The 288,358-nt window shown below is 39.5% G+C and overlaps 1 protein-coding gene across 2 annotated transcripts; it reads right to left on the minus strand.

Moving 5' to 3' along the window:
* Positions 1 to 6,404: 6,404 nt before the first annotated feature.
* On the minus strand, positions 6,405 to 229,347 carry LOC135240395 (protocadherin-9). 2 transcript variants are annotated; one of them, XM_064309810.1, is made up of 5 exons: positions 228,600 to 229,347; positions 224,864 to 228,013; positions 177,231 to 177,332; positions 85,245 to 85,320; positions 6,405 to 8,481 (listed from the first exon to the last, which is right to left on the minus strand). In XM_064309810.1, exons 2-5 carry the CDS (start codon positions 227,894 to 227,896, stop codon positions 8,114 to 8,116), a joined length of 3,579 nt encoding a protein of 1,192 aa, XP_064165880.1. In that variant the 5' UTR covers positions 227,897 to 228,013; positions 228,600 to 229,347; the 3' UTR covers positions 6,405 to 8,113. The 2 variants fall into 2 exon arrangements, with proteins under 2 accessions (XP_064165880.1, XP_064165879.1); XM_064309809.1 differs by having other exon boundaries at positions 85,245 to 85,446; positions 228,600 to 229,346.
* Between the last annotated feature and the right edge of the window lie 59,011 nt (positions 229,348 to 288,358).

The raw sequence follows: 288,358 nt of genomic DNA on the forward strand, positions 1-288,358 counted from the left end.
CTGAGTGTCAGGTTTGGTAGAGAAATCTCTCAGCTGGCAGGTAGTAAGAGTGCATTACCCCCAGAGTTGGCTCCAGCACAGTGAATCTGTTTGGGATTGTGCTTGGCAGACTACCATGTCGCCCTTCTTGGACGAATGTGGCTCAGATTCTGACTCACGTTGAATACTCAGGCAGGAGCACCTGCAGCATTCTTCTTTGGACCTGGATGGCTTGCCTTCACAACCTGCAGACATTTAGATGGTGTTCACTCAGATTACAGAGGATGGTCACAATGGCTCCCAATGCAAATACGGCCTGATGGTATTTCAAACCCGAATCACACAAAGCAAGATATTTTGTCTTGGGTCCATGGTGATGAAGACTATGGAGAATTGAGGATATTATCAATAAGGAGAAATAATAAAATAAAGTTATATTATTATTATTATTATTATTATATTTGTAGTAATAATTGTAAAATTAACATCAATGATAATTGTATACATGCATTTTTAATTATACATTTAAATAAATACATTTTAAATGTAATCTAATAAAAAATTCATTTAAATTCTTATGTGGATCTTCACTGCTTTGATTTACTGAAAGAAGGGCAGAAACTCACATCACGTCAACCGCTAACAAGGTGTACAAGTAGCACCAACAGCTTGGAGAGTCATGCATTACAGGCATCCTGAGTGAGAACACTCACTGCACATAAGCCGGGGTGTAAAGGGAGGGATTTATTGCACCAATTAAAGTGGAGAATGAATAAATGGCAGAAGTGAAGACAGCCAGATTAGGAAAATTGCCAGTACGCCAGGTGAACCCCCCACTTTTTCCTGATAAATGCCACATGCTTTTTAATGACCACAGTCAATCAGGGGCCCAGTTTAAAATCTCATCAGAAAGGCAGTATCTTTTACAGCAGTGTCCCCATTGCTGCACTGATGCAGTGGTTGCCTTGTAAGCTCAGAGAGAAGACTGTCCCCTATAGGCCATATAAAGCCACTACCAGTATAAACGTGTTTAATGGCTTTATCAATATGTTGGGCAAACCTTTAGGTTCAGTATTTATCTTCAGCCATCAGCCAAGAGAACATGCGGTTTAGTTTTTGATTTCTAATTGTCTGACTATTATTAATGCATTCAAAACCTACTAGAAAATGACACCAGCAAGTAGTAAGAGAAATCCAGCCAAGCTGAGTGATCAGAGGACTGGGGGGAAGGCCAACATACTGTTCCCGTTAATATTTCCCCCTCCGAAAGCTTTTCAGCCAGAACCACCAAACTGGGCCAGCAGTTTCAGCTAGTATGAGATTGTCCTCTAATCTTAGTCACTCAAATGTTTTTTGAGATATTTCTGATGTTATATGAAAACATTTCCCATTCCCATATTTCAACATTTGACATAAAGCTAATTCTTGATAAATTTATTTCTGTTCATATTTGTAAAAGAGCTAGCTGTACTTATACAAATTTAAGTTTAGCTACCTATTTAAAGCCAAATTAGGCTTGTTCTCAAACTTAACCTTTCTAGTTTTTTTTTCTTTCTTCATATTTATTAAATTATCTGATTTTTGTTTAGAGAATCTTATGGGAGTAACTATGTGGCTTGGCTATATGAAGTCTGACACAATGCCATATAAAGCGTGTCATAAAGTATACTCTGCCAGTCAAAAACAGACATACATAACGCTCAGGGGGATAAAGAGAAGCTTCCGGATGGCTGACAGCAGGCCCCTGACAGTATGGCCTGTTGTGAGCAGTAGAATTTGTGAGGGAAGCAGCTGCTGCCTGTATCCCCAACGGTCCCAGCTGCTCCTCCATGGCGCAGCGAGAGCGAACATCGCTCTGTCCTCTGATTCCCTCACGCAGAAATTAAGCCCACCAAGAATCCAGCTCGGCAGAGGCCTGTTTCTGCTCTGCCTGAAGTTTTCTCTCTCTCTCTTTTAGTGAAGTGGTGCCATTGATGGGAGTTCTAGAAGCCATTTTTTTTGGCAGGTTGAGATAGTTGAGCTGGTGTGATCTGGGCTGGAAATGTCTCGGTGTACATATACACACCCCCCTCCCATCCCCCACCCCCCATTCATGCCTTACTTTACTGGTTTGCTCCTGTGTTTACCAAATCACCTTTGTGTGACTCTGTCTGGGCAAGAGTGTCTGCCTAGAAAATAAATGCATAATAAATAATGACATGTTCGAACCTTCCCAAAGAGAGACATTCCCCTACCCATTAAGTATCTGATTAAACATCTGGATTTTGGGGGAGGGGTGGATTCAGTCGGGGCAGGGGAATGCCTGTGTGATTTGTTAAATGGCAATTTAAGAAGCCACAATGGGCGTCTATCACAGTAGAAGGCACTTGTATAGATTTTCTTGCTATTATTGCATTCATGTATTTAATGCATTCATCAATACATTCCTTTTATTTACTTCTATTTTTTTCTCTTGCAGTGGGTGCAGGGCTGCTGTGGGTTTTAGACCAAGGCTCTGCATAACAAGAGATATGATTACTCAGCTAATGGCCAAGGTCAACATCTGAGGGAAGTAATCATACGCTCATTGTTTCCCAAGGGGTGACGTTGCATTCTGTAGTGGATTTTCAAATGCCAGCTCACGTCTACAAACTCCAGTAGGCTCCTTAGTGTATTTATTTAGCTGATGTTCTTAACCAGAGTTAAGCAAATGCATTGCATGTATACATACAGGAATGCTGAAAAAAACTCACACTGAAGATAGCGATAAGAAAGTGAGTTTTCATGAACCCGGCATTGGGTGAAGCTATCATGTGCAATGAATGACTCACTGCCTTCAACAAATTGTAGCATTTTGCTGTGGTTCAGTTCGCAGGAGTCAGGGATGAATTCTGCACCCATTATGACATTACATCTTTCCCATTACTATGGTAGGTACAGAACTCATGCAGCAAAGTTAGTGAAACACTAAAATTAATTTTTGTCCTGAAGTAAAAAAATCTGCATAAGTATAATCTTACATCTGTCATTTATGTAACATACCATTTGCATCCTGCTAAAGAATTATTCTTTGGAAGAACATAAACATTCAATACACTTGGTCAGTTATAAATACTTACAGTCATTTTCTGCTGCAATAATCATAGTTCCATACAATTATACACAAGGGCTAAATGTATTTGAATAATCATCATGGCAGAGTCCTTCAACTATTTATTCTCTGTGGCCTGATTTTTTTCTAAAAATTGCATCTATGCGCAAATTTTTTTCCAAGTACAATTTATAAATCAATGTAGGAGTAATATGAATTTGACACCAGGGTAAACAAAGTGGATTGCATCTTAAAATATCTCTACAAATTTGTATTATTTATTATGTTACAAGTAGGAGATCCAGTATATTAACATTTTGCAGGTGCAGACTTTTTTGATGCATATTAATTAATCTTTTTCTTTCTTCTCAAATATCAAAAGGCTAAGAGTACATCTATGGTGGACCACACTTGGCCTCCAGGCCAGCAGCTGAATTTCCCTGCTCTAAGGTGCTCACATTTCATCACAGAATTACACGGCCTCAGGCTCCGCTCAGGGTCTGATATTATTGGGTCCTAGCCGCACTAGGTTGAAGGATATGTCCAGATACTCGCGCAAACTTCCCCACCGGACGTCCTTGGACTCTCTCCCTCTGGGTTGAGAGAAAGACAGGGGCAAAGGTTCCTGGGCCTTCAATTTCATCTCCCTCCCAGCTGACCACATCATTTTTTTGTTGTTTTTGCCAGACTTTTTTGCGTGGCGTGCCAGGAAGGTCATGACTCTGAGGATGAGGCTGGGGTGATTTGATCCCTCTCTCCCTCTTGGCTAAAGAATGAGAAGGGGGAATAGTGTGGCGGTAATTATCTGAAGGACATCCTTAGCGCCAGATCCACTCCACCTAGCTGTGTCCCTGAAATGATCTCTATCTCAAGTTGTGCCGTGCACGCTGGCCCAGAGGGCCACTGTTCTTCGACTTGCCACCTGCAGCCGGTTGGATTTAAGAATGCAGTTTTTCCAACATCTGTGGATAGCATGCCACAGATGTTATCCAGGCTTCCAGTGACTAGCGTATGGCGCTCAGTGCTTGCCACCCCAGGGGTTTTCACGTGAAGGCAGCTCGCAGCAGCTCCTTGAGATGTCAAATGCTGTACTAACATGCCATGAATGCACTGGAGGTTTCCTTTGAGATTTTGGAGAATGGCTTTCAGAAAGCCACCCTTATCCACCTGGAACCTTGTACCTTAGGTACAGTGTGTGTGTGTATGTGTGTGGACATGTATTACTATCTTTGTGAGAACCAAATGTCCCCACAAGGATAGAAAAATGAGGAAAATTACGCAAGGTGGGGACCTTTTGCTGGTCCCCACAAGTTCAAGAGGCTGTTTTAGGGTTAGGACTTAGGGTTAGGGTTACAATTAGGTTACGGTTAGGGTTAAGGTTAGGCATGTAGTGGTTGGGATTAGGGTTAGAGGTTACGGAATAAATGTAGTCAATGGGAAGGCCCCACAAGTATAGCAATAAACTATTGTGTGTGTGTGTGTGTGTGTGTGTGTTGTCCAGCAAATAGAATCTTGTCACAATGTATGTTGTGGCAGCTCTGAATCCAGCTCAGTCTACCATTAATTATCCCCTTATTACAGATTGCCCCTCTGAAAGAAAGCCCAAGGAAACAAGTGACAGATGACCCTTTAATACCATACATGCACTAAAATATTAAATTGCTGAAATTACAGAAAATACTTTAAAACAATTTGTTGATTGTTTATTCAAATAGTAAACTGGTGCAACCAACCAACAAATCAAAACTGATTCTAAATTTGGATTACATTTGTCCATGGAATAAGATTTGGCAATTCAAATAAAACAGAAGTCATACACTCATTTATGAATGTTGGCCCTGACACTCTGAAAAGCTTTGTGTTCTGTTTCTTCAGAGATGTAATAAAACATTCCAAGAGAGAAGACACCAGAACATCTATACTTTTGCATAGATAGGGCCCTGTCTTTTCATAGATGAAGTGTGTCTTAATTTCCAAAGAAATTGGATGTCTTGTGAGGGGGGTGGGAGAGAAACAGATTAATGTTGATTTAGTGAAACAGAGCAGCAACAATATTATATCATGAGGCCAGTTACAATTAAAGTGTGTGTGCGCGTGTGTGTATGTATGCGTGTGTGCGTATGTGTGTGTGTGTGTGTGTGTGTGTGTGTGCGCATGCAGAAAGGTTTGTGAATTATTTTATTTTTCCCTTGCCACATTGTCTGCCTACTCTGTGATGCCATGCTGAATTTTTATTCTCAATTATCCATGTGGAAGATGACTTTGGAAATATGTTCTCAGAGCCATATGAGAAAAAGTGATTGGGAACTGTTGGCGTGGTGCGACACTAATTTGCTTCCCCTCACATTTTCAAGGCAAATGACTTTGAAGCTTTTGAGAAGCTATTTTTGCCCAAGTTGATAGCTAGCATGGAAAATAAGAATTAGAGCAGGACCAATGGAGAATGACTGATAAACATTACTTTACTAAGGAGGACAAAGTAAAGAGGCAGAAGAGAGAAAAAAAGCAGACACAAACATAATTATGCTGCATGCGTGCCATACCATTACTGGGCATCAGAGCTAGGCCAATTCCTTCCTCAGAAAAATGGGCCTTTAAACAGCTGAGCAAAGACCATGAAGCACAAAAAGATTCATCTCTGATGGATTAGAGAACTATGTGGAAAATGCACTGATGGAGCTCAACAGAGGGAAATGAAGAAATGTATTCTTCAGAAGTATATATATATGCGTGCGTGCACATGTGCATGCCTGCATGTGTGTTCCCTTAGAGCTTTATTCTTGCTTTATAATCAAATCATATACAGTGTATGGATGGGCCACATGACCTGGAATTGAAAATCAACCGTGCCAGTGCCGATTACAGCCAGTAGCCCCACAGGGTGCCTCACCCAGGGTTAAGGAGGGTTGAGTCGGCAGGGATCCAGAGTCTCATCCTCCTTTATCGACCCCTGCTGCTCGAATGGGCGGCTGCAAGTCCAGCCATTAACCTGCACGTGACTCATTTCAGTACAAGCCCCATTTACGGGCTGTGTCGTGATAGGAGGTGATGCTTGCCATCACGTGCTTGTCAGTGCTCTCCTGAATTGATAGTAGAAGATTCAGTAATAAATGCTTATGTACACATGATTGGTGATCCCAAAATGGGAAGAAAATTGGGGGGGGGGGGGGAACAACAAAAGGTAACACTATCATTGCATATAAAAGAAGATTCTTTTAGTCAAGACTTATTGAACACATTTACTTTGTTGGCTCACAAATGGACCACCAAATAGACAAACCATGGCTCAGTGCATTGACTGTACAGTTGAGCGTATATGTAATAAACCCAATGAATGAGGAGAAACGAGCACGCACATATTCAAAACATTTATTGCAATAGCTGGATACCTGTATAACAGTAACAAGGATTAACTGTTTAAATATTTATGATGTCAAACACCCCCACAACTGACAAACATACTGCGTTAAGCAATTATTTCCCTTCGTCCGGGCTTCTGAATGGTGACATAAACATGGTGTGTGTGCTATACAAAATGAATCTTCTCATTAATGTACAAATTAAGAAATGTAAGTATGACAACGTAACTGAATTAATTTAAAGCTATTTCTTTATTAGCATGCTATTCCATTCTTTGAACTGGCGGTCATGCCTTAAAAAAAAAAAATGTAAATAAAATTAAATATATATTTATATATAATTATTTTTTAAAACCTGTTTTTTCTTATTTTTCTGTCCATGCTTCTGAGATCATGAAATTTTTCATATAAGACTTTTGTTTTTGTTTTTTATTTCTTTATTTCCGTGAAATGTTATCCTGGTACCTGCCCGACTCGCACTGACTAAGGCATTAAACAAAGTATTATTTTCTTTTTTTATCTTTTCTTTTATGTTCAAGTCGCCTACATCAGCACAATGCAAGTCACAAAGGCATAATGTATGAAATCAGTGAAGAGGTTGAAAGAAACTAAAGAACGATAACCTCAATTAAAACGTCTTACCAGAATGAGAAAAAGTTGAGTAAAACACTGAATCTTTTACAAATATATTGCTGTTAAATTGATCACCTTTTCTTCTTGAGGAAATAAAAGGCTCATAGTGTTTAAATTTTAGCATATAGAAATGGATTATTATTTATTTCATCTTCTTTTTTTTTCTTTGCATTTGTCAATAGTATAAAATATTTTGAAAAAATAAATCTGGCAGATTTGTTGCAGAGATTTTGGGCAATATTGTGCGATTTAAAATGAAATGTGTTCACATTTTCCACAAGCAATATTTGAGTGTAAAACATGATTTTATATCTAAATATACCACCTATCCTGTGTGGAAAATTCCAACAGGATGTAAACTGTAAGAAAAAAAAATGCAGTATATATATAATGATGAACCAAAATTAACAGCAACCATGAAACACTGTCCTATTCCATGTGATTATTACAACTACACAAAATTGGTTAGTATTTTTTTTTTCCTATTTACAAACACTTTAACGATGACAGACTAAACAAGTGTCCACTAACAGCTTTGATAGCACAATGCTTTCTTAATTGTAATTCCATTTTCTTTGATGGTGTTGATTAATATAGTCCCAAAACAGCTCAATAACAACCACGTCACAGTATTTGTATATATTGGTCAGCCATAATATCTTAGTTTTTTCATTATTTTTTAAACTATTTTAATCTATGACTTCCATTTTTTCTGTATTATATTTTTGTCCTGAAAAAGCCTTAATTTCACTGTAGGTGAAGTACGCACAACGTACTGATAAGTCTGAGCTTTCTGTAAGTCTCTGGCTATTAACATGAATGAATAATCAAAAAACAGTGTCAAGTTTAGCAAAATACCATCGGAGGTGGCAACGCAAAGTAGAATCGGTATAGTATACTTCCTGCAAAAAGCACACATCTAGAGACCTACTTGGTACGTTAACTTTCACATAGCAATAGCATCAGTCTAAATAAAAAGCTGTAAAGTCTGCTGTTGCCTGACAGACAACTTCAGAAAAAAATAAAACAAAACAAAACGAAACAAAAAACAAACAAATCTTTCCTCATATCCTTATAACTGCTGTTCCTTTGGGCTATCCATCCCAGTGGCCTCTTTGTAGGATTTCAAGCTGGCCAGTGGAATGTCCGCCATGTGGCCGGTGCTGCTGAACTGTCCTTCGGCGTTCCCAAACTGCTTCCTGTCGGCACACTTGTCCCGGCTGCCGTCGCTTTTCCAGGTCCTCCCCAGCGTGTGTCCGTTCAGCAGTTTGTCTTTGGCCCACTCCTTCTGACCGCCGAAGCTGGAGACGGGGGACTTGGGCTGCTGGTAGTTCCCCAGGCTGGGCGGCATCCAGCAGTTGTCGGAATGGCCCAGGACCAAGCACTCCTGGGTGCACATCTCGGAGGCCTCCACCAGCCCCCGCGGGCCCAGGGGCCCATCTGAGGAGCGGAGAAACAAAGTTAGCCCAGCTGACCCTCTATTATTATAACAGGAAATGTTACGGTCTTAAACGTAGATAGGAGAAACATTGGCACTAATGCAGCTGAATGTTTCAATAATGCTGGAAAACATTCTAGTTCAATTCACATTTGTTAAACCTTGCCAGTAATCTAGTTGACATGGAACATAAAAAAAAATGGAATATTCCAGTTACATTAAACACTTTAATAATATTAGGAAATGTTCCAGCTTTATTTTGAGAAAGGAAAAACATAGTTAACAGAGCTGAGATCAAATATTTAAACAACACTGGGAAATGCTCCAGTTTTCTTCTAAGACAGGAAAAACATCCACATTAATACAGCTGACACAAAATACTTATTATTGATGGGAAGCATATGGTAATATTCACATTTGGAAAAAACTGCTGCTAACTAAGCTAACACAGAACATTTTCAAAATGTTTAGGATTATTATCCTTATAATCTTTAAGAAAAAACAGAAACATTGGTTTAAAGTCAGCTGACATAAAATGTTTTGATAATGTCAGAATATATTCCGGTTTCTTCTGAGACAGGAGAAACGCTGGCATTAATCCAACTGACACAAAACATTCCAATATCCTTGGGAAGCATTCTAGATTGAAAACACCAGTTTTAAACCAGATAGCATTACGTATTTAATAAAACATTGTAGTTAGATACAGTTACACATTAAAGGGAACACCTTACTAATTTTAACAACGTTATTTTGCATTACTGGTAATACTATATATTTTGTTATTCATATTTGACTGTCTTCTGATGCCCTGAGCCATGGTTAAACAGTTTATCCAATTAACTAAAAATAAAATAAAAAACCCAACTATTAAAAAATGTGTTAATGGAAAAAAATGTTTTTTTTTTTCAACTGTGTAAGACTGCACAACTTCATCAATAGATGTGAAACTCATGTTTAATTCATCACAAGTGCCAGAAAACAAGTGTTAATTATTTTCTGAGAAAACACAGTCTAATTTCAGAAGATTGACTGCATTGCTTATTAAATAGCTGGGTTGTTTTGTATTCACCCATAAAATATGAGGACACCTAACAGGTCTGACACTTAGAGCACCATTCCAGGGCAAAAAGGGTAACATCAGGCAGGAGGGACCCGGAATATCGGTTGGCATTGCGTGGGATTCAGGGGCTCTCTTCAGTAAAAATCGGAGCAGCATGCATTTGCAAAACTCAGCCAAGAGGCTTCCCAAGAGAAATATGTCTGTTGCTCCCTGCAAAAGTGCCTTTTCTATGTCCGAGGTAAATCTCAAGAGCCAGTTGGACCACAGTTCTAAGACCTGACTGATGTACCACCACTACAGTCTTTTCTCTCCCAGAGACCGCAGTCCCTGTCAGCCGTAATGACCGGCCACCCGCCCAGTCCTGCGAGCGGGCAGCTTGCAATTAGAGACCTTATCATGCCTGGGCTTCACCGAATCCATCTCTCCAATGACCCGACTCCCTCTGCTAGGAGCTATCCAGCACAAGAACACGAAAGAATGTTTACAAACTGCATTTAATAGGCAGCCCGGGATTGGTTGACTGATTACGCAGCTACGAACCACAGACAATGCATCTGCCAGGTGTCTGAGTTTTAAGTAAATGAAATTCATCACGGAATTTAAGCAAATTCATCTTGGCATTCCACATAAATGTAAACATATACAATCGAGTCAATTAAATTGAGGGTAAGTACTACTAAACTGATGGTTTTAATTACTTGCGCATTGAGTACTATTAAAAGTAAAATTAAAAGCACTGGGAGATGGCACTAATTGGGTCTTTATTTTTATTAATAAAATAAAAAGAAGAAATTTTCATAAAAACTTAAATGGCATTAATACATGGAATAATGAGTACTATAAGTACTGTAGAGGAGAAGCAGTAGTATTGTGTCATATTAGTGGTTGTAGAAGTGAAAGTAGTAGTGGTTGGGGTGAAAAGCTGAATTATAACTTTTAAAAATGATATTTCCTGTATCAGGGCTGCATTCTGTAAGCGCTGTCCTCGTGGAAGTGGCTAGGCAAGCTTTCTGGGCCCCAGGCTGGAAGCAGGACCAGCTTGCATATTACACCGGGAGCAAAGCAGAGGGCAGTGAAGAATCCATACTGTAACCTGTGCGCTGTGCAGATATTTTCTTGAATTGACTTCAGACACAGACGCCAATGACAGTCTACACAGATGCCAATGACATGTTTCCTTTTTGTGCCAATTGTTTTTAAATGTGTGTGAATTCATGTTTATGATACATTTCTTATGATGTTCAGGCTTATTCATTAATTATTATTGTTATTATTATTATTATTGTTATTATGATTATTATGATTAGTATTATTATTAATAATAATAATAATAATAATAATAATAATAATAATAATAGCATTTTGTGAAGTTACATATTGTGCATGAGAATATGCATCTGTGTGTATTCTTCTTTTCCTCAATAATAATTAAAATAATAATAAACTGTGCATCGTAATGCACTTTATTTGAGCCACTTTATTCCACCTGTAGTTCGTAAGTTCTGTCATATCTAAGAGGTTATATATGGCATATGTTCACTTTGTGGGTCTACAGAGACCTGCGTGTTACCGCAAATACCCCAGTCTTTAGTGACACGCCCACCAGTGGCCTGAACCGAAATCTCAGACCATGTGTGCTACCTACAGTGTGGGCTCAGTTACCATAAACAGCACAAGTACAGACAGATACGTCTCATTAAATATGTATAGGTGAAAGCATTTGAGTATACATTTACAGTTGGTATTACTTCCTTTGCATTTCCTGTGTTTAAACACATTTACAGTACATAACGGAAGTTCCTACACAGCTTCAGCCACCATGCATTTATCTGCATACATACTTAATATACTTACCCTTAGCAACTATTATAACCCGCAGGACTACTGCAACCTGCCCTTTTAAACCAGACTTTGGGAACTTTCCTTTTTCTTTCCTATTTCCCAGGCACAGCTGGTCCACTGTGGCTGCTGCCCTAATCAACCCTGCGCCATTTCGGCTCCATGCCGTGCCGTAATCTAGCCCCATGGGAGAAATTTAGCAGCTCTCTCCTCGCCCCATAGCCCCGGACATTAAATTGTTCCACACAGGTGGATAATCTCCTCCCTGATTGGGTCTCCTCAGAGATGATGTGTTTAATAGCACGGGCTTTTGGTTTCATCCACGTAAGCCAATGGCGCCTGACATCTCATCAACAGAACAGACAGGACTGGACTTGCAATTCAGCTTGTTTCAGCTGCGAACGTGTACGTGAACGTGTGTTTGTGTGTATGCATGTGGGCGTGTTTGTATTTCTGTGAGAGTGTGTGCATGTGTGTATATGCGTGTTTGTCCGTATGCAAGAGCATGTGTCTGGTTTGTTTGTGAACATGTGCAAGAAAGTGTTTGTTTGTGTGTGTGTGTGTAAACTCATGTAAGTGAATGACTTTATCACGGGCTTCCCCTCCCAGCCAAGCTCCTGATTCAGAGCGTCAGGCATCTGGTGTCCTCTGACACTCTCCACTTCAACATCAGCAGGTGTTCAGAGGTTCGGGGACATCTGGCCTGCAATGTGTGCCTAAAGACCCTCCTCGCTGCTCCCCTTCCACATCTTAATGCTCCCGTATTTCTAACAATCACGGCTGCTGTCTGAAAACACACACTCCGCATGCACCCGGGCGCACACACACTCAGACAGACACACACATGCACGCATGCACCCGGGCGCACACACACTCAGACAGGCACACACACTCCACATGCACCCGGGCGCACACACACTCAGACAGACACACACATGCACGCATGCACCCGGGCGCACACACACTCAGACAGGCACACACATGCACGCATGCACCCGGGCGCACACACACTCAGACAGGCACACACATGCACGCATGCACCCGGGCGCACACACACTCAGACAAAACCCACACGGTTTCTCCATTCCCCTAAACATCGCCGAGCAACGAAAAAGACATCAAATCCTCGGTCCCCGATTCAGGCTACGTCGCCTGGCGCTGCGGAGACCTCAGGTGAATGTAGGCCAGGCTCAGATGAGCAGAAATCATTTGTGCATAATGAGCGTAATGGGCCTCCAGATCGGCTGATTATAGCGCTAACCGGCTAACTGCAGGACGGGAGACCGACCCAATGACAGGAGATAATGGGCTGCACGGGCACCGGGGGGGGGGGGGGTTGCATGGTGCGCTCCAGGAGGAACAGGAAGCGATCGTAGGGGAGGAGTTAGAGACAGCGCTACGCTGATGGGGAAAAAAGGGGGGAAAAAATGACCCCAACAGGAATGCAGCACTCCAAACAGCATAGAGAAAGGTGTAAGTCAGTTTAGCGTATGATGATTTTAAAGATGTCCTGTTTCCAGTGCATGGTCACCAAGCAAAATAGATGTTGTATAAATAAATAACATTTCAAAAGGAACTTCTGAAAGCTAAGTAAAGGCTGGCAGTCTCAAAAAAAGCTGAAAGCTGTTTTGGGTATTCCAAACACATGAACTGGCCAACAAAAAAAAAAGAAAGAAAACACCCGAATAAATGCACACACTTTGATTCATAACCTTGACAGTGCTATTAGAATATCAGTCAGAGAAAGGGAAGACAACCGGCTTTGACAAAGTGTTAAAGGGAAATCGTTTTGCCTTCATCCCTGCCCTCGCAGCCCCTATCAGCAGATGAAACTGCAGCAGGGAAGGGGAGAAAAAAAAAAAAAAAAAACAGAAAAAAAGAGAGCGCTTTGAATCAATGTCAATTTTTTTCGGCGTCACGTGTGCGGGCTTTTTTCTTCCACAGACGATCAGTGTTGTTATCATAGACTCTCTGAAAAGAAGTCAGCACTATCTTGATTGCAAACAATGAATAAGATATGAGCTACAAAGCAATTACATACATCAGCTCCCGCTGAAAATTCAAGGCGTTGGTGGGCCTCCAGTGTGAAAGGAGACGGCATCTCCTGTTTTATTGATAAGGAACTAATGTTCTAACGTTTGTCCGCACGCCTGTTAGCTCCCTAGGCACTCATCGCTGGCAGTACCACCAAGAGGAGGAATAGCTGAGGAGGCGTTCAGTTTTATAAGGTTCTGAAACCGAGAAAATTATTCAAGTGATTTTTTTTTTTTATTTAAAAAAAAAAGGTAAAATAAAAGAGTGTGGTTTGTGTACATGTGCAATGGTTGTGTGGTTACACAAAGTAACCATTTCAAAACTGCGCAAAATGCATGACCGCTTTTAACGTTCGCACTCGTATATATTTTTAATCCTAAGGATTAGTTCTTTTTGATTTCATTTCCTTTCAGCCATGGCGACATTGCAACATGGCTGCTTCTTTCCGGGAAAGGACCTCTTTGGTGTGCGTCTACAGTCTAATGAAGTCATCTGCTCAGTGCATTATCATGCTGTATGCCAATGTAATTCCATGTACGAGGTCTGCAGTTTCAGAACAAATAAGCCTCAAATGCCTGCTAAGGAACTGCAAACAAACCACTAGATTATATTGGTTTCTTTTCTTCACGACCTACTGTATCATGTAACATCATTATTAGGAGGGATGACTGGCGATTCCAGTACTGAAACCACGTCAAGCATCGGCTCCAATTCTAAGCCTGGGGATTCATGATTTTACACAAAAAAGTGTGTTAAAGGGTTTATAGCGAGATTGACATTGGAAATTAACAACAACTCAATCTCCATAACAGATTTCTTTTCATTTTTGGAAAATGATCCTTTCATATCACAAAATGTTACCTATTTCACATTTGGACACATTTCATTTTTTGAATTTAAGAGCCCTGTCATAATGATACAGTTCTCCTCTGAAAACCACATTTTTTTGAACACTAAGGCTATTGTTATTCAAATTAGAAATGTCTAAAGCACAACTATAGCCATTATGTACTGAAGTACAATATAGGCCATTCATCTTTATGTGACAGGTCTCCAAGTCACATGCTGTCCAAAACAATGGCTGATGGAGACACAATCGCAGGACAGTCATCATTCTCTCTCCTTTTGTTTAGGGAAATAGAAGCGTCTTACTTTTCAGAGCTATCCATTTTGTGTCTCCTTGTTCCATATGCAAGTAGAACTATAATGCAAAGGAATCAACTGCACTGGTTTCATTTCAGTTTTGTTTGGTGAATAAGATATTGATACGTACATTGTTTCATTAGAGGGATGATTTTGTTCCTACTGTATATTTTCTTTATTGACTGTATAATGCTACTATAACTATTCATTTGTGTGTTCTCTCTATATAGTAAACATGCAATGCACACAAACAAGCTTGTTGCATCACATTGGTGTACATGTACAAAATGCATATATACACAAACAAGAGAGGAAACCACATATAGACGCACCCAACATTTTTTATTTAACCTTAGCTTATTTGCATTTGCTTTTTGAGCCCTTGACAGTTCTTGCCAAAGTGAAATGTCTGTGAGGTTGAGTGGATGTGCTGTGGACAGTGAGTCTTCTCACATTGAAGGAAAAGAAAAATCACAGTTTTACTTGACTGATTGTGCATTTATTTTACGGTGGTGGACACAGAGATGAAGCTCCAGCAATTTCCATTTTGTAAAGCCTTGACTTGAAGCGCAAAGTTTTCATTCATGATTTGTTAGTATTCAAACACATTGAACCATTCCCTTTCCAAAGGCCCTCTAAAAATAAAAAGGGAAGAAAAAAGTTAACTGAAGAGTTAGAGGAGAAGTAGAAGGAGGAGGAGAAAAAAGAATAAGTAGTCCATTGCTCCAATCGGTGTGTTAGTAGATATTTCACATTCACATTTTCCGAGTTCCTTTCAAAAGAAATGGTCTACACTTGCTTTGTTCTACCTCTGATTTCATTTTCTTTTAGGATGCAGTCAAAGCTTTTGTTTGTGCTAAAGATCTGGTTGCTGATTGACTAATTAAAGAAACCAGTGTTTGCCCTGTGATGTGTATGTTCAAATGATAACTGAAATTGTCTTCTCCATGTGAGATTTCCTGTTATGAAGATAAGTTTAACTGTGTGAAAAGTGCTTTGGAAAATGGTAGAATGAGACTGAGATTTACGTGAGAGCAAGTGAAATGTATTCATAGTTTTGAATAAATTATCATTCCGTTTGCACATTAACTTGTGTTTTGCTCAGTGGGTTCATAGCTCCAGCTCCGGTTCCAGTCTAAAAGCAATCAAGGAAAACTGTAATGGAGGAATGCAGCCAGTGCTGTTTTGTTGACCCTTTACCCTCTATTGCCCTCTAGTGTGTGATTCACTGGAGGAATGAAAAAAGTGCAGAACTGATTCACGAGCATCTTCATCCTGCCACAACCAAAAAAGCCACCAGCTTAATTCATTTATTTAAAGGTTTTATACCTGTGTCTGCTGAATGATTTATTCCTTCATGAACAAGTGCTTTCTACAGCAGTGGGTAACCTATATAAAGCTAGAACTTGTCCTTGTCAAATCAATAAATAAATAAATAAGCACATTCCACGAAGAAGAAGAAAAAAATCTTTCCCTTGGCTTGTATATGCTCTCTGCCACAGATGTGCCATTCTGTACGATTGTTTATTTTCATATGTCATAATCATAATCTCATCGTAATCTACTTATTCCAGCTCATAACAGAATTGGACAATTGAAACTGAATGGTATCTATGAATGAGAATACATAAGACTTATTTACAATAGCCTTAAATAATTTACAGCCCCGTTTCTTAAACCATGGGGGCAAAGATCGGCTTGGTTTTTCACTCTCCCTTTACCTAGGAGTCAGGTGTGTAGGCAGTCTGGCCAATCAGTAGCACCAATTGTTCAGTTCATTACCTGGGTGAGAAGAAAACCAGGCCTGGATTTGGATTCAATGGCCAGATTTGAGTATCATTCATTGCCATTAATGCAGGATCGCCAGACAGCATCTCTTTGCTTTAGCAGATCCATTGAGACATCAATCAATCAATCAGTTCTTTGGGTCATAGATGATGGGGAACCTCTCTTTCTCTCTTTCATTTTCATAGGATAATATGTTTTCAGATTGCTGGAAATGGAACTAAAATCTATAAACTGGACAGAAAAAAAATTGGCCACTGACTAAAATTCATGGGCTGAAGTTAAAGGAGGCAGTGGCAGCCGCAGTGTTTAGACTGAACGTGCCTCTCAGGAGGGAGGCGGAAGGGCGGGCGGGGGGGGGGGAGGTGGGGGTGGGGGGGTTGTTTTTGCGGTTTGTATTCTGCCGCTGGCTTTGCCGGCTCAAGCCCTGTCAGCCTGCCCTAGTTTCGTGCCTTTGTTGCGTGTCACATGAGCGCTCGAAATGACCTCCAGTCACATTGATGGTTCTACCTGTCGCTAAGCCATCATGATGTCACTTATCAAGTGCCATTATGTCACCCTGCTGGAGAATCATCAGAGGGAGCGTGACAAAGCTGTCTCAGTGGAAGGCTTCTGTTCTGCCCAGGAAGGGACAGGCCATTCCAAAGAATCTGTGCACGCCCCCCCACCCCCACCACATCTCTCAGCAGGTACATCTCCTTTAAAGGGCTGAGTAGAATGACCGCTCTGCAATAAATGGAGGGGCATAGCTGGCAGCCTTGATACATTATTCCAGGAGTTCCCAAACTGGGGGTCTGTGAAGAAGCACTTGTGTGTTCCCAGCAAAATGAGTGTGGAGCCTCTTTATTCCCCTCAAATAAAATGCATCCTGTGTTACCAAGACAGAACCAGTAAAACAGAAAAAAAAACTTTACTTTTTTATTTAAAAGTGAATACCAGCTTCCAGTTTTTGAAATAATATTTGTTATTATTTTTTAAAAAAGCACACTTTTTGTTCCCTCTCATAAAAAAAAAAAACTTCTTTGGCATTTGCAGATCCTTTTATAAACAACCCTTAAAATGAAGCTAGTAATTTCAATTTGTCTAGTGGTGCAGTATTTAGTAGAGAAGTAAATCAAGATAAGAGGAGTTCTCGGAAGAAGTGTTTTGAGCTGCCATGAAAGGATCCATCAGTTACATGGGCCTTTTTCACTAAAAGTGACCATCCTAGACCGTCACAGTAAATATGTTCCTTCAGTAAACCTCTTGTGCGGGGCTTTGATAGAGTGAGTGACAGAGTGGCCTCCATCAGCAGCTCTTATAAACTGGGTAAGCTTCTCCCTGGCTAATTATGATTATTGCCAGCAGCAACCGGCATCAGTGCAGCCTGGCTGAGGCTGGGTCCCTACCAGCACTGGTGCCGGTGCCGTTCGGCTGTCCAGATGTTGTTATGGGTGATGAACAAGCCTTTGTTTTACAGCCCAACAGAGGCCTTCCAGATGCTAGCCATCTCCAGCTGCCAGTCAGTCGCCTCCAGAAACAATGTTTATATCCAGGCAGAACAAGCCCTTTGTTTGTACTCATACAAATTACGTAAGGTAGTCACTATTCCAAGGCCAGGCATAGGACTCTTCTGCTTTACAGGGAACGCGTTTGTGTGATGGCCCAAGTTCTTCACGCATAATAAAGACAGTTTGATTTTTCTTTCATGTTTTAAATTGAGGTACACCATTGTGATTCTAAGCTCTAAGGCTTTTTATCTTTTAAATACAAAACCATGTGAAGCGAGGAAAGATGTTGCGTATTCATTATCAGCAGAGATACTTTGAAGTTGATACTTGATTGATTTTTATAAAAATTTCATAAATTGCATCTTTGAATGATATCACACCTAAAAGGCATGGATTGCATAAAAGCATAACTCAAATCCCATACTTTAGTAGCATTTATGATATAACTGCTTTAAGCTGAAATAATTCACGGGAAATTTGAAAGTACAGTAAACTATTTTATTTGACTTACATTAAAAATGGCACCCTGTCCATTTAAAACATGTTTCCACAAGGAAGTGCAACAGGAAGTTTTCAGTGTGACAGAAACGCACTGCTGAAAGCTCCTTTGAACATAATTGGATTGAAAATACATTACTACAAACTTTTCAGGAAATGTTATGCAACTGTTTAATTGAAGATGATTCATATAAGTGTGAGTGTGACTGAAATAATTCCTCAAATTAAAGTGCTACAGCGTTTGTTGAAGTGAATTTGGTGGGTTGGCTGATTTCTGTTTTATTTGAATAATGAACCTCAGCACAGTTTATGAATGTCTTAAGTATAATATTCATAGTTACTATGAATACGAAAGTGAATAAACGTGGGATACACTATCAACAAACTAATAATCTTGTTTGAAATTTTGGTAATATCAATATTCAGTTTAATGGACAGAGGGAGGAGAAGGCTAAAGAGCAAACTAAATTCATTTTGATGCTGGTGTGTGTGTGTACGTGTCTATTTGTGCATGTGTGTTTGCGTGTGTGTGTGTGTGCTTGTATGGGTGTGTGTGTGTGTGTGTGTGTGTGCTTGCATGCGTGCGTATGTGTGCGTGTGTTTGTAAGTGTACATGCATACATGCATGTGGGTCTGTGTCTGTCTTTGTGTTTTAGATTATTTTCCCAGATTAAAACATTGCAGCGGGTGATGCCTGCTGAGAGCGCTGTACACGCATTAAATTGCAAGGGCTAACAGTGCCGCTATGCTAATTTCCTTGAGTGCAGTGTTGCAGTGCTCAATTGAGGAAGGATGGGCTGGAGCCCTCTCTGTTTCCTCTCAGCTTAAGCCAGCTCCCCCTGCTGATTTACTTCTATCCCCTGTACAGTCCCCCACCCACGTCCTCACCCTTCCTTAGGTGTGCTTTTCAACACTGACACTTCCACAGAGACTGCAGAAGTTTCCCAGGGTCAACAAATGAAAAGATTTAAGACATTTATTTATTTGGTTTCCAAATTGATGATCCATATATATTTTTGTTTCAATGAAATAGTTTATTTTAAGAGTTCAACTTTCACAATGTATACTTGATGGTGGCTAAGCCCGGTCTGTTATCAAAGACATGGGCTTTTGGTCAGTATTTTGTTCCTGATATCACTGCATGGTTGCAGTTTTGTTTTCTCCACAGTAGACAATCACCAAATTATGGCAGGCCTTATTCTGAGCTGAATACTCCAAATGATATTTAAGTGAATTATTCAACATGGGACCGAGACATCATGGATTCCCACTCGCTCTCATTTGAGACTTCCACCTGAGTAAATTGAAAGGGCGGTCCACTGTTGCACACGCTGAATTGTATTATCTCACCGTCTCAAAAACACATTCTCCCTTCAGATAGCCGCAGTAAGTGAATTACCACAAAGTTTTTAGTGCAATGAAATTTTCCCAACTCCATAACCATTTCAGAATAATACAAGATCCTGCAAATGCAATTACAACATCAGCATCGATGCAAACTTCCTTATGTCTTTTGACTTCAGGTTTACTTTCTGCAATACTTGCTTGTGCACATTTATTTAATTCATTTTGGTATGTGGCCCAAATTAATGATCAAATGTAAAATGCAATTTCTGTCTTTTCTTGGCAAAACTAAATTATATCCCCAACATTATGCATTTGTAATTAAGTTGCAGCAGTAGAGGAGTGTGACACTATGTATCACAATGTGTAAAATACTACCAGTTGATTGGTCATGAATGTTAAAAACAATGCTTTAAATTGCATCATTTGATTGATCAATTCCACAGTGCTGGCCTTAGATCACACCCGTGCCATTTAATCAGACATTGGTCATCCCCTATCGGCCAGCTAAGTCCTATACTAGTTAGCTGGTTATTGTGTCACTCTGCTTTGAGGCGTGGAAATAATGCATTAGTCATTTTCAATACTGTGCCATTAGTGGTTAAATGAAGAGAATCCCTGAACAGAACAGCACCTGTACTGTATCCATTCTTCTGCAACTCTGACCTACTATAATCTACGAGTTAAACTAAAATCTAAACTGGAACCTTTATTTTGCATTTAGTAACAGGTGTTCCCATGGTAGTTGTGATTATGACTTTCAGGACATCGTTTGCTCCAACATCGTGTTAGTAAATGTGTTATAAAAATGGAGCTACGCACTGCTGCATTAGGAACAAATATATACAGCAATGCAATGGCACTTTGTAACCTTGTTTAGACTTTTCTGCATGTAGGAGACAAGCCAGGCCTCTTCTCTTCAGTATATAAGTATATTAGTATATTTGGCAGCTATCCACATGACATTAGTTCATGTTTTATAAAGAAGTTAATGGACAATAAATGATGCTAAAGTGCATCATTGGGTCGCATCACCTTGTGGTATATGTTCACTACATCCAGAAGGGAGATGACAGTTTCATTCATAATTTAAAATTTTCTTCAAAGACAGCGCGGTGTTCTCTCTATCCGTCAAAAGGTTTTTACAGCAAAGAAACACCAACCACACTCGAATTTCCTGAGGAAAAAAAAAAAAAAATGCTGGCACTGTATACCACAATATGCAATATTACACACGCTCTTTTGCAGTGCTCTTTATGTGAGCATCACAGGCTGAGGCGTAACAGGATTAAAATGAAAGCAACGGATCAAAATCAAGTTGAAGCTAACAGGTACAGACATGCGAAACAAGTTAAGTCTGAAAACCTGATTTTAAGGTCCAATTGTAGCTGAGCATTGGATAAGGTCGGGGACTGAATTCCAAAGAAGAAGGTGCCAGAAGAGCAGAAATCGACTCCCCCACACCGTGCAGGTGACGGTGACGGCTCATCGTTGATATTGCCAATTTGAAAACTGCAGTCATGCACACTGCCGGTTCTGATACGTTCTAAAAAGCTGCCGTCTTACGGCATGGTTGATGATGCATGAGACCACACAGAAAGAATTTAAAATAAAACCAAATAAAATAAAAAATGCCCTTTTCCAGGTAGTATGGAGACCCGGTGTCACAGCACATATCATATAAACAACACACGCCCACTCCATGGCAGGGTGCTATTCAATAAAGACTCTTCAGTCTGTTTTTGACAGTGCTAATAGGCCCAACTGTAGTCTGGAGTCTGACACCCAACCTTTAGGACTGATCACCACAGACACTGTCTTGTTATCAGGAGCCAATCATCCAACTCGCATTCCACAAGAATAAAGAAGCTGACAACTTATTTATTTTTAGATTTTTTCCATCCATGTTTTTTTTTTTTTTTGAAGGGACTCAGAATCTCTCTCTCTCTCTCTCTCTCTCTCTCTCTCTCTCTCTCAAAATTGATCGCAATTTGGCGGGACTCCTTTCTCCTTGTTATATCTAATAAAATATTTATGACTTATGTCAAAATGCAAGAGCGTTAAATAATTCAGCCAAGGTTCTCCAATTAATGCAAACAAAGAGAACGAGTCACCTTGAGTCAAAAGAGTTTAAAAAAGAAAAAAAAAAGATTAAATGAGGACAGTTGGCACAAAGATTATGGTGGCACCTCTGCTGACTACAGCACGGGGCTAATGCACTGACGGTCGCAGGATATCAATTCAAGTTCTACGAAGTGACACCCAAACCAGATCACTGCAGAAAGGCTATATGCTATATCTATAGCTCAGTTAAGTCTTTGACTTCTGCACCTAAGCCATTAATTGCTGCATAGGAGTTTAATAAGTAAGCACAGAGTGCTTCACATTTGTAATATGCACAAAGAGAAAGAGAGGTGCAGTAATGAATTCTGGGGTTTTTATGATGGTTATACTGTATAGCTGCACACGGGTGTTCATTCAAATCCCAAAAGCCATTACTGTACCTCTCCTTCTCTCACTGCAGCAGTGTATTTAGGACAGATGCACATAATTAATTGATTGGTTGACACTATTCGACAATTAAAAAAAATTTAGTTGCTCTTAAAAATGATCCTTATTAAGTCATACTGCAATTATTTAGCATTTGATTTTCAAAAAAAATAAATAAATAAGCAATAACATTCCCAACGCTTTTTTTGTAGTTATATTGCAGGAATTGATACAATTGCATGATAAAGTAAAAAATAAATAAATAAATTGTGTTTTCTATTACCTGACATTAAGTCAGTCATATCAAAGCATTTCTACTGACAACATAAGCATGCTCTATAGCATTGAAGCAACTGGCCATTTGTACAGTAAACACAAAATTAAACCAAATATATCTGTACACTAAGTGTAATCCACAGACTTGTTGCTATGGGCAGCCTTGAGGGTGGGTGGCCTATTCAGTTAAGGCACCATGCTGTGGTACATGAATGAGCCCCACAGACTGAATTTGAATGGTGCCAGTGCCAACTGTGGCCAATGACATCATTGCACAATGTGCAATTGCTGATTGCTTCGCCTAGGGTATGGAAAAGTTCAGCTGGTTAGGGGTCCACATTCCTTTGCCATTTTGCAGCCCTCAAGCCCCAGTGGTTGACTGGGCACCTGTAGACTGCATATTAAAGCCAATTATGAAAGGTCTTCCTGTGGCTCCACACTATGAAAACCTACCGGTCAACTGCTGTGTAAAAAGAAGAAAATGTGAGAAGTAAGAGAATTAAAATAATCACGTTTCGGAGAACTGTGCATGTCTACACTCTCCCAAATTGAGGGTTTGTACATGAAAGTGACGCAGATAATTGGACTTTCCAAATTAGGGTGGGCCCCACATTACGCACCAAATGTATTTGAAAAATTAAGTAATTAAATAAACGAATAAGCAAATAAATAATTTAATAAAATTGCGAGCTTTGGCAAATAACAAGAGGACTGCTTGTATTTGCATTGATTCTTGGAATTGCAAATAGCTAAATCCTGGTGGGACTCTGAAACTTATATCAGCTGAGGTCCTGTTTGTGGTAAACAAGCAGAAAGAAGTAAGGTCAGTGGAGACAGCAAGCTACGGCTGAGCTGCATTAAGTTTGAGGCCATGCGCAAAGTTATGATTTAATTCTCACCTCACCTGCACCATTCCATTCCCACCCACACCAAAAACAGCGGTCCATCCAAGCCAAGGCCTGCAGTGAAGCCCCAGAACAAACCCAGCAAATAAAGCCTCTGATCTGATCTGAGTTACCGGCCCGACTACCAATCCTCATCGCACTACCCAGGTTTCAGGCGCAAAGCGAGGCAGCCTGCAGCATCTCAGACATCTTTGGATGCTCTCTTTGTCTTTAATTAGGCATAGCCCTCCGCGGTTTTCTGCGGAGGAGATAAAGGTTATGAAACAAGGTAACAAAAAGGGTGTAAAACGATTTTACTCTTCTGGGGGAAAGCAGAGATTTGGATTTCTCTCACATCTTTATTTATTTATTTCTTCTTTAAAACTTTCATTTTGGAGAGTTCTGTGAAGAATGCACTGCTATTGTAGCACTGCAGCAGTATAATTTGAATTAAAAAGAAACAATGATGAAAAAAAAGGTAATTAATGATGCTTTGCTAGACCTGACAGGGCTGAGCAGAGAAGCCAATGCCGCACAGCTTACAACAATGAAGAAACACTTCCCTACAGTTAATAACCTGTGAATTAAAGGCACTATGTGACTAATAGGCCAATAGAGTGAAAACAGACCAGTACGATGCAGACATAATGGGCAGTTGAGTATGGCTATTAACCAATGAACAGCTATAGGAGGAAAACACAGGCGTTATACTGGTAAATCAATAGCGTCTCAGTCTGAGACAGTGCCCCCTGTCTCACATAGAGCAAACGCAATTGGCATTAAGTAGAGGTTTCAGAGCGGTGTATGTGTATCCTTTCCATTACAGACTACAGGGAGACACAGCGACAAAGCATGCAGAATTATTATTATTATTATTATTTAATTCACCCATTCTTTTGGAAAATGTGTCTACAGACAATTAAATAAAAAGTTAAAGTAAATGTGGTGAATGCAATAGAGAGAATAAACATCAATGACATAAGGAATCAAATCAAACAAAAACATTTAGATTACAATATCCATATGTGGGTACATCAAATTGCTCATGGTACTCCCGGTATTTAAAGAAAACCATCAGTATGCCCAAAAGAATGCAGCTAAATAGCCTAATCACACATTCCAGGCTTCTGAACCTCTATAATTTATTTGTGGCTATATGGAATTGAATCAATAGCTACTTTCATTTTCCATAGTCATTCTTTTATGATAGAAGATAAGATCATTGATCGAAGTTGATAGACTATCTGTTAATCCCCACACAGGCATTTTATTTTAATTTATCTGCCATGCTGCATGGAATGCAATTAAAATTAACCAAATCACATGAGATTGCCAACATGCTTGTCAACATTTGAGTGCGTGCGCATGTGCGTGTGCATGTGCAATGTCAGCAGGTCAGCATCACTGAATAGGAATACATTTCATCCTACCAAAAATTGTAATGAAACCATTATGCTCTCTTAGCAGTATTGCCTTCATTCCAAATCACATTGCGGAATCTCCAAGCAGAGTTTAGAAAGTATGTCTGTGTGTTTCTAAAAATAAATTGCCCAAGGCAAAGCAGACAATACATTAGCACTGAGGTGTGGAATGAGTGTCACCGAGTGAATTTGCATCTTTCATCCACAAAGCCATAGCTCAACTTGGGCCTCTGCAAAAAGTAAGCACGCAGCCAATGAATTCTGCTGCTCTGCTATCTTCCGGGAAGAAGAAGTTTTCCATCTGACATTATTAAATATAAAGTTAAAGATGAAGAAGAAATGAAGAAAATAGAAAAAAGAGAAACTTAAACGGTAAACTTGAACTCAAATGAACTGATGTGATGCCTGAAGAGATCTGATCATAAAACAGCCCTTTCTGAATGCTCGGAAAGACACTTAATTGCACTGTAACATTAGCCATCATCTCAATTAAATTCACAATTTCAGTGTGTAATTTACCTGTGCAGCATGCATTTATTCATGAATTTCTGTGGCAGGGATATATGAAACCACATGTAATCACAGCAACAATAGGGACAGTGCATTCTGTGGAATAATGTGCACTACATTTTACAAGGAAATAATATTGTTTAAAAATGCAGCGAATGGGGCATTTTAAACAGGCTTGGCATCGTATCAAGGTGGTAAGAAATGAATGGGTCTGTTACAAGCCAATTCTGAAGTGTATAAATTCTTTATGTATATTCCAGATACGAGCTCTCTACCGCAATTCTCTTTTCTGATTTGACAAAGTGTGTATCATCGTTGGACTAGTTAACCTTTGTGGGACTCGTATAAGGTCAAGACTAATTGAAACAAGCAGCAAAGCAGAGGTTTGAGGAGCCATCTCGGTCAATGAAGACAAAGGAGATACGCTGAACTGTAGGAGAGAGGCCTTCATCTCATCTGATATTAATCAGCCAGTATGTATTAATAGATTACTTTTTATCATTCAAGGGCAGGCTAACAATGTGTAATTCCCTTTCAAATGGTAGGAGCTTTAGAGTTAAAAAAAGAAGAAACGAATATCTAAATATCATTCCGTGAAAAATTCTCAGCCTGTTTTGTGTATCAATTCATGTATCAAACCAGTTCAAATGACATATTTCAATGCAAACAGCTCAGAAGCCTTAACCACGTCCGAAATTATTATCAGTAAGATACACCACTTGAGTTCTGAATTTATGCATTAAGCCTGAACTATTCCCCTCTTTCAGCTGAAATAAATACATAAATAAAAATATGAAGTAGTGGGTGAGCCGTGTGCCTGTGCTGTGGACCTTATTTGTTTTGCATGAGGCATATCGCTGTTTGGAATTTAACATACGCTCCGCATCGTTACTTTGTGTGTCGTGTAATTCTCTACCTCTAGTCAGCTTGTTAAAAAGGAAATGTGTCACTACAGAGGGGGCAGCAGAGCATTAAATTGTTTTTGATGGAATAAGTTGGTTCTACCTTTCAAACTTCAGAAGAGCTTTCTGCTGAGCTGAGCCTCTGACACAGACGAGGACAATTAGCAGGGTCCAGTAACAGGCACGCATCTTCCAATTCTACATTATGCACACTTTTCTTCTTATTCTTTTTTTTTCCTCCACGGTTTGAAATTATTGAAATGAAGAAGGAGGAAATATTAGCATCAGTTTGTCAATATAAAATGAATTACAATTACAGCAGCTAAAAGCTCAGGAAGTATTCATGCAGGAGTCATTTTATTTTTTTATATCCATCCATCCATCCATCCATCCATTATCGATACCCACTTATCCCGGGTAGGGTCGCAGGGCGTGCTGGAGCCTATCCCAGCATTGGGCGAGAGGCAGGAATACACCCTGGACAGGTCGCCAATATATCGCAGGACACTTTTTAATGTTATCATTATTATTATTATTATTATTTCCATGGGACTTTAATGTACAGTTACCATTGTGGGACAGTTTTAGTCACCTGGGATTATATATTTATTTATTTACAGAAATCCAATGCTGTTACATAGACATTTTATTTTCAAGGGCAAAACAGCAATGAAATACACACTGCCGTTTATGTGGTGATAAAGTGCAATGTATGTTGAACTATCCGTGCTGGAATATGCCCTGAGATTCAGTAATGAATGAGTAATGTGCAGTGTTGTGCATTTGGAACTGGCCTGGTAATTTAGAAGGTTGCCGGTTCAATTTCCAGGGGTGACGCCAATTTTGAACTCTTGAACAAGGTACTTAACGTGAAATACTTCATTAAATATCCACCTGTTTATTATGGGTAAAGTGAGTTGTGCAAGTTGCCCTCAGTATGGGAATCCGCTAAGCAAATACTGTACTGCAGGGTAGGCATGCCTTTGGCAGGGTCTGTTTCATTAATAGCCAGGGTTTACACTTACCTGTTACAGCCAGATGGTCGCCAGAACAAAACAAGACTACACTTAAAATATTTAAAGGCCCGGGCAGTCATGTAGACTTTAATTAAAACTGGAATTTAATTTTCAATGAACAGTTATGCATAGTTGTACAATGAATAATTGAACATTTCATTTTAAAGCACCATTTGTTTCTTCGGAGGGAAATGGGCAAACTTAGCAAATAAAGTCCTCCCGCAGAAGACTTCCTGTCTTCAAAATAAAAAGTAAATTGATGGATGCCAGGTGCTACGCCTTGTAAAACAGGGTAATTAACCAAATGTCTGGGATGCTATTTCATAAAATAAACTGAATTAGTGAGACTTGACTGACATCTGGTGAATTGTAAAGTTATCATCCTGGCAGTTTGACCATGCATTTATTAAAACTTTTTAAACGCCCTCTTAAACTTTTTATCCCACTATTTTTTATCTTTGTTTTCAGCAAATTGGAATGACAAGTACAATGTGTATAGCACTATGCCTGCAGCTGCGCAGTGGCCGCATTTAACATGCACTCTTTGTGCGCAGTGACAGTGCAGACAGACTGCAAACAGAGGAGTTAGCCAATGAGAAAAGGGATGACCCTACTGACTCCAATGAGAGTGCCAGTTATGCACTGGCCACAGGAGCAGCTGGCCACAGGTGGTCCTGCAAAGTCAGTCTGTGATACCAGACCATCGGGTGTGTCTCTATACTGAAACCCAGTACTTTGTATGGTGCAGCAACCGAGAAACCCAATGTAACATCTTTAGTTTTTCTAGTTATTGTAAAGTTGCATGGTGATTTTAAATACACAATAGCAATTGTGAAAAACCAGGAAACTACATATCCCCAACTGGATAAGTCATTTAATGTTTTAAAATGCACACTGTCAAATGTATAGCCTTGGGTTATGTTATGTTAAATCTTCTCAGCTTCACTTAACAGATTTTTTTTTTTTTTACAAATACCCTTGCTAAAATATCTAAAGCTCTTCAAGCAAGAGTAATATTATTACACCACTATTTTTGTTTTACATTAAAAGAGCACACATGGTCCATAGTCTGCTCTGTTAGAATTGAGTTAAGAGGATTTATACATGAAAATATATGGAAACATACAGTATATTATTGTACATTTTCATATATTTTATTTTCTAAATTTCACTGGCCACAAGTATTAGAGAGTAACCATTTTCCACTGCGCCTCATATTAGGCTATATGCTGTCTGCACACCCTCTGCCCCCCCTCCCCCACCAACAGTATGTAATCTACCATTTATGAATATACTGAAAACAAATCAAATGTGTTGTTTGCAGTCTAAGTGTAATCAATCTCACCAGCAGGCTGATCTGATAATTGAAAAATAAATGCATGCCTTCCTTAATCTCAGCCAGATAACAAATTATAAAATTACCTAAGAGTGAGGTGATTTCAAATTTCAGATTTCATTTGTCGTTTGTATGTGACTAAGCGCTTGCAATTTTATTCAGTCAAACTGAGGCCTAAATGCATTTAACTACAGTATGCTTAGCCTTCAGTTTTAAAGAAATGATCAAAGTTAACTGGTACAAACTTTTAACTTTCATACTCAAAATGAAAGGTAAAGAACTACGGTTATGGTGATTTTTTAAAAACTTCTTACTCAATTACATTTGTATAACTTTGTGTCATGATGCATAACACACAACATTGACTTTTAAACATACATTACTGTGCCTCAAAGCAAACATGAACATGCTGCATTTTAACTGCATTTCTGAAGAAAAAAAACTGTTAAGAATTACTTAAAGCAGGGCCCTATTTTTTTAAAAAAGGTGAATGAAATAACAGCCATTTGCATATATTGCCATTGTATAATTAAGTGCAGGTAATTGAATTAACACCAGGAGCCCTTATATGGCCACAGGTAGTGCAGGTGTAATCTGCTGTAATCTAAATCCTACAATCTTATTACAAAACTCATCCACATGATCCAAACCCTCCACTTGCAGCTGGTTTTAATGCGTTCGCTACCTGCCTAGCTGAAATGAGAGGTCAGAAATATCCTTATTAGAATGTCAAGCACAGAAATGATTAAATTCATATGGCATGATTAGGCTCCTCTGCTCCGCACTGATTCTGGTTTTCAGAGTGCATTCCTCTCCCTGTAGGGCATCCGCATTCGCATTCACATGATTCGACTGCTACTTTGAATAATGCATTTCAACATAACCAAATTCAAAACAACAAACAAAGCCACTTATCAAAATAAATAAAATAAATCTTGTGATGACTGGACAACAGCCCTGCAGGACGAAGCATAATTGGCCATAGCTTTGCCCAGGGAAGGCGGGGTTCAGTTAGGCAGGATGACCGCGTCTTATAGCTCACAAGCGACCGTCACTGGTGAGCTGGGCCCATACAGTCTGCCAACTCAAACTGCAAATGGATTCTCCCTTTGGCTCATGGCTATGTGAGCTCAGCTTGTGGACTGCAGTGAAAAAAGAGGCAGCAGCTTGACAGCTTGTATTATTGAATAAGAAATATAAATTGAGGATCATAACTGCATTAGCCCCAGATAAATAATGAAAACCAGTTCTTGGTAGTGTCCTCAGACTTTCGGTCCCCACTACAGTGGCACAGTACTGGGGTTTGGCTGCTTTGTCATGTGGTGAAACAGAAAAGGGAGACATAATAGGCGTGCTTCATGTTATTCTGCTCCAGGAGTTGAAATCACAAAACAACCTACCAAATAATGGAACAAAAGTGCCCTACTTAAGAAACAGCCAAAACAAAAAGGAATACATGATGGCTCTAGCAAGTTCACACAGCCCATATGGCCCCAAAAAATAAAATAAAAATTCCTCTCTCCTTTAGCCCTTGGAGCAGAGCCTTTTATAGAGCCCCGTGATTAGGCAATGCACAGCAGCTGTGATGATTGGCAATGTGCTACAGCTGCTACCCTGCCTGTAAGAGGAGCCAACACTGTCCATGGTCCTGCAGCTGTCCTAGGTTTCTGAGACACAGGAGGTCCTGAAGGGACAGCACACTACAATGCATCAGCATATATATATGCACTGTATGTTTGTGTGTGTGTGCGTGCAAGAGTGTTTGTGTAATCTGTTAGAAATCAATGAAAAAGTGTGTGGCTTTAGGGTTTAGACATGATCTCAGAACAAAGCATCTCAGAACATTTTTTTTTTCTCTCATTGTACCTGCTGGCCTGATTTTCCACACACTACAGTCTCAGATGTGAAAGTCCCATAGCAGAGGGCTGCAGGATTAATATCTCATTCATGGTATAACTTCCCGTCATGGTGAAACAGGGAACACACATTGGTACAATACTATGACATGAATACTGATGCTGAATATCTACAAAAACCAGTCACACATCCAGTGTTTTTCAACATAACTTGGTAATAATTGGGAATTAAATTCCCATAAATGTGCAAATTAAATTAACACACATTTTTAAAATTACGCCCAAGGCACAGGAAGCACTTTATTATAATTATGCCTTGGGCATATTTCTGTTTATGCATACAAATTAATGTAAAAATTACAATGGAGAGAACAAAAAAAAATATATATTTTTTTTTCTCTCTCTCCTGAATTTAGTATTTGTATTATAATTGGGTGGTAGACAAATATTGATTCAGCCCATACCTGTATGCTCTGAAAACTAACGCTGACATTATTAAGCAAGGCTGAAGGACAAAACAGGTACTCATCCATTCAAAAGGTGTCAGTGGACTCCATGGTTAAAACACACCGACAGACAAAACAGAAGAACAAATATAGCTGCAAACAGACATTAAGGGGGCCAAGCACTCAAGCACATTCTACCCTGTGTTAGATTTTGCCATGCTACTTGACAGGAGGGTTTGCAAGGTTGAGTATGATTTCCAATTGGGAAGAAAGTAAAGAAAATAAATAAAAACAATTGGTTTAAAAAAATTGAGGGACTTACATTCTCTCTATAATCAAACACTAGGTTTGGTGTAGTTCTCCAATACAATTCTAAAATATTTATCAATGGTCATTAAATTAAACACATCATTACATATCCCACTGGCTGAAAAATCAAATACCTCTACAAAGCATGAAAAATCACTTTGAGAAAAAAAACTAATTCACTTCCCCTTCTGGAGTTTTGGCATGTTTGCATTTTTTGACAGGAATGCGTCCAACTGAATGTTTTGCAGAGACTTGACCTTCTAATTTGTCTTGCTGGAAATATTTGTTGAAGAAGCTTCTGGGTAGTGTGATGGGCACAATGTTCAATAATTCTGACAAGTTAAACGAATACTGTGTCTGTTTCCCAAAGCAAACACAAACAATTCATTAAACATATTGACTTCTCCTACGTGTCTGTTCTATGAAACCGAGTGAATGGGAGGGAAAAAACAATCAATCCAACATCATGTTTTGACAGGATTTCACATTTCCTCCTGACATAACATGCACCTCAATAGCAACAGTTTATGTTACATTACCCTCTGCCTCTCTGATGGTGCTGCCATCTAGTAGCTATCAATTCATCTAGTGCATCAATATTAATTTTAGTGTATGGGCAACAGTTTTGAAAAGCCATGTCTGCTGGTACTTTTTTTCTGTTTTTGACAGATGGTCAGTAAAAATGTAAAATGGGGAAATGGAAAGACCCAGATGACCAAAGGGCTTTTTATGGGATGTCAGTGGTGTGAGAGAGAGAGAGAGAGAGAGATGGGGAACAATGAAATGTACCAGCGGTAAGCCTTTCAATCTCCGAGCATCTGTTGCGAATGACCTCCGCTGCGCGATGCACACATGCTGACGACTGTGTACTCTGGCTTTATCTGTAAAGGTCTACTCTGTGCAATCGTACAGCCAGCCTTATATCAATATGCAGGTTTTGCGCAAATCCAATACTCCAGCACACAGATTATGAGGCTCCAGTGGGAGCTGATTATAGAGCACTGGGACATGAAGAGATTTATTTTGGCCTCTCTACTTCATCCTCTACTTTTAGCATTGAATTATTATTATTATTATTATTATTATTATTATAAAGTTAACATTTAAAAAAAAAAAATATATATATATATATATTTAAAAAACAACATGCACAGCTGCTTACAAAGGGGATGAACTATGTGTAATTTTGTAAGATAAAATTGTTTATTTATTTAATTTTAAAATTAGACCCTGCTTCCGTTTATAACTTCCTCAGCTCTAAAGATTACATTGTGGGGATTGCCTCTCAAACTCATTCGAGAGGGAATGAAAGAATGGGAGAGAGAGAGAGGGGGGAGGGAGGGAGGGAGGGAGGGATGGGTGAGGAAGAAGCAGGGAATGTGGACCAGACTTGACATGAACACTGGTTCTGCATTAATGCTCTTAACCAGTCTGATGTTCCTGCTGGAACATATTGTTAACAAGTTTGCAGAATACAATCTCCTCTACTGGGACCCAGATAACAGGTCCAATTCCGTTACACTTCACCAAAGCTACAATGTATTGTGAATTATAAAACAGGCAGGCTAGTTCCTTACTTTTCTGCACATGCAATATGGCTGGAAGAGTCTTCGCCTCATACATCTGGGTGTGGCCCGGAGATTACGTTCACTGTAATATGTATCCTATGGTTATATTCTGTAAGCAGACATCACTAATTAGAGGGAAGCAGGACTGTGTGATTTTCTGTATTGTGTGTATGTTGGTAGCGTAGTCAATCAGGGTGGTTTATGTAAAAGGATTACATTATGAATGGCTGCCACATCTACAAACGTGATTTTGCTTCCTTTTCAAAAAATGACTTTTTTTTTTTTTAATTGCTCATTGTCTATATGAAAAACTGGAGTAGGCCCCTATTGTTGAAAAAAAAAATATATATCTACGCATTTATTTCTACCAACAAACAAAAGATTAAATTCTGAAAAACAGCAGTTGTCTACATATCAATAGAAACAGTGAGGATCTGAAGGTCTGCTGACCTATGTGCTGTTATTTTACTTAAAGCAGACTTTCCACGTCCAGTTCAACAGCGATGACAAACACAGATCTTCCCTGTGCTGGTCTCTTATCGCCCTGACATTTCCGATAGATGTGTTTTTATCACATTTCGGCTGCACGCCTGTCACTCAGCGGCTCCCTCGCTGCATCCGCAGGGCCTCTGCTCGCCCACTAGGTGGCCTCGGTCCTCTAACAAGGCTCCCATGGAAAGTGATTTTAAACATGTAGTGAATACCTAAGCATGTGATATGCATAATCATCCAGCAAAGCTGTGCTAAGAATTCTTTTGTTTTTCATGTTTGTACACAGGATGTCAAACAGCTCTAATTGCGAAAACTGCTCTCCTTCACCTGAGTGGGTAGTGCATCTTATTTATTTTTTTCGTTTCTTTGCATAGCGCGGCATGGCTTGATGCGTCTGACGCGCTGACGCTCGCTGCTCTCTGAAGGAGCCGCTCGTCCGCGGAGGCCTCTCTGATGCGGGCTGACGGAGGGGCGTGGGGACCCCCCGCGTTCCCGCCATCTCCCCTTTCATCACCGCCCGGCCGTCTCGCTGATGCGCACCAAAGACTGCGTCGTCAGCAAGACCGCGCGGCCCGACGCTTATCGCTCCGCCGCGGCTAAAAATAGCCCCCCGAGCCGCGGTCGAAGGCCCAAACCGAAGCAAAGAGTTAATGGCATCGTCTCGTGGCTCTGACGTTCATTAAGGTCAAGGAGCGTGATGCCCTGACAGGTCTTTTTTATGTCCACTGCACAAATTCTTCAAAGGAAATACGCTTCTTTGCGTGCAACAAAAGGCCGTCGGTTACAAAGAAAAAGGAGATGACATACCTTAATGTAAATGTGGTCGGAGAATGCAGGTGAAAATAAACTTTTCCCAGGAGGCCTCCCATGGAAGTGCTAACCAAGCTCAGTCCCGTTTAGCATCAGCAGTTTGAAAAGGGAAGGGTAAAGGGCGACTCTGCTGCTCTAAATGCAGCCAGAGAATAAAAGTGCTTATGGAATTCTAAAAGAGATTTTGAAAAACATGACAGTTGGCTCCTTCTTTTAAGTATGCCGTGGATGGCAAGGAGTGAGAAGAAGAACCAAGGCACGCATTACATGCTTTCATAATGTCAGGAGAACTGAGCATCAAGATGCATCCTCTTTCCAAAAGCTGTTGGATAAGCTCTTTTTTTCGTCAGTATAGCCCAGGCCAATGCCTTCTGAAAAAAATGTTTCAGAAGATTCTTCATCGACAGACAACCCTACACATACATATATATTTCAACAGCTTTGTCTTAGTACTTCCATGTTACAATAGCATACCCTATCGGGGCATAATTATAAACTTACACTCTGTATGGGTGCGAAGCTTTGTAGGCTTTTTCTATTTGCTTTATCATTTTAAATTAATTAAATCCAGTTGGGTACCTGGAGCTAAGTCGGTATAGATGCTCATATAGAGCTTCAGTGTGGGCTACTGTATGCCTTTGGCTGTGGTGGGACCCCATTTGCCTTATCCGACAAGAGGTAGGATGGGTTTGTCTTTCAGGGTTTCATAAGTCACCTCTGCATTATTATCTCCCACTGACATGCTAGACCCCCACACGGTGCCAGTCATCTCCAGAAAGAAATGCTCGCACTCGACTCTCTCCTGCAGTACTGTGGGGACTGTAGAGCATAAAATACCCAGGGCTCTGGGTGGGCTTATACCCTACAGGCCACACACCGCAACAGGAGAGCAGTGACTATTTTACACTCTACAGGCTATGTACATAGAACTATCACATAGCCAGTGATTAGTTCACCCCCTCCAGCCAACACAGATGGATTGTGTATTCCTCACAGTAAATGAGATTTCCTTATGAAAGGGCACATTGCTATTCTCAGATGTTTGTTGCTTTTATTCTGCCATGGAGTGCAATAATTATCAGTAAGTGCTATTAGGAATGAGGTGAAAATTGTTGCAAGAAGAACAAGCAGCGAGGCAGGAAGGACGTGTTTTTCTGGGAGTGGTTCTGGGGGTGACTGAAGTGAATCTGAAGGAGATTCCTGCCAACTGAAGCACACTGGAGATGTTCCCTGCTCCTGCAATTACCCTCCACAATAACAACTCTCCTCCACCATGAATAGGAAGATTAGAATGGTGCGCCATTGTGACACGTACTTGGGGAGCAAAGGGGTTGGTGGGAGAGGGATGAAGTGGAGGAAAAAGCAATTATTAAAATGCTAAATTTTGTTTTTTCAATTGATCAATTATCTCCAGCTAGATTCAGGATTTATTTTTTATTTATTTATTTTCGCACTTATTTTTGCCGTTCTTGTTTTCCTTTGCGTTGGCCTCAGCCGGGTCAGGTTGCTCAGAGCTGAGAAAGGCGAGTGCTGGAAGAATCCATATATAAACGACATATCACGGAAATATCACTGAGGCCCCTGAGCAATCTTGTCTTTGGACCCTTCCAATGGCACAGGGAGCGTGTATTTTAATCTCATTCATAATGAATTGCTTCCTTAATTAGCTATAATTGAATTACAGAGCAAACCCCTACAGAATACTCTTTTTTTTTTTTATAAAAGGAGAGCACAGACAGAAAGAGACAGAAAAAAAATCTTTAACAGGATCCATCTGTGTAAAGATAAATAAATAAATACACAAGGATGTGAGCCTGCCAAGGATTTAGCCTTGCTCCTCTGAAAGCCCGTCCTGTTTGTCTGTTGCCGCCACCGCGCCATGTGTTGTTTAAACGCTCGGGCCGCTAACAGGGCCGCGCCCGGCGTGCTGGGCTCAGGGCTCGGCCCCATCTCCGAGCGCGGGCCCAGAGACTGCCGATATTTCGCCGCTAGGCACGAGACACTTAAATAATCTCTCTCTCTTCCCCCTCCCACTTTCCCGCTGCCTCTCGCTCTGCCTCTCTCTCTCTCTCCTTTATTCTCTATTTCTTCACCCGTTTTCCCTCCTCCTCCGTCTCTTTGCTTTTCCTTTTCTCCCCTTTCTGTGCATTTTTTTTCTCTTTTTCTCTCTACGCTGCATGGAGTACCTCCTCATGTTTTTGGTTTCGTGAAACCTCATTCTTCTATCGCTAACTGGGATAACCCCACTCACTGGGAGTGGGGAGAAAAAAGAAGGTGAAGTGGAGGGGCAATAAAAGGATTAGCCCCACCCCCCCTTCCCCACACCCTCCCAGAATCACATGACCACAATAAACGAACGTGTGCGCACTCGTGCACACCCTGCCACCACCACCACTTGATATTTACAACTTTATAAGCAAATTTGGTTGGCATTACAAGCCTTGAATCTTATTGATTTTTGAAGAGCATCTGCAATAAAATGGCGGAATGCACCCAGGCGCACCTCGGGGAGTTCTGAACAGGGCTGTTTGCATTTGCATCGAGCATTGCTTGGCTGGTTCGGTCCGCGAGCGTTCCTCGCCACCTGAACCATTTTATTTCTTGTTATTGCTGCTCTTGTTCCCGTTGTTTCTCGCCCACCATAAGTCTTTCTGTCACGGTGACTAGCAGAAGAGCCCACAAATCCGGGGCGGCCATGACAAATGAAGAGCAAGCCGAGAGTGGGGCCGTCAGAGGCTCTAAGCTGCCCCTCAGCGACCGAACCTCAGCAGGATAAACAGACAGGCCCGGATACTCCTCCTTCCTGTGATTTCACACGGTGACAGATGCTCCTGAAAGGAGCGGTAATTAGCTGTAAACGGCCGAAACGCCGGGCTCCACCAAGACCTCGGACATGTTTAATTATATTTGTTTTAAAGACCTTGCCTCCGTGCCCCCCAGGGGAATTCATTAGAAAGAAGATACCGTAAGTACCCCACAATGCACGTCAAGAGTGTGGCAGCGCTATGAGCTTGAAGAGGCTGTACCAATTAATAATAATAAAAAAATGTAAACCTTAAAAAAAAACAAAGAAAAAAAAAACAGTGAGGTGCCAAGGAAACAGCACGATTGAATTCCACCTATCACACCCGGACCTGCCATTATGTGCAATTCCTGAATAAACATTATCTGTAGTCATAATAAAACAGACAAGGCTTAAGAGGCTGCTAATATGCAGAGGACTTATTACTGTACACTGATGCCTGCTTTTTATACAAACCATAAAAAAACATAATCTGATTCCCAGCAGCCCCTGAGGCACAGCAGTGGAATGGCGTCTGGCTGCTCTGCGTACTGTCAGAAGGCATGTGACGAGCCATCGCTGACTGACACGGCATTGATCTTCCCCCCGCCATATCGCCACGACAACCACAACCGAGACAAAGTGTGAGGGGAAAAACCTTTTCTTTTATGATGACAGATTATATGCTTTTCTGATGTGCTCGCTGAAATATCCAGGGAGGAGATCACTAGCTACAAAATATCAAGTGGCTCCTTAATTCAGTGAGATAAATGTTAAACAGGTAGAGATGGTGTCAGATCAAACATGACTCGAGTTTAAATTGGGTGTAAATAAGTTCGTTCTGACAAACTGTACAAATACATGGGGACCACGTCCTTATACACAAGAGTGTAAGGAGGTGAAGACACTATTCATTCCCCAACTGCATCAAGCCTTTACTTGAACACGCCAGTGATCTTTCCCTACTGCACAACTTGGGAAGCTGTTCTACACATTCACAACTCCACGTAAAAATGTAATAAATAAAAAATATCAGTGTAGATTCACCTTTGACTGACTCCCACCATACCCCCTTGTTCTGCTGACAGAACTCAACCTGATACATCAAAGATTTTCTATAGTTGATTGCACTGTATTCAGCTATTCCGCATCACCCTTGGCTGTGCTGCATGAACCTCTTTGTTTAAGCGCAGTGGAGGTGCATGTGTTACATATGCACCCCGAGACACACAGGGGAATTCATAAAGAGCTGATAACCTCCAGAATGGCAGGTTCTATCAAGAGCTACTCTAGTTTCAGATACATCATCGTTTTGAGATCTCAATCTTTAGCACATTCAGGTACCATAGCAGAGCATTTTGTTCTATCTACAGTGCCCTCCAAAATTATGGGACAAAAAAATATCTTGATACATTTTAAATACAGCGAAAACTGGAATAAAAACAGATGAAGAAGGAAAGCAGGTTTGGACCTATGCTGGATAATACATACATGTTTTTCAAAATAAATGAAATTTCCATATGAAGAGTGAGAAACCATTTTTGTAAGTTGCTCCTTGCTATTATTCTGACAGTGTCAAGTAATTACCACTAAGTGCTATTAGACATGATTTGTAGAAAAAAAGGGACAAGTTGGATAAATCAGTTGTGAGACACGAGTGGCATAGACAAGCCCCTTCACCCCCTCTGCCCCATAGGAAACAAAGTAGTTACTCAATATATCACATGGTTAATTGGGGGGCTGGGGTTGGACGGTTGCTTGGATTAATATTGGAGAGTGAGATTTCATGAACCCTGTAACAGGTGGAGCTACAGGATCACAAGTTATCAATCACCGATTTGTCTGAACCAAATCAACAGTTATTGCTCTTCAGAGGCAAAGACAATGATTCACAGGTTCAAATCAAGGAGCCACTGACAGAGCACAGATCAGTGAGTGACTGAATGCATAGAGTAGCTCCTCCTGCTCTAGTACTGAACTTAAAGTAAAACTTGTAGTAAAGTAAAACTGGGTGCTATGGTCCAATGAGAGCAAAATTTAGCTTTCATGCGATGCACACCAGTGGTGCTTTTGAATCAGAAAAGGACGCTTAGGTTGAAAAGCATATTACTCCTAAAAGGGAACATTGTGGTTGATTTTTGATGTTACAAAGCCGTTTTACATCTTTCGGTCCTGGGGCTTGTGTTAAGGCCAGTTGAATAAAAATAACTTTAAAGAAAAACAGCCAAGAAAACCACAAGATTATTGCTTTGTAATGACTATATCAGTCTCCAGGCTTGAGCCTGATCACACATTTGTGATATGAATTGAAGTCAGTCCACAAATGCAGACTGAACAATCTTGAAGGATTCTATGTGGAGGAATGGTCAAAGATCCATCTCAGTATGCTCACCAATCTCATAAAAACACAACAGAAAATGACTCTGTAGTTTTATCTTTGTTTAGGGAAGGTGTACAGAAACACTGAAAACAGGGGTTTGACACTGGTCAATCATTTCTGTTGGAAAATAAAATTGATATTTTTCTCTGAGCGATTGCGTTAAAAGTATGAAAGTTATTTTTTTTTTGAGGTCTGCTGTATATTTTATATAGCCTTTTTTTCCCTCATCTTTATCAAGGATGCCAATGATTATTTATAACATGTCATGTTCGACTTTGATCTGCTGTACAGAAACAAACGAACAGAAAAAAGCCAAACACAGATCATTCCCATATCATCAGCTCATGAAACGTTTATGTTCCACTAATTTCTAAACTTTCTGAACTAAAATTGAGTGTGTCACTGAGAGGCATTTGAGGAATTAAGTCAAACCTTACATTGGGAAGGCATGCCTGCAATCAGTGGAAATATTAAATTTAAGGAAGACAAACACAACTGCAAACATCAAAAGCAGTATATTTTATATATAAGCAAACTGGTCAAAGTCCTGATTAAAGCATGGTGTATTCTGACCTTCCCATACTGTGAGGGTATTCATCAGAGTAGTTTTAATGTGACATGAAATACATCAGTGATCCAAGTCCGAAGCCCATTTGCCTGGTATATGTGGTTAAAATGAATAATTAACTAACTCTCTGAAGAGACAGGCTCTTGAAATGTTCAGTAATCAATGGTGTTATTAAATCTATAAAGGACAGCACTCAGTGTGAAAATCCATGACTTTGATGGGATGCTCCCTCTCCCTGGCTCTCGCTGATGATTCATGAATTAAGTAAAACACATAGATGAAGGAGTGATAAAGAATTTTAAAAATGAAAAAAAAACAAAACACAGAAATACAAACACTTACCTGTTCCCATAGGAATCCAGAAGGGGGCAAAGCAGAACAGAGAGAGAGAGAGAGAGAGGGAGAGAAAGAGAGAGATCATTGATTACTGTGAGCTTTATGTAAGATCTTACATAATATCTCTGATAAGAATTAATGTTAATTAGAGGGGTTACATTCCAGTATGTAGATGAAGTCCGCTTGGGGTGGATAACAAGTAATTTAATACCATAAATACCAATGGGAAAAAGGAAAGAGAGGTTCAGTGCTGTTTTTTGAGCAAACACGAATGACACTAGTGGTGTAATAGGTGATGACAATATAGGCCCACTAAAAAACTAAAAAAAAACAATTTGATTTATTAAAAATGGGGGATTCAGAGCAATATTTGTTCAGGGGACTGATCCTTTTTAGCTACACCCCTGAACACTAGCCTAAGCTCACATGCAAATACACCCCCTGCTTTCTTACTGTATTATTCATCACAAACACTTATTTTAATTATGTTGCCATAGCCTAATCTCGCTTCTTGCACATTAAACAGCAGAACATAATTATTCTCCAACTTATTTCTCTCTTTTCTTCTCTCTGTATTTCTATGCTCATGAATTGACACATAAAAGGCATATTATGCTGGATATTTTATTTGATAACAATGCTAAGACATATCTACAATGCATTATTATTATTATACATTGTAGCTGAATTCATTGTACACACTTTACCTGTATTTGTTATTTTAAAATGTGTTTGGGACATTTCTGGGTGTGGTGTTATTTTATGTGTAAGGAGAGGTGGACGTAGCTACAGAGCCTGTGGTTTGGGATCAGATTCCAACGTGCTTGTTGCTAGTTTGCTGCAATGGCAGATGCTAAGGAACCTACAGATAGATACAGTGAAGCAAAAAGACAAACCAACAGGGCTCGTTCAAAAACTAGAGTCAACCTTACTTTTCTTCAGTGGCGTCTGCTGAAGTTCCCTTAGAGGATGAAAAGCGATGTGGAGTAGCCCTGTTTTCTGTGTAAGTAACATTACTTTTAGCTAGCTACCTTACGCATCTAGATTCCCAAGGTTGGGTAGCTTTTGTCTGTGCCAACAGCACTCCGTCTATGTTTGGAGACAGACCACAAAGACACAAATGAAATAACTTAATTGAAACATCAGCATCAGGGTGTGATGGCCCAAGGTTCGTGTGCTGTACATATCTGCACAGTCGACCAGTGTCCCTCCCCTAATTAGGACCGGCGACCCAGTGGCAGTGATGGCCACCCGTGTGGCATTGTGAAGGAGCCTCTGAGTGTGGCGTGTGTCTGCTTCCCATGAGAAGCATTACAACACAAACACATGATGAAAACACAAAACAAAATAAATCAGTCGCTAATTGTCCCCTTTTGCATATCTCAGGATCTTGTGCTGCGCCTCAAATTGAGCGTGTCTAAAAACAGCTAGCGGGGAAGGCAGAGGAGGTGACCTGCACATTAGAGAACATTAACTGTCACTGGCATCTATCAGTCACAGAATAAAAGGCCTTGTAAAAGGTTTTATAAATCTTGCTCGCAGCCTCCTTGGGCTGAATTCAAAGGCCTTCAGCCTGTACTATAGGCATATACTTGATACAGAATATATATATATATATATATTCTGTATCAAATATGCAGTATATACTTGAATAAATGCTATATGTATTTGTAACTGCATATACATATATATATATATATATATATATATATATATAAGTATATATATATAAGTATAGAAATGCATAAAATACATAATGGTACAGTATGCATAGTTTACAACCAAATACATTCATATTATATTGTATAGGCCGTACTTTCTTGCTGCTAATACAATGCCTAAATGACATCTGCCCTTTTTATTTGTTTAGTGGTACCTGTCATACACCTGAAATCCAAACAGGTTGAATTACAGGGAATTTCTACTGTGTGAGATCAGAAAAGCACATATCAACTGGTCACCCATGGGTGTTGATGGCAGGGGGAGAGTGCTCATGAGAAAGGATGCCGATGGATCCAGGGCAAAATCTCTGAGCCCTAGAGATTCCGTAAGACCGTGATCTTTTTTAGGCTAAAGAATGGCAGAATTCTATCAGGGCTCCGGCCTAAACCCATCTCCGCATCCATCCTGCAAACAAGACAGCCTGGCTAACCGTACCGGCTCAAAGATCCATTCTTTTCAGAGGGAGATAGCATCGACCCTGTGCATCAAAGCCGTGCTGAAACAAAGCTCCGGCAGCGAGTCGCTGGCCTCTGCCACTCTCAGCAGTACAGTGATCTTTCAGCGAGCCAAGACACATTGGAACTGTACACAACTGTCTGCCACAAAAAAAAAACAAAAAACAGACTAATACCTCTTCGGTGAATCTTCACTCGCACTAACCAATCATGTCATTAGTTACTAGTGAGTAAATGGATAGACGAATAGACCGATAGACACCGGAATCAAATTAACCTCAACCAGCGATCTGACCTACACTTTCACCAATATGCATACATGGCAATAATTTGGGTGACCCTGAAGACCACAGTTTTAATCGCCTGCCGATTACCATACAGTATGTGTAACACAAAACTGATCCAAATATAATCCGTACACCAAATCTAAATCCATAAGTGGAAGCTGCTTGACGACCAGACAAACAAGGGTGATAAAATGTGTTGATATGGGATCCTGAAGGGAGAAATCTATGGAGCACTTAATTTGGATTAAGGAACGGCAGTTTCCAATCTGTTGTTCTACTCTTTGCTTTTTATTTTCTGATACCAACCGCAATGCCCAATTGATCCGAAACACAGTGAGAATTAAACACTTGTGATGTGCAGGAGAAAGAATATTTATCCTGGTGGGGCTTGAGGGTAAAGACGATTCCCACTGTGTAAAAAAAGCAGTATTGCAATAAAAACCTAAAAAAAAAAACTTTTGGAGCTACAATTCTCAGTTGTAGTACCAGTATCAGAAAGAATATAACAGTGTTCCAGAGAACAAAAACAGTGATAAAAACATCACAACTTAACTCAAGCTTTAAATAAAACATGATTTTTTTTTTTTTTTATTTTTACTGGTTATGTTTGTAAAAGTAATTACAACTTAAAAAATACTCCAAAAAAAAAAAAGTAACTGTAAGAGTTGACAATGCCAAAAAAGAGGATTCTAGCCTATGGAATCAGCCATTTCAATGTACATCAATGAGAAGTGCAGTCAGTGTGCAGTACATACTGTGGTATTCCTCATCCATCGGCTACCAAGGTTTGTAATGAATTGAGCTGCATCTCTTTGAAAGCATTCTGAGCACAGATTCCTAATGGAGATATCACAAGATGGGGGATCTTAGGTGGAAGGCTACATCCTGTCAAACATCCTTTAGGATTCTCCCCAGCTGTCGTAAAACCCATTACAGTAAAATGCTTTCCATGTCCCATCAACCAGGACTTGTACCTGCCCAGATGATGCCACCTCTTGACCTCTGCCATTAATTCTCACAAATATAAAAACGAAAACTGACAGTAGAAAATAAATAAATAAACAAATAAATAAAATATATGAAAAAAAAATGCATTGTATATGACTGACATGAAACTGAAGAGGACACAGAGTGAATAATATATGTATGGATTAAACATGTTTGGTTTTAGACTATGACTGGCACCCCCCACGTTTTAGCCCCAATGACTGACATATATGAGTCGTGGTGTCATTAAACTGTCTGTTCACATTTCAGACAGGTTCCTGGCTGAACAGTGACAGATGGGTTTTGTATTAAAGTAATATCATTGATATTGGCATAGCTTGGGTTCATTATAAGTACAAGGCATACTCATCCTGCCATATAGCATCAATCTTTAGGGCAGTTGCCAGACGCTGCTCCATTTGCAGGATATTGCTAATAGCACTTCCTGCTTTTTATTTATTTTTTAAGAGAGCGTTGGCAGTTACTCTCTCCAAAAATGATCAGATTGCGACCGATAACAGTCACATAATCACTCTAGCTTCTAGACCCATGGTTTCTGAAGCAAAGCACTACAGATTCTGTAATTAATGTAAATGTCAGATTCACTGGCCACTTTTGGAAGTAGTCCACATAATGTTAGCTGGGATGCAAGGAGGAGGCATATTACTCAAGTGATTTGCAGGGACCTTTTTTGATTCTCTAATGTATATTGTTGAATGACATTGTTTCATATTTGCCCATTTCTTTCTTATCTGTATAAGTATTTTGTGTCTGAAACCAGGCATGTCAGAGCTTTGTAAACATATCACTTACTGTTGTGGAAACTGCTGCTTTATAATTATATGTATTGGTATAATACATATGGTAAGCATATCCACAAAGCATTCTCATTAACCTTTGTCATGGCTGGCTAACCGAATTAGCATTTGGAAAAAGAAAAGTAGATGTCTTCCTAATATTTGTCTTTTCCGTAAAACCAGAAAAGACAAATGTGAAACAATTTAGTAATGGAAGCTTTTGTCTTGTATGTATTTTTTTCCCCCATGGGGAAAGCATGTGATGCCAGCCACCACAGCTTATCACACTGCAGTTTGCAAGCAGGGCTCACAGACAGACATGAGTCAGAGGAAGACACTTCAGATGCATCTCAACAGGCAAACTTGTGGGAGCCCAATCAACTAGCGGGGGTTTTCATGGATTCTCACAATGTTTTTGTGTGAGCCAACTGTACGTCGGCCTGTGGCTGTTGGGTACAGTTTGCACGGTCTAGATTCAATACCAGACCGTGTACATTTAAAAAAAAAAAAAAAAAATATATATATATATATATATATTGACTCTTCTTATTTTACTAGGAATATAATTCTTAGATACAATTATATTATGGGATAAGAGGAATATAAAACATAAATCAGGTGCTTTAAAACACAAGGAACACAAAGAGGAAGGACTTTTAATGCTTTATTACTATGAACTCCTGCTCATTCAAACATATTTTATTTGCCAAAAAGTAATGTCTTTTATTCGCCGGGGTAAGGAAGGGGGTGGGCAACTATAGTGATATAGGGGCTCACTCCCAAGCCCCCCCCCCCCCACCCTTATTGTGACAAGCCCCCCTCCACTTGCCCCCCTCCTCCAGGCCCGGGCCTAACTTCTACTTTTGGGGACTGCCGGAGTTTCATTGAAACACATGCGGTGCTGGGCTAATTAAGCATCTTACATTTAATTCCTTGCTGCATAAATATGCAATTCATCCCAGAGTGCTTACATGCAACAGAATTCATGTTGTTTATCCAGACTGTAATGAGGCAGCTACTTGCATTATTTTCAAACCATTTAGAACAGCAGACACTATTCATTTCATTACTTCAGCTCAGGACATATTGCAGAATTGTGGGATTTGTCCCACTGAAGCAGCCTGCCATGTTGTACTCATCTGGCTTCATCATTCCTTCGATTAATGGCTTGTTAAAAAAAATGATGTGATCAAGTTAAAAGCATTAGTTTACATTACCCAATCAGAGAAACACAGAATTGCATTTTAATGTGCTTAAGTATAGAAATACAAGTCCATTAAACTGACATTTTGCCACTCAAGGCACATCACACCAATAACTGCAACATTTATCTCACCGGAGAACAGTTCATTTTTACAGGACTAAAATAAATTCCATTTAAAAATACCGCTTATTTTGAAATAAATCTGTATTCTTGCCTGGACCTTTTTCCAGCATTATTATTTTATTCAGTTCAGAAGTTGTAAGTAATATGTAAAGGGACATATTTCATACAGTGCTCCTCTCCCTTTTATGTCTTTCAGCATTTGTTCTGCCAGATGTGTAATCAGAAACAGAGGATCCATCCTTTATTTTGCCGTAGCCAAGTGTACTTCCTCTCACAGTCTGGCTAATGTAAACCACGCTTATTCTGTAGGTTGCACCTGATTGGCTGATGAAAGGTTGTTTTTAAAAAAAGTCATATTTTGCTATAAGTAACACATTTTGTTAATGAACACCTGATGGTTCAGTTCTACTTTTCTAATATGCAGCATACAAATAATATAAATTCTGGCTGTCAACACTGTTAAATATATACCTGTGTTGCATAACAATTAGAGACTGGGCTTGCAGCTCTGAGGTTGTACTGTAGGTTTAATTACCAGGTACAGCACTGCCATTGTACCTAAAGCAAGATCAACTTAACCTTCAGCAAATATCCAGCTGCATGGATGGATCGCTATGCAAGAAAGTGCACTCTATACGTCATGCATCATCTGTTAAATGCCTAAAATGTAAAAGCGTGCCTTGCCTCATCTTGCCTTTTCTTGAGGTAGAAATGTGTGTTTATTAATGTTTTTATTCCCCAAATCACAATTTTGTTACTCGACCTCGGTAAAGTACACAGAGATCCGCTCAGTCTCTTTCTCAGCCAAAAAGAAGGCAGACGGGACTTCATCCCAAGGCGTGCGCTAGGCTTATGAAACGGCGCTGATCTGCATTCAGCCTGGTAAGCGCTTTCTTTACTGTCAGCCATATGTCAGTCAGTGCTTTTCCTAACACAATAATCAGCACCCCCCCCCCCAACCACCCCGTCCCCCATGCCCACCGTGGTATCTTTTAAAGACCAGCAGCTTTCAAATAATTAAAATCCGTCTGTAACTTTTGCTTGAGTTGGCTTTCCCACCTTTGATCCTCTCCTCAGTGTGTTCTTGGCAGCCAGCAGCTGTCAGAGTCAGCCGCTGATAACGCATCAAGTGTGACAAATAAAGGACAAAGAGAATTAGCTGATAGAAGAAAATCAAGCGTCGCCACCTTCAAAATAATCAGCCAGAGCTTTGTGGCTCGCCACCAACTTCCTTTAATCAAAACCTAAAATTTGGATAACTACTTGCGGTGGGTTATTATGCAATGGACTGGACATTTTATCATCGCCCACGCGTATGACATTTATAAAGATAGGAAGCAGATCTGAAATGTCACAGTGCCCTGAACAAAGGCTTTTTTTTTTTAAAGCCAGTGTCTTTAAAGACTTTTCAGAAACGCAGGTCCGGAATTGACAAAATGACAAAAAAAAGTAGGCTACATCTCTTTCCATTTGCTTTGGGTCCTCTGGGCCACCGTACCCTCCCAAGGTGTTTTCGTTCGAGTCGATGCGGGAATTTGGTGCAATCCACTGCTGATTTCAAATGCTATTTTCAATTAACTTCCCCCTCCAAGACAAGGCGGCATGCCAGATCACATTACCATACAGCGGGCCCAGCCTGGAACATTTTATTGAACTAGACTGTTTGAAGCTGGGCTTCCTTGCGGAATATGGGGATTATGAAAATGCATGCTAATTGTGCTGAACATCGAGCACAGTTCCTGCCTTATTCATCAACTTTGCTTCGATGGAAATATGTGCATGCGTACGGTAAAAAGCAAACACTTTAGCATTTTTTGGCTTTCTGGTATTTTTGATATATGATGAGCATTGACTGCAGAAACTTTCTTTGTTAGTGTACTGCAGTAGAGGACCTCTGCATGGCTATGCTGGGCCTGTGACAATTCTGTATCATATATGCTTTTCTCATATTTACATAACCTCAAGTTATTACCCAGATACTGAGACACAATAATATGCTGACATTAGAGATACTAAATCATAGTAAAATCATTATCATTATTGTTATTATTAACTATTATTAAATTTAAATTTCATATTTCTCATTAGGTATTCACCAAGTAGAGCAGAAATTTGCATGGCCAGCTTTTTCTTATTGTATGAGCATCTGAAAAGCAATACTGAAGAGACAGGATGGTGATCATTGATGTTGCTCCACAGCAGGGCTGCCCAGCCCTGTTCCTGGAGATCTACCATCCTGTAGGTTCTCATTTCTACTCCAATTTGGCACACCTGATTCTACTAATTAGCAGCTCAACAAGCTCTCTAGCTGTTGAATGAGGTGTACTTTTGTTGGGTTGGAATGAAAACCTAGAGGACAACAGATCTCCTGAAACTAGGTTTGGCAGCCCTGTCCTAAAGGGTCTGGGATTGTTTGTTTACCAAGTGAAAAAATAAAAATCTATGAAAAACAATCATCTTGAGTGGTCTATGTCACCAATAATTGAACATGGTCAAAGAAAAGGAAAATTCATGCACCCAAACATACTCGCAGACAAAAATGGTTCACTTAAGACTTGTTACAAGGTCTTCGTTTAGCTGCTCTTTGTTTTATTAAAAACATTTTGTTTTATTTTTAATGATCATTTTAATGTTGTATGAGGACAGGCAGATTTTATATTCAATTATAGGTAAGATAAGAGGGGGTGCATGGTAAACATTTCTCAATATCACACAAACTAACAACATATGAATAGCTTTGCACAAATAAAAGTTCATCATCAGATAAAAAAAATAAAATAAATACACTGGAATCCAAAAAAGGGCAGTCTACCTGCCACAACAAATTATTTCTCTTAAGTCTAATGACATCTCCAGTGAATCTATAAATGTCAGGCCCTGCCATTTCACTGTGCATACTTCTAAGCCACAAATCCTGGACGTTTAAGGTGTTCTCACCAAGAATATGTCAGCAAAACTGACTTGAATTTATAATCCGTTCAAGTCTGTTCAAAGGTCTTCTGTGGTTAACCAATTAATTTAGCTTATTTAAAGGAAGATGGGTACACATAGTAGCACTTATTTGGAACAACTTTGTGTTGCAACATTATACCAGTTGATTAAAACACAAATGCTTTTAGTGTCTTAATTTGCATATAAATTGTTGGGCTATTTTTAGAAGCTTTTATAAACAATATATAGCCACCACCCATCCTATATCTTGATTAAAGTAGGAATTAAGCTTTACAAATTAAGTGAAGTTTAATTCAAAGAAATTCATCACTCTGTTTGTGAACCTTCTATGTGTAAAGACACTAATTGTATACAGTTTAACCAGTCATTTTATGGTAATTCAGAGTACAGAGCAAGAGAATGAGAGAGAAACAGGGAGAGACAGAGAGAAAGAGAAAGAAAGATAGTTTTCTCATTGGAAAAATAATTATTCACTTTTTATAATGATAAGCCAATAAAAAAGTCATTTTCAGTAGTGAATATTGTCATTTCAAAGCTACACAAGGTTTAGTCTTTTTTTAGATGGACCAGTTAAAGCCAATGCAATTACCCACACAGCCAAAAACAAATGTGCTAATGGCAAAAAGTGAATACTGCCAACACTGATCCAGTTAAGTTCTCTTTCTTTCGCTTGTGTTCGTGTCACTACGTAGGTCATCCGCAACAGATGCTAGGAGATCACTGGCCTTACATTGGATTTTACCCCATCTCTCTCTCTCTTTCTCTCTCTCATCCCAGTAAATGGTTTAAAAATAGTTTTTATAGAGAGATTTCAGCTTTATGAATTTGCTGTAATGAAATTTTTCTGTAATGAAACTTTGGTGGAGGCTATTACCTTCATTGCAATATGCTTTTTAAAAAAAAAAGTCCTTCTTCCCTAGATTGACTCCTTCAAATACTGTGCACAGCGCCAATCTGTGAGATTAAATTAATCTTTGTTTCCCTTTCATCAAAATCAACCCTACACTATATCAGCTTGCTTTTGGGATGATTAAGGGAAATAAAAATTCATAGCATTTGATTAATCCTCCTCATTAAAGTTTAACCAAAAACCCCCCAAAGGACCCTTCCGCCTTCCTGCATGCAGAGTGTGAAATATCAATGTCATTTCCTTTCTAGACACGAGGAAAAGATGGAAAAATATAATGTGTAATGATTTCCAGGATGTTATCTTTGCAGAGAGAAATTTACACGAGCGACATGGAATTGCACTGTGTGAGTAATGAGCTTTTCTGTGAGAAGTACAAAAAGTGGTGTAGAATAATTAACATCAGTACACAGGACAGCAAATAATAACGTGGCCAACATATTTTATACATCCTTTTCTGAAGTGGATCTAGCAGGTTTTATTTATTTATATATTTATTTATTTATTTTAAATAGCTAACGGAGAGCCGCATTAAATGTGAGCGCGCTGGTGCCAACACTATGTCTGATCATCACTGATGGTCCTCATTATCCCGTTCCCTTTGCCGCAGAGTCTCTGCAATTAAAACGGATGTTCTGAGGCCAACGGACCTTCCGATCTCTGCTGTGCACCTCCAAGACATATTTTTAAAAAAAAGAAAGAGTACCACTTGCTGAAACTGATCTGTGATGATAAGAAAAACATTCATTTGGTCTCCCTGTTGTACATTCCAGGGTTTGGAGTCTGGACCCGAGCTCATGGTTAGACAGCACCTCCGCTAACTCGTGGCAAACAATTGCTAGTTCATCTTAAAATGCACAGCTCCATGTTTCCCTGTATTATATCACAAAAAATTCAAATGTACTTTACTCCTGTGAAATTCACAGGACATATCATCCATAAACAAGGAAATATTTTTAAAATACTGTCTGTTGCAGACCCCACCCCAACTCTCGATTCTCCTTTACCTTCCAGTGATAAAGGGGAAAAAAATCACACCCCTTACACTGCGGGATATATTTACGTGAACAATCTCAGATGCATTCAATTAATTAGTCATCCGATCACTCAATTAAATCAGACTTAATGTGGTTCACTTCAGAATGCCACAGAGCATATTGCAGGGAAGCAACACGATCTTGATGATGGTTAAATGAGGTTTAATATAAAAGCAAAACAAAGCGGCTCATCTGCGATTTGAACCAAACATGCATTAGCAAACAGTGGAACAAATGAGGCAAACCATGACACGCAAACAACACTTGAGCCATGCTGCTTTGTAAATAGAGAGATGTTGTGATGCTAAAAGCACGAAACACACAATAAAAACTACAATAAATACCATAAGCATAAATCTGATAATGTTGAGTAGAATTATGTTATATGTCAATAGGCTGGAGAGAGAAGGAAGGAAAGGGACATGCAATAATAATAATAATAGTTACACCCTGAGCAGATATCGTTGTGAGGGAGGGGAAGTGTGAAGACCAGACGCGACCAAACAGGGGATCTATAAGTTACCAAAGGGGCACTCCAGTAACCACTGAGTCTCGTGAGAGACAAAATGAGAAGGGGGTGCTATACTCCTAAGGGACGTATCCCAAAAAATGAATAAACCCCTAAACGGGTAACTGAGGAAGAAGGAGTATATAAAGAAAATAAAGGAACAGGGAAAAGAAAAGAAGAAAAAACGACTTCGACCCGAAGCAGAGAAAAAGAAAATGTCTTTTCAAAAAACAAACAAAAGACGTTCTGAGGCCCACTAAAACCAGGGGGGAAACTAGTTAGTAAGGGGCAGAAAGGTTTGTGCCCCAACGGTGACACAATAACCCCTTAAAACCGCCAGCCTCAGAATCTGGACATATACCGTCCTAATACCTTTTTCTCAAAAGAAAAAACAAACAAACTGAAGTCAGAACTCTTTTTAAATTTCTTTGTTCTTAAATTCCTTATACCTTGCTCAGAAATACGACAGGGAACTGGCTAGAGCAAAACACGTTACACTCAAGCACCGTTCCACTGCCTACTGACGCTTTAAATACCCAGCCACAGGTGTGGCTGGTAATCAGCGGAAGATGTGAGCAACCCACAGGTGAAACCGATCAGAGGTAACCCTGCAGGAATGCATGGAATGTTCAAGCAGGAACAATCCTCCCACAGGAACCAAAAATAACGATTAGCCGAGTGGCTAATCTGCAAGCTCGAACTAATCGTCCCCACACCCCAAAATAACGATTAGCCGAGTGGCTAATCGGAAAGTTCTGTAAGTCGCTCTGGAGAAGAGCGTCTGCTAAATGCCTGTAATGTAATGTAATGTAACCACTGAGCCGGTGCAGGCACAGAAAAATGATCTACCTGCACAGAAACCGTGGCAATCGTGGAAGAAAAACAAGTAGTTTCAAGACATCGGCGTCGTAAAACAATGTGCACACATGATGCGAGCCGTATTAGAAGAGAACACATCACAGTTAGAGGTGAGGGCGCTGAGGATTAAATATTATTTGGACACACGCACACACACTTAGAAGCTTCAAAAATAATATTTAAAAAATGTGGGACATCAGCTCATGAATTTTAAATGAATTTGCAAAGCATGTGCCACTCCTTATAAGATACTCTCAGATGGAGATCATTCCCTGGCTGCCATGTTCTACAGCACACTCTGTTCTGGGAGTATAACGGAACATTCCATAACACATGTTTTCGGAGCTGACCTACTATCTCTGTGATCTGTTCCCTAATGTTCTTTCTGTTTTTTTTTCTCCTCATTTGGAATGCCCAATTGTGCTCACCAGCTGCGCTCATTTCTGAAACCTCTCCTATCGATTTGTGAGAATGCAGACGCTCCCCTCCAAAAGCTGCTGCTTTTCACACTACATCCCACAAGTTCAGCCTGCACAGACATGGACCAGATGAAAACACGTCACCTACAGATTGAGCAAGCAGATGGTGATCACCTGATTAACCAGGACGGAGTGTGGCACAGTGGGTAAGGAACTGCGCTTGTAACCAAAAGGTCGCAGGTTCGATTCCCGGGTAAGGACACTGCCGTTGTACCCTTGAGCAAGGTACTTAACCTGCATTGCTTCAGCATATATCCTGCTGTATAAATGGATACAATGTAAAGTGCTATGTAAAAAGTTGTGTAAGTCGCTCTGGATAAGAGCGTCTGCTAAATGCCTGTAATGTAATGTAATGATTAGCCAGTGGGGGCAGTGGTGAGCAGTGAAATACACTCAGCCTGGCCTACTAAATCCCTCCCTCCCTGAGCGATGTCACCGCTGTTGAACGTCATGCTGTGAGGCTGCTCCATATCTCTGCAGATAAATGAGGCTGTGAGGCGATTGCCTTGTTGCGTGTGGAGGACAGAGCAGCTCAGCTAATGGGGAGAAAAATGTCGTCAACCTAGGCTGTTTACGTGTAGATGCTCCAGTTGAATCCTTGTTCATTTCTCTATATTCAGCCCGGATGATGATGCTGCATGTGTGTCTGTAAGTTGGTCGTTGTGATTTGGTATGAAAATTTGCAGTTGCACAGTTTGCATGTTACTTAGTCCTGATTTACAATTGTACCATTTACAGTCCAATGTACACTTTCATTCATGTCAAACTCCTGTATTTGAAGCTGTTTTCACAGATATGAATCTTCCACCAATCTATAGTTGACGTTAACATTTTTATCTAAAAGGGAAAAGTTGTATTAAAGTTAAGATTAGCTAGCTAATAATGGCTATTGTCAGTAACCCTCCCGCCAAGCTACTGCCAACTATTATTGACCTCTTTCGGATCCAGGGATCTCTTATATTGCCCAGATGTTGGCAGCAGGGACTCCAGTATGCAGCCCAGGGTTATATCAATGATATAATGAACAAGGAGGACATTAACACATAACGTTATCACTTTCAGAGTAAATGAGAGAAGCCTCATCTGCTGGTTGTAGAAGTGAGCGGCACTGTCATAATGGGGCGGAACTGTCCATGCATTGCTGGATAACAATTTAATGTGACACGGAAACATGTATTTGCTAATCTTTGCACCCTGTGTGCATGGTTTAACCATTTTTAAAATTAAAAATTTAGTTTGAATATACACATAGGCTACAACAATACAATCCTCATAGAAGGTAAGGATTTAAAAATGAAAGCTTGACGGACTCTGTGGTGACAAGCAACAATTGCTAAGCACTGGAGTGCTCTGATTGGTGATTCAGCTAGCCAATCAAGAGACAAACAATGAGCATGCAGGACGGCCCGGAACAAGCTTTGCTTTCAGAAATAGAAAGAGAAATGAGGAAATGCAAACAAGCTGCTGATTATGCGATGAAAAACAGGACGTTTATGAACGTTTGGAATTAAAACCTAATTTTCACCCTGATCTTTGCATTGTTATTTTGCATAGTGCCACTCCTGTGCTATGTGAAAAAGTGAAAGTAACTTGGTACCCAAGAGAATATTTCAGCTGCAATTTCAGCAAGAAGGAAGTTGTAAACTATGAGGGGTGGAAGTAACCAAAATTATTATTTCACACTGAATTGATTAAATTACAGTTAAATGTTGAATAAAATAAAAAGCAAACAAATGTAATATTTCATTAAATAAAATGCAATTATATTGCATATTGCATAAAATAACAAGCAATCAAATTGAAGTGTTAAAATGCTCTAAAATTAAATAATCCCTCAGTGATAAAATAAAGTAATTTTCTGAAAATGCATTCAGCTCAATGGAAATAATGCATCGACTTTTCTATGCCTATGCACAAAGAGTGGATGGATTTCTCATGGCTCAGAGGGGAATTTTTGTGACATCATTTCCATTACTTTATTACAAACAGTTGTATGACTTATTGCAGACAATTGTGGATAATAAAATATCATAATCATTTACCTGGGGTGTCAATTCAGCCCTCATTCGGTGAAGGGGGCTGCCTTGCAATTTATTTTGTTATCTTTACTGATGAAGATGGTTTTTTTTTGTTTGTTTTGTTTTTTCATCAACATGTCTATGCTTGACAATGGTTTAAGCTTTACAAGAGCCTAAGCTGTTACAATAGTATACAGGTTATAATGCTGCACCTTGAATCAATGATTATTGAAACCAATAATTTAGGACAACGTTATTGTCAGACACGGGTATCTAATTTCATGGGCACAGGGCTTTATGGGTTTAACATATCTATTCAACAACAAAAAAAGCAAAGCTTCCCCTCTACCAAATACAGCTGTTTCTGTCAGAAGATGCTTTTTCATTCCATTGTTTAAAATGTTTTGTGAGGGTAGAGGGTGAACTGCATGAACCCCATCGTGTGGTCTGTAACAGGTGTCCTTAAATGTTGGAATGACTGCAAAGCATTCAGCAGTAAATTAGAACCCAGGTTTCAGGTCCCATGAATAAAAACAAAAGGTATCTCAGTTGGTTTCTTCAAGCATGATGCAAGGGATGAAGAGGTCTTGCAAAAGTTTATGCTAATTTAAAAAAAATATATTTATTTATTTGTCCCTGAAATTGGATTTGTCAGCTATGCGATGCCACCCACACCTGAAAACTAGGAGAGCAGCAGCTGAAGCATGCACACTCCTACATTGCATTTAGTCACCTATCAGTGACTGTTTCATAACCTAGGAGGACAGCCGTGTCTGTTACTCACCATAATTGGCAACCTGTGTTCATTTTGTAAACTAAAGTCATGGCAGCCCAAGGTGCACTGAGCAACTCATACCGATACTACTCTGATATATATGAGAGCCAAAAGTAATCTTAGAATGGTCAACATAATTACTTAAGTTTGGATTCTTTACTTCAGTTCCACAAACATTATCTGTTAAGGATCTTCGAACCCAGTGGATCACAAAATATAGATTTTTCCACTTGTTTACTTTGATGGATTGCCTCTGTACAGTGAGGGTTAATCTCCTGCCAGTTCATACAGTGAAGGAACCAAGTACTCTGCTTTACATAAATGATTCCCAATCCCATCTCTGCCAGACTGCACAAAGAGAACTGATACAGTGTAGTGCATAAATGAACTTACGGCAGCTATGCCCGCTCAAACCCAGCCGGTGGCCTACAACCCTGTTACAATTAATAATTTACCTTAAAGCACACCATAATGTCACACAGAGCCGTCATCTAAGATACACTGCTTAGTGCCGCTCTTGGTTTGGGGCGGGGCGAGAGTGGAGGGAAATGGTGACACCTGGTGTTTGGAGGTAGTAAGACACGCAGCCACCTCAAATCCTTACTGCACTCAGCCCTGATCATGTGGTTTGTCAGAGGCACTCCTTGGAAAAACCAGGTCAGAGAGCAGCCTGTGGTAGCTGTCCACTCCATCAGTAGCTCTCTCTAACACCGCGCCTTCTATTTATAGCCTGGCATGGCCTGGGTGTTTACCAGCACCATCTCATCAGAGTTACGACAGGGCATAAGCTATCAATGCAACAGTTATCATCAGCAGCACTGTAATGTGAAACACAGCATTTGCATTCAATGTGGTAGCATTGTTTTTAACAATACCTGACCTTGGCACATAGCACAATGATTTTAAATAAAACCTTTGAACCTCATAAACAAATGTATCGCTGTAAAGCAAGCAAACAAGCGGAAAAACAGAACCCAAGTTCTGGGGGAAAAAAAACAAAAAACAGATCATGTTACTATGACTTCATAAGCCACCAGCAGATACAATGCAGCGTTTCCTTTGATTTATGCATTTTTTACAGCCGAGAAACAAAACAAAAAACAGCTGTCGCATCTATGTGTTACGCATCGTAACACAAAATTGCACTGTCATTTTGAAATTACCACCCTACGGCTGTGCTGCTGTGTATGTTTTCTCACCACCAATGCAAATGGCAGCGGCTGTTTGTCTGTTTTGTTTCAGGGCACAGTTATTTAGTTTGCTCAGGGCAACCATCCCTCACACAGTAGGCACCTGCATGGTTTACAGAGGGTTGAATCTATTGCATGAATCTTAAACTACGGTTAAAAAAGGCTCTTGTTGATGAAAATAAATGTAAAAGTAATGTGTTTCTTGTACAGCGGGTAGTCAAAAGCAGAGTGATTTGTTCAACATAATTTAAATTGTGGCTGACACTTCAGATCCCTCAATTATATATATATATATATATATATATATATATATATATATATATATATATATATATATATATATATATATATTATATATAAAATATATATATATATATATATATCTTTGTGCCATGCTGAGAAGGGAAGAGTAATAATCCAACACAAAGAATGTTTATGCAGATGAAAATACATTCAAATGAACCATGTACATTTATATACCTAAGTTTATAATGTTGAGATGCTCACGAAAAAAAAAAAAAAAACACAACAGAAAAAGTATGAAGGGACATTTCAAACCTTACAAATCAACTCTCTCCTAAAAAAAAAAAAAAAAAAAAATTCAGAAAAAAATGAATAAAAATGGATGCACTTTCCTCCACAGAGTGAGACACTCTAACACATTATCCAGTTGGATTCCCTTGGTGCCGTGCCATTAAAAAAAGGCTGCCATTTCGATGTTCACACTTTTAAACGCAAGCCTGGAGCCTGAACCGTCCACTCAGATGGTGTCCAGGCAGCTCGCCACCTTAGCCCTGCCCCAGGTGTAAAGAGCGCTACTTCCTGCATAGGGCACAATCTGGTGAGGAAAAAGCAAAAAAAAAAAAAAAACACACTCTGAAACTGTGGGATTTGGGGATGTTCTCCCACGTGGCATTTAAATGCCTCTGCTTGTTTCCCCCGAGTTCGGGGAAACAGACCGACTTGCCAAGAAGTCCCGAAGGAGGGTTCTGCTGATCTGCAGTCTCCCCAGGTCACGGAGGTGTGGCACGCCCTTCTCTCTGAACACTAATTATCAGACCCCATGACGATATGGATTTCAGCTGCAGTGTAAACTGCCTGGCTGGAAAGCATCTTGTGGCAAGATAAGTTTCTTTTGCGTTTGCAGCTGGGTGTTTGCATGTGCACACAGCTCACGCTTCCATGAGACAGATGTATAGTTGACACAGAAAAGGAATGGGGTTTGGGTAAATTGCGTGTGTGTGTGGGGCGTTTTCACACTTTCGTTGTTTAATAGAAATAATCTATTTCTTTTACTTTTATTGTAAAAAATACAGAATTCTTTGTGTAATCCTATAAAAGACTAGCATAGATTTTATGGAATTAGTCATATGCGCATGAAATTGCTCCTCAATAATCAAGTCTCACACCTAATGCATTTTTTTTTGCACCTAATTCAATATTGATTATTAAAAACTAATAAATACATACATAGAAGAGGGGCAGCCGCTTGCTTCTGTCATTCGTGATGGAATTTGATATTCCTAATTTGCTGAAAGCATATCACAGCAGGTCACAGTGTGCAACCATGTTCCTCTTAATAAATAAATAAATAAATAAATAAATAAAAGCCTAATGAAACTGAATAAAAATAAGGAGTTTCAGCCCAAATTCATGATAATTTTATGTGTGCCCAACGGCTGGGTTTGAGGCAGTGGACAAATATAATATTAATTAACCCACCAGGGACTGGCTTGATGTGTAACTCGAACAGTCTGTTGACTGATGTGAGAGAGAGAGCGAGAGAGAGACAGAGAGAGAGAGAGAGTGAGAGAGAGTGAGAGAGAGACAGAGAGAGAGAGAGAGAGAGATGCATATGCACACAAGGAAGCAATATTTGTTCAATATCGTTCGGCCCACTTCAAATAGAATGGATGAATTAACTAATTAACCATTTAATTGGTGCTTCATTAATGATGCCACTGACCTGTGCATTCATCAGACGGCACGTTGCTGCACAAGCACCCCATATATTAAATCAGAAATCAATGCTGTTTCAGAACTAATACAGCTAACTGAATGGCATGAATTATTTGAACAGCAGCAATGATGAACTATTTAGCTATATAACATGTGACCTAACCCAACTGACCTAATTGTCCTCAAGTCCTCCATCCACTTGGACACATAGTCACCCGTGGTCTACATGTCCAAGTGGTAGGAGGAATTGTGAAAACTAGTGGTGGAGTCAAGACAGGTCATGAATGCACAGGTCAATGGCATCCAGGACTGGAGGGCTACAGTGTCTGCTGGATTTTGCACCGGCACCGGCAAATCATTTAAGAAGTTGATTACCCAAAGAATCCACTCTCCTGCGTGTAAACATATACCTTGTTTCTCAAGACCTTACCTGGCAGCTGACTGAAATGAAAATGCAGCTACCTGGAGACAGTATGGCCCTTCATGTCCTGAGTTTGACACCCGTAACGCATCAGAAACATAATACCTAGCCCAGGGGTACACAATTCCAAGCCTGGAGGGCCAGCATGTAGACGTGCTGGTTTCCGTTCTGAACAATCAGGCTTCCTTGTGTAAACACCAGTGCCGGTTCACTCCTGCTGTATATCAGATCACAGTAAAATAAGAGAGCAAATGTGCACAGTCTGCCACTGTAGCTGATGACATCACATCAGATATGTTTACATTACAGATACGTTTCAGATCAAACACATGATTGGGCGGACTGAATAATGAACAGCTGAAGTCTGTGTGAATTCCTGAAACAGAAGAGTGTTCATTGGGCCTTCTTGAACAATGCGTGGACTTCCCTCCCCGGATATTAGGAACAGAGCCGTTCTCGCACGGTGGCGATAGGACGGAAGGTCACTTGACGAGGAAATGACGCCCATTTATTCTTGTGAAGCCATCAGCGTTGGGCGGAGTGACACATAGCAATTGATGGGGTGAGTGGATCCTCTACGAGGGGCACTGTCCTCCCTCTGAAAGCTGCAATCAGATCCAATCACACGGCCTCTCGCTGCACAAATCACACACTGTCCCTCCATGGCTACCAGGCCACATGACTGAATTGTGCTAATGCACTCATTAGCATATTATGTTTCAGAGGCTGTTTTTCCCCACACCCCAATTTGAATATGGTGACCTGCTGCAGCAATGGTGTTCAGTCACACATTGGCTGTTCACAAACGCAAGAGTACGAAAATGCAGCTATTGCTCTGCGCAGTCACTACACCAAACCCCATTTTCTACCTCTTATATTCCAAGGGTGTCTAAATCTACTATGTCTCTCTGAAACACAGCCAGATGTAATATTTGTCATTAATTTAAGAGAATAACTTGTCCATTGCACAATTGAAAAAATTTGCAGACATGCATACTGCATAAACAATGAAACACCACTACAAAAATGGTGCCAACAGAACAGAATTAATACGCCTTGGTAAGCATGAAATAGCAGGATGGCAGAAATAACTAATTAAACATAAACTGAAACATTGAAGAACTATTTTTTGCACACACACACACACACACGCTGCTAATGACAGCTCTCCTTAGTTTTGGCTGTTTGGACCCTTGCCAGAATGATGTCACCAGTGACAATACTGGAGAACATGGCCATGTCTCAAGCTCTGCAGCCCTGTGTGTGTGATTAATGCCGGGGGTTGTTTTTCTTCTGTGTCCTGACATCACAGTTGTCTTTGTCGCTCTGCTTTTGTGTCAAGCCCAGGTTGCTCTTACCAATGGCAAAATGGACGCTTAATTTTCCTCCCACTAGAGCTCCCTCATCAATTGCTTGTAGCCCCACAGCCCAATGCCCTGACCCCCACCCTTCCCTTTCATGGACACAAGCATGATTACATAAAATGCAGATCCTGATCATGCTCAGACTGAAACTCACTAATAACCTGCAGCTTCTCTGCCAGGGCCATGCAAACATTGGCAGCGTGTCTTCTGCCAAGCTAAATAATATTGCTTTAAAGTAAATAAAATGGATGAATAAAATAAAATGCATAAAACAAATAAATAAATAAATACTCTGGCTTGAAATGAAAACTATTTGACACTTACAATTTATTTAAACGACCATGCAAACTCTGAAGGTAACCACAGGTATACATTTAAAGTTTGATACCTGATGTCATAAGCATCATTCAAATTCATTGTAATCTACATAGAACCTGATGGCTACACAGGAGTGGTTACATCTTCCAAACAGCAAACACCTCAGCAGGCTTGTCAGATGTAATATACCCGGTGTTAAAAAAAATATAACAGACACCTTGCCTTTTCCGGCCTAGTAATAGCATTTTCCTGCATTTGTTTGTGATAATTGGAAATATGAACTAAAAACAAGCACAAAAATAACAAATTATATAATTTAAACAAAGCCAGTGGGCTTAATTATAAAAGTATCACATTCACTGCACAGTTTGAATTCTAACTGTTTGTTTCTGGAAAAAAGGAACCGTTTATATCATATATTCAATAATGCTGAGTTGTTCTTTTATGTGTACAGCCAAAGACATTAACACATAATTAATATCTCTCTCTCTCTCACACACACACACACACACACACACACATCAATTATGCCTTCAAAACATTATTTTTTGGCATTATGAGCCACACAGCACAGTACATTGGGATTATTTTCACTTTAGTTGATTGTAGTACAAGTAACACACTGTAAAGGGCTTTTGAAAATGTAACAGTTTGTATTTTATATTTCATTTTCCGGGTATAGACCATTCTCAGTGTCGTTTCCAATGTTTCCTACCCCTCTCCAGGTGTCTATCATGGCTTGCAGATCGGTGCCATGCCTAAACCGCCGACGATTCTCCGTTTTTCGCTCCCTATTGCTTCTCTGCAACCGTGTTCATAAACCCGTGCCATCGCTTCACCGTTCCCCGTCACTTCAGTAGAGCACACTCCAGCACGCTTGTCCCCCAGCCACCGATTCTGCTCTCTCTGCAGTGCCGCAGTCGCTGTGCTGGAGGTCTGTGTTGCTGGCTCAGATACTGCGGGCCAATTGCTGCCGCTCGATCGACCAGGAAAGTTATTTTGGGCAAAACTGCCCAATTATGCATTTGTCGTACGAGACATTCAGCCTCAGCTGGAACTGGTACGGTCAAGACTCGAGTCAGGAACAATCTCCCCTTAAGTAGAATTGATTTGTGGGGCATCAATGCCAAGTAGCACCAGCTACTCTTTGGGCAGTCTAAACTGAAAAAAAGACTATGGAACAACAACAAAAAAGAAAAAAAAAAAAAAACATAACAACACCTCATTCTTTTTTACTTATCCTTTTGAAAACAGTCTATTCTTATTCCAAAACGCACTGCACGTTGACAAAGGAAAGAACATATTCTCTGCAATGTGGATTGTGGAAATAACCATCTTGTTATAATGTAACCTTTACATCAGATTCATGCTTGGACTTGATTATGTCAAACCACTATATAATGGATTGCTTTAAGAATCAGCAAAAGCAGATGAGAAGCTTCTTAGTGTGCTGACAAAACTATTGCCACCGCATGCAATTCATTATAGCAAGGAGTTAGCACTTGACCTTTTCTTTTTGGCTGAACAAATATGAATTTAAACAAATGCTTCAGCCACTTTACTCCTGAAAATAGAGGTGAACTCCAAACGTATACCAATCGATATCTTCAATTTAAGACTAAAATTACTAATAATGTCATATGTTTCAGTAAAGTAAAAAAAATATATATCTTTATCACTTAACAAATTGTTTACAGGCAATATATTGTCCATTCACATGCTAATCAAGGCCCATTTACATGCTCTGATTGGGCAGGCCTATTGCAAACGATATTCCCAGAATTGATCAGACGCTGAGGTGTGTATTCCACAGATAGCGGAACATGTTGCAATCAACAAGAAATAAATAAAAAATTACATTTTCTTGTTTATCAGATCAGAGTGTACAGTTTATTTAAGGTAACAAGAAATGTATTTCTACTTTGCAGACTGATGCTACTTGTAAGTTTAAAATAATAATGTATTTTTATTCTTTTTTTCAATCTCAGCATGTTGTAGCAATGCATCAGCGGGCATTGTGCAATTGCACAGCCCAGTTATTGAATTAATTAGGAAAAGGGGAGAATGTAATGGAAAATAATGTCACTTTCACTTGCTTAAAAATACCCGGCTTTCTCTTCCTCTTTATCTCTCTTGTTTCCTCTCCCACTCAAGACTCACTCCCAGGGGACTTTGCTGAAGGTAACCGAGTAGCACACACTTATTGAACACATGTATCTTGAAAGACACTGGGTCAAGGTTAACTTCTCATTTTGCACGGCTAGGAGGACCGGTGTTACCGGCGTAATCACATCAATAACCACGGCATCAATATCACCAACAGCGCCAGCACTAATGATGAGGGCTGATGGGAATAATTGCTTACTGAGCCGGTTCAGACGATCAGATGAGAAACCTGTGCTCCGCCTTTAGCCTGGTTAATATTCGCATTCCCTGATGAATGAGTGTGGCATGTAATGTGCCACTTTATGGAGAAAATGCGAACCTTTGGATTAACCATCCCCACGACTCCGGGTCTATCACACCTGAATATACAGAACTGGAAAATATGAAGCGTTTAACTGATTTCTTACAAAGATCAGTGAAGTAAAATGCCAGTGCAGCCTTTACATATAATTAGCATGGCTATCAGCATGTATGCACTTAATATCTTCATTCTCATAATAGCTTCATTCAGTTGTGTAGCGGTGGGTTTGGATCACTTAATGTAAAGTGTTACAGTCTGCTCTGGAGCTTGTAGATATCTTTGCTATGTGTGCTTGGTGTTGTTTGCCATAAAGGTCTTGTAAATCCCTTTGGACGAAAATGTCCGCCAAATTAACGAGTGTAAATGTAAATACCGTCTGTAATATTACCGACTATAATACCAGAGGGAGTACTTGTTTCAATTAAGCTAAATTCCGCTGTCCACGCCTACTGCTGCCCTTTTCCTGTAAAGCTCTTTAAAATATAGCTACACATTGCTAACTACACACGTCACATAGATGTCTACCTGTGCTAAGCCAATGTATCAGGTGTGACCGTACGATGGAGTTGTCTGTACGACTTGGCTTCCAGCTTCTGCAAACCACGAGACACTCCATTGATTGACTGTATGTGTAGCCGGCCATGATACCTGCCCTTATGGAAGACAGTTTTTTTTTCTGTATGTGAAACTGATATACAAAAATACTTCTGTTATAACATACTGTATTTCTAAAGTGTAGAGGTAAAATATAAAATGTGTTAAAGTCAAAAGACTGCAGTGAACTGCATCATGTCAACAGTTGCATGTGCATGTTCAGGAGCTTCTTAAAAGATGTTTTATGCTATAATGTTGAGCTGGGATGGTTCCTAAAGACATCCACTCAATATCTGAAAACCGCAATTGGACTTTTCCTTTACGGTGACCTCCAGCCTCCTAAGACCAAGGCCACTCAAAATCCCCAGTTAAACAATAATATTGATCTCATCAACATTACAAATACAGTGCAGCATTTACACACGGCATTTATGTTCAAAAGACATTGGGTGGTAAAAGTCAAGTGAAATGATCTGTAGATCAAATGTGTGGAGGAATTAAATAAATAAAAACAAGGTCATGTACAAAATGGGGCTTATCTAAGGACTTTGGTCATATACCGTATCTGTTCATTGTGTTCATAGCACAATGTTCCATAATAATAATTTCCCCTGTGTAATGATTTTATAAGCAATATTGATATAAAAGCAATTACAGTTTAAGGCAGATGGAAAAACAGATACATGGTTTCATTAATTTGTTCCTTAATTTTTAAAGTAAAGCCCAATCCAGCCATTTCCAGCCAGAGAAAGCAAGGTATTATGGTATTATTATAAGTTTATTAATGATGGATGGCATCATCACAAATTACAAATGGTACCCCCCCCCCCCCAACACAAAAGAGAAAAAAGATTAAAACATTCACTGTGGCAACACGAGGCCTTTCCTGCATGTGGTTGTGATCCATCTCCTTCTCCCCCTGTGTTCGCTGAGTGGAAAATTGATTTTCAACAGACATTTAGCAAATATTTACCCCAAAGGTGAACTCATATTGGCATTTACATGTGTAATTTCATTGGCGGAAAGAATGTTTTAGCCAGATATGAAATTGGTGACACGTTACATTGATTACCTCTAAACAAAAGACTCTTGGTCCATATCACTAAAACAGAGGAGTGTGAGCAGGAATCAAGATTATTATTATTATTATTATTATTCAACAAAGATGAAGAAGACTTTTCACTATAGGAGACTGTAGATAAAAAATAAAATACAGAATAAAGGAAATGAATCGATTAGAAATGTCTAATACTTACAATGCCATGCCAAGAGTACCCTACAATGCTTAGTTATCTACTGCGACAGCTAAATATATAAATATAATATTAGAAAATGGCAACTTCTGATGTATTTTTTTCAAGATGCAGACTCTGGTATCAAGTATAGTGAGGCTAAGGTGACTGTCTAAATATGGTTTTGAGAGAGAGAGAGAGAGACGTGTGACTCTGTCAGTTTTATAATGGGTGTGAACTTGACAGAAATCACAGCTTTGGCTTTAGTAAGGCCTTGAGACAACCTTGAGCTCATTCCAACCAGAATATGTGAACTCATGATTTAATATGATTTACCGTGCAGCTGGATTTTGCTGCATTTTCATCTGTGGTCAATTGGACCCATACATTTATAGTGTTTTACAATTTATTATAGTATACAAGTGCAAAGTTCAAATTATGAAATGGGATATTAGTAGAGTTATTTTTTCAAGAAAATAACTCTGTTACCCATTTAATGCTTTAAAATGAATAAAAATATATACGAGGGGTAGTATCAGCATTGTGTAGGTATAAAATAATACTGTTTAACAGTGATGCCTGCAGGATTCATTTGTAAGTGTGTACAGTAAAGACATGCCATGATTGGCTGGGTTATATCTCTCAGCCTGGACACACAGTTGCCTTAGACGACCAGTTTCTTTGCATGCCCACAAGCTGCAGAATGCAAGCACCATTAAGTACAGTTCATCCGTTGCCAAGGGTAACCCGGCCTCACCCAATGAAACGTGCCCAGAATAATGGGACAGATGTGCATGTCAACACCAGGCACATCAGCAGTGGTGGGGGTGATGACTCCATGCGCAGAGCCAGAGGGCTGCTGAGTGATGTCATCTTCCAGGGCCAGACCCACACACAGGGTTGGGCAGAAATACACTAAAATACCTCCAGAATAAATGTGTGTTTATACTCCAATAAAATCTGTGGAAGCTTTGGTGGAACCAGAGATGTGCGGTCAGGGCGGGCAATGTTGGCACAGGGCATTGCTGCCCTCACTGTGTCACCTGACTTCACTTATTTCAGTGCATATATTGTATGCATTGCATTGCATGCATACAGTTGGAGGACAAACCCACAAAATAAGCTTGTAAAAGGCACAAAACTCTACTGCCTTTAGGGGCTTTTTATCCCTAAATAACCCGTCAACATGCAAGGAAATACTGCCCAGCTGGTCTGTGGAGACTGTGGAGATTGTTCTGGGCCCCTTGCAATGTAAAAAATCGCTTTCTAATCCTTTAAAGAGAAGGAAAGCAGTACAGTGCCATTCATCTATTCATTCATTCACTCATTAACTTGCTTACTCTTAAATGCTTACACACTCACTCACTCCCTTACAGTACACACACCCTCTCAGTCACACAAACACACTCACCCGCCCACACTCATACATACTTTCAGTCACGCTCCGCCAACACACTCACTCACACAAACCTGCGCTGTACGAAGACTGTTTGGAGACGCACACAGTGCAGAGGCTTTTCTCCAAGGCAGGACTCTGAGGAAGACCAGCCACGCCACACAATTACAAAGCGACATCACCGACGCGCTCAGCTTTAAATATCAACTGTCAGACCTGCGGATTTACCAAATTGTGAATGACATTTAAATCACCTGCTCATGAATTAATTTCCCATTTTTTACTATGCATGTCAAAAGCCTTTGTGCATCCCAGGGATTTCCTTGGACACTTTCATCTCATCAAGTCAGTCATCGCCGCAGTCCAAATTTGAGATATTTCTGGGAAAAAATGAATGCTGTGCTCTGACAAGATTACATTTTTAGTTATTTATTTTTTTTTGTAACAAGACTGTTCTAGTCACATACACTTTGAGGCACAGACATCACTCTTTTCTGGGTTTCCAAATTATCTTCCAGTCACTGCTAATGATGGTGATGGTAAAGCCAGCCAAAATACAAAAGATTTTACCACCCTACCACACGCACACACACGCACTTCATCACTCCATGCCCCACTTTCTCAACTTGGTCAGCTCCTCTCTGCCAGTGTACGCGCTAAGATTTTCCTAACCTTTCCCTCTCTTCCTCTGTGCATCTGATTTGTCTACGGGAGAGCCTTTTCCACAGATGATAACCCCCCCACCCACCCCCCACCCCCCCGCCTCCCGGCCCAGCTTCTCCCTGATTACTTCTCACCTCGCTTGCTCACCTTGTCTCCACCTGCCAGCTCCTCATCCGTCACTCCACACCCCCGCTTCCGCTAACCTCTTATTAATTTGCCCACCCAACTCATCTGTCCCCGTTTTCTCCATAGGTGAGAAGACCCAGTCACATTCACCAACGGCTTTTTTCTCTCCTTTCTCTTTTCTTTTTTCCCTTTCCAGCTACCCCTGGTACATGTGCTCTTTCATGGGCTCTGTTCTCCCTGGCTGGCTGGTATAAAGCCTGACACGGACAGTGGTTTAGTTACACCGCTGGTGCTCCACACCGGGTGTCATGTCTGCCTTCAGATCTTCATGCTGAGCTAGAGACTTTAATTTTGACTCCAACTCACGGCCCAATTTCTCCTGGATGAAGTCGTGATAGGCAGCCTTCCATTTCACCCAGCTGGAGATTTTTGTACCTGACCTCTTTTTTTTACATTTTATTTTATACTTTTTCTGTTTCTTATTTTTTTTGATCCTTTCAGATGAAACTTTGGTAACTACAAAAGCAACTACTGTATAAAAGACTCTACTTTGATCTTACTTTTGTGCAATAACTGGATCACAGATGGAATTTCAAATGAAAAAATGGCCTGGAACCATAACATCAGTGACGTTCTACAGTAAGTGTGAGCAATGCCATATGAATTAGATATTTTCCATATGCAAATTTGACAAATATGTATGCTGTTTATAAAATGGGAATTTTTATTCTTCTGATAAACAAATATTGCTTCAGCTGGAAATTACATACTGTACTGAATCACCTACAATATTTTTGACACTGCATTCCAACGGTCTTTCTGTTTCTGATTTTTATTATTTTTTTAAATTAAACTAAAGATAATTTCTAGCTACAGTACTGGAGGGCTGCAGTGCCTGCAATTATAACTCCATTCCTGGAGGGTCGCAGTGCCTGCAGGTTTAGCTCCAGTCCTGGAGGGCCACGGTGTCTGCAGGTTTAGCTCCAGTCCTGGAGGGCCACGGTGTCTGCAGGTTTAGCTCCAGTCCTGGAGGGCCGCAGTGCCTGCAGATTTAACTTCAATCATGGAGGGCCACAGTACCTGCAGGTTTAACTTCAATCATGGAGGACCACAGTGTCCGCAGGTTTAGCTCCAGTCCTGGAGGGCCACAGTACCTGCAGGTTTAACTTCAATCATGGAGGACCACAGTGTCTGCAGGTTTAGCTCCAGTCCTGGAGGGCCACAGTACCTGCAGGTTTAACTTCAATCATGGAGGACCACAGTGCCTGCAGGTTTAACTGCAGTCTTGAAGGGACATAGCAGCCGCAGGTTTAAATCCAGGTTTAACTCCAGCAGGCGCCATGGCCCTCTAGGACCGCAGCTAAACTTGCAGCCACTGCAACCCTCCAGGATTGGAGTCTGAGATCCCAGCTTTAAAGTGAAAGCGCTGTATTGCATTTCAGATGAGTTTCTGAAAGACGACTGCATGGTTTAAGAGTTTATCATCCCTTTATGAGCGCCGGGGCTGAGTGGCATTACGTTTAGAGCACAGGCGAGGATTAGGCACTATCGCTGGACCCACTCACCGAGATCAGTGCACGAGGCCGAAGGTGAAGCTTCAGTGGACGGCTTTTAGAGAGAAGACTTCACTCCGCTGTCACCTTACTGTGAAAGGCAGATTTCTTCTGAAAACTTTAATGCTAAGATAAATGTTTTAGAACCACCAAGCTGAGATATTAGGAAACAAAAGCCTTGGAATGCCTTCCATGCTGAGAACTGTGAATATTATTATTATTATTACCATTTGTTTCCACACTCACCAAAATTTACTGTAAGTAGATCCCATGCAAAAACACTTTTCTCAGCAGACTGGTGTAAATCTGGTAATTGGTTAAGGGTAATTGGCAGTAGCATAATAGTGCTGATAAATCAATTTTATTTCTTTCTTTTTCATAAGACTGTTTCCTTACTATTTTTGATTGGGAAAAAAATGCAAATTGAAAAAGAACAGAACATTAAAATTCAAGGATGTGTAGAAAGGCTCAAAACAGCCATTTGTTTACGCAGTGCACTAGAGAGTAGAGAGATTTACCTTCTGCCAAAGTGAATTCATAATATGATTTAACCATAAGAAAAATCACCATAAAGATTAGGAGGTATAAAAAAAAAAAACACCTCCAGAGTGGCATGTCTTGTTTAGCAGAAGAACGGTACCATTGAACCATTGAACGGTATTTCCGTCTCCATCCTGCACCCTCTATGCCCCATCTCCACCCTACTGAAACAGAGCCTGTTGACAATACCCATGCCTTTCAGCCCAACTCTAAAAATAACCCATGCCTGTTGCTTCCTTTGATAATATAAAGAGACAGCAGTCAGTTATACTGCAGAGTTTTAGTATCTATGACAACAATGCACTTTACCAAGCATGATTCCTTTTCATATTCATTTCAGCTGCTCTCGATGCCCACATTACTGCGTAATAGACGGAAATACACATGCAACGCAGACCTAAGTGACAAGCAAAGTGATTGAACCAAGGACAGTTAGTTAATGTGTCCCACGACTCCCCCCCCACCCCCGATATTTAAATCAAGACGCTGTCCCCAGACATGCCTCACCCAAGAATAAAGCTGTGACACAATATTAATTAAAAGTAGAATTTATGTGCACTTTCACAGTTATTAAAATGGGTGGGATTAATGTTTCCTTCCGCAAGAGGATTGTGCTGTGTGAAATGTTTGAGATCCAAGCGTAGACCTATAATTTAACCTCAAACAATAATAATGAAAGACGTGTGGTACAATATTTGGTAAGCAGCTCATCAAAATTGCAACTGAGATTTAAATTAAGATTAGAACATGTCTTCTTATCATTTCAAACAATTCTTTTCACTGAGAATCCTACTTTATTCAGAGATTTCTTCAAACTTATTAACCTTGAGGAAATCTCAGAACATGATTCTTGCTGGAAACTGCTTTAAAAAGAAAGAACTGTTCTCTGAGCAGTATGACAGGAGGTAAGCCTGCTCGTTAAGTCTTACAGTCTTCCCTCAACAATCCCCAGCACGGCCTACCCCCTTAATGGCCGGGATGCCTCTAGACAGTGCTTAACATTTAATAGCGTAGGAACTTTTTGCTTGAGCAACCTTTCCCATTTACCTGACTTCTGAGTCCATCTAATTTCTCTTTGGAGGCAGAAATCCTGTAAATCCATTGTGTCCCGCGGCAACATATTTACTGAGATTTAGGTTTCCAATACCTGTGAGAGATTAATGCCGGCTTCTGATTTATGAATCTTTGTTCCAGGCCGCTGGCTAGAGGTATTAGGGCATGGCTACTCTATATGAATGTTGAAATGTGTACAAATAGCGCCGTGCAATTTATACGTATCCGCGGCTCCGTGGCATCTGTCTCCAAAAGTCTCCACACCGTGTTATCCGACGAGACTGTGAGATGGTTTGGGGGACGGGAGGCATGTGCACACACACAGAGCCAAAACGGCCACGTTGTTTATTTGAAAAGCGACCCGGAGCGTAGGAACTGTGTATCTGTGACAAAAGCCGATATGCAAGAGCGTGCCATGCGCACGTCTGGGGGGCGCTGCATTGATGCCGACAATCCAAAGAAACTCTTCATTTAATGCGCTCGGTCCCCAGTGAAGTCAGCGCATATGACACACATAAACGGCTGCGGCGGCAACACCACACCAAAGCGCCATTTATCTCCTTTCATTTCCATGGCGGACACGTTTGTACAGTGAGATCGGGGCTTTGCATGGAGGAGGTGCGTACTGCCATGTGTCTTAGAGGTAAGGGCGGTGAAGTGTGAGGAAAATCACATCAACATACTGCCGCTCCTACAGCTTGGGGTCTCCAAATACAAAACCGCCTGAACGTTTCCAGGAATCTGAGATCTCATTGGTCAAGACAAGTGTTCATGTTATACTTTGTTGTTGTTGCTGTTAAAAGTAGTAGTAGTAACATAAGAAGTAATAGTAGTAGTAGTAGCAGTAGTAGTAACAGTAGTAGAAACAGTAGTAACATCAGTAGTAGCAGTAGCAGCAGTAGTAGTAGTAGTAGTATTAGCAGCAGCACACATAGTGCACTTTACATTTGCATGATTCATGGATGCATATTGTCAGTGATACCATACCATCACCAATGTATTCAATTCATTATTCTACCTGATACAGGCACTGGGGTAATTGCCCTCATCCTTAACACATTTAATTCCTTACTTTTCAGATGCAGGCAATGGCAATATCATGATCATTGCAAATATATTAAATTCCTTACTTTTTCTGACATCACCATGATCCCTAATCCATTAATTCCCATACTGCCCTGATACAGGCAGTGGAGATATCACCCCCCATCACTAATGCATTTAAATCCTTACGTTTCCTGATACCGACACTGGGTGCCACATTATGATTACATGACACAAAGTAATGTGGCCAAAACCACTATCGACACTGGGGCTGTTAAATCATCATTAAACTGTAATCACACATGGCATTTTACAGTTTTAAATATATACTTATGTACACACAGGCCTGGGTTTGATTAACATCACTGAACGCACCAAAATGGGGGGAAAAAATCTAACATTAACATTTAATTTTGAGTCAAATTTAGAGACTTGTTTAATAGAAGCTTCAGGCTGCAGTGTACACCACCAACAGCACAGGCCTTTGTGACATGTTTATGCTCATCATATGCTTATAGGCTCATCACACAACTCTCGCCATTGTCATATTCCTCTAAAATGTAAATAAGAAGAAGAAGAAGAAGGAAATAAATGCATAATGCAAAAGACATCATGAAACATATAAAATTCACTTTTTTCTCTTTTTTTTCCATCTGATTTAACAGGGCCCCATGTGGGGAACAGCACTGAATGTTGCTCCAGAATGCAGCAGGAAAAATCCTCCGCCATCTCCAAACTATAAATGATGGATGAGGAAATTGTTTCCGTTTTCATGCTAGAAAAACTGAGGATTGTGCTGTTCAGCACTTAGACATCAGCTCCCGCCGCGGCCCTGTGGTTATCACAACCCCCCAGGAGAATGCCCCCACACCCGGCCGCAGTACCGCACTTTAACTGCAGGGCGCTGTGGAGGGCAGAGGGGTAAAGCTCCCCTTCCATCAATACTACAAAGACTCTCCAGCTTGACAAGTGGTTTGACACACTTTTCTCAAATAGAGAACAAATAAAGAACTCAACATTTTCAAGAATTAAGCTATGAAGTATCCACAAAAGTGCAGTCCACATAGCAAGCCACCCCCAACACCTAAGCAGTCACATTGTACCATTCACTATTATCCCATTTCTAACAGGACTATCCAAGATAGTGACTTTCACAATAACAAGAAAACATTTATAATTTGTTACAAACAAGTGCTTAAAACTACAATTTGTAAAATAATATTAAGGATATATTTGACTGAATTTAGTAGTCGAACGTCCTTAGAACAGTTGAAAGTAAATGAATAAACAAATAACACTGTCACAGTGTACCTGTGTGTGTAGCGAGACCTGTATCAGCATTTTCAATGTTCTTGACCCAGGACCAATATGTTTTAATTCTCCTTACTTTGTCATCTAAAAGTGCACCAGAACTCAGTGGTCAGTTAAGATTCATCCCACTATGCTCATTCACTGTCGTCAGTTTTATCTTGTTTGTCTATATCTGAACTAAACACACATTAAATAACATTTAAATAAGTACACTCATAAATGAATATGTGTACACATTGTGTCAGTAATATTTGAACAGACAGAGAGGGAGAGATGCAATTCACATAAATACTGACATACATACAGACATTTTAAAAGTGCAGCAAAATTATTGATTTCAGTCTGTGGTGTTTTTCATTTTTCACATGAAACAGTCTGGATTTTCAATCTGCAATTATCCTTCATGCCGCATTAAAAGCAACTGCTTATTTATTTATTTTGTTCTTCACAAACACAAGTTGCTAGGTTCAGTAATAATTATGCACAAATAATGTGTTTGCATTGGGAAAATAAGCATTTGTATTTAAGAAAGTCGTAAAATGAGCAAACAAACAAATAAATAAATGTTGGTTGAATCCCCATCTGTGTGTTAGCCACAGTCACTGATTCCTCTACACTCATTTTGAACTGACTACTGCTGCACAATTAGTGAACTCATCGAGCTTGTGTGAACTTTTCTTGTGCACATTTTGTCGCAACGGTGTGCATCTGGTTGTTACAGTTCACTGAAAGAGAAATTTGGGAGACGGGTAGATTAAATTTACATTACAACTGACTGTTCACTGTAAAAAGTTGGGCTCTCAATACAAAACTTTATTCTTAACTTTGCATGCTGTCCTATAATGTTTTTAATGTAGTGTTGGATGCAAAGTGGATTGCGTTGTATCTCGTATGCCTCTTTCTGGAAATGGTGTATGCTGAATACATTTTCACTCATTCTGTATCATGCACTCTTTCATTTTTTATTGCGAATGAGGTATGGACTCCCCATTGGAGGTTTATTCACTCCTACATTTGTGAATGGCTCATCCGTGGTTGTCTGTTTTGATCACACATAAAAGGGCTTGCTAATCAAACAGCGGAATGATCAGATTTGATGGTGAAGTGCGCATCTGCATGTTTCTGGGGAAAGGATCTGATTTATGAACGTGAACATGAACACTCCTGAGAACGATGACGCCAGTACTGGCTGCGCAATCATACATTGTCTGGCAGCAGAAAAAAAAAAAACCCCACCGATTGCACATCATTCAATATTTTTCCGCTCTCAGCAAAAGTGGTAGCGCAGGGTAGCCAGTGTCAAAACAGTTAATGACCTCCACTTCCCTGTGCTGATACCTCTGTGCAAAAACATGGGGTCTGTAAACATAAATAGCGTAGAGAGTCTTAACACTGTCACAAATCTGGAAGCATATGCGCGAGGTAAATATTTCAAAGTCTGACGTTTGTGATGTGCCTCATTCTGCTGATGAGGAATTAAGTCACTTAAGCTGATGTGAGCCTGGCCCCAGCAGTCATGAAAGGGAACATTAAAAAGTAAAGATATGCATAACCTCTGTAACAGGACAGGGTAATCACTTTCTCTGTCTGGGATGGCCTAGTCTCTATCTCTAGGGAAGATATAGTTTGTGAGATTAGTGTCCTGCAATCAGACTGAGCCAGTGGGATTTATAGTTGAGCTGGCTTTAACCACTGCCTCCAACTGCAGGCCTACTTACACAAGCTTGCGATACATCAGAAGATGTAACTGGCCGTTGGTTTATTGCCAAAGCTTATCCCTGGAAGTTGGAAAAACTTTTTTTTTCACATAACCTGGTCAGGATCACCATGCTGTAAGGTTATGAGCCTGTCATGCTAGGGAGAGCCTAATACAATACATATCTTATATCAGCTCATCATTTAGTCTGGGACACTATTATTCATCTCATAGGATGTAAGGTAGGTTCATTCTATTTGTATTATCCATCATTTACTCATTTTTGCATACACCTACATGTAACACCAATTCTCCCAATGTCCAACACTGAGGTAATGCTATTTAACAGCAGAGGTTCACTGTAGTGTCTGAATTCCAGCAAAGCTTGACACCCCAACATATTTTCAATGGGTAACAATGCAATTCTACTCTGCAGACTGTAAGTGTGCATCACAGTAGAGAGGCTATTTGTGATTAAGATTTAAACATAGAAAGAAATACAATAGAGTGGAGGTGATAGAAACGGTGGTAATTTAGGTACCATACATGTATATGTAAATGTATAAATGTATATATAATGTATATACTGTACATTACAACGATCGGTTTTAATTGAAAACAAACAGAGAGTCTTTGTTGGAACAAAGAATGCAGTGTTCTGGAGTAAAATCCACTCTATCAGAGCTTGTTCAACATTGCACTTAAGAACATTTAACTTATAAGCAAACAAATAAAAATAAACACACAAATAACTTTTTAGACAAAAAAGTAAAAGATGATATTAAATTAAATATATATATATATATAAACACCATCTTTACGTGTGTGAAATCAAAATAACTCCACACCTTGCTTTTACTCCTTTCTTTTCCAGCCATCTATAAAAAATAAATTAAAAAAAAATCAGTTTTCCAGTTTCAAACATATATTTTTATGAATATTTTTATTATTATTGTTGTTGTTATTAATTTGTTATTATTATTTCTTAGTATCTATTCTCAGTACATTAATTATATTTTCTTATTTTATTCCTACTACATGATCTCAAAGAGTAAGACTATCTAGCGAGCTTCCCTGTCCATAAGAATTAGGCGGTGAAAATAACTACAATGCGCTCTGACGCGTGACTAGATGACACACTCGCTCGCAATAACGCATTAGCTATTGACACAGCCTCATTATTTCTTATTATATATTCTCAGTAAGTTAAATTAATTATATTTTCTTATTTTATTTCTACTACATGATCTCAAAGAGTAAGACATGATCTAGCGGAGCTAAAGAGTAAATCAAGTGTAACGTTAGATGAAATTAAATTGACTGGATGTCCTACGTGAAAAAAACTACAATGCGCTTTCGTGCAGGTTACCCGTGCTAACTGTTGGTTGATTCACTTCTCCAACAGCAATCCTTCTCTCATGTTATCACGACAAAGCTAGATAACATGGCTTAAAATGATCCATGTTAGAAGTGTTTTATCTGCGTTTTTACTGTCTGGTTAGCTTGCTACGATGACGCGTGACTAGATGACACACTCGCTTGCAATCACGCGCTGGCTATTTACACAGCATCATATAGTAGCTAATATCATTATCTCAGATTTAAAAAAAAAAAACAAATGTGGGATGCATTCAATCACCATTTTATTTTGGCTGGTTATTTATTTTAGAATAGAGCGATGTCCTCTTGAAATGTAGATCCTACGCTGCGTATGTGCTCACTGCCACTTCATAAAGGCTTGCTAGCCAGCTAGCTTGCTAAAGTGAACCAAATATGTTAGCTAGCTCGCTCGTTTGATAATGAGGATTGATAAACATAGTGGTCGTATAAACGCATTTAATTAAAACCTTTCACTAAATATACATAACTTTATTGCGGCAATCGAATCTGTGCAGACAAATCTTGCAGTGAAGAATATTGGATGAGGCACGAGTGACAAACGTCTTATTGGAGAAGTAGCACGTCAGCTGCTGCAGTTCACACTTGTATTAGAGCGCCCTCTATTGGATAATTTTAGTAAATAGCAATTACAACGTTCGAACAGACAAGTACAGATACATAATCATTGTATTTTTGTTTATTATACGTATTAAAAAATCGGGACACATCGGCGGCATAACTGCCGATCCCGATGTCGTCAAAAAAGTCAAATAATGGCCGATATATCGGTCGGGCTCTACTACATACCCTTACAGAAATGTAATATACTGCAATACAATGTAAATATGTGGGTGGTTTTGTTAAAACATGCAGACACTTTTCACATATAAGTAAATACATATATTTTGTATATATGTCAATTGATGCAAGAGACTATGCTCTATTCCAGACTAACAATTACCCAATAGACAAATTCAGTACTCCGCTGGATGTTTTTTGTTAGGACCTTTTTTCACAGCAGACGACCGTTCTCAGAAGTGTCCTAGAAGAAAGGTCCTATTGTAAAATGTCTAGCAGAGTATTGAATTTGAGCTATGGTGTAAGGCTTTCTAACACTCAGCACAGACTGTGAATTTTTATGCGTTCCTACCTACAATGGCTGCTTATTGTATTTTTCAAAGTAACTTCATGTCATGCTACTTGAATTGTATAAGAGAGCATGTGTTGGGGCAACAAATGCTCTGATGTTTATTTTAGTTTTAGTGCAAACACTGTCCAGTTTTTCTTTCTTTTTGGCAGTGCAGGAGCAGGCTGTTACTGACTGGGCCTATTGGTGAAACTCTTTCTTTCTTAATACATATAGCAATATCTACTGTTATATGAATGCGGAATCTCATTGTTGATTGGTTCACAGCATGAACCAGCCTCGCTTTGACTGGTTCATGTTGTAAACCACTTTGTTTTGAAGACAAGAACTTGGGCTGAACCCCTGGTTTTAGAACGCAAAATTTAGTATAAACACAGTGTGTGGTGCTGAATTTCTCTCACAACAGCTCTTTCTGTGATTGCTACCAATTTGGCTTGACCTTTCCCCAATATCCTTCTAAAAAAAGTTACCTACTGCAGCTTTAATCTAGCAGAGGCTGTTATCTAGAGTGACTTACAATGAAGGAGAAACATTCAGCTAAGTGCAAGTGCATTAACCTGATTAATACGAACAATAGTGCCAGACCTGGCTAGTACCATTTAGTAAAGATGCAACATTACTAAAGCACTAATACAAGTTCACTATGCTAAGCATGAACTAAAATATAGATTCTGAATGCACACAAATTACATCCATAACATCCATTAGTAAAAAAAAAAAAAAAAAAAAGAACATGGGAGTCTTAGGGGTATGGGTATGGTGGATTGCTTAGATTGCTAATATGTCTTTTATACCTTAAGCCAGGGGTGTAAGACAGAAGTCCGGGAGGGGTTGCAGGTATTTGTGGTTTCCTTTCAATTAACAGGCAATTAACACCTTGGGAACCAGCTGTGTGGATCCTTTAGCCAATAAACTCCAGAAATTATAGTAGTGACATACAATAAAAACCCTTAAACATAAATGTTTATGACTGTAGATAGTGCAGACAGTAACCCCTTTCAAAGATTATCATGCATTCACTCTTTCATGTCCTAGTGGCTACAGTAAGCAACAAAAATACAAGTGCATACGTCGTTTAGCAGTCTAGATCAATTAACGACCTTTAACAGGAATGGAAATTTAATACTTGTGACTTCAACACATCAGTTTCAACAGATTGTCCTGTTTTAAAAATCTTTACAATAGCAGGTCTGTCTTCAGTTCAGTTGACAATTCTGTATTTATGCAATCATTTAAATTTTAGATCATATTTTTGGATAATTCTGGATTAAATCTGATGAATTTCTTTCCGATTGCCGGGCAGTATATACTGACACAACAGTTGATAGTATTTGCTTTTTTGTTTTCATCATTTCCGCCCAAGTGCAAATTTAGTCTAATGATTTTTAATTACTGGAGATGTAACAGGTTTCAGTAACAAATTCAATTAAGCATCCACTAAACAACACCAGCAACTTTCACTCAGGATTCTCCAAATATAGCCAAAATATAAAATAAGAGAGACAAAAAATCACTAGGGGTGGGGTGTATAGATTATGCAGTAACCTTAGCATTTATCCTAATTTACAGTCCGCTACATCTGAAACAATGCTTCTGTTAATTTGTGCTTTCCAAACACACCATCCTGGACATATTAACCGGATAAAAACAAACTGGCCCCTGGAAGGCAACGGATTTTCATCAGCAAACTGGCATTGCACTTTTTTAAATGGTGCATTCATCTTTTACAGCCATCGCTGTTTGAATCTGGGTTCATAGCTAACATGTGGCTAACATGCCGGAGCGCACAGGTGCTGTAATTTAGTTTAACATTCACAGATGTGACTGATTGATCTCGCTCGTGCTCTGAACGCACGTTCATTTGCTCCAAATGTTCCGTCATTCACATTTGTCCAGACACACACAGTTGGCAGGCTTTCTCCTTGTTCCTCTTTTCCTGTTGTTCTTGTTCCTGCTTTTTCTCCGGTTTTGGCAGCTGCAGTCCCATAAATTCATTCAGGAGGGAGGTAAAGTGCACACACAAAAATCCAACTGGTTTTCCTACTTCCAGTTTCATTGTTAATACATTTATGTGTCTTCATGGTCTGTAATAGTTATGTTCAAAATGGCCAAGCATGCTCAGCATTGCATGTTATATAGTCCAGAGACGCAGAGTACATACATAAAAGTAGCCATTTTTTTCTTTGTGTTTGTTTTTAAACTTTAGAAAATTTGAAATGTTTTGCACAATTTTTGCAGCCCTTCACCATATCTAGTCAAGATGTTCACCAACAGACATATGACAGATGCATAACTATAAAGACTATCCATGCGAGTCAATACCCAATGGTACAAATCCTTATTCCGCACCCCACTGCATCACTTCCATTATGGCCAATATACTGTAAGTGTGTGTGTGAGGTGTTGGATAGGTGTAAGGCTAGGCCCCTTAGTTCCAGTGAAGGCAAATTGTAATGCTACAGTCTACAATCACATTCTAGATGATTCTGTGCATCCCCAACAATTTGAGGAAGGCCCGTTCCTGTTTCAGCATGACAATGCCCCCAGGTACGGAGCAAGGTCCATATAAAATGGCTTTGTCGAGAATGGTGTGGAAGAACTTGACTGGCCTGTACAGAGCCCTGACCTCAACCCCAACCAACACCTTTGGGATCAACTGGAAAGCCAACTGCAAGTCAGGTCTTATCACCCAATCAGTGCCTGACCTCACTGATGCCATTCTGGCTGAATGGAAACAAATCCCTGCAGCAGTGCTCCAACATCTAGTGTAAAGCCTTCCCAGAAGAGTGGAGGTTGTTATATCAGCAAAGGGTGGACTAACACCATATCAATGCTCATAATCTTTGATGAGATGTTGGATGTCAGGTGTCCACATACTTTTGGCCATGTAGTGTATGACTGGTATTTGTGTACGGTTTTTTTTTTTTCTTCTGTTGCCTATAGCTCAGGTCAGATCTAGGGATAGCTTTTATGAAAGGTACAAATGATTAAACTTATCTGGAATGTGTTTCAGTCTAAGTCTTCTCGGGTGTGACTGCTGCATTACACACAATGGATCATCAAATATTAACCTGTCTGCCATATATTCCTGTTATCCAGAAGTTCACCGATCTGCTTGCATCTTCAGACATGCGTGTGTCTTACATGACAGCCCTTACATTCAATCACGTGTACTCTGACAGATACAGATATGATTTGCAGATGAAAAATGTTGCATGTGGCTATGGTGGTGAAACCAAAATGTATGTATCAGTGGCACAACGGTATGATAGGTTGCTATGGAAGAAAATGGTGTCTATTACTTATGACGAACATATGAGTGACAGTACACTTCCTTCAGCCAGATAAAACAGTAAAGGATGTGATCAATCTGCTAATATAAAAACAATGGTGCCGTTTTACTAAATGATGGGTACATGGTTTACATTTTCCATGATATCTAGAAAGGCAAACAAACAAAATGTATCACCTTTGGCCAAGGGTGCAGCACTTGCTAAAGGAGGATAACAACCTGTAACCTTCTGGAAATAAGTCAAGACCCTCGCAGCCTGCTCCCCAAGGCAGCTCTGAGACCCATCTAATGTACTGTGATTCCTGACCACTAGGCAAGCCATACTGCACCCTGTGGACAAGTTCTGTGGAATGCACTATAAAATGGATGCTGCTGTAATGCCCAATAAGAGCTGGATGCCACTTCTGCAAACCTTGTATATGGGTTCGTAGGCTGTTTTTATATTGCACACACAGCACAGTTCAGATTTATCTTTACTGGTGATGAGGGCACAAGCCTGAGCAATAAAATGCATATTAGTTAGTAAATACAGTGGTTTGGGGACATACTATACTAGGGAAAATAAGGACAAAGGATTGTGGCTTTGGAGTTGTGATGCAGGGAAGAAGGGGTTGCAGGGGAAAGAGCGACACCCTTGAGCAAAGTACAGTGCATTACATAACTCAAGCAGATGATGAGAAATATAGAGTGAGCTAAGCAATTCTCTCTGGATATGGGCCATCGCATGCATCAAAAGAAGTAAAACAATGGATAAGGGCTAATTACCCCCTTTTAGTTATTAGGTTTAAATGAAATCATCCAAATCACATATGCACTACACAGCAACTAGTGGATTAATGCTTGTAATTATTCCAAACACTATTATTTAAGTTTTTTTTTTTTTTTTGCATTACTATGCACTATTAGAGATAATATTACTACAGTGCATCCCACACTGGGGCAGATATGTAAACCAAATGTTCTTTATATTGTTTTTTTTTTTTTTTTCAAAATTTGTGCAAATTATGCAGTTATTCTATAATGTGTTAAAATAAAAATGTCAAATAAACAAGTTTCTCTGAAACAATGAAGACCCACAGCATGGGCACACTGCTGTAGTTTCCAAATGTAATTCCTCTGGGGCAAAATAAACGAATAAATCGGCTGCGTCTACCTTATTGTCAAAAAATGAGTTGACTTGTTAGAATTATTACACACTTTCACGAAGATCAACTCAGATTATATTCTCAGAGCAAATCAATCTCAAATCTACATTTCCCTTTAGAGCTTTCCCCCAGTTAATTATGACAGTACATTTTTCATGAGATGATCATAGCAGCGTATATACAGTATGTAAGGTTTTGAAATGCCCATTTGTATTTGCAAGCTGAGTCTGTGGCTGCCACCTCCTCTACAAAACCTCTCTGTTCAGAAAGCATGTGATCTCAGCCCCATTTCTTTTCACTCCGCAGTCCACCAATTACACTCACATGGAGCAGCAGGACTGCAGCACGTGTAGTTTGTGCAGGCAGGAAAAGAACCTCTTAACGTGGACTAAATTACTGCAAAAAGTCTGCATTGGTTTGTAAATGTGATGCTGTATTTTACACACCATGATAGCGTAAATATGTATATGAATAGACCACACATCCACTTTTAGCTTGGTCTGTTTACATCGTGAATTGTCCAGTTTAGACAGTTTGTCGCCCAGTCTTTACCAGGTATATAAACATGCTTGAGGAAAAATTATCTTTCTGAATAATTTTAGTCAGTGCTATATTTGGTGACTGCACATATTTATAGCCATGCAAATGTACAGCACATGGCTGCATTTGGGATGAGTTGTGGTAATTTTCCCAGAAAAATAAATTCACTGGGAATTCTGATAATTAAAGACAATGGCGTGCGTCAAACTGATCGAGATTCTCCATACAGGTTTCCATTTCCCAGGAAAAATCTCTGAAAAGTACAGCTGCTCTGTAAGCTGTTGTACAGATGCAGATTCAAGCTTGGACTTGTCATTGGGTGACGATGTGCGGCAAAGAGGACCATGATCTGTAGTAGGGGAGCACCCCTGGCCTCATCCCACCAAGGGTAAGGTTGGTGGTCGGAGGTTGGATATTGTCTGTTGGTTTATGCGTACAAGCTGCCAGCAGTTATAGTAAGTGCTAGTTGTTACCTGTAGTACATTGTGGCCTATAGGCTCTAGATAGTAACTATCACTACTGTAGTACTGTGTGGTCTATAGGGTGTAAATAGTCACTGGCTCTCCTGTAGAATGTACAATAATCACTTGTTTACAGGTGAGATCATTAAGTCCTCATGAAGTCAGACTTAATGACAAAGTGAGAACTTGAGTGGTGAAAGTTGTAATTCCAAATTTTTGTTTATTTACTTATTTAGCTTATCCTGTATAACGTCAGGATATAGAAGTCTGTTATACTGTACATGGTGTTATGTACACCCGATCACCCGGAAAAGCATGTCACCATTAATATCCTTCTTGAAATGCTATTTAGATTTGACAATGCATGTACGTAAAAACAGCAAGCTTTGCCTACAATGCCTTCGGTATGAACTTCAAGATCTGGGAGAAATTATGTACAAATGCATATATTAAATTTATCTTGGCTTAGCTTTAGTGTTGTCTCTCTAAATCAGTATATGCTGCTCTGACAGAGAAGCAATTGCTTGTGCATTCCCTGTGCAAATCTCTTTGAACAAGGAAACGCTTTAATATTAAAAACTACTGCATATTTACACTGTGGAACATCTTAAATATTATGCCACATTTCATTGCCACATATGCACACCATTTTTGAATAAACCCCCACTTGTTGCAATCTTGATACATTTCTTGAATGCCAGCTGATGGATGTTTTGTGTCCCTATATGAAATGGTAAAGTGTGATGTAATCTATATAATCCACAAGAGGAAGGTATTGGCGTGTTGGCTCCAGCTAATTAGCTACCTGAGCCAGGGAAATTGCTGGGAAATAAACATAAATACACAGTGGCTCTCTAGGAATGGAATTGCCCGCCCCATACAGTTTTGTTTCTTATTTATGTTGCACGACTAAAAGCAGCTTGCATTCTGCCATGAACCCGGCAGAAGATTAAAGAAATGTGGGGCAAATGCACCAGGTGCACAACTGATACAAACACAATGTTTCACGAGAAAAAAATAAAAACAAACAGAAATTCCATGGCAAATGTATGTTCTGCACATGCTGCCTTTAACATACAGTGAGCTCCATAATGTTCAGAACAAAGACATATTTGTTTCTTGATTTGGCTCAATACTTCATAATTTTAGATCTGCAATCAAACACATATGGTTAAAGTGCAGATTTAGATTCATGTAAAGCAACTAGCAACGGAAACAAGCAGGAGCTGAAGATGGCTGTAATACAGGCCTTGTATAAAAATTGCTGTAATTTATTTACCACATGTGAATTTCTAGATTACAAATCTAGAATTGTGGCATACAGAGCCACATCAAAATATGTCTTTGTCTCAAACATTATGGAGTTCACTGTATGTAATTGCAACCCGATGGTGCTCCAGATCTGCTTCTCCTCAGTGTGCAGACATTTGCCGGTAACAATCACTCCGACATCTCTAAACATGCTCTTACTGTCTTCCTCATATTGACTTTTATGTCTCCAGTCGACTGAAACCAAATGGATGTTTTTTCACGGATAAAGATTTCTGGGGTTTAATATGGTCTCAAGCCAAGCCAAATGATCTGTTACAAAGAGCAGGTATCTCCAGTAGAGGCAAAAAATAGTTTCTCTTTCTCTCTCCCAAGAGTTCACACAAATGAAAGGACTTTCTTTCGATGGATCATCACCCCTCGCAGGGAAGGGGCGCACCCAGCACCACGCTCTGCTCCTAAAGGGCTGTGACTGAGGGGCGCTGGAGCCCTTTAATCTACAGCGTAGTCTTTGTGAACATGTGCAGCATGCCAGAGGTGGCCCTCTCCTTTGTTCTTAATTACATCATTTGTCCTGGCATTACTTACAACGCAGTCCAATACAGCAGTGTATCATGGGAGACAGTGATATTTAGAGGTGTGTGTGTGTGTGTGTGTGTGTGTGTGTGTGTGTGTGTGTGTGTTTGTGGGGTGGTGGATGAGGTATCAGCTCCTTCTGGGTGTGCGGAACACAAGGAACGTCATGGGCAATGACGTTTTGTTTGGTGAGGGCAAGTGGCAAGATTGGGGAAACAACATTTTCAGTTTGGTCAGAAGGGATAGGATGAATAGACTAAAAAAGGTGGAATTGGTGAATGAAAAAAATAGACCTAAATGGGTGAAATGGTAGTGTTCATATATGATTAAGGCTGGTTGTTTGTCAAGGAAAATATCGGCAATGTCACAGAGCAGTCATGGCAAACTTATTGTAAACTTGTTCAAACTGAAAAAAAAAAAAAAAAAATCTGAATAAACCACAGTGTTATTAAATTACTGAAATTATTAAATTAGGTTAATTAGAAGATCTCAAGCACAACAGTGGGAAACAACTGAAATAACCTGCACCACTTTAGCAACAGCAAGTGCTTGAAGTTCCAAAAAAATGAGAAGGCAGTTGCTGCTAGGACCAAATACAAGTATTGCATTGATAGGCTGGTGCACTTAATTGCTTCAGTCCATTACACAAAGAAAGAGTGCCTTTTTGCCTTTAAATTCACATACTTTTTTGGAAACGCAGCATGCTCAAATTGCATTACTAACGTAATAAAACAGGGTTAAGATGTGTCCATTTTTATTTATTTATAGTTTGTTTTGGTACAACATGTACATAATGAGGTTTAAGTATTTGATGTAGCACCTGTAGTCACTGACAATGTTACCATAACGGTGAAGGAGTGCCTGGCATCAGCAATGTTGACAGGGGCCAAGAAATACTGGATTGCAGCAACTGACAAGGATGAGAATCATGATCACAGCACATTCCAGAATGTGTATGCGTTGTGGCACTTTTTTTCCCCATCATTTGGCAATATGCCTAAAATGCCTGGGCCTACAGAAATCACACTGTAGGTTATCTGAAAATATTGAGAGTAATCATCCAAAACTGACGAAAAAATAAATACATAAATCACAGAAAGCACTAAATAGCGGAAGTGGCAAAAAAAGAGAGAAAAAGTGTTGGATCTGCCGAAAAATGGCAAAAATCAAAAAATGCGTGACACCCACAACTTCCGTGACAAAAACCCAGCCACATTTATAGTGCTGTGTCTCCTTCTCTTTCCCTGTCCAGAGTAGCATCTGGAGCAGGGTGTGGGTGGGGGGGAGAGGGGGGCCGGGTCAGACGAATCGATAAACAGGAAACGGGTTGTGAGCACTCACCGGAGTTGGGGTCGGAGTTGCCGTCGGCTTCGGTCCTCTTGTCGGGGGAGGCCTGTTGGTAGAAGTCCTCCTGCGGCTGAACCAGAGGGAGAGGGTGTGAGAGGAGATTCCCACTGCACGCTGGCTCCTGATCGCCCAGCCCGCTGTCACTGCAGCTCTCCTGAGAGCCGTCAGGCAGGTGGAACGTAACGCGCCGCTGCGACTAGAACCAAGAGCGAGAGGACAGAACACACCCCCGTTAGTCCTCCTCTCGGTAAGGGCAGAACCAAAACCCAGACCTGGGTCCCATCAGAAGTCATCTTCAGATCTGACTCAGAGCCAAATGTTCGCTTTGGTGGCTTTGGTATATTGGTGGTGAAAGAACTTTCATTGAATTTTTAAATCAAAGTTAAGGATAAGTGTTGATGAAATCCACATCTCAGTTTAATGTACCTGATGAAAAAAGTGATATGCACCAGTAAAATAAAAAATTGAAATAAAAAAAGTCAAAACCACTGACACAGAATAGGTAGAAAAACTGAAATTTAAATGAGGGCAGGTGCAGATACAGTGATTATATGATAATTTATTTTATTAGATGGCTTTTCATGAGCCAACTCCATTTGGTCGCAACCATGATGGTGCTCCGCCTATGTTCTTGCCTTCTTTCATGGAAGGCAGTCTCGTGTGGCACATGCAAATTGCTTTCCTTCTTTTGGGGGGAAATTCTTTCCAATGGAACATATTTGATGATGACATCTGGGGGGATCACAGCTCACCCTTCACTTTCTGAGCACAGCCCCCACTCACTTAATTTGGGTTTTGGCATAGTTTTCTGACACGCTTAAGCAGAATTCATTTTCAGAAACTCAGCTTTGCCTTTGGTCTGCGCTCCAAACATTCCAAACCTCCTCCTATGAATCACCCCAAAATTTTTTGAAATATAAATGAACATCACATTAGGATCTTAATAGTTTCCCCATGTGACTTTATATCATTTATATATTATTGATAGATGGCTCAATCAACAAAGCACACAGCTATTTCAGATGGGAAATAGTTTAGGATTGCTTGCATTATATTGTGAAGTGGACAGGATATTTAGCCCATCTTTGCTTGATTTGATATTTAATCGATAGGAAATCTATCAAGATTCCACACTTTGAGCATCACTGCTAAATATTTCACTGAAATATTTGTGAGATGCATTTCTTCATGTGCCAGCCTATCGCTTGCTCATTTATTTGCATGATTAAGATTTATTTATTTATTTGTATTATCTTCCAAGATCGCCAAAGCAATGGATTTTCTTTCACCCAAAGAAATGTCAGCAGTCATTAAAACAATATTGCCAAATCTACTCATTCCTGACACAAAAAACAACTGAAAAACAGATTCTCACAGATGTATTGTATATCCTAAAGATTTGCACAAGTAGGATCCATGCTGTCAGATGTGTTTTTTGTTTCCTAAAAATGACTAAGAATCTGAATTAGAAGAAGGCAAATCTTGGTCTGATCCTTCACACATGGGTTATGTAGCAGCAACTGCTGCCACTAAAATACAGGCAGATTGACATTGTATGGGAAGCGACCGGACTTGGTTAATGCTACCAAGTGGCTAACTAATCAGATTTGTTGGCTACATAAAGGAACACATTGGGATTTCTAATTTAAAAAAAAAAAAATTTATGGCTACACAGTATAGTTAACTGTTCAATTTCTTAAATATACAGTAGGCTGAACTAGGTTCTGTTTTATATAGCAAATAATTACCCATATTATTTTCTTACATACCACTTGACAAACTTGGAACAGAACAAAATGTGTTATCTGTAACTTGAAGATACAAAATCAGTTTGTGTGCAGACACAAGCGACAGCAGGCAGCCATTTTTTTCTCATTCGTAAGCAAGGTATTGTGGGGTGGTTACCCGGCGAGTAAGTACCTGTAGATGAGGGCTATCAAAATGTAGGGGCACACACTGAAGCATTATTGGTGTATTTCAAATGGGAGAGCAGTTGTCAATGTTTTGAAGTTATATGATGATGGGGGAGTCATGCAAAAAGTAATGATAGAACTGGAAATATGAAAAAGGATAAGGTTTTAGAGATAAATGAAAGGTTGAACTTAAGTTATGTCTTTCATATTTGTTTTTAATGAATTTACAGTTTAAAGATGCACAACCAATCCTATTTAATATCATAACATGCAGTGAGTTAGGAACTACACAAAAAGAACAGTTTTCTGGCTTGAGGCTCCATTTTATGATGATAGAAGGGCTAAATTCCTAATAAAATTTTTAAAGCCAATGTGTTTCACAAAAGCAGATTATTCAAACAGTCATAACTCAATGTGCTCAATTTCATCAAATGATACATAATTATTTTATATCTGATTCTGTACTGCACTTTAACATGAGATGAAAAACATTTTAAAAAGTCAATCTTTCTAGAAATGCATATAATTCATGCGTTTGGGCACAATTTGACTTCATTATCCTCTCCTTTTAATTTTTAGAATCAACCCTGAAATCTTGATGATATTTCATAAGTTCATAAGCAACTTGCTAGCCTTTTGAGAGTGAAGCAATTCTGTCTGAGAACAGAAGTGCAGCAGGCATACTGTAATTACTGGCAGAAGTAAAGGTCACTCAATTTCAGGGAAATGCTAATTATCTCATCATATCACTTAAAGCATTTCACCAACCAAATGACATTCAACAAGAAAGACTCCCACCATGAAAATATGCTTTGTGCACATTTGAAATTCAATTTGAACAAAAACAATGCAGTTTTTTGAAGATTAGAAAAACTATAAAACTTTACAGTTTTACTCCAGACCTTCTGTAGTGCCATACATCTATCACAGACAGTCTTTATTAACTTTAATGCAAGCTTAAGTACAATTACCTTAAAGTTAGAAATGCAATGCAGACACATGATTCTTCCCAAAAATAAATAATCAAAATCCAAATATTTTTGGGTACTTTTTTGCAGCAGAGGTACAATTACTGTTTACTGTAAGTGAACCCAAGTTTCTACCACAAAATTTGCCTTTACCCCAGAAGAAGAGAACTGGAGAATAAACTTACTCACAGTAGTTAATTCAAGCAGCACTGACCAACCCAAAATCTATCAACAAAAATTCCAGGTAACCTGGTTGCTTTTTTATATTACTCAAACAACATGAACTCCACTTGATCTAAAAAGAAGTGTATTGAAGGATTTGCTTCTTTAACGAGAAAAAAAAAAAAAAAAACACTGAGTGGGACTGAATGTGTCCCTTAATGCAGGCCAAAATGGTTTATATCAAACTCTGCTCAGTCCCTAGCCCTCAGGGGTGGATTCACCAAAGGATGCTGCTTCCTCTGTGACTGCAGAACAGCAGCAAACACCAAAAAAAAAAGCATCTCGGGATTCACACAGCACTCACAGTGGCTCAGAGATAATTAGAGTAATTAAGAACCATTATCTTCTGATAGCAACGCAGCGTGCCTTAGAGGTTGATATGTACGCTATTTTCTGCACGCATATGTATTTCTGGCATGTTCCTGCAAAAACGCAAGGGGAGACTGCCTAACTGAGGCTCATTAAAGTTTGTGACTAATTAACAAATCACTGTGCTATTAACCAATTAAAAGCAAGAAGTCAAAACTACAACGAAAAAATATTTTGTGATGCTTGCAGAAAACGTTCCATGTATACACAAGTATTTTCATCACATATGTTGATAACTACATTATACATGGTGTCTTAGTTGTATATGTGATTTAATTCCATATCTGTCTTCTTAATACTGACTCTCAGACTATTAAATCCTGCCCACCGAATGTCAATCTTGATTGTGTGCATGCTGCCTTCATTTTAAATTAAATCCGCCAGGACTTTTTTTTCTATTGGGAACAGTGACTGTGTGTTTGTTAAGCTTTTGTAGAGGGTTGTCCTGAGCTAAGAGCTAAGAGTAACTGATGACTTGTTTGACTTGCTTCCCAATGAAGGTGAGATGTGATTGAAGGAAGGCAGCCAAGTTTATGTCTTCCCCCGCCTGCTGCAGCCACACAAGATAATCACGCTCCTAAATTCCCATTATCTGTCTTTGCTCTCCTTTGAATGTATTCACCAACCTCTCACCCAAAATCTTTTATCAAGCTGTCAGTCAGTGAGGCCGTTTCTCATGACATGATGTGCCCTTACCCAAGATGGCTTATTTTTTGGCTTCAGTTTGCTGAATGCCAGAGGACCGAAGATAGACTGATTGCTATATCCTGAATGGAATAGGTCTTACTGGGCATAAAGGAACATCCTGTGCCAAACTATATATCCAAGGCAGCAATCTGTGCCCATTATCTACATTCTAAGCACCTGTCAGAGCATCTATGTAATAACAAAAATGTATTACTAAGTACTAAGCACCAAGGTACATTTGAGCTGTATCTGTCAAGATGAGGTTATTCATTGGTCATTTACCAGCATCAGAAATGTACATTGGTATGGGTGGGGGGATTTACTCTTAGAAAATAAAAATGGCTCCGTACAAAGTAATGGGAACAATGCATCAACTTAACTTACATTGACATAGCAGATGCTCTTTTTCAGAATGCATACGGTGCGAGAGAACATAACTGCATCCACATGAACATATGAGCAGCAGTGACATAACCTAGGCTAGCAGCCCTAAATCAGAAATACAGGGCAAAGGCTCATGGGCTAAATCTAAACCCCAATTTCCAGATGATAAAATGCAAGTGATACTCTCTTTGTCTTAATTCAAAAGCTTCTAGCTAGCTACTTATCCCATTAGCAAATAGGATCTTATGTGAATGCAGTCACTGCATGCATGGTACCATCAGTGCCTCCCATATGCAAACTCTTTCAACCTCACATGTGAGAAAATGTCTTCACATGAGACACTGACAACTTTCCTCTAATCTTTCTTGACTAATGTCAGTGCACGCACATTGCTAGCTAAGCTTCTTAGTTGACACATTTAAAATTGAAACCAATTCACATGACTTCTCAACCCCTTCTGCTACAAAGACATCTAAAGAGCATCATCTGTTAGATGTAGAACACATCTACTTGCTAACGATGTAGAACAGTAACTTGCTAACGTGGTTGGATTTGGAATGTTTTTTTATTTTATTTTATTTTTTATAATACTTCAGCTAGATACATTTACTACACATTCTGGTGAGATTAAATTCAAATTTATTTAAATTAAAAAAAGATTTATAAAGAGATCAGTTGTGTCACTCAATGACCTTTCTGGATTGACATGAGCAGATCTAGCCACATATAATAGTTTAAATTTCAGCATGGATTACTTAGGAAGACATGTTGAATTATTATCCTTATTTTAAAGCTGTCCTTTGTCGTTTTATGCCTTACCTAATAACCCATGATCATAAAGTCATACTGTTTCATTGCCTGAGCATGCCATATTGCACTTGCATTTATTTGTAAGCTGATGTCATTAGCTGACTGTGATCAGGAGTCCATAGTGGTGGGACACCAGGAGCAGAGAGCTTGATGCCAGAATAAATAGCTCCCTGTAACCTTCATATGTGAACCTGTTGAACATAAGAAGTGCTGGGTTTCGTTTGTACTTGGGTGGGGAACCTCCTGAGAATCTAATGCCCCTGCACAATGATGAAGCAACTGTACAGGACTGAAGGAACTTTCCTTCAGATGAGATGATAAACCAAGGCAGCCGCCTATAGTTAATCTCCATGTCCAAGTCAAATTCCCTCCAAAACTGTGGCTTTACATCTGACCACCAAATAAGCAGCTTCACCTGATTATTCACACAATCCAACCCATGTGCAATGAAGGAATGCTATCTCTTCAGCTGCACTGTTCCATGCTCAATAAGGCAAAATGCCTATGTCTAAGTGAGTAAAATATATCAATAGTTATCATGTATTTTGTAAATATGTACAAGCAGGGAGTACAATATTATTATCTTGCTGTTGTAAGTTCTAAGGGGCAGAGCTGACCTTGGAAATATTAAAGTAAAAATGAGTAGAAAGGGTTGGTTAAATGATCAGCCCTTTCTCCTCTATGTAAAAGGAGGAAAAAATCAGAAGTACATATATGTTTCTGCACACATATGATCTGTGTATATATTTTCTGTATGACACACACATACACACACACACCATACATCTAGAGATGTAACAATATACATTTATGCATATCCTGAAATATGCTTAATCACATAGTTTGAATGTCTACACAGTAAAATGTCCAGTGTTAATTAAACTCAAACAGTGTTACTTCAACTCTAAACAGATAACATTTGGTCCCACTCTGGAATGTGGGACCAAATGCTATCGAATAAGTGTTGGATTAACAACGGGAATTTTACTGTGTAGGTTTCTACATATGTGCGTGTGTGTGTGTGTCTGTCTGTGTGTGTGTTTGTGTGTCTGTGTGTGTGTGTACACAATTCCTGTATGCAGAATTATACCCGTGTTTCCGATCTTTCCTATTTCACCCATGATAACGCAAGACCAAAATACCTGAAAGTCTATAGCAAGATCTCCACAAAACTCTATATCACACCGGCTTCAGTTCTGCTTCTGCAAACCATCAGAAAAGTGGATGATTGGGAAACATATCACATAATAACCGTTATCATTTAAATGAAACACAGTGCCAGAAGATTTATTTAAACCATGTTCAATTATAGGGATATCTGACAGGGCTTTCAAGCGAGCGGATCTCTGTGCCCAGCAGTCACTTGGAAAAGTATTAGCATAAGACCGGCTTAAGTCATCGCCACTGCCAATTTACATGATATCATGGCTTATCATGGTTGTCACCACTCATTACCAGCTTGTTTTCGCTTTGTAACCGACCAGATATGCTTTCTGTTCAGCGCATGTAAAAAGAGCATGCCTGCGCCATGCTTCAGTGCATAGACTGCTCCTCTATTAAATATGGGAACACGCATTTTCAGTGTCTGTCGTGAGATGCTGCTGCTTGAAAAAACAGCCAATGTTTTCCTGGCTGTGCACTTAGGAATAGGAAGCTTTTATTCCTAGTTTTATATATGTTTGTAGCACAAGTTTAATCTAAGTGTGACAGCCATACAGAAACTGTCTGGGTGATATTCTGACACAGGTAACAGAATGTGTGCTTTTGACTTTTCTGTGTTTCCATTTTAGCATATGCCTTTATATAGTATTTATTAATTTGAGTACTTATATAGTAATTATGTGCTGTATTTCCTAATAATCTGTACCTTGCCATGGATGAGAATGCATGGGAAATGTATTATTATATACATTCATTATTATTCATCCATTCCATTCCACTCCATTCATGTCCTGGATATTTTACTCAACAGTTCAGGTGAAGTACCTTGCTAGAGTACAGCAACAGCCGGAAATTCAAGCGCACTTCCCTGCCCATATTTGCTATTTCTACCTCTACTACTAGTAGAGTAGCTATAGGGCTGTTTTTTTACTGCCATTGTTCAATGGCCAACCATGCGGCCTGAAACACTCAAGCACAGGGTTAGGCATATCATTCCAGTGCATGCTGCCATTAATGACTTAGTGATTATCACAGCATACCTGCACACTCTCCCATTAATGACTTAGTGATTATCACAGCATACCTGCACACTCTCCCATTAATGACTCTTGTTCACAGATACCTGACTCATTAAAGCCTGTGATTATCAGCTACTGACACTCTCCCATTAATGACTTTGTGATTATCACAGCATACCTGCACACTCTCCCATTAATGACTCTGTGATTATCACAGCATACCTGCACACTATCCCATTAATGACTCTGTGATTATCACAGCATACCTGCACACTCTCCCATTAATGACTCTGTGATTATCACAGCATACATGCACACTCTCCCATTAATGACTCTGTGATTATCACAGCATACCTGCACACTCTCCCATTAATGACTTCGTGATTATCACAGCATACGCACTATCCTAATGACTCTATTACCAACTCCCTATCCCATTAATGACTCGGATTATCACGCATACCTGCACACTCTCCATTAATGACTCTGTGATTTCACAGCATACTACCTCCCATTAATGACTCTGTGATTATCACAGCATACCTGCACACTCTCCCATTAATGACTTAGTGATTATCACAGCATACCTGCACATCCATAATGACTCTGTGATTTAGCATCCTGCCCCTCCCTAATGACTCTGTGATTATCACAGCATACCTGCACACTACCCCATTAATGACTCTGTGATTATAGCATACATGCCATCTCCTTATGACTCGTGATTATCACACTACTGACACACCCATTAATGACTCTGTGATTATCACAGCATACCTGCACACTCTCCCATTAATGACTCTGTGATCATCACAGCATACCTGCACACGCTGACATTAATGACTTAATGCTTAGCACTGGGTTCTCCTCACAAGGACCACTGGCAGAGGCATGCAGCCCCCAAAAAACTGAATATTAAATTGAAAGTGTATTATTAAACAGCAAGTCTTATTTAATTATATGTCAGCTAATCAAATTAAAAAGGGATTAATGAGAGCTCAGCACATGCAAAAGCAATAAAGAGTCATTATTATTCAGGCAATAGTAATGATCAAGATACTGTTTTTTCAGTGATGAGAAGAAACAAAAAGCCTGCAACATCTGCTTCAGGATTATCAATGCACAGTCCATGCAAACTACTGGTCACCCTTTCCACCATCACTCAGGCTGCTGTTGACTTGTTTTTGTACTCCATGTGAACAGAACCTGATCACACCAATGCAGCGTAGCACAGCATTCACAGGTAGGCTAATCTGTCAGGACTGTGCATAGGACAGTATGACAGAAGTATGCATCTCTTACAGGTTCTTATTTGGCGGCAGATTAAATATATAAGGAATCTATGATCTAATAGGTCAGTATTGGGCTATACACAATTCATTCCAGTTGCTCTTTTAGAATTAAATATAATCCCAGGATAGTCTGACATCACAATCAATAAATATTATCGATGTCGATACCAGTGTCTTCTAATTCAAGCTCTAATACCACATAATTTATGTATGATTTGTCCCTGTGCGGTTTGTTTTTGTGTTGCATCCCACACACTCACACACAAGTTCAACTGATTACAAATTAACCTTGAAATTTGACTACATTTCAACAATATCATTGCTCTTTTATCTGGAGCTGAAAGTACAGTTGCTCTTGTTGTTTGATGCTTCCACTTTAGCTGTGGTTTTCAACTGAATGCAGATATACTGGTATGGACTGTGCTGTGTCCATGTCCCTATTTATCCTGCTGTTCCAATGAAATCCATTTAATGCACCTTGCTATGATGGCCTTGTTAGTCACTTTGGATACAAACCTCTGCAGAATAAATAAACCATAAATAACAATGGATAATTTAAAGGGGAAAACTTTTTGATATTTCTAGTCATCTATTATGGAGAGAGAGAGATAGAGAGAGATAGAGAGGTCTGTAAGTTGTGCTGGATAATGGAATCTGCTAAATTCCAGAGATGTAAACTTGAAATGAGGAAACCAGTTCAGCGCTGGTGGTTCGCAGCAATATTTCCATGCCAGCTGGCCTCTCATCTCAGCATGGCATTGGCTCCTGGACTGTTTCCTAGGAGAACTGAAATCGCCTCTGCTTTGACTTCACGCGATACCAACTGCTACACTGCAAACCACAGCAATTCGGCATCGCAGCTCCGACAAATAATCTGTTTGTGCGGCGGCCAGAAACCCGCAGGGAGATGTAGTGGGTCTGTGTCCCTCGCGTCTCCTTTCCCCAAATGCACTGAGAACTCAAGCAGGAACCAGTTCACTTCATATTCTGCTTTTATGCAGGCAGTCCATCTCAACATTACCACACCACACATACACACCCACAATATCTGCTGTAATGCAATAGAATGGTCTGGGACTGGTGTAAGATGCAGTAGAGTGGTCTGGGGCTGGTGTAAGATGCAGTAGAGTGGTCTGGGGCTGGTGTAAGATGCAGTAGAGTGGTCTGGGGCTGGTGTAAGACATGCAGTAGAGTGGTCTGGGGCTGGTGTAAGATGCAGTAGAGTGGTCTGGGGCTGGTGTAAGATGCAGTAGAGTAGTCTGGGGCTGGCGTAAGATGCAGTAGAGTGGTCTGGGGCTGGTGTAAGATGCAGTAGAGTGGTCTGAGGCTGGTGTAAGATGCAGTAGAGTGGTCTGGAGCTGGTGTAAGATGCAGTAGAGTGGTCTTGGGCTGGTGTAAGACATGCAGTAGAGTGGTCTGGGGCTGGTGTAAGATGCAGTAGACTGGTCTGGGGCTGGTGTAAGACATGCAGTAGAGTGGTCTGAGGCTGGTGTAAGATGCAGTAGAGTGGTCTGGGGCTGGTGTAAGACATGCAGTAGAGTGGTCTGGGGCTGGTGTAAGATCCAGTAGAGTGGTCTTGGGCTGGTGTAAGATGCAGTAGAGTGGTCTGGGGTTAGTGTAAGACATGCAATGGAGTGGAGTGAGTTGAAGTTGATGTAAGAGGAGCAGGACTGTCACCTCTCTGTAAGCCTTCCTCTGTCCCCAGCGAAATAGGCCGGCTTGTTGGTTTAATAATGGCCAATGATACAGCGTAATCATCTCATATTCAGATATCTAGCTCGGATTCTTTCTCAAAGATCATCCTATGAAAATAAGAACTGCTTATTTTATCAAAGCTTTGTCAGTGTCACATAGAGTGCAGGCAACCACTTCAAAAACCGTTCTAAAAGCAGCCGAATGTGTGTCATTCAACTAAATCAATGCTTGTAAGTTATTTCTCTCTCTCACACACACACCCACACACACACACACACACACAGACACAGACACACACACAAACACACACACACACACACACAATTTAACACATTGTCATAAGCACATTAATTATATGAAGCGCACACACAGTAATTCTCAGCACCAAAGACTGTGCACCATCTATTGGTCAATTTGAATATTGCAGTTGCCTCAGTGTGTCTTGGGAAGGCTTTGTTTGCTTTCCTCATCTGCCTTTACCATGATTACATTTCCATGTAAAATATTTCATTTCTGTTATCAACGTCTGTCTGTGCCTATAACACACACGTCTACCTGTCCGGGGGGTTTCACACACATGCACGCATGCGCACAGCACATGAACGCTAATGTTTTACACTGTTCATTTACGCCACTGCATTACACTTTCCTTCTTTGATCTAAACACTGTTGCCCACAGTAAAATCATGATCCTAAACAAATTATGAGAGTTTCGTACAATCACTATTGACACTGCATTTTAAACCAATGTACCAGTGTTTTTTTTTTAATTTTTTTTTTTTTAACCAGGGCATGCTTCTTTAATAAAGAAAATAAAGAAATATGATACATCTGACAGGCTAAGCTAAACAACAAAATTCAAAGATATATATTTTCGAAATCACTGAAAATCAAACATCGTGAAATTGTGCAATGAGATAGGTATAACAGCACGGGGGAAAAAATTCCTCGTCTTCTCTGCATATGTCAGTAAGAAGAAACGTCGCAAAAATAAAACATTAACTTTTACTATCTGGTGCTCCGTCTGCTGTCTTTCTTTCTTTTTCATCATAAAATGATAAACAGGCTTCAGGGGAAAACATCTGCATAATGCCATACCTCCTGGATGCCAAATCAATCTGCACGGTGCAGTCCCCTTCCAGCTCTCAAACGCACTTCAATGGACTAATGTGAACGGACACGAGCCGAGACGCAGGTTCGGAAAGCACTGTGAAATCCGTAAGGAGCCGCCGCACACCTTGCGACTTCTCCTGCTCCGTGGCGCGGCTTTGCTCATTTACACCGTAGCCTTTTGATGAAATATGAAATTTCTACTTAATTTCTGGCGTGGGCTCGGGTTTAAATTCCAGGCTACCGTGGGAACCCCCAGCATTGCTATAATTCATGTATTGACGTTACCAATGATGCTATTAATGAACGAATTTGGAAAGCCAAACGTTTCTTAAAGTCGGTGACGAACTCATGCATTACTGGAAAGCGAAGGTTTGGGCTTCTTATGGCGCGGATCTGATGTGAGTTGACACTCTGCAGTGCACGAAATCAGAGTAGGGTGATGAAGGATTTGAAATGCCGACAAGTTATGCGGCCCGTTGCAAATGCCAAGGTAGTTGCATTGACACAGTAGTTGAGATCTAACGGGTGCATTTTGATCACTAGCATATCCTATGCGCTTGCTATGATGGTGTTTACCAAATGCCTCGGTTTGAACTATTCTGTTTGAAGTTTCTGTGGTGTGTGACTTCAGGACCAAAAGAAAGCCCGCGTCTGTAGTTGGCAGCCTTCTTATTTGCGTCGTGCATGTTTGGATGGTTTGAGAGCACTTCCATTAAGAAATATCAAATATTGAATTCATGGGGAAGAAGTAAGGTTATGTGGGCTGTGAGTAGGGGACTACGCGATTTTTGTTTGGTTGAAGAAAAACATCGTACCACTGTTTAACATCAGGGTGAAATTCTATATCAAACGCATAATAATGCAAAGTAATAATAATAATAATAATCTGTAAAATTCAGGCTGCCCCACTGTAAGTATTTAAGAAAGCTCATTCAACTGATATTCACTTTACATTGCAGTCAAATGACTACAATGTGCATTTCCATATAGAATAGACAGACAATCGTATTACCCCCATAAACGGTCATTTCGCTGTGTGCACAGATTACAGATCTTGAATTTTAGTAAAATGAGCAAGTCCAAACCAATCAACATTTTTCCTTTGCGACCATGTGTACAGTATACTAAGTAAATGTATGATTGGCCAATGTGGACTTTTACTTCAAGCATAAGACATGTTCTTGTGTAGTGGTAAATACATTGCAGAGTCTGTTCTAGTAAATTTCCCCAAACCAATATACACAGAGGGGAATATTTATGTTTTTTTTCTCTTTTATCACACTGAAATAATGCTTATTTGCTCATCTATGATCATGTTCGCTTTCGAGATAAACATGTAAATGGGAGCCATACGCTTCTCCATTTGAAACTTCTCTCAGCATGTCTATCTGCTTTCCCAACATCAAACGTGCCACATAAGGATGAAACGGCTCCTCCACGAGCACTTATGTTTACATTATTTATTTTGACCAATATGCTCTTTTTTTAAATGAGATGTTCAAAGACACTGAACATGCATCTGCTGCTTATTATCCCATTTCAGTGAAGATGAGGGTGGGAGAGTCTTTATTTGATTTGTGTCATGAGAGCCATTCTTATTTAATGTCAGGAGGAGGCCTTTTTTGGCGGCTGGGTGGCACATTCAGGTAAAACCCTAGCCCATGCAGTCATGCACCAATGGGTATCACTTCCAGTCATGCGAGTGCTGAATATGGGCCGGCAACACCAAAGGACAGTGTGTTATTGGCCGGGAGCCCCGATGGACAGCACATGATTGGCTTGGAGTCCCAAAGGGATGTGCAATTGCCATGTTCCCAAAGAGAATATGATTGGTCAGAAGAGACGGCTCATTCAGGAGGCGTTCTTTGGCTAGGTCGCACATGTGTAATCTCCTCTGGTCAGTCAGGTATACAGAATCTGAGTGTGACAGCTTTATAAGTAATGCAGTCATCTGGCGCAATGACAACACAGCTCATCTGGTGGACTACGGAGTGAAAAAGCACCGGTGGCTGGCTGGCACATGCTTCATTTAAAGTGCAAGTCTCTCTTAGCCTCTTATGTTTATACCTAATTATATGTGGGTATAATAGAGACTTACACAATAGTTTCATTCAGCATTGATTTTAGTATACTGTAGCCTACTCTGTATCTTACAAAAGCACATTTTGAAAGATCAGCCATGCCCTACCACATTGTGCATCTATGTACCTACAGACAGGTGGCAGTTTGGAACACCAGTTGTGGAACTGGGGTCCTTTCACCCAGAGATTGCAAGTTCACTCCCCAAGAGGCACAGCTGTGGTACCCTTGCTTAAGGCACTAAACCCGGATTTCTGTTGTAGAAGTATCTGGATATATCAATGCGTTGCTTAATATGCAGATTAAATGAAAGTTATGTAGGTCACTGCGCAAGACGGTTCTCTTCCAGGAAAAACAAACAAAATCAAATGATTTCAGATCAGTAGGGCAACCTTTTCTATGGAGAGGCACAATGAAATGGGTTCCAAACTAAATAATGGATTCAGTCCACATTTGTCCTTAAATTAACATTGGCTTTCAAATAAATGCACTTTATTCAATGCCATCACATTTTTAAGCCATTTTGGCAATTGCTGAAAGTGCAGATCTTTGTTTGATGCCAGGATTTTTTAATTTTCTCCTATCTGGCATCAGTGATGCATAGGAATATTATCATTTCTGAGCGGTGGATTATCTTAATTCTTCAAGGGGTATTACTTATTTTTAAAGGGTAACATGTTTAACATAATATATATATTCTAAAATCTTCTAAAATATAGTGCTTCTACAGTAGGGACATTTTGCTTCAAACCTTGGAAGAGATTAATATTTGTGTTTTTTTTCTCCCCCATTTGGAGGATACAGAGCACAGATTAATATGCAATATGTGAGAGGTCCAAACACTGCCCCTGTGTTGGCGTGATGTTGAATTTGAATGGGACGGACAGGGATCCATGCTAAACTGTTTATTAAAACATGCCTGCGTGGCGTACAGAGCAGGATGATTGGGGGAGAAAACAGACTGCGCAGGCTCTCCAGCAGATGGTTATCTGTTTACAAAAGGGGTTTTTTCATGAAATGTGAAAGGGCGACGCAAATGCATTTGGATGTGAGACTGATGCCGCCACCAAATGTCACCCCCGCCACCCTTGCTGATGTGCAGAGAACAGGCTGTTTACATGTCACATTCATGTCCAAAAGCTGCTGTGAGGATATGGAATGATCCATATGCTTGACCCGGCTGTGGCTCATTGGTTCAAATCACGATCCTTCCTGTCTAAAACCTCTCATTTTGACAACATACTCACATTCGAAAGGTAAATGCACAAATAAGGACCGAGTTTAATATCAACGTGGCCCATAAGACTTGTACCAAGTCATTACTTATATTACATTTCTGAACCTGTGACAAACACATGCATGAAGTCTGAATGATGTTTCTTAGTTACTGAAATGCCTCACTGTAGGCATGCTTTTTATGACATGAAATAACACTTAAAAAGTGATAATTTATGATTCATTGATGACTATGAAGAACAAGTGAAGGATAGTTTACACTATGTTAAAAGAAACCTGCAGTTGAAGACAGATGGGTTCTTGGATTTCTCAAATTTGTTCATATCGCCAGAGAATGAGCTGGCCTAGCAAACAGGGATGGAAAGAAACTCAAAGGGCCTTCTAGCATTTTCACAGTTTCCATGGCTGCATATTAAGGCCTGGATTAGATTAACCCTTGTCCTTATTTTTTACTTAAAAATAAATGCAAGTGTTAGTTTTTAAATTTTAACATTTTTTAAAAATTTTCTTTTAAAATTTTTATTTTACCAACACACTTGGCTTGTTAATTTTGTCATTTTTAAAACTTAACAAAATAACATTGGCTGTTAATTGAGTAAATGTTGATTGAATCTTGGCTGCTGTTATTATCATGTTGCCATCCATATTACATTTACATTTATTTTTAATCAAAGCTGATATTAATTAAATCAACAAATAATTTAATCCTGGAACTCTGCAAGCAGTACAAGCAGTAGCAACTTTTACCAAAATGCCAGCCTACCCAATTTTTTCCCCATTTATAATTGGAATTGCATAAGATATTTTATTTGGCCTAGCTATTAACACAGAATGTACTGCAAACTACAAGCATCATTTCTCATACAAAGCCATAATAAATCTACAGTCTGCCAAAGGGCATCATTTATAATGTTACTTATGGGTAAATTACACACCACGTTCCAGCCATTGCCTCAAATTCTCAGCCTTGAGCACAACGCTGCTGCCTAATAAAACGCTACATATGCCAGGAACCCAAAGGCCAGCACTTTCAACCATTGTAAAACGGGAAACAAACCGTCCTTAAAAAAAGACTGGTTGTGAAAAAAGAAAAAAAAAAGTAAAACAATTAATTTCAGCCCTAATAATTAATTTTATGGTCAATGATCTAACCAACAATTATTTTTGTGGGAGCTAATCATCTGGAAAATAGGAATTAGCCCGACCTTTACATTTGTTTGGTTGCCAGGCACCCTGTGTCAAGCTTAGTGTAGAACTGCCTAAATCTTTATTTGGGACCAGTGAGGGTGCCTCGGGGGTGGGGTGGGAAGGGGGCTTGAGGAGGAGGGGTTGGCACAGAGGGAGAGCAGGGTGGCAGATAGCCAGACGTGTTTTTTTTTTTTTTTCATGCATAAAGCTTCCCAAGCTTTCTAATTAACTATTAAACTGAAACTGCTTTTAAATGACACAGAAACACCGCAGGCCGAAACACTGGCTGCACAGCATCAGGCTTCTGTCCTGAATGTTTGGCGCTTTCGCCAAAGTTAGTAATACAGTCCCCAAATAATAATAATAACAATAATCATCATCATAATAATAATGTATTACCTGTACTGTACCCACGAAGCCGAGTTACCACTGTTCATTGAAATAGTTGTCCGATCTACAGACACAGATCTACAGTTTGTTGTTTCTGTGCTTTTAGCACACAGTTCTTCCACAGTTGCCATTTTTAATGGCTGGCGGTGGACTGAGTGCAGGCGGTGTGATTTCTGCCCAGCGTTACAATCGTTTGTCAGCGGCAGTTAGAAGTGTAATTTTGGCTTGCCACGTGTGAGAAAGAGGACCCTGTCACACGGATGCACGGACATCGCATTCATTCCCTGCCTGCCTGAGAAGATTATTCGATATACGCCGCTATTTAGATGTAAAACAACCTACTATATTTGTCGGATCGATATCATCTATGGGCAACCCTCCCAACCCCAGAGTAGTGTTTCATAGGTGAAATTTAAACTACTGCTTAAAATGTCAGTGTGAGAAGCGTCTACTCGTACTACTTCCAGTACTAGCCAGTGATGTATTTATGTTCCCCTTTTTTCTTTGGGGGGGGGGGGGGGGGTAGTGCAACAAAGAATATTATCATATCTTTTTTATTTCACTCATGGGTTAATACAACATTTTTTAATGGGGGGGGGGGTAATGGGAGTTTGTCAGCCTAAACTGTGCCATTTAGGAGTACATTTGTTTAGTCCTACATTATACATCTGGCATTATCTCTGCTGTTAAAAAGTGGGGAACAAAATAGGGCATGTTCGAATGTTATGTAAGGCAAGCCGAGCTCAGCCCCCAAACCCCCACCCTCCACCCCCCAAACCCTCCCCCAACCCCCCTAACCCCCCCCAGCAGTGCAGCACGCTCCCAAAAAGAAAGGATACTGTGCCCACCCAGGGCCCAGGCTGTCAGCTTGATGCATATTTGTGTTGGGTAATTTGTACACCTTCACCGGAAACACGGTTATGGCTGCCAAAGCCTGTACTGCAGGGAGCCTCGTGCCGCCATCGCCCAGGATATACATTTCGGGATTCTCTTTTGACCTAATTTGCGCAGGGTAATGGGGCACGCTGTCAGTTTAGAGGCATCAAGCTCCGTCCTGTAGATGGGCATTAAAAAAATAATAAAAAATAAATAAATAACAGATCTGATTTCACATTTCATCAGCATACAGGCTTGGATGGGCCCAGATCTCTCTTATTAATCCAGTTTTACAAAACATTCATTAAAAAAAATAAATTAATGAAAACGATGTATGTATTTATACCGGTAAATTCTAAATTGGTAAAATGGATTATATGGATAGTAATATCTCATTCTGGGCTTGTCTTTAAAAACTGAGGGAAACAGGGTTTCCGGTGTTACATTTATGCATTTCTTTATTTATTTATTGATTTTCTTATTTGATAGAGTGGGCTTGGAGAGATGCATGGAAATAATGCATTGCTGGAATATTATTCAGATCTCTTGCAGTGACCATATTGTTTCTTAGGTGAAAACCTGAACAGCTCAAGGACTGTGGGGGTGCTGGGGGGAGGGGGTTTACTGTTAAACGGCTGTTTTTTTTTTTTTTTGGAAACACCACTTCTTTGTTCCCTAAATGCCGCTGAAACCCCAAAAATAGAAGTTTCAAAAGTGAATCAGCCGTGGCTACACTATATTTTATGACTACAGTATACAACCAGCCAAATAACTCAAGGTTTTCATGTAGAGTTTGTACAATATATTAGCTGCCAATTGGAATTCACCCAACTATAAACTATGCATATGTTATTTAAAATCAGTCCAGTAGCCACCAGTTGACATCAAAACACTTTGCTGTTGGGGCTATGGGTCATCTTCTGGATCAGTTTTAATGCTTTGCTTACAGTGGTCACCATTAGTGTGAAGGCAAGGGACACTTATTTTGGATCAGTGCCCAGGAGTGCTTTCTCCGTGCAGCATGGTCACAGCATTGTATCATTGTTAATCATTTGTGGAACAAGTAACGACTCCAATGTTGGTTTCACGATTATATGAACCTAATTTGTGCACCAGTTATGGATTTTAGCGATAATTGCAAACGCAAAGGGGAAAAGGAAAGTGAAGAAAGTTGATTGTCTGCCAATTTCAAGATAACTAATCCTGATCAGTCTCGGCTATTCCTATGAAAGAGCATTCACAGATTCCTAATGTGTTCTAGATACTCGGCTCTGTTGAGGTCAAAACATTCTATATTGATACATCTAAAAAAATATATATAGAGGCATGACCGAGGACAATACTGTGGACATGCAGTTCTCTAATATAGCACTGGAAACTTCTGTTACCAACCAGAAACCTCTTAATGTAACATACTTTCATTTGGAGTGCCAGTGAATATAAATGCAGTAATTTCACTGCTGTCTAAAGCGCTTTAAGTATTTCAAATAAATATTTGAGCGGTGCTGGAGGTGCTTTATGCACTCAGTAATGGCGCAGTCTTGACTATCTTGTGTATCTTAGGCCAGCAGCTATACAACCCCATAGTCTCTCTTTCCTGATGGATGCTGCCAAACTGGGCTGAGTTAATACATAGATGGGATAAACTACCTTCCTATTGGTAGTGTTGCAGAGGGACAGTGGGCTAGCTCACTGTCTGGCCACCAACTACAATCATCCACACTACACCTGATTGGATAGTGTTGACCCATGTCTTGCTTGCTTCTCCTGATCAAATGATTAATTTATTAACTAATGTCATTTAAATTAAGTTCATTAGTAACACAATCAGCTACATGGTCAAAGCACTACGATTGATCCACTTACACAATTTGAACCTCGCATTAAACAAAAACCTGAAACATCTCTTTCTCTCCAGAGTAAGAGTTGCCTGAGCCTGCTGTGAGGAAAGCATTGTGCCCTAGATTTGCTTTGTGCCCCTCTACAGAAATATGTGCTAGGCAGAGGTAGCAGGACTGCATTTGCTTCGCCAGGCCTTGTCTTGGAAAATATGCAAAATGCTAATATCTTAAACAGCCAAACCTGCATTCTGCATTTACCTCCCGAACACGTTTCTGTTTGTGTTCAGGATGAAATCATTTGTTTCACACTTATGCGAGCAAGAATATTTTTACAGTTGGCTTCCAAGCTCACATCTTTCCTGTGCATACAAGCCCTGAATTCATTACTGTTCGCATTGTTATTTTCTCTTAACTTTTGTAAAAATGACTGAATGCATATTGCAAAAATAAGATATAAGGAATATAAAATATGGAGCATAACAACATTTTGAATCCCCACACATTTCACGCACACAGAAACAAATATGGAATTAAATGAATTATCCCAAATAAATTCTCTCAGAACACTGCCCATGTACAATAATACATGAAAGAAAATATAAAGACTCACATGCAAAGAGCAAAGTACAACACGTTCCAACTACAGATCTATTTAGAATGGGCTTACTGCATTGTTAAAAGGACTCCAAAGTGTGGAGCAATTAAAATGAACACATCAGGAAGAGAGCACTGATTTTCAGATTGGGTTAAATAGAGGCACCTGGAAGAAATCAGGTGTTCCTACTTTGAAAATGAAGGACACTTAAACTTCTGTCCTCCGTTCCTAACAGTAATTCATGTGAGAGAGACAGTGATTCGAGGATTACAGTGCCTGTTGTGAGAATTAGCTGTGAGGATAAGACTCATCTCTTTGTTATGCAAAAATCAGGTCTGTTTCAGCATTTTGTTTGACTGAATGAAACATTGATTGCTGATTATTTTCTGAAATCTTGTTTGTAACTTTACTCGCTTAGCATCTACAATATTCATCAGGTAATGGAGCGTGAGCAAAGTCATTTCTTTTGAGCTGAAATGAAGCTGACATCACAGACACCAACAGTGGAAGGCCTAGTGATTTCACTCCAAAAAGTGGCAAGATATTTCGATAAACTAAAGGATGTTTACAGCGAATGTGAATATTGTAATGGACTAAACATAAGGGCTGGCATAAGCTGTTCCACTTACGTCCAGTTAGTTAATTGCAGCTACACGTTATTTCAGACTTGACTGTTGTAATGCCTGATCATTTATTAATGTACAGTGCCTTGAAAAAATATTTTCCCCCTTCCTGATTTCCCCTATTATTGCATATTTGTCGCAATGAATGGCTTAAAATATTTTGAAAAAAAAAAAAATAATAAAAATAAATATTAGACAAAGGGAAATAGAGTAAACACAAAACATTAATTTACTTTATTCAATGAAAAAAAGTTAACACCTGTATCACCCATGCAAAAAAGTATGTTTAAATATTTCAGTCTGAAAAGGGTTACAAAGCTATTTCTAATGCTCTGGGACTCCACAGAACCACAATGAGAGCCATTATTTGCAAATGGAAAACACTTGGAACAGTGGTCAATCTTCCCAGGAGTGGCTGGCCTGCCAAAATTTCTCCAAAGGCATTGCAACAATTCATCTGGGAAGTCACAAAAGATCCCAGAAGAACATTCAAAGGACTATAGGCCTCTCTGGCTTCAGCTAAGGTCAGTGTTCATGACTTCAAAATAAAAGTGTCAAGGCAAAATAGGACTCATACTGTAAGAGAGTAGCAAGGCAATCACCACTGCTAACCAAGAGAAACATCAATGCTTCTCTCACATTTGAAAAAAATGTGCCAAGCCTTTGGGGATAATATTCTATGGACAGATGAGTCAAAAGTGGAACATTTTGGATGACACTGGTCCCGTTTTGTCTGGCATAAAGCAAATACGGCATTTCACAGTGAGAACATCATACCAACAGACAGACATGATTGTGTTAGTGTGGTCTGGATGCTTTGCTGCCTCGGGACCTGAACGACTTGCCAATATTGAAGGAACCATGAATTCTGCTCTGCACCAGAAAATTATTTCGGAGAATGTATGGTCATCTGTATGTGAGCTGAAGTAGAAGAGTAATTGAGTTATGCAGCAGAACAATACTCCAGAACTCAAAAGGAAAATCCACATCTGAATGGCTGAAAAAAAAATAAAAAAAATAAAAAAATTGGTGTGGCCCAGTCAGTCCTAACTTTAACACAATAGAGATGTTTTTGCAGGACCTGGAATGAGCAGTTCATGTTCAAAAACATACCAATTTCTGAATTAAAGAAGTTCTGCAAAGAAGAGTCGGCAAAAATTGCTCCACAGCAATGTGAATGACTGATATCAAATTGCATGAACCATTTGGTTGCAATTATTGCTGCTAAAGGTGGCACAACCAGTTATTATGTTTAAGGGTGCAGTTGGTTTGTCACATGGGTCATATGAGTGTTTGATAACTTTTTTCATTAAATAAATGAAATAATTATTTTAAAAACGTGTTTACAAACCTGAAACCATTCAGTGTGTCAAATATGCAATCACAAAGGAAATCAGGAAGGGGGCAAATACTTTTACACGGTCCTGTATTATAATTTTTTCCTTTCCTTATTTCTATATATTTTTTTTCTGAATCTACTATAATTAAAAACAATTGCTGACCTTTCATCTCCAGATCCTTGGCTACACATTTTCCTTTTTTTTCAGAATTGTTTGAACAGGAAATATTTTCAAATACTAGAATACATTATAAATAGTCATTTGTGACTCTGGCTATTTCTGATTACATGTTGCAGAACCACATGTTCAAGTTAAGCTTCCTGCACTGATGATTAAGAGGACCAACCACAGGGGAACAGTAAACAAGAAGCTGAATAACTGCCAGCAATTACACCCATATAGATAAGTATGCCCTACAAGGCAAACTTTCACTCAAAGAATGGTCTCTGCTGGATACATTTACTAGCTGCTTTATCCAAGCTTTTGCCTTCAGCCTTCAGTAAAAATGTCTCATATTTTCAAATGATTCATCTCCACCGCTATCTTTACCAGAAGGCAAAACTGCACTACAATGAAATTAAGGCCATTCATGCTGACGAACAGACAGGGGGATTTATTTATTTATTTATTTATTATCTCCTGAATGTAGTAGTTTCAGGGTTGCATCTTTTCTAATGCAATATGATTGCCAATAAGCCAGTATATAATACAAAATTGGACTGACCTCATCATTTCAATTTAAGTTGATCCATTTTTTTACACAGCACAGCAAATGGAGACCATTAGTGCAGTTGCTGAACCTCAAAGTAGAAAGATTTTTCATTACATGACAGGAGCAATTTGTCATATTGCAATTTGTAATTCATGTATTTTGTGTGTATTAACACTTTGATCTATGTGCCTGTCATCAAACCTATTGTTGAGCTGAATATTTTAACTGAAATATAGGCACAACCATATTAGAACCATAATTAGTTAAAGACAGCACTGTAGTATAAAGTTAAGCATAGGCAGATTCCAATTTTCCATTTTCCAACTGCTGATTGCACGAGAAAAGGAATAGCGAATGGGGTTGTTTTCAAAACAAAATTAGCGCTTTTAGCATATGAAACGAAATCAGTCACGACTCAGGAATCATCAACGGAATTAGCTATGAGTTCATCTGTAATCTCTCTCACCCATTCCCCCTTCCCCTTGGTATTTCAGGGAAGTCAATCAAATTACAAAGAGTGCTACAACAGTAGGACCGAAGTAAGATGGACAGAAAAAAAACAACGAACAAAGAACAGCAAACATAACAAAGGAAGCGAGGGTGCTTTTAACTTCCACCCTCATCTGCAGGCAGGTGCCACTCATCCAAAATTAGACAGCTCCACCCACATCCATGCAGACTCCATCTTGGCAGAAAAGAACCAAGCAGGGGAACACAACAACATATATAGACAATCTTTTCTTTAAGAATATAAAAACTGCGGAGCAGGAAGCATAGGCTATATTGTGAGAACAATTTCAAAAATATGTGAACATATAGCACAATCTTGTCATTATATTCCAAATCATATTTCCCAATGTTAACTTTAGAATGTCTTAGAGCAATTTAATTTTAAAAGCTTTTAGTTGGGAGGGAGAATCTGTCCAGTGATAGGAAGGCATAACTGCAAAAAGGGAAGCTGAAAGGTGGGCTGGACGCTCATAAAGCCAGACTTCCTTTGCTCAAGGGAAATTAACCTGCAATTTCTTCAGCTATGGAAATGAAATATTGAACATGCTGCTTTTTTTGTTTTTATTTTTTATTTTTTTTTACTTCTCCCGACTGCAGATGGATAGTGATGGAAGGTGTCAGTTTGTTTTATTAAAATAAGAATGACACCATGTCCTCTGGGTTTGCAAAACCATCTGGACCCACATGAAGATGGAATAAAACAAACCTTCACAGTGCTACTTTTGAAATGATTTAGACAAAAAATGTGAGTGCGTATTCAAACAGGGTTATGAGTACACACAGCCTGTGTTAAATGTAGACCTAGGTCAAATATTTCAGATACTTCTTTTGATTCTATAAAAATTAGAAAACAATCCTGTCCTAAAACATGTCAACTATGTCTACAACCATGTGAAAGAATTTTTCATCTTTTGCGAGAATTTATTGGTTTCAAAAGGGGTGGAGTTCGGAAATAAAATATAATGGCCAGGTCTGGTAAAGGTCAGGCAGGTCAGCGTAAAAATAATATTTGCAAAAGTAGTTTTAGGATGGTATACTTACAATGTATATTCTAAGAAATAAAGAAAATTAATATGCCATAATATGCCATACTATGCTGTCCCCAGACCCTCATCACAATCCCTATTCAGACCACAAGCTGTTTGTTTGAAAAATTATTTTTCATAAAAAAAGAAACGTCATTAAAATAAAAAAGAATAGCTTAACATTCCTTTTTTTAAAATAGGTTTGTTTGACTTTTTTGACGTTTCTTCTATGAAGGTGAACAACAGGGAAGGAGCAGGCAAATTAAAATGTTGTGATAATTGTTTCCCTATTTTAACTCTTCTGTTATGTGGAAATGGCAATAATGTGGAGTTAAGAATTCATCGCAAGTAGGCACATTCTAACAACATAGTTCAAGTGATAAATGTATACAGTATGGTGACATTCATTAACGCATCTGACACTGGCCTACCTCAGTGGGCCTGTTTACTCTGCTACAGTGTGTGGTACAGTAAGCAGTTTCCCTCTCGGGCAGGAGGGAGGGAAGGGGACGTAATCCTCTTGGTGAGAAAGTGTATGACAGAGGACAGCTGATGGAGAGAAAAGAGCAGCAGATCCTGCAGTAATAGCACAGAGATTCTCTCATTTAAAATGGGGCTCTCTGGAGGCAGAAATAAGGAGATAAGCCCCAGTAGTGTCTTTAATGTGCTGTGCCTCAGCGCAACACTTAACTAACCCAGCTCCAGTCAACATGGAGCCATTCGACAGAGAAAATTAATCCATACCATCTGCACTTCTCTGTGCTCCACTTTTATTGTCCCATTTCTCTAGGTATGGTGGAGGTATGGTAAAATCAGCCTGCGGCCATCTTAAAATATTCATTTTTGTTAGAAATTCACTCAAATATGTTTAAGATAAAACATGCATGTATATATTTATTTATTATTATTTTTATTTTTATTTTTTTTTCCAGAGAGAAATGTGCTCCACACATTCTATTGAAATAGCCTGAAAGATTCAGGTGATCAGAAAGAAAGTAATATGAAATGCATTTTAGCTGGACTAAAAACCACTTGAATTATTTACATCCTCCTCTTGACTTTTAGCTGAGGTGGCACTGTGATCTAAGATGTGGCCACATCATCTGGTGCTTTCTGACAGGCAAGTGCTACCCAACAAACGTGTCATGTGTCCTACTCTGGAAGACACTCAAGGGGACAGCTGCGTGGGGTTTACTGGGGGAGCAAGGTGACTCTTAAGCCTGCATTCAGTCAGTCCTTAAATCCAAGCCACAATTCAATGCAATTTTTCCTTTTTTATCTGTGTGGCTTAGAGAGTTCAGCAAGCAATGTTGGCATATTAAACTGCTATTGTGAGGGAAAAATACTGAGACTTGCTTGTATTTGTAAGACCAAACCTTTATGAAAAAACACATGTTCAAAAGACAAGTGTTCAAAAATCAAACGTGAGCACCCTGCATGTGAAGAGTAAACATGTGAACTATAAAAATGATCCCAATGCTATTTCAAGTCACATGTTTTGTTTCACTCGTGAAAATTGTACTTCACATTTGAAAAAGTCACTCATGTGTGAAAATTTCATTTAATTTCACTTGATTTCAAATGTCAAATGCTTCGTTTTTGCATGCATACATTTTCATTCACATGTGAAAAAAAGCCACATGAACAAAATGTTAAATTCTCATGTGAAAAGGGAAATTTCACATGTGATTTTTTCATAAGGGAATTAAGGGAAAATGCTGACTGAGTCCAGTCCTTAGGTGAAGCGTAAAGATCTGGAAGTCAGATTTCAGGGCGGGTTCCAACATGGAACCATAGCGACAGCTCAGTGCTCAGACTGCCTGCTGTGATAAGTGCTAGAGGACTGAAAACCTGAAAAGTGCTTTGAGGACGATGGCACCGCGGTGGCGGCGTGGGACGCCTCCGCCGCTGCGACAGCCCAGCTAGCGAGCACGCCATACCCATTAGCTAGCCACTAAACCGCCTGCCATTGCTGCGGTTGTCGGCATACTACCTTTTTTAAAAGCGGGAGCTACAGAAACTCGCCGGTGGACGGCTGAGAGGGGAGGCAGCCGAGACGAAGACCAGCTGTTGAGAGAAGGAAACACAGTCGGCGAGCGGCACTGCCGCCAGCGGAACGGCGTAGTGCCGACTCGCAGAACTCTGGTGTGTCGACAGCTGGCACCGACGGCAGCCTGATTACTGTGTGTTTGCAGGGAAGGAGTTATCTGACCTCAGTATACAGCAGTGATCTTAATTCCTGGTCCTGGCGGGCCGCAGGGTCTGCTGGTTTTTATATTCACCTTAATATGCGCAACCGATTCAGACCCAAGAAACCAGGTGAGATGAGTTAACTGTGTAATCGACTGCTTTAATTGATCAATTAACTGCCGAGCAACAACCAAAACCAGCAGATCCTGTGGCCTGCCAGGACCAGCAATGAAGGTCACTGGTATACAGCATATCACAGCTCTGTTTGCTGGCATAAGTATACTACAGATGATGAAGAAAAGAAAACAAACATAATCATTACTGTTTATGTCAGAGACCAGAGGAATACGATAACATATCAAATGCTTACTATTTGGTTTGCTTAAAAACGCACACATATCAGAAACAGTATAAATGCATTTGTTTTACTGGAAATCTGACCCCCCTCCCCTCCCCCTCCCCCCCAGTCTTGAGATGATTTTCTCAGCTCAATGATCTGCGCCGATATGTTCAACAGACCGCCACCTTCAGTGCTGCATTGTTGACAGACAGCACGCGCATCGATTCGTGTGGCAAAAATGAAAATAACAATTGATTTTCTTTCCCATCCTGTGATGATACAGTAACTAAATTGCACCCTCTAGCAAGATGGATCGGCCGGCACATGTTGCCGTGACTACCAGATAAATCTATTAAAATGACCGGATTGGACAAGGATTCATAGTAGGCAGTATCCATGCCTGTCTAGTCTCACAAATGTTACTGCTCAACACACAAGGCACCTCGACACCTCATAACACGCTTTATAGACCACAGTGGTGTATATAATTGCGTGTTAGAGGAAGAGGGAGTATTTACAATCGGTGTGGTGTACGGCAGCACGTGACTGAAAAATGATACCAAGAACAGGATTTACTTTTATTAAAATGATAATGATGGCCAGTCAGATAGGTCAAATTTTAGATCATCTCATTCATCGCAAACATCTGCCTGACAACCACCTTTTATTTAGTTGTTTACTGATCTATATTTATTTTTCTTTGCGTGTTATATATGGAACCACTCAGAGTACATATTACCATTAAAACGAAGCTGCATGCACAAATAGAAAGTGAGATTTTTTTTTCATGGGAATGTACGATAGTCCATCAACCGCACGACTAACGTCAGACCTGCTACTACTTTTCCCTTTTTTTTCTTTTCTTTTGTTTGTAATGATGCATCCCAAGATGGTCCAATCTCTCAAGATGTGAAATATTATCACGGCTAGCATTTCAATTCCGCGGAGTCACTATTAAATAATGTTCGGAAATTGAAAGCCTTTACCTAGTTTGGCTGAATCTGACTCCAGAGCCATTAGCTTGGCATTAGGCGGAAATCTTTAAGCCCATCAGTATCTTAATGTAACAGCCTCCACAGAGCCATGCATCAGCCCGAGCTATTCTTTCCACTCAGCCTCCACTCTGCGATTTAAAGGGGAACACAGCTTCATGTGACCCGTTTTCAGTTCACGCTCTCTCCCGATGCGCGGCTCATAATATGCATTCACGGACCGTTCACTCCCCTAATCGTTATTTTTGCGGAAGGCAGAACTAAGAGGAATGAACGCAAAAATAACTTAATAAAGTAATAATAATTTTCATGCTCATGAGAGAAGAAGCTTGTGTGAAGTGGTTCGTGGTTTGGGGACTACTTCCATTTCTTGCAGGGAAATGACAGGCCTAATCTTTGCAGCATACGGCGTGTTATTCATCCATAAGCTTCGAGCTGCAGAAAAGCAACTTCATCATTATAAATCTGCCAAGCAGTACCCACCCCCCCCCCCCCAAAAAAAAAAAAAATGCAATGCTTTTTTCCAAATAAGCCATCAACACAAAGTCTAAAATTGGAGCCTCAAATAGATTTCCTATTGCAGTACAGTATCTTAATGTGTTTATACTGTAGCATACAATAATCACGGCAGGGAAAACAGCGTCATGCGCCACTGTAGAAAGAGAAAAGAAAAAATAAACTTTTCTAGTGCAGCAGTCAAAACGAGCGTCCAACATGGCTGTGGACATTTGAGGGAGTTTATGGGTTGGACAGTTGGTGATTGTTTTGCTGTTGGGTGGTTGGTCAGTGCTGTCAGACATGACTGCGTTTGTCAGAGTTCGCTGGGGAAGCCAGAGAGCCGTGGTACGCACAGGCAGGAAAATGACATCAGATTTCCTTACATCACTCACGTCACTCACAACAGACCGGTACTCAGCTGTCTCCGGCAATCAGGAAAAGGTCACTCCAGGTTGAATTTCCTGTTATTTTTTTCAGAAGATGAGTGGAGAATATTGTATATTTTTGGTTGCAGTTTTAACATCTTTACTCATGGCAGCGTGGTTGTTGGAGACAACAGGCATGACAAAGGTGGCATAAGAGATTATTATCTTGATGAAAATGCTCTTAGTCAATAGGGTATGTTAGGGACACCTGAATCACATTTCTGTCCATTGTCTCAGGAGGCTAGAATAAATATGACAGGGAATATGAAATACATTTCCATGAGGCCTGTTTCTGGGGTAAATCTATCACTCAACATGAGCTGCTGGGAATCTGCTCAATATTATATAGGCCAAGGGTTATTGTGTGTGTGTGTGTGTGTGCGTGTGCGTGTGTGTAAAACAAAGTGCACATTATAAATGTATGTGTTTTGTGGATATCTGAATTCAATAGGCTTCTGGAAAAATAAACAAATAAACAAATTATGGACCAAAACCTGCTTGTTTTTTTTTGTCAGGGCAAAGCATTACCTAATTATATGTAACCTCCGACTGATGAGGGAGTCACGAGCCTGCTTGTAAACAGGATCTGCATTCTGATTAATCTATTTATCTGTTTGTGTGTTTGATAATGTATTTTGGTTGGCAGTATCCCTAATGAAGAAGAACAGCTTGCAGAGTCAACATTTTACTTCAAAACGTGCATTGTGCATGCTGCTGCTTTAATAACACTGGGTAATGTTTACTGAGACAACTCTGAGATTGAACCTGCAACCTGCTGGTCAAATTTTCCCTGTAACATAGCTTGTTAAATAATGATAAGCCTGTTAAAATACTTTAGTAAAATAGTTCATTCCAACCACAGTTACATTGTGTCCCAATTTATTTATTTATTTATCTATTTATTTATTTATTTATTCATTCATTTTTAGCAGTAGACAGTAACATATTGTGTATCAATAAGTTACCTTATTAATGACTGAGTGTACAAGAAATGGGATTTCAGCAGATTATTTTTGTTTATTTATTGACTGCTCATTTACTGATTTATATAAAACCCAATGCCTGATATGGGGAGGGGGTTACTGCCCACACACAGCAGTATCTTTTTAAATGTACAATTGAATGAGATCTGAGATCTCATTTGAGCAACCATGTTGCATTTATGCATGTGCGTCACGCTAACCATCAAAGGAAAGGAGCACACAGTAATCTGTTTCATGTCTGCCGTTCAGTACGTCTATACTGGCTGCTCAATTTGTGCCTTTTTAATATTTAACAAGAGGATTAACTTCAGTTGATGCCTCTATGCGGAGAAGGGGATCTTCAGTGATTTTGAGTCTGTAAAATGTTCCAAAATTGAGGAATGCTGGGTCTTGCAGTCAACTTTCTTAACAGCGGCCAACGATGTCTACAGCAGAGGGACATAATTGGCTTTTTAAATTGCAGGTTTCACTATTATTTCAGCTTGTCTCCCACGGTTCTGCATTAACTCCACTAAAATCACACACCAGACACCCACAGGCTAGGCTAGATATGTCTCACAACCCCATCCCTATTGTACTGTGTGATCTGTAGTGTGTGTGTGTGTGTGTGTGTGCATGTGTTGGGGGCAGTGCACGCCTTCAGCTATGCCACCTGTATCTACCATGGTACAGGTGACATAGCTGAGGTAATTCATAATTAGAGAGGAAAAAAACAATGATATATTTTTAGGTATGATGTGTAACCAAATGGACATACTGAATTATTGTGCTTAGTACTTCAGTAATCTCCTCTATTATACGAGGAGAACAGTAAGCAACGCTGTTTTTCGTGACCAGTGCATTAGACAGTATTACTGGTGAGAGGCTGCCAGAGCACTTTATGCAGAAAGTGATACGGTATTCCAGAGAACCAGCAACATGAATATGTATGCGTGCATGTTTCTCATGTATGTATGTATGAATTCATGTTTTTTTTTTTTTTTTTATCGCAAAAATGAAGTTGCAGTGTGTGCATCTATGCCACTGACACAAGGAAGACTGAAGATAGCATATACTTGTGAAGATGTAGACCCACCCATCCAACTATATATATTTTTTTTTATTTTTTAAACTAGAACCACCAAGATTCTATACTATCTTAAATAGCCAGGAATAGTCAATTTGACCATGACATGGAAGTAGTGTACACCATTGCACTAGTTTTCTCTGCCTCTGTGTTTGGCTCACCATTCTCAGAATAACTTCCACAGGACCATGTCAGCTCATCACTGTCAGTGTCATTGGCATTCCTCCCAGGCATCTGATTCGGCCTCACACACCTCTTGCAACATTGTTAACATACTTTGTTTGCGGTCGGTTTTCGTTTTGTTATTCTAAATCTTTGTATGACCTTGTACAACTTTACAGTTGTAGCTAGCTAATTGAATATACTGTATTGCTAACATATGCCATACATTAATAACTGTAGAGAAAAAGATTATAGTTACTATTCAGCTGCTTGTATGGCAGCCTTGTCATTTAGCAGCAACATGCAGCCATCAAAATGATCAAGCACAGAGGCACGATAAATGATGGTCAATTTGACACCTCATGGCCATTTAAGTAAGTAAGGGTTTATATCTGTATGCAATATTGATATTAAAATCATATCAGAATGTTCAATACATATGTTCAGGAATAGTCACAAAGGGGGACCTATTCAGAGACAACAGCCAAATTGACCACTGTAGCCTTTCTAGCATTAAGACACTGAACATTAGTGTTACTTTAATTGTTATGTAATATAAAATGAGAGTGAAATGTGAGCTATAGTTTATCTTCAATTTATTTATTTATTTATTTATTTATTTATGTAATTTGTGCATTGCCGTCTGTTACATGTTGGGTATCACTCAAGCCAAGGACAGACCCAAAATGGTATTGGCCTCTGCAGATTAAAGTGCATCATGCTGAGATGACTATAGAGTAAGTGCATTAACTTTGGGATCTGAAGACTCATGTATGCCTTAATTTCCTGAAAAGACAATATGAGACAGAGAGTGTGGTTTATGTGGGTCAAGGTCATTGTGACAGCATGAACCCACTCTAAGACACTGAAAGAAAATGAATCCATTTCCATTTTAGGGCCTTTAGAGAGAGAATAATCCTTCTGTGATGGAGGGGGTTCTCTCTCTCTATATTTCAGCTCTGCCCCCCCCCCCCCCCCCTCTCAGCAGTGTCCCCTCTCTCGCATGCTCTCTCTCTCTCTCTCTCTCTCTCTCTCTCCTATTGAATCTTATCTGATTTTAATTTGAGGTCCGGCACTGAGGATGGAACTCAAGCCTCCTCATTTGCGGGAATCGGTCAGCGCAGAGCAATCAATCCTTGGCAAATTATGCGTCTCGCTGCCATCCTGTGAGCACGTTGCTTTTAACTGCTGCACTGACCGTACAAATAAGACCGTGTGCAGTGTTCAAATGGCCTGGTCTGTGCCGTCAAAGAACCTTTTATGTCTCAGAGTTTGAGCTAATTGGCTAAGTAAGTCAGCATTTGAGAATATGCTTAAAATGTAACTAGATTAAAAAAAGAGAGATTGATCGCGAGAAAGACCATCGATCAGCCAGAATGAGAGAACAATAAAGATAATGGGAGAGTGATCTGGTATTTAAGATGGAACCCACAGAGATGCCGTGTTCAGGATGCAACCAGCATGTTACCACATTAGTCAGTTGTAATGCGGGACAGACCGATTATAAATTCACTGACAGGAGAGTGGAGCTTCACCAATCCCAAAATGGCTGAAGTTTAAATTAGCTCAAATGGGAAACCAACAGAGTGAAAAAAGTGAAACCAGCATCAGTTTTGCTCATTGGTGATATTCTGGTGCTACATATAACTCATAGATTAAGATGCGATATCACTGAATTACTGAGTTACTGTGAGTATTGTTTAATGGGTCTTGTTCTACTTTTGTGAAGACAGTTTACTTCATTGTTTGTATAAGGTGGCAGAGGGATACACTTAACATATTCCGTTCTTTTGGACCTTCTTCCTGGCCTGTGCCATATACTATGATGGCTTCAGGTTGACTTCCCTTCTCTTTTCTCCCCTATTCCACTTTCTTCCTCCCCCTCTGGAGAGACTCCAGTCGACGGCAAACTCTTGAGTGACTGATTTGTACTGACTTAGCGTAGTAGCGCAGCTTTGCAGCGTTTGATGTGTTTTATTAAAATTATGTTACTCCCTGACAGCGAGCAGCGTGGGACTGTGGCGTAGAGCAGGCAACCCTGGACTGATGTGCAGTAAACTACCATCCTGTGCTCTCAGTAATGTGCTGCGGCTCGTAATATCTTTCTGTTCGACTTGGAGAGGGCCTGCAGTTTCCTGCACTCTGTTTCAGCAGTACTTCTCTCTCTCTCTCTCCCTCTCATTCTCTTTCTCTTGCTCTCTCTCTCCCTCTCTCTCACTCTCCCTCTCATTCTCTCTGCCTTGCTCCCCCCCCTCACTCTCTCTCTTTCCATATATATCTTTACAAAATGCCCTGTTGAGAAAAGCCCTGTGCCTACAGAGGAGAGAAACAAAAGGAGATGGAAGGAATGCACTCCATTTGGAAAAAAAAAAAAAAGTTTGGGAATCGCTATGGTGATAAAGCTGTTTTTCAGCAATGCTAGATTATCTATTTATAGCAGCCTTAAAATTGCATTTTCCCATACGCATTGATAACTTAGGGCTAGGTGGCAAAAAGGCAACGTGAGAAAAGGATTACTTGTTCTAGCTCTCACTTTTAATTTTCTTTGCAGATGTCCTTGTTAAGGGCAAACAAAATGGTGTGCATTTCAAAATATCACCATTTATACTGCCATATGTGTTTGCTGAAGCAAATGTACACCAAACATAAGCTCGATAACAAACTGAGCAGCGTGAATGTGGAAACATCTGCTTCTGAGACCAGCTTATAGAGCTGAAAACATGACAGTCAGAGAACACCGAAAAGCTGAACAAGATTCCTTTTCAGTCTGAGTAAAAAAGTTATCGAGCAGTGATGGGTGAGTGAGAATTCATGACCACTGAAAATATGAACAGAGCTCTCATACACAGGCTGAACTATCATGCTACCACTGATTATTCAATGCTATTGATAGCAAAGTATTTTTTTTAATTATTTTTTTTTTTTTTAATTGGGTGCGCAAGTTATTGACAGCCTATAGTAGGCCTATACGTTATGGGGTTTAAGAAACCTCACTCTCCACTCACTAGTATGAAGCTCTTAGTTAAGCCTTTTAAATAAATCTACTAAAAGTATTTGCTCTAATGTGGTAAATTTTTAACTGATAACTCCAATAAAAATGGATTGCTTTGCAAATACAGAGAGGTACGAACCATACAAAAGAGGCGTATACACCCTGCTCATCAACGCTGCCTGAAGAAAGGAAGATTGGCTGAAAATTGTTGATGCATGCAGCTGCACTAGATTGCTTGCAGTCAGGCTGACATGGATAGGAACTGTACCCTCTTTCTGAAGGAATGTCCGCATGACTGATCCTTTTGAAGCTTAAAACAACCTTCATTTTACAAATGTATGCAGTTCTGTGAACCGTTTCATCCAGTTCATCATCATGGTGACGCCCACACAAATTCTGTACACTCACAATTCACCCTGCATAGCTTATGCAGGATTTATACAGCTAAATATTGAGCGGAAAACCCGTTCCCTTACTGGTAAGACCAGCTTCCTCAGCTTATTTCTAGAATCATGCATTTGGTCCGTATACATCTGACTGTGATGAGATAGTATCGGTTTAATGTACGTATTTATACCAAATATACGGCCAAACAGTGTTTAAGAATAACCTGCTCCTTCTGGAGTGTACAGTATGTTATGTGACTATTTCACAACATTATATTTTAGATTCTGTACTTAAAAAAGGGAACGCAATCTGTTCAAGCATTCTGTAGCAACATGGGATGCGGACTAATCAAATTTAAGTTCCAGGTGCTGAACATGAAACAAACAAACAGAGAAATAAATAAATAAATGAAATAAATAAATGGGTAAACATCCTTGGCATCCTGCAGAAGTGCTGATGGCTTTGGTAATCCTACACTTGTGCGCTGTGGAGAATTAAAGCTGAGGGCAGGAAGCCTGGCACGAGCGCGGTGATGGCGCGCGGAGGAGCCCCGGCAGGGAGGGCCTCTTAATGGAAAGCTGTCACGTGTCGCGGGCCGTCCATATGCTGGAGATTTCCCATCAGCCCAAGATCCACCGCCTCGCCTCGGGTCACCCAGCAGACGCGACTCTCACCCTGACATGTGCCGGACCCGCCCCTCTCACTGTGACAGCTGTGCCCACAAGAGCTGCTTTTACATAGCGCTTTTCATCCATTTAAACAAACAAAAAAAGTTATTTTAAAGTGAGGTGTGTGTGTGTGTGTGTGTGTGTGCGTGTGCATGCGTGTACATGCTTGTGTGTGTATGTGTATGTGTGTTTGTTTGTCTATGTGTGTCGAACACGTGTGTTGTGTGTGTCTATGTGTGCTTGAATGTGTGGCTGCAAGCCACCGATGTATAGCACCCACCTGGTGAAGCATGGCTAATGTTTATGAACCACAGTGCTCACCACGCATGAGCTAAGGAGTAAAGGAAGGAATTTTTCAGCAAGTTGAACCAAGACCTGATTTGAAGGCCAGACTGACAGACATCCAGACTGGGGAACTAAGATAAGACACTAAGAAACCCCCTGCTGGTCTTTGTGATAAATGGCATGAGGATCATGTATTGAGTCGGTACCACGATGTATTGCCCCATCTGTATATCTGTGATGAGAATGCAGAACATCACAGCAACGATCGATCACTACAACAGCACACGTCCAGCACCAATGGCAGTAAACTAGGAGCTCTGATAAAGATGTAATGCTGTAAGCACGGCACGCTGCTTTATTCAGAGGCACGATTTCCAGCCCACAAAATGACATCCAAACTACAGCTCGCTGGATTATGCCTCCCCTCGCTGCACAATACTTACACATATCCAGGGCTTTCCAGGCAGCGTCATCCATTAGCTTTTTATTCTTTTCACAAAAGTCTATCAAATCAAAATCATATAAAAAAATAATAATAGTAAAAAAAACCTACAATAATGCTCGAAATCATGCTAGCTCGATGTGTCTGCATTTGCGTACTTACGTCGGGTATGTTTCAGGCCTAATAGGGAACAACTGTGACACCATTTGTCCTGAACATTATGACACCCTGAAATGGGGGTGGGGGGTGGGGGGCTATTAATAGAAAGTGCTGCAATTTCTACACTGTGAAACCAAAATTCCTTTAAATAAAAGGCTGAGAATGTGCACTGCACCCATATATGAATTGCCTGATTACAAATCAAAAATTGTGGAGTACAGAGCCAAATCAATAAAAAAATATGTTTTTGTCTCAAACAGTATGCTGCTGACTACATACATCTATAATCATGAAGTTCTAGCCCTTGGATCTTTGGCTCAGTCCATCAGTGCTCCCAAGGTCACCACATTTGAGGCTGTGGAGAGAAACCTTGGAGCACCACAGCAGTCTGAACTGAACTGGCTGAATCAGCTTATTGTTCATCGGAATGCGTGACTGAAGGGGGTAAAGCCCCGGAATCAGCTTAACAAGATTAATAAAGCTTTCTCCCCAGAGTCCATCGCACCGGGCCACCGTGACACCTCTCTGGCTCCTGCACCACCACCCTGCTAACAAATATCAATAATGACAGGGGAAATGGTCACCTAGCCTCCACCTTTCACCCTTCTACAGTGTAACAAAGGGCTGAATTAATATACTGTACACATTTCTACACCTACTGCTATTATCGCTAGATAAGACCATACAGATCCATAATTATAAATGGCATGAAAGAACAGCTGTTATTGGAATGTTATTGTCTTTTACAAAGCAAAAAGTAGGAACGAACATGTAGCGTTTGTTAAAACGGTGTAAGAAGATACAATATTGGTATTGTTAATCAACAAATTGTATCTGTAGTGCATTCATATGCATATATTTTCTTTGTATATTTTCTATGACAGCCAGAAAAAAAAGGCTACATGTAAATTATACTTGCTAATGTATGTGCATGTGTACGTGTGTGTCTGTGTGTTTTCTATGTCTTTCATACCTTAAGCAGCCATGCCTAAGTGGTGCACTGGTGTGCACCGGTGTTGTTATATTTGTTTTCAGTACGGTGCCCATGAGGGCAGATAAAGTGAAGATAAATTATAAATCAAATGCATTATGAATATTGCAAGACAGAATGAAACAGGACCAGTCAGAGCAAGAACATAAACATTATGTTGTGTATAACCGTGTACCCAGACAAGGAATTATCCTGAAGAGATTAAAAAATGTATGATGAGATTAAGTAAGATTTCAGATTGTGCATGCTTATTCTAAAATTATTATGGTTATTCCAGGCTTATGAGAATAAAAGGCACTGTGTATGAAAATAACATGCTGACACACTCAAATAAAATGATATGCACTCCCACACATACACACACAAATACACACACGCAAACACACGCTTGTAAAATGTCACTAATGTATATTTCACACATGCAAACCATAAAACTAAAGGTGTTTATTTGGTGTCACTTGTGTTTGTTGCAGCACTGTGAGATTGAAAACATCTGTATCCAGAGGTTCACAGCCAAACATTTCCAACCAGACCTTTGCAACCAACCCTGTTGAGTCAAGAACTCACTCATATTAAACCTTACCATCAGAGTGAAGTAGTCGCCACAAAGTTTCTACAGGGACATTATGCCAGGGCTAAAAGGACATCAGGAAGGGGCACATATTTTTTTTTTCAGGGCATTGTAAGTACCCGACACCCTGAAGCATGCAGCTTCATTATTCCTCTTAAGATCCTGATGTTACACAGAACAAGTTCCCACTTTCAGCTTGACAGCATTCGGCAAGCTTTTTTATTTTTTGGCTTTTTGTTTTGGTTTTTTTTTTTTCTGCCAATGTCCCGTAAAACTCGGAACCATGTCTACAACCATCAGTCAAGCATGGTGGAGGATCAGTGCAAGTTTGGGGCGGTATAAAAACAATGACCTCAAGCACACTGCTAAGAAAATCAAGCTGCTAGTGTTCTCAGAATAATAGACTGGCCACCCCAGAGTCCAGACCTCAACATTTGGATTACATGGACTGAGAGAAGCAGAAAATGCAACCAACTTCTAAGACTGAATATTGGAGGTGTTAACCAGAAGCATGGGAAAATATCCCTCCAAATTTCTTTAAAAAAATAATTAAAAAATACTCAAAGCAGGTCCCTGGAAAAGAAGGGAAGCTGTAATAAAGGTAATGGGTGGACTTAATATTGCACACAATTTTACGTGTAATGTTGTGTTAAATATATGTCTGCTGCATTAATTTCTGTTACTGAAATATTAATAACATAGTGGCTGTTTTCACAGGAAAGTAAATCAAAAAGAGTTGTTTCTGACTTTTGCACAGTACTGTACATTTTCATTATTCTACTTTGTAGACTTTGGAACAGATTTATGTAGATCTGTTACTCAAAGTACAAACTTCAATCAACAAAATAATCTGCATCTGTATTTAGATTTAAAAAAATGTGGTGAAACCAATAAAGGCTGTTTTGATTTTTAAAATGCTATTGATGCATTTTTTTGTGGACTAAAAAAAGAAAAAAAATTACCAATGTCTCTTATTTTTTGGTACAGTATTGTTTCTTTTCTTTTGAGTTTGCCGTGGATTCACATTCAATTCAAAGTGTTTGCTCTGTTTCATTCCTGTGACCTCTGAGCACACTGTACAGATCATATTTACTGAAACGATATGCGACTGCACCAGCTCCTTGGCATTGACATAATAATGCCAGCCCACAGGACTGTGCTTATGAAAATCATAAAACCATAGTCTCAGCTCTGGGCTCACATTTACTCCTGAGGCACAGAAGGGGAAATGACTTCTTTGCATCTGAGTGTCTAGCTTAGGTAGAATGGTCTTTAGATTATACAAAATACATGCTGCTGCTTTCTTCTGAAGTAAGAGGGCATTCACATTTATTGTGGTGTTTGTTGACAATTTGTGGATGGTGTTTTTTTTTTTTTCTCAGAACTATAAATTCTTTTGGAATTGCCATAATTTTGTTTTAGTCATAGATACATAGGGCCTATCCTTCTATTACCTTGTTAAACCACCAGAGCCTGTTCACTTTATGGGAAAATAATATCAGTGCTATGACTATTACATATTGATGTAGGGAAACCACATGTCCTCTGAGTCCTCTGAAGAATTAGTTCAGGTTGAAATATTACATCCTTATATCAGCCAGCTTGCTAAAATACTTTTTTTTTCTTTGTGAGTAAAATACAAATTGTGGCGACGTACTGTAAGTTATTCATAAAATGGCAGAGGCGTAAGCCATGTGGAAAGGAGAGTAACCTGTATTGTTAATTGCTCAGAGTAAAATAGATGTTAAAACATTTCATGCATTCAGCTGAACAGAAGCAGTATGTAGACCACACCTCCTGTTTGTATGTGTGATCATATCATGTGCACATCTGGCATAGTCAAGAGATCCAATCATAATACTGTAATTAGTCAGTACTGGATTTACACCTATGAGCATCCAATATATTTAGATTGTCTACCAATAAATAATTTGAATATATACATCTGAGTAAATCAGTGGAAACAGACCTTTGTGTCCATGTATTTGTGTGAGGGTCTCACTGTTTATCAACAAGCACATATGCCACACGCTTAGCTTCTAAACATAGAGATACGACTTATTGTCCAATTGATCTCACCAACAGCACACATATACAGTTTATCAGATTGAAATATTGAATAAGACTTTAATACTTCCCGAAGATTATTTAAATTAAATTTATCGTAATCCTCCCTTTTATTCAGAAAGCATCTGGCATCTCAGTGTTTGTTGTTCAGCAACAGAAAGGGCCGGAGCCGAGAGAAACTCAGACCCATTCTGTTGAAGAGCCTTGCAAAGAGACCACAGCCAGTCCACAGCGTCTTAATCCACTCTGGTCTAGTACTTAGCATAAGACCCTGGACATAACATAAACTGGCTGACTACAGCCACCTTTGAATTAAAAATAAAAATATATATATATACATATATAGACAAAATACAGGGTAATCCCACAGCATAGTAAGAAGAGATATCAGGATTTAATGTGTTTACAGCTAGGTTTCCCACTACCTGCATTAACATTCAGTGGTGGAAACCAGCATGCTTTGTTTTATTGTTTACAATAAATATGGTATGTCATTATAGGATGGGTTATTTCCTGTTCTTGTTTTTGAACACCTGAATATTTAAAGATGTTTGTAAGAAAGCTGTGCAATATTAAAACAATTATTCAATTAAGGATGCTCATTGAGAAAGACCCCAGTGGAGTTGGGTTTAATGAAGGTTCTTTGTATTATGCAGAATTTGTACTAATCTCTCTCAGCTACACCTAAGCCAGAGATGTTTCTATAGCAAACTCAATCAAGCTGGTGGTATGCTCTGATCCATGTAGCCTAGCTGTGTTTAGTCTATTTAAAATTGTTAACCTCCATTTAATCATGTAGTTCAATTAAGACCTTAATGACATATTGTGATGGTCTGCAGAATCAAAGTACTGGAGTGGCCACCATGCAAAAAAAACAAACAAACAAAAAAAAAAACACAGCAGCTGAAGTGTAGGCATCCATGCACAAATACATTTTCTTGAGGTCTCTCCGAATCTGGTGTAAGAAAAATAAGGGTCTCCAACACCATCGGAATCAACACACAAATGTGTTCATTTGGCAAACCATTGTCCTAATGTATTCGCACAAAAACAAAATGAAATAGGGCTATAGTGGCAGGAAATTCCAGCAAGAACGATACTCCAGCGTCCAGATCTCCCAAGCGGGACCGAAGTTGAGAGGCAGTTGAAACACAGGCCGTCATTTTGACTCATTTTTTATGGCCCCAGATCTTTGACACAACACTGCAAGCCTGGCGAAGGATGATGCTAAACGGAAAGCAGTAGCAAGGACAGACATATCTCTGTGTAGAAGGATGCCATAGATGCCCCCCCGGACATAATACAATGTAAAGGAACTCATACAGATTTCCAGTACAATCGCTTTGATTCACTTTTTACCTAATGTGACACCGATTTTGTAATCGCACGGCATAAAATACCATGGGACAGTCGAGGGTCTTCAGAAGGCAGAATTAACACCAGCTGTGGATTGTTTCCATGAGACATATCAAAGGCATTATCATCCGAGCAACTATGCCCCTGCCGAAGAGCAAGCATCAAACACTTCTCACTACAAATTATAATGCAAATAAGGACCATCAAAGTGTGCCGACAACAATACATTTGACTAGACTGTTTCTTTTTTTCCCACAGTACTTTTATCATGTATAATATATAACGCAAGCAGAGGCTCTGGCTTGAATATAAATAAAGCGAAGAGTAGACTGCTAAATGGGACTTTTGGGTGAGGCGAAGCCATTCTTACAGTGAATTGGACATTTGGCGGGTTGATTCTTTGGGTTTCTTGCTTACAGCTTCCTGAATAATCAAAGGATTACAGAATGCCAACTCTACACTTTTCATCTTTTAATCATTCATGGTTTTTCTGTTGCTCCCTAAAATGTGACAATTCCTGGCATTGGCTTTTATATGCGTGTACCACTCCGCACACTGAGGGACCATGAGGGAAGCGTGGGTTATGGGGGAACAAAAGTAAAACGACAAAAGTACTTTCAAGCTTAATCTGTCAGGAATCCCTCACAAAGCAAGATATCTTCCGGGGACTTGTCTTCCTCCACCCCACACAGCCACGGACAGCGCCAAGGCTCGAGAAGATCTCGCTTCGGCTGCCTGTTCCAACTCTTTCTTGTATTTCTTTTTGTATATGCAATCATTGCTTTCCTGGTCTAGGAAGCAGGTTGCCCTGTCCCCTTGTTTTTCTTCCTCTTTTTTATAGCTTGATTGCCCCAACTCCCAGACAACAGGGCTGCCATTAGTTCCTCCCCCAAAGGCCAATACAAATGTGATACGGTGCCTGTCACCACCCGCCTTGGAAAGGTGTGCTTTTTTTCTTTCTTTTTTTTTTGATAAGCTTCCTTTTAAATCAACAGAAGTTTCTCCTAAGAGCTAATTAGAATGAAGCCCGGGCCTTGGTGCTGCTCAGCGCTGTCCGTCACACTGCTGGCGACTGTTGGAATCATCAGGAAAATGTCAGGCTCAGCCTTTAGAGATGGAGACAAGACCATTACAGCCAGGGGAGGGATGTAGGGGCGGGTGCAAGTGGAATGATAATAATCATAATTATTTAAAAAGGCTTCTGCTTTGCCTGTTTCTGAATGTCTCTCTACACTGTACGTAATTAGGAAAAAAGCTGATCAAAATGGCACGGAGAGAAAAAAGTAAAATCTAAATTTCATTTTCATGCTTATAAAGCTGGGCACTGATAGATGACCTTTCCAACAGAGGGTATTGTACTCATTCACCCTGAACCTGAGTTGAATATACACTCAAAAGCGTTCTACATAGAAAATAATTTGCATTCATTTTGTCAATGATGGCAATGAAATAGCTGGAAATCGGCTAGAAATAGGTGTACAAAATAAGTATTGTACCTTACTGAACCCGTGTTCAGCAGTTTTCTACGACCATGAAATGTCGCTTTGGATAAAAGCGTCTGCCAAATGAATGTAATGTAATGTAATGCAATGATTACCACAACTACAGCAATGACATACGATGATAACAATGATGACTGTTCTTCTTCTTCTTATTTATTATTATTATTATTATCACTAGGAAAATATGGGAGTGTGTCTTCATAAATGATGTAGAGAAGACATCTGTTGGTTTGGTGAGAGGTGGGAGGTGAGAGGTGGCAGGTGTGGAGTAGGGAGGATGCATCTCACAGCATCATTTTGGGTGGCATTCACAAATCCTGTCAGATAAAACACGGAAGTACCTCACACTTTGTTTGCTGTTGCCAGAGTGCTATGAAAAGGAACGAGCTGTGCCACAGATACCCGACAGAGATGAGGTACAGATTTAAATGTGTCACTTCACACTGCCACAAGCCGGTTTGATCACAAAAATACCACAGCCGCCTGCCACACCTTCACTTCACACATGACGTTGACTGACTGGAGCCTGTCAACATAATGCTTACTGCTCAATGTTGGCAATCACAGAGAGCTTTAAAAATGTATATATATATATTTTTTTTTAAAGCTACTTAATTATCGCCTTATTGTTGAGCAGCGGATCTAGAGAAAACCTAACAAGGCACTACCCCAGTAGTACCGGTGTGTTCTATAGAAATGTTAAACACTATCCATAACCATGTGTGGATTAATTTCCACCATTAGCTGCCACAGAATGGATCTCGCTACAAATGCACATTTCATATTCTTTTTCATGACAGACAGATAAAGAGTGCTTTATGGCTTCACAGTTCACAATTCCAAAATTGTGGGAGAAAAGAAAAAAAGGACTTAATAAAAATAATGTGTAAAATAATAAATTCTGAAAAAAAAAAAAGTGCATTCTAACAGAACACTGAAATCAATATCCTAGGAAGTGTGTGTGTGTGTATGTGTGTGTGTGTGGGGGGGTGGGGGGGGGCAGAAAATAGGAATAATGGAATGGAAGACCCACTGTTGTGAAGTCAGCCCAGCTAAAACCACTCAAATTCAATTACCAGCTGGCCCTACATCTTCACATTGACACACACGATGCCATTTCACCGTTATTTCCTTGTTTGCCGGAGGCGAGGTGAAGCCATGCTCTCCGCACTACCCACAAGGCACCGCACTCCTAAGTGCTTCCCTCATTGGCTCCGCACGTTTCATCTCCCGTTGCCGTCGGGGCTGAAGAAACACCAGAGCAAGAAGCTGGGTTCTCCACCATCCCGTCCAATCGCACCCTCTATCTCATTGTTTCAGCATCTCACCCCCAACCCCAACCCCCCCCCCCCCTCTCCCGTCCCCTTCATCTCATCTCAAAGCCAGAGCTATCTATCAAAAGATGAAGGAAGCATTGCAAATCCCTGATACAAGAAGACAAAAAAAAAAAGGTTCAGCTATCAGGTCCAACGAGCGGCTTGCAAAACCTTGCTTTTCGCAAGCAGCTCGTAACACTTCAACAGATGTGGTGAAAACAAGGACTGAAATAAGCACCGAGGCCTGCTTGTGGGCGGGGAGGTACTGATGAGAGTTAACCAGACATCAGAGCATCACTCACCTGGAAGCATGAACTGCAGCTACGGGATCTGAGTGAGTGATGTATTCAGGATATGTATTCACAAGACTTGGATCAAAGTGATGATCATGATTTCATGTGATGTGCACTTTTGATGATCAGCCATGTTCCCTGCCATGTTCCATGTCTATTCAAGAGTTGTAGGTCACACACAGGCATGCGCACACGCACATGTACAGGAACACGTGTTCACTCTCTCTCGTATGCACACACACGCATGCACGCAAAAACACGCCCTTGTGCAGACACGAATGTATGCACACGATCGCAAGCAGACACATGAAGAAACAGTGCTGCCACTACCACCGCGAGCAGCTGCCATAGTCTTTTCTGCAGTCATACTATCCGTACAACTCCGTTTAGGGAGCTGAAGGAAAGGGTCAACCAAGTTCTCGTTCCTGCTGCAGAATTGACAGGGAGGAGCACTGGAAAAGGCCTTTCATATGTCTGAGTCAGAGGGAGTCTGTAAGAAGAAAGGGAGAGCCATGCCAAGAAGAGCGATGGGGAGCTGTCTTGGCACAGACGTGCCCCGCTGGGGATGACCGAGGAGGATATTAAAGACAGAAGGCAATGGATTTTTAATCCGTGTTCCCTAATTCACTTTGCGATTACGTGAAAGTGTGTTCGGGAGCTATCTTTCCATTTATGGGAAAATTAATAAATCAATGAATAAATAATGCATTTATTTTATTATCGTTTCCATTGTTTTGTACAAGAAAAGGACGTAGCAAAGACTCTTGCTTTTCAGAGTTTGGTGGGCTGTTGTCATGTTAAAGGTTGGGTGGAGCTTTTGTGATGCGACGTTCGGTGTTCTTTCAGCTCTTGTGAAGTAGTACGCGAGATATTACTCTGTTTGTAAGGTTCAGTGCTCCGCGGGCTTTTGCAATGTCACCTCATGGACAACATGTTGCAGTTTCATTGAGAAAGAAGGGCTTTTTGCAGTTTACTCATGGCTAAGATGAGTGTGTCATGTGTAACTCAATGTAAAGCATGAATGGTAATTTATGTCAGATCGAACCCCCTCCTTATGTTGGAGGTTTCTTCCTAAGAAAAGACTCTTATCTTTGCATACTGTAGCCAAGCAAAACATGTCAGTCCATTTCATTGGAATGCAACGGACACTAAGGAAAATATAACTTTGCAGAAAATGCATTGGTTAGTAGATCAGGAGCTCATTGTTTTCCAGGCACAAAGCTATCATAGACATGGTTGATACCATGCATAACTGCATAGGACATTGCAATTTAATGAATAACTGCACTGTAGGTACCAAATGTATGAATTGCCCCCCTAATTCACGTTCTCTGTAGCTTTGTACGGACGAGTTGTGCATCCTGAAGATTTCTAGGAATCAGAAAATAATGTATTTGTTCACCATCCTGTACATCTCCTCTTGGAACTTATTATTATAAACTCTGGCTAATTAAACAGTACCTTAGGGTATCTGTTTTCCTTTGCCTATCATTAATCTTGGTGAATTATGAAACTGAGCAATGAAGCATTTTAATGAGTTAGAATTCAGGTTTCCATTGAATCTGCATTGATGGAAACAGCCCATTTCTTCATATTTAAGCATTCCAAAAATGTTTTGTGCTCCCTGGAAATAATTAAAATCCATTCTGTAACTTTGTGTGTGTGTGTGTGTGTGTGTGGCTGTGTGTAATTGTGTGTGTGTGTGTGCGGGTGAATGTGTGTGTGAGTGTTCGTGTCTGTGTGTGCGTGTGTGCGGGTGAATGTGTGTGTGAGTGTGCGTGTCTGTGTGAGTGTGTGTGTATGTGTGTGCATGTGTATGTGTGTGTGTGTGTGTGTGTGTGTAAAATTGACCAAAAAATCTTATACTTGTTCAGGATAGTTCGCTTAACAAAGCAATTAAGTTCTTCAGACCTTCACTACTGTAACACTATTCTGTTGTTGTTTATTCATTCACTTTATTTTTTTATTTTTATTCGGCCATTATGGCTGAACCTTAAAACCTCATTATCATGAAGAATTACATTTTAGAGCTGGACTCTTAACACACAAGGTCAAGCTCTGAATTTAAAAGCACCAGGAATGCAATTTGGAGGTATAAATGTAAAAGCATCTGCAGGATATTTTTTCACCCATTTCTATTATGTGGTTCTGAATCAGATGTGCTTCCACATGCAGCACCCCTGTGCGTCTGCATTTACACAACAATCATCCTCAATCTCATGTATTTTAACGTACGCAACATATGCACACATATTTGCACACACCCACATATACTGTACGCACACATACGAACATAAACAAATGAATGCACACAAACGCATGCACACGCATGTGCATGTGTGTACACACACACACATACACGCACACCGAGACAGACACACACACAAACACAGCTGCGTATCAGCCAGTCGTGAAGGTTACGAGACCCCGCCCCCTTCTCCACGCTATGACATCGCCCGCTGATCTAAGGCCGGGATCTGCAAATGAGCGCAGTGCACGCATCAGCGTTCAGAGAGACGCGGCGAGAGAGCATCCGTCTGAAGCCCCGCTTCCCCGCCCTGCTGCTCTCACCTGATAAAGGGCCTCCCGGAGTCACCAATGTGCAGAGATTAGCATGTGAAAAATAAAGCTCCCGACTCCCCTGCCTCCCCACATACCAACAGGAGCCAATGCATCAGCCCTCAGACAAGCTGACAGCCTGACAGCGATGCCTATCGCCCGCTGAGCCTGATTCTGCACATCTTACAGTAGGCGAAGGCCGAAGGCGTTCGCAAAGCGGAGGCGAGCACGAACGCGCGCAATCGCGTCAGAGGACGGCCTGACGGAAGAACGTCGAAGGCGGGAATCGCGAGAGCGCGCGTTTTTGGGCGTGACGTGTCTGACGCGTGAAGAGGAGAGATAAATGAATGGGATGACTGTGATGCTGAAGTGGACCAGTGTGGAATCTGCAGGGCTGTGATGTAACCACGCCGCTAAGAAAACGTCGTGTTGCAAAGACGGAAGTGCCGCCCTGCAGAAACTGAGGGCTATCTCTGTTAAACAGTGTGAAGCGCTCAACTACAGTAGCTGACCTCAAACCCTGGGGCAACACTGATGCCATTCACCAGGTCATGTCAAATATTCTGAACATTAGTAGAACAAACCGGAATTCAAATCTAGGAAGATGGTTGGGCGGGCCTAGAGAGACGACCACCTGTCCCTACCTTGCATTACATTATAGGCATTTAGCAGACGCTCTTATCCAGAGCAACTTACACAATTTAGCATTTACATTGCATCCATTTATACAACTGGATATGTACTGAGGCAATGCAGGTTAGGTACCTTGCTCGAGAGTACAATGGTGGTGTCTGACCCCGGGAATTCAACCTAAGACCCTTTGCTGACCCTTTAAAATCAGTTCCTTAACCATACTACAGTGCTGCCCCCAACCTTAAATGGTAATGACAAACAGACTAAATCAGGAACACATCTGTGTGGCAATAAAGTAGGGTGACCAGATTCTTAAAACTCATTTTCTACTTCACACATCTATTTGCTGGTACAATGCATAATAAATATACTGTACATTAAGTAATTCAGTTGTTTCAAAACCACAGATATGGGGGATGGGGGTGGTTGTGGTTGTGACCACATGAAGCAGAGAGGTCTCAATCACCCTGGAGGGGTGTATTTAGAAAAAATGTGGCTACTTGCCAAATAAATTATCTGCCACAAAATTATTTATTTATTTTCCGATTTTGACAACATATTACATTTGTTATCATCAGATAAAAAAGGGCATTGGAGAAAATCACTGTTGTGTATTCCCCTACGGGGGAACCTGTAGTTTGCTTCATTATTGGATAGTGGGTATGAGTTGGGGAGAAGATGGGGGAATTATTTCTGACATCTTTTGATGCTGAAAAAAAAACAAATAAATTTAACATTTTTTATACTGCCATGAAAAATTTTCTGATATTTAAAAATGACACTGGGGCACTAGGCTTGAAAATGGGACTGCTCTGGTGATACCGGGATGTCCAGTCACTGCATAATTATATCCCCACACAGGTGGTCATTGGATTCAGGGCTTTGAAGTAGAATATTTTACTATTATAGGATAAATAGCCAGTATAGAAGAAGTCAGTGAAAGGATGAAATGGGTAATGGATCACATCCCTGCTCAAAGCAAATGTATGACTGTGATTGATATATTTATTTGTTTTATGACTAAATAAACAATAAAAATAGCATTTTACATATACATTTAAATACAGCTCAGCCTATATCAGAGTTTCAGAAGCATTATATCTATTGCTTATATCATCATGTACAGTAAGTCTGTGTATGAATTACAAAATGATCTCCCTGTGTATTGAGAAATATGTCAGAGCTTTGACTGTGCCCAGGTCTGCAGGGTCAGCACCCCCACCACCTTCCCCTTAAGTGAAAGAACAGTGAGTAATAGTTATGGCTATAGAAGGTATGTTTCATGTGTAAATAAAACATGTCAAAAACAGCTTACTTGCCTACTATTGAAGATACAAGTTGTAGTCAAGTAAGCTTTTCAGACACGGCCATAGTTTTTTACAAGTTTACAATATACTGATTCATACACTGCAGTAATGATGTGTGAAACTATTTGGCCCGTATGCCCCCAGGAAGGTCAAGCTCAAAAAAGTGACAGTGAGTCAGGGACAGTGAACCACCGATGGTCAATTCTTATAAAAGTACCGACATTGTTGGCAATGGCTGAAAACACCACAACCAAATAAAGGCCCGTTGTTAACAGAGGCAGTTAACCAATTATATGCCAGGCTGCATCTGGCCCACTTTTGGCATATGACAGCAGTTCTTCCATGCAGGCGTCAACACTGACAGCAACACGTCCATCAGACAAGCTGTGTCTGGACAAGCCTATGGCTACTTTTCTTATGTAACATCAGCCTTGTTTTCCAGCTAAGATTTGGCTGTATTAAGGTTCATCCTTGGATAAGGCACGGCGACCGGTTCTGGGCTAAAAATCCTGGGACTTCAGTGCAGGAATTTCACACGGCATCTGGGCTGCAACGCAATGGATGTTGGCCAAATCTGGGTGGCTAAAGTTGGCTATCGGGTCACGATAAACTAGCGGCCCCAGAAACAAACCATGGAAGAGTGGCACAGCATTCATCTGCTTTTGCACAGGGGTTTGAGGCAGATAGGACGACTGTTTGGAGTGAAATATGAGACCTCATCAAACGGCACAAGGCTAATCAATCCAGAGAGAAACATACAGAGGGGTTATTGAGTCTTAAATCTGAATTCTCTGTAAATATAATAGTTGAGGAACAGACTCAGAGACCAACTTAAGTTTTGGGATGGCAATGCGATTAGAATTACATGCACATTTGCCTGACATTTATGTTAAAAAGGGAAAGAAGGGAAGAAATGAAAAGGAATAGGTTTGTGAGAAAAATGAATTCAGAAGCAATGCTATCAATTGCATTACATATGGCCAGTAAGGCATCTCCACAAAAAAAGTAAATAAAAAAACAAAATTTTGCCACACCTCTCCCCATTCCCTTATTTTCTTTAACCCATAAAAGTGTTTTCATATCTCTGTGGTGTTTGCATGAAATTTCTGATTTCTTGTGATAACCAAACGACTTTGAATCCAGACAAAGATACTAGTCTGGAAGTTACATCATAAGTCACAATCAGACAGCCCCTATATCAATCTTGAGGCTCCTCGGTCAAATGAAAACCCAAGATAAAACGTGTGAGACACAACCAAAGACTCCTTTTTGTTATTTTGATGTAAATGTCAGCATACAGCAACAGGATCCCCTTTTACACCTCAACCAAGCAGGATTGCGTTTTACACATCACAACATACAGAAAAACACAGGATCCCCTGTTCTGCACTCCATATAATACAACAACAAAACACAAAAATAATTTACTCTACACACCACCACATGCAACATACAGGTTCATGTCTGTTTTATGCATTACCACATGCCACAACAAGCATTGTTACCGCCTATTGCATGTATCACATAGGTCATTTTTTTGGTTGAAGCTATCCAGAAAATAATTAATATTTCTATGGCATTTAAAAATCTCCACTGTTTGTCATCGAGGAAGGAAATATTCCAACAATTGGAGCAACCGTTTCTCCAGTGACCAACATTATGCAAATTGAAAAATTAATTGAGAAAGGAACGGAAAGGAATACAACACTGATGTGAATGTAAGACCGTGCATAACAAAATGAGGGTCTGGCTGATTTATAATCATAAAACAGCCAACAGCCTTGCACTGCTAGATCAGGAATGCACAGCCTATATTCTCTCCGTGATCGCCCAGACATTGTTTGCATATTACAATTACAGAGTAAGAATCTTCTTGAGAATGGAAATGATTTTTGGCAATTTCACTCTGATTCCCACAGAAGGTTCTGGCTGTGGACCAAACATCAAAGGAAGCATATGGCACAGCGCTGTCAAACACGCAACATAACGCAATCCCCAAAGGAAATGTCCAAGATTTGAACTCCGATCAAGGAAATCGTAATGCACTCTAAGGTAAATCCAGGAGGATGCTAATGGTTTGGCCAGACACTTCCCTGAAAGCTTAATTATAACTGGCATGACATAAAGTTAAAATGTCAAGAAGCATCAGTACAGAAGCAGATGGTAAGTAACGTTTCAGACTGTGAGCCAACAATGTCCCAATGTCTGAGAACTACAACCCGGTAATTCTATTTACTGTGAGTACATCTGAATGATGCTAATAGATCGGGAAAATAACTCACAGACTTGAACTTACAAAACACAAGAAATTATAAGTATAAAAAAGTATAAGGAAACTAATGATAATCATATCCTTTCATCCTATCCCACAAAACTAATGAAACTACAACTCCAAGTAAAGCAGTTAATGGTACACCTTAATCAAAATAACTTTGAAGGCTTGGAGATTCAAGGATTGAACGAAATAAAGGCAGTAAGAAATAAGGCTTCCATTTCAAAAGTTTACATTTCAGAAGTATAAAGATTTAAATTTCATGCCCAAACAAGCAAGTAGTTTGCTTGATTATTATTTCAGTGAGGGGGGTGGGGGTGGGATTCTATAAAGCGAGAGTATGGAGTTAATTTAATTTGAGTGATCTTTAACCTTTAACGCAGGGATTCTATATCATGAATGACTTTAATTATGGTATATTGCCACGGTAACTTTTGCTGCATGGCTATTATGGTCCGCAACAGTTATGTTCAGGTTATTGGACTGAAACGCATAAGAGCACCGCGCTTTGACCAACCAATTCCCAGGAAAAAGGGGTCTCCATTTCTGGGGATACCATAGAACTCTGTGATCTTTTTGCATAATATTTAGAGACCAAATAAATTAATCTGCTTTATCCTAGGATATGCTATACAAAATATATAGATTCTCAATAGAGGGAATACAGTACACAAGCTTCTTGAACTCTATGTATCCATATCCACCTCTCCCTTAATTGTGGGACAATGACCTGGGTTCCATAATTCTTCAATTTATGCAGAAACTGTGGTGTGGTTGCTTCTGACAAGACTTCAAATATGCCCATAACGGTCTCTCGTTATTATTATCATTATTATTATTTATTTATTTTTTTCCTCAGGAGAGAGATATTGGATTTCCTCAAGTATGGTCCATACTGCACCACTACAAGCTCACTGCTGCAGACACAGCACCTTTTTATGGGTACGCACACAGAGCTTGATTAACAAAGCCTGTGTTCACTTAAGTTGATAGCCACCTTCATGGCAGAGGCTAAGCCTGTTTGCTGTTGTTATTTTTTATCAAGCCAGCTAATATAAAAAACACCCTGGTTATCTCCCTTGTCATAATTTATTTTCATTTCTATAGTCTATATTATTTCCATCATTACTGAACTGAATGGAACTAAAAGACATCCTCTTATAGAAAACACTTGAATTAGGCACCCCTTTTGGTATTGGAGAAATCTGTGGGTAATTAATGACTGGTGTAAACTATTAGGAAACCCTTGGATAACATTAATGAATCTTAGATTTATAATCAAGTAATTAGAAAATTAACTCAAGGGCAAGTTGGAGGGGGTCACAGTAATGACTATAGGTGATTATCAATTTAAAGCCATCTCCAAGTGGCCCCACTGGACTAGAGAGAGGAAATCTGTGAGGAACAACCTCACAGAGGAAAAGTATAGCTGAGAGAACAGCAGAGCTTTAATGAGGCGTGGCAAAATAATCACTTAAACAAAAACCTGGTGCGTCTGATGTGCGATTTGTTTATTCTCTCATTTGGGTAATTTTATCAAACGTTGCTGAAAAAAAATAAACACGCGCACAAAAAAAAAAAAAAAAAAAAAACATTTATTTAATGAAACTGCACTGCAAAACTGTCCCAAGAGTTCACACCAATTGTTTGTGTGTATTTGTATTGATGCATATAGCACGTAAGCTCAGTTTCTGCTCTTGGGGTGCTGGCTGATTAGATTTTCAATTCAACAATGCAATTTTACTTGTGTGACATCAATGGCCGCAATTCAGTATTTGTGTTTTTCAAAGAACATCCAGTCCACTCTTCTAAACACAGAATTACAACACGTGTGAGAACTAACTTTACTAATCAAATAGTTACTGAGGATTCACTTTCCTCACTTCATTGAGCTGAGGGCTACTTGTAAATATAAATAAATAAATAAATAAATAAACTGTAAGCTGAACAACAAAAAAGTGAAGGTGTGAGGAACACGCAAAGTCAATTCAACTTAAAGAGAACATAGCGATTTAGAACACAAAGTATAGTGGAGAACAAAATAAGGCAAATAAGTATACACTGCAGTATACTGTATAAGTATACAGTCTGTGTAAGAAGGGGTTAAATTGTGAACAATCCAAGATGGTAATTTGGCATGTTGGAAAATAAACCAAGCTGTACTTGAATTTAACGGGCATATTACAGCCCAGTTAAGTTTTATATTCTCCAGTCCATTTATTCCTTTTACCAGTTTTCTCACTCAACCAATCAGAAAAAAAGGATGAATAAACATTTATTCATTCACTTGTCGGTAGAAACTCAGAGCAAAGCACAGAGAATGAACAATACAGAGAGAGTTGTCTGTTCCAAAGTGGCAGGTACTTTATTGTAATTAGCTTCGTGCCATGTTTTTTTTTTTTTTGTTTTGGATACTGTTGTAATATATTTCTAAATTGAAGTTTTGATCAGTCATTATTTGAATGTGTGATCCAGTATATATTCACTAATAACATTGTGCATATACTTGACAGGGTAAATCACAACTTCACTATTTATAAGTAGCTGCAATATTCTCCTTTTGGTGTGGCAGAAAATCCCATTTTATGTCTATGGCAGAGGTAATGTTGTAGGCCATCACATTTGAATGCAGCGAATGAAAATGTCCATACTGCAAGTCATCCCGTCAAACTCTACCTGACCTCCAGAAATGCAGAGACTTAAATATATGAGTTTTCTGAATGCAATCTGATTGTACGTCACATTGCACCTCGAGAATTAATTCCCTTAGTTTTCTCCAATAACACGGTATGGATTTTCAATTTAATGTAGGTCAATGTCACGAGCAAATGCAGACTATTGATCCCATATGAAGGAGCTTACAAAATGGGGTCATCTTAGCTTTCTGACACAAAATGACAGCCTAAAAAAGGATTGTTGATTTGTCCTTGAGTCACAGTGAACTATTTGGGCTTGTCATTCTTAAAGCCTTCCTTTAAATAAAACAAAACAAACACACACACACACACACACACACACACACACACATATATATATATGTGTGTGTGTGTGTCACTTCTATGTTAGTCATAATGTGCACACTGCATAGCATGAATTTAATGTAGCATTTCATTGTGGAGTCATTACCTATTCAAAATTTAGTAAAACTAATATTTTCACATAATAGATGTGGATTCATGTCTTCAAATCATATTATGTCTGGGGTAAAATGTCTGGGGTGAAATGCAATGGGCTGTGGTTTTGTATTGAAATAAACTCATTTATGTGGGGGAGCTAAAGTAGGCCCGCTGCACAGCCTTGGGGGAGTTAGCCACCCAGGAATGCTCCACTCTAATACGAGGCCAAATCCTGTCCCGGTTTTGTTTGCTTATTTTGTAAGAATACAGGTACAGAGAAAAATAATTAATAACAAATACAAATAATTATTATCTGTGCATCCACTATATAAGCATATATAGTTATTTTTTAAGTGGCCTTTTTGCAAGAAGCTAAAATTTAACATGAAATTGTATGATTTATAGTTTGTTTGAAGGAAAGACTTTACACACAGTGTTTTAATTTCCTTCCTTTTTAACTTTAAAACATCATAAAATACCTTCAAGTTTTCATTGTCAATAATAGTTGACACAGAAGAATGAGGTAGACAATGGTTGATGTAGAAAGAACATGTTGATGAAAATCTGTGTTTTACAATAACTTCTGACATCAAAAAACATCCTCACTCTCAGTGAAACTATTGTTCAAAGTGAGGTCAACTTTCAAATGATTATTCTCCTCTTGCTTCAGTAGTTTGGTAAATCATTTAAATTCTAATTTGATTTGAATAAAAGCTCCTCTTCCTTCCAGTCACTTCACTACTGGATTGCATCAGTGAAGGTTTTATTCGATAGCCAGTGAGCCAGTCAGTGAGGAGCATTTCTATTTCTAGAGCCATTTAGTTACAGTCAAGAATGAGGAGTAAAAGTCACACTTTTGTTTTTATTCAGAATTATCATTAACATGAATATACTTTTCTCCCCCACCCCCACCCCATCTGAGTTCACGCTTTGTCATCGGTTGCTAAATTTTGAGGAGCCTTACAAAAAGACAAAGAGATAAGAGAAAATTTATGGATTCGCACAATTTCATTTTACACAGTGCAAGAAACATTGCTTTGATATGGAGCCACTGGAGTATTATTTTGGACTTATCTGTTTGTGGTGCATTATCCAAAATTACTTATTCATGCCTTTATTTATTTAGACGGAAGGAGAAGGATTGGGGTAAAATATGACAAGCGAAGGCAGAAAATGCGAGTGCTCAATAATATATGACATTTTAGAAAAAAAGCTTTCAATATTATAAGCTAACTGGGACAGTAAAATATGAGGTTGGAGTCTTGGGACAGGGGAGGCAGAGGTTAGAGAAGGATGCCACCTGTGGTGCTGTGCATTTCAACTTATCAGCTGAGGACTTCTCAGAACGGAGTAAACAATGGCAAACAGAGCTTCACGCGGGATTCGCGAAAACCTCGTTTGTCTTGATTAATCAGCGGACTTTGTTTTCTCATTCTTTACCGACGGGGAGAAAGAATAGGGAGTAAGAAGGGGAGGTAGAAACCCCTCCCTCCCCCCCCATACTAATTCTATGTTTCCTCTGAATGAAAATAAGGGGTGAGACAAAATATTAACAAGCCTGGGTAATTATGTTACATTTTAATTCCGGAGACATAATTTGAATTCGCTGCTGAAACAAAAACACCATGCAAATGAACTCACAATTAATGTCACCCGTGCATTCCAGCCTCTCCGTTTGCTGGTTCCCGTTCGAGTTGATTATATTGGAAAGAACTTGTGGTATTTGTAACTTGTTTATTCTGTTGACTTAGCCTGCATCTCAGAATGAAAATCAATCAGTGCGTCTGGCCTGAGCATTTTAGGGACGGGAGGAGGGGTGGGGGGGTATGTGCATACAGGAAATGTATGTTTTTTTGTGCTCAAATATTAATAGAAAATATTTATAGATCAATCCAGGGGCTCATTGATCCTCTTTGTCTAATCTTGATCAAATACTACAATGATATCTTGGGGGTAATATAAAAAATTCCAAAATAAATCATTATAATTCCTTCAGATTAAGCACTGGCCAGGATGTAAAAGAAATCTGATTCCGTTGGCATTGTCTTGCTCCCAGCGCCCACACTGGCAGACACTCAGGCCCTGCTAATGGAATATTTGTAAGAGGGTTTATTAGGCTGAGGTATAGTCATAAAATTCACATTCTAATAAATCCTTCATTGGCCTCTCTCTCTCTCTTTCTCTCTCTCACACACACACAGACACATGCACACACACACACACACATGCATACACAGATACTGTCTCTTTCAAATTCAAATTCAAACTGCTTTAATGGCATGATATATGTTGAAATGCATATCGCCAGAACATAATAATCAATCATAATAATAACAACAATAAATATAAGATTAAGATATAGCATGGATCTAAAATGTACACTACTAGTAGTAATACTGCAAGTAAATAAAATCATTAATAGATGGGGGTTTGGGGTCACTGCAGACCTTCCACCTGTGGCAGGTAGCTGCGTATTGTGCTGCGAAATTTGCATAGCACTTTTCCTCTCCAAGGAAGATTTGTAATTGTTGGGTCTCTGGTAGGGTCGTGAAGTTTTTGTTTTGTTTTTGTTTTAAATTTTGTAGAAAGATGCTTTCTAATTACTTCATATTTATCGCACTGGGTGAGGAAGTGCAACTCTGTCTTGGTTTATTGTTGGTTACAGTGGGAGCACTCTCCCGCCTCCCCTTTCTCTCTCTCTCTCGCCTTGCTCACACACACACACACACACACACGCATACTGTCTCACACAAAGAGTTCTAATTGATGACTTAAAAAGAAAAAAAAAATCAATTCTGTTTAACGAGGAAGGACTCAACCAGCAATTTTGATGATCATTGATGAGCTGCACACAGCGACTTTCGTTTATCAGTATGACATTACGAGAAGCACACATTATTTAGCTTGTAATATTGTCTCGGAGGTAGGACTGTGCTGTATTAAATTACCGCTTTATCTAGACTGTCTGATATGTGATATCTATAAATCCAGACCATGCCAGTGCCACCCGCAGCTGGTAGCACCGCAGGGCTGTGTAACATTGGCATTAGCGTCACAACGGAAGTCAGGTTTCACAATACAGCAGTTACGAGTTGGCAGTTTCACTTGCTGGAGTCCACGTGAGTTGGGGGCAATGCCCTGATTTTTGAACTAGCCAATACTATGTATGAGCATTTCATGACAGTTATGTTCAGTTATTACCATGTTTATTTTCCGTAAAATTCATTGGCATCTACCCTTGATTTCTTTGATATAATTAAAAATATGTACAGTAGGTATGCACCTTTGTATGTATGTATATATGTATTTTGGACTGTAAGTATTTTTCAAGAAAAAAAGAAAGAAATTGGAGGAAGGCACATTATTTATTTGCGCTGAATCTGCTGCCACAGTCTCGCTTGCCGATATCGATCCTCTGACACAGTTTTCACACACAGTGAGCATCAAACATAGCTCAGCTGGTTTCATGTTCCCACTACTGTTTACAAACAGTCGCCTACTGATCCCCTCCATACACAGTCAATAGCTTCTCTTGAACTGATTTCACACATATATTGTATATATATATATATATATATATATATATATATATATATATATATATATATATATATATGTTTTGGACAAAGCCATATTTTTTCTTGAGCTCGCTCTGTACTCCACAATTTTACAAGTTGTAATCAATTCAGATGCGGTTAAAGTTTAGATTCTTAGCTTTTCTTATAGGGTATTGTATTACCTTTTTTACCTTTAGAATAGGATAGTAGTAACACGTACTTTTGATTTAGCATGCTATGTTCATCAGTGACATAGCAGGGGCAGTCCCTTTCCTGGGATTTAAAAGAAAACTTGTGACCCAGATGGTGGGAGATTGGAGAATTGTTTTGCCACCCCAACCGTTGTGGAGAATCCGAATATTTCGGGAAGCCATTGCAAGGTGTTGTATATGTCTATACAATTTTTGTTGGATTAGCGGGTATGACCAAATGGTTTGTATTCTGAATGTTCTTCGGATGCCTGAAGGTGAGAATTATTCAGTCATAAACTGCAGAGTTCCTCCTTAGCCTACCAGGCCCATTGCGATTACTGAGCTCACCAGTGCTCTCTTTCTTCTTAATGATGTCCCAATGGTTGGTTTTGGTAAGCCTAAGGTTTAGCCTATGTCTCTCACTTTTTCTTGGCTTCTTAATGGCTTCCTTGACTTTCACTGGCACAACTCTGGTCCATATGCTGACAAATGCCAATAAGAAACTCCAAAGGTAATCAATACATTAAATAATTAAATAAGCAATTGAGCACACCTGACTAATTGGAAACACCTGGGAAGTCATTTGTCCCAAACATTTTGGTGCCCTGAAATGGGAGGGCTATGTGCAAAAAGTGGTGTTATTTCTACATGCTGAAACTAAAATGTATGAAAACACCCTTTAATAAAAGCTGAGAATCTGCACTTTAACCACATTTACATCGTTTAAAAAAAATAATAATAATTTTAAATCGTGGAGTGCAAAGCCAAATCAAGAAAAAAAACTCTTCTCTTCTCTTTGTTCCAGACATTATGGAGGTCACTGTGTACTTGGGTGAATTGAATTTGTGAAAAAAGATGAACAGAGACTAATCTCCAAACTGTTTACCATGTGCGATTCTGTGAGTAATCACACTGAAGCTTTGCTTTCCTTGTTAAAAACAGGTGGGCTCAAGCCATTCACTGCCAATACAAGCTTTTCCTTTCACTGCGGTGGCTGAGGAATGGGCATCGCCACCATAGTTTGCAGGTTTGAATCCCAGACAGGGTCCTGTGGTTACATCATTGAGTAAGGCACTGACTTACTACTGTAGTAATATCTCCAGTGATATGAATAGGTTATATCAATACTTTCATCTGAACCGTGAGTTCCCTCTGCATAAGGTGCTGTTGACTGAACAAATAAATAATGTAGCATTACTATGAAAAAACATTAAACAAAGTCTTGTAATGTACTCTCTCTTTCTCTCTCTCAACAAATGACACACACTGTCCATTTTACTTGGCTACATTGCTGAACCTAAAATATTTGGGAAATACCTGATGTACACACACACACACACACACACACACACAGGCACACACAAATACTGTCTCTTTCAAATTCAAATTCAAACTGCTTTAATGGCACGATATATGTTGAAATGCATATCGCCAGAACATAATAATCAATCATAATAATAACAATAACAATAAAATTAATAACAACAATAAATATAAAATATACAGATATACAGTCACTATAAAATATATCTCCTCTTACTCTTTATTTCTGTTTCATCATAAGCCTGCTCTGACCCGTCAAAATGAAAGTTCACACGTTTTTTAAAGATGTTTATTTTCTCCTCTTCCCCTGTAATCAATTGTCAAAGCTCTTTAGTCTTTCTTCAGAAAAGCCTTCTGCCCAGCTGTTACACCCAATCAAAAAATTTGATATGGCTGGGAGAGTAAACAGCCATTACACATCCATGAATACGAATTATAATGATGTTCAATCATCTGTAAATTCCTCTAAGAAACTCCTCTACCATCCGCAAATGTTGGGTAAACTGCACTTGACCTCACAGATTATCGGGGTCACAACCAGACACAGATTGTTCTTTGTAAAGTCATATCTGCACCTTTGACATCCCACTTGACTTTGAAAGCTTTAAGTCGAAACAATATTTCTGTTAAGTCTTCTGGGAGAATCTGCTGCCAGCTTTGCAGCGCAGACGACAGGACTGAAATGACTGCTATATAAAACATAACCATCCAGAGTTTTATGAAATAAGGAGTGTGTGCATGATACGAATAGATGTGAGTATTTTGTATGAATTCATTTTTGCATGTGCATGCGTGTCAAGGTTTTAATCTGTTTACATGCTTTCCTTAAGTCTGTGCATGTTCCCCGCCATGCTGTCACCAGCCAACATGTCCCGAGATATTAATCTACTGAACACTAATGGCAGTTTACTTTAATAAGTAGCTGACATATCACAGTTTTAACAGCATTGCCGCAGGTCCTTGCAATTGATGCTGCTATTTTTTAAAACGTATTACACAATTACACCTCTGGCCGCTTCGGTAATGGCATGCGGAAAGTTCCTCACCCCTTTAAGGAACTGCAGTTTGCTCCTGCAGCGGTAAAATGGAGGAGGAGACATAAAGCGTCGGTGTGAAATACAAGCGTGCGACACAATGGAAGACACAGCTGCCACGCCTCAGCGGCCACAAGTGCCGAGCGGAGGGTGGTAAACCAGGCCATTAAAACCTTTTTAATTTGTTTTCGAATGAAACGCTCGTCCACCGTCAGAGAGACCACAACAGCAGCCTGGTGGCACCATTTTTTCTTCTTCTTCTTTCTTTTTCTTTATAATTATCAGGCCACATCTCTCACCATTAACTGAGAAGCTGCGATAGGATGCCGATGAGCCCCCCAAGATGCTCTAGCATATTCTCTGAGCCTTTCCTCCTTTGGGCAGTACAAACACAAAACAAATGCCCGCACAAAAAAATAAATAAAATAAAGAAAATTTAATAAAAATCAGCTTGATTTAACATTTGCCTTCTTAGCACTTTGGGCTGCCAGGAGCCAAGGGGATGAATAACACCAGCCAGTGCACTCTGTGTTCAATAACCATTATATCCTCTGCTTTCGACATTAGGAGCTCCTAATGGTGGCAGTAAATTCACAGATTGACTCGCTAACATCAGTGGGCACTTTCCAAAAAATAAATATTAAAAAATCAGAGCTGTACTGGGATTTTTCTTCATAGATTCAAATGCTTGCACCTTTACCGCACAACCACTTCTGCATATCTCTAAGCTAACCAATAAGAAGGTTAGATGGGGCAGATTAATGTGCGAGGGCTAAAGTAGGAAACCTATTCATGTGGTGCATCAATTAAACATCGTAGCCGCTGTTTGTTAATACGGCGGGTCTGCTCACACGGAGTTGTGGAACAGCTTGTCAGACTGAAACACAGAAGCAGAGGCCTTTAGGGTGTATGAGACCAGGACTGACACAGTGCTACATACTCTGCAGGGAACAGCCAAACTGCTTAACTGCAAATGAGCCTGGATAGGTCAGATTGTTTTTTTTTGTTTTTTTTCACCGGAAAACCTTGTGATGTTCTTATTTACTTTGCGGCAGTTATCTCCTGTGGTTGTTAGCAAGGCTATAAATAGGAAATATAAAAATAAGAAGAAAAACATTTAATAGATATATAAATAATTGACCAAAGCCCCTGCCACTCCAGTTATGCTGTTCTGTTCTACTGAGCAGCACAGTCATTAACTCGCCCTTAATGGCTCGGTAATGTTTACACTGTCATTTGATCTATTTTTCTTTCATAGCTTTGAAATTGATACACCAGCTTGGCTTTTCCCTGATCTTTGATTTAAAAGGAACGGTACTTTTTTTTGCTTTTCTTTTTTAAGGAATTTTCACAATTTTCCAGTTTTAGCAATTAGCAAAAATCCAGGGAACTGTCTCAGGCTCAGAACAATGTCTTTGCGTACTCGTCATCGCTCTCCCTCTCTCGTTCTCCTGGTCATTGGTACACGCAATAAAACCACGGCCTGTTAGTTATTATAACACTTCACTGACAGCAGCACATACAGTTCTGTTTATCACAGTTAATTCGGTTAAAGTGTGGGTGATCGTAGCACCGGCGGTCATATTGCTCCAGAGATGAAGCTGCCCTGGGAGGCATATTTGTTCATAGTCCAGAGAGTATAATCAGTGTCTATGCACAGAGATAACCAGCCTACAGAAGCAATCACAGAATGCGCTGCTGTAAAGGTAACCGTTGAGAATTGTTTACATGCACTGACAGAAAGCCTTCCATTTTTAACACAATATATTCAGTATAGATTTCTTCCATTTTTAACAAACAAAATAAAAACAAAAAGGAAAAAAAAACTACTATTAACAATTTTGGAAAGTTACTGTAAAAGTTAGAAATGAGCAAATGGAAAGAAAAAAATCCTAACAGAAAAAAACAAAAAAAACAAAGAGAACAAGTCACAGCTTATGCTAATGTACTGTAAGATGATCACAGAATAATGACAGCAGATCATAGGCCAGACCTCTGCTCTGCCCACCCCCTCCTCCCCCACCCCCTGTCCCTCTTTAGCACTGATGGCATGAATGCATGCTGTGCAGGTTCACGCCTGAATGCTCTTTTTCATTTCAAAGGCCAGGGAGCTTACCCCGAGACTGAGCGCTGATTAGGGAAACAGGGCCCCTTTTAATTCCCCCGCTCTCCTACACCAGCACGCGAAATGTAATTACAGTCTGCCCATCTCCCGGGCTTCGGCATACACGCCGCGCGCCCACCATGCCGTGGCACCGTGCGCCAGTCGCCCCGGCCTTCCGAGAGGACGGCAGACCTTTCCTCCGTCCATCGGAAACTGGCCCCGATATGGATTTCAGTTCAGGAACTGGGCCCTTAAGAGCTCAACCTGCAGATGGGGCCCTTTGGTTGTACTCATGGCCAAGCTGCTATAATTCCAGAATACTAGCACTATTTTTAATGTTGAATCCAAAGCCTTTTCTCCTGACAGACCCTAAAGGACATAATTTTGAAACAGCTGGCAAAGCTACAGTATTACAGAATACAGATACTGACACAATAAGAAGGTTTGTTTGTGCTATAATAGAGGCATACGCACATCCAAAATTTAGCACAGGTGTCTGGTAAAAAAGAAGAATAATGCAAAATAAGAAAATAATACCAGCACATTATGCTCTCAAGTGATTTATTCAACGAAAAATCCATGAGCAGTGACAACGTTTCGACCATTTCGGTCTTTGTCAGGTGACACGTTCCACAATCCCAACATGAAAATAGAGCTGGAGGAGCCTTAATACCCCACACTGCATCGCACATCACGTCAAACTCCAAATGGAAATTTTCCGTTACTTGTAAAGTAATATTTATTGAACATCATTGCAATTCAGAAGTGGGGAATTCACAATTTGATATAAACAAATTATTATTTATTTATGCAGGTATTTCTTTACTCCTTTATTTATGTATTTATTTCTATGATTTGTAAAAGACTTCTGCAATATGAAAAAAGGAAGGATGTATAAGGCACTCAACTCATTTTTATGTACTGCTTGGAATGTTCTTTATAATTAGATTCTCGGCATGTAAGGAATATTGGCAGCATCAGCGCTTCTCTGTCTGTATTGGTCTTCTCAAAGGACACATTGTCCTTTTTGACTATGAAGAAGGTTTACTACCTGTCTGACATTGCCTGTACCAGAGCCAAGCTGCTCAAAAGGAAACATTCCCGCAGTCATAAATGACTGAAAGCACGTTACAGTAGAAACATTCAATGCTTAAACATAAATTTTAACTTTATTTATATAAATTGAACAGTTTTTATCTGACATTCTTCTGTCTGAGCTATGATTTTCATTACTTGCAAGCAAATATCACAAAAAAATTAAATAAATAAATAAATAAATAAATAAATATTTATTGTCTGTCATAGCTCTCCGTCATAATGGTGGTCAAGAATGTGGCTGAACAATCAGACACCTGATTGTTTTCCATCATGTCAGAGACTAGAATCTCTTCTAGCAGTCTTACACAATCTATCCCATAGATTTCACTCTGAGCATTAAGCTGCAGTTCTAAAGAGTTAGCAGGCTCATTCCTCTTTTTTTGGTTCAGTGCCATGCTTGGCTCTATTGGCATTTGTTTTGTTACTTACAGTGAATAGAAAATGTATGGGATGTCTCCACAAAGCTACTGTTGCAAGGTCATTTGATATTACTCCAGTGATGCCTCTACAAACCCTGCCATGAACTGAGACTAAATACCATATTCCACATCTAGTACATTGTATTGTCTAATGTGTTTCACAGAAGTTGTGCCTTAGACCACCTCTTACCCTGAGCAAAGTTATAATTTCTTCTTATTGTCTCCCACAATGCAGCAGGCTTAGCAGAAAATTAAGCCAAGAAAAAAAAGCTTGATATAATAATATGTAAAACAATATGATAGTTACAGTATACAAGAATGATGAACACAATGTGCCTCTATCTCTTTAAAAAGAGCATGAAAATTCTATGCTCTGCTCCAATGTATACAGGTGCATAATATGTTATTATTTATTAATTAATTTACTGCACTGCATTCTCCCAAGTCCTTCCTCTGAGTTGAGTAAGATGTCTCCTTGATACTATGCCAACTATACCAATGCTGTAGCTTCAGAATCAATCTCAACTTCACTATTTTATTCCTTTCTTTGAAATCATTTGTCACAAACCTACATGTTTTTTCTACAACATAAGGTGCAGTTAAACTGGAAGATCACCATAACTCTCTCTGCTTCACAATTGTTTTTGTATTGTACTTTATGCCTTGTGCTGTAACCTCTTGGCCAGGGTTCCCTTGAAAAATATAGTTTTATCTTTGTGGAACTCACCTGGGTAAACAGAGGTTAAAAAAATATGTAAGCCATGGTCTTGTGCACAAGTAAGCTCAGTTATGTTCTCTACAAAATTCAGCATTTTTATAGCAGAAAAAAATATCTTTTCACCTGGCTGCACTACTCCAGACAAGCGGCCCAGTTTGTATAATGGAGCGCAAGTTTATTCAGACAGTTTCCAGCTTACTGGCCAAAATTGAAACCGCTCTCACATGCAAGATTTTCCCCACCGATTCAAAGACAATGACATAACAAATTACATTTAAAAGGGGCGCATAAAAGGCTGTGGAGCGCTAATCTTATTTAGAAAACAGAGGTCTGCTACACGCGGGCCTCTCACTCAAGCGTGGCATAACAGCAAATTGGCAAAACCACGCATGCAAACACGGAGCAAGTACCACTTTGTTTGGCACTTTCATTAATATTGGAACAGGGTGAATCTGGAGAGTGCCAGTGCAGAGCATATATAAGCATGTTCTCTGGCAGGTCTCCACAGTTCTAATTCTAAGTACCGGAGCGCCGCTTGCATTTGCCTTGCTAAGCAATGCGTATCGAGGTCTTAAAAGCCCCTTTCATTATTCAGGAACAGGTGAGATTTTAAAAGAGAGCAGAGTAATGTACATCATTAACCCCTCAAATCCCACATCGACCATGAAACCCTCCTCTGTGGCTGTCACCAGGTGTGCTAGGCGGCTCTGTTTGTGTTTTTAGACTGTGATGAAGGTGTGCAGTTGGCATGATCTAACCACCCCCTCCCCACACCTGTTTAAAGAATGTTTTCCACCCACCTTGACTGTGTATCTATCAAAGAGCCATATGCTATAGACAGGTTCCTCTTTTCCCCAAATGACTATATGGGAACAAACTGTTTGTTTTACCTGGTAGGCAGATATCATTTCACCATGCCTCTCAAACACACACACACACACACAATAGCATAATGCAATAGCAGTTTTTCTCCAAAACAAATCATCTATAAGACATATCAATATCAATGAATTTTGACTGAAATATATTGATATTCTATTTCTTGACATATTCTCTCTCTCTCTCTCTCTCTCTCTCACACACACACACACACGCACACACACAACTACACACACACGCACAAATACACACACACACTCTATTGACAAAGAGCTTGCACTCTGTTTAAAATGGTCCTAAATGTCGCTATCCATTTGTGGAATATGGCAGCGATGGAAAGGATTAATTATTTAACAAGTCACTCAGGAAGCACCGGTGGCCTTTTCCAACACATCTTAGGACCTGATCCAAACCTACTGCACATAAACCTTATCCACATGGCCCAGTTTCAAACAAATGCAAATGTAGTTTGTCCTTCACTTCGACCTGGATTCAACTGACCTTTGTCCTTAACATTGACCATTATCATCTCACCAAACTGTGATCTTGATGATAAATAAATAATCACTTACATTTATTAATACACAAAAAAAAATAATAAAAATAAAATGTTAAATTTTAAATGAAGGTCTCATTTTTTTTTACTCTCATTTAATTTTATTTATTTTTTCTTATTTTTCAGTTCAGCAATTACCAAGCATACAAAACAAAGAAGTATCCAAAATGTTACTCAGAATCAAAGAAAACGCAGAGGATGTTTAAACTGAATTTTCTCCAGTGGTCAGAAAATCAGACTGCACAGAAGCTACAAGCCATTACTGTAATGTCATAACGACTAATGATATCAAATGTTGTTTTTCCAGTCTAATTCAAAGCTGTTTCTAGTGCTACCAAATGGTATGGTATCAAACCAGAAGTGCTATAAGTTTAAATGAGGCCAATAGGGACTACAGACACACTATTACACAGGGCCGGCCCGTGGCATAAACGGTCTATGCGGTTGTTTAGGGCCACAACCGCTAGGGGGGGCCACATGGCCACGAGGGGGGGCCACACGATTCAATGTTTATCTAAGGTAAATAACGATATTTTCGCAAATACGTTGTTCATCCCCTATCGAGGAACTAGCGGTATAAATTTTAAACGGAAAGGCAACCGAACACTTCATAACAATGTAATGTAAGAAGGATTTTACAAAGCGAACCCTCCCTGCTCCACAGAATCCAACACAACGCCCCCCCCCCACCCCACCCCCCCCCCACCCCCCGCTCGACGGAATCCAACAGCGCACCCACTCCCCCGCTCGGACAGGTTTGCTTAGGGCCACCACAGTCCTAGGGCCGGCCCTGCTATTACAGCTAGAAATACTCTATCAACTTGATGTTACACTGAAAATATTTCTGCACATTAGTTGCACCAGGGCTCCCTGTCACTTGTCATAATGAACTGTATTTTAGCTTCCACCTCAACAACAATTACATTCAACGACGATTTCAGACTCGCGAAAGCAGGTGAGCTAACCATGCAATCAACAGCTTTAACCGATGGATTGAGTGCCAAGTAAACAAAGAAAACAGCACATCCTCTGGCCAGTACCATAACTCTATATATTAACTTAACAGTATAATGCATATGCAATAGCTGTACATTAATATAATTTCTTTGGCAGTATTTAAAGTAGGGTGACACAGCAGTGGAGCACGATGATACAATCTATTATTGTATCAGTGAGACGGCCTGCTCCAATCTCACTTAGTGTTATTATTGAATTTATTAAGTTTTTTTTTTTTTAGAATGCAAATATCGATGTGACACACCCAGCATGTCAGGATTGGCCTAGGCTGCCCGTAGGCACACGGTGTGCAGAGGATCAAGAATAAAACAAGTCTTGTAAATGATGGTGACATTTGTGCTTATCAAGTGCAACATTACAGCCCTGCCAATGCACATTACAAATTATTATCCACTGAACTGACTGTGGATTATACACAAATGAGAATCAGATTAGTTTTATTTCTGAGGGTAAAAGCCGTAGGTCTTAAGCATGGCTGTGGGCATGTTATTAAAACTGATACGCGCAGGAATGGATTCTACTATTTTATTTATTTTTGTTTAGTTTTTTTTTTTTGTATTTATATATTTTTTTGTCCAGAAACTAAATTAGTGGTGAGTCTTCAGCGGCTCGACAAAAAAAGTGTCACTGTATCACACTAAACTTTAGAAACCCCAAGGTTTTTTTTTTTTCTTCCCCCACCGTTTTCGAGAGAGAGAGAGAGAGAGAGAGAGAGGAGAGAGAGAGACTCCTTTGAAATCCGAGGAAGTCCCTCTTGACAAGCGAATACAGCACCTCTAAAATTCTGACTGACAGGATTCCTCCACATCTCTGCCTACTCAATAGGCAACATTTAAGAATACAAAATACGGTGAAGAACGCAGCCCCAGTGAAAACACGTTCTTCTCTCTGATCTGCTCCTTATCTCTCAGGAGGCCAGCCACATCGGCTCCCAGAGGCGCAGATGAGGGGGAAAACACTACACGCCACTGAAACCCCAATATTCCTCAGACGTGTGACAGTCAGTTCAAATCAATCTAACTGAAAAAAATGAAATAAAACATTTTACATGTGACAAATACCAGGGCCTACTGGTTATATACAGTAAATATACATATACAAGACACAAGCCTATTTCACAGCAGCAGATATTTCCAAGTAATGTAGCTTCAATAATTTCATACATAATGAGCCCGAGGTGCCAGACATTTAACACAATTTATGTTGGCATGTTTCACTTGTTAGGTAAAACAATCTAAGTTCACATTTGCAAGCAACTGCAGTTCATTCTCACGCACACACAGTACGATCCTGGGTTGGTAAGCAAATGGGTGCCAATAAGAAAACTATGAAATCATGACTTCAGGACCAATAGCTTTGGAAATTCATCATGTTATGAGAGATGGATTCTAATATCAAAGTGACAGAATCATGATTTCAGAACCAAGAGCTTAAACGTGGACAACCATCATGATTTATTGATCCCAATAATAAATGATGAAACCATGACTTCAGAACTAAAATCACTGGACACTCATCATTCTGACAAACTTACTGAGAATAAAAATCACATACCTAACAAATAAAGTTCATAAGATATCCATCCATTTTCAAAACCACCTACTCCTGGTCAGGGTCACAGGGAGCTGGAGCTTATCCCAGGAGACATTACATAGGTAAAAGGGAAGAATACACCATGAACAGGTTACCACTCGACCCTCACACACACTCATATCTACGAGGAAATTTAGTGCCCACAATTAGTCTAAACAACTGCATGTTTTTGGACTGTGGGAGAAAACCAGAGTACCTGGAGGAACCCCACACAGACACGAGGAGAACGTGCAAACTCCCCACAGAAAGGTCCTCGGTAGGATTCGAACTAGGTATCTTCTTGCCAAGCGCTACTTACTGCACTACCAAGCCTCCTTTCACAACATATAAGTGCATTTAAATAAATAAAAAAAACATAGAAATAAAGCATCACTGGAGTTGAAAAAGTGGACAGGAATGTAACCCATGATATTTTCATGGGGAACGATGATAGGCATCGTGGGCCTGTTTCCCGGGCACCCTGAGGGCATGTGGGCAACACCCAGGCTGCCTTCAGTGTGCCAGGGTCTTTCTGCCAATCCGCCAAGCCGCTCTGCAATTGCTATCCCAGTGTCGCTAGCGCATGCTTGAAATGCTCTGCTTTTCACCTGTGCACTAGTGGAATCGATCATTTTGTCCCGCACAAACAGTATTTCAGCCTATGCCAGGTCTGGTTATTTTGTGGCCTACAGGAAATGTGTTTGCATCAAAATGGGTTGGGTGGTGCAATAGGGGGGTGTCTCAGTAAAAACATTGAACACTGTGCAAGCTTTGTTCTGAATAATGTGTTTGTGTTTTAACCAACCTAGACTTGCTTTTAACTCCAACGCTGGTGCTATGTGCTATTTTTATGATCTTACCCAAGTGCGCATATGAACGTTGTGATCACACAATGTAAAAATATGCCCCAGTTTGTAACCTATGCTGACAACACTTGCCCTAGGAGGCTTTTCTGAAATGTCATAAATTCACGTGACAACTTTCATGCAAGTATATCAGACATAACAAAACCATCAGTTTGCTCATGGCCTCGATGCAGTGGTATTAAAGTAAAGTGTCATACCTCCACCCACAGGAAATGTATTCCTTTCAAACCAAGCTTCTTTTACAACAATCCAAAATTTACCAAAATTGCATTGGACACACCTTAATTCGCTAAGGCCTTGAATTACTGCTAGCACTTGACAGAGAAAATAGGGTCCTTCGAGTGAAGTATCCTCACAGCGAGTTTCTGAATGTCCTCCTTTATATTTGGGGAGGAAAAAAAAAACAGCACTGACAGTAATCATCATGACCTATAATAAACCAGAGTGCAGGGTTCACACTCTACAATATAGAACACTACAATGTATGGGTAGTGCGTAGGAAGACATGAACATGGAGGACAGTTTGTCCTGTTGCAGATCATGTGGGGACAAGGTCTGATGCCACACTCACTACTTGTAGTACTGGCAGACGCTGTTTTGTTTATTATTTTTATTATTTTCTGACACTCCCAGAATAGTTTGAGAATGTTTGAAAGCACTGCACTGAAGATTGGACCTCTTCATAATTGGTTTGCATTTTCTCTTCGGGAGGTTGTGACCGGTAAGCCTGGACTTGGCAGCCAACCTTTTGCTTCACAAGTTTTGCTGAAGCACAGCGTACACACACACACACACACACACACACACACACACACCATTTGCACACAAGCTTCAGTTTGATAAAAGGTTTGATGTTACGTTACGATTGCTTGGGTTTCATATACACTCTGACAGAATATCAAATGCATCTTTTATTTTTCATTCATCAAGGACTTCCCGTTTGCCTGATTCATTACCCCAAGCCCAAATATCATGGCTGTATTACGACAAGGAAACAGATATCAAGGTAGGTATCATGGATTGATCCTAGAACTGGGTATTTTTATTGGTAATTAAAGTTTTATTGAGCGCAGATGTGCCATAAGCACCAGTCTGCCAATAGAGGCTCAGAAAGATTGCAGCAGTTGATAGATACAATAGACTCAAGATCCAGGCAGAAACAGATTGATTTACTGTCCATAAGCCATTTAGAACAGTTTTTTATTATTATTTTACATTTTATCAATATTTTTTTTTCTTCTTTTCCATCACGCACAGAAAATGAAATTGGCATATATTTCTGTCCTTCAAATTGCTGTCTCACCCCCTGGGCAGCATCTAATAAGACTTACTAAGCCTGAAAGAGAAGCAATCTTTCAGTCTTTAGAAAAAAGGTGCATGTAGTTACCACCATTCTCATTTTCGTTGACTGTAACTGGACTTATTTTCTTCAAGGTTCAAAAGAAGAACGTGTCAATATGGGTCTCAGGAGTTAACATTTTCCATTACAAGTCTGGGGCTCATCCAATGAAATTTTAATGACCCGTGACCTGAAAGCCATTGAGCGGGGCCATCTCATTTTTATATAACACGATGGTTTATGGCACATTGTCCTAAGGTACACTCACACCATGATGTCCTAGCTTACTGTTGATGGAGGCTACACTGCACAAACAGGCTGTGCAGGACAAGTATAAGCGGAGGGCAATTGAAAGCTTATTTTATTAATGAAAATGCTGAATTTGATTTGTTGAGCTGCAGGGCCCTTGGTGCTGATCTGAACTGAAGGAGGCTTTTGTTTTCGTGCTTAATTCCAGCATTTTTAAGACCTGTTGCTTATCATTGTACATTATTGTTAATTGTTGCTTTTGACCAGAGACAGTCTTGTTTTGATTTTTAAAAGTTTTCATTTCACACACATCCATCCATCTTCTTCAGTGTGTCATTGCATTACATTACATTCATTAAGCAGACGCTTTTATCCAACGAGACTGACGGACGAACAAGAGAACGTAAATAAATCCATCAGATACATCAGCAACAGTGCCTACATATCCAAACCTGCAAGTACATGTGCAAAATCACTAAAACAAAGCCAGTTAAATATTTTGTTGTTTTTTAAATGTATTTCTCTCTTTTTGTTATTGCTATTCTGAAAATAACCTTCAGTATCAAGCAGATAATATATAAAATAAAAACCATGGAGGTTTTTTATTTTCTCATCTGTTACAGGTGATCAAATATATTTGGCAGGAAACCAAACCTTGGTGGAAATTTGCATGTAATACAGTGAAGACAGAGATTCAAATTAGCATGAGCAAACATTATCCTGTTTGTGTCAAAAAAGCTTTCACATTATTACACGGTTAATCAGAATCACAATTGATGTTTAATAAGGTAAGTGTCCACCGACTAAAGCCATTTATTATCCAATTAATGGTTTAGAATCACCGACAAAATACACAGACATATCGCCGAGGCTGCGTTTCATGAGACACATCAAACAGTACAATAAAAATCCTCAGAGATAGGTCCTCAAAATGAAGATGGGAGAGGGAAATTTCAACCCCGTAAATGGGTGGAACTTTCCCAAATTATTGTTGCTGTGAAGAGCTTTGTTTGTGGATTTGTTAAAACGAGTCAGTGATTAGCCTCCTGTTACAGGGTTCATGAAGTTCACAGTCTCATCACTGCCTCACACATACAGTTCCTAAAAGTGTGATTAAACAATCAAGGAGAAACAAGGACTAACCAACTCACTTGTTGAAAATATTTAAATAAATGATGAGTAAAATAAAATAAAATTTAAACAGAATTTCAATGCAATCCTAGATTAATTCAATAACATAATGTACCCGGTGGTAAATATACAATATTAAAAATTAAAGAGACTGTGTACATGGTTTGGACATACACAAAAACATGTTCACAAATACACAGGCCCACACACACACACACACACACACACACACATATTCAGGGATGCACCATAACCAGGGGTGGAAATCCTGATCTTGCCTCCTGGTCTGCTCAGCTCTTTACATCCCGGCCAATGAGGAGATTAGTCTGGCTTCAGCATTAAAGAGAGGTCAGCATCTGACCTCTGATCAGTACAGCTCTCTACCTTCAGCCACGTGTGCTTATAAATCTCACCACTCGACGTCCTTCTGAAAGAAATATCCATCAAACATACCTTAAACTCCCCCACCAGACCCCACATCCATAAGTTTATCTTTTGTTCAAAAAAATAAAAACAATGGATGGGCATTTCTTAATTATATTTGTCTTTACTTTTATTTCACATTTATTTTTAAATGGAAACTATGGAACTATATTTTTTGATTGAGACAGAGCTGGAGGGGGAGGTATTTGTACAGTCATTCACAAACTGGAATAACTATGATGGACATAACAAGTCATAGGTCACTTTATAAACCATAAAAATGATCAAACGTGACCCTAATCATGAAGCCAAATTAACCCTAAATTCAAATTGCAGAGGGTATGGTCAATGTATAGATGCTCATACCGTTATCCCATACAATAGGTACAGGTACTACTAATGTAAAGACTGACGTTTAAAAGTGATTTGCATATTAAGGTGAATATATAAGGTACTCAAATGGCAAGTGCACCAGAGGTAGCCTGTTCCCCTTTCCTTTGTTGTTAACACATTATCTTCAATATAATGTAAGGTTAGCCAGTATCAACAGATATTAAATGAATAAATATATAAATACATAAGACATTATCTTTTATGTTTCTTTTTTTTTTTTTTATTTAATGAGAGAAACCGACAAGCGCTTACACACATAAATTAATCCAATAATGTTTAAGAATATGCTCTTTGGATCCTGAAAAAAAACCTTATGATACCATGTGGAACATAACTGTCTAAAGATGAGAGCTACATCACTCCAGATACATTAATGATGATGATGATGATAACTCAAGCACCTTCAAAGGAACCAGGACACATGCGAAAATGCACTTTGAAAACATATTTTAGAAAAAGGAAAGTAAATGGAAATTTTGGACCGTATTAAAGAGTATTTTTGGATGAGGAAAACAGCAGGGTATGACAATCTACTCAATCCCAATCTGAGTATACAGAGGCTCTCTTTAATCTGAGAAATGCCTTTAGTTAGAGATTTACAGCACACTACAGTACATTACTTCCCATAACACGTAAAATAAAGGATTTTGGTCATTTTTTAATGTCTTTGGAAAACTCATAGGTAATACTGTCCAACCTTTCAACCTAATTTCCTCTGAATACATCATTTTACCAATAACAAATGACTCTTCAATAAATGAAATATTTTTATAGAGACATAAATGATAGTGGAGATCCAATAATCTTTTTGATACAATTGAATTGCATATTCTTTAAACAATGGCCACAACATTTGTCTGAGTGCACTATATTAAATGCTGTGCTTTTCTCTTACCCTGATTAAGATCAAATGTATTCAATCAAAGATGACAGCACACACACACACACCGTGAAAAAAAATAAAATAAATAACAATACCAAAATAATACATTTTCACCCATTTGTACGCACTTACATTTAAAAGTTTCTGCTTACTGTTTTTAAATAGTTCTCATTCGTTTCCCTGTTCTTGTTTTAATGTTGTCAATTAAAGAAAAAAATAAATTATTTTGTTGATATACTTGGTTAGCCTTGTGATACTGCATTATTCATAATGCTTTTGGAGAAATATACACACACAGTTTAGTACTGCCTGAAGTGTATGCTGTCTGAAAAGTGAGTATTCACAAATTTAGCAAACACCATCTGTATCTTGCTGAAGATTTTCAAAAACATACTGTTATATTTGATGCAATGTTCACCTGCAGTTAACATGCCACACACGAGTAGATTTATTTGATTTTCTACTCAGAACAATTTGATGTAATCCAAAAATCATCATCTAATTATGGTTAAGGTTAGATCTCAAAGTCAATTTACTTATTAATACCATTGTTTTTAGCTTTTGAGTTTCATTAGTTTGTTGATAGTATACTTTAATACATATAAAGCATTACTACAAATTAAGGCCATCAATCAATAACACACATTTTTAATAACCAATTTGGGTGATAAGATAACTATGAGCATAGCACTCTAAGATACATAATTTCTTTAGTGTTTTTTTTTTTTTCTCAAATGTTTTTTTTTAGTTTATTGAATGCTATTGTTGTACAGTAGGACACACGTTACGAAAATTTGGAATTTTTCTTCAGAAAGTTTGGTGAGATAACCATAATCTCACAGAACTGAGTCGTGAGGACAAAAAAGCACTTTCATCAATGTGTAAGTTAAAGATGAATGCTGATTTAAACTGGGCTTTAAAATCAGAATTTCTTTTTATTTTTCAGGGCCCGTGCTGTAAAGTGTGCTGATGCACACTTGAATTCAATAATAGTCAGGGACCGTCAAAGACAGAAATACTTCAGAAATACTTTGCTTAATGTGACCTTCACAGTTACAGCATAGAATAGACTGGAACAGAGAGTTACATCTTATTCAAGCTGCTGCGAACATTATCATCAGCAAAATATGTGTATTCTCCAACTATATACTTCCAAGGTAAGACGTGAACTTTACTTAACCTTCCTATTATGTTATGGTCTGTTTTCATACAAATTCAAATTGGTCATTTTCTTCAGCAAATGCCTTTAAGGTAGAGAGTAAGGGTTTCACTCATATCTGTGTGTTGCACTTTCTTCTTCTACATGCTTCACTGGTCTTCATTGGTTATCTGACCAGAAATTACGGAAGCACCCTTCCAATCTCGTGCTCTAAAAGTGAATGTGGTGTCTGTAATTTATCTGGTAGGGATTGAACCATTCAAATCAGAGACAAATCCCGAGGTTGAAGGCATGGAGGAGAAACAGGAGCCAGTTCTAGAACCATGAGCCCCACAGGAAGTATCTGAATGCTCATCTTTTTATATCTAATTGAAAACTACACGTTACCTATAGGATATCAGGCTATTTAGCTAGAGCTGTAAAGCGCATTGAGAGCTTACGTCCAAGCTCTTACTATTATAGCTGAAAAAGATTAAAACATCCCATCAAAGTGATTATCCTCTAAATCAAACAAGAGCTGTTACGATCATGTGACTGATTGATTTTGTCAACAGTTGCACAGGCAACAATAGTTTGAACAGGAAAATACAAGTTGCAGCGAGTGCAAATTATAGCTCAATGATGATTGGCTACTTTGATTGAAATCCTGAATGTACATCTGGAGGCAAATCGTACTTGCTTGTTTTGTCTGGTGATTTTTTTCTAGAAGCAAATATGGTGAAATATAGTGTAATGGGACATGTTAGATAATGCAAACAACCAAGCATTTCATAAAACTTTTATATTGGTGCGGGTCCTTAAGAGGTTAGGATTAGGAATAATGAAGTGTAGAAACAAACGGCAATTGTATTTATTGATGTCAACGATGCACATGCTATCGTGTTGGAACTCATTTTGAACATAAGGAAAAGGGTCTGCAACACTGTACAAGTTAGCAAGTAACAGTATCACAGAATCCAGACAATACATATACAGTAGATACATACATACAGAGCGGTTCAACCAGTGATGGAAGAAGGAGGCTTCATGAAACCAAATATGGAAGGAGCTTTTATGTGATCACCGAGGTGCCTCACTCTTTTTTTCTTGCTCTTTGAATGAGTCAATCAAGTCAGTGACTGGCAGCTCATTAAGTGCTTCCCCAAAACTCTCTGATGACTAGCTGAAACAAGACTGGGAAGCGTCAAGTAAAGCTCTAGTTTGTTTTGAGTTTTGATTGTAATCATTCTGCAAAAGTATACTATGCTTATGCAAACTTTTCATAATTAAACACTGCAACAGCCTAACAGTATGTGTCGCATATCATACTCTGTGCACATGTAAATGAGACTTTCTGTGAGCTGGAAAAAGAGAGAGAGATATTTATGTTTTATCAGTTTTATATTGTCATCCTGGGCACCCATATTTTCCTATTCCTCCAATTAAAGGGCTTTTGAGGTCCCTTCCCCCAAAATTCAAGGACCCATAAAAAAGGGCAGGAAACTACAGCACAGGTTAAGCAGGAAATATAAAATGTGTTCCAAATGTTCATTATAATTAATGCCAAGTAGTATATGGATCTTGATCAAGATAAATTCCAAGGGCATCACTTACATGGAATGTGAACATGAAGCTAATCTAGAAGATCACTAAAATGTATCACTCAATAAATAAGCACTCAATTACATTCATGTGTCATTTAAATAAATGTTCCAAATGTAAAGACGTTCAAGTATTTTCCAGAAGTGTGGGAAGTATGGGTAGTCTTGTGTCTGATTGGCTGAGTGCCCTTACAATGGAGTTTTAGTCACACGGGGCAGTGTACAGACAGGAAAGCTTTGCTTGATCCACATCAGGTCACTGTGACAACCAAACAGCAATGCTGAGTTACAAAGATGGGCTAACTATCATGCCAACGTATGATTGCTTCATTAGCAGGTAGCAAGCTGCACAGCACCCCCTGTGGAGGTCTTGAGATGACATCATTATGCAGTACTGTTTGTACGTCAGGTGAGAAAAGCATCATTGGAAGCCTTCAGGAAATGGGCTTCTCTTCTAGCGGAGTATGTGATGTCAGTGCCTGCTTGATGCCATCTGTGTGATTTACTTATGCATTATGTATTTGCTTGCTATTGAGTCATCCTCATTGTTTGGAATCTCATGCATATTTGTGGCAAGGAGCAAACCATAATCTTATCAGGATACAATCACTCCAGAGCAATCTATTGCATATGAAGTCTGAAGGTTAGCAGAGCTGCAACAGACTGCCCTCAATGTGATAAAAAGGAAATTGAATAGAATTAAGAAATCCCCCCACCCCCCGAGACTGCATTCACCATTGAAGCACATTCAAAGAGATAACTTCAAAGAGAATATTCCAATAGGAAAAGAAAATATTTACATATTTTAGCAATAACCCCAATCATTAGTTAGAAGATACCCCTAAACTATGTTCTCATGAATAGTTCCATTCTCCTTGAATGAATTTGGCCTTTTTGAAGAATGTTGGGGGAAATTTGCATGAAAGTGTGTATAGGATGAATGTGTGACAGGGTAAAAACAGGAAGAATTTACCGCCAATTTATTTAGGCTGTGTCCGTTCATTTGCAGCAATCTGCCATGGCATGAAAGTGGGCAGCAGTGGGTAGAAATTGAATGTCTGGTAAGTTTTCTTGAGATTCAAATTAGTAGTGTAACCTCCTCCTCCAGGTGGCTTCCTAGAGTTGTTGAAATCCAAAATCATTACATAGTCTACTGGAGGGAGATATGGGGTGATAATGATAAGTTATTATGCTCTGCAGACAAAATAAGTGGAAATGCACATTTTAAACTGTAAGAGCTGATATATATATATATATATATATATATATATATATATATGAACTACATAGTACAAACTGTGTAAACCCCACCACCACCCATACCTGAGGGACACTGAAGTCAATTATAAACAAAAAAATGCTTTTATAATAAATTTTAAAAAAAAAAGTTCCTCATCTTCATTAGGAACTACTGTATGCAATGAAGCCCTAATGAAAGAAAGAAAAAAAAAAACTACATAATGTAAGGCTAAAATGTTTTGCTATCTTTTGCTTGTTCTTCCCTCTTTGTTGAAGCCCCACTTTACCCATTTGATTTGCATGAGTTTAGGTAAATTAAAGAAAAAAAAAAAACAAAAAGCTTTCCGGGATGGAATACAAATTCAGCTATTATGATTTACTGAAACCTCCCCAAGTTGTATTTTGTAAAAACAAGCTCCTGCACATGAGCTGGGAGCAGTCTGGGATGGGGAGACACAGCTTCCCTTGCTATACTGAAAAGTTGCTTTAAAAACTCGCTGGGGGGCAGGTCAGATGCTTTAGAGCCACATGAGCCAGTGCTGGGTGTGTCATTAGCCAACAACCTGTGGCTGTAATGTTTTAAGTTTAAAAAGGCCACGTCCTTTACTACGTACTACTGCTACACTGCTGGACAGCAGCCTCAGACATATCCACCATTACAGCCTTGATTTCTGCACCAACAGCGACCTAATTTCATAAAAATTACAAAACCATATATTGCAAACCTATTTTCTTGAAATAAAGGACACGAATGAACATAATTTCAACGTTTCTATTTTCTATAATTATAGCAGTTTTGTTACATAGGCTAAGGGAAAATGGCTCTGGCGCTCTGGCCTATCTACTGTTAAGGAATACTGTCACTTGCTGTTACTTGCTAATTGAGAAACTTATCGGCCAAATTCGGGAGATGAAAGCATTCATAGAGAACGCATTATTTGAGTGTTGCCAAATATGGTATTTGTATTCAACACCATCCCTAGACTGAGTTAATCAGTCTTGTATGCATGCATGCATGTGTGTGCAAGAGTGCTTGTGTGTATGTTTCTGTGTGTGTGTGAATATGTGTGTGTGTGTGTATGCATGTTATTTGGCATGTAGCTCTGAAACCCTGATAAATTAAACCATATGTGGTGTGTGCAACGAGTGACACCAGAATATATTAATTGCATTCATATACAGAACATGAGCACTATACAGAGTGATTCTATTTTTCCACTGCAGAAAAAAAGACTCCTTATAACGTCAGAGCACGTATGACACTCTAATGTTTAAAACCCATTATATGAACAAAGGATATTCAATACAAAAGATTTGATTTATTTATTTATTTTCCAATGAATGAATTCAATATCTGGTCTGTCTTCCATTTGCTACTATCAAAGCTTCCACCCAATGGGGTATCGGCATTACAAAAGCCCCTACTTCTCTCTCTGGAATATTCAAGCCATTGAAAAGTTTGAGTGAACGCTCCTGTCTGTGAATACCCCAATCAGCAGCCACATCGACATCTCCCCAACCAGAGCATCGCTAGCCTAGAGCATCCCAGGGGTGCTTGAATGGGTTCATAGAGGATTAGCAGCATGGCCAGTCCATCACACATGTTAAGACCCAGGAACATTGGACACTCAGCAGATCCACCCCTTGTTGGTGAGGGGCTGACTATCTACCTGACAGTTAAGATCCTTTTGACCTGGGCATGTCAAAGTGTTTGGCAGTCATGATCACTGGTATCCCTGTCCTCAGAATCAGAATGGCCACCCACAACTTCAGCATGTCTGTGTAGAATTAGTTTACATGGGTTACAAACACTAAAATCAATTATATGTTCCCCTGTCTGGTAATTGACTGTCTGGAAATAAGTTAATTAAATTACTTTAAATGATACTTTGAAAATGAATCTTTCTTGGGTCTATGTGTGAAACCCCAAAGTGCTAAAGCAGACAAGTGAACACATTTTACTCAGAAGAATATGCATTGTACAGCCAACAATGTTTTGCTCATTTTGTATCTCAAGTGCCAAGGATGTAGAGTGGCTTGTAGAGCCCAGCTTAGGAGCAGCATGTTTGCTCTCTAGACTTCTTGAACTCTACTGCACTTTCAAAGCCAAGAGAGAGAAAGACAAGGTCACCGATCAATGCCGACGGCTCTATTTGGTACACTGTACGATGCAATAAGTAAAGACAGGAAGGAGCACAGAGTAAAAAGTCATTTGGTGTGGCAGCAGTCTAATAATAGAGCACTTTAAAAAATGTTTGTAACACGAACACAATATCAGCCAAGAGTAGATGAAGATTGCCTCTTCATGGGGGAGAAGACACGCTCCTTCTCTGTGAACGTGTGACTATTACGTCAATCATGCACAGGCCTGCTGTTGTTTTGTAGTTGTTGTTTGCTTGTTTTTGGCTCATGTTTGTGCCACTCTGGAAAAAAGTAAAAGAAGAAAGCACACACTCTTCTCACACACTCAGATGCACAGCCTTGAGGATGAAAATTTGGTATTAATCAAATCCCCGATGGATAATCCTTCAAATGGAGAAACAGCTTCAAAGTCTTGTTTCATCCACCCATACTCGTACACTGGGTCTTGTGCAGCTGCACATTATAGGCCCCTCAGGTACTGGTCTTGGTCAATAAATTGATAAAACCAGATAATGATGCCTTCAAAGAGTATAAGTTTGCATAGGCTGACCACATGAGATTTATATACACACACACACACACACGCACACCCACCCACACACACACACACACACACACTATTTATTATTAATATTCCCTCTACAGCTGCACCTTCACTAATCTCTGATCCTTTCACTTTATTACTATGAGATAATTTTTAGAGAAATCAGCAGCTTATTCATGGACTCATGCAGATTTCTGTGCTTGATTAAGTCTCATCACAGCATAAGGAAGAATTAAGCAGCAACATTGCTGACCATGTAATACTTTCATATCTATCTTTTCAGCCCCTTGAGTTCAGACTGAGGCTAACACCTTTAATGCTAAAGGGGTATACACACACACACAAAAGCTGATTAACTCATTTCATAGACTGCTTCGGCTCAACAACAGCCATTCGGAGAATACAATGCTGCATCAGCCTCAGATGCTGAAATGAACCAGTAATAATGCTTATATATTCCTGTAAAATGCACAAGCAAGCAGATGCCCTGGCTTAAGATCAAATAAATATTTAAAGAGTAACTCATTTATCTATACTCATTTATCATGTCCATATATATAAACCTAAATAAATAATGGTTTGCTGTCCATTCCTGCTCCAGGTAACATTCAATCTTAACCTAAAGGGAAGTAATTTAAGGGAAGTAATGCATGCTTAAATAATATTGACTTCAGGGGCAATCAAACTAAACACACATCAACGTCATCAAACTAAGACACAAAAAGAGCAATGTACACATTCAAAAGTCAAATCACTTGATCCCACACAGCTGCTAATACTGATAATGACAGTGAAATGGCTCTGTGTTTGCAATAGCACAGGGACACAATACTCAATTCAACAGAGAAGCCTTCCAGACAAAGACCAAACTCAGGCTAATGCTGATTCAAAAACTAAGGGGTAAATTTGGAAGTGAAACTTAAGCAGAAAATGCTGACAGGCCAAATCTGTAAACTGTTCACTATATCCCTGAACCACTTTGTATCAAGAGCCCAGTTTGCACACTGAAAATACTCTGCTATTCCTATACAGTGAGCACCTGCGAAAACAGCTAGACAGGAACGGCCATAGCTGGCACACAAATACGCGAAGGAGTCCAGACAAGAGAAACGTTGCTCCCGCCAAATTCGAGCGCATCCACAGCCAGAGGATATCGTGAGCATTCAGAGCAGCCAAAACAGCGTGAGGCAGACAGCGATGACTCGCCGCGTTTGCGAAGCCACAGGGATTTCCACAGTCGCGAGCAACATCAGAGCGGAGGGATGACGGCTTTTGGAAGGCAATCAGAACACTGCAGAGGGCACAGGCCCTGCCTGAATTCAGCCAACGACCACCAGGAAAAAAACACAAACGGGCCTAATTCTGTTTATTTCTTAAATATGGCGGACATCTGTGCCGTCTCTTTGAAAATTTGAAAAAGGGGAGACGGTTGAATAAAATGTAAATATCTTCTGTGGCAGCAAGGCAACATTTGCACAAACACTTTACTGAAAAGAGTGATGTTTCTCTCCAACCAACCTTCGAGACTCAGAAATTATTTGCGAATTAAAGAATCTGGAGGGGAGTCATGCTGCCAACGTGAGAGATATTTAAATTTTATTCCAGTCTTTGTTCGGGGATTTCTTCCCCTGGCTCTCTGGTGTAGGCAGTTTGGCAGAGAGTGTGTTTACCTTTCCCGTCTGTGGGAGATGCTTAAAAAAAATTAATACAGAAGTTGGATTTCACCGCTGCTCATGCAGCGACGTCACATTGAAGAATTTCTCAACCGTGGGGGCTTAAATGTTTGTAATATAGCAAGATTGTTACCATGGGGACATCACTGCACAACAGTATAAGACTGCTTCAAGATTTTATGACACATAGCAAACAAAAACAAGAGATGATTAGCTAGTGTTTATTAGCTATTTCTGGGTGCTGATCAACACAAGGAGTTTGTTAAATTTACATTACAGCAAACAAGACAATCCACTGATCCAGTATAAAAAAAAACTATGACTTAGAAGGTCACATTAGAGAATGATTAGAGATTGGTATTCACAGACATTTAAATTACATTCCATTATTTCTTTACATTCATTTAGCAGACACTCTAATCCAAAGTGACTCACAGTGCATGAGAACCTAAGTGCATTCATTTGAGTTGGGCACAGAATACCTTTCAGGCCAGTTTAGATCAAGAGAATGAAGGGTTTTTTTAAAAAATTATTTTCTTAGACTTACTGTGTACAGATGACTGTCCACTTCAAACAACCATTAACCAATTAAATTAGCATTTCCGTTATAACAGGTCATGAGTTAATTGAGCACATCTATCTAGTCTGGGCACAGGATTTGACATGTTGAGTCATGGAGACTACAGCAGCCACTAGAAATAAAAAGGGTATTTCTTATTGAAGAAAGTTTCAAATCTGTCTCTTTGGCTGATAACCTGTTGATCTGAACCAGCCTGGATTCTGCCACCACAAGCGCAGACCAGAGAGCACAGGCAACTACCCCCAGACTACCTTTCATGGACTGCCTCCTTGTCATCGACCTCAGAAAGATAAGACACAATGATGGGCTCAGAGGAATAAAGGCACCAGAAAGAGTCAGCCAATTTGCGGAATACACTTTTTCAAGTCACTTTGTCTAGAAGCGTCTGCTCAGTGACTAAATTGGCAGTTGTAATACAGTATTAATGTAGTCTTTTGAAGGAGAAAAAGCTTTCAGCTTTCTCATACCACTAATTTAGTGTGAAGATGCAATTGGAGTGTTTTTTGCACTTGTGACCCAAACTGACTGCACAAGTGGGTATTCTAATAGATTAACTGTACATGAAAGAACACATTCAGGGCTGTCTTTTAATTTTTCTAAATAGCCTTTCGATGGCTGATGAAACACCGCAGTTTATATTGTCCCTTGAACCAGGTCCAAGGCTGAGGTTTATTAGAATTAGCCATCCTCTTGATAAATGTTGTGCATGGAAGAGATGGGACCTTCACGCACAGGCATACACAGACACAGACACAGACACACACACACAGCAATGCGCTTAATCCTTAAACAGATGGAAGCTGCTACTGGAACTGCCATTTGTCAGTTCCTCAAAAAGCATAGGCATTTAAAGGCAAACAACACACTTGTGAGGGGGGAACTCAATGCCATTTGGGCTCTACTAATGAGAGTTTCAGTGAAACATCTAAACCAATATCTGCCTGAGTCTTGAAAGCACTCATAAAATCTCCTGCTGCTCCTTGATTATGCCCCACTGAGAGTAAATATTCCTGCACCAGAAGCTATTTCTGATGATACAAGGAGGGTTATAAAGTTGGAGTACTTTCATTCATTAGTGGCACTCTCATTTTTATATATTATTTTGTTGTTGTGTTTGTTGTTGTTGTTGTGCGTGTGTGTGTATGTGTGTGTACTGCATTTCTTAAGAGGCTTGTGAGACTTGTCTTAGAAGCTATTGCATATTGTCCAATGGGATCTATGAATTCAGACAGGAAGAAAAGCAGCTTTAATCTGTCTTTCTTGATGCCTCCCAGTTCTGGAGGCTTAATGTGAAAATAAAATGCAAACCAAATGACAGAGTTTATAAACCACATTAAAATATTTTTGCTTCGAGGAATCCCTCTGTTTATAGCGTATATGCTTATATAGTGTAACATGCTCAAACTGCTGTATGTCAAGTTGAGGCAGTTTTAGATGCATACATATGTATTTATCTGACAGCCAGGATGAAAAATGATAAATTCAGTTTAAATATGAGGTGCTGACAGAAATAATTCACAGAAATTATTGACACATAGGAACTGCGGCACCCTTCTAAAAAAGATATTTTATGGATACACATGCACAGGTGCCAAAAAACAAAACTTTGAGCACTTGTATCCTACGTGCTAATTGCAGCACTTTGAATTTAAACCAGCCATCGCAAGTTTGCAGATAAATTGAAATGCCAATATGTCCTCTGGGGAGCTCCAACATTACACAGAAATATAAAACTATGCTGATTCTGGAGCAGAGGAGGTCGGCTCCCTGCACCTCCTTTTAGCTGCAAATTCCTCATGAATGTTGAATCAGTTAAACCGGCACAGAGCGTCTCCGCATGGCTGCCATTACATTGCGAATGGTGACGAGGAGTGTGGCTTCCGGAATACTATTTCTGAAAGCAGGGTTGGGGGTTCTGTTCAATTTCAATTACGTCAAATCGGGATATAGATTAATAAACTGAAAAATTCCCTGTTGTTCTGCGAGGATTTTCCATTTAATTACTTTTCAATTCATTTCCTGGCTGAATTGAAAAGGAGTTGACTCCAACTCTGATTAGCATCAGTAAATGTAGCCATAGTACCATAGAAACAGACCTGGGTTTTGCTGTATTGTAAGCATAATACATTGCAGTACATCTCCTTACAGTATGCAAGATAAGAATCAGACACAATGTATATTGCATCCAGTATACCAAGATGCATTTGGTTAACTACAACTGCTCCTAAATAGCAGCTCAATTTACAGCCACGCACAGAAGGCCTATATCAAAACGGATCTTTAAAAGTTTGCAAGATGACCCAGTGAAAAAAAGGACTCTCTGAAAATAGAAAATAAATTTGTTGAAAACATACCCTTGAGCTTTCTCGCCAATTAACCTATGATTACAAGCTTCTAAAACTGAGAATTCAAGCTTTTAAAAATAGCCTCATCTTCATCTTCAAGTCGGGCCCATCGACAGTGGATTTGCCGTTCTGACAAGCTTCTCAGAATTCTCTGGTGAATTTACATGTCTTTGCTTTTCATACAGTTTTTTTTTTATTTTTTAATTTTTTAATTGTGACCTTGTCCATTTAAAAATACATACTTCAGATATTATACAGTGTCAAGATGACATTTTTAGAAATGATGAGATAAAGTGAATCACAACAAAACATGCCCTTGGCTGTAGTAAACAGCTGTGGGCAGAGGTGACAGGCTTTATTACCAGAGTTAACATTTCCCAAGCGGACTCTGCTACAGAGACTACAACTACAGCTTTCAAAGCTTCCAATTAGCGATCTCGGACCTAATTAGAAAATCAAATCTACAACAAGACAAAACCCCTGAGAAAACCCAAAGAAGCTATTTCAAAAGAGCAGAACATTTATTTTATGCCAGAAATATCCTCTAAAATAGGTGCAGGCTGAATTATGCAACATTATGTTCACTATGTGTGCACTCTCTCTATCATTTCAAGAATATTATTTAATATCTTCTAATATTGGTACCATAGTGTACCAAGTATACTTATCGGAGAACACTAGTAGTATTTGCATCTAATATTAATGTTATACAGTACATACTATAATGACTACTGTTTTCTTGAACTTATTTTCAGCTCAGAGTAATATGAATGGCTACTTGTGTTATGTACCTGTATTTTATAAACTGTCAGACATCAGCAGTTTCCCAGCTGTGAAAGTAGTACAACCCTCCGGCACCATGACTTCACAGCTCAGCTAGGTGGCTGGAAGTGAGCAGAATGGAATAGAAGTAATGGCTGGCTACACATATTTTAGAGGACATTTTGATTTGACAGAAGGATGTTACTGCAATGTGACAGACCTACAAACATGCTGTGGTATAAGAAATCACCAGAAAAAAAGAAAATAATTGGCCATGTACAACTAAAACATCCCATGCTGGCCTATATCTTAGGAAACTGGAATAATAATGCACCCCACCATATGCAAATAAGTTGCTGGCAAATAAAAATGAAAATAAAAGAGGAATAAAAACTTGGATGTGCAGTAATGGGAGAGAGTGGAATTCCACCCTCATTTGGTATAAGCCAAACCGCAAAGACTAATAAAAGCTTTAATTAAAGCCCTGTCACAATTTAATCATCTGAGCGTCATGCTTGTAATGGCCAGAGTGTTCCTTGTCTGGCAACAGGGAGTGCTTAGGACTATCTAATTACGGGACAAGTAAAAACTACCGTTGTGAGGAGCCACTCGCTGCACATCAACCTCCTGGCCTCACCGCCATGGCGACTGTACATCTGTGCATGTGATTTATGCTTCATCAAAACACAAAAAAAATGAGAAAAAAAAAACAGACGCAAAACAATAGTTGAGACTTCCCAGTACAGTATAGCTGTTACAGGGCTTGTTAATTACTGGAATGCCGAGAGAGACGTATCTAAGTATCGCAGGGCTATTCTGAGTGCAAGACTCCTAATTTAAACCAGATTCATAACTTCAAAGATTACAATAAAGTGCTCACGTAACATAGCTGTGCTCTTGAATTAGCCCATAGCTAGCAAAATATCTCAATTTTGAAGAGGGCAATGTATGGTTCAGAGAACGGATTCCGGGCCTTGGTAATGATCTGTGATGATGAAACCTTTCATATGCTGCAGAGGAAGCTAGCTGTACAGAAATGCATGCTGACCTACTGCCAGGAGCATAAAGATCACACAAGAAAAGCAAAGTGCTTCAAGCAAAGTGAAAGGAGTCACAGTAATAATACTAAATGATTAGCTGTAGGTTTTAATCGGGCCTTTTCAGCATTGCAAGAAGGTCAAACTATCAAACCCATTGCTTATATTTCATAAATAAAAGTAAATGAATACTGAACCGAGATGAGAAAATAACGAACCAGCCAAGATGGTTCATCTGGATACCAAAGTGACAAGTGCTTGTAAATGCATCTCTTTGTCTTCTGATGACTGCTATTCTTATTTTAACGGAGAGATTGGAGGAAAAGATCTCACTATGTGGATTTAGCACAAAGATTGTGTGCAGAGAACGAGGTGCTTTTCTGTGCAATCACATGCTTGGCGTAAAAACAGTCAAGGTTTCAGAAGCATATTGCCAAGAGCCAAAACATCAAAAGCAAAGTTTACAATCTCCTTCTGTGCCATTTCAAAAGGATGAGCAGTGCATATGACAACGGCCAATGGGTCCGTTAAGGTCAAATGGCACGCAAAAGCAAGCAGAGGTATGTTCAGTTTGAATCTGATGCTCCAGCAAAAGAAATAACAATAAAAACCCTCATTAAACTCAATCCTGGCACACTTCCTGTTACAATCATAAAAGCAAGGCTAACAATTCTTGAAGATTTCCCCAAAGTGTTGTTTTTTTTACACCTCTATCCCATTACTAGAATTCAACATCGCATGGGAAGCCCCGGATGAATTGGTGGCTGTGGCATACAGTAGATTTTCATTGTTTAACACTCATTTTGTAGTACACTGCAGTTAGCAGAGTTAGCGAATGCATAAGTGTGGATCTCTAAAACCTCTGGAGTACAGAATAGTGACACTTTCACCAGCTGAACTGCACACTAGAAACCACAGGACTCACTTCTGAAACCTTGAGACAAAACCTACAAGCCAAAGAAAACTATTTGTAAAATCATCATGAGAAAGCTATGCAGTTATACCATTGTAAACAAAGTAAAGCTATGCCCTCATGAACATATATTTGGCTTTTTTAATATTTGTTTTGGTATGTGTCAGTTATTGTCAAATGGAGATGACAAAAATAGAGAGTATTCAAGGATTCTGTTTTCAATTAAGTTAATAAGAAAAGTTTGCCATCCAGTTAATTTTTCCTGACAGCAATATTCATCATCTCGAACAATAACTCACCTCATTGTGACTTTAAGGAATGATGTAGCTTGCAATAGGTAATTTGCATACATAATTTCATTTACTTCATGAAACTTGGAGATAATTTCCCTGTCTTGAGACAGGCACTGCTGACAGTTGACTGTCACACTGCTGCTTGTGATTTATACGTTGCCACTCCAAGGACGTATATTTCACAGTTGACACACATAGACGCGATTAAGTTACATGTATGTGCTATTTCTGTGTTTGTATTTTTTTCATTGAAGTTTTTGTTAGTTATAGTTGAGCAAAAGCACTGTGACACCAAATATAAGTAAAATAACGTAAATAAATATAAAATAATCAAAGCTTTGAAGTATGATTTCCCTCTGCCCACGATTCCTGTCAAACTGATGTTAACAACATATCATGGCATCTACCATTTATAATGGTAATATAACCACAGTTTATTTATATCAAGGAATGATAACATTTTTCAAGGAATAAGTTGAGGAGGACAGATGTTCTTTGGGTGGAGGTGTAGCATAATGACTAGGGAACTGCGCTTGTAACTAAAAGGGTGTTACAGCAGTTAGATCCTGTTGTGGTACCCTTGGGCAAGGTACTTAACATGAATTGCTTCAGTAAAATATCCAGCGGCATCAATGGATTGCATGCAAAAATATAATTTGTGTAAGATGCTCTGGATAAGAGCATCTGCTAAATACCTTACTGTAATGACCGATCTTTTTCAAGGATGTCATCTCCTTCCATATCTCAGGACACCAGTGGGAAACTGTGACAGTGCTCATGGAGGAATGGTGTCAGCAGCAAATGTGCTCATTTGAGCCATTGTGGCAAGTCCCATGAAGGTCAATGCACGCGCCTTGATCAAAACATTATCATGAGGCATGTCTATGTCCCAGATTCCATTTCTCTCTGTAATGCCCCCCTGTCAGACAACAAGGGTATTATGACTGACAGTCAGTGGCTCTTAAGACCCGCTTGTTTAGCCACTTCATCTTAATCTAAAATTGCAAAAATACTGTTCGCTTTCAAAAGCTCAAGGAGTTACTTTAGATGCCAGCAGCTGAAGAAATAGGAGAGGGAAATCTAATTAATCAATATCTTGATCAAAGTCAGCAAGCTTTATGAAAGGGTACTTACTCTCGATGATCTTGTCCTGTACAGTATTTAGATCATATGTGGGAAAGCACCATGGGAAACTACGCAACATCCTATCAACAGTCTAATCATAAAATAATAAACAATAAATAGAAATAGGACTGGTCATAATTTACAATTTTTCTGAGATTAGTCACATCATACCTACAGTACTGCCTCCCATTCAACATACCCTGAATAAATGAATGAATGAATGAATGCTTTTTGTATTTACAATGCCATGTAAAATGGCCAACCCCACATGGGATTGCATGACACACAATTACAGAAACATACTTCAGGTCACTTAGCATAATAAACTTGAAGCATCTGATATAAGACACAACAAATACTTATACAGTATTTGTTTTCTTTGTGTTCATGCTTTAACTAAATATTCTGCAAAAGCAAATGTTTCCTTCTCGCATAGTCTTTTCCAAAAACAATAAATAATCAACATCTCATCTGTTCATTATATTAAACAAAACCCTTTCTTTGATCATAATACGGATGACAATACGAAGCAAAATACATTTCATATTCTATTTGTTTCACTACATGAACTACAAAACCTATCCTGTTCACCAATACCAACATAACATCCAGTTTCCAGATGCAAAGGCAATTTGCCAGACCTGATCTGGGCACACAGAGATCTTCTCCTGTTGGGCATATTCTGTTTCACATAATTTTCAGTACTGAACTCAATTTTAATCAAACCATATGTTCTGAGTTTTGGCTTACTCCATATCTTAGGAGCCCATTTTTCTTTAAAATGCTGAAAAATAACACCTTTAATCATCCCAGTATTAAGCATTTATAATATAGCTGTAAATCGGATATTTATGCCTACAGAGAAAGGCTTGCATCAATAATATGGCATGGTCGTATTCCAGTTTGACATAAACCTGGATAATGACAAATTTTTTGTTTCAACTTATCAATGCAAGCCTGGGGCAAAGCACTTTGCAAAATCGACAATGTAAAACAGGCCTGGATTCAATCAACGTTTGTCCTTTAGTTTTACTCTCAATTAAATGCGAGAGTTTTTTTTTTTTTTTTTCCTCCCCAGTGCAGTTTTAATTGATTTCTTTAAACACCAAACCCACCAAACTTGCTTGTAAAGAAAAACAAACAAAATCACCCTTGCATTTTATTGGGAATCAGCTATTTAAAAATCTCTGCTTCTGCTTAATAATGTGAAATATAAATTAAATATACATTTCCGTGAACAAATAAATAAATGCATAAACTATTCTTAAAGGGGGACCATGTTCACCTTTGCACCCATCTCATACCTTCTCGTACTGCCCACTGACATTAATAAAATCAGAAAAGGAAAAACAACTAGAGAATGTAAACTCCATTCTTGTAGAGCAGCAGTGTCTGCAAGTTTAACTCCAGTCCCAGAGGGCTGGACCATCTGCAGGTTTTTGCGGTCTCCTTTCAAATAGAACCCATTTCAGGAAGCAAGGTGTGCGGATCTTGTCAATCAATGACTTCAGTGAAGAAACTCACAATTAAGAGCTGAAATACATCAGTCAACCTCTGAAATGTACTGAAATCCAGCAGCTACTGTGGCTGTCCAGGGCTAGCGTTTGAGATCCCTGGGTTAGATGGAATCTGAGCTTGCTGGATATCGGTGCATTCAGAATGAGACACTGCAGCGATGTAGTGCTGCATGCGGCACACTTGCACTGACACTCACTGGTGAGTGCCCCTCACTCGCTCGCTCGCTAGCGGGTTGGGGGAGGGGGGCTGCGTTGCATCAGGAGATGCTTTTGAGACAAGTAACCGTGGGCCCAGGTTGCCATGTCAACCCGCTGAATCCGCAGGCCGCCGAGTCGCTGACACAGGGAGAAATGTTAGCGCTATCTGCGTCGGCCAGCGTGGCACCCGGGGGCGGGCGGGCGGGATGGGGGGTCAGGGGCACGGGCTCGAGAGGGAGGGCCGGAAAGGCGGACGGTGAGCGGACATGGCAGCCGAATTAGAGCCTGGCAGCCCGGAGAGTGACAGGTTAGTCTGAGTCTCGCTCCGAGCTCCAGAGCTGGAGCGCTGCCAAGCTGGTGACAAATCCAATTTCCTCCACCCACACAGGTTTGGTGGAGCAGATCGCTGCTCGCCATTACTATGGAAGTGCGCTTTCTGTTGAGCTGACATGCACCTCTGTTACCACACTCCGATCAAATATGGAACCACCGCTGTGTCTAACAGAGTCAGGGTCAATACCATGCCAGTTCCATCAATTCAGAAAATAAAATTCTCAATTTATTGATTGAAATATCCTCACAGAGCACTAGGGGCAATTTTTCAATTCTTGAATCAAATTTCAGGTTGAAATGAAATGGAGTGGACATGTGTAAAATGCAAACTGTACTGAGCTCCACAGAGCTGCTCTGCAGGTTTGTGTTGTTGCATATGTTTCGGAATCACCCAAATGGTGGAATTTGGATCCAGGGGTAACGTTACAGATTTGGCTGAAGGTATGTTCAGGGGTTACACATTAGTAACTAAAGTAAATCTAATATATGGTTTGATTGTTATGAAGACAGCTGAACATAAAGTGCACCATCATTTCTGACTAATGGACTCTTATGGACAATGTGTACCTCACATGTTTGCTTCATATCTAAGCTGCTCACCTGGATCAGATTCACCTGCATTTCTAACCTATCATTTAAACTGCCCTCAGGGAAGTGCACTCAATGTCAACTGCTGATCAGAAACATCCACCCAACCACCCACGAAAAGACCTTTGCTTAGAAACTGGAGACAGTTTGAGCAATACAACAAGGCTTGAGAACTTCAGATGGAATAAACAAACTTAATTATATATTTTTTAAAGTATAGATAAAAATATAAACAGAGTATGAATGCAACTGGAAAATCACCGGCAATAAATTCACTCTCATTAAATCATTAGAGAACATTTTATACATTCAGTGCATTTCTACATTTCTATTACACTAAGCATACACCATTAGTATCAACAGAATGCTATAACTATTTCAGTACAAATGTCCTTTTCCTATGAAGGTACTGATGATACACTGTATGTGCAGGTTATTTCAGTGCAGGAATAGAACGCAAACAGATGCTGAGTAACAGACTGAATGGGGAGGAGTGGGGTGTGGGTTTGGCCACCTGCTGAAAGCAGAGGTTTTTAAACCCACGGAAATCTGTCGAAAATCAGAAACAGCGGCTACTCACCAGGGGAGTGCAGGGCGCCCAGTATTCGGGATTCAACTCGGCCCTGGACCTGAGGTCCAAATATTCAGGGTTCAGTTCAGTTCTGGCCCGGGGTAATGTTCCCTGAATTGAAATAAATAAATAAATAAATGAAAGTAAATAAATAAATAAATAAATTATGTTATCTTCCATTTCTAACCAGGCTTCTCCCACGTATTTCAGCAAATTGCAAAGATGGTGCTGCTGAGGCAGAGATTGATAATCGCTCTTCTAAGGAGGTAAAAGGCTAAAATAATAGCAAAAAATAAATGAATAAATGATATGATGGGGGTCTTATAACAAAATAAATTACTAAAATTGAGATGGATGTAGACTTTATGAAGAAGCACATTTATAAATACATAAATAGCATGATGGATGCAGACCTTTTGAGGAAGCAATTGGTTTTAAAAACATTGACTGAATAAAGAAGCAAATGACTGAAATAATAATGGTTCAACCAAGCACAACAAATCTTTTCCCCAACAGGACAGAAATGGGCTCCTGTGTTCTTGGCCTACTTCTGTCTCATGTTGTGCACGAAATGTATTTTCTATTTTTAAAAACCCGATGCATCATAACTATTAAAAACACCTAAATGGGATTTTAGAAATTCAGTCCAAATAAATGCATCCATTACAGATTGTGCAACCAAACTATCTGGTGTAACCCTGTAAATCCCATGATCAGACACATGAATCAGATATTTTGATTCATTTAATATCGCTGAAAAGAAGAACACAAAACGTATCATATTGATACACATGTCACAGCACCCCCTATGCATGCATGTGTATGCTGCATTTATATGATGCAGGGAATTGAATTTTACATAATATTTCTGCCGATCTTAATGTGCTTTACAGTGAGGGGTCAACTCCTCAAATACCCCCAATAGGTAGCACCCACCTGGGTTATGGATGGGAGCCATTTTGGCTACAGGTAGAGAAGTACGGGATTATTGAGCCAAATAAACTGAACAGGTGGCAGGTTCACAGAACCGGGTAAGTAATTTCACCAGGAAACTGTGGAAACCCCTTATTTTTTGCTGTAAGTGGCATGCAATCTTTCATGACAACACACATAAATGTTCACAATGTGCATACATATGCACATTAAGGTAATGTGGTCGGAGGAAAACCCAAAGGCCATTATCAACCTTCAGATATATTTACAAATTGAGAGAATCAAAGGTACTAAAAGGTGAATTTTGACCAATGTGAAACAGCCTGGTGGCTGGAAGGGCTACGGTAGCTTATGGGTACACAAGAAGGCACAAGCTTAAAGTATTTAACAGCCCTGACAATCACAATGGCGACCCAAATCATAGATCATTAAACCATTACATCATTTAATTAATTAAATAATGCCAGTGCTGTTCTAATTTACCTTTAGGATTTATAAGTTTGGCATTTGGTGGATGATTTTAGCCAAAGGAACTTACAAAAGTACATTTCCTATGGTAAGCAAACACCACTAGAGCTAGAGGCCATACCATCCAGGTGCATGCCTCAAGATCTGTTAGATGTAAGATAATGGGAAAGAACAATTCTTTTTATTTGAACTCAGGGATGTATTTTGAAAAGATCTATTTTCATTAGACATCAGAGGAAATCAGCCACAGATTCTTTCTTCCTGACTGGCTGAGGAAGGCTGTGCAACCGCCGAGCGGCGAGGGCAGAGAAGAGCTGGGGCCAGCGGAGCGGCTGCCAGGTGCTGGAAGAGATGGGGCAGCCAGCTGGCAGGAGGCTGCTGAAATGAAAGGTCTGGTTGGAGTGTACGGCGCGATCATTATCTGACGATAGGAAGGTGCAGTGCCATTTTTGAAACTTGTGAGAATGTTGGCAGTTTGAAGACCAAGTGGGCAGAAGCATTATAGGCCAGTTGCTGTGGCCTGATGGCACATGCTGGTAAGTTGGCCAGCAAGGTGTTATCATATTCCAAACAAGAGACTATAAGGGCTTGTAGAAGTAGCTGTATAGCCTCTTGAGTAAGAAAGGGGTGGATTCTCTTGATTTTGTGAAGGGAGAACCTGCTGGACCATGTGGAAGATCTGCTGGTCATCCAATGTCACACTAAGGTTCTTAGCTGAGTCGGAAGTAGACAAAGTGAAGCCATTGACAGTGATTGAGGCATAAATTCATGGGGATCTCTTCCAGGTTCGGTCTTCTCCATGTTAAGCTTCATCAGGTGTTGGACATCTAGGCATAAAGAGAACTTGGGTCTCGGAGGGAGAAAATTAGTAAAAGTTGAATTTCATCAGCATAGCAATGACATGATATATGCCATGAGCAGAGATAACTACATATTAGTGTAAAGAGAAGAAGACAGGACCAAGCACTAAGACCTGTGGGACATCAATCGAGAGGGAGTGGAGGAGGAGACAGATCCCCTCTGGGCCACTTGGTGGGATCAGCTTGCAAGACACAAGGCAAGCCGAGTGAGGCGGAGCCTCAGATGTTCATATCTGCAAGAGCGAAGGATTCAGTGAATGATGGGAAACATCTGCATGAATCTGGTTGAAGCGGCCAGTACAGCCATTAGATTGTATTTCTTTGTAAAAATGTTTTGTTGTTGTTGCTTTTTTTTATTAAATACAATTTCAAAGAAATTGCAGGGATCTTAAACTGAACTATTAAAATGTCAATCATTGTCAAAAAGCAAAAAGCAAATGTGAGAATGCATGTAAACAAATTATATAAACTACAGTACACAAAGAAAACAAAGCCAGAAAATGCAATCGAGACCTTCCAAAACTATAATATCTTTGGACAGTTTTATTACATCTGTTTATTGCTGATGTCTATCAGAAAATCCTTTTTCAGCTGAAATGAAGGATGACAATGTCACAGCCATTACACGACAGTAGTTGCATTGGTTATCATGTTGCCTATGGATTACCAAGATGAACGCAGAGAATGTGATGCATGCTCTCCCATTCTGCCTAATGCCACCTCGGCTGCATTTCCTTCCTGGGGACAATGAGAAGGAAATTGTTTTGCTTGAATATCCCATTTTCAATTTATATATTATCCCAGGCCTTAATGATTGGTCCAGAAAGAGAGCGAATCACTATGCCCTGCAGTGTGAGCTGTATACTGTAATTATCTGCTGATTTACAATATCACTGTGTCTAATGAGGCTGTGTTACACAGAGCTCTGGGCATAAATCACTGTCTTTTTTTTTTTTTCTTTTCCTTTTTTTTTTTTTGTAAAAGTGACCAAAAAAAAAAAAGTGTAATGAACTCTGATAGCAGGAGGAATCTGAATTTCACATCACAGATATTTCCTCTTCTAAAGATGGATTCCAGGCTTTGGCCTGATTAAATCACCGCTAGATACAGCCAGCACCCATGCACAGGTCTTAGACTAGTGCCACGTTAACCTTTTCTGTTTGCCACTCCAGTACTTTTAAATATTGTATCTGTTGGTTTCTGGTACAAAGCATGCACACACAGGCCTGGAATGAGTCAAAATGTGCCATGAACTGGCTCTTAATAGGCTTTCATTTATTATCTTCAAACTGATTGAGTCCAGTAATCACAAAAAATTAGTTCCTGAAACTAATTCAAATATTTGTCTAGGAAAAAGGGAGAAAAAAACTGCATTTATATGTAGGTAGACATTAAGGACAAATGTTGGTTGAGTGAAGGCCAGAAAGTCAGCTGCCAAACTGCAAACGCCAGGCATTCCAGAAGGCACAACTTAAACTTGAATCTTTCAGGTCACCATTGATTTGACAGTTCCATTGCAGTTTCAGGCCAGTTGCAAGTTTTGAACAAAGATATATGTTTTGCATTTTGTTCTAAAGCTTCCTCTTCTGCTCAAGTTGGGTGAATAGCATTTAGAGTAGATTCCATGACTTATCATACCCTCTTTAATCAATCTAAACCGTTTATCCGTGCACATTACCGATGTAGAGACTGCTCCTGAGAATTTACTGAAGCAGTTAAATGCCCTACCAGCTGGCACGCTCATATCCAGGAATTTAACCTGAACCGTTCTGGTTAAAAGCCCATTTTAAAAAACTTGTTATATACACTGCTACCTTCCAAGCTGCATAATGAGGATTTGGTGGAACATGTTTTAAATTGTATCTAATAGTAAAACTACTACTCAAACTGCTCCTACCGCTACTACTAGTACTACGACTACTACTACTACTTACTACTTCTAATAATAATAATAATCATAATAATCATCATCATTGTCATCATTGTCATCATCATCATCAATAACAAGAGACATGCACAAAGGCAATTAGATTATGTTCTGAAAAAAAATGGTGAGTACAGTCCATTTCTTTTTCTTCTAGCCATTACACTGCAATCTGGAAATATGATCAAATTTGACTTATCATGTGTCACTAAAGCTCTCCCTACCCATGTGTAGCTGCAAATTGTCCTGCCATGTTTACCCGTTTGAAGTCATTTGGGAATCTAGCTGTGTGTGCCATGAAGTGACCTTTGGAAAGTTTGAATCCTGCTGAACTCTGTGACTTGCCCTGTGGTAAAACATGCCGCATACAGTTAACCCACATACAGCACTCTGCTAGTGCAGCAGTGCATGCTGGGAGCCATTACCTGAGCAAAGGTCAAGTAAGCACAGCAGACATATTATTTACTTTTTTCATATTATTTCCTTTTTCACATATTTGTTTATTTATTGCAAAATATGTTTGAGATGAAGAGAATCATTTTATAAAATTAATGTAAGTCATCTTTAATCATCTATTTCAAATGCACCATTATTTGCAAAACCCTTTGAAGCTCATTTAGTTACCAGACTACACTGCAGGTACTACAAATGCCTGGTAGCTGAAAATTTTTAAAAATAATTTTGAATAAAGATGCTTTCTGTTGCATGATTGTGCTTGCATGCCATTCTCTGAGAAATACATTCATAAATGATCTATGCTCAACTTATTTTCATATATAGAGAAGACTAAAACATCAAATATTTCGCCGATTGCCATCATCAGTAAAATCAATGTTACTGAATCATCAGGTGAAAGCATTTGATTCCTTTTTTCTTTTTTCTTTTAATTCTACAGTGGTGACACAGGAACTTGCTTGCCATACCAAAGACGGGTGTGCAGAATGGAATTTCCCCTCCAATAAACTCGGTCACTTGAGGTGAGGTTTTAGAGTTGCAGAAGGTATGTAAAGGTTTCAAGAGGAATAACACTTTCCAGCCGCTGACTGTGGTGAACGGTATGCGTTTGAATCCTTTAGCCTCATCATTTTGGAGCGTGGCTCTTTTGTGAATCAGGGCACTGACGTCTTTTTGATGAAACCCAGCTCCTTTTTAACCTATAGGCTTAAAGAAAAGCTCAATCCACTTCTGCTGGAAATGTGGTGTTCTGCAGTTGTTTTGTTGTATAGAGGAGAGAGTATTGCTTTAACAGACTAGTCTGAGACAGTCTGCTCTACATGCCCTTATCTCAAAAGTACAGCTGCACAGTTGCCACTTCGGTGTGCATTTACTGTGAAATACAGAGTGTATATATTTAAAAAAATATATATTTAATCTCAAAAATCTCCAAAAGCAAATTGTTCCTAGGTAATTGTTACCCATACTAAATGTACACATTTCTAGTCACAGGCTAAAAGCGTCTGCCAAATTGTTATCTAAACTTGTTTTCACTCTTCAATCCAAACTTGATTGCACAGTTCGATCAGAGTCTGAATGGTAAAAGTACCTGAATACCTCCAACACCTTGTCATTATGTTCATTAAGATTATTAATTAAGCCAATTTTGCAGTTTAGGGTTTGAATGGAGCAAAAATCAGGAATACCTCTGGATAGCCAGGACCAGGGTTGTCTAGCATTCGTCTGTGCTACGGTATTGGTATGTGAGCATCACTGATTATAGCATCAAAGAGAATGGAATCGGCTGTGATACTGAGAATTATCAAACCAAAGTTAAATGTTCTTTCTGAAAGTTTGCCACAAGGTAAAAATATTTATGGAGTCAGATTGGGGATAAAGTTGAACATTTTGAACACACAATAAAGTTTGCCATTGCGAATAATACCCTAATGCAGTAGGGACCATGCAGCTAATGAAAAGGCACTGTGGTGCATTTTGCTAAATGTTTTAACAGCAGTTAGTGACCATCCACAAACATGAATGTTGGAATTACTGAAAGTGAGTCCTCATTCCAATAACTTGTATGTAAATTTAGCCCATTGGAGAGTCTTTATGTCATTATGTCTCGCCCTTTCTATTCTATATGCCTTTACAAATACCTATACAAATAAAACACCAGTAAGAGCATTTGCTCAAATTTATTTATTTATTTTTTTAATTATATATTTTCTTCTTTTATAATTATTTTTTCAGCTTATTGTGGAAGGTGGGGGAATTGTGTTTGGGTAGCTGTGAACCAGGAATTCGTTTTTTCAGTTGCGACTAGATTGCTTTGTATAGCATTGTAAAGTAAAATCCCTATTAAAGCAAAGGCAAAAAAGTACTAGCGGTTACAAGTGTAAACCGCGTAGCATGTGTACAGGGCTGCTCCACTAGCACCGTTTAATTGGTGTCATATATAAAGGGTGGCTGTTTAAAACTTTAATTTTGTATTAATATTTAAAATGATGTCATTATAAATTTAGACCGCAGAATGATTATGCCATCAACTTACAGGCTGCTTTTCACACGTTAAAATGTCTAAATGTTTCATTGCTTTTTTTCACAGATTGAGCCAATACGTTTGAGAGATGGGAGTTTAGGGTTTAGCAGCGTGGCCATTTCACACGCCGGTGTCAGATTATAACTGCTGGGTGATCTGTCCCGAAACCCTGCGACCCTAATCTACTAACAGCAGTGAATTCTGCGTATGCTCACTTTCTGTGTGCATCAAGTAGGTTGTTGGGCAGAGGGATTAACAAATCTTTCCCTTTTTGGAAAATGTAACAGATTATAACTATATTTGGAATAGTTATACTTTTTATGTGTTTTAAATGAAAAGCCTAATTGGATCTAAGAAAGTCAAGATGGATCTAATTGATCAGTAACTAAACCGCACATGTGGTGGAGCAGAAGAGAACACTGTGGCATTAAGTGCATGCCCGTAGGCCAGGGGGTCTCAAACTCAGTCTTTATCATTGTGGTTGGAACAAAAACCAGCATACACAGGGGTCCCCCAGGACAGAGTTTGGAAACCACTGCTCTATTGAGTGAACTATTTGCATTCCTATTGGAATTTTAAGCTTTTTCTTAAAGTTTGAAGTTCTTAGATGCAGAACAAAATATATTCAATATATAGCACATATGTGGAATATAATTACTCTGCAGTGTGATATATTGCAATATCTTAATTTCACAATGATTGTATATATGCTAGTATATATTGTGAAATATTGCAGTATATTGATAACATGCAAATACATTTCCAAATGTTTTCCTACGGGAGCTTTTAATGAGAGGTCAGTTTGAGCTTTCTGAACTGCATCCAGTGAGCTCATTCAGAATAATTAGTCCCAACTTTGAGCCAATGCCTTTCAAAAAAAGTACACAGAGAAAAAAGGTCATGGAGAGGCTTTTGACATGGATAGCCCTCAGATAAGTCATAAGCACTGAGAACAATGTTTTCAAAAGGCACAGAGATGGCCACATCAAGCAAAACCAATAAAACTAGAGATGACACTCACAATCCTTTTCAATTGAGCGGGACTTCATGAAAGAAAAATATTGGCCTTTAACAGTTTGCTAACGGTTCACCTTGTATAAACTGTACGCTGATGAGGTCTTTTTTTAATTAATCCTGGTGTCTTTAAGTGATATGAGAGCTATCCACGGGAGACTGGAAAATAATGATAAGAATTCAGAGTTTTGTATTTCATTTATCAAATTTAATGAAAAGCTTTAGATGGAAGTAAGAACAGCTTTAGTGGAATAAAGCAAAGGGTTGGTCAGAAATGTACCTCTTACTTAACAAAATCCCTGCATATTCCTAATATTCGTGATACGTCGAGGTCTTTCCTGTGGTATTGTTTCGGCAAGAATCTTTTTTTTTTTTTTTTTGATGTCATGTAATGCTTTTTTAAATTAGTTTTTTTTTTTCTTACAAATGGCTCAGGGTTTGCCTGAATTATTCATTCATTCATTCACTCACACATTATTTCCATTTCTTTGTCAATATAATTGAAAAAAAAAATGTTCACATTAGATTCAGGGCAGAAAAACATCCATTGGACAGATCAAAAACACTCTTCAGGAGGCAGGCGCAGATGTGTCAGTGACTACTGTCCACAGAAGACTTTACGAACAGACCTACAGTGGGCTATACTGCATGGCACAAGTCACAAAAACAGGATGTTCAGGTTACAGTTTGCTAAGAGGTACCTAAAAGAGCCTTCTGAGTTCTTGAAATGCGTCTTGTGGGCAGAGACGTCAATATGTCAAGACATCAACAATTATGGCAAGAGAAAAGTATAGAGGCCAAAAGGAACTGTGCAAGAGTCAAAGCTAGATTCATACTTTGTCCCAAATATTATGGAGCACACACACACACACACACACACATATATATATATATATATATATTCCTCTTAGTATGTTAAAATGCCTTCATTCACTATCAGCCCTTGCTCTGTATCTCCTCATCTCTTAAGTTACTGCTTCAGTTTGCCTGTGCAAAAAGAGCTCATAAAATTCTCAGAAATCTTTCCCTCTAGACACATTGTTTTACTTTACGGCTCCCAGAGTCCAACAGTTTTGTGGTTCTCTCACGTTTACAGCTGCACTCAAACCCCACTGTGCCACGGCCTTACTAGGGCTGTGCCTAGTTATTTATAGAGCATTCGTAAGCTGTCCATAATGGGGAAAGGGCGTATTTATTAATTCTGTCTTTTTTAAATTTATGGGCTCCATTTTGTTTCTTTGCCGTTTTGATTTGACATATGAACTTTGCTTAGACTCACAATTAAAAGTAAGTGCTATTTGGCTTTGGTCTGCAATCGCTCAAGTTAGCTGGGCAAACTATGGTCACCAAAAAATAAAAAATAAATAAATAAAAGATTGCATTTGTTTGTGTAAGTATTTATAAGTGTAAGTTCAAACAAAAAAGTACTTGACTTCAGGCCAGAGTATTTGTATATCTATTTTGTTTTGAGTTGGTGACTTTTGAGTTTGATATTTAGTTTATCTTTTCATGCATTTTTTATGATGTTTGTTTGCAATATTTGCTGAATCAAATTGTGTAGAAGACTTCATTTCAAGAACAAAGCAGTATTTTAATAATGGTCATGTATTCATCTTTCCTGGTTTAATTTCAAATGAGAAAAACTCAAGGTGCCTCTGCTGCAAATGGCAGTGAGCCAAATACCACCGTTTTTATCAGAAATGATGACAGATATGATCAGAATTCATCGTTCACCTTCTGTGCATCTTATGGGTCTCTGCGCATTATTTTCCACACACAGCCAATCTGCCACTGACAGCGTGAAATCTATTACATCCGTGCTGTGGAATCTTGGCACAGCATAAAAAATAATCAATTAAATTGAGGAGCAAAGTGACAACAAAGTACTTAAGACTGCATCTGTTTCAATTGAATTCATAAATGATGGCAAGCATTGATTTCTCATGCCATTTTACCCATTCTATTCATAGTTTTCTTGGACTGCAGGATACCGTATAGGGCAGGATCGATTAGCACCCATGCAGTTAATGACTCTATGACATTCTGATCCAAACGCTATGGATTTCCTACTCGCTAAATTCTGACATTCAAATGCTGAGAGAGCAACACATCAATAAGGCCCTGGAATGTCATGCATACATCCAAGGTTCCTCGTCTGCTCCTGTCAGATCCTGCCAATTAGTATACCCTCCAATTATTTAACGTCCAATTGACATGTAATTTCCATTTGACACGCAATTGCGGTTTTTCCTCAAATGAGACACCAAATGAATATCACATTAGTGTTAGGGGTATCCAGCCCAACATCGAGATGTGATTTTAATAGCATAATACATGCTAAATGACACACTGTCCATAATAAAACAGTCGAGAAATCATATTTTGAATTGAACATGCAGCACCCACTATGTGAATTGTATGCATAGTGCATTTTTCTAAATTACCCATAAAGTAGCCAATGGGGCTGGTAGCCAATGCATAATACTGTAGTTGTAAAGGACGAAAGGGCTGTAAACCCAATAAATGAAAGGTTCAAACTGGAACTCGATAAATGAAAATATTTCAAGCCAATTATTTTCTAAAATCTTTTTTAAAGCTCAAAGAATAGTGTAAGCCAGTGGTCTCCAACCCTGGTCCTGGAGAGCTACAGGGTCTGCTGGTTTTTGTTTTCACCTTAAAATCAGTACCCAATTGAGACCCAAGACACCAGATGAGTTGAGTTAACTGTGTAATCAACTGTTCTAATTGATTCATGAAGTCACTGTGAAACCCAGCAGACCCTGTAACTCTCCAGGACCAGGGTTGGAGACCACTGGTGTAAGCATTCAAGAATGATGTGGTCTGCAAGAGCGCAACAAAAAAGTGTCCTCACACTGTAATGTGGACCCCATTTCCTGACACTCAGAGACAGACACCCTGGTCTCTCCTTGTCTTTTTTAATTCAGCGGTTAGCAGTGTGTGTCAGAAAAAAAGGATTGTTTGCAGCGCAGCCTCTTGGCCTTTAAAATGTTCTTGGGGATGACCGACCTCAGGGCGCCGAGCTGATGACTACACCCCCCCCCCCAACCCGCTTCCGAATGGATCGCACCCCCAGCCCCTGTCCCCATCTCTTTCCTAACTTCCCACTAACTACAATCTGCCGACAAGGCTCTCCTCTGGGCACAACATGAACAAAGCAGAAAGTTAAAGTTCTTCAGCAATCCCCTTCACCCCCCGCACCACCCCTGATATAACGATGTACATCCATGCTTCTGGGCTCAATTATGATTATGCCGCATATAGTCGAGAAAGGATTGGATCTCGTGGCCAGGAGCCTATGAACATTATTTTTTTTTCTATTATTATACTGTATATCTATGGTGTCAACGTTCATGCGAAATAATCAATGTACATTTCCCCTGCAGCACTGAATATCAGGATAGCTCATCCTACTGTACTCTGAAGAACTAACCATGGCGCTCAGTGAAGCATAATCACAACGTTTTGAATAAAGGTAATGAGTAAATCCCGTTAAATCCATATGAGAATGACAGGTACATTTCACAGCCCTCAAAGGCATAACTTTCACACATTGAATATACAACCTGGGAGGGACAGATCAGCGCCTTCAGTATTGCAAAGGTTTTCACACTCTCCTTCCTTACCAATGCTGCTGTAAAAGAACACGCTGTTGAGCTGTGTCAAGTGTTGTCAGAGTGATAATTTGAAAGGAATTTCAAGGAATCAGAATTTGAGTATTCTTAAATGCTTCCAAGTTTAATTAGCTGATTGATTGGAAGGTTCATGAACGTGCGCAAATGTGATCGAGTGTTCTGTAGACCTTTCATATTAGGCCTGGGGCATTATATTATTTTTAGCATTCACTGGTGTGTGTGCTATTGACATGCTAGTAGTATTTCAGATTGTTAGCCAGCTGCCAAATTATATAGGTGTGTGACATAAGGTGTTGCAGTCATTAACTCTGTGGGGGTGCACACTCAGAGATTTAGTGGAGATTTGCGGATAATTATTATCAGCCACGTATAATTCACAACATTGTCAATGTTCATTTTATTTCAAACATTTAAACATTGGTTATTCCAATGGCCACTTCAACGTATCTCTATGCAGCTTATTTGAAGATGCAACATTAAGTGGAGAGTATCTTAGTTTGGGAAGTTGCCAACTTCTGGGTTTAACATTAGAACCCAAACCAAACTGTGGGACTGAGGTCTGCCTTTGTCATGCCAGTGCCTTTATAGTGCAGTTCTCCACTGTGGAGAGATTACAGGTATAACTGCTAAAAAAAACATTGTAAGTTAATGCATGAACATGTTCTTTTAAAATATATAGAACACATAGTACTGGTGTATGCATTTCCTGCAGTACTGGCTTTCCATATGTTTGTGAAATAATGTCCTTACCATGAACTACTGTAGTCTTGCTATGTGCTAGTGGCAGCAGCTAAGCATATAAGAGGGTGAATTCAAGACACAATGGGGGTGGCAGAAAATAAAAGAGTGCGGCTAGTGTGAATAGTGGTTGTCCATGGTACGCTGTAGAAGCTAACTCAACTGTTGGTATATACCGCCTTTTTTCTATCTCTATTGGGAGCAGTTCTTAATCATCACTGTAAATACCTGCCATCGTGGATTTCTAGCTTAGCACAATAAAAGGCACCTTGCTGCCTTGCTGTATTTTTGTTCATTGGAGAGTGCCTAACAGCTAACGTTACCCTCATCCAGAGTGAGTGTGTGTTTGTGTGTATGTGTGTGTGTCTGTGAATGTATGTTTGCATGTGTATATGGACATCTGTGTGTGTGTGTGTGTGTCTGAGTATGTATGTTTGCATTTGTACATGGCCATTTGTGTGTGTGTGTGTGTGTGTGTGTGTCTGTGTATGTATGTTTGCATTTGTACATGGCCATGTGTGTGTGTGTGTGTGTGTCTGAGTATGTATGTTTGCATGTGTACATGGACATTTTTGTGTGTGTGTGTGTATTTGTGTGCGTCTGAGTATGCATGTTTGCATGTGTACATGGGCATTTGTGTGTGTGTGTGTGTGTGCTTGTGTGTCTGAGTATGCATGTTTGTATGTGTACATGGGCATGTGTGTGTGTGTGTGTGCTTGTGTGTCTGAGTATGCATGTTTGCATGTGTACATAGGCATTTGTGTGTGTGTGTGCTTGTGTGTCTGAGTATGCATGTTTGCATGTGTACATGGGCATTTGTGTGCATGTGTCAGCCTGGTCACCTGAGATGCACAGTAAGAACTGCACTATACTCAACCTCACTGTCTGTAAAATAAACAGGCAAAAAGGCAAAGTCTGAAATATTTAATTCTTGTCACCAAGGTGAATGATGTCACTGCATTCCATCAATCAATAGTGCCTTGTGTTGTGATGAACAACAAGGCATCTCTTGTTCAACCACCCTATCAATGGGGGAAGGCATGATGAGCACTAATCAAGCGTGCCAGCAATTGTCCTTGGCTATATGACTTTGCAGGGCATGATTGCCAAAACCAAATAAATAAAAACAAGAGAATATGTCTGGATGTAATTATTGCACAGCCATTGAATGCTGATGGGATAGTTATCGAGCTTCTTAAAAGGCCAACGCTGACCGGAGCAAAAGCAGATAAATGAGAACAATAACTAATCCGAGGTTAGTTACTCATCAAAGCCACCCACATTATTGCTGAGGTAAATTCATAAGCGATAAATCTTATTTTTTCATGACAAAACGTTTATTGAAGTATTTATTTAGCTATCAGATATGAGTAGGCACAGTACCATAGATGCTTAATAAGAACAAGCATCTGGGCTGCATGCATTTGTATTTCTTTCTGTAGTCAGCACACTTTCATTGAATCATATCCTCATCATTTTCTCCCCGCTCCTGGAGAGAAGTACTCCAGGCCTGTATATATATACTGTGTGTGTGTGTGCGTGCGTGCGCGCGTGTGTGTGTGTGTGTGTATATATATATATATATATATATACTGGCTGTAATTGGGGAAGGATGTAATGAAGGGCTTTGTGATAAGGAGCGATTCCTCGCCGGAGCAGAGCACCAAGCTGTCGGCACATCCTGCACCCTGTTATCGCCCCCTGCCCTGCCAAACCGGAGCGGAGCAGGAGGATGAAATGTTAAAGAATCAGCTTTCAGAGAGAGACAGAAAGAGCGAGTGCTTTGAAAAAGGGGAATGCAGTCTCGCTTCAAACACACCCCTCAGCACCACCACCCTGACACACACACACACACACACACATACCGTAACCTCGGCCAATAACACACACACACACACACACACACACACACACACACACCCCATCCCCCATGCACAACACTCACAATATCAGCACCCCGACCCACAGGGACTGAATCCAATGTCAATGTAGGAAGATTCCCTTTCACGCTTTATGAGCCCTTTCCAGCTTAATTGTGAATTGGGTTCCATGTGCCTCTGTGAACGATGGCGTTAAACGCCACTCTCGCACCTCCCTTCCCCCACCATACACCGCCACCCCCTGCAGCTCTACAACAGAGTGACGTACATTAGCAGCTTATAATTAGCAGTATGTGCACTCAGTACCTGAGAATACCGACGTCTAATTTTCGGTGTTTGCGGCAATCAGAAGTGCTGACAAGTTATCTTTACCAGACCGGAGAGATATCATTGTGCTATTTATGTGAGCGCACTAGAGACCCCCTTCTGCTGCCGTCCCAGTCTCTTAGGTTACCATTTACATCATCAGGGTTCTCACCCCCGCCTGAGCCGTCCACCCCCCCTCCCCACACACACCCCGACAATTGTTTATTAAACCCTGTTCACTGATAACAGAAGCACCCTTGTTGGACTTCATGGGTGGGGGCGGGGGGCGGGGGGTGGTGGTATTTGTTTGCAGTCGTTTGTTCAGTAGAGACACTCTGCCCTGATTCCAAGATGACCTACATTCTGCCCACTGGTACAGCTGGATGCTGACTGACACTGTTCAACTTAAATGTCTGGCCCCCGGGGTGACCCTGACCGTGCCCCATTTGAGAATCGAGCCTTTTGCTTCTCAAGAGTGTTCCAGCTAGCATTTTTGAATTTGTTTCTGGCTAGTACCTTCATTAGTATGTAAGAAAAAGGGCAGAAGGGCAGTCTCCATTTTCACCGGCATAAACACTTAAGCCACTAAAAGCACAAACCTAAAATGAAACAATTTTGAAAGGTGTATGGCACTGCATTTTCCTTATCATTGTTGACTGATTATCCATTCAAGGCTATTCTAATTGTTTTACAGTAAACAAAGTCAGCACTCCATTAGCAAAGGCTTTGCTGAAAGTTTGGAACGAATGCTCATCTCTTCTCCATAATTGAAATGATGAATGGAACTCCAAATTATATTCTGAACACTGAATGTTACTCACACTCACAGACACACACACACACACACACACAGAGTCATGCAAATTACATCCTGAGATTTTTAAGTGACCATCAATGCATGCTGATGCTGTGCATCTGATTTAGCAGCCAATATGAGGATCCCAAACATTTCCCCAAAAACGATAGATCGCAGAGAACATAGACACTTCACTGCAGAGGCCATGGCCTTCAACAGACAAATCATAGCATCTAGGACAGTGGTCTCCAACCCTGGTCCTGGAGAGCTACAGGGCCTGCTGGTGTTCATAGTGACTCTGCACTTCATGAATCAATTATAGCAGTTGATTAAACAGTTAACTCAACTCACCTGGTGTCTTGGGTCTCAATTGGGTGCTGATTTTAAGGTGAAAACAAAAACCAGCAGACCCTGTAGCTCTCCAGGACCAGGGTTGGAGACCACTGCTCTAGGACAATGTGGCCATCGTTTCAATAGACTACATTACATTTATTTAGCAAATTCTCTTATCTCGAGCAAATTACAATGCATGAAAATGTAAATACAGCCTTATTTATACGAGCAGAAGTGCCGGACTTGACAAATTCTCGGACCAGTGAGTATATATGCAACCCAATCACTAGCTCCTGTGCCTCTTTCCATCCTTTCTACTTCCAAACAACAGGAGCTTCCAGTGCACTGTTACAGCACAGAATATCCATCACCAAAGTGTTGCACTCGGCTACGACCCTTCATTAATATTCATGATTCATCCAATCGGAATGTTTCAGCTTCAGTGGTAAAGAGACAGAACATTAATGGACATGTAGCGGAGCATCTTGCGGGTCTATGGGATATGCGCTGCAGCCTGTGGCCAGTGGTTTGTATCTCTAACCACTGCTCCATGCCAGCGTGTCCCCTGATAGGCGTGTAAAAATGCCTGCTGCAGCCTAGAGGCAGAGATGGCTTTAAAGAGAGAGAGTGGGTGAGAAATAGGATAGTACAGCTTCATATTAGAATTAAGGGGTGTAAGTAATTGCATTCAGAAAATAATTAGACCATGCCCTTAGAGTGTATCTTAATATTGAGTAATTTTATATATGGAGGATTTATTTATTTATTTTTTGTATTTTTGTATTTTTTATTTATTTATGCTAGTGGAAGTGGAAGGAACCAAGCTAACTGCAGACGCTTGGAGATTTAGCAAGGTGAAGAGACGGTTATTCTAATCCAAGCAGCATTCATGATTTTAGAGGTGAGTGGCCTTTTTAGAACTTAGGTGCCTGTCTCACAATAATAATAATAATAATAATAATAATAATTACTAGTGGTGCTGCAGTATTGTCTCGTAAAACATTTTAACAATAAAAAATAATAACCTTCTCTACCAACACACACCCTAAGACCCAGCTCTCAAGCTTGTGGTGGAAGCCTTGGTCGCTGGGTACCTGAGGCAATCAAATGCACGGCCAGGAACGTTGTGTTAAGATGGCATATAGACAGGCTCCCCTGGGCACAGCCAGCGGATGATTGCTTGCCAGGGAGAGGAAACAAAGGTCTCGATGACACAGCAAGGAACTCCTGATTGGCCTTTCATTTCTGCTTCATTTGGCTCAAAGAATTGATTGGCTTTATTCCTGGGGCAAGATGGATCTTTGTATAATATGGATTGAATCCAAGGCAGAACTATATACAATATATAATGGATAGTGAACTATGAACTATATATATCAGCTTTCTGCCAGAGTTTATACAAGGTGAAACGAAAATGTATAAACTGTACAGTATATGCATAGAGCAGCAGTGTAGTATAATGGGTAAGGAGTTGGCTTCAGTATATATCCAGATGTATACATGGATGCAATGTAAAACATTGTGTAAGTCGCTCTGGATAAGAGCGCCTGCTAAATGCCTGTAATGTATAAAAAATACCCTTCAATAAAACACTAGAATGTGCATTTTACCTGCATGTTTGATAACAAATCTAAAATTGTGGAGTACAGAGCCAAATAAAGAAAAATATGTCTCTGTCCCAAACCCAACATTATGGTTCTCACTGTACATAGACAGAGAGGGAGAGCAGACGGTCTTGTGACACTGCCTTGCATCCGCTCTTCCTCCAAAATTCCGGCATATTCCGAGAGTAACATATGCTACCTAATAACTAAATTAGAACCAAGGAAAAGAAACCTATCAGATCAGGTTTGCTAAACATTCAGACTCTGACAGCTAAAGTTATTCTCCCTGAGAAATAACTGATAACACACTGCCTGTGCTCCGGCTGAGGTCAGGCGAAAATATCCGCTCTTGCGAGGACACTCCGAATAGCAGCTCTATCTGCTGATCAGATTGGATGTCGTTCTCATGTCTCCTGGGTGGCCCAGATATTCAAAACCAATTTGCATGCGGAACTTTGCCCTCTGATAGCAATTCCTCAAGCTATCCAATTAGGCTTTTATCTGTTGTGTGTGTGTGTATGCATGCGTGTGTGTGTGTGTGTGTTTCTATTATTTATTTATTTATTTTTAACAGCCATTGTCTAAATCAATGACTGTTTTATTTTTATGCTTTTAGACCAGTGTTGGCCGGTAGACTGTTGATTTTGGGCATGATCTCCTTTCTGGGGGAATATAGCAGAGGGGATGGGTTTTGTTGAAAAATGTATCTCATCATACTACACACATACACTTCTTATCGTACAGCATTTATTTTATATAAATTTACCCTGACCAAATGCATTTGTTTTGCTTCACAAACATTGTTTGGAAAGTTCAGGAATAACCAAGAATTTACTCACCACACTATATGAAGATTAAATCCAAGTTAATGTTTTTGAATTCAATGCTGTCTTAGTGTTCTTCATTGAGGAATACAGCTCTACTTCATTGCCTAGAAAAAAAACTATCCATTTTCTGCTACACCATCTCGGCAGTTCCAGCTGACATATACATATACAGCCAGATAGCACATTTCGCCTCAACAAAGCACCTCAAATCGGCAATTAAAAAAAAAAAAAATACTGGATCCCATAAGGACTGGAGTTCAAATGTGTCATGAGTGTTTCTCCCCTCTGCAGCTACACTACTATTCATCACTCATTGCTCCCTAAGTCTGACACTGATCTCTTCATTTCCCCCTCAGTAGTGCAGTGATACATGCGGAAATCACCACTCCAGGCTAAACAAATTTCATTTTTATTCATTTATTTCTTTAATGAAATGGTTGAGCGCTCTCTAAGAGGCATTTTCTTTACCCTTCATGAGGATAGTTATGTGAAACTCAAAATGGCTTATACCTGGATGGATGCAAACATATTCTGAGTGAAGTGTGTTTGTGCAGCATATTATTTAGCATTTTCAACCAACTGGGGCACAGTTCAAAGAAATCTAAGGAACAGGGCTGCCAACCAACCATTCATTCTACTGTGAGTGCACAACAGAACCACATTGAATATGTAACAGAATGTGGTGTTGAGAACCCTCTTATAGCTCACCCCTTATTCAAATATACACTCAGTTTACTATGAGCTCATGTATGTTTCTCTCAATCTAGAGATTAAAAAAAAAAAAAAAACACAAGTTGCTGGAAATCAGGCATCAAGCAGAGATGCTCTTCATTGCAACTGCATAATACTGTAATTATCTCTCCTGCTCTTTCTTACACCAAAGAATCTAAATTTAAATTGTGACATGTCAATTTACTTGTCATCTCCAAAGTCGGCAATTTAATTTATTGCAGTACTTGAATAGCCCTGAATTTTTCTCACACAAAGTCCCCATTAACAGGCAAGCAGTTTCTCTCAAGATTTTGAATATATTATGTGAGCAAAATCAGAACAGTAAAAATGCTTAAATCTACTTGTAACATTTTAATTGCGATTTATGGCAGAAAATAGAATTGGCCCCAGTCCATGTGTTGTTTGGCATATTGGGCTCGTTATATTTGAGAATCGAGAGTTTTAATGAATTGCTTTAGGGTTATTACCATATGTGATTTGGCATGTCAGTACCCATAAATACAGCTCAGACATGAAGAAATCATATATTGAGAATGTAGATCACACACGCAACAGGAATGGATTAATCAGAGAGAAAATATGTCTCACCTCTCTGCCAGAGGTAAATGTTATCAGACACAAATATAGGATATCCATGGCAACAAAAAGTATCCTGGAAAGGTGAACTGTGTATGATAAAAAGTAATTATGAAATGGAAGACATTAAAATGTAAGGTTTTTTCCTTCTTTTTTTATCATTTTTTGGCTTTCCTTTCATGAACACCTGCAACAGATAATCTTCAACAACTTTTCCAACCAAAAGCTGAAGAGTTAAAACTCCCATAATGTGTGAGAGAGTGAGTGAGTGTGTGTGTGGGTGTGCATGTGTGTTTGTGCGTGCATGTGTGAACTTGTTATCCACCCAGTGCCAGCCCTTCCCTATTCCCAACTGATGGTCTTGATAGCAGATAACAGATGCCACATTTTTTGCCTTAGATAATAAACTTAGTCACTATGCATAGATGCTAGTGTCAGCAACCCTCAAGTGTGTTTCAGAGTATGACATGCCTGTCAATCAAAACTCAGCACAATTCTCAGGTCTGTGATTGACATGGTAGACACAGCCATTAGCAGCAGACTCTCTCTCTTCCACTCACTCCCTCTCCGTCACCAAAAAAATGATATATATATATATATATATATACACACAAATGATTTCAACTCAGGCGTTATAATCACACAGTCAAGCAGTAGGTTAGGAAAGTAAATGCGCAAATTAACTGGACTTAATGTGAGCAAATTAACCGGAGTAACATACGTATTAATACATAAAGGGGCTATCCTTTCAATAAATTCAACATATTACATATTAGTGTAATTTTAGTCATTTTACATTTCTTTAGCTTGCATCTATTTTCTATTATATGTTTTTTTCTTTTTCCCAAATGAGTGTCCATGCAGTAGTTAAACATTTGAAGCACAAGTGAAGAGATGCAGCATACTGTGCTTCCTAATGATACACTATGGCATCGATTTGCCGGATGTCTGGGAGCTATGGACACAGCACATAGCATGCGTGGGCTACAGGAGCGCTCTGTTCAAAAAATACCAACGGCTACACATCTACACCACAAGTGCCTTAAATATTGACAAAATAAAAGTTTCAATAGCGATTAGAAAGTTGCCCCTGAAACACACACAAGCACGTGTGCACATAAACACAATTATACATACATGCATGCACACACAAATATGTGCATGCACACAAATACAAACACACACACATATACAAGCACCATGTCAATTGCCTAATTCATAGGTCAAAATTGCAGCTTTCTATGGAGTAAATAATACTCCCTAAAGCTGCAAAAACGCATATTTACAAAACAATAGAGCCCAGAAATGGGCTTATTAAGACGGTGAGAAACTCCTAGATCCATTCACCTCCCCCCCCCCCGCCCGCCCCCATTGTCATGCTTACTTTATTTATTTTTCTTTTATGTAATTCTTTCTCTCTCTGTTTCTCTATTTTCCCCGTGTTACACTTTCATTTGAATATATATATATACATATATTCAAATGAAATATTAATATATATTATATATATATATATATATATATACACGCACCAGAAGATGTTTAAAATGAAGCAAAGCCAATTAAATGCAGGGGGGGGGGTGATTAGATTACTTGGTCTAGAGAGCCAGGGACAAAGAGAGGCACTGGAGAGCCCCAGACTCTTCACCAAAAGTACCATGGCTTTTTAATCACCACAGTGAGCCAGGAACATGGTTTATCATCTCAGAAAGAAGGAATCAATTATTATAATATTTACATTTTTACATTCATATATAGCCCATTATATCCATGTCCTATGGGGCAAAAAAACACTTAATTCCAAATTAATAAGCTTCTATGTTTCAATGCATTCAAATCAAAAGACTCTGCATTTAAAGGCAACTGCATTGTATTGCAAATTTTGGCTCTTACAAATCAAATGACTCCTATCTGATTTATGCTTTTTTCCTCCTTGGGCGAGGTGGCCAACCGTAACAGAAGCAGCAACTGGTTTTCATTTATTCTGAATCAGGCATCATCCCAATGCCCCCAACCCAGCCCCCGCCATGCATGCTTCTCCCTGGTGACTGTACAGGATATGACATCGGACGGGGCTCCTTATGAATGCCGTGCACGCACACACCTTTCAGCAAATGAAATGTTACACTCTGCACTGCAATCAATAACACTATAATTTTCTTTCCCAAATAATGATATTCTGCTTCATTGTGTCAGTACGTCATTTATCCCCCATCCCTAAGTGTTTCTTCCTCCACTCAGCCAAGCGCAGTACAATACCGTAGTTAAGATAGTTGCCATTTTCGCACACTATGCATTACTCTTTTGTCTATTTATTTTACTTTTTTTTCTTCCTGATATTTTTTTTGCATGCATGCATGCATGCATGCATTCAGAGGAAGCCAACAGCGCACTTTGACAACAACTGTACAGAAGAATGCATCAGTTTGAAAGCACTTTTTTATATTACAGATAGCTGTCAACCATATTTCCCCAGACTGCCATGATAATTCTTTTGTGTAACTGAAATGCAAAGGCAATTACATTCCATTGCCCTGACACAGATGGGAGATTACTCCTCGTTCATGTCTCTGACAGAGCGGAGAACAAATGGTTTCTGCAAAGCTTCAGGTGTCAAAATGCAGTACTAGAATTACGCCCGTGTGACTGGCACTCGCTGTTATTTGTAGCTGAAACTGTTGACATGTAGGAATTTTCAAACCTCATTTTCATGAATCCCGTTTCTAGTTTATGGGCTGCTGCTTGGAAATACATCACCACAAATAGTTGGCCTCAGACTTCATGGTATAATTAGATTTATTGATACGGCGCTTGTGAATTATGTGCTCAGTATGTTACGATAATATACAATGCACAATACAAGCTTACATACCAAATTTGTTTGCAAATAATAGCAGTTGTCATTCATTTTTAATACAGCAAAGACAGGTTTGCATTGACAGGTGCACGTATATACTGAAACATTAAATTGCAGTTTCATTCCTATATGCAATTAAATTTCATATATCATATTTTTGGACGATGTAGTTACGATTGCATTAAGTTAAATGATTAGTTTGGTGGGATGTCCATTACAGAGTACAGAGCTTTCTGATTGTGATGGACACTAGTCATAAAAACAATAGCGAAATTAATAAAATTAAACAGATAAACAAATTCAAATGTGTTTAAATAACACTATCCAGATGAAGACAAATTCAGATATTTAGCAAAATACTGTATTATTGTAAAAAAAAGAGGCTCTGGAAATCCACTGCCAGCATGGAGCATATATAACACTGACAGTCAATGGGAACAGGAGTGATTTGAGTTTAAATGATAATTGACACACTTTCAGTAAAAGCCTATGTGTACAAACAGTAATGGCCGTGGATGAAGTGGCTCCTCTGTAGTTTGAGGTGAGTTGTTGCCCAAGGCAACTGGACTTCCTCTTCAGTGATTTACACCTGTCTGTTAGCGCCCCTCATTCTGGTCTGCAGGTGCACACAGTATTCACTACGGAAGAATTCTCTCAGCTCAAACCATATAGTGACAGTTGTGACAGTTGTAATAGTGTTGGTAATGGAAGTTGTGGTTGTTTAGGAGGCGGCATTAGTAGTAATAATGGTAGCCTAGTAGTAAAGGGGTCTGTGATCATTTTGGAGGTGGTAGTAGTACCAATAGTAGCAGTAGTTGGGGTGGTGTGCAGTTTTAAAGGTATAATAGTTTATAGTTTTTAGTAGTAATAGCAATAGAAGTAGTAAGTGTAGTCATGCAGGGTTGTCATACATAGTTTTGGAGAAGGTATTAGTAGTTGTGGTAGTGATGATGGAGGTAGTGGTGGGGATGGTAGCAATGCCTGTCATATGTCCAGTTATAGAGGTCGAGGCAATAGCAGAAATAGCAGTAGTAATAGACATTGTAGTAGCTCTAAGTATTAGTCGTAATAGTGGTTGTGGTCTTGGAAAATAAGTACAAGTAGCTGGAAGGTGTTATGGTTTTGGAGGCAGTATGAGTAATATATGGGGGGAGTATGTAGAAGTAGTCACAGCGCTATCCCTTCATATCGTCTTAGAGCTTTAGGTCATGACTAATTACCTCCAGCCGACAAATCATGCAAGTCACCATAAAACAGCATGAATGTATATAGAGGAATACAAAAGCTCTAAAACAGTAGACAGGAGACTTGTCAGCAAAGTAGACATGTTAGCAAAACAAGAAGTGCAGTTAAATCCACAGTAGACTATGTGTACTGTCAGTCTGACAGGAACTGATGAGGTTGCTTTTCTCAGTAATGTCAAATCATGTGAATGTTGCACCAGCAACTGCGAGAATTTGCATAGGGCAGGTTAGTTATAATGGTGTCACACCCCTGGAGCAAGACACGCCGCAGTCTGGGGTATAACGACATCGCGCTTTGGAGCGCTGGAGACAGCCGTTAGAGAGCGCTCAGAGCGATTGTCGGTTCGGGATTAGACTAAATCAGGGGTACATGCCTCCGACGCAGCCTCCCTTCACACAACCGTGTCTCCCATACGGGATCAGCAGACAACTCAGCCGTTTTTCATTGTGTCAAATCAGGGGGCGAGGAGCCCTGTTCCCGGAGGGCTGTGTCTGCTTCTTGACTTTGTTTCCACCAATTGCCCAGGCTTGATTAGCTAATTGGTCGTACGCACCAACGCCTGTTCGCTCTCGGATTCGACCGGAGTAAACGTCTTACAGAGCAGCGCGAGAACAGCCTTCAGCTGTCATTTACGAGCTTATCAGTAAACGTAGTTGAAATGTCAACGCGCGTAAATGACTGCACGAGCTGACATGAAATCTGGAAACAGATATAGTCTTGCAGGAATGGGGTTGTCCAACCCTCGGTATCAGCAATCGTTTGAATGTGAAATCCATTCTCCATGGCCCTCACTCAAGGTGAGGATTACACAGCTGCGAGGGGAACTTCTTGTGGATATATAACCTAGTTAAGTGCGTCTCCATCTAGCTGAATGTCCTTTTTCCTTTTTCGGTCAGGATGGGCCTGGCTGTGTCAGGAGAGCAACAGCTACACAAGCTGAGACTCTGCTCAATACTATTGCTGACGCCATGGCGATGAGGCAATTAAAAGTAATTTTATTACAAAAGTCAATTTGGTGTCTCTTTCTCATGTTGTCGCAAATTGATTTCTGAGACTGTGACCTTGGCGTGTGGGCACGGTCCTCTTGGTCCTTCTATTGTAGATTGTATAGTCCTATTATTATTATTATTATTATTATTATTATTATTATTATTAATAATAATAATTCATTGATCAGGACATATCCCTCCAGTCGTTAAACTTTAATTTCATTAGCCACATACAGCATACGACATCTTAAATTGAACTGCGGAACTAAGCAGATGCACTCAGACAGAAGTCATTAAACTGTTACGTCTCAGTTCAGCACAGTCGATGCTTGGCTCTCCTTCCAGTGTCTGTGCCATTTTCAGTCTCTCCTATGGTCCTATTTCAAAGAGCAAAGAGGAATAAATTCACCTGAAATCCAGGACACAGGCACCTGCTATGTGACATGTGAGGCTAATCGACGGAAGCCAGTGAGGGACAATCTTTTCTTTGCTTTTGCTTTTCAACCCTGATGCCCCTGACTAAAAAAATTCACCTTTCCCTTTTTTCCATTTTTCCTTTTCAATGAAAGTTTGGCATTATCGCTGTCCAGGCCCCTTTGGGGTTGGGTCAGGAGCCCAATTTGTCAAGTTTACCCTCTGCAAAGCACACAAAAGCGCTTCATTTCCACATATCTGGCTTCTGGCATGGCAGCCGAAGGCAGTGCGATGAATAAAAAACGAGAAACCCATCTGTTTTCTGGAGTTTCTCCAAACAAATAAAAAAAATTGACAAAATGATTTCACACTGATGAAAGTTTCAGCGAGTCACGAGAAATCTCCCAAAACGAGAATGTGAGGTGAAGCGCATCTGCTTTGGGAAAAATCTGACAAATAGGCAGTGCAGGAAATATACAACAGATTTTCAGCGTAAAATCTACTCTGATGGAGTGCGTTTTACATTGATAGAGCACCTTTTATCCTGTGTGGACCCGTATAAACTGTGAGAGCTGAACACATTCTACTGTGGATGGAGGGACTGAGGCTGGACAGATCTGAGGTTTGTGTGAGAGGATCCTACGCACCGCAAAGAGTCTGCCTGACTGGGGATTCTCAGCAGGGCAGTGAGATCCATCCCAGAAATCCCTCTTCTTTCCTGCACCATCTGTTATCCATTATTTTATTCAATTCTTTTTGTCCTAAGGTTAAAGGCATGCTCTGCTGTCAGAAAAGCAGTCTGTCAATGTTTAAGTTCAGGTCTGTTGTGTACAACGTGCTGTTTAAAAATGAATGCAAAATAAAGGGAATAAATGCCATTTATGTGTAGCAAGAGAAGGATGAAGGGAGGAAGGGAGACAGAAAGAGAGAGGCAGAAAAGGAAAGAGAGAATGCCACAATTGAAAGCCAGAGTTACTGTAGCTTAATTGAATTGGTTGATTAACAACAAACACACACACGCACACACTCAAAGACACACACACACACATACACACACACAAAGACACACACACAAACAGAATTAATGAATAGTCTGAGTGAAAATACCAGAATAGGGTTAAAAAGAAAAAAAAAAAATCTCTGTATTTCTGCTGCTGGTATTCAGCACGGTATTTAGGGGTGGCATTCTCTTCTTTGACGGAAAGCATTTACACCGGGCAGATTTACAACATGAATCCTTTTATACCTCCCAGGAACTGGGCACACAGCCACGTCCACATGGCTACTGCTCAGTGTGCCTGGCATTTCAAACCACTCTCTTTCATTCTAACAAACGGCGGATTTACTGGGCACAACAGGGTTAAGGTGAAAAATAAAAACAAAACAAAACGCACGCACGCACACGCACACGCACACACACACACACACACACATGCACACACACACTAAAACCCCTGTGTGAACACTGGAGGCAGCACAATCCCACCTTTCAAAGGATTCATTCTACGATTCTTTATATACAATTTTTTTTTTTCCTGACTATTTGTTCACAAAGCATCAACAGTAGCATCAGACTAAAAAAAAAGACCTTCCTCACATTACCTCAGAGAGAGAGGGAGATACACCTACTGTTTTCTACAACTTCTGATGTCCATAGGGCATCGTGTGTTATTTTTTCCACCCCCCCACCCCCACCCTTGACTCTACATATCGGCTCAGTGAAGCCGAAGCAGGGTCCCTAGGCACCTCCTCCTCGCAAACGAGCCCTGAGAAGGACGCCTCCGTGGCGGACTGCTCCCCTCCAGCAGGAGCTCTTAATATTCTCTCCAAGTTGATTAAGACGGAGGGAGACGGCTCAGGATTGATTGTTTGTGTTTGATATTACTGTGGTCAAGACAGACTCCACCGCGCAAATTGATGTTGGCATGCGCTAGGCCACAGGACTCCGAAAATTAAATATGAACCTCTATGTTATTATCGGCAAAATGAAAAATGATGGGGGGATTTATCTTTCTTAATTAGCAAATTATTGCGAGTTTTAAAGCTTGGCTATTGGCAGATTTCTGTCTCTATTTTTATTTGTCTTCCTCTTCCTAATGATGCTGTCTGCACTCACTGTAAGTGAGGATGCGATAATTACTCCACCTGAAACACATCCGTCAAACCATCCGTGTTTATCCTCCGCACAAGTGGCTGAGATTTGTATTTTTCTTATAAAATGAAAGCTATGTGTGATGTGTCTGTGTGTGTGTGTGGGGGGGGGGGTACGGTTGATTTGCATTTTGATTTAAAGGTTTTGGATTTTACTCGTTAGGGTAAATGAACATAATGCACTGTTTCAGTCTCATTGTTTAAGACGTCCAATCGCATTCCATCATAGCAGCTGTTTTCCATTGTCTTTTCATTTCAATTAATATGGCTAACATTTTAAGGTTGTTATTTGTATTCACAGTTCAAATAAAACAAAGCATTTGACTGGAGGTAATTAATGTAAATGAATGCCTTGCACCATATTAATAACTGAGGAAAAAATGCAGCTGCTCAATGATCAAAAATACATCCATAGACATGATGGTGCGTCAAAGCCATCTATCTCCACCACCAGCACAATGCTAATTTAAAGGATTCTCCAATAAATTAATAAATAAATAAGTGAATAAATAAAGATTTGAAAGATTTACCATATCCAGTCGCTATCTGAGTTTGGCGTGACTTTTAGAATGTGTTTTAGAGTAAAATATGAACCATTTAAAAAGACCTGAGTGTTAGTTATTCATAAGATGACTCAGGCCCTCTGTGTCTAATGAAAAAGATCAGGATTAAGAGGGAAGGTCTTAATCGGGAGAAAAATAGTACTTCTATTTTACGAACGCCTGAGAATGAGTTGCCCTCCCCATTTGATGTCTCGGTCAGGAGGATCTGCCTCCCATTTTTAGTGATCATGCAATAATGTCATCAGCATTTGAGAGGACACATTGACAGCCTTACCGGAGAGCAAGGGCAGATTTTTTTCTAATTGGATAGGCAGCTTAGGCAGTGAACTAGCAACCATTTCTCAAACCATCTTCAAGAACTACAAACATCTTTAACTGCATTTTATCTGAACCTGAATGAATCTGGAGAAAACTCATAAAGAACATGATAATTGCAGGGGACTCAAGTACAGCAGTACTAGGTGTATCATTTTTTGTCTGACGCGCTCGCAGTACTGACGTCCAGGTGTTTCCACGGTTACGGTTTACCGTGGGTGGTCACATCAGGAAGTACCCCGTTCCCCCCTTCCTAGCCTAGTGATCGATGAACTGTTCTTTTTTTTATGATCTCGGGTCTTCTCGATTAGCGAGTGCAGCTTCTTTAGGCCGTGACGCGAATGCAGTGAAGCTCATTAGGTCACGAAGCCTGTCTTTTTCGCCAGCGGAGCGTGAAAACAGCCGTGATGTGCGCCTTAATGTGTGCTCAGTACAGGAAGAGTGTGCAGAGAGGCCCGGGGGCCAGGGGCTGTCATGGTGCCATAGCTCCCGTCCTCAGATTGTCCCTTTCTCTCACAAGGGCCGTATTCCTGTAACATCAATTTGCTTTTTATATTATTGATTAGCTTGACAGATACCATTATCTGCTGTGTCCAACATAATTAAAAGGGCACGTATTATTAATTTGTACAGCTTTTACTGGGACATTTTGGAAGAAAGCTTTTGCCCCTTGAGTCACCTCTGTGCCACCTGTGGCTGGACAAGGAGTATTGTTATTGTAAATGAATTAACTTCTTTCATTGACTCACCTATGAAGCATTACTGACTATTTTATACCCTTACAGTCTGCATAGCATTACAGGAGTGCCAACTACATCACACCCTATAAGCCAAGCACTACAGGAAAGCCAGAGACTATATTACACTCTATAGTTCAAGCAGCGCTCCAAGGAGAGCCAGTGGCTACATTACACCCTACAAACAGCGGTACAAGAGGGTCCATAACTATATTACACCCATATAGGCCACACAGTACTACAGGTGCATTATCTGAGCAACTCCAGAGCCTAGAGCCTAATGCTGCAGCTTCTCGTATCTGATTGGACAGGCACACCCACTGCATATTCGCCAGGCCTCTCAGGCCAAGTTTCTCTGATCTTGCCTAGATATGAGAAAACCAATTTTCCTTCCCCTATAATTCCACTTCTCTATAAGCTGTAGAACCGGGGAATTTTATCTAAATAAGAAGCCAAATGTTTTATACGTCTACGTGTAACAGAGCTCAGGAAAAGAATCTATGCTTTTGTGAAAAAGTTAAAAGCAAAAAATATATACACAGCACAAGCATAAGTGCAAGACTTATAAATGGACTGCAAAGGGAGTTTTTAAGGCCCATGATTTGTTACAGCCATGGCAGTAACACAATGGGAAATCCGTACAGTAAATATCCTTTGTGATGTCACTTTGCCAGCATGCCTGGGCCCTCATGAGATTTATCATGACCTTATTTGTTCTACAGGGGTCACCAAAACAGTGAGTCAGGAAACAGTACGACTACTAATCATTACTGCTACATAATAGAATGTGTAGATGTCCGTGAATAAATTCTTAACCCACAAATTCAGTTGACTTTCTGGATGGCACATAAAAATATGGGAACAGCAGAGTGTTATTTATGTCATTTACTTAAGACATTTGGATCAAAAGATAAATATGAGACAAAAGAACAGACAATCAGCTGTAAGATATACAGGTAAGCATGACGTAACCAGGCCAGGTGAGGTCTTTTGCAGGGTAAGTATAAGGCATAAATGCCTATCATATAATAAATCAAAAGAATCCCCAAATCTAATGTTTACATTTTCATAATTCATTAATTATCAATAATTTTAATTTACAATAACAAAAAAAATCGTATGTAAATGGTATGTACATGCATAGGTTTTAACCTTTTTATATAAACCACAGCTTTTGGAGCTGTGGGACCGAATGCCACACACCTACAACCCCAGAATATAGCCAAAGGCTAATTTGGCTTATGCCAGGACCGCTCCCTCCCAGGTTTTGGCACCAAAATATCACACGCCAGCATGACACCCCTGGGAGGGAGATGCGGTAGTTCCGGGAAACACTTGTTTCCCGCATAGAGAGAGAGAAAGAGAGCGCACCCACAAAAAGAAACAAACAAACATCTTCACCCTTTCCCCTCACGTGTTCCGGGTAAAAACAATAAACTAAAAAAACAAGCTAAAATAACGAAGACAAAAGAAAGTAAAACAGAGCGACCACTTTCCAGTGCGCCGCCTGTAGCAGGCCTGCTTTCCAGCAGACCCGCTCCTCCTACTTTTCAGTGGAGGTTTAATTTCCCCGTAATGTTTAAAGAAACAAAACTAAAACGAAACTGAACTCAAATAAAGAAACACATGCTCGGTGTGAGCTTCCAATCTCAGCCCCGAACTGTGGAGAGGAACACACCTTTAAGCACCTGGGCTGATTAGTTAACGCAACCCAGGTGCGTGTGCTCTCTCCACCAGCCAGCGCAGCTGAGACCAATCCGCCTCTCCGGTGGACCGAATGCCACAGAGGGGTTTCTGTATTCAGACTCCTCTTCAGCAAGTGAATCACATGCTCAATTTGATTTAAATCAGGTGACTGATTTGGCCAGTCCAAAACTTTCTACTTTTCCTCATTGATGAATGGTCTTGTTGCACAGGAAGTGTTTGGGGTCATTGTCTTGCTACAGAATGAAAGTTGGAGGAATTTCTTTGTACATAGTCAGACAAAATCTGTCTGTACACTTCTGAATTCACCCTAGTGCAGCCATCCTCCATTACATAATCAATAAAGACAAGCAAGCCTGTTCCAGAAGCAGCCATACAGTACATGCCCAAGCCATGACGCTGCTCCATATTTCACAGCTGAGGTGGCATGCTTTGGATCATGGTCTGTTCCTTCTTTCTCCACACTTTCAGCTTTCCATCATTTTCCATCGCTTTGGTAGATTTATTTCAGTCTGTCAATGAAACTATGTTCCAAGACCTCTGACGCATCTCTATATTTTTGGCAAATTCTAATTATGGCCTTTTCTTGCTGCGAATGTGAGTTTGAATTTTGCAATGTAGCCTCTGTGATCTTGTTCTCTAAGTCTTCTGCGTACAGTGGCTTGTGATATTTTCACCCCTGACCTCTGGAGACTGTTGGTGATGTCACGGACCATTGCTTTAGGATTTTTCTTCACAGCACTTAGGATTTGTCTGCCATCATCTGCAGTTGTCTTCTTTGGCTGACTTGTACAGTGTTTATTTCTGAGTCCACCAGCAGTTTCTTTTTTTCCGGGACTTTCCAAGCTGCTCTTCTTGATATACCCAGTTTCTGTGCTATCCTTCTTAATGAATTCTCCTGTCCTCACAGTTTACAGATTTTTCAGCCATAGCTAGTCATCTGATCTTCGTGATTGTGCATCTGACTCCAAAATAAATTTCCACAGATAAAAACAACGGCTAGAACCAAGACTAGACACTCACTACTCTTTTGTCTGTCAACATTCCAAATGAAAACACCTGAGCAACAGTTATCACAAGTCCGTCATCAGCGAAATTACGTTTTGCAAAATGGTAAGAGTAGACTGCGGGAGTAGACTGCATGTTAAAATTTTGCTTGCAACAGACAGAATATTGACAAACCAAAATACAAAATGCATTGCCTGCTAAGAATGTAAACACATATATTTGATAAGCAGGCACCCTATTCAAGAATGGCTTATGTTCATCATACTGTACTGTCATTGCAAAGAGCTGGAGGCTTGTTAATAGAATCTAGGTCAATCTGAAGCAATTTAGGCTAAGTGCACAACCAAATTGTCCTACCACTGAAGCAAACCTGAAAATGTCCAATAGAAAACTTAAGTACACAACGGCTCTACCATTCCACTTATTGTCAGAGTGGCAGTTTTCTGCTGTGCATAGACACTTGAAACTGGTTGAACATGAGTGACATCCCGATCATGCCCCAATGCAGTGGATAAACTAAGTTCAAAACATAGGTTCTGACCCCAAACACTCTGTCCTTCAGCTTGAAATGATGCAAACAAACTGTTTAAGAATGAAAATGATCATATCCAAAGCCACTACTCAGGGAAACAAAGCTAAAGTGAATGTGAATTTTTATGAATGGAAATGTGCATTCAATTCCCGTCAGACAATGTAATCTTTCCCAGTCAATCTCAACAGCTTGACAGTCAGCACAAACTAATTTCTCCAAACTTCTTTCAGTTTGTGTTTGCCCCTGGAGGAGGGACATATCAACACATATGCATGCACACACACACACACACACACACAGATTTAATGTTTAACTGTTAAATAGTACTGGGGTAAACCACAATGTTTACACAATACAGGTGTATCCCATTCAGCACTACCGTGCACAATGCTGAAACATTACAACACTAATTCTCCTGAGAGAGGGGGGAAAAATCATTAAAAACAAAACAAAAAAGAAGAAGAAAATCTATAATGTGAGTCAAAGGATATTTGTAAGAACACTCAAAGCTTGCTGACAGACACAAGCTTTTTACACTAGTCAGGGCTTGTCTTCATCAACCAGAGTCCATGGGGAGGCCGGCACACCTAACCAGAGTTCAGAGAATTGTGTGCTTTAAAAAGACTTCCACGTTTCCCACAAGAGACACTAAGAAAACAATAAGTGTGGAAAAAAGTTTGAGAAAACTCAAGGGCTTTAGTGCTGATTATGGTTTTTATTTGCTTTAAATTTATTTCACCTGAACAATATTTCAGCAGTTTCCATTACAAAATATTTGATTTTGCATAATTTAATTTAGGGTCAAACAATTTACCACAACGGTAACTATCTAATGATATAATGATCATCCCCACCATGTGGTGTGCTGCCTTTCTTTTCATCTTTTGACTTTAATTACACCCGATGCAGTAGTATAGATCCAAACTTCAGATGCCGCGATAAATACTTCCGGGGAAAATCAAGGTCTCCACTTTTATCAATTGGGTGTTGATAAGACAGCCAAACAGCAGCAAGGACTTGCAACTTCCATGTAACTGACGAAAACACATCACATGATCGCATGGAACCTGTATGACCTTGCTGCTGATTGGCTGCGTTACCAACAACCAACAGATATCAGTGGTGATGTTTGTTTTGTTTTTTTCCCACGGCCTCCGAAGTTGGTTCATGACGGTTATTTACTACAACGTTAAAGAAAAGTGACTAAACGAAAGGCAATACACCACATGGTGGCGATGATCGTTATTGCAATTGATAATTATTGTTGCAGTATATCACCCAGTTCTAATTAAATTTTGCCTCCTTTTTGTTATGTTAAGATGCATTGATTTTATGAATAAGATCTGCACTCTACTGTAGCATGTTTAATGCTGCATGGAATGCATATCATTACATTGATATTAAAATAATGCCGTTATGTGGTGATGCACTTTGCATTCTCTACGACCAGAACACTATATCATGCACTGCTCTACTGGTGCATTTCAGTCGACTGACATGCATGATATATAATCATGCTCCCAATCCCCTTGGATTGCTTGCTTACACATAAATTGGTTTTGTGGCGACCCTTGCACGTATCCCCTACTCTCTCCCCTGTCGAGACATTTTTTTTTTTACAGTCTGGAGTTTGCTAAGGTGTTTGCATGTACTGCTTTATAAACATATTTATGACCATATATGGCAGCTGCCTTTGTCTGTAGCCCTAGGCCCTGGGTCTATGGCTATTGTGACACTTTTTCAACAATTTCAAAATCGATTAAAGCCAATCTCATGGTAAATAAGAGGCCTGCTCTGTGTGAAATTGAGATGAGTTACACTGTGCCTAATGGTCCATAACTTCCAGACATTGCATTAAAATTAATGCTAAATCTCACCGGGTAATGAAGTCTTACGTGAGCATTATTGCAGCTTAAATCTTCTTCAGTATGGCTGCTATTTAATCACCTTTCAGCACAAGACATTGTTAACACTCTCAAACTGGTGCATATTAAAACTTTAGCCATAAAAGTAAATTGGCGGTAAAGTAACACAATGCTTGAGTAGTATGGACTGATCAAGTATTGCCAAATCAAAAGTATGAAATTAGATTTATAAAACTAGAAAACAAAATTATTGGCCCTCAACATACGCTAGCATACCTTTCCAACAGCATAGATTCAAGTTACTGTCATTAACTTTGGGTCAAAATAAATTTTCTAATAAAAGTGTTCCTTTGTTGATAGATAAACACTGATTTATGAAAATAAATCAGCTTCAATGAAAAGTCAACTTAGAAGTCTGGCTATTTCGATACAATGTATCCTACATCTGTCAGTACTTCTACACTCATAGACAATTTCCCAAATTATTAGGGATGTCTTAATCCAGTTTTCCATTCATATCCAAGTATAGTAACATTCAGTATTATCTGATACTGATCCAATACTTATATTTTTCGTTATTTGGCTTTCTCTAATTATTCAACAGTTACCCTACACACAAGGACACTCAGCTTGGCTTAAAATAATAAATAAAAATAAAACAATAAAAAATAATAAAAACTGCAAAAAGTCCGCATACTCCTCTCAGCGGTGTTTCTTCAGATTCTTTCTCAGATTCATTGCATTGTAAGAAGCATTGTCAATGCCACCCATTGAAGCACCGGCATTGACAATGTTGCAAGTGGCTGTATGGCTGCTTTCAGATTCCAGTTTGTAAAGGCTCCACACTGCAAACATTGTGGCAGATAGCAACGTGTTTCATAACCAACAGAGTCATTTGTGGAGGCAAATGCATAGTGATTGTTCACAGGAGTGACAGCACATTCAGACAATTGGCATAAACGGAGTCAGAAAACATGGAGGCGAAGCTTTGCTACAGGTGAAATTTGCACATTTGAAAATGTTAATTAAGCGTTATAATCGAGACATCCCTCCACTTACTACAAGTCCATTTCCCAAATTACAATTCCTAATTTCCCAAGTTTCAAAAACTGTTACCCAGTCTGGCTTGTTACCCATAATCTTTGCTTGTGTCATATCCACAGTAATGCAAATACCGTGTTCACTTAAAAAAAAAAAAAAAAATTAACGGTTAAATTATAATGGAAGGTCTGCTTGGTTTATGATAACGATGATGTCCATTTCCAAAAGGAAAAATGCTTATAGATCACCAAATAGATGTGTGGAGAACTGAATGAATTTGAAAAAATAGGAAAAACCACACTCTTACAGTTTACTGAAGTCTGGCTTAACCACAGTATCTTCCCATTGACATGAAACATTATTCAATGTCATAATACTATCACATATTTATACCCTTTTTCTGCCGTTATTGATCATGCATCACACAGAGAGTGAATTACTACCTTCCGACCCAGGGCCCACTGACCTAGAGGGCCCACTGGAAGGGTGGAGTTGCATCGTATTTTTTCTCATATATATACATTAAAAAATTTTCATACAAACTCTTTATTCCCGAGGCGTGTAATAGGAATTATGCCAGAATGGATACTTGTGATTGGTAGGCTAGAGGCTATTGTTATATCAATACAGTTTGTTCCTTGCATGCTCCTTTGTAGAACCCATAACTTGCAGGAGAGGGGGGAGGGGCTAACCAGTGCCTTGTAAAAAGAAGGAATAAAGCACTCGGTCTTAATACTGGCTAATAGATCCGTTTCATGTCTGTAGACATGAGGAATGCCCATGCAATCCTGGGGCAAAAAATAGTTATAGCCTAGGATTGTGAAAGGCTATCACAATGCGATGGACTTGATCATCAACAATTTAAGTCAATCATTTCAGTGCATCTAATTGAGCTACAGCACACTGTAGTATACACAATGCTATATGATGTTTTACGAAACAATGTATAGCTGGGAATTTTCTCCCAGAAGAATTAATGTAAATTAGAGGCATTCCAATATTTAGTTTTACGTCCAATTGGGGTGGATAATTAGCCATGAGAATCAACAGGATCAGGAGAGAGGGTCTATGTCGTCCTTTAAGCAAACCAGCAAACACTAGCCTAGCTAAAGCTAAAAAAATACCTTATAAGCAGGAAGGGTAAGAATACACTAAAATGTACTGCATGTAATAAAATACCTCCCAATAAAATATATTTTTAACCTGCAATCAAAACGGTGGATGCATAGATTGCTTTCCAAGTGGCACAGAAGTATAAAACATAAAAAAGAGGAAAGCAGCTCATATTAAATATGAAATGTTCAGGGTATTAACTATTAGCTGACCTGCAACAAGCTGATTATGTAGCTTGCTAATGTTAGCTAGCCTGAAATAAACGTCCTAGTATAACATGAAACTATTGGCTGGAAATCAGTTTTAAAAGAGATTTTATCAGACCACTAAATAAATCATTTCTTAATGTATTCAACATTTCATTTGCCGAATAAAAAACTTTCAAAAAGTCTTTACGCTTGTATGCCGCTTTCTCAATTTTTATGTTTTTTCCCAAGAGATAATTTAGCGGTGAAATTGAAACTTCTGAAACAGAAAGTCTGGGGTTACATTAAATAATTCTGACCAATTTTATTGCCCGATGTCTGCAGTTTTATTAACTTGTTACCTCAAGCCAAATCGAGAGTTGAGTAACTGATTTCAGAGGCTTCACTTGCATTTCTAATGGTGTAGATCGCACTAGATGAGAGCAACACACAACTTCCGGTTTCCAAAAGGATTCTCCTGAGTGGAACTGGTGATTGGAAGTGTGAGAGGGTGCCACATTTAACTAATTGGACCGCAGCCCAAGACTGAATGTGTCAGGCACATTTGCTGGGCGGAGTTTCACTCGTACACTGAGACATAGGTTTGCGTTCCCTGAACGCCATGCTCAAGACAAAGGATGATCGATAGAAAGTATTGATCTGCTGTTGAGCAAGCAGGTTAAGAGAGGGTGCTCTTGATATCCCTATATACACGAGATATGGGACATAATGCGAACGTAAAGCAAAGCAAATAACCGAAAGAAACGATCAAAATAGTCCAGCTGCCAGAGATTTTGCTTTCTTTTTTTCTTTTGCCCATTCATACAGAACTAAATAAATCTGTCCCTGTCATTGTGAGGCCATTGTGTTTTCAATAGAATATGTAATATAAAGGAATATGTTCATTGAGGCAACATACACACAAAGCCAAAAGAAACCTGTATGAAAATGCACCAAATGAAAAAGAGGACTCTTCCACACACACACACACACATTTTTTAAGACCAGGGACTTGCAGTACAAGCAGAGTAGGGAGAAGTCGGTATTTGCAAAATGTAACACATGGTGTTATGGGATATGGCAATATCTTCAAAAATACCTCTCACAGTAATGTCAATACAGCAATGACTGCTTTAAAAAAAAACATTCCACCAAGAAAACATGCACACACAAACAAATGTATTTGTGTTTCATTTCAGAAATAACAGCTTCCATGTAGACACCATGAAAGGGAAATATTCTGAGGATATTCTCTGTAGATTCCAGACTGATCTTTCAAAAGGTACAGGTTCTTTGAATTATTATTATTATTTTTCTATTTTAATGAATTGTACTGCTTACAAAAAGCAAAATGTAAGATACTTGAGTAGTTGTCTGAAGTGCCTTAAAAATATATATTTTTTCTGTATCTGCAAATTCAATCATCTGTGATATATACCTTTCAGGCACATGCAGTGCTAACATCATCTTTTCAGGACCACGTTTGAGCAGTCTCCAGTTTATGCAAAAACCATCTTTTCAAAATTGTGTAAAAAAGGAGGCAAACACTTCGAACTTGCGATAAGTGAAAGCAAGGTGTTTTCAATGATAACAGAATTGCCGACAATGTGTAAACAGAATTAGTCATTTCCAAGGTGAGCTTTGCTGCCAAACGCATTCACCAAAGATAGCAACACAACCACTGCAGACAATTTCACTTCACATTTCCCAGAGAATTTTTGCCTTGAGAGTTTTCTTCAGCATTTAATTATGAGGCTAAAATCAAACTCTAAATTAGATTTCAATTTGGACCCTCCAGCTAATCTTCAATTACAAAACGGCTGTTGGTAAGTAAACTCCCTCTTGCATGCAGCAAGGAACTTCCAAACTGCTTTTAAAAAAGAAAAACAAATCCACATTTCACAACATACCTTATTAGGGAATAAACAGACAAAATGTCCATTTATGGTGATTGCCATTTTTACAGATGCCATGTCAGGAAAAAAGACAAAAAAAAGAAAAAACATAATGCATCCCTTGGCAATCAATTATCTAAGGCAATCCATGAACTGAGATTTAAATTTTTCAACTTGGTTCAGATGGTTTATTTGAATTAGGGGCAAGTTTATTTCTAGGCCCAGTGTGATGTAAGCACACTAATCGCACTGCATACAACCAACAGAAACATCCCACTGATCAGAGCTGCACAGGGGGTCAACTTCTAAAGCCTCTCTGTGGAAACCTAGTCCAAGCTCTGTACATCAGACAGGCAATGCAGCAACTAGTTTAAAGAAAGTGTTGCTTCCATCCAGTTATTTTGCCTTCCGCTCCTATTTTTTTAATAGAATACATAACATAAGGGTGATATGAATGTTGATTTACAAGTAATTTCTAATTTACTTTTATTTGTATTCATTTCTATAACTGATAAACTCACCAAACAGTCTAAAAAAGACTTGATTATGAGTCATCGTCACAAACGGTCGTTGAATCTAAGCCCTACTTTCATCATGACCTGGCAAATGTAATGAAATGTCCATGGAATGGTTCAAGTGTGAAGAGAAATGCAAAGCAAATTGGCCTACATTTTCATCATTAATGTTTGGTTGTTGAGAAACTGGGCATTTAACTAGAAGCGTGCAGGTTTGATTCCCCACTGGTATTCTGCAGTTGCATTGGGAACAGCAAAGTTTAACTCAGTTAGAGCAGCAGTGCAGGTGGTTCCCTGTGGAATGGATGCTACACGGCTCACCCTGGGTGAGGGCCAATATGAGTGTGGAGTAAATCAGTGATGCTCATTGTGTTTGTGCTGTCTGTTATTCTTTGTCATTTTAGTTATGGACATGAACCTCCATCCGCTTCCATATCTGAACTTAGAACTGCATGTAAAATACAGGCAATATTCACAAATGAATATCATATTTATCCAGGGGTCAATGACATGGAAGTGTGATTTGGAACTGAGGGTGTGAACACTGCACTAATAAATAAAATAATAATAATAATAACTTATAAAACCATAAATGTTTATAGAAATTAAACTGATAATAGCAGTCACAAATGATGGATGCTGCCATTCGTCCTTGACTCAAAAAAAAAAATTAAAATTAGCATGCTTGTGTGTGTTGTGAGCCTCATTCAATCCATTCTCAGTTCCAAACCACAAAAACGTGCTCTTCATTTTGACTCACAGTTGCAAGCAAGTGCTGAAGTTTGGATGATCACCAAAAAGAAAATGAATACTTCCATTTAATTGTGAGTTAAAGTTCATTATGAGTTTGCATTGAATCATCCCAACGGCATCATTGCACTGTGGGTGGACTAAACGGAGACTACACCATAAATAAATAAATAAATAAATAAATAAATAAATAAATATAATTCATGCAAATATTGGCAATTAATACCACTTTACAAGTTTTGTGTAAAAAAAAAGAAGAAAAAAAAGCCATTTCACACAAGTGTTGTGAAGGGACTGTGACCAACAACTCTCAACATAAAATCATAATGTGCATGAATAAATAAAAAACCAAGATATCACTTTTAAACATTTATTATGAAATTATAAATTTGTAAACAGTTTAAAACAAGGCTGAAAGAAAGAATTATGTGCATTTTCCTTTCTAAAACCCCACTGATAGATTACTTTCACAGACAAAAAAAGAGAAAAAGAGATAACATTACATAAAGCAGAACAAGCCCATTATGGCATAATACAGCACATTAAGCAAGATTACCAAGAGCTCAATTTACATAAAAACATCCCTTATATACATCATATTTTACATAGATACATTTGAAATAAGTCTGGAGGCAGCTGCACAACTGTCTGTTGCTGTTAAATTGCAAGTGAGGCGTTGTTATTACTGCTATTATTTTGAACAAGACCGTGCTTTGACAGCGACAGTGTGGCGCTCCGGTTTTGACATACTGACCCGTTCCTGGGACAAATCCCCCAGGGGGGAGGGGGGTCAGTGCTTCAGAATGGGGCACCACACTGCCCAAATGGGCCTATTTGTCAAGCACACCCACTGTTGATATTAAGGAAAGAGATAATCTTATGAACAGAAAAAGCCAGCAATTTCCAGGCATCTCTGAACTGACCCTAAGGGAACGTTTATACTGCATGAGGATTTGGCAACAGTAAATTTTGTATGCAGTTTTTTATTCTACATTACTTGTTTATTGCAAACTTAAAAAATAATAAATGTAAACAATGGCTACAAACCGACAGTCAAGAAACATTTTCTTCATCTCTCCACTTCAATTATTGAAGTAAAAATTTTGGAATTTTGGAAATTTTGGAATTCTGTTTTCAATAATGGGATTTTCCCCACACTCTAAATATTTCTATAACGCAATTTGTAGAATGATGTCACCTTAAGTGACCCAAAACATGTAGCCTAAAAATCGGATTAGGTTGATGGGTGATTATAATGGCTGATCATGGTGTTGCAATACTATTATTTCAGTCAGAGCACAAAAAAAGTAAATCTATTATAATCATTATTACCTCTTATATTTATCAGTTAATATATGTAGCTTGTGAAATGATTAGATGATGGAAGATGATCCATCTTTCTCCTTCTTTCATTCTTCACCAAATGGGTAACCATCCAGAAGGGATGAAATCATTAAAGACACAGCACAGTAATAAAAAATGTTTGATAACTCTTCTCTGGAAACAGACCTTGGCATTGATCTGCACATAAAACTGGAACAAACTGTAACAACTGAAAAACTCTTGGCTGACAGCATGAAAGTCAAGTCCATCTCACATCTCTAAGGTGTTAAACTATACACTGCAGTAAGTTTTAAATATTCAGCTATCATGGGAAACGCGGAAAGTTGTCAAACAAGTGTATTGTTTGATTTATCCATTTAACAGACGCTCTAATCCAAAGCAACAATTTATATGTATATTTTTTAACTTAGTTCATCCATGCAGCTGACTATTTATTGAAGGTTAAATAGCTTGTGCAGAGATTCAATAGCAGTGCCAAACCTGGGAATCAAACTTGCATCTAGTATGTTACAAATCCAGCTTCTGTAACCATCATGCTACACTACCTCTGTCAACTGTTTCCGTTAGTACAAAGCAACACAAACAAAGCTGTCAAAGGTGTAAGGATTGGATCTGGTGTACTTGCTTTCTTTTCTGTTTCTACACCTGAGCCGTGCATTGCAGCAACCCAACTCTTAGTGTTAACTTAGCTACAGCAGATCTACCTAACATTCTGATTGGCGTATAAAATGTTACACATTTGTACAGTTGTCCACACAGCTAGAGATAAAATGCAAGGTTCATTATTATAACTTTCAAATAGTTATGTCTACCTCACCCCAAGGTAGTATTGTGATGTTTGTGATATTCCAAACAGGGGTGGAAGGTGTCCAAATTTTATTTTCTTTATTTAATTTTGAGAGGGGCGGTAAAAATTCCTCATAGAGCTGTATTAGCCATCTTGACTTCTGCTAAAGTGGCAGTAAAAAACAATTTGTGCACTTACTAACTGTAAGAACTCACACAGTGTACAGACTATTCTGTATTATTGCAGTTTAGATTGGTTAGTGAGTCACAATTGGTTAGCTAGGAATTAAACGCATCTCTGCATCATGGTAAACAGGCTGAACAAAAAATATTTGAAGCAGCTGTAAGACCGAAAGCATCTAAATCGGCTTAACGTGGGCTGCAAATTGAGAACCTTACTGAAACTCAGAGCAGGAAAGGTTTCAAGGTGTCTTTTAGACCACTTAATAAGCAATGTCTTCATTTACACTGTACTCATTTGTTTAATCTGAGGATCACAAGGTTAAAAAAAGTCAATATATCTATCTTCACAACACAAGCTTTTGTGTGTGTGTCTATGTCCGTGTGTGTGCATGCAAGTGTTGCCTGTATGTTAGTATATACATGTGTATTTGCATGTATACATACAGTATGTATATATTTTGCCTGTCTGTATATGCAAGTGCATGTATGTGTGTATGTAGAAGCATATGTATGTATGTTTGTACACATATAGGTATGTACGGTGTAAGTATGAATGCATAAGCATATGAATGAGTGCTTGTACACATGTAGGATAGGCATGTACCATACGTATGTATGTAAGCATTAACGTATGCATGCACCTATATAGGCTACGGGTAATGGGTGTAAAATATCACCATACAAATGTAAGTATTCCTGAGGCACAGATCAGCGCAACTTAGAGGAGATTGTAACAGACGTGCCCCTCGGGCACAATATTGTCATAGTTCATTTATCTTTTTAAACTACCCCAATCGTACAAGTCTGCTACACACTAATCCCTTATTAATATGGCAAATGAACCTGCAGGAGAGGCTGGCTCCCCCAAGACAGGACACTGCAGCGGCAAATCTATTACATCCGCTCTCATGGCACTCCTGTTTGGATAAGAAATCCCTCTTCCAGATGAGATAAGTAATGTACGAACTCGCCCAAGGAAAATAGTACCATTTAATATCAACATCCTTTCCTTTAATAATCTTCATCGACCCGGTTTGAGGCCCCTCCCCATCACATCAAGTCCATTTTGAACGCGTTCGCCTATGATCGACATCCAGGTGCCACATTATAATGATTCATACTGTTCTCCTTTATCTCCCGTAACTTCCATACTGCGACCCGAATGATAAGCACAGTCATAGCAACAGCCAACTGTTCGCCACTGGAACGCCAGTGTTATCCTTTGCAATTGGTAGTATACCAAGAAAAGACAGCACAGCGGCCCACGATGCCTCGCATGAGGCAAACCATCGATGATACATTTTTCTTATGAGGCAGGAAAGGGAAATGATTCTTTTGTAGCGATGGGAGAATGAATCATCACCCCCATAATGGGCAGGGATTGTGTGTGCTGTGAAACACTGACATGATTTGGCTTAATCCATCCAAAACTTTCCATAGCAAAACACCATGACTGGATCATATCAGTGGATCATTTGATGAATGTACGATAGCTCCAACCATAGTGCAATTCAGTCTCCCACCACAATTAAATTGTTATACTGGTTTTGGAAAAGGGCGAAACATAATTAATACAATTTCTAAACAGCATTTAGCATATGAAACCATTCACAAGCCACCAATTTGTAAAAGGCTAACATCTACACTATATATTATAATATTATTTGGAACATCATATAATTCATGGGAGATATATGTGTACGCATAATCCATCAGCACACATGCCTCGTATTAAGCCATAATGAGTACATGCACATTGACCTCACGTGTACTAAAGCTAAGCTCAGAGACACGCACATACGGCAGGATTTCACCCTGGAACGAGCATGCTGGTTTCACCTCAGCATCCCGTCTCGATGTGCAGCGTGGACAGCACCTTAGCCATAGCCCTGCTGCACACCTTCTGGAATAGCGGCAGGTAAACGCTACCCTTTTCACCTGTGTGACTGCTCAAATGCTTCAGACTGGAACAGCTGAGCTAAACAGACTGCAGCACAGCGACAAGAGCCTATCCAAAATGGAGTACATTTGGAATTCACAGTGAGAGGTACTCACCCCTTCACATTAGAGCGATAAATAAAACCTTAAATGACAACTATATGAATAACACATAAGTTTATAAGTTCGTAAGTTCACACCTGGCAGAACTAAATTCTTTATCAATCAATAATAATGAACCGAAACATTCTAACCATTATTTGAGTTTTCCACCTTAACTATAGGTGAGGTTTACCTCAGGCTAGCCGGAGGCTGCTCCAATGACCCCCATCTTGGCTCCAGATCACCTACACCTGAGGCCAGCCAGAGGCGTTTGCACAGTTGTTTGACCCGGACTGACAGCACACTGGCCAGCAGTGGACCGAACTCCCAAACTGGCCCCGCTTCAAGTTCAGAAAAAGGAATGCTGATGTTACACTGTTGAAGTTTTTCCTGTTTTCTCAATAGAAATCTGTTTTAAAGCCAAGGATCGTTAGGCTCAGTTAGACTGAGAGAATCTGGAAAAGGACCAACAGAATTTTGGAGGAGTGTCACACGGGCTTGATAGCACGGTTCAATGGCAGCTTTTCAGGAAATGGCCGGATTTCTGAAGTTCGAAATTGCAGATGCCCGATTCCTACTGCTTGACGCGTCCCCACAAACGGGAATTGCTCGCAGGCTGAGGCAAGGTTGAGACATGTCAGGACACAGGACACCACAGGGCTGCAAAGACCCAGGTGCTGTGCCTCCCCCCACCCCCCCTCCCGCAGTCTGTGACACACAGTTGCGGTCTCAGCGATACTCAGCCCCAGAGTTCAATTTGATCCTTACCACTGGGTGTGCTGTAATGAGCTGCATTCAAATGTCTGAGCTGGCCTGGCATTCTCATTTATAATTTGATCCACCAGCAGGACCATTGTACAGAAACACAATCTCTTTTTTTATTGAAATACTTGCATTACTAACATTTCTAATAAAATGCTGCCAGCACTTTTCATAATTAAAGGTATGATTTCTCCCAGCAGACTGAGATTGCTCTGGTGTTTGGTAAATGTCACTGGAATTAAAAATCTCTGGATGTCATTTTCAGGACTGTCTATGCACACGCGTGTGCGTGTGTGTGCGTGTGCGTACGTGCGTGTGTCTGTTCTTCTGACATTATTATTATTATTATTTAGAGCAGGGAGACTGCTAAGAATCTCAGGTCAGTCCGTGCAAGAATGCATTACCCTGTAACTAGACACTTGTGAAGTTCAATTTAAGAATTTTAATTCAAAGTACACTTGTTGACCTATGAAAGAAAAAGCTGAAGTATGCTGTGGTAATAAACAGCCAGTAAACATATGCCATGTGACCTTAGAACGTCATTGATGATACAGACTAAGCAAAAGCTAGATTCTGCCTTGCATGTTTCCATTGTAATGACACAAGACTGTGTCAGTGTTCTTACTGTAACATCATTAACATCAGTCACAAATGCAAATAATCCCTATCATTACAGAAATTACAGTTTATTCAGCTTGTGAAATTATGTAACAGCTTTGAGCACTTCTTTATAAATTCTCCAGAATTACTCCTCAAGACAGCTCTTTAGACACTGGTACCCATGGGACTAGACGTCCATGGTTTAATTAAACAGTGAAATGCTTCCCATACATCTTCATTGACTTCACTGTTAAATTTGAGTAAAAAATAAAACATAATAATGATTTGCCACCATTTGGACAGCCCGTCTCTCTAAAGTATGCGTAACAGCTACCCCACATAATACATCTGCTGCTGTAACATACTGTGCTGACATATGACACAAAGTAGGGAAGGAATACACGCTGTAAGTAAATGTCAGCCACAAAATAAATAAATAAATAAATAAACAAACATATACATAAATAAATATATAAAAAATAAGGCTGAAGGCAGTGATGGCACGTGATTTTCTATCCTCAACAGCTGTTGTTTCTACTAAGGTTCACTTAGGCGCAAAAAGAAATAAATTAAATGGGTTTTTGTGAATCAATAAAACTGTTCCCGACAGCCTCTGGCAGCAAGAAAGCTGCTGTTCCCCACAGTCCTTTAGCGTTGAGCTTTGGGTGGGTGGCTGATCAGAGAAATCCATGTGTCAATGCTTTTGAAAAAGTCTCTGGTGCAGTTTGTGCTTTAGTCATTTCAACACAGAAGAAGCAAAGAAAGTGATGCATGCAGCCTGTTTTACTTTTCCTGATGTGATATTACAACTAAAGCCTGGCTACATTATTAATAATAATAATAATAATAATAACTATAATAATAATAATAATAATAATAATTTAAGTAGAAATGTTGTGGATAACATATTGTATTCTGTTCAGATGGACATTCATTTTATTTCTTATCAATCTCCTTTGAACCTTGAGAAACAACTTTTATGATTTGATAAGCAAGGTACGAGCCGGCTCAGGAAGCTGGTTAAAATGCACTGGACTCAAGCTTCCTGTTACACTTTTACATGTGGTTTCTGCTAACAGCCTTTTTAGGGATTTTTTCCCCCCAATGTTCTGCATAAGCCTAGTGCAAAAAGCCCCCATTTGAGGACGTGAAACAGCATAAACAAATATCGCTACACGCCGGAGCCTGACCTATACTTCACCACACTTCATCTTCACTATACATCATCTGTCTTCACTCACTGATTACCACACCCCCCCCATTTTTATAAGGTTACTGGGAAAACTGATAAAATGTGAACTGGGTATATTTCATCTGCCTTTTCCAGAGGATACAACTGACGAATATGCAGTGGAGTGATCCCTCACGCTCAAAGGCCCCCTGCCCCCCCATTCCAGTTCAGCCAGTAAATACTATTAGCAGAGATACCTCTATTGTTTGTTTGCCTTCCATGGTCAAAACATTATACACAACCCCCACCCTCCTCTGACCACAAAAGCTTGACTCCACATCAATAACAGTCACAGCCTTTGCCACTAACCAAAAGAAAAAAGCAAAAAAAAAAAAAAAAAAGCCAGATCTTATCATTTACAATGGCGGCTGCCATTTTAAATCTGCTGTGCACTTGCTCTGTCATTAGACATCAGACTTTCAGTGAGCGTGCAGACAATCCCGCTCTTTGCCCTACTGCCAATGCTGTGCAGGCATGCTGCATGTTGGCTGGGTGCCAGCCTACACCTTACAGAGCAACAGTGCCACCTATGGGCAGCTTTGTCCCTTCATGCAAGTCCCACTCGGTTAACACTGCACACGGTTTCTGTTGGTTAGCTTTTTTCAGTATTAGTACCAAATTGTTATGGCTTTGAAATAAGCATGGATTAATTAGAATTTTTAGTCTAATTCACTCCTAATCACGTTTGAATGGGATGTTTCACATTTTAGTGCTGTCTCATACAGAGCTCTACCATGTTATACCAGGGAACTGAGACTATTCATTTAAGATGTGATATTTTACTATATCTACGTTTTTTTTACATGATAAATAATTTAGTAATCACAACACTTTTACATTTCCCCAACCTTGCTGAGATGGTATCGGAGGTACACAACTACGTAAAAAACAGGAAACTGATACAATTTGGAAATTTTAAAAAAAATCAGTAGAGCAAAAAATGTATTCCACTGCCAATGAAAATTTTGCTTCATTAGAACACAAGCACACTATATATACACTATCATCAAAAGCCTCACAGGAAACTACTTATAAGAACCAGCTGTGTCATCTTCTGATAATCAGTGTCCAGCATTATAAATTAATTAGGTTCCACTTACAGCCATTTAATTTATTTCTGCATTGTGCATTTTTGTCAAAATGGTAAATGGAGCAGACTGGCGTGAAAAAAATGTTTCTTTCACAAATTCTGAAGGCAGAGCGCATTTGAAGAGTAACTGGCAAACTAAATGTGTCTCCACATTCAAGTTTTATCCAGCATCCAGCCTGACAAAACCATGTGCAGTAAAAGCTCTGGTAAAGCCTCCCAGTGTCGCCCCCCCCCCCCCCCCCACCCCACCCCCCATCTAGTACACATTAAACATTAGCATATTCATGAATAACAACAAAATGAGTGTTCCTGAAAAAAACAAACAATAATAAACAAACAACATAAAAATATGTGAATATGTGCAGGTGAATTTTTCAATTACAAAAACAATGCAACATACATAAACACACAATGAAGTGGGACTTTTTTTGGCTTTTGTGGTTTAAGAGTACAAACGATGTATGCGTGAGAGGAGCCCCAAAATGCATCCCTTTTTTTTTGAAGACACACAGAAAACAGAGCAAGTTAAAGACACACTGGCACTTCAGTACTGATGGGCAGAGTAGTTATGTGCAGTACTTATAGACCAGTAAAAGTGCTCTTTTACCTGTCTGCTGTGCAAGGGCCCCTTCGGCTTGAAACCTCCTTGAGAGCTGCATTCTGAGGCACTGAAGTGGTCCGAGCTAGTGGACGAACGCTTGGATAGGGTATCACAGCCCCCTACAAAGGTGTTGTCCAAGGGGAGCTCCTGAATGACATGGTGCTTTTTAACCAGGACCGGGGTGTCGGCCTTGAGGTGGAAGGCAGACTGCGGGGAGGCGGACTTGTAGTGGCGGGCCAGGTCAGGACTGCTCGGCTTGAAGGTGGTGGTCGGAGCGGCGCTCCAGTCGAAGCGGCCTATTCCCTGCTCCTCCAGCTCAGCTGGGAGGCTGATGGTGCCGTTTATGGGCTCATGGGCGGGGTCGTCAGGCTTGGTCTCCTCAATGGTGACAAAGTTGAGCAGGGAGTTCTTGGGCGACTTCCTTTTCTTGCGCTTCTTCTTCTTGTTCTGTTTGCTTTCCTGGTTAGGGGACATCCACTCTGCGCCCTGCTTCTTGCGCTGTGCCGCTTTGAATCGCGTGGCATGACGACAGCGCACCAGCACAGTGACGAAGATCACCACGATCACCACCATGGCGCCCGCCACAATGGCGATCATGATGGTGAGGTAGTCCCCGTTCTGGTAGGCCTCTCCACTCTCATCAATGGTCCTGTCTAGGGGTGTCTCCATGGTCCTGCGGATGAGGTCGTACACGTAGGTGGAGTTGCCCACTGTGTCGTTGACGAAGAGGAACACCAGCACCAGCGTGTGCAGGGACTTTGGGTAACCAAGATCGCTGATGTTGACCACCAATCGGTGGAGGCCCACATCGGCTGTGGCAGGTTTCTCCTCCAGAGTGATGTTGCCTGTCACGGGGTCAATCCGGAACAGCCCCTTCCCATTGCCACTGACGATAGCATACTTGAGCTCGGCGTTCATCCCTGTGTCACTGTCCACTGCAAAAACTTCAGCTACCACTGACCCAGGTATAGCAGAGAGGGGGACCAGCTTGAAGGAGGTGTTGGATGGAGGATATATCACTACAGGCACATTGTCATTTGCATCAATGACGTTAATGGTCACCTTGGCGGCCGAGGAGCAAGGCGGGGAGCCAGCATCAACCGCCCGCACATCGAAGGTGTAGGAGCTCTGCTGTTCCCGGTCAAAGGACACGTTGGACTTGATGACCCCTGAACTGGGGTCCAGGATGAAGTTTTCATTGTCGCTCAGGATAGAGAGGCTTACAGCCGCGTTTTCCCCAGCATCTGCGTCAGTCACAGTGATCACTCCCACCGTGCTGTCCTTGGGTAGGTTCTCGGACACAAAAAACTGGAAGTGGTTGTGCGTGAACTTGGGGTTGTTGTCATTCTCATCCTGCACCGTCACAATCACCGCCGCCTGGCTCTGGAGAGGCGGGGTCCCGTTATCCCTCGCCGTCACTGTGAAGAGGAACCGCTCCTGCTCCTCCCTGTCAAAAACTCTGGAGGCGGTCAGGACCCCCGTTTTACGGTCCAGGTCAAAGAAGGAGGCATTGGGACCCAGTTGGTAGACAATTTCTGCATTCTTCCCGCTGTCTTCATCTGTGGCACTGATGGTCACTAGGAACAAGCCCCGCTTGTTGTTCTCTGGGACTGCCACCTCAATAACAGGCTGACTGAAAATGGGAGGGTTGTCGTTCTCATCTTCCAACCTCACTCTGACTAAGGCTGTCTGATTCAAGCTGGGTTTACCTGAGTCAGAAGCCACGATTTTAAAGTTGTACTCTTTGGTGCCCTCGTAATCGAGCAGTGAGGAGGTTTCCAATAAATACTGGTTATCATAAACCGCTTTCAAGTGGAAGGGGACGTCCTTTTCGATAAAACAAATCACTTTACCGTTGACATCCATGTCTTTGTCCGACACTGTGATCAGGGCAATCTTCGTGTTTATGGGATCCTTCTCAGACAGGAAAACTGTTCCGTTAATTGGACTGATAATATACCTCAGGTCTATGTTAGGGGGATTGTCGTTCACATCTGTTACATTGATAGTTATGGTGGCTTTCGCTGGGCTTGAGCTGCCATCACTGGCTAGCACTGACAGCTTGTGGATGGCGGTTTCCTCCCTGTCCAGCGGCTGCTGCACTTTTATAAGACCGGTGGTAGAGTTTAATGCAAACAGCCTTTTGGTGGCCGGAGATACCTGGGTGTTAAACATGTATCTGATTTCGGCATTGGGGCCCACATCAGCATCCGTAGCTTGCAGCTGCACCACTGATGTGCCCAGGGGTGAATTCTCCGGGATATGCACCTCAATCTGGCCCTCTTTAAAGACTGGTTTGTTGTCGTTCACGTCAGTGACCGTAACCTGGAGGATGGCGGTGCTGGACTTCTGGGGATTTCCCCCATCTTCCACCTTAACCTTCATAACGTAGGTGTCCTTCTGCTCCCGGTCCAGGTTCTGCTGCACAATGAGCTGGGGCCACTTCTCCCCCTCCGGTGTCTCCACGATGTCCAGTCCGAAGGCGCTCTGTCCATTCACCAGCTCGTAGTGCTGCACGCTGTTGAAGCCCGTGTCCGGGTCAGTGGCAGAGGGGATGGCAAAGCGGCTGTTAATCAGAGTGTTCTCTGGAATGGAAATGTTTATGACCGGAGAGGGGAACATGGGGGCATTGTCGTTGGTGTCCTTGACTATTATCTTAATTTTAATAAGCCTGAAATAATCGTTGGGCAAGATGACAACTTCAATCTCGAAAGAGCACTCGTTCTCCTCATAAGAGGGGCCGGGGCAGAGTCTCTCCCTGTCAATCCGGTTAGAAGTTGTAAAGATCTCCCCTGTGCTGCTTAGAACTCTCAGCAGCGGTTTATCTCCAGCTTTTGAAACCAGCCTGTAAACCAGATTAGCACTTGTTCCAGTCGCAGCATTTGTGTGGGAAATGTTCAGATCCTTTGGTATGTTTCCAATGAGAACATTTTCTTGCAGCTCCTCTCTAATCGGGTAGATCAACTCTTGGGCTATAGCTGGGTCAAGCCAAAAGCAGGTGACCAGAGCGGCCAACAGGTAAAAATCTTTGAGGTCCATGGCAGTGTGTGATATTCTTGTCCACTTTGTGTTTCAGATAGTTTTCCCCATAGGATGTACTGTAACGAGACTGCAGGTTTCACAAATCCGTGAATTCGTAGGCAAGGCAACACAATCCTATAAATAAAGAAAAGTTGCGATAGGTTATGATTAATTCAGTCATAAACCAAGTACATAATATAAAATAAATAATAATACCCATTTCAAAACGGCATAGGCTACGCGATCTCACTAAATATACGGATTTATGTATTTCCATGTTGCCTCTGTTAGTATTAATTGTTGTTGAATAAGCGAAATGTTTTCTAGTTATTAATAATAATAATAATAATAATAATAATAATAATAATAATAATAATACGTTATCCCCTTTTCCCCGCTTCAAAAGATGGTTCTACGTTTGTATCATCATCGGGCATACATTCCTTTCACCTCCAAAAGCTTGCCAGGAGATAACGCTGCAGTAACCGGGGCAGCCATTCAATTACTTACCATCTTCTTTCAAGACATTGAGAGAAGTAGGCAAAACGAGACTTCACTCTCTTCGTTATCCCTAAACTTTATGCTCTTACGGTATGCATTTACTCAAATGGAAATCACTGTTGGTATTTTAGAATTACAGAGTAATATCTAAAGTCACACCGACTGAGGCAGGGTTGGACATTCAACCTACTTATATTTATACAATACATAATTTTCTTACCTCCGTTTTCTTCTGAAGGGTCTCTTAGTGAAAATGTGATTTATTCTCCTGGATATGGCAATCGCACATCTTTATTAAAATCCCCATGGTTTGGCAACGGAAAGACAGAGCAGAATTACTCCAACATTAAGATCTTTGACGTGATCAACACTCAAATTAGCTACGTGTCATTCACGAGTAAAAATGTATGCTATGTTCCATCGTAAAAGCACAAGCGTCCGTGGGAGAGAAATCTGCCTTAGAGGTGATGGCGAAGTATGTATCAATTAAGCACTTCGTTTCGGCATTTAACTCTCCGCCGTAAGGAATTCTCAGAACACACGTACTGCGGTTGTCTGAAATCCTCTTCAACAATCTGAATCAGGTGATCCGCGCACGTTATGTTCATTTGGACAAACGGGTCCGTCCAATCATTCCGCAAAGGCATACAGCAGTTACTCTGTGCAACCTGTTTTACTGTTAACGACAACGCAGCGGTAGCGATCAGCGTACTTTTCCTAGAGCAGGGGTAAAAAAGCAGTTCGATGTGATCCAGGTTTTTTTCTTCTTTTTCTTATCCGTCTATGATGTCTTTTATGCCAAAATTAAGAAGTGTTCTCTTTGTAGTCTTCAAAGTGTCACAGAGCGCATCTGATGTAGTTGCCTCTGTGATAACAGGTGACATGCACCTATAAACTGATAGTTTGACTATGAGTGGGGAAACCTTTTTTCCTTGCTCGATCCCCTCTCCGGACTGAATTTCTTGTAATAACTCTGAATAAACCCAAAGGGGAGGGGGAGCGAAATACAGCAGCCGACAGACCCCGCAAATGTATTGGATCTAGTTACTCATGACGTAATTTCAAGGGGCGGGAATAGCGCTTCCACTGGTCGGTCCAAAAGTCACTCACTATGGGCCAAGTCTGCTGAAACGGTCTGGGAGATGCTGCAGAGCTCATTGCTGCGGGCTGAAGGAGAGGTGTGCTCCGGGAAATGAATTGTGGGCTGTTCTATTATATTTTAGTTACATTTACCTATCACTTGTGCGAGGGCAACGATATTTATGGTGTCCCGTTTAAAAGCTTATGGAAAAGACAACAAAGGTGCAAAAAAAAAAAGAGCAACGGTTGCTATGGGCGCAGAACAACTGTTTTTTTTTCAGTTAAAAAATAAAATAAATATACAGCAAGCAGAAATTTTCTAATAATTTGTAGACTAAATCAAATGACCGAATCTTGGCGAACTGTTTCTTTAACAAAAAAAAAAAAAAAAAAAATGCAGCAAAGAGCGCTGTACAGGGTAGCTATAGCTTTTAAGATTTTTTATTTATTTTTTTTTACAGCGAAACGAAATAGCACGCTTGCTGGACCATCCGCCCCCAGGAATGTCACGTACTTAACACTAGTCAATGTCATAGTGTGTGTACGCTTATAAATGCGCCTTAGATGTTCTAGCTACTGGTAGATTCCAAATGAGATCCAAGAACGAATGTCAACCCTGCTGTGTCCAAACGAGCTAACGATACGTACGTTCTAAAAATGAATGATTTCATGGCTATCCAGTATGTTTGGAATACATGGCTGCGGAATCATTATTATTATTTTTCTTAACTATTATTATTATCAATGCATGTGTTTTCTGTTATTTGCAAACTATTACAGCATCAACTAAAAAAGACACGTTGGCATGAGCGCTTATACGCTGACATAATACGCTTGTCACTAAAGACAGTATTAAAGAATGCTTGTCAGCAGCATGTCCACTCATGCTGCTGACAAGCATTCTTTATGAACATGAGACGTCAAGTTTTACTTCCAATATATGCTAAATTTTCTATACTTAGCTATTTATTCAGTTTAATTGAAACTTAACTTAACTGAAGGAACTGGGGGTATAACCGTTTCCTTGTTAGATAGTGGCATGCTTGTTGCTGACTAAAGCTCCAAGACATCGAGGCAGGAGACTAGTGTCATGGTGAACACTGCCATCTAGAGGCTATTAAATTAATTTGAGCGTCTAACCATTAATTGCGCAACTAAAAAAAGTATCCTTAATTCATTAATTATATTCCACCAATCTTTGAGTAATAAAAAATATAAACTATTTGTTTTCCCCTTGTCCATATCCCATTTAGATCAGAAGTTTTGGAGAAAAAAAAGTAAGCTACTGTGTATTAATGGGAAAAATATAATTCCTATAAACATATTCAGCATTATTCACATATGTATGTATGTATGTATTTTATTATCATTGTTATAGAGGGCAGATAGAAATGGACAACCCCAGCATGCACAAATCTTCATTTTTCTTGCACCAACTTACAGTACTAACAATTCAGTAATAAAGCGTGTCCTTTTATTTTTCTTATTTATATGAAGTGGAATTTTTAATAATTCATGTTCACTCATTTTATATAGTTCATTTGTGAGCATAATGTAGTGACACAAATGCCGTATGATCATTTTATGATTGTTAATTGTTTGCTGACAATGAGTAAGTCTGTCAGTCAATCTGTCTATTTGTTCAAAAACAGGTGGGAAGACTGTGCCACACTTGACATCTTATCTGGAATTCTTTAGTTTGTTATTACATTATTCCTGGAAAAGGGAACCCTTTAATGTTAGGCAATACCTCTAATGTCAGTTCCCTGTTTTAATTCCCATGTCTTTCTGTGTACCGGCATTATCTAACTGTGCTGTGTTTTGGCCTGACAAGGCAACTATTGTAAATGACAATGTGTCAATTGAAGCTTGGCTAAATAAAATGGATAAAAATAAAATAAAAACTTTGGCAGCACCGAATGATTTAATTTTGATTTAATTAATTGTCAGTTCATTACACATAAAATACTTGTGCACATGAGAATGCATCCTTGCAGAAGTAAGGTTTTCTTCAGGACAGGAACACGACATGCTTCTGTGACCCCGTCATCTTGAAATAAAACTGAATTGCACCTCACAATAGAGACATTTGCATTTTAGCTGGTTGTGGATGCCATTATGGTGCCATACTGAACTTTTCACAAAGAATAAAAATGAAGCAGAACATTTTATATCAATATTTTATGTCCCTTAGTGTTATCTGTAATCTGAAACAGAGCTTCTGCCAGTCTTTCCGTGAGTTTATTTATTTATTTTTTTGTATTCTTTGGGGTAGAGGATTACAGTTTCTTTGTATTGATTTTTTTTTTCTATACGTCCTCTACTGTATATTCACTTCAGAATACTGAACTGAACTTGCTATTGTGTAAAACCATGTGTATATATATATATATATATATATATATATTTGTGTGTGTGTGTGTGTGTGTGGGCGTGTGCATGTGCGTATGTGTGTGTGTGTGTGTGGTGTAGGAGCATTACTGCAAAATAAATTCTGTTCTGCAGCTATTTTCAATTTATGAAAGGGGATATTTACTCCAAAAATAATTGCTGGACAGAAACAGCTCATAGTAGCAGCCTTGCGCCTGGATGAAATTCACACCAGACCAAAGCAGATCAATCGGTTGTGGACTGCGGAGGGAGTACAGCCCATCCTTTCTGTAATATGGACAGCAGTCCTCCCCTAAAGTCTGGAAAGATGACCTGCGGTGACTAGGGCTCCTACCGGAGACAAAGTCGCCAGACAAAAGAATCTGAAAAGATGGTTTTCCTTCTTTTGTCTCCTGACATTTGGTAAAGACCAGCAGGTTTCACATCTTTGTGCGACGAGTGCCCTATGTCGGACATACCTGCTCACCTACTGCTGGGCCATTCATGCAGGGTTCTGGTTATCTGGAATAGGAAGGGCATGTGTTTCTGTTCCAGTCCAGTCCAGAACAGAAGTGGGCACTTTCATGCCTGTTATTTTCAAAGAAATTTAGGCCAGTACCGCACAACCTACAGGAAGCCTTCCTTAAGTACCGCTGTTTGTAGAAGGAGTGGAAGCAAAAAGAATAAATTGTTTCCTGCTTTCTTTTCTACCAAAGTAATATATGCCTTTCCCCATTTAATGAATAAGCTTCACCAAAATGGTGAATAATGAATGACACAGATCACACAGAGATGGCCAAATAACGAAGGGATAGAGAATTCAAGGCGACCTCTTGGGTCTTGGCTTCCCAGTCTAACCTTGTGTGCTCTTTCTGCTTGGGTTCCTGAAGCTATCGTCACATCGTCCTGCAGTCTAAACACATACTGTTGTACGTAACCTGCATATCCCCTACGTGTTAGCGTATGTGCGTGTGTTTGTCCACGTGTGTTTATCTGCATGAGTGCATGTACGATGCATGAGAGCAACACCGTGCATGTTTGTATGAGTGTGTGTGTGTGTGTGTGTGTGGAAAACCTGATTCGCAAAGACACACGCAAGCATGAAACAGCAGGGTTGCTAGAAAACTTGTGGAATTGTGCATCTTGTCACCATACTAAGAACAGGTACTTTAGCAGAATTCTCTACCTGACCTTTAGCCCCCTGAGTACCATATTTCAGAAAACCGGATATTTGCCATCCTGAACCAGTAACAAAGTTGGAAAGAAAACCCAAATAATACACAGATTCAGGTTTTCGCACCAAATACATTTGATCTCAGCACAGCATCATGTCACTCGTTATATTGATTTATGCCACATTCTTACTGCCTCTGCTTTATTCCAGAATACCAAATGTGATTTACCTTGGGTATTTGTGCAAAAACGAAAAAATATAAAATCTAAACAAACCTAATCAAATCACTAGTAGGTTTTGAAGTGAGACGTGATTTTACATTTGTTTCTCCCCTGCATGTGTTCCAGAGTCACATTTGGAAAGGGCCTATGACAGAACACATTATTAAAAGGAAATGTTCCCTTCCAGATATTGGAGTCAATGTGCTTGGCTTTAAACGGCCGTTAATGGTGGTTCAGATTCATGTGTCAGGGCCAGTCACCTCATTTCAACCGGTGACGTTCAGGTTTCCAGGTGACAGTATCATCAGCACCATGTCTCAGATTGGCCAGATGCTACACCACCCAATGTGCGCTCACAGACACAACACGGGCCCAGCCCCAGAATAACAAACAGCCTGACACCAGGGACACTGTGAGAAGTACATGCTTAATATGCTTAATCCCTTAATATTGAAGGGATATATTCAATCTAACTGGCAGGGATGAAGTATGTTTTCGTGCAGTTTTTTTCCTCAGTTTCTTACACAACCGTTTAAGTATTCACTGAAAACGATATTCTAACTATATATATATATATATATATATATATATATATATATATATATATATATATATATATATATATAACTTATTCATTACAACGTGGGTGGATTAATTTGAGATCATCCTGGAAAAAATGACCTAAAATGCTCCTGAAGAGTACATTTACGTGACGTCCAATGACGTTGCATGAACATAAAGCCAAATTCATTATTTAGAGGATCTTGGATCTTGGGTTGTTATCTTGTTTCCTGAAATTAAGCTGAACCCATATGGTTGGTCATGAGTGCCACAGAAAACTTGGTCCCATTGAGGTCTGCTGCAGTGGATATCTAGAAAACTCATCAAATCTAACTGGTTGGATAGATAGCACTCTGGGTAAATGGAAATGTACCGAACATCAATTTCATTTTTGGGTGAACTTCCCCTTTAAGCTGCCCGTTATGACTTTGTCCACAATGTTTCACTGCCGTGGATATCTGAGGACTGTAGCAGGCTGCCATTTATAAATAGTCTATTGGCTCAAGTGATTGACACCTTTTTCTCGATCAATAGAAACATCCTTGGTGGACTGATGTAACTGCAAAACAGGACTGGAGATCTCTCAATGACACGGTGAAATTGTATGTAATTCTCATGGTTTCTCCGATGACATTTCGCATGAGGCCACGAAAGGTCAAACACTCTGTTTTCATTTACTGGGGTGTGCAGGAAAGATGTCCGCCGCATTACCGCGGATGAAAACCTCAAGAAGGCTCTCGGCCGAATTGAGCGCAAATCATTGCGCCTTCTCTGTAGGAGCTGTGAAGTAGATGCTGCATCTGTATTGGAAATCAAAACCATAAGCTGCATGTCAACTGGTCAACCTCATGATGTCCTCCATCAGACCGCCTCACGCCGTCAGAAACCACGCTACAGGTCTCTCGCTACAGAACTAGCCATGCAAAAGAGACAGGATCTTGTTTGAAAAGCTGTTATGAGAAGGACAGGCACACCCCCTAAACCCCTCCCCCCTCCCCTCTGCCCGCAAAGCTGGATTTGGCGCTATCTGATCTCCTCTCTCTCCAAGGAACACCAAGGGCATGTGTGAATAATTAACTAGAACTGCGTTACCCATTAGGCAGACCTCTTTTCTAAATCTCCTTTCCTCTCTATGCCAGCATGACATCCCTTTAGCACAGTGCACTTTTTTTAGGTTCTATCAATTTGAAGAATAAATCTGATGAGTAAATTGTACTTTGGAAATTGGGTAACAATGGTTGTTCCTGAAATATGAGGCTCGACTTAGACCATTTTTTCTTTTTACTTTTTACATTCCTCTATGAAATTCTCAAGTAAACCTTTAGGAAAATTGTATAGAAACATACGTACATGAATACATACAGATAGACAGACAATACTAGTACATATGTATTGCATAAGCATGATGCACTCACACATGCTCATAAAACTATAATACCTGTGTATACAAAAACACACCAACCACTCATTATATTCCAAACACACACACACACACACACATATATAACACTCTCTTTGACACACAACAAATGACATTCATGGGAGACCTTCAGAAAATGCATGTTTATGTATGCATTTCATTAGTCAATGCATGACTGTTTTGTATAACAGCATGAAAGAAAATGTTGGTGTGTGCATATGGTATGTCAGAGTTTACTGGCATATGAGCACCTGAATGTCAGTTTAACCGAAAGGCATTTTGATCGAAGTGAGCGGAAAGTTTAAATAACCCCACTCATGGGCATGTATGCTGAGGACAGAATGTTTTGGACACAAGCAACAGACTGATTTACAAATGCAGCTGGCTTTATTAAATAATGAGTCTCAAAGTTGAAAATGTGATAGTTCAATTGTGTGTATCTATCAGGGATGTGTGGCCAGGGGTGGGCCCCTTTTGACAGACGGATTAAATTGTGTATTATTGTTTATTACCCATTATTTTCAAAACCATTTTCTGCGCAGTGTAAAACCTTTTTTTGTCACACAAATGCCAGTAATACCATGAGGTACAGTGTGTGAAGTTTGTAAGGCACTCGGCAGGACACACCCCTGAAGGCAGAGAAGATATGTGCCTTTCCTTCAGCTTCTCCCACAGCATGCTTTACTGTGAAATACTGCCTTCATATTTTCTGTGCACTGAAATGAGTCAAGTCAGATGTCATAGTGAAGGCAGCCATACCCTGCGCCAACCTTGCAACCCTGGCCGCATGTATCCCCTCTAAGTATGCATTTCATGAGTTTCTGAGAGTTAAGCTTGAATTATGGACCAGCCTATTCCTCTTCCCAAGCAATTTTCAGAAACTGTTCAACTGCTGTTGGGTGGTGTGTGTACATTTATTTTTGTTCTTGCAAAAAACGTGCTGCCATTCTTGAAAATACACCAGGAACGTGAAGGAGAAAAAGCCCTCCTCCATAAACCAAAAGAGTTTTTAAAAAGCTGACCCGCACAGTGTTAGCCAATCAGACACAGTTCACACTGGAGAGAAATCGATTCAGGGGGGCTTCTCGCTTTGAGACTTCTGGCTGGGAAAACAAACAGATAATACAACAGACTGCTTTAGCTTGTTGAATTCTAGTCTCTTATATTGTCACATTGTAAAGAAGGAAAAGCCGGAACAGAAAAATAGTAATTTCTCAATTTTATTAAATCTCATTCTTTGCAAGTGATTACTCTATTAAAAGACAACCTATTATTTCAACAATTGTGGATACCCATACTGCTAAATCCAATGTTTCAATACATTTAAAAAAAAAAAAATAAATAACATTAATGTAATAGACAGTAATTAGAAGGATTCATGTTATGGCAGCAAAGCAATCCATAGATGAATTCCTACCGGTACAGTAATCAGCCATTGTAAATATCTACAGTAATTATTATAAGTGGAGTTTCCCCATGCAATTTTTAGAAAAAGCATGAATTAAAAAAATGAAGACAGCAAGCTACTTGCTGTATATGTTAGCAGTTGTCATTGTGATTGAGTATACCATTCATCATTTGACACATCCTTTCATTGAGCTTTTCAATAACATCAATTTTCTTTCTCTCAGCACACAAAGGAGGACAAAAGGTAACTTCAACAAACAGTGTAAATCTTTCATGATAGCCCTCCATGGTAGTATGGTGTTCCTGTTTAAGTATCCTGTTTAAGTATCCACCATATTATTCCACACACACGTGTGTGTGTGTGTGTGTGTGTGTTTGTGTGTGTATATACATACTGTATTATAAAAGTTATTTTTACATCAGCATTTTCGTTATGTTTTTATATACAGTGTGTATATATATATATATATATATATATATATGACCCACACACAAATGCATACACACACCACATCATATATTTAGGAGCATAACGCCTTGATTATATTAGTTTGATGCATGGGTTGCTCTTCAGATAAACTTGCAGTCGCAATGATTATTTATGATGGTGCACTTAAAATGACTTCACTACAGCTGAGATGACTTTAAATGAACTGGAGACGCTGTGAGATGTGACTGATTCAGCTCCATCAGCATACATCAGCTCTGACCCTTACTGACAGGGAAGGGGTGACCTACCTAGGGAAGAGTGGAGGAGACAGGTGGAGAGGGCTCTCGGGGCACGGCTGGTACCAGCGGCCATGCCAACCCGTGACCTTTCCCTGCCAAAATGGCAAACGCAAAGATATTGTTTACACACACAACTTTTGACTCCACAGATAAAAATGAAACACTTTACTGTGGTCTCATCTATGACATATCTGTGCATCAGGCTAAATATCGAATTAAGCCCAAGTAACTGGTGGAAACAAAAGCTGGCATACACACTGTCCATCCAGGAATGGAATTTCCCACTCCTGCACTAAAAGGATTGCCCAGGCTTTGAAACAGTAAAATGTGCACAAACACTGGGGAAAAAAAAAAAAAAAAAAACATGATTTGGGATTCATTTGGCATTAGATCAAATTTGTAATTAACAACCATCCCGTACTGGTTGTGGCACAGCATTCATTAGCTTTTGACACACGTGAAATTTTATATACTCGTTAGTCGATACTCTTCTGGGGATTTCCGTGCAAACACAGGAGGAGGTTGCAAAAATGCATCTCATTGACAATTCCAGCTAATTCACTCAAAGCTAACACTCACGAGAAGCAGAGCTAACACATTTTCCATCAGCTTATAATTTTAATAGCTCTGCAGCTGTGCGTATCGCATCCATTTGGGACTGAAAATGCATGTTTCAGACCCTGGGCGGTGAAAGTCCTGCTTTTAGTAAGTTTGGGCTTGGATACTACTTTAATGAAAGACCTGGTAGTCCTGTCGTGCAATGGCCATTTAAATGGTAGAACTAGTGCTATAAAGGTGTTTGGCTGTAGTAAAATGCTTTCACAAGTTCATACAATTGATTTGCCTCATATTAAATATATGTTGCAAACTTTATGTTTGTTTTTTGTAGACCTGCTTGCTGGGTATGTTCATTCATATGTTTATATAACATTTGTGTATAGCATTTGTTTTAAATCTGTATATTTTCTGTCATTTTAAGAAACATTTCTTTGATTTCATCTTACAAGTGTTAGCTGATTTATGCAGAATAATTACAATAAATACATAAAATGTATAAACAAGCAATATATGAGAGGCATGTGTGAAATGGTCACAAAATGTTTATCCACTGAAAACAAAAGACAATCAGGAATATCATCCTTATTAGAAGACCCTTTTCTATTTAATTCAATGCACACAGTTGCCTCACTTTTTTTCACCTCCACAGTTCTCAGTCAGATAAATGTGTGGCTATGCTTAAGAATTTCCCACAATAGATGATTTTACAATTGATTTTTAAAAATGTTTTTACGTTGTCTAACAATGAGAAAGAGCAAAATTGGGATAATGTTAGTCATCCTATGAAGGAAAACCAGCAGGTTGCAGCTGTTTAAACAGAAAAGAGAAAAAACAAAGACAAATAGGGGCTATCTGGTTAGTTAATTATTCATTGTGTGCTATTCATTGTGCCCATTGTGTCACTGTAACTGAAATGGCTTTCTATCTCAGGTGATTGTGCTTTCATCACACTTCTGCCCATTTTACAAGTAGCTCTAATCCCCATTCATAAAAGTGGCCCCAAGCAGAAGGAACTGAAGATTCTATACCAACAGCTGTTTGGGTGGATAATATGAAAAACATAAGTCACAAAAGTTGTCTTTTATATAGTTGGGTGGTAATTAAATCAACAGCCTTACTTTGGCAGTTGTATGTGTGTGTGTGAGAGAGTGTGTGTGTGAGAGAGAGAGGGGCCATGTGTAGTCCTATTTATAAATATCGACCATTGGCTATGGTTTTATTAGGCTGGAATGTCAAAGTACATTAAATAAAAAAGTCAAAAATTTAAACCAAGTCCTGGTTATCACTACCTAATTAAATCAATAGCCTGACTTTTGATTGAATTAGGTAACATTCTAATAGCATAATTGTTCACTGACTTAAGCCATACAAAACTATGGTGTTCTAATCTTAAGGACGCGTGTTTTCTACAACCAGGTTTTATAGACAGCAGCAGAGCTTAGACTGCTACTTGTCTCTATAGCTACACTGATTAGAGATGTAAACAGGGGAACACTGCTGGAATAGAGCTGGGGTTGATAAAATAAAGACAGACCTTTCATAATGAGTTCACTGGATGTAATCATGATAACTGATTGGATAAGAAAAAATCATTCTAAAAGTGAAAAGAATGGAGGCAAAGAATGAAATAGTAAGTTCAATACATGTACTGACAACTGGTTTTCAGAATAGGCACTGCTGAGTCTTGCTAAATCCTTACATAGCAGTCATAAAAATAAAAATAGCAGACACCTCATTGTACAAACCGTCTGCTAAAACCTCCCAGGATGTTCACAGAGAATTATAATGGTAATCGATTCAAAACAACAAGTGACGTCCAACAGTCCAAGGGGGATCAAATTAACTCAATCAGAGTACAATCTACACTGTCAGACCTGATTTAACATTGAACATTTTATTTTGCACATATACAGTTTGGCACAAGAATTGGCTGGGCCAATCAAAAATTTACACGAACACTGAAATAATATTAAAAAACCACAGAAAGTGAACAGGTGTTGGAAACAGCGTATTGGGTTTTGTTTTGCAAATCAGCAGAGTTTTACCCTGTTCAATTCTCCCAGCACAGCTGCCATCACGGCTTGCTATCCCGTAGTTCCCTGCTTTTTAATTGTCCGTCAATTTTAGACGCATGTTGCCTTGGAAGCGTTCCAAGCACTCGCCCTTGCTCGTTGTGCCCCAAAAGCCTTTGCTCTCCTACTTGAGGCCAAAAAAGAGAGAAAAAGTGGCACAGAAGCAGGAGGCAAGCTGAATGACCTTTTTTAAATGATATATCAGATTATATCATAGTACTAACCAAAAGTGACAAATGATATTTGCATACATGAGGAACCACATTAGTGACTACTATGATAGCACTGATCCCAAAGGAAAAAAAAGAAGGATTTTTGCTCCCCAGTTGAAAAGGGGAACTACCTGACTGTGCTCTAGGTTACCTGTGTGCGTGCATGTATACGTACATGTGTATGCATGCGCGTCTGCTTTTTTATATTAATAGGATTCACATGGCCTGTTTTCTGGTTATTCCAAACATACATGTCCCATTTTTGGTAGTGTAAAACATTTTGGTTTGACCCTGCCTCACTGTGCTTTTGTGTGACGGATATAAAAGTTCTGTTAGTCAACTAACCTTGCTGAGTGGCTAATGGGGAATGTGCAGCTGATCCTAAAGCAGAGAGATTAGCCGTCTACATAGCATTGAACAGATAGTACTGATCTAGAACTGTCCACTGCATATGTTAGATCTGTCTGAAATAATAAAACAAATGATAAATAAAACTGAAAAAAGTCATCTTTTCATTCACATTTATTTTCCTCTATTGTTTTCAGCACACACCTGAGAAACCAGAAGCAGTGGAGAACAGGAGAAAAAAGTATGATGGCTGTATTTTTAAGTGGCAGCCTGAAAGAGAATGTGCCTTTGGAATGTCTTTCCTCGGCCCATGATGTGGATGCCAAACGAGTGAGCCTCTCATCCTCTTGGACCAGTTTATAATATTTTAATGCTGAATTCCGTAGTTACTTTACCTTACTTGGGGTCTAAACTGATTTGTCATAATACAATTAATAAATACCTACCATGCCTGAATACATATCTATCACTATAGGAAAGACCAGAGTCAACAAAATGCATGAATGAAAGATTATCCACCTACCCACAACACACCACAGTCTCAGTAGACCACACTATTGTCTCTTTCTAATCACCTCTGTTTATCTCACAGACACACAGAGAGAACCAGGGTGGGTTTGATTGTTTTATTGCACTTAAATGGTGATGACTCCCAAAAACAACAGTTTTCATTTACATGCACTGTTTTCTGTAATTAAACTTTCTGACTTGATTTTCTCCTTCCTTTTAACAAACAGAGTGGGTTACTGTATGCAAATTATGCCTGTCACATGTGCAAATTAGCCTGCTGGGACACTAAAGATGAAAGTACATTTACAGTTTAACATTTTTTGTACACATTTAACATTTGCATATAAAGCCCTTTCTTAAATGCTCAAGACAGAAAAAAAAACGTTTTTAAAAGTAATTACCTGGTTGGTAAAATAACTTATATTTCAGAAAATATGTATATAAATAATGAGTTCAAGGTATATTCTTTCCTCTATCATCTGTTATATATGCCCAACTAAAGCACTGCTGAAGTTTGATCCATTTTGCAATCTTAAAACATGGACAGTTTAATAGGTTTTTACGATCTAATACAGTATCTGCTAGCTTGTGTCTTGTGAAATGTGCCAGGTGATTAAACAGAAAACAGGGGAGGCTGCATCGCAGGTGCTATAACTGCATCGCAGGTGTGTGTGCATCCTTTGCACTCTACAGCATAAATCCAGTTTCTCACATCATGTGATGGAACATAAATGGTTTTCTCTTGGTCTCTGGCATCATTACTTCTACATTTAAAACAACATTTGCCACTTTACTCACTGTCTTACACCTGCTGTTCCCCATCACCGCCACCCGGCCCCACCCCTCATCTGAGCCACATCACATCTTGTGCATAAACTGGCTGACATGCGGGTCACCAGTCGGCACCCTGAGCCGACCAGAGGAGGATGGGTTTCCCCCTTGAGCCTGGTTCCTTCCAAGGTTTCTCCCCATCTGCCACAGGGAGTTTTTCCTTGCTACTGTTGCCTTAGGCTTGCTCCTGTGGAGGTTTAGGCTAGAGTTGTCTGTAAAGCGTATTGTGACAACTGTTGTAAAATACCCTATACAAATAAAATTTGATTTGATTTGATTTGAAATTAATGCATTAAAACTTAGAGTTGCAAATGTATGCATTATATTTGTATAGAGGGTATGTATTGACGTCACTTTCCCACTGGAACACGCCCCCTCAGTCGGGACTGAGTGGCAAGACATGCTGCGACATGGCTGCCTTTAGTATAGGAAACAGCAAAACCGGGAGTAAAACAAACGATTATCTGCTTAAATTAAAGGCAGTTGGACTCGACAGTGATTATTACAACTTACCAAAGAACCAGTGATCCGTGGACATTCAACAAGAAATCGGAGCTATCTTTTTACAGACTGCCAAAAGCTAAAGAAAAGAGAAGCAAATGCATCGCTGTTATTCGCAGAAACAATTTGAATCCAGTCACCGAAATGTGGATTTGTGGTTGTTATTTTGTGTCAGGTATGTTGGATTTTTGGGTAAAATCATACCTTAATAATTTATATGCTTGGCTAGCTAATACGATCTAACCATCCCCCCTTTGTTTGTAGAACACAGGGCTCATCATCATGGATGTATTTTAATAAATGCTGACAAAACGTCACAGTTACACAGAATATAAATGAAATATGCTAAATATTTAATTGATGAGTAGTCAATACAGTACATAACTTAAGGTATGATTTTACCCCAAAATCCAACATAGCCTACCTAACACAAAATGACAACCGCGAATCCACGTTTCGGTGCCTGGATTCCAGTTGTTTCTGCGAATTTCAGCAATCAAGCTGCTTCTCTTTTCTTTAGCTTTTGGCAGTCTGTAAAAATATAGCTCCGATTTCTTATTGAAACTATTTGTACAGTCAATCGCACAACAGCTCTTTCCCATTTTAGATGTTTTTTTGTGTCTTCGCGGCATTCAAGCTGAATGCTAACGCTGTCACTCATAGTCTTTCTGCCACTCAGTGGGTGTAACCGCAGCACTTTTGCCTGCAGTGACATCATGTGCATACCCTCTATATCTCTCATCAGATATTTTAAAATGTAAATACAAAGGCAAGTTGAATAGGTCCTGGTAAAATAAATACATTAAGGGACAAACATGAGGGTGTAGCTCAGAGAATGCAAAATGGGTTACCTCAATGTCTTCTTTGACAACACCGACAAGGGAAAAAGAAAACTGTTTTGCTTTTAATGGGCACTTAGTAGGAAACTCCCCTTTTCTCATGTTATGGAAATGCTGAATGATTTTTTTTTTCTTCCTGAAACGAGAGATGATTGTGCCATTATAACACAACAACATTATACCACTGCTTTATTCAGAACATCAAAGAAGCTCATTTAGTCAAATGACATGTTTGAAGGCAGCCCCAGTGGTGTGGTTCTGAGGACAGGTTCTCACTTGTAATAAACGTACAGGTGTAATTCTTTGTTTTTATGCAGATACTTTTCCCCAGTGAAGATGAAAGGGAGGGTGACATGATATATGCAAATTACCTGTGTGAGTCATCTCCTCCTGAGAAATAAGGCGGAGTCAGAACAATAGGAATATTACTGAAACACATTAATGCAACGCTGATGGTGCTAGGGTGCTCATCTGTCCTGTATTTATTTTTTCCTCATTTACCAATTTTGTATGAATTAACCTTTTTTGACTGTTACTTCACTACAGTGACACCCTATATAGCTGTTAATTGACTGCTAATGTTAACTCATTTTAAGTGGAATAATATATGAATATAGATTCATAAAGATGAATTTGGCCAGAAGATTGAGGAGGGAGAAACATGAGAGGAACAGAGTCCTCCCCTCAGGGCATGGTGCTTTTAAACCAACACACATTGGCATCTACACATCAAGACTATGGGAGTGCTTTATTGGCCACTCTCTCTAATGGGCATTTGCCAACTACCTCATCCCTTTTTACTGTTGACCCCGACCACGTTCTGAAATATCGGGCTCTTAAATACAGCTTTCTGCTGCTCCACTTATGAGAGCACCACCCGCCAAAGCCCTGCGTGAGCATATCTGCTTTTTAAACACGCTGTTTGCCAATTTATCCAATATGCCAAAGCAGTTGTACTCCGCAACGAAAAGATAATGGTCATTTATTTAAATACCCATGGCCCATGCTCATCAGACACAGAAAGCCCATGCCCTCCTGCACATAAATAACCGTTCCACACTGAAATAATGACACTGTGGGGGAGAGAGAGAGAGAGAGAGAGAGAGAGATGGAAGGAGATGGAAGAGAAAGAAGGAGCAAGAAAGATGGGAAGACATAAACAAGAAGGGAGAAAGATAGTGGGCTAATAGAGCAAAAGCAGATAGAGAGAGAAAGAATGCAATGCAAAGGGGGCTGAAATGCTGTCAAATTGTCACTATCTACCGCGGCCTGTCGTCAGTCAGCTCTAGGTCCTTGGACAAATAGGGACGGCAGAAACAGTGACATGGTTTCCCAGGTCTTATTGAATTTCCAAACTTCTTCAGAAGGCCTGAAGTGAATGTCAGAACTGCGATGCGCTCTTGATGAATTAGATGGAGAAAGGGCTCTTGTTGCACAAAGCACAAATGGATCTTGATTGCACAAAGGACATGCTGCAGCCCATACACAATTCCACATCTTATACAACATCTCAGTCAGCGTTTTGGTATCTCAAATTCTTCGTATCATGACTTAAAGAGTCATTGAACTTTATATGAAAGGCTACCAAATAAGGAAACAACAGAAAATCACCCATCATATCTGCGCAAATTCTTCTCAGCTAATGAACTGATTTCTGCTATCACAACTCGACACATAAACACACGCACACACACAGCCTGAACGGTTACTGGCAAGTAGAAACAAAGTAAAAAAGTTTTTTTACCAAACATCAAAATGTATTTAATTAATCATTGAGCCTCATTTACGAAGCATGCGTACAATCACATTTGATTGTAAACTGCATGTGAGAACATTTCCAAGAACATTTCGGCATTCATCATTTTTTCTTATCTGTATTTGTCCATGGCCGTTTCCTTATGCAAATCACATGAACACGATTACACATGAAATTAACAAACAGCCAGAATTCATCATCTCATCTGGGATATGCCCAAAAACAAAGGTCTGCACGTATCATGAATCTCATGTTGTTTTTTTGTCTGAACATTTTTAAGAACAAAAGTAAGAATAATTTAAGAAAAGTTTTGTGAATGAGGCCCAATGATTGCTGAAATAAATCACCTTATCAGTGGTTTAAAATACTGAAACTCCACATCAAATTGCATTACCAATTGGTTCAAAGCTTAAGAAGCTTGGATGCTTACACTGTACATTGTGCTGTAAGAATATAATATTTTAAAAAACCCAAATCATTACAAACACATTCGGGCCTTGCAGTGTCCAATGTCAATACAATTGGCACAAAAATGCTCTCCCTAGCTGATGGGATGCACTTTTTAAATTTAAAGGAGAAAAAATAATGATAAAATTAGATCAAAATTGGTTTCAAAAGCAGACTTTTCTTTTGTAAACAATGTTTAAAAAAACAAAAAAACTGCAGACACACTGGGCAAAAAGCTGCATATAAGTGAATGCTACATGAGGTTGGAAGTTTGACAGTAGCAAATGGTGTCAGGGGCACTGTGGTGGGTATTCTTTTGCTTGAATTTCCCTGACAGCATCATCCTACTAATTGACTTTCTCAGGCTTCATGTGAAACAAGTAATAGGCAGACTGCTGCATTTCTCTCCTGTGTCCTCATGCCCTGCCAACTGGGACCAGTGGCAACACAAGCAGCTACCTTTATTACTTATTTGTGTTTGATCAAAGTGGTCACATTTTATTATTTAAATGTTTAATCAAACATCCGCAGTCCCCAGGCTGACTCCTAATTGATGAAGGTCTGCAGCAAGATGTTGTAGGACAGGTGTTGTAGGTAACCCCTCATTCTTGAAGCGATGCCATTCATATGTTTTCTGGATCTTCTGGGAAGGTAAGCAGTGAAGTGTTCGAAGAGATCAGGCTGCACAAAAATACAAACTCAATATTTGTGACATCACCAGGATAGATTACATCATCAAACAATCAAAATACTTAACAGGAATGTTGTAAGACCGAATTTGCATCAACGGGATATCGAAAGCCTGTTTCTACAATGGCTGCCATCAGAACGTTAATCCAGCATTCAACTCACCTTGACCTAGAGTATGGTTTCTCAACGAAGGCAGCATCGACCCCTGGGGGGTGTTCTGAGATTCTTGGGGTTGCTGGAAGCACAATGGAAGAAAGGGGGGCATCGGGGCTATTACGGGGGGCTTCTGCATTAATGTATTAATTAGTATTAATGCTCAAACACAGAGGGAAAGCTGACAATCCTCCAAGGTCAGAGGTGGAAAAAAAACACACATTACCACAATTAAAAAATAGAGTTCAGGCCTTACTGATACCTGCAATCTGCTGCTCTGCCGGTAAGAACACAGAGCAGGTGATACGCTTGCAGAACGCCATCTGATAGTCCTGTGCTGGGTTGCCACATTGGGGATTAATCCATAGTGTAGGGGATTTAAAAATTCAGAGGGTATTGGAGTCAACTGATAATGGGGGATTTTGAGGAGTTTTTAGGGGGAATCAATTTGCCAAAATCAGTTCTATGCCTCCTGATGCACAAAACTTTTTCTGTTGGCTGATGTCAGCCATCTTTGTAGCCAAGTACTATTAATATTAAGAGCAGGAGGAACGAGGCAGTGTAACTTCTGATGTTCTGTGATGCAGATGTTTTTTTTGTACACAAGACAATCGATTGAGATGTCCTTTTAGACAGTGGGATGTTCCGTTTTGTAAAACGTGTGTAGAAACAACAAAAGATCATTAAAAGGCTATCATTTGCATGCTGGATCGAAATAATCAAACTTGTTTAAATTGTCAGTCGCTCGCTGTAAAACTGTCAGTTCATCAACACTGCTACCCAACTGCAAGTGGTATGGCTAGCGGCATTGGCCCCACTGGCTAGCTAGCTTGCAGGCAACAGATTCTTAATGAGAGGTGTTCATTTCCAGCTAATGCTATCTTGTTAGCATGTACACTGGTAATGCTAAATTCAGCAATGGATCAGCATTTTCAATAAATTTTGCTGTGCTCTATTGTTTTTGATATTGCGAGTGTCATGCTAAGTGAGTGTGAGTGTATACTACTTGATTTTGTTTAGTCTCTGTAGACAAAGTCAAAATCCATTGACTGATGTAGCTAGCTAGCATATTGTCAAGGATTCAGCAAAGTTGTCCACATGCAGTCCAAATACCAAAGACGTCTGCAACTCAGGCACATTACAGCTGAAGTTGACCTCTCTCCAACAAGCAGTGAAAAACTGGCAAAGAACGACCAAGCACAGGGCTCACAGTAACAGTATAATTAGGCCTCAATCTTAGACTGCTAAGTACATACACCAATATCTACTATCTACTACTATTTACTGTTCCTTTTTTGTCTCCTTCCTCTGTTGTGAACCAATATGAACGTGTCCTTGTTTTTATAATGCACAGCCTACTTGCCTGCCTTTTATCAGCTCCTGTAGGTCGTTTGTTTTTGGAAACTGAACATTCAATAGGGGGGCATTGGTCCAAAAAAGGTTGCAAACCCCTGACTTAGAGTATTGCTTCTTTCTATTTTTTGATGGCCTACTGATACTGTTTTTAAAGCACTTATACTTGGAAAAGCAGCCAAATCTGTAACAAATTATGAGCTGTGACAATCTGTAATAAAACCCATTTATTCATTGCATTTTAAAACAAGTATCTCATAAAGGCTTTACATAGCATACATAATACTTTCATAAATATAACTTAATGGCTTCATGAATCATATGAAAGCTAACATCATGATTCATAAAGGGTGATATAACTTCTTTTGCAACACATTATTCCAAATGGGTCATAACAAACAATGTCACCTGGCTAATGGCTACACATTATAAAGAGTGACATGAGGCAAACTTATGTATGATGCTTGGCTAACCTTGACATAACGTATGATGTCACAAAACAATCCAAATCAACCCAAGGGAAGTTAGTCCCCTTGATTCCTGTTAAAATGGCAGTAAATATCTCTAGCACACATTAGCACATTTTTTACACTCTTTATAAACTTTAGCAATTTAGGCAGGTGACATTGTTAGTTATGTCACATTTGACATGGCATGTTGCAAAAGAAGGTGCTATGCCATGACATTTTCTTATGTAGGATCCATGAACCCATTATGTCTTGTTTATGAATGCATTCTATATGCTCTATAAAGCCTTTATGAGATACACTTTGTTTAAAAGTGTGACCTGTTTATTGATTTATTTATGACTAAGGGTGTGTTGATACACACAACCTTGCTTAAATTACGTTTAGGCTAAAAAAAGGATGCTGTGCAGGTTGTCCAGGCACTTGTGTGACAAGAATGTGTGACCTTCCTCCTATTCATTGCTCCACAGTGAATGACAGACAACTGTTCCTGGGAAAAGAGAATGAGAAGGAGGACAAAAAAATAAGAGGAAGAAAAAGAAAATAGATACAAGTTTTATCATCTATTCTGCCGCATTCTCTGACGCTCAAGGTCACCACCTTCCTGGAAAGTCCCACAGTGATTCTCACATTCCCACAATCCTCTGCCAGGGGAAGAAGCGGGAGGATTTGTCAATCACAATTCCCCAGTACCCGACAGATGACAGCACATCACTCATGGCCCCCTCCGCAAACCCCGCTAACGCCCTCTGTTTGTCTTTTTTTTTGTGAGGAATGCACACTGTTGGGAGATGCAAGCCTGCTTTTGTTCAACAAAAGAGTATCATGTCTGGTCTCAAGTGCAGCCCATTATTATGTCAACATAACTAATAGCCTGTATTAAGATAAAAAATACAATTAAAAATATTTGTTTTCTCAAAAAAAATAATAATAATATATATATATATATATATATATATATATGATTTCAGTGAAAAATATATTTTTTTCTTGATTGTAATCTGTACTACACAATTCTACATTTACTTGCGGTTAAAGTGCGCATTCTCAGCTTTTATTTTTATACATTACAGTTTCACCATGTAGAAAACACTTTTTGTACATTGCACCCATCTCCTGCCCCACATTTCAGGGCACCATAATATTTGGGATATACTAATATTACGTAAATGACAGTAGTCATGTTTAGTATTTTGTTTAATATCTTTTGCATGCAGTGGCTGCTTGAAGTTTGCGACCCATAGACATCACCAGCTGCTGAGTATCTTCTGTGGTGATACTCTGACAGGCCTGTTCATCTTCAGGTCCTGCTTGTGTCAGGGGCTAGTTGCTCTTCAGCATATGAAACACATTTTATGGAGACATTAATGCTTACGTCAGAAATCTTTTTCAGCAAAATTTTTGATGAAACACCGTCCAATGCGTTTTAAGGCATTTGCATGAATTTGAGCAGACGAGTCTTCAGATGAGTCTACAGTCTTCAGAATTAATTCTGCTGCAGTTACAACCATATTACAATATTACCATATTATGGCAGTTACAATCATAACAACCATAATACCCCAGAACCATGTTTCGCAGATGGGGGGGGGGGGGGTGAGGGTGCTTTGGATGTTGGCCATGTTATGGATGTTTTGGCCTCCATACTTTGCTTTTCATCACCCTGGTAAAAGTGAATTGTGGTCTCATCAGTCCACACAACATTTTTCCAGAACTCTGCAGGCTTTTGTAGGTGCTTAGTGAACTGTAGCCTGACTATTTTTTTTTGTAATTAACTAGTCTTGCAGTCTACCAGGCCCTTTGTGATTACTGAGCTCACCAGTGCTCTCATTTTTTCTTAATGTTGCAAACCAAACAGTTTATTTTGGTAAGCCTAAGGTATGTACTCCAACTGTTTTTTTTTTAATTATTATTTTTCATTCTCATAATAGCTTCCTTGACTGTCATTTGCGCAACTCATGTTGACAAATGCCAATAACAGACTTGAAGGGCATCAATTAGAATCAAGACTAGATACTGAAAGCTCTTATACCTTCATTGAGGAAGCAATTGAACACACTAATCAGAAAAATCTGTGATGGCGTTTGTCCCAAACATTATGATACCGGGAAATGGGGGGGGGGTCTACAAGAAATTTCTACATGGTGCGCGAAACTTACACAGCAAGTACAATATAAGCCATGGAGCCTCAGAGCTCATATATGTGAATTTCTTTTTGTGTTTGCAAAGTTTAACGGTAAAGAATGAACCACTCGTCCAATGTGTGCATCTTGTCTGGGCCTAAGGCGAGCGTGACTAGACAATAGAACTTTGGGTTAAAGTGGCTTGACACCTGGATCTTTTGTAATATGCCTCCCCATGGAAAATCATTTGCTGGCGCCACACCACGGCTAATTCTGCTGTCTCTGTCGAGCTGCCATGCCCTCCAGGGGAGGGTTAGTTAGCAGGAGAGCAGGGAGAAGTCAACGGTGGAGTAACATCTGTCCCAGACAGATGTCTTTGTTTACTGGATAGGTGGAGACGCCTCCATCTTCTGTGCTCTGTCATTTGCTCGCACCTCTGTCCGAGATGAGGCGAGGGTTCAAAATGAGTGGTGACCATGGTCTGGAGTTACGCTCATGGTGCATCTTCATCAATCCATCATCGTATTCTGTGTTTTATGATCATGATAATGATGATAATTATTATGATGAGGATGATGACGATAATGATGATTTATGAGTACCCAAAGCGGGGTTTGAACACACAAACAATAATGTAAAATTCTTCTTTTTCTTATTCTTCGTCATATTATTATTATGTAATGCAATGCCTACCCATTTATCAATCAAGGGCATTTTACAGTATATTGCTTAATGCTGCACATATTTTCCATTTGTACAGACAAATGTGCTGAATAAATGCAGTTTAAATACCTTGCTCAGGGGTACAATGGCAGTGCCACACTCAGGAGCTGAACTTGCACTTGAATAATTACAAATCTAATTCCCTAACCTGCACGCCACACGTCCCTGTACTCATCTCACCGCCACTTATTAACTGATGACATGGCAACAAAATCCTATCATAATGAAACCAAATACTGCAGACAGTAAAACTACCCAACAAGAGGAATAAATGTTCCATTATTGCTCTAACCTCTATTAAGCCCATTTGCATTTTGATTCAAGAGGGGACAAGCATATACAAATAAATAAGAGCCGGTGGAATAAAGATAAGTTGTGTCCTTGTCCTGACTCTTGTAAACTTTGCAGCTTTAAAGTTAAGATTTCTAAATAAACAATGTCTGTCCATGATCCAGAAAACTGTTTATCACAGCCCACAATGTTGATGATACTGGCTCAGATAATCTTGTTTTATTGGATAAGTGTAGTAAGCACAATCAAAATAGTGGAGAGGCATAGGCTGCTAAAGAGACAAAAGAGGTACAAACTTATCTAAAATAGGTGAGCAACCTTTGAATGATTAATGAATGAGCTATGTTTTATTAAATAACCTGAAGCATGACATCTAAACGTGACTCAAAACAGACGAACAAACTGAGTCTCAATAGATAATTACCTGTGCTCAATATGGGGGAAATATAGAAATAAAAAAGTGCTAAATAATACAATCACATACAAATATATAATGTGAAATAAACTAAAAAACTGAAACTCACTTAAGATATTTTACAAAAATGTCACTTTACACTTTACTGTCAACTGTGCCATGTTAACCTTCACAAACCCGACTATTCTCGTTCATCAGGCCCTGTGAAAAATCAGCTGTCAGCTAATTGTACTGAACCTGGTCAAGATTCTCATACCGTTTTAAGCTTGGATATGCTTCCACGCTACAATATGGCAGACTGCACCGAGGAAGGGGTAAAAGCACCAGATGATGGTATTTTGCATAGCAGGCTGAAAAACAGATATGGTGACTATGCGGCCTAAACAGTTTTATGTCCTCAAAGAAACTATACAAAAATCGATTTTTAAAATATATATTAACTAATATTTTGACCTGGAATATTTCAATGAATGATAGTTGGTTTTACATCTACTATACAATACCAAGGGTGACGGAACACTTTTCACACTATAGTCCAATAGGATGTAGAGTGAAACTAATTCAACGGAGACTTGAAATGTATCCGATTGACCATAAACAAAATTTCATGGGTCTGGTTCAGTATCAGAAATATCAGTTTCACAAATATAGATATGCTGTCATTTGCATTTTTCATGGTCAATATGGTGTTATCCTTTGAAAAACACGTTTATGGTCTTAGAATGAAATTTCTCTTGTTCTTGATCTTGTTCTCAAATTGCATTGACCCTCCTCGGTTTCTAATCACCAATGACTTGGCCTGGAATCACACTCAACCAAGTTGTTATTCCCTACAGCCCTGCCGACCAGTCACAAAAAAAGGAAAGATCCTTGACTGTGCCATGGAATAAGTACTCCTCTAACAGATCCTTGTTGAATATATTTACCAGTTTGTTGGAGATGATGCAATCATGTGGTAACCTCAACTGTCTGTGTCCCATCTGTTTTAGTTTTCTTTTTTGTTTGGAAGGGGGGGGGGGGGGGTTGTACACATGTGTCTGATAACATGTAACCTCTTAACCTGTCATATATGCAGTGACTTGAAACCCAGTTGTTACTATGGATGTTTTTTTTTTCCTTTTCCCATATACCCTGGTTGTCAATCATAATAATAATAATAATAATAACAATAATAATAATAATAATAATAATGCTCTGATTTAGCGGGTGATTTGTTCACATGTGATCAATTTTAGCATAGTATATACAATTTTTTTTTTTTTAAAGTGCTATTTTTTTAATAGTGACAGCTAAAATAGTCTAAAATATTAATCTTCACAGTAAACAAACATGAAAGTATCCAGAACCAATTAATCTCGACATGGATATTGAATAGTTGTATGACAAAATGGAATCTACAGTATGGAATCTGCAATTCTTCACTGTAGGTAGAGCTGTGCGCTCATGCAAATTATACAGGGAATTATACAGCAGTCTCCATTTTCAAATGTGCATTGAACAGAAACCTATTTTCAATTCAATTTGAGTGTGTTATGTCATAAAGGCTTAGGTGTTTCTTTATACAATTTCACGACACATTATAAAAGGAAGAGAGAAAAAAAAAACTGCAATTTGTGCAGCACACTGTAATCCAGCTCCACAAAATAATTCATCTTCACATTTTTTGCATAGTACCCATTTATTCAGTGGACTATTTACTGAAACGATTCAGGTTAAGTACCTTACTCAAAGATTCAATGACACTGAACTTGTAACCTCTAAGTTACAATTCTCGTTCACTAATGAGTATACTACTTGTGCCATCATTAGGCTTCCATTTTGTGAATCCTCTTAGTGATATATTAACATATAGTAATATTTTTTCCTTCTTTTTTAAAGATGTTTAGAGAAACTGGTGATTCAAAAACCATCAACAAACAATAAAAATAACCAAACCATAAATAATAATACATTGAAAAAAAAAAACTTCAAACAGAAAATAAAAACAGTCAATCAATAAAAAAAATAAAAATAAAAAAAACAATAAGATAAATAAGTTAATAAATAGTTAAACAAATGAACAGCCAAGTGAACCTACGGCATATCCAATACTGTGTTAAGCCTGGCCTTGAATAGCATCATAATCTTTGTTTCAACAACATGTCACGGCAAACTGTTCCAAGTATTACTATCTCTTTGAGTAAAGACAAATGTCCTAGTATTTGTTCAGAATTTTCTCTTGGTTAATTTCTGCCTGTGTCCCTTAGCAACAGAACTCTTTTGTAACTGATTTTACTGACACCTGTAAGTAGTTTAAAGACATCTATTAAATCCCCCCTAAGTCATAACAAATTTGATTGAAGTTTGCGACCTCAAGAGGTCTATCCTCATTACTCTTGAAATTCATGCTGGTAGCCAGTTTAGTTGCACTTCTTTGTATTTTCTTCAGAGCCTCTACATCTTTATTATACTGTGGTGCCAAAAACTGCCCACAGTGCTCCCAGTGAGGTATGACCAGTGCATTATATGATTACTTCTTTAGATCTATAATTGGTACTAGCAATTATATCCCAGCATCTCTTGGCCTTCTTCACATCCGTAGTCCAGTGCTTAGACCCTGGTCTACTAGTACTCCTAAATCATTCTCACATTGAGCACAACAAATTTTCAATCCTCCCATGAAATATTCCTGTCAAAAATGTGTTTTCTCACATGCAGTACTTCACATTTGGCTATATTGAAAGTCTCCTGTCATGTTTCAGCCCACTTACGGATTCTTTTCAGATCTTTTTGGGTTATCCTAGAAGACCTCCAATTTTTGTATCCTCTGCAAATTAAACTACTTTACTACTGATCTCAGAAGCAAGGTCAATTATATAAATGAGGAAGAGTAGAGGTCCTGGTACTGATCCCTGTGGGACACCACTTTGTACTGGGCCATGCTTGGATGTGATTCCTCCTACCATGACACTTTGTGTTCGGCCGTGATACCGATTTTGCAGCCACTCTGCTATGACTCCTGTGATTTCAACTGATTTCAATGTTATTATAGCCTCTCATGTGGCACTTTGTCAAAAGCTTTATGGAAATCCAAATAAATTATGCGATTGGCTTGATTTAGGTCATAGAATAATGTATCCTCAAAAATGTCTAAGAGGTTCATTTAGACAATGCCTTCTCTTGTGAAACCTGTGCTGACTATCACTTAAAGTACTTTTGTTTTCAAGGAAAAATTCAATTTGGTCTCTAATGATAGATTCAAGTATTTTACATATAATGCAAGTTAAACTGCCAGCCATGTAATTTCCATGGTCGGAACGGTCACCTCTCTTATATATTGGTATTATACCGCCATGCTTCCAATCATCTGGTATGACACCAGTATTACGAGATTGATTAAAAATAGTTGTCAGGAGTCTGTAAATAATTTCCACAAGTTCCTTAAGTACTCTTGGGTATATCCTTTCTGGGCCTGCCGACTTGCTTGTCTTAAATTTTTGCAATAATTTTAATACTTCTTCTTAATGTCAATTTTATCTATTGAATTCTCTGTTAGATAGGTATAATCCACTTACGTAAGCAATACATATCTATCTATAAATATATTTTACTTTTCCCTCCCTATAAACTTTGGATCATAGCCTCCCTACAGGTTCTCATAACAGCTCAGTATGCCTGTATGTCTATATATCACAACATCTCCTGCATTTCAGCTGATATTATTCACAGTCCATTTATAATATATTTCCCAGTAATTTGCATGTACAGTACAGTAACCTACAGTGACCTTAAACTCCAAAATCCTTGAAAGTAAGGATCCTTGAGGCTGATACTGATTGCTAGACATTTCACTCACCTGGACTCCTAAATCTAAATCAGTCCCTGATTAGATGGGAAGAATGAAAACCAACAGAACTACTGGCTTTGAGGGAAAGATTTGTGTCCCTACTGTAAACTTTGAGAGACATTGTTGCCTGCTCTGTGATTTGTTTATTATTATTATTATTATTATTATTATTATCAAAACAGAACAGTGAGAAGGGAAACCAGTTCTTTAGCAGGGGCACCCCGTGATCAAGCTATCCCCTCTGTAGGCCCTCATTATACTGGATTAGACCAACATGTTGCAATAAATAAATACAAACTTGGAAAACTCTGCTAGGAGCCCATCTATGCCAGGAATCCTATTGCTCTGCTGTTGTTCATTTCTCAGGTGCTCTCTTGGGACATTACAGGCATTTAGCAGAGTTTCTTATCCAAAGCAACTTACTGTACACAACTTTTTACATAGCATTTACATTGCATCCATTTATACAGCTGGATATATGCTGAAGCAATGCAGGTTAAGTACCTTACTCAAGGGTACAATGATAGTGTCCTATCGAACCTGTGACCTTTAGATTGCAAGACCAGCTCCTTATCCATTATATTACACTGCTGCCCAATCCACAATTTGGATTGTCCCTGGTGCAGTTCTCTCATCACAAGCATGCTGTGTGGAGGTTAGGGAATGAAGAGACTGCAACTTTCCTGGTCTCCTCCTGTCTTGTCATGTCTCTCCCCCACACTCTCCCAGAACTCCAGGGCTTCAAGGCATTCAGGTACCTGCTTCCTGTGCTCTTCCACTTGGGCACACCTGGGTAAACCTTGAATATGTCCCTTCTGACAGGTTTCCTTTGAGAGTGATGGGGAGGGACAGACAGTGAGAGAGAGAGAGAGAAAGATCCTTGTATCGTGCAGCATTTTACATTGTTTTCAAGACCTGCAGTGTTAGCACCTGTTGGTCAGTTTAGTCCCTGCACAGAAAAGCCATTACGTGTTGGCTACATAGACCGGAGAAAAACTAAAGAAAAAAAAAAACACTCCCATAGCCAGCAAAAAATAAATAAATAAATAATAATTACAGAAATTGTTCAAAAATGTACATCATGGAAGACACCATGGATTTCACATTGAATACCTAATATTTACATAACAATATTTTTCTTCTGTTAGTTTCCAGTTACAATATTTAATGCAAATGTGATCTAATTTGGGGAAATTTCTTTCCTCTTTATTGTTTTGAAAATAATTTCACATTCCATGCAACCGTAACAGTTCAGCACTGCATGCCATGTTTGACTAATGCACTTCATCCTAAGGTTTTTTGCCAGTGTTCCTTTCTGTGTGCTCATGGAAGAAAATGATGTCATCTTGATTCCAGTGACATTGTTTATAGTTATTCTCTTTTATTTGTCTGCATTTTGTGTGAACGTGACAAAAAACCCAAATGTCATTTTCCCCTCCCGTGAGCTCTTTGATTTATTTCAAATAACGTTCTCTCCATTTTCTCCCGTGGCAAGTTGCGCCATGTTCCTAGCACAGATAGCTTAACTCCTGCGACAGTATTTAGTCTCCTTTTTCTTGAAATCAATTTCGAATTGTTCTATTAGGAGCCAACGTCTTGAGAAAATAGGAAGACACACCATGAAATTGAACTGCCACTAAAGAGGGTGAGCTGTACATACAAATGTTCTTTGAACTGGTTTCATTACACGCAGATGTACAGAATGCAGGCCTGAAAAAGCATAATGCTGTTGCTACTGCTGGGGCCCCTCCTGGGGCAATGCGAATATTTATAATAACACTTACACAACTAGCAGTGCTCTTTTAAGTCTTTCTGCAACTGGAACAAACATATCATTATTTTTGCTTCATGGAAATCTTGATCCTATTTAGGCTTTGACATAGAACTACTGACGATTGTCATGGTTTCTGTGCAGGCTGATACAGCTACACAGGCAACACGCAAACATGCATGCAAGCATTCACACACACACACACACACTTAATCTTCTGTACTGAAACCAGTTTTCCATCAATGAGGTTACCAAAGCTATATATACAGTGACCCCAATAATGTTTGGGATTTTGTATTGATTTGGCTCTGTACTCTCAATTTTACTGAATGGTTGATTTGACTGGACTTGAAACAAATAGGTGGTCTCTGACTTTTGCACCATACTGTATGTATGTACATACATACACATGATTCATTTTTAATGATTTAATGAAGATTATACTTGATTTGCATTAGTACATTAGCAAAAACAGACCAATAAATTGCTTCTAAACAACAAAACATGCACACACATACAAACATAATAATGATGCTACAACAAAGTTCAATTTCTTTTTTTTTCTCTCTTTGTATCTACAGGGGCTTTACATTGTGGTTGTCAATTATTTTGTTCCAGAGCTATTCTGGTAGGGACCTTTATTTTATTTCATTCATTTCTTTTTTCTTTTTTTGCCTGTTTCTTTGAACTTTCGTTTCAGTTCCTTTTCCTTTAATTCTTGCTCCACACATTACTGTTCTAAGCTCTTTCTGATTGAGAGGCTCATTTTAAAGACTTCAAGGCCACCGGTAATAAGTTGGGCATGCTGTCAGGCCGCTGTCACATCACATATTGAGGTTTGACAGGAACAAAGACAATGAAAGCCTCTATATTTTACATCGCAGTGTTACAAATTACGATCAATCATTTTGTCCTGGCAAACATATTGACCTATGAAGCATTCTCTACAAAGGTATGTCATTATAGCCCACAACAGTGAAAGTTTTGCCACTGTCGTTATTAAACACCAATGTTTCGCACTCTCGAAACTTCATGATTGTCAATTATCATAACTGTCTGTAATTACCATATATGGCTATTAATCACAAAATTATTAATTATTTCTGAGCAAAGAAAGACCAATTTAATGTTCATCGTTAGTGCTAGCCATAACAAATTGGTTATCTAGCTAGCTAGACATGAGAGTTAACCATGACGATCCTGCTAAAAAGATTACGTTAGTCATCTTTAATTATTAAGCCAACAACTAACAAACACAATAGCTAACATCAACAGAAATGGGTAGCTATGTGGTTTCTCCTTTGGATCCTACACTTTGTGGCTAATTGACTGCTTGCCACTTTGGACAAAGTCAGTGCTCGTGCCTATTTGCTGTCTGCAAATGCTGGTTCCAGACATAATGGTCTGTCATTCTTCTCATGATCTTTCAGAATGATGGTATTATTCAAACTTTGATAAGCTAGCCTGATTCATAAGTTAGCATTCTCTCCCACTTTAGGTCTATGGACAATTCATTGTCATAATTTCAGAATTGTGAGGTCTCATTCAAATTTAGTCTACAACCATAGAAGTATAAAAAAACACAAGTCACAGAATGACTGACAGAATGAGGTGTCTTGTTTTGGGATCTAGCTACTGGATTTAAATTTTAGCTATGTTTGCACAAACATGTCTTAATTTTTTTAGGGGTGGGAATGGGAGATGGCCTTTGCTATCCTGAGCATTACGAGAGGGTCCTTCCACCACTGTGGGGATAAGAGGAGTGATCATTCCATCTGATCATTCACTTCCATGTAGGCTGATTTGATGTGAGCTGTATCAGGTGGCCAGAGAAGTGAGGTGACTAGGGGTGTGACGCAAGCGTGCTCGGGAAGGCTTTCCATAGCTGTGTAGCTCCATTCCTGATTAGTTACAGGGTTTAGCGGCACAGGCAGGGAGGCCGGAGTGAAGGTGAGCGCAGTCATCCAGATATGAGAGTACATTACATTACATTACATTACAGGCATTTAGCAGACACTCTTACTCAGAGCGACATTTTTCATTTGACATCGCATTTTACATTGCATCAATTTATACAGCTGAACTAGGGCATAGACTAAGGATTGAGTTAGGGCTGCACAATATATCAGATCGCTATATTTTTTTTTTTTTTTTAGCATAATATTAAATGCTCATGGTATTCAAAATTTAAATACAGGAGGCAATAATAACCCTATGATGTGGCCACGCTGGGCCTTGACACTCTAAATCACTTTGTATTCTAGTGTTTCCTCAGAATGGTAATTAAACCTTCCAGGAAAGGATACATTCTCCCCAGATCCCCTTGATTCTTTGTAGTGAAGGGAAAGAGGAAGAGAAACAGACATGGGTTGATGTTCCATTCAAACATAATGGAAGACATAAATAAACTGAGGATGGCACAGTGGTGCAGTGGGTAGCACTTTCGCCTCACAGCAAGAACGTCCCGGATTCAAATCCCAGTCTGGGCTTTTCTGTGTGGAGTTTGCATGGTCTCCACTGTCCAAAGACAATGGTCAATGATGTTTCAGCTTAACAATGAGCCAAAACATGAGCCCAAATTTGAAAACAGGTTAACTGATAACAAACTTACTGTTAAAAAATACTTGCAATAGCCATCTTAGACTTAGATAGCCAGTGTAGATTTGACCCTGATTTCAAATTTGTTGTTTTAAATTAAATAGGCAGTCCACAAGTGTGGACCAAGTCCATTTGAATGTAGGAATGGACAGATCCCCCCATGTTCAACAATGCTGTAAATCACTAAAGAAGATAACTTCGGATTCACACACTCATGAAATATGAAAATTCAAATTTATGTAAAAATATGATTCAATGGTTCACATTAGTGTTAATGCACCAGTTGCATTAGTGTTGCATGTCCCTTAGCAACCATGAGTCATTGTTAAGAGCTACAAAGAATTCAATTACATAGTTTAAAGGACACAATTGAACAGTTAATATAACAGACAAGCTTACAGTGCCATCGTTTGAATGGCATTCAGAAGGCCTATGGCGATGTCCACCCACCAGTTTCCATGGTAACTAATATGTCATTTCTCAGATAGTTCTGGTGTTACACTAGTCTGTTGGTCCCCCCAAAACAAGGTTGTACAGAAACGGCTTTGACTTTTTTTCTGCATAATCATTTAACAGTTTTCACATTGTCAAATTTAAATTAAATGTCACATATTTACGAGGAGGACTAAATCACAGATCTGCCTGCATTAGCAACCCCATAAATAGAAATGTATTGTCATTGTGTTCTGTCATTGTGTTCAGCCCATTCAGCCAGTGACTTTGTCCCATTTCTGTCTCAACATTTTCCGGGAACTATGTCTCCTGGCTTCTCACATAAGTGCTTGCTGGAGTTGTGTCCTGCAGAGAGGAACTCAGATTGAAATCAATTTAATACTCAATGAGTTTGTAATAACGGCTTTCAGCTAAGAAAGGTTCTAGAGGGATTTTTTTTTTCTTCTTTGTTCTTTCAAGAAAAAAAAAAGCTTTTGAGTGCATTATAGTGCATCAATAGTTTTTTTTTTTCTTCTTCTTATTTCTTCCTTTCTTTCTTTCTTTTCCAAAGCAATAATGTAGCACTTTGCCCTAATGGACTGCAGATCACAAATTAAAATGACAAACCTGCTGGGACAAGAGGTATTGGGGATGTTGCTGGACAGCTTAGACAAAAAGATTTCACATTTTGTGAAATTTTTTATTTATTTTAATTATTTTAAAAAAGAAAATCTTTATTATAAACCAACAAGCCAAAGACCATTAAATCCCCCAGGTATATCTATATTTGTATATACCTGAAAATCAATGGGGTATAAAATTTCTCCTTGGTCTCGCATCGCAAAATTGTGCACATTTAGTCAACATTATTTGAAATTGCGGATACATGTGCTTTTTGTTCTAAACACTGACATTTGGGAAATATTCATGGCTGCATTTATTCATCTATATTGTGCAGATTTTGTCATTTAAATGATCTTGAAGTGCAGGTTTTTCTAGATAACCTTTATGTGCCAACAATTAACGTGGCAGTTACTTGTTTTAAGTGATTTTTCTAAATTGAATTCATCATTTAATCTCTCTAACATGGTGTGCAGAAAGAGGCTGTGTGTTTACCTGCCAATGAATTATTCAGGCGAGTTTATGGAAGGATTATTCAGATTGTTGGCACACTTGTTAATCAAGAAAAAATATTGAAAACAGGTTGAGACCAATGATCAGTTAACAGGGAAGTTTTACTTTTTTTTAAAACTTTATTTTCAGCTCACCAGTCACCACTGAAAAAGCCACAAAGGAGATTTGAAGCATAATTCCTTAACTGAATGAGCCACCAAGTCTTTCAAAAAAAAAAATATATATATATATAGTTTGCTACTTGTCTTTTCATTATTCATTTGAAAATGCAAGCGCAATCAATTTACAAGGTTTTGTTGACATCATATATCAAGCCAAAAAGTTACTGCCTTTTGGCTCACTGGCTACATGAATGTTTAGATGATTGTATACCTTAGTGCTGCTTTTGATAAAGTTGGCCACTCAATTCTACAACAGCAGAAAACCTTTCTTCAGCCAAACAAGAGAATCTTGGGGTAACCGAGACTTTAAGCCGAATATAAAATCATATGTTAAACATAACTAATATGTCATTTCTCAGATAGTTCTGGTGTTACACTAGTCTGTTGGTCCCCCCAAAACAAGGTTGTACAGAAACGGCTTTGACTTTTTTTCTGCATAATCATTTAACAGTTTTCACATTGTCAAATTTAAATTAAATGTCACATATTTACGAGGAGGACTAAATCACAGATCTGCCTGCATTAGCAACCCCATAAATAGAAATTTATTGTCATTGTGTTCTGTCATTGTGTTCAGCCCATTCAGCCAGTGACTTTGTCCCATTTCTGTCTCAACATTTTCCGGGAACTATGTCTCCTGGCTTCTCACATAAGTGCTTGCTAGAGTTGTGTCCTGCAGAGAGGAACTCAGATTGAAATCAATTTAATACTCAATGAGTTTGTAATAACGGCTTTCAGCTAAGAAAGGTTCTAGAGGGTTTTTTTTTTCTTCTTTGTTCCTTCAAGAAAAAAAAGCTTTTGACTGCATTATAGTGCGTCAATAGATTTTTATTTATATATCAAGCCAAAAAGTTACTGCCTTTTGGGTCACTGGCTACATTAATTTTTAGATGATTGTATACCTTAGTGCTGCTTTTGATAAAGTTGGCCACTCAATTCTACAACAGCAGAAAAACTTTCTTCAGCCAAACAAGAGAATCTTGGGGTAACCGAGACTTTAAGCCGAATATAAAATCATATGTTAAACATGTTACCAAAGTCTTCTTTTTCATCTTACAAATATAGTAAAGATAAGATCATGTTTTATCACTGCCAAATGGTGGGGAAATTATCCATCCTTCCACTTATTTCATTTAGACTTTACTACTGCAACTTCCCCAACTATGCCACCACACAGCTGCAGCTAGTAAAAACTGCGTCAGCCAGGGAATTGACAAGTACTCAAATGTGGAATCACATTACCCCAAACTGAAATCCCTAAACTGACTTCCAGTTGATTTGAAATTAACTTTAAAATACTCTCTCTTTTTAAGGAAAAGCGGGATAAAAATATAATTGAATTTTTTTTTTAAACTATAAAAACATGCTCCATTCCATGTCAACCAGAGAGAGCACTAAGCACTTCTGTTGGACTACTCTATGCGCAGAAGAATGCGTTCTTCCTAAAATTGGGGGACAGGACAGGTGATGTTTGATTTCTATTCCCCAAAACTCTGGAAACCACTTCCACAGAAGTTCCACATTCCACAGTCCATATTTAAGAAAATAGTTAACCATATGTATTTAAATCTCAAGCCAGACTTTACATAACTCTACAGGACACCCCTTTTTTCAATGAGAAACCATCCCAAGCATACATCATAACTTTTAGTAATAAATCTAGGACATATACAGAAAAAGAAAAATAGCTTACACAAATGTAACCGTGCATATCTCACAAGCAATGTCCTTTGTATATCGGAGTAGTCTGGCTTTGGACGGAAAACATACTTGTGCATATAGAGTATGCTTCACAGTCTGGACTGCTATGAGGTTAAAAAAATAAAATGCAACACTTAAGTCTCCTACAGATAGTAACATTTGTTGGACCGTCAACATTAAAGACTTTCTGTGAATAACACTATTCCTATTTTCCCTGTTCCTGTTATGGTCTCCTTGCTAATCTGTTCTTTTCATGACGGGTTAGCCATTGTTTCATCATGTGAACATCTTCACCAAAATCAATCTTTATTTTGTTGTTGTTGGTATCACATGATGGATTGAGTGCGGTAGAGAAGGGGGCACTGTGATTACCCCCTAACGCCGCACCTGAGACCCTGCGCCCGGCATCCTTCATTAACATTCCAGCCTGTACATAAACTGCCTCGTGTCTCACAGTTTCGCCTCTAATGATTTATTAATAATGAGGGGCCTGCTTTTTGTTGCAGTAGGAGGCTGCAGTAGGAGTCTCACACTGCGTAATTGGCAAGCAGAAACTCTAGCAGGGTGCGCAAACTCGCGATGGCGAGGATAGATCAATGCCTTCTCTACCCCTCATCCGCAAGCCTCTGCATTCCCACGAAACCCATCCAAGCCTATTTCAAGAAAATGAAATACAAACCAACCCGAGACGCTACAAAGAGACGATCCGATTCGCATGCATATTTCCTTTTGTTTTTGTGAGATTACTGTACATATGTTTGAGAACGTATGTGATGTGATATACACTCATGACCTGAGCATGTTAGGTTTGATGCCTAATGGAGAGTTTCATTGTATTACTGAGGAATATATTTGACCTCAGATGCTTTCTGGAGTATTCAGCTGTAGTCCAGCTAGTACGTAAACATGTAAACAGAAGATGCCAATACATCAGGACCTCTGCAATGCAGTTGCTACACGACTAGTACTAGCACTACTAAAGATATCACCAATAACTACTGTAGATAAATATATTTTACCAAATATACACTAAATGTAAAGTGTACCTAAGAATGTAGGATAGGCATATATAAGCATTATGCTTCTGCCTGTGCCTTTTCAGTCACTACCTAATACATAGATTGTTGACTTGTTTATACTGTCTAGACTGTTTATATTTATTGTATTGTGTGTGATGACTGAATAAAAATACTACTACTACTACTACCTGTGCTGAAAAGGAGATGCTATTCTTAAACAGAGTTTAAGCTGTTTAAGATGTTAGTAGTTAATGTTGAAATTAATTTTATTTAGGCCAAGATCGTGTCTGCATTGATTAATTTTCATTGCAAAAATGTACCATAAATGTGCAATAAAATTAATCCCAGTTGCATTTTACGTTAATCTGACACGTCCAGCTGCCTGATGCTACTGTCAAAACATAAATGTATGCTGAGTGACAGTTAGCAATGGGTTTTTGCAATGCTACATTCTATGAAAATGTTGCTGAATTCAGTGTTCAAGTTAGATATTTGAAACAAAATGGCGTCCAGGGAGGGTAAATTGTCCAAACTTTGAAACTGTAGTGGCTGTAGAGTGTACTAGTGGAAGGACAAATCAAGAGGTGAATTAAGAGCAAGGTAGGCTTTTTCCATCTGCTTTCCAAGAAATAGGCCCAGATTTTAAGTGCTGGAATAAATTCTGTGATGCATTCAACTCTTTTTCCAGAGCTTCCCCCACACATTATTTTCCTCCTGGCTTTGGGCACTTTTTGGACCTGGTCCCATTTGAAGTGGGGGTAACTGCTACGGATTGATGCTCGTATTGCCGGGAGAGTCCGCAAGCATCGATTTGCAGAGCTCTCAATGTCTGCAGCCCAGAGCACAAAAAAGACCACACACAGGCATAATTATCACAAATTCAAGCCTCCTTCATATAATGAGGTTCAATCATAGTGATACCTATGATGTTCTGTCTTACGACATCTTAGAGTTTTATAACAAATAATAATAACAGAGAGGGAACAATTCGGAAACAGATTGTAGTCGAGTGCATAGAGCGCAAATGAATGAAATGTGCCTCTTTTGTGTTCTTAAATCAAATATACAATAAGTTACACAACAAGGCCAGTGATGAAAACCAAAAGGTTTTGTTTCAGTCACAAAGGAACTCCTTAGTGCCAGGCTTGCAGTAGAAGAGGAAATACAATAGGGGTGTTTGATTTCCTATGCGCAGGCACAGCAATAAAAGAGTCTTTTGCAAAATGTCAATGAAATGCCATGGTCCAATGGTATTCTGCCAATTTCTGGTTTGAGATGCAAAGAAGCTTTCCACAAAGGGAATCCAATTCTCAGTGTGTCGGAAATTTATCAAACAGGTGCTTGCAGTCAGATACAATTATAGCATCTTCGTGTGAACAATTTACAGAATTCCTAGCCATATTAGCCTAGTTTTTTTAAAATCCACACGTCCACACATAAAAAATTCCAGCATATCACAATTAATATATTTTTAAAAAATTTCTTGCTTGTAGGAGTGGATCTGAGGACTTTTTATCCTTTATCCTTTCGTGCAGTACCTTGTCAGCACTTAGAGCATAATTATAACACAATAGGTGGAATAAGTTTCAGTGAGCTCAGGGCATAAGGGACATGGTATTGTTTCTTTTTAGGAGTCCAACAATTTTACTTCAGAAGAACCCATTATTTTATGCAGTTGAACAGATATATTCACTTAAATAAATCAAAAGAACACAGCTAAAATGCACAAAAGGGTAAACTTAAAAGGGCTTGTGTTTTGCAATAAGTTTTTTTTTTTTTTAATCCTGAAAATATACTCATTCAGATTCAGCAAGCCACTTGTGTGAGTGAACCATTTCTTTGTAAGTGCATGCAGAATGTGTTTCTGTACAAATACTCTAAAAATAATATCTGTAATCTTCCTTTAAAAAAACAAACTCAGTGCTCTGTATGACCATTGTTCATTTCAGCAGGAGGACATCCCTTACGGCTATGCGAATGGAATCAATTCTGCTTTAACAGCAGGTACTGAATCAATAATTATTTACTGTACATTGAACCCTCAAACTGGGAAGTAAATAGCAAACAAAACAAGAATACATTTTACCACACCACACACATGCCTCCTCACTCCAGTCTGGACATCAAACAGGCTTGCTATTTCATTAATTATGGCTTTATAATTTATTTGTAACATCTGCATAAGCATATGCATAAGCATATGTATATATATATATATATATATATACGCATAGTATTGGTAAATAAAAGATTGTTCAAGGTTATTTTTCTTATTATTCATTTGTATATAGAAACAAAGGATGAAACATACTGCTTCTAAATGTGATCGGTGTTTCCCAAACCTGAAGTGCACTCCCTACAGTCGATCTCCTCCCATACTACAATATGCCTTCAAATGGTGTCTTATTCAGGATTTTGCTGACTCATTTGCTGAGGGAAAAGACGGCTCAATTCTGCAACTCACTTGAATTGGCTTCTTAACAGAGCAACAAGAAAAAAAGCCTCTGTGAATTGAGTTATTGAATAATCATGCCTGAAAAAATAGTGCTGACACCAATACAATGAATTGTGTTTTGCTGCAATTGTAGCACAAAATTTTTGCCAAAAATTATACAATTTTGACTGTGATAAAAGAGAGCAGGGAACTGTTTTCCTAGAGTGCTTCACACTCAGATAGCTCTGAATGGAATTTCTTGGAGGGACACACTCAGTCTAACCCAACTGGTGCTTTCTCTTCGTGTACTTATGAGTAAATAGTTATTCATTTGAGTGCCACATTTTTAAATTATTTTTACATGTCCGGCATGACTACCCCTGAAATCAACATCAAGTATTGTACGGACAATAAAACAACTAAAATGTGTTATGCATACATTTGAATAAAAGCGCCACTGAATTGCATTGCAACAATACAGTGAAGTACCATTTGCTGCAGCTGTAGCCAAAATTAACACAATGCGGACAACAAAGGAAGGGAAGCCTGATTTCAACACTTTTACTGAATACAATCATTTCAGAACTGTAGCAGGATACCTGAAAAAAAAGTGATTTTGATAGAATACATACTTAAACACAGAAGGCAGATCTGTGGATATTGTTTATTATTTTAAATTATGGTGTTTTATGGTTTATCGTTTTCTTATTTGGGCTGGTTATGGGTGCAATGTGTATGTATTCAAGATTTATATATTGGTTCTTTGTTGGCATAGTTAACTTGCCGTAGAGCTTTAGTGATGTTGCACTCTCACTGGTCTGGGATTGTTGTTAGCCATATATGGTACTGTTGCTTATATAAATCAGTTGAATGTGCTCCTGTTATACACTGGTAGATGCTCTGCATAAGAGCATCGGTTAAATGAATTTAATGTAACGTACTGTATTGTTAAAACACTGTGAGTACCAGATTGCAAATGTGCCTCTTTGCCTGCTTTATGTCTCCAGCAGTGGCAGGAATTAGTGCGATACAATTAGGAAATAGCAAAGCTGAACAGTTTTCATTCCAAGTAGGAAAATGTTTTCAACTATATGTTGCTTGCCGTCCATTTTTCAATGCATTCGGAAAAAACGGAACCCGTTCCATTTGGCCCTGTACTTTGCGCTTGTTCATTAGTAGGCAAATCTTCCCAGTAACAATGCTTGAAATCAAGGTGACTAATAACCTCTTTGAAAACAATTTTGGACATAAGAGCGCAGAACCAGGCCGGCGAGACCAACTGATGGGCTATTTAATTGAGCTTGGCATGGTTTCCACTCTCATAATTCCGAGCAGTGCTGGCATACAGCACTCGGACTGCAGTGCAGACACCTTTTCATTGTCTGCCACAATCTCTAAGAGTCGGTTACACTATTTGTGATTCATAAGTACATTTATTTATAGTCCATTTGTGATTCATGTTCAATGACAATATAATCATATATATATATATATATATATATATATATATATATATATATGAAATTTAAAAAGAAAAATAGACGCACTTAATGGAAATCATATTTGAATATAATTATCAATCTAAGCTGTAAAGTACGGATCCCCACAGGCAGTTGTTGCACAGCCACATGACGTGTGCTTTAAAATGACGTTTTGTGAGGAAGTTATGGGCACTTTACTTTGGTAAATTAAATCCCAGAGGGCTCTAATGTCCCAGAGGACAAGCTGGGCTTCAAACATTAGCCCTCTGTATGGGAAAATTGGACATGCATTCTATGGTAGAGGGAGAGGGGGGATATAGGTAGGAATTACATTAGCAGAGCTTCTCTGCCACTTAGACTGCAGTGCGGGCAACTTTTTATTGTCCGCCTCAATAGCCGGTTCCCCTATTTGCGAATCCCAAGACACATTGTCAGATGATTACAGCATAAATGGGTGTATGACAGATTAACCTGTAAATACTCATTAGTAATTTTTATTCTCTTTCTGATGAATGGACTGTGACTCTTCTAAGTTTTTTATTCTTTGTTTTGTTTTTTTCCTGGGGGGAGGGTGGGGGGGGGGCAGCATGCATTATGCAAAAGGCAGGAATAAACCTCGGACAGGTCGCCAATCCATTGCAGGGCACATACATTTATTCCAGTGGGCAATTTAGAGTCTCCAGTTAGCTTAACCTGCATGTCTTTGGACTGTGGGAGGAAACTGGAGTACCTGGAGGAAACCCACGCAGAAATGGGGAGGGAACATATGCAAACTTCACACAGAAAGGCCCCAGCCGAGATTGGATCTGAGCTCCATACTGCACCACCGTGCTGCCCCATGCCACAGCAAACAAAATATAGCACACAGATACACACGCACACACACACACAGAAAAACACATTTTTCTAGCTGTCTGAAGAGTCCTATTGTTCATGTGTTTGTGTGAGCTGTCCTTACTTTCAAAGGATACCACTTTGGTTGGTGACTTCGGTACCCACTCAGACAATAATACAGAGCCTGCCTGCTCACTGCTTTCACAGTCTCTTCCCACACAGGGCTGGCAGGCATCTTGACCTTGTGTTCCAACTCCTGGATAACCTTAGTCTTTTTTTTTCTTTTTCTTTATCATTTGAGCCCTCCCTCCCTTAGTGCACCACCTTTTGCCATCACTTCCCTTCTTCTTATATTTTATATACCTCCTCAGTGGGTTTAACTCCTCATCCCCTCTTTTGGCTTCTCTCACATCTATCTGCTAACTCCATGTCCACTCGTATGTGTGAAGAATTTTCCGGTCTTGACACTCTCTTCTCCCTCTTTCATCCAGGTCAGCAGGACCATCCTCAAGTAGCGGCTGGCTCTGTGCGCTGTGATCGGCAGCGAGGAAATGGATAAGTGCCCGAGCCCTCCTCCTGCGACCCTACGCTCCACCCATCTCTCCTATTCAACCCCTCATCCTCTGTTATTACCGTTAAAATATCCTTTTTCCGGGCAGAAATCCAATCCTTAGCTGCGTACCCACATAAACTGTTTTCAACCTTCCACTCCCTTCACCCCCCTCTCTTATTCCTATTCCCTTTCTCCTGCTCCCTCTCTCACCGCAGATGAATTTTTCAGAGTTATTTGAGGATAACGTCGGTGACACCCATAGATCCATTAAGTCCCCAGCTGAGCAGCCATGCAAACTCCACACACCTGGCCTTCCCCCAATCCTGCTACTCAACTGTCAGGACCTGACATCTTCTGTCTCACAAACTGTGCCTGCTTTCTGTTTCTCTCCCCCCCTACCCCCCTACCCACCACCCGCACAACTATTCTTTTCTGTGCATTTCCCCCCTTCACACATTCATTCATCTCATTACTATTACAAATTCATTGATCTTGCTTCACCTCTGGCTGCTGTCCCAATGCCCTCAAACAGGTACACATCACAGGACTGTGATGGAGAGATCAACACAAGCAGCATCCACCCCCACCCCCCAGACTAAAATGCATTAGGGCTGCTAAGAATGCACAAAAAATGATTAAATATTGAAACGGCTTGCTTTAAAATGTGCAAATAAATGATTTGTAAATAGTTATTAAGTTCCTTATGAAATAGCAGTGCTTGACTGATGTGCCCTTGTTGCTCATTGCTCAGAAAGCACTGTTGCATGTTGCTTCTGTAAGACATAATGCTGTCTAATGACAATTTAATTAATTACTGTCCTCTGCATACAAACACTCAAGTGGCACTTTTCTAAAACAAAATGCTACCCAGATAAATAAAGAAAACACTACACATTAGCAAACTGCTAACAGACTTCAGTATGGTAAATAGAGAGTTACTGTAGGGCTTCAAATGTAAAGCATTTGTGAACTGAAACACAGTTAAATTGGTGATTCCTGAAAACGGTGTTTATTAAGAAAGCAAACACTTGCGTTCATCAGTATGTCTAAAGTCAAATGCTCATGGACTTCAGGCCAAAGTCCTAATTGGGGTCATCCCATCTCCACTGAGACCACTGTAGCTCTTCTTTCTTGTGTCCTTCTGTCTGTGCCACAGTGTAACGCATTCAGACCCCCTAGTAGCAGAATTATCTACCCATCTGACTAAATCACACCTGTCTGTGTACTTGTTCTACAACCAGATGACTCAATTCTTAAATAAATTACGTTAAAGCTTTGGAAAGGTCGTCCTGTTCAATGTTAGTCATTAATGTCTGTTAGATTTGTGTGAGTCATCATTTGAAACCATGAAATGATTATGACTTAAGGCAACGTTGCCTTTTAAGATCACTGTTAGGTTTTGTGCTCAGTCAAATGCAGCACAATTATTTTGCTCCTGAAGATAATTGCTAGGCATTACATACTTTACAATTTTTAACACTATCTTCAATCCCCCTGTAAGTGCGCCATGTGCCTGTGCCTGTTGCTTGTACCAGCAATGATGCATTCATGTATCATACTGTACTGGCTGTCTCTGGATAAAAGCACAAGCCAAATGAATATGTAAAAAGCACACACACACACACACACACACACACACACACACACACACACACACACACACACACACACACACACACACACACACACACACACACACACACACACACACACACAATCAATGAAAACCAAATGATTAGGCCTTGTTGGAATGAAATAATCTGACCTTATTACATAAATGGCTTTCATTCAATGAAAGATACAATTGACAAATTTTGCTGTCTCTTCCTTAAGTTGGACCCATAACATAGATTGTTTTGATATACTGTAAGCTCCATAATGTTTAGGATCAATACATATTACATTTTTGATTTGGCTCTGTAGTCTACAATTTTTAATTTCTGATCGATTGACATGTGGTTAAAGAACAGATTCTCACCATTAATTAAAGGGTATTTTTACACATTTTGCTTTCACCATGTATAAATTGCAGCACTTTTTATCAGGGCTCAAAAACATATTTCTTTCCTATCCGTTGGCTCCAAGCAGAATCTGAATTTTAATGTTTCTGTTCTTTTTGTGTGCCCGCAACATAACATTCCTGAACCGGTTAAAACAAAATAAAAAACCGGTAATTTCTTTCCCTGTTCCCTCACCTGGCAAACATTGAAACCAGCTTAGTAGCCTGTCACAAAACATTTGTAACCATGTTTCCAATAATAATAATAATAATAATAATAATAAAAATAAACACAAGGCAGCACGGTGGTGCAGTGGGTAGCACTGTCACCTGACAGCAAGAAGGTGTTGGGTTCAAATGAGTGGTGTGCGTGCCCTGCAATAGAATGGCCACCTGTTCAGGGTGTATTCCCACTTCTCTCCCAATGCATGCTGGGATAGGCTCCAGCACCCCCGCAATCCTGCCCATGATAAGCGGGTATAGATATTGGATGGATGGATAATGAACACAGATATACAGTATATGTTCAGTCTTCAGTACGACCCATTCGGCTGTCAATGTTCGTCTATGGAGATTTCATGGCTGTATGCTTCAGTTTATGCACCTGTTAGCAATGGGTGTGGCTGAAGTAGCAAAACCACAAATTAGAAAGAATTTCCACATACATTTGGTAATGCAGTGTGTGTGTGTGTATATATATATATATATATATATATATATATATATATATATATATATATATATATGCACAATATTTACTGTGGTGAAACTCAAGAAAACGACGTGCGAATATTGTGAAAAAGTGTTTGGCAGTAAAAAAACCTCTAGGTTGCAGTGTGGGAGGTGTATGTTCACAAATAGTTATTAAGCGGAGTGCAGAGGGAGTGGCACTTCTACAAATTATTTTAGTTTTCACTGTGATTCTTATGTCTTTTTTTCAGCAAGTAAACAGTCCTTCTTGGAACCGTTCCCAGGCATAGACAGCTTTGGCAGATCCCCACTATAAGCGCATTATTCCTCGTTGTCTTCGCTTTGGGGGACCTGCTCACTAACTCTGGGCGTACAAGGGCACATGATTGACACTCATCTCCACTATAGGGCTGCGTGGATAAACCGAAATGCCCAACTGTTACCTCTGCCTAACCATTTGTATCCACGGCCTCTGTTCGCAGCTAAGGTTTTTGAAATAAATGTGACATTTTGTGTGCAGTGCAATGACTAACACAGGCCAACTCATTCCTTGTGAACACTCACCTTCCTTTGATTCCTATGCATTTTTCAGTATGTCCACTGTTCAATGTATTTATTTTTGCATCCATTTTGACACACAGAAACTGAATGAACAGATGCTGATCTTAGGCCACTGCCCTAGAACGAAGGACAGATAACTCTTACCTCTCAGATGTGTTTTGATTTTAAAAAATAAGAAAAAATAATAATTTGGAGAAAAGGAGGCCATGATCTATTTTTTTCCATGCTTTTCTCCCCAGTTTGGAATGCCCAGGCATGCTCACATTGCAACGCTCATCGCAACCTCTGTTGCCAATTTAGGAGAGCACCAAAGAGCATGTGCTTTCCTCCGAAGCATGTTATGTCAGGCTTGTGGAGAACACTTCATCTTCATCTGCAGTCGAATCAACCAGCGTGGGTTGCTGGTGCACAATCCCAGCTGACTGAAAGTCTCCCATCTCCTGGGCAGTGTCAGTGGTAGCGCCAAGTGCAGGTCCCCCTGTGAGGCTGCCAGTCACAGTCAGTACTACCATGGTCTGGCTTCCATTCATACACTAGAACAGTGCTTTAACAGGATGAGCCACCTAGCAACCTCTGCTCCCACCTTTCTCTCTGTTTAAATTTCTTTCAACTCTCTCCCACCATTCAGTGCAAGGCTTGAAATGGACTTACGGGACAGACTGTCTGTCTGCCATATTGACCGCACATGAAAGAACTTCTCTAGAGTGCATTATTCATCAAGGTTTTGGATTCTGCAATTATAAATTCATGGACTGATTTAGATCTCTAGAGCTCTTGCTCAAAGGGAAAGTTTGCGTCTGTCTAGATGCACGGCACGCACCGGGCATACATGTTTGCTGCCACTGTGTAACCTCCAGATGCATCGAGAACAAGATAAAAGTAAAAATGAGCACAATTCTTTCATTTATAATATCTAAAGCTCATCTCTTGAGACTAGTCAACTTCTGACTGTGTTTGACCTGGAAAACAAATTAAAAAGTAACTTTAAAAACACATATTTCATAATGGAGCTTTCACCAGGACATATATTACTGTGATAAACACGCTGCCCATAGCAGAACACACCATGAATTATTTCAGGTATTGTGGATGCATATTCTTAATAACATGCAGGGAAATTAATTAGCTGTTGTAAAACATGAAAAGAAATTTGAGGAAAGATAATGTTCTTCAACTAAAAGGCCCACACATAAGGCTAATCCATGTGAATCCATGTAGAACAACAGACAACGAACTACTAGAAAAGGTGGGAAAGAATAAGGAATACAGTGGTAAAGAACCACAGATCAAGAATACACTATAAGAAACATGCAAAAGTCACAGAGCACCAGCTTGCCACTGGAAATGGTGGAAGTCCATCATTAAGATGTGGATACAAGCTTTATACAACCTAGTCTCTCCTAGATCAAAGCATACATAGTCAGCCAAGAAACTGCTAAGAGCAAGTATTGGAAGAAAGTGAGATTCCCTGAAACCTAAAATAAGGCAGCAGTACGCTGTACCGTCAGCCACCCACTGATTTGAAGCAATCGTTGCACATTTCTGTTGGCAGAGCCAGTGATTGACGACTCATTGTAGCTCCACGGCTTCTGGGGTTAAAGCACTCTCAGTGTCCCATCACTAGTTAGGGCTATTTAGAGTGACTGAATGAATGACAGCTGAACAGCCATCCTAGCTGTAAAGCATGGGACCTTCTTATCAGAAGACTGGGAAAATGGATGGTTCAGAATACAGGCTGATGCCACAGGTAAACCTATCTGAGCCAGCTAAGAATTTAACATAAGCTAGAAAGTTTGCAGTTCATCAACACAATTAAATTTAGTTTTCAAAATTACAATTTGGCCATTTTACAGACACTTTTAGCCTAAGTGATTAACAAAAAATAGTTTCAAATGGTGAAAACACAAAGCACCACACGAGCTAGAGATCAGTAGCCTACATAATATGTGTTCACATCAAGGTATTTACCTCAAGATCTTTGGGATATAGGGAAAGAAGGCTTGTTTTTTCCTGAAACACTTGAGTTAAATAGAAACACCAGAAGTGTCATTTGAACTCACGGATTTTGAGACATTTGTGAGCCCCTGAATCTACCATCCAGACTGACTGGGGAAGAAGGTCATTCCACCATTGGGGGATGAGGGCAATGAAAAGCCATCAGGAGAAGCTGCCAGGTGCTGAGAGAGATGGGGCAGCCAGCTGGCAAGAGGCTGCTGAAATGAGGTCTGGTTGGACTGTATGGTGTGCCTGAAGACAAAAAAGGGCAGTACCATTCACAGCTTGGAATGCTAGTGTGAGAGATTTGAACTGAATGAAGGTAGAACTGTAAGCCAGTGAAAGGTGTTCAGAAGTGGTATAAATTTTTCCAGGTTGAAGACCAGGCAGACAGCAGCATCCCAAATCAGTTGCAGGGGCTTGATGGCTCAGGTCAGCAAGGACTTGTACAAGAAGGCGTGTAGCATCTTGCGTGACTAAGGGACAGATTCTCCTGATGCTGTGAAGAGAGAAACCTGCAGGACTGAGTGACTGCCACCATGTGTTCAGAAAAGCTTAGCTGGCCATCTAGGGTCACACCAATGTTCTTATTAGAGCAAGAGGGACATGCTACACAGGTATCCACATTTGTCAGGAGGAACAGGACTTCCGTCTTACCTAGGTTCAGCTTCATCAGGTGTGGTTCACGTAGATTGCAATGACAGCTCGTCATGCAGAGGTACCTGCTGGAAGTTGGGTGTTGGAGGGAGAAAATGAGAAAGAGTTGAGTGGCCATCAGTGTAGCAATTATACGACACATACCATGAGCATACTGGACCCTTAGTAATTAGTGCTAAGAGAGAAGAACAAAGGACTAAATACTGAGCCCTGTGGGACACCAGACAAGAGGAAGTGGAGAGAGAAGACAGAGTTACTAGTAGGTGACTTGAAGGAAATCTAAGTACAATGCAAAGCCACCCTGTAATAGTTATTTATTTATTTATTTATTTAAAGAAAGAAAGAATAAAGTTAATTTTCTTGAGAGATACAGTAATTATGCAAAGCTGACTCCAAAATAACAATTATGACAGGACCAGGACATTTCAGTCAATCAACAATTGCAAACAAGTAGATACTTTGCTAAAATGTTCAAATATTGTACACTGTGGAGTGATTTATTTAATGAATACATACATATGAATGTGGAAGTATACCTACATAGTTCTGTCTAAAACTAGACTAGTAAAATGACTCCCAGCTTGCTGACAGACCTTAGCTCTGTTTACATCAGTCAGGGCTTGTTTTCATCATTTGCTATCTGTGGGGAGGTGAGAAAGGCATCATAGAATTGGGCATGTCCAAAAAGACGTGCCCACTTTCAAAATACTTTCATTTTCCCACTGTAGGGGCTTGAGTCTGAAGACGAGATAGCCAACAAGTGAGTAAGCAAGAACAGGTGCGCAATTTATAAAACCTTAATGGTTTCTTTCTGCTTGCACTGATATTTATACTTATTGAACTATTTTACTTTTTCTTTTCTTGTTTCTGTGAAACATTTTTTTCCCCCAAGTAATTTTTAAGGCAATCTCACTGCCTTCTTGTGTCAGTGTTTTGTCTGACAATTTCATAATTTCTCTCTCCCCTATTCTTTTTTTATTATTTTGATGATATCATAAATACACATTTTGTTTACCTGTACGATAGTCCACATTTGTCCTGAAATCTAAAGGATCTGAAGATATTGCACTAGGAGAGTGGCCAAACATCTGTCCTGAGAAGTGCCTGAAAGGCACTGTAGGCACAGGACATGTCATATCGGTGTCATCCGAGTTTAAGGAGCATAGAGAAAATTTCAGGGGTGTGAATAAATTAGATCTTTTTGTGCCCTTGGTATGTGGGAAAATCTGATTTGACTTTCTTCTGCAAAAACAATATAAAGTAGTTTTTGGATAAAATTAATAAAACATTTATGAACCAAACTGTTTTAGGCCATCACGGGTGTGTGTGTGTGCATGCGTGTATGCACATGTGTATGTGTGGCTGTGTGTGTGTGTGTGTGTGTGTGTGCATGCATGACAGAGTGTATTTAAGATCTGAGCCACTAGAGAATATGGACATTCTTTTCACAACATGAAAATAAGAGTGACACAGTACAAGGAACTGATTTGTATGAAATGCAGTCTCTTGTTTGATGATTGAGAGAAAACAGTTTCTTGGCCACCAGGAAACAGTGCTATAAATGTTCCAAGTGCAATCTGTACAGCAGGCAGTGTGATGCAGTTGTTTGTATTCCAGCTGTTCCCATTTATTAATTAATTAAGTTCAACATTTTCACATGTGACTTCAGTAACAAAATAGTGAAACTCTTCTGTACATTATCCTTAGGCCAATATAACCCTCTCAATGCTAATGGGTAATTCCAGGTAGACATCTCTGGGCAGGACCAGCCTTTGGACAAGGAATTAAAAGAAAACGATACAACCTCCAAGCAATAAAGGTCACAGAAGTGACCTGCATGGTAATAATTGTGCAATGTGACATTCAAGCAAGTTTATCAAGAAAGATACCTCACTAATTAAATTTGCACCATTTGTTGTCACAGAGGGTAATGCTACACACAGACACACTTCCTTTTTATGTGTCTTGCATCCTCCTAACAATTCTGCTGACAGCAGCACTGGAAAATAGATTCTCAATGCTAAAATTTTCCAGAGACAAAAAAATAAATACAGCTCAGCAAATCACATATGTGTACAATTGACATAGAGAAGTCTGATAAAATAACTGCTCTCAAATGAGGGAAGAAAATGTGTAAAACCCCTGGAATGATGTTGTGTACTGATACATGACTGATACTGAAGGGTGAAACAAACCCAGCCCCATGAGGACATTGACTGCTCTTGCAAAGAACATTTTTTGATCGATTTGCTATGTCATATTTATAATACTGTAGAACAAATTAACAATGGCTTTCACAACAATGAAATGTTAACACTATTTTAAAACTGAAACAGTTTCTGTGGCTCATATTTCCTTTTCCTTTTTCCCCTAAAATTTTTTGGGTTATGCACATATACATACCACCATGTACCTGTGGCAGACATGTATGCGCAAAAATCATAAAACCCCCACCACTATGTTTCACGAATGAGGCGGTGCTTTGAATTTTGGGCAGTTACTTTTGGCCTCCACACATTGCTCTTGCCATCATTCTGGTCAATCTTGGTCTTAGCTGTCCGCAAGACCTTTTTTTCTAGAATTTGTCAATGTGTGGCATTGCTTACCAGGTCTAATAGTGGAGGTGTTCATTGGACAGGTTTGGTGCCCCAGTGCAGTGCAGCACACAGAGAACTAGGGCATTCTTTGTGGCTTGTTTTCCTTTGCCATCACTGTCGAGTGTCACTTTGATCCTGCTGGAGGGCACACTGTGGGACCTCAGGCTACAGGGCGCAGAACGCCGGCACAACACAAATGGCACGCGAGGGGAAGGAACTGCTTTGTGTGCCGAGCCCATTCTAGCATGACCAAGTACAATAATCTCAATCACAAAGGAAATAAAATAACACTGACAATGCAATGAATAAATAAATACATTGTCAGCCACATAGCTGATTAAATTGCACAGATAAGTGGAAAGACAGTGACCTTATATGTTGTGTCGAAGTTACCTTTTTTATAGTTGTGGGCACCTTTAGAGATGGCACGGGGATTGAAAGATTGAAGAGGGGTCCTAGGTTTCAGAACTGCAGACAACATCAGTTCTCTGTCTTGCAGAGGTGGCTGTTCAAGTTCTGCTAAATTGGATTGAATACAATAGAGAAGAATAAAATAGAACAGAAAAGAATGGTTTTGTCCACTGGAAAGTGGAAATGGCCCTTTAGCTTCACCTCATACTCTGAACCTTGTACAATGGACAATTAATGCATGCAATGCACGCACACAGTAGATATATACAATCCTACACAGCACAGCAGAACTCGGATCATATTGTACTTTGCATCAATAGACTTTGCATCAGGCCAAATAATTCAGATGCTGTTCATTAACTGATAAGTCCCCTCATAATATAATAACATTTTTTAAATGTGTGAATTGAATTATAATTCATATCCTCAATTGACAGAATTGAAATAGGAATGGCTCTAACCCTGGTGCATATGGGAGGTATAAATATCATTCCACTGCATGTGTACAAACTCCCTGTGAGGCTTGCTGAATTTGCAGGGGGGCTGAAGTTCCGCACCTCTGCTGGGGAGCTGGCTCTGGGTCTCACCCACTTGACCTTCCCTGGCCTGGCTTGGGAGCTGCTTCACCCCACCGCCCCGCACAAGGCCAGCTGCTCCCTCACCCACAGCAGAGAGACTCCTGCCTGCTGCTGACAACCATCAGCCTCCCCGCGCCCCCGCCCCCCTCCCACCCAGGCAGTGCAGCCTGATATACAACACTTTACCACACAGAAAGTCTGTGTCCAATACTGCGCAAATAACTACACGCCCGAAGGTATCATTCTCGTGGCTAGGTAGGGCGCATAGCTTTGTATGTGCATAATGCGTATGGGTGTGTGTGTGCGTGCGTGTGTGTCTGAGTGAGTATGTTATTTTTTGAAGAATTCAGAAATGATTAAACAAAATAAATATGACAACAATTTTCTCTAGTTAATACAACACATGAATGAACACTAGCTGGAAGATAAGCATCAACATATTTTTCACGCACAACGCTGGGGGTGATGTGTGTGGCTAGTAGCCGCCTCAGGACATTTTCTCTCTTTATAAATCTGCTTTGCGCCAAGTGCTGGCTGTTGCAATGCCAAAACTGACTTTGATCTGTGCCTATGTCAGCCAAGTACGTTTGTGTGTAAAATAGACCCTTGGACTATAGTGGCACGCTGCCCCCCACACCCACTTATGATAATGTGACACTGCTTTAGAGTGGCCAGATCATGTTGGCAGGGCAAACGATATATTCACGGCTGAAGGCATTACCTAGGTAGACTGGAACCTGCTTATAGGTAGTATTATATGAGTCAGCTGTGCTACTTTTAATTATCCTGGGCAAACACTGTACTTCTTTGATTAATGACTTTTTGAATGTATTTAGTTATTTGTATAACCAGACAGTTGTATTTTCATCAAGTTATCATGTGCAGTATTTCTTTTATTTTCATATTTGATATATGGTAGCCTATTCTATCAACAGGTAGGTCGCAGATAGAGTTTAAAGGAGTACCATGGTGGTTGAACGTGACACTTCCCAGTTGTCTTCAGGCAACAACAAAACAAATGTGCATCATTTTTTTATTCTTCAGTCATTTCAATGTACTTTAAAACGTATTTTTCTAAGCCTAAAGTTCCCACTATAAAAATTCACCCGAACCGTCTGGGCGTGGTAATGAGAACTGTCAGTTAGCTATGATTGACAGACCGTGCCCTGTTACCATAGCTACCCCCATGATACGCGCTCTCTTTGGGAGACTGAATTTTCACAAGCTAGCTAGCTTAGTAGTATATCAAGTATCGATAGATAGCTAAGGTAAGGACGTTGACTTCTATCCAATTATAATTTTTGCTATCTAGCTAGCCAAGTTAAGATAAAAGCACAACTATAACGTCCTCATAAAAGCAAACTAGCAAGCTAACGTTATCGATAACATTGCCTTATGAAAGCAAACCTCCTAGCTAGCTAACATTAGCTAGCTAGCTAAATTAATATAACCAGAAATAATCTAAAGGCACTCTAATTTAAGTGAACCTAACGTTAGTCAAATATTTGCATTGTCTGAACAGCAGGACGGTGTGTCCTGTCAGATTTCTTTACGGGGCGTGGAAATGGGAGTGGTTACTGTATTCGTGACGTAGCAAAATTACAACTTTCTCAACCGGTTGAAAATAGGATGATGAATTTAAAACGCATATTTCTCCAAAAATACAGAACGGACATATTTAATACTTTGCTCATTGTGTTTCTTCAATGCCTCTTGTGCAAATAGCACATAAAACCAAGGAAGTGTGAAAATCACCATGGTACTCCTTTAAAAGAGTTTTGCACTGGCACTAAGACAACATTGTGAGTAGGCATACTTATGGATGGCAGTGCCTGGATATCCAATTTTGCATCTGGACATGATTTATTTTAAAGCCGTAAGAGGCCCACTGGCTGTTTACTGTGTTACTGTTCTGGATAAAATGTCCTCATCAAATGTTCAGATCTATGATTGGCTGTCATTGCTTGTGCACACTTCTACTGTGGACACATTACTGGAATTATTCTAAAGCTGTGACTCTACTGCTTCTGTCTGAATGTAGTCCCAATGAGCAAAGCAACACACTTCATATTGTGCTTGATGACAGCTGCAGTATTCAATTTAATGTATGAGGAATACAATAGCGTCTTTAGTAGTTCTCAACGTACATAGGCTTATCTTACATACTGTATCATAACATATCTTCTATATATCAGATTTTTTGGCACCAGAAGTAGTAAGTACATGAAGATTTTTAAAGCAGAAGTATTTTTTTTGCAGAGGATGGGTCAGCAGACTACTTCTAAAGAGCCAATATGCTTTAATCCATTATTTGGGTATTTATTTGCTTTCGTTGTGTTCATAGCTGGTGTCATTAACATTGCTTTCTGAATTTTCTCGAACACGTCCAATTAGATGAGTGACAAAAGTACAAGACGATGCTATGTACAGTATTTTAAAATCAGCATTGATCCAGGGGCCTCTTCACATGTGCTGCCACTCTACAGAAATCCAGAAAATTATTCTTAGTTCAATCCTGAAAGAAACCAAACCCCCACGTAAATTATAAATCAGAGACCAGACATCAAATGCTTTTTGTTTGTTGTTTTTTTCTCTCTCTCTCTCTCTCTCTCTCTCTTTTACTTAGCTCAAATACATTATTGGTTTGAATATGTGACGTGTTCTATCTTTTTGAGTTGGAAGTCACAATTTGTACAGGAACAAGATATGTCAAACTCGATTTTAGCCTGCTTGTGTATTTTATTTGTTTTTGATAAAATCTTAGCTTTTAAACTGTGTAAATATCATTGTGGAATTCAAACAACAAAATGAGTTTTGAAGGATGACAATGTAGGAAGACAAGATAAAATCTGTTCTCTCGGAACCTAGCTAAAATTGTCAATGACATGCCACACTTTAGGTTTCTCTTTTATCTCTTATCTTTCCCCTTCTCCTTTTAGTAGGACAAGTAGAACATTTAGCCTACCAAAAACCATCATGAATGAACAACTATTGGTATGTTAAAAGATAAAGTCCAATTGGCTGAAAAGTATCATCTCTCGTAGTTGTTACTGCCCAGTTAATTATAGTGTTTCACCCATGTGAGGTGGGCATCACTGATATTGAAATCTTATTCAACATTTTATGATAGGGAAGTCAGCCTAGCTAGCTAGACGTAGTGAAAATGATTCTCTAGAGGAAGATATTGCCTGAGTTTTAAACTCAGTCAATGCCAGAGGGCCAACAGCTAATGAGCAGTGGGCCAAGCTCATAGAAGTATATAGACAAATATTTTTGATGGTCCGGGTAGATATGCGACCTGTCCAGAGTGACGAATCGATAAATGAACAGCCATCTAATTCAAAGCATTTACTCTTGTTTGTCTAATGGTACACTGGGAAGTTTCTTGTACAAAGGCACAAATACAACGACAGCTTAAATCCTGCACATAGTCCAAGTATAATGCAATGTAATGAATTTGGCAAATCACTACAGTTCCAATTTGTTTGAATAATCTATTTGAATAAATCATAAACATGGCTTTTAATGACAGTCAAAATTTACATGAGTGTCTCACTAAACTAATTTTTAAAAGGGTGTTTTAATACATTTTGGTTTCTCCATGTAGAAATAAACACATTTTATATGTAGCCCCCCAACCTACCATTTCTGGGTGTCATAATGTTTGAGACAAATGGTTTCATAGGTGTTTCTGATTGGCCAGGTGTGTTCAAATGACTCCTTAGTGAAGGCATTAGACAGCTTTCAGTATCTATTCTTGGTTCTGGGCGTTTGATTGCATTTGGAGTCTTGTATTGGTGTTTGTCAACAGTCTAAACCATAGGCTTACCAAAATCAACTGTTTGGAACATCATCAAGAAGAAAGAGAGCACTGGTAAGCTCAGTAATCACAAAGAGCCTGGTGGGCCAAGGAAGACCTCTGCAGTTGATGACCAAAGAATTCTCATCATAATGAAGCGAACGCCTGCCCTATTCATTCTGCCGCTGATATCAGCATTTACATCATCAATGAAGACAAGTGAGCCAGTACATGTAGCACCCATGCATGCCCAAACGGTAACACCCCCACCACCATGTTTCACAGATAAGGGGGGATTTGGATCTTGGACAGTTCCCACTGGCCTCCACATTTTGCTCTTGCCATCATTCAGGTACAACAGAATTTTGGTCTCATCTGTCCACAAGACCTTTTACCAGAACTCTGCAAGCTGTTTTAGGTACTTCTTAGCACATTGTAACCTGGCCATCCTATTTCTACAGCTAACAGGTGGGTTGCATACAGTTTAGCCTATGTAGTCCTGTTTGTTAAGGCTTCTGCAGACAGTAGTCACTGACATATCAACGTCTGCCTCCTGATCTGTCAGTCTGGTGTTTCTTTATTATGGTGAGAATTATTCAGCCATGAACTCCCTTAGCTTCCCAGGCCCTTTGCGATTTCTGAACTCACCAGTGCTCTCTTTCTTCTTAATGATGTTTCAAATTGATCCTGGCAAGCCTAAGGTTTGGCCTATGACTGTTTTTTTTTTGTTTTTTGTTTTTTATATATATTTCTCAGTCTCATAATGGCTTCCTTGATTTTCAATGGCACAACTCTGGTCCTTAAGCTGACAAATGCCAACTACAGACTCCAAAGGCAATCAAAAGCCCAGAATCAAGACTAGCAGAAAGCTCTTTTACTTGCAATAAAGGAGTAATTGAACACACCAGACTAATCAGAAACACATTTGTCCCAATCATTATGGTGTCCTCAAATGGGTCTATATATAGAAAAGTGCTGTAATTTCCACATGGTGAAATCAAAGTGAATTAAAATACCCTTTAATAAAAGCTGAGAACCTGCAGTTTAACCACATACAAATTGTTTGAATACAAATCAAAAATTTTGGAGTACAGAACTAAAAAAATAGCCTTTGTCCCAAACATTATAGCACTCACTATTTGCATGTACTGTATATATACACACTACATGTTACTTTGACCTGCACACTGTGGTAGAAATGCATACAGAAAACCAACGTTTTCACTCCACGGTGAATTGCTTAACTAATAGACAGCCATAATGATCTTACCCTTCGTTAATACTGTAGTTGAGGAAGCACTTGAGTCACATGTCGGTGGGGCTCATTAGGGAGTGGGCAACAGGAGAACGAGGCAGGTTTCTCCTCAGGTAGACCCGTCATTTCGGTTTGGTACTCTCCTCTCATTTTGCACCCGAGCCAGGGCCACATTTTTCAGCACACCAGAGACCATGCATAATTGAGCTGCTTTTTCAGCACTTCAAAATGCATAACTTTGATATACTCTTTGCAGGACCTAATGAGATGTTATGCAGTCATTACTGGTACAGAGTAAGCATTTTGGTGGCCATTCCCCCCAGAAAAGATTGACAAACCAGAATTTGTGCCACAGAAAAGCTCAATCTGTATTTCAGTTTGATACTGTCAGATGCATTTCTTCCCCCATCTTGCTCATCACATTTCTTTGGGAATTTCCTCTCCCCCCTCTCACCCCCCCCGCCCCCCACTCACACACAGAGCAGAATGGGAACTGAATTACCGAGTGGTGTGGTACAAGCCGAGTCGGATCATGTCTTCATTCCTTTAAAACGCAGCGTGTAGTGGACATGTGCTTAAAGTTTAATGTCCTCTCTGCTGTCAGGCATCCATCATTTAAAGCGTTGTTTGTACAGCGTAGCGCTCGGTAGCTAATCAAGCCTGTGCTCCGCAGTCCAATGCTTTGAATTCTGATCATGGTCTGTCAGATTTCTCAGGGACCTATTATTTCCTGCTTCCGCAGTGCAAATGGGCTATGGAAATGAAGGCAGTTTTTTTTTTTTTTTTTTAACTCTGCCTCATAGGGAGAATGTGCCATCAATCTTCCTGTCTTCTGTGATACACATCATTTCACTCCTGCCTGTTTTATCAGGAGATTGGGAGAGAAAAGCTGACTGATCAAGTTGATCAAAACACACACAAACACACACACACACACACACACACACATCTGCTGGTAACATATCTACGTACTCTGTTTCTTTTTCTTAATTGAGTAAAACATCAAGCATACAAGACATTTTTAATTGAAGAAAGTTCTATTTTTATCAGTCCACAAATACAATCATAGGTCCAGGGGTCACTGATGCTAACTACATTTGTTTTGGAGGAGAAAGGATTATTTAGGAAAAAAGTTTTTTAAATAATTATTTTTTATCATATTGTGTTTTTCCCATGCAACATCCTTTTTATTTCTGAGTGTTTATTTTTACTATACTGCTTATTCGATCAGAAGTCAAACATCGTGTTTTGATTAAGTACACACGTGCACATATACCATAAATATTTATAAGACCTGCTGTAGCTTTTCATTGCTTATTTGTTTACTTGTTTTTTCCCCATTAAGCAAGAATATTTTTCAAATTTGGAAAGCATGTACCAAGAAGTATCTGTTGGAATATTGCACATGGGACCCAGTGAGTTTGATAAGAAATTCATACATGATTGATTTGGAAAACAAATAAATTCGTCTTTGCAGCTGGTATCAGCACAGTTGATATTAAATTTGAAAGGGCAGGGTTGTTTGGGGATAGAAATATGCATAGAAGGTCACTGTGTGGGTTCATTTGTCAAGAATCTGAAACCAACTGTAACCTTCTGGGGCTTTGTAAACAAGGCTGAATGAATTTGAGACATAAACTATTCAGACATGGACAATACAGGTTTGCTAAAGAAGTGCAGTCCTGCAGTCAAAGCCAACATATAAAACCATTCCACAAGATGATTTTTATTCCAAATAAATTTCACATATTCATAAAGATGTGAGTGTAGTCCTACAGTTGAGTATGTGATGACAGACCACATATTTTTGTTTAAATCCCAGAAACGTTTTTTATCCCATTATTGTATTGAAATACAGATCAAATACAGTCCTATGGACTGACCAGTCAACTAAATGAACATGAAACTGGATGCAACATGTGCGATTGCGCCTTAGTATTACTGGTGCAGATGATGAGCATTGAGTGAGCATGAAGTCACATGTCCCACTGTTCTGCTGTTTAAAAACAATTATATAAAAAAACATTAGAGAACTAAGACAAAATGGAATGTCTTAGAACTTTAACACTTGAAAGGCCAGAGCTGACACCATAGAGCATTTGTACTTTAAAATGAAAATTACTCAAACACTGCAAATGAAATGAAAGAATCATTTTCTAGCATGCAACCTATCAACCACCAGAGCCAACAGCTGTTGCCAAGCCATTGTGTTTCTCTGAATGAACCGGGCTGCCTGGTAGTTCAGTTATGAGTGCCACGGACCTGGATCGAATCTGACCCGTACCAGTGCTGTCTGTGGCTGCCAGCCCCAGTCAGCACAACTGGCTTTGTGTCACCCAAGGCATACATGGGAGGAATAGTGGGGACAGCAGTGTTCATTACTCAACGCCTGTTGGCCATCCCAGGGCCTGAGGCTTGCCCTCTGCGCACACCTGTTTATTGTATTGAAAAGAAGCAGCTAAGTGGCACTGCAGGTTTCGAAGGAGAACCGCAAGACACCCACAGTCATGGAACCTCTTATCTTGATCGCGATTAGTTTTAAAAATAATAATTGTACAAAATGGTCATTTGAAATGCCATACAAAAAAAAATGATTTTAAAGCAAGCTATCACTCCCACCACTGTGCACTCTCAAGATACTGCCTCGTATTTCCTCTGTGGAAATGCAATAACCATAGAGCTTTGTTGATTTATTTCCATGAATGTGTATGTAGTAGACAGAAAAAAAAAGAAAAAAAACCTAGCCTTACAAAATCTTGAAGGAAAAAGTCCATCAAGGCTATCCCAAACCTGACTTAACATTATATAAAAGTGCTATTTGTGGATATCTGGCATTTTACATTTGACTTGTTACTTCATTTTTTGAAATTAATTTTTAATTATTTTCAGATGCAGCCGATGCTATTATCCAGAGTGACAAAGCTTTCATTCTTTACATGCAATCCTTATATGCAGCAGGATATTAGCTAAAGTAATTCATGTTAAGTACTTTGCTCAAGGGTACAACAAAGTATTGTCACCTGGGCACCAAACTGACAGCCTTGGAGTTACAAATACAGTTCCCTAACCTTTAGGCTACATTAGGCTGTTTTTTACCCACTGCAGAGCTGGAACCAGGCTGGCTCACTATACCCTGCATGCAACGCAAAGGTGAAGTAACATCCCTCTACCCCCAAATACACTCCAACTTTTGGATGTTTTCTGGTGTCATGCAACATCCTTTCTGCGTATTTTATTTCTATTTTTTTAATTTTATTTTTTTATAATCAACATAATGTAGTGTCCACAACAACAGAAGCAGGTTATGTGGCTAGCCTTCTGTACCAAGTACACGCTTGGCAGTTGGCCAAGGTGGGGAAAAAAATAAAATAAAAAAAGTAAAAACCACCCATAACCTGAAATAAGTAAGTAGCCTACCCACTCCACAGTGGATAAAGTAATATTTTGCTCTAACCAAAGGCAGTAAAGACTGCAGGGCACTTCAGCAAAACCAGAGCTCCAGAAACTCTGCTCATCTTTTCTTTTTTTTATTACAGCCTATTCAAACTTAGAAATTTAAGCCATTATTTTCTGGAAGGAAAGAAAAAAAAATGCTAACCTCAATAAAGCACAGCCACAGTATGTTAAGAGTCCCCAAGGGAAGGTCTCCTCCAAACATACAATATGACGAAGGTTATAACATGTACAGCACTATACACTTCGCAACAGTAAATATGCTCATTGACACACTGAAGACTCACTGGAGCCTCCGTCTAATGAAAATGTTTCTCTTCAATTTCATTTAAATTAATTCCATTTTTACAGTATTTTTATGTGAGACACTGTCACAGTGCACTTCATAGGAAAATTGATACATAGGGGAATGATAGGAAAAACTGCCCATGACTGGCCCCTGCAAACAAAAAAGTATGGAGAAAAAAAAAAACTACAGTTTTGAGGAATAGGCCATTCTCCGCTGGCTAGCCAGAAGGTAACGTAGTCTACTGCTTGTTCTCAAATAAACCTGTAAATTCCTCAAACTCACTCATTTGGAATTCATTTAGTAATCTTGACATGGTGGTTAGAGAATATGTTTTTTTTTATTTTTTATTTTTTATTTTCCAGAGAATAAGCTTCAGTCAGATCTTTTGCCTATTGTACAATTGAGTCTTTTTAGCTGGGTGTGTTTACATTCACTGTAAAACTCCTGATTATGGCAATATTTTGATTACTGAAATGGTAATTCAAAACCTGACTAAGATA

Source organism: Anguilla rostrata, chromosome 15 (assembly GCF_018555375.3).
Source record: "Anguilla rostrata isolate EN2019 chromosome 15, ASM1855537v3, whole genome shotgun sequence".
In the NCBI taxonomy this organism is placed as follows: Eukaryota; Metazoa; Chordata; class Actinopteri; order Anguilliformes; family Anguillidae; genus Anguilla; species Anguilla rostrata.

Excerpts from the sequence above, each read along its gene's own strand:
- LOC135240395 (XM_064309809.1), bottom strand. The coding sequence starts at position 227,896 with ATGGACCTCAAAGATTTTTACCTGTTGGCCGCTCTGGTCACCTGCTTT. Across the intron at positions 177,333-224,863 it reads GGCCCTTGCACAGCAGACAG|GGAACATTACCCCGGGCCAG; the intron begins GTAAAAGAGCAC and ends ATTTCAATTCAG. Across the intron at positions 8,482-85,244 it reads CAACTCCGACCCCAACTCCG|ATGGGCCCCTGGGCCCGCGG; the intron begins GTGAGTGCTCAC and ends TCCGCTCCTCAG.